We start from the raw sequence: 287,125 nt of genomic DNA, 5'->3' as shown, positions 1-287,125 counted from the left end.
TTTTTCACTTCTAGAAAAATGTTTTTAAATATTGCGTCAATTAATGGTTTATAGGTATCTTTCTACAAACTGTTTTGGGGTTTTTTGGGGGGGCATTGTTTTATTTTCTTCCCATGAGAGAAAAAAAGTAGATACATTCTCTTAAAGAAATGGAACAACCAAGTTTAGCTGTTCATTATCTACAGAAAGTTTCACATCTGGCACAAACAGTTAATAAAGCTCTGCAATAGTATCTCAGCTAATTATCTTACATGTGATGCTCATTACCCAGAAAACCCTTCAAGTTTGAGGGAGATTTTGGGTTAAATATAAAACATTTAGTTCTCTTTCTTTTAATACTGGAAAGAATGTTAGACCAGGAGTCAAAAGTCTCTTTTGTCCCCCGGGACTTTTGACAATGTCTGGCAACAATTTTGGTTGTCACACCTCAAAAAAGGAGAGGGACATGTGCTACTGATGGCATGTGGGTAGAGGGCAAGGATGCTGCGAAGTATCCTGCAACACGCAAGGCAGACCCCACCACAAAGACTCATCCAGCCCAAAATGTCCACAGTGACAAGTTTGAGAAACTCTGCCTTAGACTATTTCATATTATATTGGAGTTAGTATTACTTGGTTCTTCAAGTTTAAAAGTTTGAACACTGAGTATCTTTCTGAAAAATGTCACTTGTATTGTCAATCTGTACTCAGGTTTCCAGTGATGTTTATATGGAGCTGTTTTGATATTAATACAGATTGGTTCGGATCAGACCTCATGGTGGGCTGCAATGTCAGGAATTTGTTTTCAGGTTGAATGTCTCTAACTTCAGGATTCAGCTTTCTCACAGTGGGCCAGACCAAACGACTTACACCATACAAATCTATGCACTTTCAAAAGGCAGTTTTTATTTTCACAATGGGATCTATGCTGTTTTACCTACTGGAGTGCTTCTATTACCCTTGAATTCATAAATTTGAAGACAAAGTGAAAATCACTTAGTTAAAAAATGTAACTAGTTAACATTATACTAAAATAGTTTGGTTGCTGAAAAATTCATTCAGCCTATAAGAAAACCTTCAAATAAAAAACTATCTTTTTGATTTCCTAGGGGCCAGAATGTTCAATTTTACTCAAATACAGGTTTTTTTTGTTGTTGTTTTTTGTTTTTTGTTTTTTTTTTAGCATGGGCAGGCACTGGAATCTAACTCGGGTCTCCAGCATGGCAGGTGAGAACTCTGCTGCTGAGCCACCATTGCCCTCCCTCAAATACAGCATTTACCAGATTTGACAATGCTAGAGACATACTCTACAGCTTGATTTTTTCCCCCTAGATTTTAGAAAAACTTTCTATCTCTATGTATTTATGGCATTATTGTCTTTAATTCTATTTAAATTTTTAGTTTTCTCTGATTTGAATTCAGGTGAATTGTTTCCTTTTGATATGAAGGAAGGTGCTTTGAATTTATCATTAGTCTGTCTTCACATCACATTTTAGGATAAGTTGCTTTTGGGGAAAATTGTTTGGATTTAGCTAATCCCATCCATAGCATGTAGATTCTTATTAAACTGAAATATTTTCTGACCTATTATTTTCTTTTCCTTTTTTATTATTGTTCCTCTTAAGAGCCATCCTCTGTCAATTTTAGAAATATAATAATTATTATTACACTGGAAATAATAACCAGAAAGGGAAAATGATTAACAGGATAACTAGCAGGTTTATATATTAGCATAGATTATAATATATTGATATTAGCAGTAGCATCTGTATAGCCAAAGAAACTGAAGGAAAAGAAAATGCATGAGAGAGGCTAGAAAAGGTATCCTCCAAGTTAGATTGTACCTTTTGAACAGATCCATTCTTGTGAGTGTTACTTGCACACATATAGAGTCCAGAAGAATTGATGTGAAATTGTAATTTATGTCAGGTAGGAGGTGTACTATGTTGAACAATGGTCAACACTAACCCATCATGTCTTTGAAGACTATAAAATATATACGTGTCATTTTAATCCACTTTAGGCTAATTATGCTGTGCTAGTTTGAAAATGTTATGTACCCCAAGAAAAGCCATATTCTTTTAATCTTATTCACCTATTTGTTTCAGTGGGATCTCTTGATTAGGTTGTTTCCATAGAGATGTGACCCACTCAACTGGGAGATAGGTTTTGATTAGATTATTTCCATGGAGATGTGGTCCCACCCATTCAAAGTGATTCTTAATTAGCTTACTGGAGTCCTTAAAAGAGCCAACACAGAGAACTGAGAGATGACACAGACAGCAGAGAGATGAAACCAGACACAGATTTTGGAGATTCTAAGCTGAGAGATGAAATCCAGAGTTTGCTCTGGAGAAGCTAAGTGAGGACCCATGGACTCTTAGAGAGGAGGCCACTGGAACCAGGAGCTGAAAGTAAAGAAACCCAGGAGCAAAGGGCCAGCAGACATCACCATGTTCCTTCCCATGTGGCAGAGAAACCCCAGACATGATTAACCTTTCTTGAGTGAAGGTATACTCTTGTTGATGCTTTAATTTGGACATTTCATGGCCTTAGGACCATCAACTTGTAGCTTTTTTATAGTCCCTTTTTATAAAAGCCAATCCTTTTATGCTATATTACATTCTGGCAGCTTTAGCAAACCAAAACATATCCCAAGTAGATTAGAGAATATTATCTCTTCAAATAAACTCATTTTGTTTTCCTTCCTGAAGGAGGTCATAATTCATTATCAAGGCTTCTGTGTACTACCGAACAGATAAAGCAGTTCTAGCGCTTTTTAAAGACATAAACAGCACTCCCTGAAGCTTCAAATTCTAGTGCCTATCCAAACAAACAAACTCCAAACTCATATCTCATAGATCACCTCCACAGATTTTTGGTTTATAAAATCCTTGGCTTCATCTCTACATCCAATCCTACTTCCTTCCCTATTCTAACAAAGAAAGAATCCTCATCCTTTTAGCCCAGTTCTCAAGTTTCCTCCTTTGTTTCCCTAATTATTTCTTATTTCTGTTAATTTCAATCTCTTCTCACCCATAGAACCTGTCTCTTTGATCATGAAACATATTCAGGCCTCTCCCCTTGTAAAAACATTCAATGAAAACTTTACCCAACCAAAACCCATGTGTTATTATATCCGTATTTTACTGTTAAATTAATCTGCAGTGATTACCTCTGTTTTCTATCTACCCATAAACTTGGGAGGATAGAGATCTATTTGCCTTTATATTCTCTTCCTGGTGCAAAACACTGTGATAGAACTAAATCAAGGGAGCTAAAGTTTCTCACAGGAAGGGCAAAGCACCTCATCCTGAGGATGGAAGTGAAGAGGTGAGCTGTACAAGAGGGAACTACAAAGGATGACTAGGGGTTAGCCAGATGGTGAAAAGGACACAACTGTTCTAGATATAGAACAGTTCATACTGTGTACAAGCACTAGAAAGTGAGAGAACATGGTGAGTTCAGGGAATAGAATGTTCCATCTTAGCAGAGGTTCAGTAGAGAGAACCTGGAGAAATGAGCTCACTATGAGCCTTGTGAGCAGTTTAGACTTTATTCATGGAACTGGGCAGGAGACTGACAACAGATTTGCATTCTATAAATATTACAGTAAAAGAATGGAGGCAGGAAAACCAATAAAAAGTTTTTTCATTAATCTAGGCCAGAGATGGTGGTGGCCTGAAAGAGGGTGGTGGTAAAGGAGAAAGGTATTTAGAAGATAGAATAATAGAATCAATAAGCATTCATTTACTAAATATATATTGAGTACTTGTTATGTTTCTAGGCATTGGTGTACTGCAGTGAACAAAACAGATTTTTTTTAAAATCACACTTCCCTGAAACTTACATTCAAGGGGGAATGTAGACAATAAAGAAAATAAATAAGCAAAAGAGTTAGTATGATATATAATAATAAATGGTAAGGAGAAAAATAGAGAATGGAAGTAGAAATTGAATCTTGTATGGTTGTGTGGAGAGGATTGTGACACTTTTAGGTGTGGATTAAAAGAAGGCTTACCCTGAAAAGACCTATATAAAAAGACTCAAAAGAAAGAGGAAACTAGAGATGTGGATATCTGGAAGAGCATTTTAAGGAGAGGAAAAAGTAATGTTTAGGGGGTTAAAGAATATCAAGGAGAACAATGTTGCTGGAGTGAATTAGAAGAAGGTGAGGGTAGGTAAATAGTGGTAATGGTGGGTACAGAGGGCTACAATTTATATGGCCCTGTAGGTCATGGTAAGGACTTTAGCTTGAAGTTTTATATGGGAAACTAATGGAGGATTTTGAGCTGAATCATTACCTGATCTCAGATTTTGAAGAATTATTCTGGCTGCCATGTTGGAATAGCACAAAGATTAACAAAAGATGATGATGCTTGGATATAGCAAAGTGCAGGGTACAAGATCAACACCCCCAAATCAGTAGTGTTTCTATACACTAGAAATGAGCAATATGAGGAGGAAATCAAGGGAAAAATTCCATTTACAATAGCAACCAAAAAATAAAATCTTTAGGAATAAATTTAGCCAGTGATATGAAAGACCTATACACAGAAAATTAAAGTAAAATTCTGAGAGAAATCATGGAAGACCTAAATAAATGGAAAGCATACCATGTTCATGGGTTGAAAGACTATATATAGTTAAGATGTCAATTCTACCTGAATTGATTTATAGATTCAATGCAATACCAATTAAAATCTCAAAAACTTACTTTGCAGAACTAGAAAAACCAATAACCATATTTATTTAGAAAGGAAGGGTGCACTGAATAGCTAAAAATATCCTGAGAAAGAAAAATGAAAATGGACGTCTTTCACTATCTGACTTTAAAGTGTATTATGAAGCTACAGTAATCAAAACAACATGGTACTGGCAAAAAGATAGACATACTGACCAATGGAATCAAATGGAGTGTTCAAATGTAGACCCTCTCATCTATGGACAATTGATCCTTGATAAGGCTGTCAAGCCAACTCACCTGGGACAGAGAAGCTTCTTCAATAATAGGTGCTTGGAGAATGGACATCCATATGCAAATGAATGAAAGAGGATCCATATCCTATACCCTATACAAAAATTAACTCAAAATGGATCAAAGCCTAAACATTAGGGCTAAGGCCATAGAATTTTTAGAAGAAAATGTGAGGAAATATCTTATAAAACTTGTAATAGGAAGTGGTTTTCTAGGTCTTACACCCAAGGCATGAGCATTGAAGAAAGAAATAGATAAATGGGAATACCGCAAAATTAAATACTTTTGTGTATGAGAGAACTTTGTCAAGAAAGTAAAAAGGCAGCCTACGCAATGGGAGACAATATTTGCAAACCACATATCAGAAAAGGGTTTAGTATCCAGAATATATAAAGAGCTTCTTCAACTTAACAAGAAAAAGACAAGCAACCCAATTAATAACTGGACAAAAGATATGAACAGACAGTTCTCAGAAGCAGAAATACAAATGGCTAAGGCACATGAAAAGATGTTCAACTTCACTGGCTATTAGGGAAATACAAATCAAAACCACAATGAGATATCATATCACACACACTAGAATGGCCATCAACAACAACAACAAAAAACAAAACAGAAAATGACAAGTGCTGGAGAGGATATGGAGAAAGAGGAACACTTATCCACTGTTGTTGGGAATGTAAAATAGTACAACTGCTGTACAAAACAGTTTGGCGGTTCCTCAGGAAAGTAAGTATGTCTCAGAGGACATGAGAGAAACAAATGGACATTTGCACACCAAGGTTTATAATAGCATTATTTACAACTGCCAAGAGAAGGAAACAACCCAAATTTACATCAATGGATGAGTGGCTAAACAAGCTATGGTGTATACATACAATGTAATATTACACAGCTGTAAGGTAGAATAAAGTCATGATCCATGTAACAACATGGATGGACCTTGAATACATTATGCTGAATGAAATTAGCCAGAAACAAAAGGTCAAATACTGTATGGTCTCACTGATATGAACTAACATTAATGAGTGAGCTTGGAGAATTTAAGTTAAGAATACAGGTTATCAGGGGATAGAAATAGGGTATAGATTGGGCAATTAGTGCTGAAAGAGTACAGATTATGCACCAAGGCTGATTGTAAGAATTCAGATATGGATAGCACAATACTACCTGATTGTAGTACAATAATGTAAGTACACTGATTGAAACTAAATGTGAGTATGATTGAGAGAGAAGGGCTGGGGCATGTATGAAATCAGAAGGTTGGATAGAGGATAAAGACTGAGATGTATAATTTAAGGATGCCTAGAGTGTACAGTGATTGGTGATTAAATGTACAAATTTAAAAATGATTTTGCAAGAGGAAGAACAAAGGAATATCAATATGGCAGGTTGTTGAAAATAGTGATATATGGGAAAAGTACAATCAATGTAAGCTAGGGTCAACAGTCAATAGTAACATTGTAATATGCTTCCACTGAATATAACAAAGGCATTATGCCAAAACCAAATGTCGACAGGCAGGGGCATTGGGAAAGAGACATGGATCCTTTGTGGAAGAAAAGGAAATGTTTTCAGATTGAGTGTGGTGTTGAAGGCATGTCTATAAACTTAGGCTGGGTTGTATCTTGTGTGAATAAAACTATTTAAAAATGGTCAGATAGAAACAAGTGCAAGAAAAGGTGCAGAGAAAGAGATGTACTTTTTCATTGTTGGTAGGGAAATGACAGGTGCAGCCCCTTGGAGGGCACTGTGGTAGTTCCACAGGATGCTAAGGGTGGGGTTCCCGTATGATCCTGAAACCCCATTGCTCAGTATATACCTGGAGGAACTGAATGTGGGGACACCAATGGACATTTACACACAGGTGTTTCTGGCAGCAGTGATTGTGATCCACAATGAATGGAGGTGGCCTAAGGGTGCAATAACTGAGGAATGGAAGGGGGAACTGCGGTATATACATACAATGGACTACTGAGCAACTGCGAGAAAGAATGAAGTTGTGAGGCATGCAACTAGAGGAATGAAATTTAAGAGCTGTATGTTGAATGGAATGCCAGAAACAAAAAGACAAATATTATCATGCTTCAGTTATATGGACTAGTTATAATATAAAAATTTGGTGAACTAAAGTTGAGAGTATGGGTTATCAGGTTAGGCCTTGTTGTAAAGCATTCTAGATTGTAAACTCTTACAGCAGTCACATATATTCAGGAGGTGTAATTGTTAATTCTAAATTCTGAGATACTGAGTTGTTTGTATATAACCTGGCCTTTCCCAGAAACTTTGTGTATTTAGGTGACACCTGAGACTCATAGTCAGAGCTCTGAAGCTATGAAAGTCAGCAGTACCCCATACAGGAACTGTTTAAAAAAAGTGGAAAAAGTGATCAGACACTGAATAGAGATATTAAAGAAGCTGATTTGGATAAAACTAAGGTGTATCAGAGGACTGGGTAAGGATGAGAGCGTCCATGTCTTAAAACTTCAACTTCTGTGTGAGACTAAAAGGAGAAATATGTATTAGGTACAAAATTTATATTTTGGTTAGTGCATTTCGTAATTTAACTTGTATGGCCAGTTTAGTTAAACACCAAAAGTACATAGACTCTTGAATAGGGCATGAGATTTTGTTGGTTTGTCCAGGTTAGTGTCCAAATCCCAGAGTGATTTGGACAGTGAGTAAAGAATTATTTTCAGGGTCCCCTTAGGGGAATGGGGAGAAAGGGGGAAAGATTCAACTTCCCTATTTGGAGAATTTCTGATATCTTTGCAACCAGTGGGGATAATCAGATCAATAGGCTGAGCCCCAGATGTTGGGGTTCACCCCTATGAAACTTACTCCTGCAAAGGATAGGCTAAGCCTACTTAAAATTATGCCTAATGGTCACCCCCAGATAACCTCTTTGTTGCTCAGATGTGGCCTCTCTCTCTAAGTTGACATGGCAAGTGAACCCACTGCATGGGACATGACTCCCAGTGGTATAAATCTCCCTGGCAATGTGAGACAGAAATCTTGGGATGAGCTGGAACCCAGCATCAAAGGAATGAGAAAACCTTCTTGACCAAAAGGGGGAAGAGAGAAATGAGAAAAAATAAAGTGTCAGTAGCTGAGAGATTTCAAACAGATTTGAGAGCTTATCCTTGGAGGTTATTCTTATGCATTATATAGATATCCCTTTTCAATTTATGATGTGTTTGAGTGGCTAAATGTAAGTGCCTGAAACCATAGAACTATGTTCCAGTAGTCTTATTTTTTGAAGATGATTGTATTAAGATATAGCATTTACAGTCACTATGTGATTGTGAAAACTTTGTGTCTGATGTTCCCCTTATCTAGGGTATGGACAGATGAGTACAAAATATGGATAAAGAAATGAACAAATAATGGGGGAAGCAAAGGTTAGGATATATTGGGTAGATGTAAGCACTGGTGGTCAATGAGAGGGACGGGTAAGGGGTATGGTATGTATGAGTTTTTTCTTTTTTCTTTTTATTTCTTTTTCTGGAGTGATGCAAATGTTCTAAAAAATGATCATGGCAACTAATATCCAACTATGTGATGATATTGTGAGTCATTGATTGTACACCATGTGTGGAATGATTGTATGTTAAGAATGCTTGTGTTTATACATGTTTATCAATAAAAAATATTTTTTAAAGACTATGTGTGGATTTCTCAGCAGAAACCATGGAGGTGAGAAGGCAGTGGTATGATATATTTAAGATTCTGAAAGACAAAAACTGCTACCCAAGAATTCTACATCCAACAAAACTGTCCTTCAAAGTATGAGAGGAATACTAAAATAATTTCAGACAAATAGGCACTGAGAGAATTTGTGACTAAAAACCAGCTCTACAAGAAATACTAAAGGGAGCATCACAGGCAGATAAGAAAAGAGGAGAGAGAGGTCTGGAGAAGAGTATAGAAATGAAGACTCTCAGCAAAGGTAAAAGGAGGGAAAAAAAGGTATGACATATAAAATCCCAAAGAAAATATGGTAGAAAGTACTGTCTTTATGGTAATAACATTAAATGTTAATGGATTAAACTCCCCAATCAACAGATACAGACAGTGCTGAGAAAGAAAAAGATTGCTTTAAATGTATATTTAAAAAGAAGATGATCCTATACTTGGAAAATCCAGAGAAATCTTCAACAAAGTTACATGAGCTAATAAACAAATTCATCAAGTTAGTGGGATATGAAATTAATGTGCAAAAATCAATAATGTTTCCATACACAAACAATGACCTAATTGAGGAGTCAGTTAGGGAAAAAAATTCCATTTAAAGTAGCAACTAAAATAATCAAGTACCTAGGAATGAACTTAACTAAGGAAGTAAAGTACTTGTACACAGAAAAATACATAGCATTGCTAAAAGAAATCAAAGATCTAAATAAGTGGAAAGACATTCCTGCTCATGGATAGGATGGTTAAATATAGTTAAGATGTCATTTCTACCCAAATTGAGCTACAGATTTAACACAGTACCAATTAAAATTCCAACAACCTACTTTGAAGACTTGGAAAAAGTAGTTACCTAACTTGTCTGGAAGGGAAAGAGCCCCTGAATAGGTAAAAGTATCCTAAAAAAAGAATGAAGTGGGATAATTAACACTTCCTGTTTTTAAAACTTATAAAGCCACAGTGGTCAAAATAGCATGGTACTGGCACAAAGATAGAAGTGTTGACCAATGGAACCAAATCGGGAGTGTTGACCAATAGACCACCAAATCTATGGTCGACTGATTTTTGACAAGGTCCCCAAATTCACTGAACTGAGACAAAATAGTCTTTTCAATAAATGGCTTGGGAGAACTGGATAGCAATTCCCGAAAGAATGAAATAGGGCCCTTACCTTATACCCTACACAAAAATTAACTCAAATGGATCAAACACCTAAATATAAGAACTAGTACCACAAAGCTTCTAGAAGAAAATGTAGGGAAACATATTCAAGACCTACTAATAGGAGGTAGCTTCCTAAACTTTACACCCAAAGCACAAGCAACAAAAGAAAAAATAGATGAATGAGAACTCCTCAAAATCAAATGCTTCTGCACCTCAAAAGACTTTGTCAAAATGATGAAGAGACATCTAACTCAACGGGAGAAAATATTTGGAAATCACACGTCAGACAAAGGTTTGATATCCTGTATACATAAAGAAATCATTCAACTCAGCAATAAAAGAACAAACAACCCAATTATAAAATGGGCTTAAGAAGTGAATAAGCATTTTTCTGAAGAGCAAATGCAGATGGCTCAAAAACACATGAAGAGATGCTCATTTTCATTAGCTATAAGGGAAATGCAGATCAAGACTACAATGAGATACCACCTCACACTTATAAAAATGGCTGCTATTAAACAAACAGGAAACAAAATGTTGGAGAGGATGTGGAGAAATTGGGACACTTATGCACTGCTGGTGGCAATGTATAATGGTACAGCCACAATGGAAGACAATTTGATGGTGTATTAGTTAGGGTTCTCTAGAGAAACAGAATCAACAAGGAATATCTGTAAATATAAAATTTATAAAAGTGTCTCACATAACCATGGGAACATAGAGTTCAAAATCCCTAGGGCAAGCTGTGAAGCTGATTACTCTGATGGAGGGTCTGGATGAACTGCACAGGAAAGACTCACTGGCTGAAGCAGAAAGAGAGCCTGTCTCTTCTGAATCCTCCTTAAAAGGCTTCCAGTGATTAGATTAAGCATCACTCATTGCAGAAGACATTCCCCTTGTCTGATTACAAATGGAACCAGCTATGGATACAGCCAATGCAATCATGATTTAATTCTATGAAATGTCCTCATAGCAACAGACAGGCCAACACTTGCCCAACCAAACAGGTACCATCACCTGGCCAAGTTGACACCTGAAATTGACCATGACAGATGATTTCTTAGGAAACTAAATATCAAGTTGTCCTATGACCAGGCAATAACACTACTTGGTATACACCCAAAATAGCTGAAAGCAGTGACACAAACATTTGCACATGATGTTCATAGCAGCATTATTCACAATCACCAAAAGATGGAAACAATTCAAATGCCCATCAGCAGACGAGCGGATTAACAAAATGTGGCATATACGTATGATGGAATATTATACAGCAGTAAGACAAAATGACATCCTGAAGCACATGACGAAGTGGATGAGCCTTGAGGACATAATGCTGATTGAAATAAGCCAAACACAAAAGGATAGATACTGTATGACTCCACTTTTATGGCCATGGTAAAGGTAAAATTGGAGAATATAGAGGCCTTAGAAATATATAGTAGTTAGAGATGGGTGAATTGTTAGCGAATGAGGCTGAACTCAAAGGAAAGGAAAGAGAAGTGAAGGTGGTTCACTAGTGAATCTATAAGTAATATTACCATATTGAAGGTAAACATGATTAAAAGGGGCTGTATAGACCTATGTGTCCCACTGATTAATACTTCAAATACAAATAAGTTTCTGCATGAACTACTTCAAAGGTATGATTCTTGTACAAGGAATGTTTGAGTTCAGGGTATAGGGGGAAACTGTTATTGCATACTATGGGCTATGTTTAACAGGAAAATGTCAGCAGTACCACAGCAACAGCAGGGGTAAATAATGGGGGGAGGGACAAGAATTAAGGGAAGTTTAGATTTCTTATTTGGTGAAGGTGTGTTTATTGGTTATCTTTCTCTTGGGAACAATGAAATTATCTAGGTTGATAATTGATAGTGTCAGTGAATTGTGGACTTTGGGCATTATACATGGTGCCTAATGAATGCAGGTGGCTGAAGGATGCACTGAGGAGTATATTGGTGAATGATGGCGTATACATATGATCAAGTGTCGTGTAGCTACAAAAAGAACAAAGTTGTGAGGCATACAACATTGTGAATGAACCTGAGGGATGTTTTGTGAGGCAAAATAAACCAGAAATAATAGAGCAATTATTTTATGGTCTCTTTTAGAAAATGCTTAGAAGAAAACAAGGGCCTAGATTGTAAGCTCTTAAAGTAGTCACATTTAGTCCAGAGTGTTAATTATTATTTCTGAATTTTGAAAGACTGTTTTATATATGAATAGCCTGGTATTTAGGAATAAGAATCAAGCCAATCAGGTTGGGATTAAGGTAATTTAGAACACAGGGGCAAGGAAAACATTGTCTACATTTTAGAGCCTCATGTACTTTTTGAGACCAAAAGAAGAAAGGTATATTTTGCCCAGAACCTAAATTTTCTATGGCACATAATCTAACTCAACCTGTCTGGATAGCTCATTTGAACAATTGAAACACAGGGAGCCCAGAATAAGAAAGAGGGTCCTTAATCCTGTATAGTTTAATGTAATGCCTGGATCCATCCTAGAATATGTTAAGCAGATAATCAAAAAGTATTGGCAAAGTCCCTTGAGGGATGGGAGAAAAAATATGGAACTATTAAACTTTACCACTGGGGAAACCCCTGGGGACACCCTAATCAATAGACCAAGCCCTTGATCTTGAGACTCGCCCTTGTGAAGCTTATGTATATAGCAGAGAAGGCTAACCTACCTATAGGTATGCCTAAGAATCACTTCTGGAGGACCTCTTTTGTTGCTCAGATGAGGTCTCACTCTCTCTAAGCCCAACTTTGCAAGTGAAATCATGGCCCTCCTATGTGGAATATGACATCTAGGGGTGAAATTCTCCTGGTAGCCTGAAAGATGACTCCCAGGGATGAGTCTGCCTCTGGAACCATGAGATCAACATTCCATCCTGACCAAAAGGGGGAAAAGAAGTGTATTTAATGAAGTATAAGTGGCAGAGAGAGTTCAAATCCAGTTGAGAGGTTACTCTGGAGGTCACTCTTATGCAAACATCAGTTAGTCCTTGCTACCTACCATAACTTGCCAATCCCCAACCAAAACCACTCCAGCCAATACTAAAATATACCTAGGGCAATATATAATATTCTACAAAGGTTCCATGCACTAAGGTAACTTTACAGAAACTTACAACCTCCATTTAGGTCACTGGACTAGAAAAGTCTTGAAACTTAGAGGGAGCAGCCTCTCCATAACATCAACTGGCTCCATCCCCCATCCCATATCATCAACAGCTCCTTCCAACATGAAAAATTAGAATGGGTATAGCCCAAATTCCCCTAAAGAGTGAGAGAAAGACCAAAGGTGATGGTGGAGTTATACAGAGAAGGTACGGCTTAATAAATGAGTATGATTACTGAACCATTATAGGTCATGGTTAGGGACAGGTGTCAACTTGGCCAAGTTGTGGTACCTGTTCATCTGACTGGGCAAGCGCTGGCCTGTCTGTTGCAATGAGGACATTTCATAGGATTAAGTCATGATCACGTCAGCTACATCCACAGCTGATTCCATTTGTAATCAGCCAAAGGGGAGTGTCTTCTGCAATTAGTGATGCTAAATGCAATCATGGGAAGCCTTTTAAGGAGGACACAGAGGAGACAGGTTGCATTCCTGCTTTGGCTGGTGAGCCTCTCCTGTGAGTTCATCCAGGCCATCCATTGGAGTCATCGGCTTTGCAGCCTGCCCTGTGGATTTTGGACTCTGCGTTCCTACGGTCATGAGAGACACTTTCATAAATTTTATATTTGCAAGTGTTTCCTGTTGATTCTGTTTCTCTAGAGAACCCTAACTAATACATCTTGGTACCAGGAGTGGTTCTTAAGGAACAGAATCTTAAAAATGGGTTTTTATGAATGGTTTTCTACTCTGACTGGACTCAGAGACACTAAGGACTCTGATTCCCATAATCAGAATGACACCCCCAATCCATGGACTGAGTTGGCAAAGGAGATAGTCAAAATATCATCATTCCATTCTTCTAATGCTTCGCTTGTACGAAGCCAGACACTGGGGGATAATGTTTTTGACACCTTTACAGAGTTTTGTAGAAATAAGAGTTATACAGATGTTGGTTGGTTGTTGTTAGATACACTGTCTACATTAAAGGGTGAAAGGGATGGGCTTAAGGCTTCAAACAAGAAGCTTAAGCGCCGTCTGAAAGATGTAGACGTTTCTATGAGTATCCTGAAGGAAAATCTTATTTCCTGTAGCCATAGACTTGAGATCTCTGAAAATCAGACTCAGAATCTTATTGTTAGAGTAGCAACTTTACAATGTAAACTGAAATCTCAGTCTTGCATGGTGTCTGCTGTTAAAGTGAGGGCATTGATTGGAAAGGAGTGGGACCCTGAAAAATGGGATGGTGACATATGGATTGATAATGATGTTGGGGGTGAGGTTGAAACCCTAGACCATGCTGAGCCTTCTTTAGATAACCCTGTAATAGTCTGCCCTGAGGACATAGCTGCCCCACCTCCAGCCTGCCTTGAGGAATTGGCCACCCAACCTCCTCCTAAAGGGAATAGCCCTAGAGTTATTAATCCTGTTTCACCAGATGAAACTGCAAATGAAAGCCCTGAATCAAATGGCTTGGAAGATATTTCTAATTCTTTTCATGACCCACCCCCACCACCCCTCATTTCTTCTAGACCTATAACTGGACTAAAGTCCCAACAGGCCCCTAAAGGTGAGGTACAAAGTATCACACATGAGGAGGTACGTTATACTCCAAAAGAACTGTGTGAGTTTTCCAATTTATATAGACAGAAATCAGGGGAATATGTGTGGCAATGGATTTTAAGAGTGTGGGATAATGGTGGGAGGAATATAAGGCTGGTTCAGGCTGAATTTATTGATATGGGCCCACTAAGCAGAGATTCTGCATTCAATGTTGTAGCTCGAGCAGTTAGAAAAGGTGTTAACAGCTTGTTTGGGTGGTTGGTTGAAACATGGATCAAAAGGTGGCCAACATTACCTGAGGTTGAAATGCCAGAACTGCCCTGGTATAATGTAGATGAGGGGATCCAGAGGCGTAGAGAGATTGGGATGTTAGAGTGGATTTACCATGCAAAGCATGCTCTTACACCCCAGGAATGTCCAGAGGATGCACCTTTTACCAGAACAGTGAGAAATAAGTTTGTGAGACTAGCACCATCATCCCTCAAGAGCTCTGTGGTTGCACTTCTCTGTAGGTCAGATATTACTGTAGGAACTGCTGTCACTGAGCTGGAATCCTTAAACACAATGGGGATGACAGGATCCCGAGTTGGCAGAAGCCAGGTGGCAGCACTTAATCACCAAAGACAGGGTAGACGCGGCTATTATAATAGACAACAAACTCAAAGGAGGCATCAAAATTATATGACATGCAGAGATTGTGGCATTGGCTAGTAAATCATGGGGTGCCTAGAAATACAATAGAAGGGCAGTCTACTAAATTCTTGTTGGAGCTGTATAAACAAAAGAGTTCTAGGTCAAGGGAAGAGAAGTCTAACCTGAATTACAAAAACACAGAGTCACGGCCCCTTAATCAATTTCCAGACTTGAAACAGTTTACAGACCCTGAGCCCGTTGAATGAAGGGGAGGCCAGGTCCCTATGGGGGAAAAACCTGTTACACTGCCACAAATTTATACTGTTAACCTTCCTCTAAGTCTTCCCCAAGGAGACCGATGGCCTTTTACCAGGGTAACTGTGCATTGGGGAAAAGGAAATGATCAGATATTTCGGGGATTATTAGACACTGGTTCAGGAGTGACATTAATTCCAGGGGACCCAAAACGTCACTCTGGACCACCAGTCAGAGTGGGGGCTTATGGAGGCCAGGTGATCAATGGAGTTTTAGCTCAAGTCCGTCTCACAGTGGGTCCAGTGGGCCCCCGGACCCTAAAGTAGTTATTTCCCAAGTTCCAGAATGTATAATTGGCATAGACATACTGAGCAACTGGCAGAATTCCCATGTTGGTTCTCTAACTCGTGCAGTGAGGGCTATTATGGTGGGAAAGACCAAGTGGAAGCCACTAGAACTGCCGCTACCAAGCAAAATAGTAAATCAAAAGCAATACTGTATTCCTGGAGGGATTGCAGAGATTACTGCCACTCTTAAGGTCTTGAAAGATGCAGGGGTGGTAATTCCCACCACACCCCAATTCAACTCTCCTATTTGGCCTATGCAGAAAACAGATGGGTCTTGGAGAATGACAGTGGATTATCATAAAACTCAACCAGGTGGTAACTCCAATTGCAGCTGCTGTTCCAGATGTAGTATCATTGCTTGAGCAAATCAATACATCCCCTGGTACCTGGTATGCAGCTATTGATCTGGCAAATGCTTTTTTCTCAATAGTTATTAGTAAGGACCACCAGAAAGTTTTCTTTCAGCTGGCAAGGTCAGCAATATACTTTCACTGTCCTACCTCAGGGATATATCAACTCTCCAGCCCTATGTCATAATCTTGTGTGCAGAGAACTTGATCGTTTCTCCCTCCCATAAGACATCACACTGGTCCATTATATTGATGATATCATGTTGATTGGACCTAGTGAGCAAGAAGTAGCAACTACTCTAGATTTACTGGTAAGGCATTTGTGTGTCAGAGGATGGGAGATAAATCCAACAAAAATACAGGGGCCTTCCACCTCAGTAAAATTTCTAGGTGCCCAGTGGTGTGGGGCATGTCGAGATATCCCTTCTAAGGTGAAGGATAAATTGCTGCATCTGGCCCCTCCCACAACCAAAAAAGAGGCACAACGCCTAGTTGGTCTTTTTGGATTTTGGCGACAACATATTCTTCATTTGGGTGTGCTACTCCGGCCCATTTATCGAGTGGTCAGAAAAGCTGCTAATTTTGAGTGGGGACCTGAACAAGAGGAGGCTCTGTGACAGGTCCAGGCTGCTGTGCAAGCTGCTCTGCCACTTGGGCCATATGATCCAGCAGATCCAATGGTGCTGGAAGTGTCAGTGGCAAATAGAGATGCTGTCTCGAGCCTTTGGTAGGCCCCTATAGGAGAATCACAGCGCAGACCCTTAGGATTTTGGAGCAAAGCCTTACCATCTGCTGCAGATAACTACTCTCCTTTTGAGAAACAGCTTTTGGCCTACTACTGGGCCTTAGTAGAGACTGAGCGCTTAACCATGGGCCACCAAGTTACCTTGAGACCTGAGTTGCCTATCATGAGTTGGGTGTTGTCTGACTCACCAAGCCATAAAGTTGGGCGTGCACAGCAGCACTCTATTGTAAAGTGGAAATGGTATATACGAGATAGAGCCAGAGCAGGTCCTGAAGGCACAAGTAAGTTACTTGAAGAAGTGGCACAAATGCCCATCGTTTCCACTTCTGCTGCCACATTACCTTCTCTTTCCCAGACCAGAGCTATGGCCTCTTGGGGAGTTCCTTACAGTGAATTCACTGAGGAAAAGAAAACTCGGGCCTGGTTTACAGATGGTTCAGCACGATATGCAGGTACCACCCGAAAGTGGACAGCTGCAGCATTACAACCCCTTTCTGGGGTGTCCTTGAAGGACAGTGGTGAGGGGAAATCCTCCCAGTGGGCAGAACTTTGAGCAGTGCACCTGGTGGTTCATTTTGCTTGGAAGGAAAACTGGCCAGAGGTGCATTTGTTTACTGACTCATGGGCTGTTGCTAATGGTTTGGCTGGATGGTCAGGGACTTGGAAAGACCATAATTGGAAAATTGGTGACAAAGAGGTCTGGGGAAGAAGTATGTGGATAGACCTTTCTGAGTGGGCTAAAAACATGAAGATATTTGTGTCCCATGTGAATGCACACCAGAGGGTGACTTCAGCAGAGGAAGATTTTAATAATCAAGTGGATAAGATGACCCGTTCTGTGGATACCAGTCAGCCTCTTTCCCCAGCAACTCCTGTCATTGCCCAATGGGCTCATGAACAAAGTGGTCATGGTGGTAGGGATGGAGGTTATGCATGGGCTCAGCAACATGGACTTCCACACACCAAGGCTGACCTGGCTACAGCCACTGCTGAGTGCCCAATCTGCCAGCAGCAGAGACCCACACTCAGCCCCCGATATGGCACCATTCCCCAAGGTGACCAGTCAGCTACATGGTGGCAGGTTGATTACATTGGACCACTCCCTTCATGGAAGGGGCAGCGATTTGTTCTAACTGGAATAGACACATACTCTGGATATGGGTTTGCTTTCCCTGCATGCAATGCTTCTGCCAAAACTAGTATCCGTGGGCTTGCAGAATGCCTTATCCATCGTCATGGTATTCCACATAGCATTGCTTCGAATCAAGGAACACACTTAACAGCAAATGAAGTGCGGGAATGGGCACATGCTCATGGAATTCTCTGGTCTTACCATGTTCCCCATCATCCAGAAGCAGCTGGATTGTTAGAACGGTGGAACGGCCTTTTGAAAACTCAATTACGGTTCCAACTAGGTGGCAAAAACTTGAAAGGCTAGGGTAATGTTCTCCAGGAAGCTGTGTATGCTCTGAATCAGCATCCGCTATATGGTACTGTTTCTCCCATAGCCAGGATCCATGGGTCCAGGAACCAAGGGGTGGAAATGGGTGTGGTGCCACTCACTATAACTCCTAGTGATCCACTAGGAAAATTTTTGCTTCCTGTCTCTACTACCCTGAGTTCTGCTGGTCTACAGATTTTAGTTCCAAAACGGGGTGTGCTTTCTCCAGGAGAAACAACAGTGATACCACTGAACTGGAAGTTAAGATTGCCACCTGGCCACTTTGGGCTGCTTATGCCTCTGGATCAACACACCAAGAAGGGAATTACATTATTGTCTGGGGTAATTGACCCTGACTATCAGAAGGAAGTAGGACTGCAACTACATAATGGAGGTAAAGAAGAGTTTTCTTGGAATATAGGAGATCCCCTGGGATCTATTAGTACTCTATTAGTACTACCATGCCCTGTGATTAAAATCAATGGAAAACTGCAACTACACAATCCAGGCAGGACCACTAATGGCTCTGAGACTTCAGGAATGAAGGTTTTGTCACCCCACCAGGCAAAGAACCACGGCCAGCTGAAGTGCTTGCTGAGGGGAAAGGGAACATGGAATGGGTAGTGGAAGAAGGTAGTGATAAATATGAACTTTGACCACATGATCAGTTACAGAAACGAAGACTGTAATTCTGTTTTGTTTGTGTTATACTATTTAAGTTGTAAGATATCAAGTTTAAGAATGAATGTTGCCCAAGGATTTGCACCCTATTCTGGAGAGATTTATTGTGTTTCCAGTTATATGCAGGACAGTTGAGTATTGTCAGGTAAAAGAAAAAATGTGTGCTTATTTGTTTTCATTTGGAAATTAAATATGGTCTAAGGTGATATATATATATATATAGGTGCCAAGTTGACAAGGGGTGGACTGTCATGGTTAGGGACAGGTGTCAACTTGGCCAAGTTGTGGTACCTGTTCATCTGATTGGGAAAGCGCTGGCCTGTCTGTTGCAATGAGGACATTTCATAGGATTAGGTCATGATCACGTCAGCTACATCCACAGCTGATTCCATTTGTAATCAGCCAAAGGGGAGTGTCTTCTGCAATTAGTGATGCTAAATGCAATCATGGGAAGCCTTTTAAGGAGGACTCAGAGGAGACAGGTTGCATTCCTGCTTTGGCTGGTGAGCCTCTCCTGTGGAGTTCATCCAGGCCATCCATTGGAGTCATCGGCTTCACAGCCTGCCCTGTGGATTTTGGACTCTGCGTTCCTACAGTCACATGAGACACTTTCATAAATTTTATATTTGCAAGTGTTCCCTGTTGATTCTGTTTCTCTAGAGAACCCTAACTAATACATTATATTAGTATTTCTGTTAGTCTCTAGTATCTTAGAGGAGCTACAAGTAAAAACATAAAATTATGGAATTGTAACCCATACAAAACTCTGAAATCTGTTCTGCCACTAATTGCACTGTGATTTCAAATTTATTGCTTTTTTTATATGTGCTATTTTTCACAAAATAGAAAAAAAGTAGACTATGATATAAAGTATTTATTCCTTCTGACCTCCTATGTTCTGGAGCAGCTAGAAGGGAAAATCTGAGATGATGGTATGGTAGCATATGACAAACTCAAAGATCTGTCCTGTAACTACTTGTTGAAGAGTGTTTGAAAATGTTTGCTTTTTTCTTTCTTTGCTTTCTATATACGTTCTTTATATTTTAAAAAAGTTAAAAAGAAGAAGAATAAAGAGCAAGTATTGGGGAATTAATTGTTTATCTGGAAGAACTAGAGACACAATAGCAAATTAAACCCAAAACAAACAAAAGGAAAGAAATAATGAAGATCAGAGCAGGATAAATGAAATTGAGAATATGAAAACAATAGAGAAAATCAACAAAACCAGAAGTTGGTTCTTTGAGAATGTCAATAAAAGCAATGTACCCTTAGCTAGGCTGACACCACCCCCTCCCCCCAAAAGAGAGAGAGAAAGAGATAGGATGCAAATAAATAAAATCAGAAATGAGAGAGGAGACATAATCTCTGTCCCCACAGAAAAATGGAGGCAATGAGGAGATACTATGAGCAAATATATGCTAATGAACTAGACAATGTAGGCAAAATGGACAACTTCCTAGAAAAGCATGAACAACCACTACTGACTTGAGAAGAATTAGATGACATCAACAAATCAATCACAAGCAAAGAGATTGAATGAGACATAAAAATCTCCCCAAAAGAAATATCGAGGACCAGATGGCTTCACATGTTAATTCTACCAAGTATTCAAGATTAGTACCAACCTTGCTCAAATTCTTCAAAAAAATTGAAGAGAAGAGAAAGGTACCTAACTCATTCTATGGAGCCAACATCACCCTAATACTAAAGACAGACAAAGATACTACAAGAAAAGAAAATCACAGAACAATCTCTTTAAAGAATATAGACGTGAAAATCCTCAACAAAGTACTTGCAAATTGAATCCAGCAGCACATTAAAAGAATAAAACACCATGAGCAAGTAAGATTTATTACAAATATGCAAGGCTGGTTTAAAACAAGAAAGTCAATTACTGTAATACACCATATCAATAAGTCAAAGCAGAAAAATCACATGATCATCTCAGTTGATGCAGAAAAGGCATTTGACAAAATTTGGCATTCTTTCTTGATGAAAACACTTCAAAGGATAGAAATAGAAGGGAAATTCCTCAACATGATCAAGGGAATATGTGAAAAGCCCACAACTAACACCAACCTCAATGGGGAAAGACTTAAAGCTTTCCCCCTAAGATCAGGAACAAGACAAGGAAGTCCACTGTCACCATTGTTATTCAACATTGTTCTGGAAGTTCTAACCAGAGCAATTAGACAAGAAAAAGAGATAAAAGGTATACAAACTGGAAATGAAGAAGTAAAACTCTCACTGCTTGCAGATGATTTGATATTATAGGTGAAAAATCCTGAAAAATCTATAGCAAAATGATGATGAAATATGCAACTATGTGATGATATTGTGAATTACTGATTATATATGTAGAGAGGAATGATCAAAATAGGAATGTTTGCATTTATTTGGTGTTTTTTTGTATTAAAAAAAATAAATTAAAAAAGATAAGAAAAAAAAATTCTATAGCAAAGCTACCAGAGTTAATAAAAGAATTCAGCAAACTGGCAGAGTACAAGATCAATACCCCCAAATCAGTAGTGTTTCTATACACTAGAACAATTTGAGGAGGAGGAAATCAAGAAAAAATTCCATTTACAATCACAACCAAAGGAATGAAATATTTATGAATAAATATAACTAAGGATACAAAAGATTTGTATACAGAAAATTATAAGAAATTGCTAAAAGAAATAATGCAAGACCTAGATAAATGGAACAGCATGTGATGTTCATGGATTGGAAGACTATATATAGTAAGATGTCAGTTCTACCCAAATTGGTTTATAGATTCAATACAATACCAATTAAAATTCCAATAACTGGGTGGGCCATGGTGGCTCAGCAGGCAGAGTTCTCGCCTGCCATAACAGAGACCCTAGCTCAATTCCCGGTGCCTGCCCATGGGGGAAAAAAAAAGAACATGGCTAAAAACAATCTCAATAACTTACTTCACAGAAATAGAAAAACCAATAAGCAAATTTATTTGGAAGGGAAGGGTGCCCCATTTAGCTAAAAATATCTTGAGAATGAAAAATGAAGTGGGAAGTCTCCCACTACCTGACCTTAAAGCATATTACAGATTGGGAAAACCTTGTGCTGATGCTCCTTTTATCCAGGGTATGGACAGAAGAATAAAGAAAAAACAGATAAAAATAAATCATATGGGGGACAAGGGATAAAATAAGTTAGGTAGATGGAAATACTTGTGTGCAATGAAAGGGAGATGTATGGGGTATTGTATGTATGAGTTTTTCTTTTTTCTTTTTATTTCTTTTTCTGGAATGATGCAAATGTTCTAAAAAATGATCATGGTGATGAATAAACAACCATGTGATGATATTGTGAGCTATTGAATGTATACCATGTATGGAACGCATGTGTGTGAAGATTTGTCAATAAAAATATTTTTAAAAGCATATTACAAAACGACAATGGTCAAAACAGCATGGTACTGGCATAAAGACAGATATACTGACCAATGGAATCAAACTGAATCTTCAGAAATAAACCCTTTCATTTATGGACAATTGATCTTTGCAAGGTGGTCAAGCTAACCTGGGTGGGACAGAGCAGCCTCTTCAATAAATGGTGTTTGGATAACTGGACATCTATATGCAAAAGAATGAAAGAGTATCCATATCTCACATCTTATACAAAAATTAACACAAAATGGGTCAAAGACCTAAACATTAGTGTTAAGACCACAAAATTTTTAGGAGAAAATATAGGGAAACAATCTTATAAATCTTGTGATAGGAGGTGGTTTCCTTAAACCCAAAGCATGAGCAATGAAAAAGAAATAGATAAGTGTAATCTCCTCAAAATTAAACATTTTTGTGCATTAAAAACCTTTGTCAGGAAAGTAAAAATGCAGCCTATGAAATGGTTGGAAGCCAGATAAGAGTTTTATATCCAGAATATATATAAACAGATTCTACAATTCAATAGCAACAACAAAAAAGACTAAGAACCCAATTGAAAAATGAGTAAAAGACATGAACAGACACTTTTCAGAAGAAATACAGTTGGCTCAAAGGCACATGAAAAGATGCTCAACTTCTCTGGCTATTAGGAAAATGCAAATAAAAACCACAGTGAAATATAACCTCACATCCACTAGAATGGCCATTATTAAAAAAAAAAAACAAAACAGAAAATGACAAGTGCAGGAGAGGAAATGGAGAAAGAGGCACACTTATCCACTGTTGGTGGGAATGTAGAATGGTGCAACCACTCCGAAAGGCAGTTTGGTGGTTCCTCAGGAAGCTAAGTATAGAATTACCATTTGACCCAGCAACCCCACTACTAAGTATACATTCAGAGGAACTGAAGGCAAGAACACAAATGGACATTTGTACACTGATGTTTATTGTAGCAATATTTATGATTGCCAAGAGATGGAAACAACTCAAATGTCCATCAATGGACAAGTGGCTAAACAAGCTGTGGTATATACATAGAAGGGAATATTATGCAGCTGTAAGACAGAGCAAAGTCATGAAGCATGTAACAATGTGAATGGACCTTGAGGACCTTATGCTGAGTGAAATTAACCAGAAACGAAAGAGCAAATACTATATGGTATCACTAATATGAACTAACCTTAATGAGCAAACTTTGAGAATTAAAGTTGAGAACATAGGAAATAGAAAAAGGGTAGAAATGAAGCATTTGATGCTAAAGGAGTACAGAATGTTCAATAGGATTGATTGTATAGCTCCAGCACAATACTAGCTCATGGCAGCACATATTGTAAGTACACTGAACAAAGATGAGTGTAAGTATGGTTGAAAGAGGAGGGGGCATGTTTGACACCAAAAGAAAAGATGTAAGATAAAGACTTCACTGTATAAATTTGCAAATTCTAGAGTGGTCAATGATGGTGATTAAATGACAAATAGAAAAATATTTTTATAAAAAAAAATTTTGTATGAGGGAGAGCAAATGAATGTGAACAGTGCAAGGTGTTGAAAATGGATTGTATTCAGGGAAAAAATACAATCAGTGCAAGCTAGGGTCTATAGTAAACAGTAATATTGCTATATGCTTCCACTGAATGTAACAAAGGCATTATGCTAAAACTAACTGTCAACATGCAGGGAAATGGGAGAGGGATATGGGATTCTTTGTGGAAGAAAAGGAAATGTCTTCACATAGATTGTGGTGGCAAAGGGATGGCTATGTGATTATATCACGAACCACTGATTTTTTTATTTAGGTTGGATTGTATGATGTGTGAATAAAGCTATTTAAAAATGAACAGAGAGATGAGGCAAAATAAGCCAGAAACCAAAGAGCAAATATTGTATGGTCTCATTTAGAAAATACTTATAAGAAAACAGGGACCTAGATTGTAAGATCTTATAGCAGTCACATTTAGTTTGGAGGGGTACTTGTTATTTCTTGATTTTGAGGCTGTTTTACATATGCATAACCTGGTATTTAGAGAATAGAACAAAGCTGATCAAGTCAGGATTAAGGTAATTCAGGACACAGGGGTAAGGAAGACATTGTGTTTTAGAACCTCATCCATACTTTGAGATCAAAGGAAGAAATGTATATTTGTCCAGGACCTAAGTTTTCTATAGCATATAATCTAACTCAGTTTGTCTGGACATATCATCTAAACAATCCAAACACAGGGAGCCCAGAATAAGAATGAGGGACTTTAATCCTGTATAGCTTAATATAATGCCTGGATAAATCCCAAAGTGCATTAAGCAGATAATAAAAAAAATATATTGGTAAATAAAGTAAGCAAACAAAAGTTTTGGCAAGGTCCCATGAGGGATGGGAGAAAAAAATATGGAACTATTAAACTTTACCACTGGGGAAATCTCTGATACTGTGTCAAACATTAGGGACACCCAAATCAACAGGCCAAGCCCTTGATCTTGAGGCTTGCTGTCATGAAGCTTATGTATGTAGTGGAGAAGCTTAGCCTACCTACAGGTATGCCTAAGAGTTACTTCCCAGGACTTCTTTTGTTGCTCTGATGTGACCTCTCTCTCTCTCTCTCTCTCTCTCTCTCTCTCTCTAAGCCTAACTCTGAAAGTGAAATCATTGCCCTCCCCACTTTACACAATAGTGGCCAGATTCCAATTAGCCTGCATAACTGGGCCCAGGTGGGCCTCTGGGAACTGGCTATACACTGAGAGGAGCTTCCTGGGACCTAGATAATTTTATCAAAGTACTTCTCCTTCTGGGAGGACAGCCAGTCCTCCCAGCTGGAGTGCACATTTCAACAGTTTATTACCAGGCTCACACAATGGCAACATCAGTTGAGCAGAACAGACTCTACAAATTTAGTTTTCCCTTTCATTCTGCCCTTAGAGTCTGATCTTTTCACAATGTAGGTCATGGTCATTTTGGGGGTAAATTTTGTCTTTTTAAATTTAAATACAGGATAAAGCGTTAAAATATTTTTATACAGGTATAAAGGAATTCAGGTAGTCACATGATTTGGACATCATTTAGCTGGTGCAACAGGAGTAAATAGTAAGAACAGATCTACCTACAGCAATAGTATATATTAGCAACAGGTTCACATGTGGTGAACATCACCCAGCCAGTACAGCACAGTCTTCTTAGATTAATAGATTAAGCTACCTGGTCTGGGGCAAGAAAAGAAATATCACCCAGCCAGTACAGTATTTCACTATTACCCTAGGCTGAGGCACAAAAACAGAAAAGAAAAAGCATTATTCAACTAGTATAGTGTTAGACTGATATATTAAGCAAAGTATATGGAACTCCAAGTTGTGGCACACGCTTCGTAGAGCTTCCCATTAAATGTTTGCCAAAAAGTACAACAGCAGGAGAACAAACAACAGAATAGAATTAAAGATGCTATTACACTGGCCAATGTTATTAATATTAAATGCCAGGTACCAGTAAGAGAGGTCTACCATGACTGCAAAGGGTCTTGGTAAAGGGTGTGTATGACTTTTACTTCCTCATCTATTTCTTGTAAAGCATTTGTAATAGAATTTTGATTCTCAGGGCTATATATACACAACATTTTACATGTGTAACAGCACAAGCTCCTTTTTGAGCAGGTGTTAGATTTAGCCAAGTTCAGTTTTGTTTAGTGGTTGGTGTTATTTGCCATGGAAATCCTTCAGCTGCATCAGTTGGGAGTTCAGGGCAGATCCAGCAGTGAGAGATGTTATGCATGAGGGAACAGGTATGAGCCCACGATACCAGACTATTAGTCATTCCTCTGACAATCTTTCAGTTGAAGATGATGAATACTGTAACATACTTATTCACAAAGAAAAAATTGATTAGTGGGCAATATTTTTAATTCATCTTTTCCAGCACAGGTTGTAGCCACTATATTATTATTTTTCTCTGCTATTATTTTAGCAGCTGTCGGCTTGTCTTGACTGTCAAACTTTAGAGCTAATTTCATGATCAGTGGAGTCATCATCCATGCCAATGGAGTGAAATTCTTTAAAAGCTGGTTATTTAATTGCTGTAATGCAGTAAATAAATTATTTTTTCAATTTTTATATGAATTTTGTTCCAATTTATGTAATTTTTCAAATAGGCCATTCACTCATTCAATCAATTCAGCAGCCTGTGGATAATAAGGGACCTGACATAGCCATTGTAAATGATGTTGATTGCAATAATTATCTATTTATTTTCTTTAAAATATGACCCATTAGCACTTTGGATTTATAAAGGGGGTCTATAACCCAATGTAAAAATATCTAAGCTTTTATATTTCTTTGTGTGGAGCACTGGTATTCACAGGCAACAAGCTCTCCTAAGCAGGTGTCTACAAAGATGCATATGTATTTATACCCTCTATTATGAGGCAATGGTTCAATATAATTAATTTGCCATATTTGAGCATGGAATTTTCCTCTTGCCAATTCCCCTGTTATTATTTTTGGTATTGTTTGTAAAGTATTTCTTTTTATAAACTTCATGTTGATTTTTAATCTGATTTAAAATAGAAAAAGATAAATCAGTCCCTCTGGCTTGTGCCCACCTGTGCACAGCTTGTGTGCTTAAATGTCCAGATTGCCAGTGCATCCACTGTGAGAGAGCAGAGTCTTCTTCAGTAATGGTATTCACAGCAATTTTTGCTAAGACATCTGCAGTAGCATTATACTCACAGTCAGATGAATTTAGGGTTAAGTGGGCATCTACATGAAAAACAGATACATTAGTACATTGAACAATTTCCCATATTTCTTCCCATGTAATTCCCAATTACTCTATTTCCAGATAGGCATTCAAGTAGTAATCCATTGACCACTGCCCGTGAATCAGTAAATAAACTGAGAAGTTCTGTTTAAACAAATCATTATACTGTTTTCTAATATTATGCAGATCAGCTACTAACAGGAAGGCTAGAAAATGTCTTAATTTCTATAACATTTTAAAAATAGTTTTATGTAACCTAAAACATATTAAATGAAATTTATTTTTAGCATTTAATTTTTACAAAGTTAGAGAATAAGTCTTGTGCAACTGTTTGGAATAAAAAGATATTTTTTCAGGGTTTGACTTTGAGAGAGCAAAATGTTGAAAGTTGTCAGGTTTGAAACAATATTTGGTTTCTTACTTAACTAAAGCTGAGGGAAAAAACTTAGCCTTTTCAGTGAGATGGTTCATTTTTCTTACACAGCCAAGGACATGATAAAGTTAATATAAAGTACAAGAAGTTATTTTGATAAAACACAGACTCTGCTTTTTACAGCGGTTATTTAAAAAAGACTTTTATAACTTTTCATTAAAGCAAGCAGTCTAAGAAAACTTTGTCACTTTTATAGACATAAAACTAAATTTTAATTTGTATTAATATATTATTTGATACTAAAGCTTTAAAAAATTTTATAGATAGACCCATCAAATTTTTTCCCAACTTTGACATAATTTCCTTTTATGTGAACCTTCAGAAACTTATCATATTTATTCAGGCTTTGTCCTACCTTTTCCTCACTCTGTAAAAAAACATTTATTTTATTTCAGGACAAAAATCAGGGGTGCTGTCTTAACAATGGTATTTCTCTGCGAAGCATTGACAGGAAGGAGATGGTATGTGTTGGCTTCACCTAACATAATTGCTGACTTCTTAACTTCCCCTTTTAATCTCTGCAAAGCATCTCTCAAAGTGTACCAGGGTTGATCACTTTGCGACCACATGGCATCAGTAAGGTATTGTTTATTACACCCTTGTGCAGCCAATGCCAGCAAGTTAGAACTTTCTCCTGTCTGCTAACTAAACTCCCAAAAAGCAGTCTGTATGAAGAAATTAGTGCTAATTCCTACAAATTTCATGCAATTGGCATAGTCTAGCATCACTCCTTCAGCTCCTGCATCAGCAATTCTGACCATCCAGGCAATTAATGGCTCCCTAATTTTCTGAATAAAATGGCTAAAAAAGAATGTCAGTTATTTCTTGTTGAGTAAAGTCTTTGGTAGTGTTTTTGAAAGTAACATGATTGACCTGTTTCTCATCTTTTTGCCTTGTATTGGGCAAGCTTGTATTTCTGGGGGGATATTTACCCTATTCTCCTGATAAGACTGCTCATCTGAAATATCCCAATCTTTTTCATCATCATCCATCTCCTCCCACACAGGGAGATGGAGCAGTAAGGTAAATCATCCCATCCCAGGATTTCTTGGTTCTTTGCCTTGGGTTTAGAGGACTTTTTCAAAAATGACATCATTTTTTAGTCGATGTCCAAAGCTTATGGCCTTAATCTCTTCATGCTGTTTGGCTAGAGGCCATGCACCCTTGTGTCAGATATTGCTAAATGCCTCCCCCAACTCCTGAATAGGTTTTTCACTAACATCTGTAACACTGAATGAACAGCTAAAAAAATGATAAAGGAGATGGCACCTTTACAGAGTTTTTGACCCTTACTGATCTCAAGTAAATCTTGAAAAGGGGTTACTGAATTAAAAACTCCCAAATGTCTTATAGTTGTAGAAAGTACAAACCAGGGAGATAAAATGTTCAAATCCAAAACAACATTCTGCGTACAAAAAGGACAAGAAACCAGCAACTTTAAATCTGTCAAGAATGGTCCTAACAAAGCATTATAATGTTCAGAAGAGCACAGTCCATATTTTCTGCACAGATTTTCTAAAGCTTGTCTTATTGACCTCCATCGCTATGAAGCCATGCTGAAATGCGAATCCTGCTGACTATTGTCAATCTTGTTGCATGAAAGGCAACATGATATTTATGGCCACTTATTTTTTAGGTCCAGATTTGCAGACAACACAGACTTCAGTGATATAAAAAAAGAATTTATTAGAAAAGTAATTAAAAGATTATTCAAAATAAGACATAGTTACATCACCAGATAAGACAGCAGCACCTAAAGAGAAGCGCTGGAGAATCAGACAGCCTTCAGGGTCTGATTGGTAAAATTCCAGAGCAGTGCATCTTCTTCCTGGATAAGATTTTCTCTTTCTTTCTGATGAGGGTCTCTCTCTCTCTCTCATCTAACTGCTTACATGCAGTTTATATGGTCCAATTAGCCTACATGACTGGGCCCAGGTGGGTCTTGGGGAACTGGTTAGGGACTGAGAGGAGCTTCCTGGGACCTAGATAACTTTATCAAAGTACATCTCCTTCTGGGAGGACAGCCAGTCCTCCCAGCTGGAGTGCACATTTCAACAATTTATTACCAAGGTCATGCAATGGCAACTTCAATTGAGCAGAACAGACTCTACAAATTTAGTTTTCCCTTTTATATGTAGAGGGACCAGCTTCTCCAGAACATTAATGAGTTCCATCCCTCTACCCATACTATCAACAGCCTCTTCCAACATGAAAAAGTTAGAATGAACATAGCCCAAATACCCCTAAAGAATGGAAGAAAGATCAAAGGTGATGGTGGAGTTATACAGAGAAGGTAAAGTTAACAAATGAATGCGATTGCCAAATCATTATATTGATATTTCTTCCAGTATTTTAGCACAGCTAGAAGTAAAAACTTAAAATTGTGAAACACAATCCAAACCAAACTCTGAAATCTGTTCTACCACTAATTAATGCAATGTGCTTTGAAGTTTATTACTTTTTTGTATATATGTTATTTTTCACAAAAGAGAAAAAAAGTCAATTGTGATGACAAATGCACAGCTATATGGTGATATTGGTGATATTGTGAGTCACTGATTGTACTCTTTAGATGACTACATAGTATGTGAATATATAATATATATCAATAAAAGAGTAAAAATAGCTAAACATTAGAATTAATTTAAGAGTTGATATCCTGGTATCAGGAAAAAAAAAACATTAATGAAACAGGTGCATTTTTGCCCTTTAGAAATCTGAATGTAAGTTGTTGACAAAACCATTCGTGGCTCCAAAGCTATTTTCAGAAGGAGCCCAACACCTTTCTAAAATACAAAGGAATGTATAGAGGCAGATCCAAACTTACGTCACCATAATGAGACTGATGGACTGGATGCAGTGCCAGGAAGTTGGTCAGCCATTCTCCTGACCTCTAAGGTAGTAGAGCAGGTGGGCTATTTCCCTGTCATTGCTCATTCCCATGCTTTCCCAACACCTTTCTCCAACTAACTGAAGACTGAAAATCACAGAACCAGGTGAGATATTATGTTCACAGACACACCTCAAGGATATGCTGAAAATGCTGAGAAAAGACCTCCATAATATATCTGTAGAAGAGTCTAGAAGAACATTTCAGGACACTGTTGTGCAGTCTACATGGAATTCAGGAGGGTATGATTTCTATGAATCAGGAGCTAAATGAAAATGCAATAGAATGAGAGATAATAGGACCACAATGAGATGAAAGGGGGAAAATAATGAGATATGGAAGACATTCAAAGATTTTTTTTAAATGTAGTGGTGAACTCAAAAGCCACATCAGAAGCAATTAACAGATTTGGTGCAGTGGAAAATTTAATCAGGGACATGAAAACAAACTCAAATTTTAGAAAAGGACAAACAGTAGGTACATGGGGGTGGGGATGGGGAAATCTACCCATGACCTGGTGAGGCTGAGTTTGCCCTGGAAGGAAGTAACTGGAGTTTGCCAGGAGCCCTCCCTGTAGAACTTTCATCTGTCCAGGGCCTGGTCCAAGATTGTATATGCCACCAGAAAGGGGATACTGTTGACTGACATTCCCAGTGGGGATTGAGGGGGACCAGTAGCCCTCACCAGGCAAGGCCAAGAAAGCTATGAATGTGGGGTCACTCCTAGAACCCAAGCTGTTGGTCACACTGGGCCCATGATTGGGATCTAGTCAGTCCTCTATCTCCTGCCATTAAGACAAGTGCCACCTCCAGACAGGTGACATCACACCTGTTGGTGCCTTACACCTGCTTCCAGGCCACATCCCTGCCAGCACAGCTTAACTCCAAGCATCCAACCAATCAAGGCCCGCTTGCACCAAGATTGTGTTTGTGTCCAGCTGGCTGGCATCTGGTTGGGTTCAGCCAACTGGAAGCCCCAGCAGGAGACCAAAGGTGACAGAAAGGAGAAGTTGGGGCTCCCTTTCTTCCCAGGCACTGCTTTGGTGACACAGGTCCACAATAGCTCCTGCATTAAAGCAGTTCCAACTCAGGGGATGCTTTCCTGTTTTCAGTCCTGGGGGATAAACTGGGTTCCCTGGGGAGTTCACATTCCATGCCTCTGTCAACAGGCTCTTCATTAAAGCCTCTTCACATAAAAAAAAAATTAACAGAGAGAAACAAGTGCTGGAGAAAGTGTGGAGAAGAATAGGTACCTATTCACTGTTGGTAGGGATGCTGAGAGGCACAGCACCTCCAGAGGAGGTGGTTCTAGGAGGCTAGGAGGGGGTTACCATAGGATCTTGCTACCCCATTGCTGGGTATATACCTCGAGGAACTGAGTATGGGGATACAAATGGATATTTGCACACTGGTGTTTATGGTGGCAGTGTTCATGAGGGAAGGAATGGAGAACTATGGTGTATACAAACAACAAACTACTGAGTAGTTGCAAGAAGGAATGAAGTTGTGAGACATGCAACTAGGTGAATGAACATTAAAGACAGTATGTTGAGTGAAATTTCAGACACAAAAAATAAATATTATCATGCCTCACTCATATGGACTAGCTATAATATACAAACTCAGAGAATTGAAGTTGAGAGCATGGGTTATCAGGTTGGGGCCTATTATAAAGAGTCCCAGATCGTAAGCTCTTACAACAGTCACATATATTTTGCAGGTGTAACTGTTAATTCTGAATTCTGAGATCTGAGTTATTTGCATATAACATGGTCATTCCCTGAAACTTCGGATATTTATGTGACACCTGAGACTCACAGTCAGAGCTTTGAAGCTATGAACGTCAGCAGTGCCCCATACAGCAACTGCTAAAAAAAAAACTGAAAGATATCATACTTCAACTAGAGATATGAAGGAAGTTGATATGGATAGTACTAAGGTAAATCAGAATACTGCATAATATGGCCCATATTTACAAACTTTAACTTCTGTGTGAGACCAAAGGCAGAGATGTTTATTTGATGCAAAATTTATATAATGGATAGCACATTATCTAATTTAACTGGTATGGTCAGCTTACTTGGACATCATAATTACATGGAATCTTGAATAAAGTGTGAGATCTTGTTGGTTATACAGGTAGGTGTGATGCCTCAAAGTTTCCCAGATTAATTTGGGTGGAGAATTAAAGGAGTGTCTGAAAGTCCCCTTGGGGGACTGGTGAGAAAAGAGGAAATATTAAACTTTCCTATCTAGGAAATTCTGGATATTCTCACAAGCAGTGAGGACAACCAGTTCAACAGACTGAGCCTCAAGTTTGGGGCTCACCCCTATGAGGCTTATTGCTGCAAAGGAGAGGCTGAGTTTACTTAAAATTTGGCCTAAGAGTCATCCCAAGAGAAACTCTTTTGTTGCTCAGATGTGGCCTCTCTCTCTCTAACCCTATTTGGCAGGTGAACTCACTGCCTTACCCCACTATGTGGGACATGATTCCAGGGGTGTTAATCTCCTTGGCAACATGGAACCTGACTTCTGGGATGAGCTGGGACTTGGCATCATGAGATTGAGAGTGTTCTTAACCAAAAGGGGGAAGAGAAAAATGAGACAAGGTAAAGTTTCAGTGCAGAGAGATTTCAAACAGAGTTGAGAGGTTATTTTTATGCATTATGTAGATATCCATTTTTAATTTATGGTGTATGTTTAGTGGTTGGAGGGGAGTACCTGAAACTGCTGAACTGTGTTCTAATAACCCCGATTTGTGAATAGGACTGTATAACTATATAGCTTTTACAGTGTGACTATGTGATTGTGAAAACCTTATGTCTGATGCTCCTTTTATATATGGACAGATGAGTGAAAAAATATAGATAAAATAAATAAATAATACGGGGATAAGGGACAGAATAAATTTTGTAGATGGTAATACTAGTGGTCAATGAGAGGAATGGGTAAGGGGTATAGGATATATGGGGTTTTGTTTTTTTGTTTTTATTTCTTTTTTCTGGAGTCATGCAAATGTTCTAAAAATTATCGTGGTGATGAATTCACAACTTTGTGAAGACATTGTGAGTCATTGACTGTATAATATGGTTGGACAGTAAGAGAACCTGAGTAGGCAAAACCGTCTTGAAAAAGAAGAATGAAGTTGGAGGATTCACAATTCCCAATACTAAAACTTATTACAAAGTCACAGTAATCAAAATTGCGTAGGGTGGTGTGATGGTGGCTCAATGGCAGAATTCTCACCTGCCATGCCAGAAACCTGGGTTCGATTCCCGGTGCCTGTTAATGCCAAAAAAAAAAGAAAAGAAAGCAGCATGGTACTCTGGCTATGGTGGTGGGGACAGCCATATCGAGCCCAGGTGCTGGGTCCTCCAAAGTGCTGCTTCTGTCCAGCAAACCTGCTGCCACTGCAGCCCCAGCTGGCTGAGCTATGCCACTCATGGTGCCAGACCAACAAGGGGCCAGCCTGCAGGTGGTGGACAAGAGTATGCCCTATGTGTGCAAGCAGGAGTGCCTCACGAACTTGAGCCTGGAGTATAAGGTGCTGTTGAGTAAACTGAAAAACAGTAGTGCCGGATGTAATATCGGCCTCATCTCTCAGGCCCTCCACCTAGCAACTTCTGACCTCACATCCACCACTGTCTTCTCACTCTCCGATTGGCCCAACCTTCGTCCTCTCGCTCTCTGCCTAGCAACATCTTCAAGCTATTCCATTGGACCTTTCTGCTCTCACCTCACCCAATCCCTCGCTGCCACCCTTAGCCTCCTCACCAATCACGCAGCGTGCCTCCCCTGGCCCCCCCCATTTCCGCCTCGCCACTATATAAAGCTCTGTACTTCCTCTAATAAACGTTCTGGTGTGGGAAGCCTTGCCAGCCCCATCAGTTCCCGCGACTCATTCTTCGTCTCGCGCGCCCTCCAGACCTTCAAGCCCCCGGGACCGGTTGGCTACCGAGTTCCCCCGTCTCGCTGCGAGGAAGACCCCAGGTGGGAGCTAGGGAAAGCTCCTGCACAGTAGCAGCTCAGACAGCCAGAGACTGAAAGGAAGTTTGAATGAGTGAGCTGGAATGACAAATTATAGATTTGGAAGAAAAGAATCAAAGACTATTGCTAGAAAATCAGCTTTTATGAGAGAAAACTCATGGTCTTGTAGTTGAGAACCAGGAGTTAAGACAGTGCTTGGGGATGGATGCTTTGGTTACTGAAGAAGAGGCAGAGACCAAGGGGAATGGAGTGAGGCCAGTGGCCAGGTCTGCTGAATCTGCAGCAGGTGCAGGCCCAGTAGTCATTCCTCCAGACCATCTCCCCATGAATTCTGACTGCATTGATTCTTCAGATTCTGAGTCTGATATCCTATGGGGCATTCTGGACAACCTGGACCCAGTCATGTACTTTAGATGTCCTTCCCCAGAGTATACCAGCCTGGAGGAGCTCCCAGAGGTTTACCCAGAAGGACCCAAGTTCTTTACCAGCCTCCCCTTCTCCATCACTGGGGCTATCATCAGCCAAGCTAGAAGCTGTTAATGAACTAATTCATTTTGACCATGCATATACCAAGCCCCTGTCTAAGAGATACCCTCTGAGACAGAGGGCCAAGCTACTGTGGTAGCGAAAATCTAGGAAGCACCTTTCAGCTCCTCAGAGAATGACCATTATGAATTCACCATTTCAGTGAAGAAAGAAGTTGCAGAAGATGACTTCATTCCAGAGCTGGGTATCTCAAATCTACTTTCATCCAGCCACTGCCTAAAGCCACCCTCCTTCCTGCTGGATATTTACTATGACCGTGGATATGAAGGTTCCCCTTTCCGCTTGAGTGACATGTTCTTGCCACTTGATATAGACAATTCTTGGGAGCACACTTTTGCCAATGAACTCTTTCTTCAGCTCATTAGTATCTAAGGAGTAATCCAATACTGTTGTCCTTTTAATGTCTACTATTAACATCACTTCCTGGAGGACAGCAGAGAAGACTTCTATGCTTCATTTGAAAAGCTAAAGTAGAAGGGGTAAAGTCCTAGAGAATTCCTCTAAAGTATTTGTTCAAACTTCAGTATTGTCGTTTGACATCCAGTAGCCTGAGATACTGAGACACACTACTGTCATTCAGAACTAGTGCTTTTGAGGTTGAATCTGTATCTTAAGCGCAGTAATTTGCCCTAAACTAAGTAAGAGTCATTGGTAAAGTGTTTTGAAATAGACATGGAATTTATGAATGGCCCTTCTCTTCCCCTTCTTGGCATCCAAGCTTGCCTCCAATTTTAGGTCCTTTAGTTTGCTTCTGCAAGCAGAGAGAACACCTACCTGAGGGGCCTTCTTTTCCTTCATGTACAGTTCAGGTAAAGATCAAGAATCTTTTGTAAAATTTATAGAAACTTACTACGTGAATGATTGATAGAATCTTTCCCTGCTAAAGAAGCTTTTGTAAGGTGCTTTCTCCATTTATTTAAAACTACTCATGCAATTAAAAAAAAAAGCAAAGCACAATAGTATGGTACTGACTTAAGAACAGACCTATAGACTAAAGGAATAGAATTGAGAGCTCAGAAATCAACCCTTGCATTTATGATCAATTGATTTTAACAAAGGGGCAAAGGCTACTTAATTGGGAAAGAAGAGTCTCTTCAACAAATATTGCTATGAAAACTAGGTCTCCATTTGCAAAAGAATGAAAGCAGACCCCGATCTCACACCATATGCAAAAATAAACTCAAAATGGATCCAAGATCTGGATATAAGAGCCAGAACTATCAAACTCGTAGAAGACAAATAGGGAAGCGTCTTCAGGACATTGTGTTAGGCAATGGCTCCCCCCAATTATTCATCTTTATTCCATATGTTTTACTCATCTGTTGATAAGGTAGATAAAAGGAGCATCAGACACAAGGTTTTCACAATCACACAGTCACATTGTGAAAGCCATATCATTATACAATCATCTTCATGAAACACGGCTACTGGAAAACAGCTTTACATTTTCAGGCAGTTCCCTCCAGCCTCTCTACTACATCTTGACTAACAAGGTGGTGTCTATTTAATGTGTAAGAATAACCTCCAGGATAACCTCTCAACTCTATTTGGAATCTCTTAGCCATTGACACTTTATTTTGTCTCATTTCACTCTTTCCCCTTTTGGTTGAGAAGGTTTTCTCAATCCTCTGATGCTGAGTCTCAGCTCATTCTAGGGGTTTTCTCAATACCTTGATGCTGAGTCTCAGCTCATTCTAGGATTTCTGTACCACATTGCCAGGAAGGTCCTCACCCCTGGGAGTCATGTCCCATGTAGACAGGGGAAGGGTGGTGAGTTTGCTTGTTGTGTTGGCTTGAGAGAGAGGCCACATCTGAGCAACAAAAGAGGTTCTCTTGGGGTGACTCTTAGGCCTAACTTTAAGTAGATTTGACCTATTCTTTGTGGGGTTAAGTTTCATACGAACAAACCCCAAGATTGGGGGCTCAGCCTATAGCTTTGATTGTCCACACTGCTTGTGAAAATATCAAGAATTCAACTTGGGGAAGTTGAATTTTCCCCCTTTCTCACCATTCCCTGAAGGGGACTTTGCAAATACTTTTTTATTCACTGTTCAAATCACTCTCTGGGATTTATTGGGGCATCACTCTGCACAAACCCACAAAACCTCATGCTCTACTCAAGGTTCTGTGTGCTTATGGTGTTCAATTAAGCTGTCTACATAAGTTATATTAGGAAATGCACTAGTCAAAATATAAATTTTGTACCAAATAAACAGTTTTTGCTTTAGTCTCACACATAAGGTAAAATTTTAAAATATTAATTACCATCTATTTTCAGCACCCTTCAGTAATGACATTCCTTTGTTCTTCCTCATGCAGAAATATTTTTTAACTTTGTACGTTTAGTCACTATCATTATACCCTCTAGGCATTCCTAGATTATATCATCTCAGTCTTTATCATCTATCTTGTTTTCTGATTTCATTTGTGCCCCCTGCCCTCCTCCCTCTATCATTCTCACATTCAGCTTCATTCAGTGTTGCAACATGATTGTATTACAGTTCGGTAGTATTGTGCTGTCCATTTTTGAGTTCTTACATTCAGTCCTGTTGCACAATCTGTATCCCTTCAGCTCCAATTACCCAATATCTTACTTTATTTCTACCTCCTGATGGTCTCTGTTACCAATGACCAGAGTCAGTTCATATCAGTGAGACCATACAGTATTTGTCCTTTTGTTTCTGGCTAATCTCACTCAGCATAATGTCCTTAAGGTCCACCCATGTTGTTACATACTTCATAAATTTATTCTTACGGCTGCATAATATTCTATTGTATATATATATACCACAGTTTAGCCACTCGTCTGTTGATGGACATTTTGGCTGTTTTCATCTCTTCGCAATTGTAAATAATGCTGCTCTAAACATTGGTGTGCAAATGCCCATTAGTGTCCTTGCCCTCATGTCCTGTGAGTAGATACCTAGCAGTGGTATTACCGGGTCATACGGCAGCTCTATATTTAGCTCTTTGAGGAACTGCCAAACTGCCTTCCACAGCGGTTGTACCATTTGACATTCCCACCAACAGTGGGAAGTGTGCCTCCTTCTCCACATCCTCTCCAGCATTTGTCATTTTCTGTTTTATTGATAATGTAGGCAATGGCTTCTTAGACTTTATACTAAAATAACAAGCAATAAAAGAAAAAATAGATAAATGGGACCTTATCAAAATTAAAACTTTTGTGCCTCAAAGGACTTCATCCTTAAAATAAAATGACAACCTACACAATGGGGGGAAATATTTGGAAATCACATGGCTGATAAGGGTTTAATATTCAGAATATATAAGTAACTCCTACAAGTTAACAACAAAAAGATAATAAACTTATTCTTGAAATGGGCAAAAAACTTGAACAGACATCCCTCCAAAGAAGATCTACAAATGGGCAAAAAGCATATGAAAAGATGCTCAACATCACTAGCCATCAGGGAAATGCAAATAAAAATTATGAGATATCATTTCATGCATATCAGAATGGCTACTATCAAAAAAAAGAAAAGAACTAGACAATTACAAGTAATGGAGAGGATGTACATAAGTAGCACTCATTCATCGCAGGTAAGAATGTAAAATGGTGTAGCCATTGTGGAAGACAGTTCAGAGGTTCCTTGAAAAGTTAAATATCATATGACCCAGTGGTCCCTCTTCTAGATATATTCCCAAAAGAACTGAAATCAGAGACTCAGATATTTGCACACCAATGTTCATAGTGGCATTATTCACAATTGTCAAAGATGAAAACAACCCAAGGGTCCATCAACTGATGAGTGGATATTTAAAATAAAATGTAGTATATACACAAATAGATTATTCAAAGATAAAAAGAAATGAAGTCCCAATACATGTGACAACACAGAAGAACCTTGAAGACATCATGCTGGTGAAATAAGGCAGACCAAACAGGACAAATATTGAATGATCTCATTGATATGAAATAATTAGAATAAGCAAACTCAAAGAGTCAGAATCTAAAATATAGGTGATGAGGGGAAGGGGTACTGATACGGAATAGGGAGTTAAGGCTTAAAATGTGTATAGTTCCTATTTGGAGTGACAGATATGTGTTTGGTAATGGTTGATGGTGATGGTAGCACAACATTATGAATGGAATTAACAGTCTGAAATAAATATTTGAATGTGGTTAAAGGGATAATTTTAGGTATATGATACTAGAGTAAAATTTAGGAAAAAAATCCACGGAACTACACAATGCAGTGTATTTTTAGTTAAACCAGAGACTATAGTCAATAATACAATTATAAAAACATGCTTTCATCAATTGTAACAAATGTGACACAGCAATGCAAGGTGTTAGTAATAGGGTGGTATAGGGGAACCCTGCATTTTATGCATGATTGTTTTGTAAATCTACAACTCCTTTTATTTAAAAAAAATGCAGAGAATAAATTCAGAGCCTACAGTATCCATTACCTATTCAGCATAGTTCTTCTGGCCTCCTGCTACTACTGCCGTGTTCACTGTTATTTAAAGTCCTAACAATTCCTACCACAGTTTTTCTGGCAATCCCCTGAATGTTAACGAGGTTAACATTCAATAAATGGGACTGATTTATTATTCTATAAGCATAGTGACCAAAGGGGTAATGCTTATTTATCATGATTAATGATATGGGAAAAGTGAAATGGGAAAAGTTACCAGTGCACTTTGAACCTGAGTGATCTTCTTTAAAAAATATTTCTATTGATAAATCTTCACATACATACATTCCATACATGGTATACAATCAGTAGCTCACAATATCATCACATAGATGTGTATTCATCACTATGATCATTTACATCACTCAAGGAGAAGAAATAAAAAGGAAAAAAAAAAAACCTTATACATACCATACCTTCACTCCTCCCTTTCATTGACCATTAGTACCTCTGTCTACCCAATTTATTTTACCCTTTGCCCTCCCTAATCTTAATTTATTTTTTATCCATATTTTTTGACTTATCTGTCCATATCCTAGATAAAAGGAGCAACAGACATAAGGTTTTCATAATCACACAGTCACATTGTAAAAGGTATTTTTACACAATTATCTCCAAGAATCAAGGTTCCTGAAACATGGCTCAACATTTCAGGAACGTCCCTCCAGCTATTCCAACACACCATAAACTAAAAAGGAACATCTATATAATGCATAAGAATAATCTCCAGGATAACCTCTCAACTCTGTTTTAAATCTCTCAGACACTGAAATGTTATCTTGTCTCATTTCTCTCTTTCCTTTTTTGGTCAAGAAATCTTCCTCAATTCCTTGATGCTGGGACCTAGTTCATCCTGGGAGTTCCATCCCACGTTGTCAAGGAGATTTACACTCCTGAGAGTCATGTACAGCATAGGGGAGAGGGCAGTAAATTCACCTGCTGGTTAGCTTAGAAAGAGAGGCCACATCTGAGCAACAAAAGAGGTTCTCTGGGGGTGACACTTAGGCCTAATTTTAAGTAGGCATAGCCTATCCTTTGCAGGAATAAGTTTCATAAGGGTGAACCCCAAGATTGAGGGCTTGGCCTACTGATTTGGTTGTCTCCACTGCTTGTGAGAATGTCAGAAATTCTAAACCTGAGTGATTTTTTTCAACTTTTTTTATTGTATAGTATAACATATATACAAAGCAAAGAAATAAAAAAAAAAAGCAATAGTTTTCAAAGCACTCTTCAACAAGTGGTTACAGGACAGATCCCAGAGTTGATCATGGTCTACCATACAATCCTCTCAGATTCATCCTTCTAGCTGTCCAGAATGTAGGAGGCTAGAATGCATAAATATTTTTTTATCATCACAATTAACATTTTTTATTTCCTTTTTTGTGAAAAGTAACATATATACAAAAAAGCTATAAGAACAGCACTACAATTAGTTGTAGAACATATTTCAGAGTTTAACATGGGTTACAATTCCACAATTTAAATTTTTACTTTTAAAATACTGGAGACTAAAAGATATCAATTTAATGATTCAGCATTCATATTCATTTGCTAAATCCTATCTTTTCTGTATAACTCCACCATCACCTTTCCATCTTTCGATCCCTCTCTTTAGGGGTGTTTGGGCTATGGCAACTCAAAATTTTTCATATTGGAAGGGTCTGTCACTAATATGGGGTAGGGAGATGGAACTATCTGATGTTCTGGAGAGGCTGGGCTAGGTTCAGGACTTATTTGGATCAGGGACATATCTGAAGGCCATAGGTTTCTGGAAAGTCACTTTAGTGCATGGAACCCTTGTGGAATCTTATATATTTCCCTAGGTATTCTTTAGGATTGGCTTGCTGGATTGGTCCTGGTTGGGGGTCGGGAGGTTATGATAGGTAGTAAGGTCTAATTGAAGCTTGCATAAGAGCAACCTCCAGAGTAGCGTTTCAGCTCTATTTGACCTCTCTCTGCCACTGATACTTTATTAATTACACTTCTTTTTCTCCTTTTGGTCAGGATGACATTGTTGATCCCATGGTGCCAGGTCTGGATTCATTCTTGGGAGTCATCTCCCACGTTGCAAGGGAGACTTTCACCCCTGTCTGCCATGTCCCACATAGTTGGGAGAGCAATGATTTCACTTGCAGATTTGGGCTTAGAGAGAGTGAGGCCATATCTGAATAACAAAAGAGGTCCTCCAGAAGTAACTCTTAGACATGCCTTTAGGTTATCTAAGCTTCTGAGCTGCCTACTTAAGCTTCACAAGAGTAAGCCTCATGATCAAGGGCTTGGCCTATTGATTTGGGCATCCCTAAATTTTGACACAGTATCAGGGGATTCCATGATGGTAAGGTTTAATAGTTTCTCCCACCCCTCAGGGGACTTTGCCAATACTTTTTGATTATCTGCTTAATATACTCTAGGATGTATCCAGGCATTACAATAATCTATATAGGATTAAAGGACTTTCTTATTCTGTGCTCCATGTTTCAACTGTTCAAATGAGCTGTACAGTTAGATTGAATTAGATTATACCCTACAGAAAATTTCAGTTCCAGGCCAAAAAATCCTTTCTTCCTTTGGTCTCAACGAGTACGTGACACTGTCTTCCTTACCCCTATGTTGTGAATTACTTTAACCCCAACCTGTTTGGCTTCGTTCTTATCTATAAATCTCACTTTATATATATAAAACAGCCTCTCAAAATCCAAAAATAATAATCACCACTCTGGACATAATGTGTCTGCTCTAAAAGCTTGCACTCCAGGCCCCTGTTTTCCTATAAGCATTTTCTAAGAGTGACCATACAATTGTTGTTTTTTTATTTCTGGCTTATTTCATCTCACTAAATGTCCTACATGTTCATTCACATTGTTCCATGCCTCATGTAGTAGCACAACCTTCGTTCATAAGTATATACCGTCATTTTCCAATCTACTTCTCCATCAGTGCATTCTTCAGCCACTTGCATTCATTGGGCATCATGTAGAGGGCCAAAAGTCCACAGTCCATCAACATTCTAATTTCATTGCTCCCAAGAGAAAGAAAACCAATAAACACACCCTCACCAAATAGGAAATCCAAACCTCCTCTTGACTCTTGTCCCTCCCCCCACTATTCAGCTCTGTTGTTACTGTGGTAGCGCTGACGGTTTCCTTTTGAACATAGCTCATAGCATGCAATAGCAGTTTTTCCCCTGTATCCTGGACTTAAACTGTCTCTGTACAAGAATCATATCTTTGAAGTAATTCCTGCAAGAACTAATTCATATTTCTAGCATTAATCAGTGAGACATGTAGGTGCATACAACCCCTTTCAATCTTGCTTATTTTTAATATGGTAATATTACTTATAGACCCACTAGAGAACCACCTTCACTCCTATCTATTGCCTTACATTGGAGCTCAACCTCGTTAGCTAATGGTTCACCCGTCTCTAGCACCCTGCAACATTGACATTCTTTTGTTCTTCCTCATGCAAAAACATTTTTTAATCTGTATATTTAGTCACTATCATTGTATACTCTAAGCATTCCTAGATTATACCATCTCAGTCTTTGTCATCTATCTTTCCTTCTGATTTCATTTGTGCTCCCCTCCCTTTTCCCTCTATTATTCTCACATTCGCTTCATTCAGTGTACTAACATTATTGTACTACAGTTAGGTAGTATTATGCTATCCATTTCTGAACTTTTACAACCAGTCCTGTTGCACAATCTGTATCCTTTCAGCTCCAATTACCCAATATCTACCCTATTTCTATCTCCTGATGACCTCTGTTCTTAATTGAAATTCTCCAAGTTCATTCATTAATGTTAGTTCATATCAGTGAGACCATATAGTATTTGTCCTTTTGTTTCTGGCTAATCTCACGCAGCATAATGTCCTCAAGGTCCATCCATGTTCTTACATACTTCATAACTTTATTCAGTCTTACAGCTGCATAATATTCCATTGCATTTATATACCACAGCTGGTTTGATGGACAGTGGGCTGTTTCCATCCTTTGCAACTGTAAACAATGCTGCTTAAACATTGGTGTGCAACTGTCCATTTGTGTCCTTGCCCTCATGTCCTCTGAGTAGATACAATTCTATACATAGCTTCCTGAGGAACCTCCAAATTTCATTCCACAGCTGTTGTACCATTTTATATTCCCACTAACAGTGGATAAGTGTGTCTCTTTCAGCACATCCTCTCCAGCACTTCTCATTTTCTGTTTTATTGATAAAGGCCATTCTGACGGTGTGAGATGATATCTCGTGGTTTTGATTTGCATTTCCCTAATAGCAAGAAAAGTTGAGCATCTTTTCATGTGCCTTTTGGCCATTTGTATTTCCTCTTCTGTTCATGTCTTTTGTCCATTTTGTATGGATTGTTTGGCTTTTTGTTGTTGAGTTGAACAATCTCTTTATATATTCTGGATACTAGACCCTTATCTGATATATCATTTCCAAATGTTGTCTCCCATTGTGTAGGCTGTCTTTTTACTTTCTTGACAGAGTTCTTTGATGCACAAAAGTGTTTAATTTTGAGGAGTTCCCATTTCTTTCTTCAATGCTTGTGCTTTGGGTGTAAGTTCTAGGAAATCACCTCCTAATATAAGATTTATAAGATATTTCCCTACATTTTCTTCTAAAAGTTTTATGGCCTTAGATCTTGTATTAGTTAGGGTTCTCTAGAGAAACAGAATCAAGAGGGAACACTTGCAAATATAAAATTTATAAAGGTGTCTCACGTGACCGCAGGAATGCAGAGTCCAAAATCCACAGGGCAGGCTGCGAAGCCGACGACTCTAAAGGATAGCCTGGATGAACGCCACAGGAGAGGCTCACCAGCCAAAGCAGGAATGCAACCTGTCTCCTCTGAGTCCTCCTTAAAAGACTTCCCATGATTAGATTTAGCATCAATAATTGCAGAAGACACTCCCCTTTGGCTGATTACAAATGGACTCAGCTGTGGATGCAGCTGAGGTGATCATGACCTAATCCTATGAAATGTCCTCATTGCAACAGACAGGCCAGCGCTTGCCCAATCAGATAAACAGGTACCACAACTTGGCCAAGTTGACACCTGTCCCTAACCATGACAGTCCACCCCTTGTCAACTTGGCACCTATATATATATCACCTTAAACCATATTTAATTTCAAAATGAAAACAAATAAGCACACATTTTTTTTCTTTTACCTGACAATACTCAACTGTCCTGAATATAACTGGAAACACATTAAATCTCTCCAGAATAGGGTGCAAATCCTTGGGCAACATTCATTCTTAAACTTGATATCTTACAACTTCAATAGTATAACATGAACAAAATAGCATTACAGTCCTCGTTTCTGTGACTGATCATGTGGTCGAAGTTCATATTTATCACTACCTTCTTCCACTGCCCATTCCATGTTCCCTTTACCCTCAGCAAGCACTTCAGCTGGCTGTGGTTCTTTGCCTGGCAGGATGACCCAAACCTTCATTCCTGAAGATTCAGAGCCATTAGTAGTCCTGGTTGGATTGTGTTGTTGCAGTTTTCCATTGATTTTAATCACAGCATGGTAGTACTAATAGACGCCCTAGGGGATCTCCTATATTCCAAGAAAACTCTTCTTTACCTCCATTATGTAGTTGTAGTCCTACTTCCTTCTGACAGTCAGGGTCAATTACTCCAGACAATAATGTAATCCCCTTCTTGGCTTGTTGATCCAGGGGCATAAGTAGCCCAAAGTGGCCAGGTGGCAATCTTAATTTCCAGTTCAGTGGTATCACTGTTGTTTCTCCTGGAGGAAGCACACCCCGTTTTGGAACTAAAACCTGTAGACCAGCAGAACTCAGGGTAGCAGGGACAGGAAGCAAAAATTTTCCTAGTGGATCACTAGGAGTAATAGTGAGTGGGACCACACCCATTTCCACCCCTTGGTTCCTGGACCCATGGATCCTGGCTATGGGAGAAACAGCACCACACAGCGGACACTGATTCAGAGCATACACAGCTTCCTGGAGAACATTACCCCAGCCTTTCAAGGTATTGCCACCTAGTTGGCACCGTAATTGAGTTTTCAAAAGGCCATTCCACCATTCTAACAATCCAGCTGCTTCTGGATGATGGGGAACATGGTAAGACCAGAGAATTCCATGAGCATGTGCCCATTCCTGCGCTTCATTTGCTGTGAAGTGTGTTCCTTGATTCAAAGCAATGCTATGTGGAATACCATGACGATGGATAAGGCATTCTGTAAGCCCACGGATGGTAGTTTTGGCAGAAGCATTGCGTGCAGGGAAAGCAAACCCATATCCAGAGTATGTGTTTATTCCAGTTAGAACAAATCGCTGCCCCTTCCATGAAGGGAGTGGTCCAATGTAATCAACCTGCCACCATGTAGCTGGCTGGTCACCTCGGGGAATGGTACCATATCAGGGGCTGAGTGTGGGTCTCTGCTGTTGGCAGACTGGGCACTCAGTGGTGGCTGTAGCCAGGTCAGCCTTGGTGAGTGGAAGTCCATGTTGCTGAGCCCATGCATAACCTCCATCCCTACCACCATGACCACTTTGTTCATGAGCCCATTGGGCAATGACAGGAGTTGCTGGGGAAAGAGGCTGACTGGTATCCACAGAACGGGTCATCTTATCCACTTGATTATTAAAATCTTCCTCTGCTGAAGTCACCCTCTGGTGTGCATTCACATGGGACACAAATATCTTCATGTTTTTAGCCCACTCAGAAAGGTCTATCCACATACTTCTTCCCCAGACCTCTTTGTCACCAATTTTCCAATTATGGTCTTTCCAAGTCCCTGACCATCCAGCCAAACCATTAGCAACAGCCCATGAGTCAATATACAAATGCACCTCTGGCCAGTTTTCCTTCCAAGCAAAATGAACCACCAGGTGCACTGCTTGAAGTTCTGCCCACTGGGAGGATTTCCCCTCACCACTGTCCTTCAAGGACACCCCAGAAAGGGGTTGTAATGCTGCAGCTGTCCACTTTTGGGTGGTACCTGCATATCGTGCTGAACCATCTGTAAACCAGGCCCGAGTTTTCTTTTCCTCAGTCAATTCACTGTAAGGAACTCCCCAAAAGGCCATAGCTCTGGTCTGGGAAAGAGAAGGTAATGTGGCAGCAGAAGTGGAAACCATGGGCATTTGTGCCACTTCTTCAAGTAACTTACTTGTGCCTTCAGGACCTGCTCTGGCTCTATCTTGTATATACCATTTCCACTTTACAATAGAGTACTGCTGTGCACACCCAACTTTATGGCTTGGTGGGTCAGACAACGCCCAACTCATGATAGGCAACTCAGGTCTCATGGTAACTTGGTGGCCCATGGTTAAGCGTTCAGTCTCTACTAAGGCCCAGTAGCAGGCCAAAAGCTGTTTCTCAAAAGGAGAGTAGTTATCTGCAGCAGATGGTAAGGCTTTGCTCCAAAATCCTAAGGGTCTGCATTGTGATTCTCCTATAGGGGCCTGCCAAAGGCTCCAGACAGCATCTCTATTTGCCACTGACACTTCCAGCACCATTGGATCTGCTGGATCATACGGCCCAAGTGGCAGAGCAGCTTGCACAGCAGACTGCACCTGTCGCAGAGCCTCCTCTTGTTCAGGTCCCCACTCAAAATTAGCAGCTTTTCTGGTCACTCGATAAATGGGCCAGAGTAGCACACCCAAATGAAGAATATGTTGTCGCCAATCCAAAAAGACCAACTAGGCGTTGTGCCTCTTTTTTGGTTGTGGGAGGGGCCAGATGCAACAACTTATCCTTCACCTTAGAAGGAATATCTCAACATGCCCCACACCACTGGACACCTAGAAATTTTACTGAAGTGGAAGGCCCCTGTATTTTTGTTGGATTTATCTCCCATCCTCTGACACGCAAATGCCTTACCAGTAAATCTAGAGTAGTTGCTACTTCTTGCTCACTAGGTCCAATCAACATGATATCATCAATATAATGGACCAGTGTGATATCTTGTGGGAGGCAGTAACGATCAAGGTCTCAGCAAACAAGATTATGACATAGGGCTGGAGAGTTGATATACCCCTGAGGTAGGACAGTGAAAGTATATTGCTGACCTTGCCAGCTGAAAGCAAACTGTTTCTGGTGGTCCTTACTAATAGCTATTGAGAAAAAAGCATTTGCCAGATCAATAGCTGCATACCAGGTACCAGGGGATGTATTGATTTGCTCAAGCAATGATACTACATCTGGAACAGCAGCTGCAATTGGAGTTACCACCTGGTTGAGTTTTACGATAATCCACTGTCATTCTCCAAGACCCATCTGTTTTCTGCACAGGCCAAATAGGAGAGTTGAATTGGGGTGTGGTGGGAATTACCACCCCTGCATCTTTCAAATCCTTAAGAGTGGCAGTAATCTCTGCAAACCCTCCAGGAATACGGTATTGCTTCTGATTTACTATTTTGCTTGGTAGGGGCAGTTCTAGTGGCTTCCACTTGGCCTTTCCCACCATAATAGCCCTCACTGCATGAGTTAGAGAACCAACATGGGAATTCTTCCAGTTGCTCAGTATGTCTATGCCAATTATACATTCTGGAACTGGGGAAATAACTACAGGTAGGGTCCGGGGGCCCACTGGACCCACTGTGAGATGGACCTGAGCTAAAACTCCATTGATCACCTAGCCTCCATAAGCCCGTACTCTGACTGGTGGTCCAGAGTGACGTTTTGGGTCCCCTGGAATTAATGTCACTTCTGAACCAGTGTCTAATAATCCCCGAAATATCTGATCATTTCCTTTTCCCCAATGCACAGTTACCCTGGTAAAAGGCCATCGGTCTCCTTGGGGAAGACTTAGAGGAAGGTTAACAGTATAAATTTGTGGCAGTGTAACAGGTTTCTCTCCCATAGGGACCTGGCCTCCCCTTCATTCAAAGGGCTCAGGGTCTGTAAACTGTTTCAAGATGGAAATTGGTTAAGGGGCCGTGACTCTGTGTTTTTGTAATTCAGGTTAGACTTCTGTTCCCTTGACCTAGAACTCTTTTGTTTATACAGCTCCAACAAGAATTCAGTAGACTGCCCTTCTATTGTATTTCTAGGCACCCCATGATTTACTAGCCAATGCCACAAATTTCTGCATGTCATATAATTTTGATGCCTCCTTTGAGTTTGCTGTCTATTATAATAGCCACGTCTACCCTGTCTTTGGTGATTAAGTGCTGCCACCTGGCTTCTGTCAACTCAGAATCCTGTCATCCCCATTGTGTTTAAGGATTCCAGCTCAGTGACAGCAGTTCCTACAGTAATATCTGACCTACAGAGAAGTGCAACCACAGAGCTCTTGAGGGATGATGGTGCTAGTCTCACAAACTTATTTCTCACTGTTCTGGTAAAAGGTGTATCCTCTGGACATTCCTGGGGTGTAAGAGCAGGCTTTGCATGATAAATCCACTCTAACATTCCAATCTCTCAAAGCCTCTGGATCCCCTCATCTACATTATACCAGGGCAGTTCTGGCATTTCAACCTCAGGTAATGTTGGCCACCTTTTGATCCATGTTTCAACCAACCACCCAAACAAGCTGTTAACACCTTTTGTAACTGCTCTACCTGTAACATTGAATGCAGAATCTCTGCTTAGTGGGCCCATATCAATAAATTCAGCCTGAACCAGCCTTATATTCCTCCCACCATTATCCCACACTCTTAAAATCCATTGCCACACATATTCTCCTGATTTCTGTCTATATAAATTGGAAAACTCACACAGTTCTTTTGCAGTATAACGTACCTCCTCATGTGTGATACTTTGTACCTCACCTTAAGGGGCCTGTTGGGAGTTTAGTCTAGTTATAGGTCTAGAATAAATGAGGGATGGTGGGGGTGGGTCATGAAAAGAATTAGAAATATCTTCCAAGCCATTTGCTTCAGGGCCTTCATTTGCAGTTTCATCTGGTGAAACAGGATTAATCACTCTAGGGCTAATCCCTTCAGGAGGAGGTTGGGTGGCCAATTCCTCAAGGCAGGCTGGAGGTGGGGCGGCTATGTCCTCAGGGCAGACTATTACAGGGTTATCTAGAGAAGACTCAGCATGGCCTAGGGTTTCAACCTCGCTCGCAACATCATTATCAATCCATATGTCACCATCCCATTTTTCAGGGTCCCACTCCTTTCCAATCAATGCCCTTATTTTAATGGCAGACACCATGCAAGACTGAGATTTCAGTTTACGTTGTAAAGTTGCTACTCTAACAATAAGATTCTGAGTCTGATTTTCAGAGATCTCAAGTCTACGGCTACAGGAAATAAGATTTTCCTTCAGGATACTCATAGAAACCTCTACATCTTTCAGACGGCACTTAAGCTTCTTGTTTGAAGCCTTAAGCCCATCCCTTTCACTCCTTAATGTAGACAGTGTATCTAACAACAACCAACCAACATCTCTGTAACTCTTATTTCTACAAAACTCTGTAAAGGCGTCAAAAACATTATCCCCCAGTGTCTGTCTTCACACAAGCGAAGCATTAGGAGAATCGAATGATGATATTTTGACTATCTCCTTTGCCAACTCACTCCATGGATTGGGAGTGTCATTCTGATTATGAGAATCAGAGTCCTTAGTGTCTCTGAGTCCAGTCAGAGTAGAAAACCATTCATAAAAACCCATTTTTAAGATTTTGTTTCTTAAGAACCACTCCTGGTACCAAGTGTATTAGTTAGGGTTCTCCAGAGAAACAGAATCAACAGGGAACACTTGCAAATATAAAATTTATAAAAGTGTCTCACGTGTAGACTCCAAAATCCACAGGGCAGGCTGCGAAGCCGACGACTCTGATGGATGGCCTGGATGAACGCCACAGGAGAGGCTCACCAACCAAAGCAGGAATGCAACCTGTCTCCTCTGAGTCCTCCTTAAAAGGCTTCCCATGATTAGATTTAGCATCACTAATTGCAGAAGACACTCCCCTTTGGCTGATTACGAATGGACTCAGCTGTGGATGTAGCTGAGGTGATCATGACCTAATCCTATGAAATGTCCTCATTGCAACAGACAGGCCAGCGCTTGCCCAATCAGATAAACAGGTACCACAACTTGGCCAAGTTGACACCTGTCCCTAACCATGACAGATCTAATGTTTATGTCTTTGATCCATTTTGAGTTAATTTTTCTATAGGGTGTGAGATATGGATCCTCTTTCATTCTTTTGCATGCAGATACCCAGTTCTCTATGCACGATTTATGGAAGAGACTGTTCTGTCCCAGGTGAGTTTGTGTGGCTGCTTTATCAAAGATCAATTGTCCATACATGAGAGGGTCTATATCTGAACACTCTATTCAATTCCATTGGTCAGTATGTCTATCTTTATACCAATACCATGCTGTTTTGGCCACTGTAACTTTGTAATATGCCTTAAAGTCAGGTAGCGTGAGACCTCCGACTTCATTTTCCTTCCTCAGAATATTTTTAGCTATTCAGGGTACCCTGCCCTTCCAGATAAATTTGGTTATTGGTTTTTCTATTTCTGAAAAGTAACTTTTTGTAAACTTGCTTTGTGACTCAGCATATGGCCTATCCTTGAGAATGATCCATGAGCATTTGAGAAAAAGGTGTATCCTGTTATTGTGGGGTGTAGTGTTCTATAAATGTCTGTTAAGCCTACTTCATTTATTGTATTATTCAAATTCACTGTTTCTTTATTGATTCTCTGTCTAGATGTTGTGTCCATTGATGACAGTGGGGAATTGAAGTCTCCAACTATTATGGTAGATGTGTCTATTTCTCTTTTCAGTGCTTGCCTCATGTTTTTTGGCACACTCTGGCTCAGAGCATAAATATTTATGATTGTTATGTCTTCTTGTTGAATTGTTCCTTTTATTAATGCACAGTGTCCTTCTTTGTCTCTTTTAATTGTTTCACATTTGAAGTCTAATTTGTTGGATATTAGTATAGCTACTCCTGCTCTTTTCTGATTGTTGTATCTCTGTTCTGACTGTTCTATATCTTTCCTGATTGATGTATCTTTAACTCCCCTATATTCTGTATTATAAGCCTCTGATTATACATTTATGCTGGTCATAAAAGTGGAATCATAAGTATCTATCCTTTTGTGTCTGGGTAATTTCACACAGCATTATGTCCTCAACACAATCCATCTTGTCATGTGCTTCAGAATGTCATTTTGTCTTACTGTAGCATAATGTTTCATCATATGTATATACCATATTTTGTTGATCCACTTGTCTGTTGATGGGCATTTTGTTTGTTTCCATCTTTTGGTGATTGATTGTGTATAATGCTGCTATGAACATCAGTGTGAAAATGTCTGTTTGTGTCATTGCTTTCAGCTCTTCTGGGTATACACCTAGGAGTACTATTGCTGGGTCGTAGGGCAACTTGATATTTCATTTCCTAAGGAATCGCCAAACAGTCTTCCATAGTGGTTGCACCATTATACACTCCCACCAGCAGTGCATAGTGTCCCAGTTTCTCCACACCCTCTCCAACATTTACAGTTTCCTATTTGTTTAATAGCAACCATTTTTATAGGTGGTATCTCATTGTAGTCTTGATCTGCATTTCCCTTGTAGCCAATCAAATGAGCATCTCTTCACGTGCTTTTAAGCCATCTGTATCTGTTCTTCAGAAGAATGCCTATTCATATTTTTAGGCCATTTTATAATTGAGTTGTTTGCTCTTTTGTTATTGAGTTATATGATTTACTTGTATATACAGCAAATCAAACCTTTATCCAATATGGGATTTCCAAATATTTTTTCCCATTGAGTTGGCTGCCTCTTCACATTTTTGACAAAGTCTTTTGATGTGCAGAAGCATTCGGCTTTGAAGAGTTCCTATTTATCTATTTTTTCTTTTGTTGTCTGTGCTTTGGGTTTAAAGTTTAGGAAGCTACCTCCTATTACTAGGTCTTGAAGATGTTTCCCTACATCTTCTTCTAGAAGCTTTCTGGTGCTAGTTCTTATGTTTAGGTGTTTGATCCACTTTGAGTTAATTTTTGTGTAGGATGTAAGATAGGGGTCCTTTTGGCTATTGATAGCCAGTTCTTCCAGGCTCAATTATTGAAGACTATTTTGTCACAGTTGAGAGAATTTGGGGGTCTTGTCAAAAATCAGTTGACAATAGATTTGGTGGTCCTTTGCTGCACTCTAGATTAGATTCCATTGGTTGATAATTTATGTTTGTGCCAGTACCATGCTGTTTTGACCACTGTGGCTTTATAATAGGTTTTAAAGATAGGGTGTGTTAATCCTCCCTCTTTGTCCTTCTTTTTTAGGATGCTTTTAGCTATTTGGGGTCTCTCCCTTCCAAATGAATTTGGTAGTTAGCTTTTCCAAATCCTCAAAGTAGGTTTGGAATTTTGATTGGTACTGTGTTGAATCTCTAGATAATTTGGGGAGAAGTGACATCTTAATTACATTTAGCCTTTCTATCCATGAGCAGGGAATGTCTTTCCACCTATTTAGATCCCCTTTGATTTCTTTTAACAATGTTATATAGTTTTCTGTGTAAAAATCCTTTACATCCCTAGTTAAGTTTGTTCCTAAGTACTTGATTCTTTTAGTTGCTATTTTTAATGGAATTTATCCCTTAATTGACTCCTCAGCTAGGTCATTGTTGTGTATAGATATGTTACCAATTTTTGCACCTTAATTTTATATCCCACCACCTTGCAGAATTTGTTTATTAGCTCAAGTAACCTTGCTGTAGATTTCTCAGGATCCTCCAAGTATAATATATTTTCTGCAAATAATGAGAGTTTTACTTCTTTTCCAATTTGATGTCTTTTATTTCTTTGTTCTGCCTGATTGCTCTAGCAAGAAATTTTAGCACAATGTTGAATAATAGTGGTAACAGTGGGCATCCTTGTCATGTTCCTGATCTTAGGGGGAAAGCTTTCAGTCTCGCTCCATTGAGCACCATGCTGGCTATCAGTTTTTCATATATCCCCTTTATCATACTGAAGTAGTTACCTTTGATTTCTTATCTTTTGGAGTGTTTTTATCAGAAAAGAATGCTGATATTGTTGAATGCTTTTTCAGCATCAGTCGAGATGATCATGTGATTTTTCCCTTTTGATTTGTTAATGTACTGTATTATATTAGTTGATTTTCTTGTGTTGAACCATTCTTGCATTCCTGATATAAACCCCACTTGGTCATGGTGTATAATTCTTTTAATGTGTTGTTGTATTCGATTTGCTAGTATTTTATTAAGAATTTTTGCATCTATGTTCATTAGAAAGATTGGTCTGTAGTTTCCCTTTCTTATAGCATTTTAACCCACTTTGGTATTAAAATATTAGCTTCATAAAATGAGTTTGTTAGAGTGCCTTTTTCCTCAATTTTTGGAAAAGTTTGAGCAGGATTGGTATTAGTTCTTTTGGAATGTTTGATAAAATTTCCCTGTAAAAGCCATCAGACCCTGGGCTTTTCTTTGTAGGAGGATTTTTGATGACTGACTGGATGTCTTTGCTTGTGATTAGTTTGTTGAGATCTTCTATTTCTTCCTGAGTCAATGTAGTGTGTTTGTGTGTCTCCAGGAATTTGTCCATTTCATCTAAGTTGCATAGTTTGGTGGCATACAGTTGGTCATGGTATCCTTTTATTATTTCTTTTATTTCTCCAAGGTCTGTGATAATGCATCCCTTCTCATTTCTGATTTTGTTTATTTGCATCCTCTCTCTTTTCTTTTTCGGTCTCGTTAGCAGCCCATCAATTTTATTGATTTTCTCAAAGAATCAACTTTTGGTTTTATTGATTCTTTCTATTGTTCTTTTGTTCTCCCATTCATTTATCTCTTTAATCTTTGTTATTTCTCTTCTTCTATTTGCTTTGGTGTTACTTTGCTGTTCTTTCTCAAGTTCCTCCAGGTGTGCCATTAAGTCCTCCATTTTTGCCCTTTCTTGTTTTTTAATATAGGCATTTAGGGCAATAAATTCCCTTCTGAACACAGCCTTTGCCATATTCCATAAATTCTGATAAGTTGCATTCTCATTTTCATTCATCTCCAGATAGCTACTGATTTCTCTAGCAACTTCTTCTTTGACCCACTGGTTGTTTAATAGTGTGTTATTTAATCTCCATATTTGGGAATGTTCTCATTCTTTGGTGGTTATTGAGATCCAGCTTCATCCCATTGTGATCAGAGAAAGTGCTTTGAATAATTTCAATGTTTGTAAATTTATAAAGACCTGTTTTGTGGTCCAGCATATGATCTACCCTGGAGAATGTTTATGAACCCTAGAGAAGAATGTATATCCTTGTGTTTTGGGTTGCAATGACTTAAATATGTCTGTTTATCAAGTTATTTACTTCTCTATTTCCTTGTTGATCTGCTGTCTGGTTGTTCTATCTTTAGAGGAGTGCGGTGTATTGAAGTCTCCTACTATTATTGTTGAAACATCTATTACTCCCTTCAGTTTTGCCAATGTGTATCTCATGTACTTTCATGCTCTTTGATTGGGTGCATAAACATTTATATTTGTTATATTTTCCTGGTGAACTGACCCTTTAATTAGTATATAGTATCCTTCCTTGTCTCTTATGATGTCTTTACATTTAAAGTCTATTTTGTCTGATCTTAGTATAGTTACTCCTGCTTTCTTTTGTTACAATTTGTGTGGAAAATCTTTTTCCATCTTTTCACTTTCAATCTATTTGCATCCTTGTGTCTAAAATGAATCTCTTGTAAGGAGCATATAGCTGGATTATGTTTCTTAATTCATTCTGCCAATTGTGTCTTTTAATTGGTAAGTTTTAGTCCATTAACTTTCAAAGTTATTACTAAAAAGGCGTTTCTTGATTCTACCATCTTATCTTTTTTATTTTATTTGTCAGATCTATATATTCTTTTCCCTCTTTCTCTTTGTATTATTTAAATTACCCTTAGTGGTAATCTTCAATTCTGTGTCCTCCTCCAGACCTCCCTCTCCTGTCTTTTTTTTTCAGCCAACAGAACATCTTTTAGGACTTCTTGTAGGGCTGGTCTCTTTTTGACAAATCCTTTCCGGACTTCTTTGTGAAAACTTTAATCTCCCCCTCAGTTCTGAAGGACAAATTTGGCTGGGTACAGAATTCTTAACTGGAAGTTTTTCTTTTCAGAATCTTCAATATATCATATCACTGCCTTCTCACCTCCATGGTGCTAGTTGAGTAGTCTGAACTCAGTCTTATTTGGTTTCCCTTGTATGTAGTAGATTGTTTTCTCTTGCTGCTTTCAGGATTTTCTGCTTCTCTTCAACATTTGACAGACTGATTAGTATGTGTCTTGGGGAAGGCCGATTTGGATTTATTCTGTTTGGACTTCATTGGGCTTTTACTTTTATATTTATGTCCTTTATAAGTGTTAGGAAGTTTTCCCCCACTATATCCTAAACTACTCTTCCTAGCCCTTTACTCCTCTCTTCTCCTTCTGGGACACCAATGATTCTTATATTTATGCATTTTGTTCTGTCTATCATTTTCCTGAGATCCAATTGAAATCTTTCCATCTTTTTTTGCCATTTGCTGCTTTGAGTCTTCGAAGTCAGTTATCTTGTCCTCTGTGTCACTTATTCTTTCTTCTGTCTCTTCAAATCTGGTGTGGTGTGCCTCTAGTATGTTTTTATTTGGTCAACAGAGTCTTTAATCTCTGTGATATCCATTATTTTTCTATTTATTCTTTCAAATTCCTCTTTATGCTCTTCTACTGTCTTCTTGATCTCCTTTATGTCATTTGCCGTCTTGCTTATTTTGTTAGAGTTGTATGAACATCTTTGATTAATTGTTCCTATGTCTGCGTCTCCTCTGGTGTTTTAATTTGGTCATTAGGCAAGGCTATATGTCTGCATTGTGATAAGCTTAGAGATCTTCTGCTGTCTTTGTGGCATGTAAATATCTTGATTGATTTACTTTGGGAGTTGATTTCTTTCAGTAGTCTAAGGTCTTGTGTTTGTGGGATGGTTGTACAGCAGGGAGCTGGGTATGGGGTGGGGTACACAGTGCAGTGATTTGTTTCGGGGCAGGTATAAGCACAGTTGGGGATATTAAGCTGATGTTGTGAATGAGGGTTCCCAGTGGCTACAGATGATGTAGCTGTGCAGGTGCACCAGTCTGGGGGTCATAACCCTGGTGTGCACTGATCTAAGGCATCTGCCCCTTTGTGAGCTTGTGGAGAGTTGTGGCAGCAGGTCGGTGTTATGCCTTCATGGATTGGGGGCAGATGTGACCCAGCTGCACAGGTTAGCACTTTCTCAGAGCTGGGAACTTTGGCTGAGAGCCCTATGCATGCGTGGTCCTAGAAGTGCAGTAAAATGAGCTTCCTAGAGCTGAATAACCCGGTTGGGGGCCCACGCACATGCGTGATTCTAGGAGTGTTTAAGATGAGCATGAACATAATTCACGATAAATTAAATATAAGATTTTAAAAGAAGACACTTTCCAAATGCACTTAATTTCCTAATTGTTTTCATATTTTTTTTTCAGGATACTTCCTGAGCGTTTCCTGGCAATTTTAAAACAAAAAATCAATATTAAGTTTGATGCAGTCATTGGATATAAAGCTAAAGAAAAATAAGTACCTGATGTGCTGAGCTCAGGGGTGGGGGTGGGGGTTGAAGGTGTGCAACACAATGGGCAGGGGGTTAGGAGTAGCCTAGGTATTGAACTTAATGCCCACAGCCTTTATGTGCTGGCAACAGCCTGCAGGGAGCAGGGAGCAGGGTCACGGAGGGGGAGGTAACACTTGGGAGGGGTGCAGGAGAGGTGGGTTGGGATGTACTTGGGGTGGGGGTATGGAGCAGGGACGTGCACTGTGGGCTGGTGGTGTAGGGGCACCTGGAGCGCGGGGAATGGGAGTGGGTGGTGGGGTTTGGGTGCATGGGGTGTGGCTGAGCAATCTTAAAGGCTTAATTACTTTTAAGATTACTCACTAAAGGCTTTCTTCTAGCTTTTTAACTGTCAGGTGGTTGGGAAGCTGGGACAGGCACAACGAAATCAAAAGAATTAACAGTTTAGTCTGTTTCAAAATGTGTTCAAAATTGATTGTAACAGACTTTCCACCTTTCTGTGTCATTCTTTGGTAAGATGAGAGATGTTTAGGGAAATCTATGAACTCTGTGGGGATTTGAATGGGATACATTCCCAAACAACCCTAGAGTGCTACTTATGTGTGGCTGATTTATGGAAAGGAATCCAAGTTATATTATTCAAATAAAATGACATTTCGAAAAATTTTAAAATTCAGATATGTATTTATATCAACTAACTGCAGAATGTAGTCAAACAGCCAGTGTATTCAGATTATCTGTGTTAGAAGAATGCAGTTGATGGGAAACAAAAAAATTTATTGCAGGAATGATGCCCTCTGGGAAATTTTCTTATATTGTACAGAATCTTTGGTATAACCCTCCTTAATCAGATCCTCATACTATCCTTATTAAGTGGAACCGATGAGTATTTAATTCACTGAATGGGCCTATATAAGCCAACTATTTGGGGTAGTGCATGACATATCAAATAAATATTAGTTTCTACTTAGAATCTAGATCAGAATCTTTTACCCTGAACTTTCCTAACCTAGACATAGCTCATTCACAGGGGTTGGTGATTCTGCCTTATATTTTTAGTGAGTATAAACTTTTTAATATAAAGATCAAAGTTCTTTACTTTGTGTGTATGCATCTGGCATACTCTTGAAAATATTTTTATTTAATAGAAACCAAACAAGTCTGCTTATTTTCAATTTGTAGGTCTAATCTTTTGGTCCTAATTCACTGTAGCATAGCATTCAAGAAACATCCAGGCATGTAAAAAAAAAAGTCCACTAGTTAGACTAGATTAGATTGATTTAATTTGAAGATTAAAACATGCTCTGTTCAAAATAAAAAGATGGAAACAAAAGGTTTGACTTTGATCCATTTATTAGTGTTGCCATTTAAGGGTACATTCTTTGACTCAAATCTCAGTGATGCTTTTATACTTGTAAATCAGGTTCATTTCTAGTTTCCTTGTATTGAAATTATTGGCACTGGAATATGAGTATCTCTCAGGAAACAGAATGGCAATACATAGGATGAAATGATCAAGAGCTATTACATCACATGGAATTTATTGTGAAATGCCTCTAGATACAATCCTTTATTTTAATCAGAGAGTCTGAAATTTCTGATTATATAAAATAGAAAAGAAGTGAATTATACAAAATATAAGTGTAATTAAAAATTAAGAAAAGCTCAACAAATGAACAGTTATTGAACAAATTTTGCAGCGTTCAGATAATCTACAAATCTTTAGAATGACTATAAAATTATTCTTGTTATTTTCACTTCTCACAAGATCCACTCCCAAGGTACTTCTCTCTTTATATAACATAAAATCAGCTTTTAGCTAATGGATTGATAAATGAAGACTATTAGAGCCTTGAAAGATGTTATTGAAGAATAAAATGGATAACTAAGAAAAGAAAAGCAAAAGTCCAAATGGATTAAAATTCTGATTAATATTAGATGAAATCAACTCAAACCTGGTGCCAATTAGTTCTCAAGAAAATCAGGTACTTATTTTTCTTTAGCTTTATATCCAATGACTGCATCAAACTTAATATTGATTTTTTGTTTTAAAATTGCCAGGAAACGCTCAGGAAGTATCCTGAAAAAAAAATATGAAAACAATTAGGAAATTAAGTGCATTTGGAAAGTGTCTTCTTTTAAAATCTTATATTTAATTTATCGTGAATTATGTTCATGCTCATCTTAAACAAGATCAAGAACTTTAAGAGTTGCTACTATATTCTTTCCACTGCTTTAAATTCACTTCTGTTTTCAAAGGAAGTTTAGCCTTTTTTAGGACAGGAGTGACCAGAAGTATTCAGTTTTGAAATACATATATTCCTATATTTTCCAAAAGATCTAAGAAAAGAGGTATACAGAACTGCATTGCTGAGATACTAAAGGCTATAAAAAAGAACTCTGATACTGACAAGGAAGGGAGAACAGGAGCTGACTTTATAATCAGAATATTATTAAAACATTCTAATAAAAGATTAGGGACTTAGAATTGCTATAAGAAAATGGAGACATGCACTTGGTCTTAAGTATAAAGCAGAACAAGTTTTCAGTCTTTTGAGTTAAAATTCCTCACATATAAATGGGAAAATTAATATCCATCCCACAGTGTTCTTGGAAGGAATCAATGTGTTAATAGAAAATGCACTGAACAGTGAAGGACATGTAGTGTGTCTAATCTTTTTTCCAAACTTATACTTAAGAATATTTAAGAATTTGTCACATTCCAATGGGTCTGAAAGAAACTAAACAGAATACATAAGTCAGTTTAACTACACAGAGGTATGCCTAGATAACATTAAATAGAGTTTGTATACTGAGCACTGAAATTCATAGTCAAAGGAAAATCAGGGCAACGATGACAGTAGTAATTATAATGATCATAGTGGTAATTAATAGTAATATATAACATGCATTGAGCACTCAGAGTGTACTCAGAACTTTAAATGCATCATTTTATTTATTCCTCACAGCCCTATAAAGTCCTATCATTGTCTCCACATTACAGAGGGAGAAACTGAGCTATAAAGAGGCTAAATAACTTATCCTTGCTTGTTTTGTTAGCAAATCACACATAGCTTCATCTGGTTCCACAGCATAAACTTCGAATCTCTCTGTTGAAGGGCTATAAAATCATTAATTTATTCAATCAACAAGCATTTTGATGCATCTTATATGTTATTTTTCAAAGTACAGAGGATACAGTCATGAGAAACAGGCAAAATTCCTTTCCTCATAGGGTTATATTCTAGTGGACTGTTATTACTGTGTGCTTACTATATTGTGGGCTAAATACAAGACAAACACTTCACAGATTTTAACTATTTATTCACCAAGGAGATCTTTGAGTTTTAGGAGACTCTAATCTTTCAAGGTATGTTCAACCTTAGTTTCTAGCAGAAGGGATTATAAACCTTACACATGTCACTTATGCTTTTGGTTACCCGAATTTTGTTCAGTCTCTAGCATAGGAATTCTCAAAGTATGATCTTTGGACCAACTGCTGATATAAGTAGTGTGGTAAAACACAGATCTCTGAGTTCCAACTCAAATATCTTACGTTAAAATATCTACAGGTGACAGACCAATGGAATAGAATTGAGAGCTCAGAAATAAACCCATGCATCTATATGGCCAACTGATTTTCAACAAGGGCACTAAGTCCATTCAGTGAGGAAATAACAGTCTCTTCAATAAATGATTCCAGGACAACAGGGTTTCCACATGCAAAAAAAAAAAAAGTAGTTGGATCCCTATCTCACACCACACAGAAAAATCAACTTAAAATGGATGAACCATCTGAATATAAGAGCAAAACTATAAAACTCAGAACAAAACAGGAGTAAGTCTTCACCTTGGATTTAGCAATGGATTCTTACAAATGACACAAAAAGCACCAGCAACGAAAGAAAAAATAGATAAACTGGACTTCATCAAATAAAGACTTTTGTGCATGAAACACAATGCACAGATATATGCACATTATATATCTGGCAAGAGTTTGAAATCCAATATATAAAGAACTCCTATAAGTCAACACCAAAAAGACAACTCAATTAAAAAAAATGGGCAAAAGACCTGAATAGACATTTCTCTGAAGAAGATATACAAATGTCCAATAAGCATATGAAAAGATGCTCAACATTATTAGCTATTAGAGAAATATAAGTCAAGACCACAGTGAGATGACACTTCATACCCACTAGAATGACCATTATAAGAAAAAACAAACAAATATGTGAAAATGTTGGGGAGATTGTGAAGAAATTGGAATCTTTGTGCATTGCGATTAAGAGTGTAACATGGAATAGCTGCAGTGAAAAACAGTTTGGCAGTTCCTCAAAAAAGTTAAACATAGAATTATCCTAAGACTTAGCATTTTCACTCCTAGGTGTATACTCCAAAGAACCTAACACAGGGACTCAAACAGCATTTGTAAACCAATGATCATAGCAGCATTATTCACAAGAGCCAAAGCTGTAAACAATCCAAGTGTCCACCAACAGCTAAATGAATAAACAAAATGTGTTATATCTATACAATGGAAATATTATTCAGCAATTAAAAGGAATACAGTTCTGATACATGCAACAACATGGATAAACCTTGAAAATATTATGCTAAGTGAAATAAGCCAGGAAAAAAAAAGACAACTCTTGTATGATTCCACTTACAGGAAATATCTAGAATAGGGAAATTCATAGAGACGAAAAGTAAATGAGAGGTTACTAGGGATTAGGGGAAAGGTGAATAGGCAGTTATTGCTTAATAGGTACAGAGTTTCTGTTATTACAATAGTGATGATTGTACATAATTGTAGATGTAATCAATGCTGCTGAATTGTACACTTAAAAATGGTTAAAATGATTTAAAAAAAACCTATACATTTCCAAACATTTAAACTCAACCTAGTTAACAACTCTGCACACATTAACCATCTGCTCCCTATTTTCTACCTTCATTCTAAGACCTGGTAACTATATTATAGATTTTAACTCTATGAGTATACTTATTATAATTAGTTCATATTAATAAGATCATACACTATTTGTCTTTTTGTGTCTGATTTATTTCACTCAACATAATGCCCTCAAAGTTTATCCATGTTGTCACACGCTTGAGGACTTCGTTCCTTCCTACTGCCAAATAGTGTGTGTGTTGGCAGCACATTATGGTGAGTGCAATTAACACCGGTGAATTATGTGTGTGGTTGTGGCTGAAAGGGAAGTTTGGAGCATGTATGTCACTAGAAGGAAAGCTAGAGGATGAAACATTGGATTGCATAACACAGCAAACCCTGTAGCAGACTGTGATTAATAATATACATATAAAAATGTTCTTTCATGAACTAGAACAAATGTATGCCACTATTACAAGGAATTAATAACAGAGTGGAATATGGGGAAAATTCACCTATTGCAAACTATGGACTATAATTAACAGCAGTATTTTAATATTCATTCATCGAAGTAGCAAATGTACCACACCATAACAGGGAGGGTTAGGAGGTATCAGATATTTTGTTTCTTTGTTTGTTTGAGTAATGAAAATTTTCTAAAATAGATTGTGGTGATGAATGCACAATTATGTGGTGGTGATACTGTGAGCCATTGGTTGTATACTTTGTTTAGATTGTGTGGTATGTGAGTATATCTCAATAAAATTGCTTTTAAAAATAACTATAGGTGAAATCCAGGAATCTACTTTTTAAATAGACATCCCAAGTAATCCTGAGACCCCTGACAGTTGGAAAGGCCTGATTATGGGGACAGGCAGCAAGAAAGTTTTTCTCCCAGTTGACCTAAGTTTTCCCTTTCCATTCCCCTCATTACATGAGCAGCCTCACAGCCATACAGCTTTCCCAGGTGAGTAATAAGAAGTATATTATGATACAGTATTCTTTAAACTTTTGGTTTTCCATCTTGGCTGTACTTGAGAATCACCTGGAGAGTTGTTAAATCTTGCAAAGTCCAGGCTACACTTTAGACCAATTAAATCAGAATCCTGGAGTACAGGTCTCAGGCATTAGTATTTTTAAACCTCAAGCATAAATTCCAACATAAATCAAAACTGAGAGCTACTGCTTTAAGGAAATGCTTCTCAAAATTGTAATGTGCAGGCCTGGGGGCACAAATGAAATCAGAAGGAAAGATATACGATAAAGACTGAGATGGTATAATCTAGGAATGCCTAGCGTGTATAATGATAGTGATTAAATGTACAAATTTAAAAATGTTTTTGCATGAGGAAGAACAAAGGAATGTTAATCCTGCAGGGTGTTGAAAATAGATGGTAATTAATATTTTAAAACTTTAGCTTATGTGTGACACTAAAGCAAAAAAACATTTATTTGGTGCAAAATTTATATATTTTTTTGACTAGTGCATTTCCGAATATAACTTATGTGGACAGCTTAATTGAACACCATAAGTATGTGGAATCTTGAGTAGGGCATGAGATTTTGTAGGTGTGTCCAGAGTGATGCCCTGATAAATCCCAGAGTGATTTGAACAGTGAGTAAAAAAGTATTTGCAAAGTCCCCTTTGGGGAATGGTGAGAACAGGGGAAAATTCAACTTCCCCAGGTGGAGAATTCTTGATATTCTCACAAGCAGTGGGGACAACCAAAGCAATAGGCTGAGCCCCCAATCTTGGGGTTTGTTCACATGAAACTTAACCCCACAAAGGACAGACTAAACCACCTTAAAATAATGCCTAAGAGTCACCCCCAGAGGACCTCTTTTGTGGCTCAGATGTGGCCTCTCTCTCTCAGCCAACATGACAAGCAAACTCACCACCCTTCCCCTGTCTATATGGGACATGACTCCCAGGGGTATGGACCTTCCTGGCAACGTGGGACAGAAATCCTAGAATGAGCTGGGACTCAGCACCAAGGGATTGAGAAAACCTTCTCAACCAAAAGGGGGAAGAGTGAAATGAGACAAAATAAATTGTCAATGGCTGAGAGATTCCAGAATCGAGAGGTTATCTGGAGGTTATTCTTATGCATTAAATAGACATCACCTTTTTTAGTTAAGGTGTGATGGAGAGGCTGGAGGGAACTGCCTGAAAATGTAGAGCTGTGTTCCAGTAGCCATGTTTCTTGAAGATGATTGTATAATGATATAGCTTTCACAATGTGACTGTGTGATTGTGAAAACTTTGTGTCTGTTGTTCCTTTTATCTACCTTTTTGACAGACGAGTAAAACATACGGATTAAAAATAAATAATGGGGGGACAAAATGTTAAAATAAATTTAGATTGAAATGCTAGTGATCAATGAAAGGGAGGGGTAAGGGGTATGGTATGAATGAATTTTTTTGTTTTCTTTTTATTGCTTATTCTTAATTGAAACAAATGCTCTAAGAAATGATCATGATGATGAATATACAACTATGTGATGATATTGTGAATTATTGATTAGATATGTAGAATGGAGTGATCATATGGTAAGAATGTGTTTGTATGGTGGCATGTTTAATAAGTAAAATAAATTTTTAAAAATTGTGTGTGCATACAAGTCATCTAGTGATCTTATTAAGATTCAGGAGATCCAGTGTGGAACCCAAGAGTCTTGTATTTTTAACAGCTCCCAGGTGAGCTGTTACAGCATTAATGCTGGTCCATAACCCATATCTGAAGTAGCAAGACTAAAGGATCACTAAAATGATAAAGATAATTGAGCAATTCCTAAGCTTCAGTATGACTTTGCACAAAATAAAATGTTAATTATCTGATATATATTTAAATTAAAACCTAATTGTGGTCCCCTCTAAGGTTGCTGCCCTATGATTCCATTATATAAAAATGCTTAAAAACACATTTCTCCATATTCATTAATTTATAAAACAAGACCTCCAGATATAAATAAATATCTTCCTTAAAAAAAACAACAACACTTAAATACGTGTGAAAATGATCCAGTTCATCTACGCCAAAGCTATATCAATCTTGCTTCAATGATTAACACGTGGTTTTAAAAATGTCTCAGTTCTAAAAGCCTATTATTAACTTAGTTCCATTTAAACAGTTGTACTTTATCAACTATCTGATTTAAATCTGACTAAAAATATATCCTAAAAAACAAAACAAATCAAACATGTCCTAAACAAATCTTAATTGCTAATGCTGAAAAACATGACTGTCACTTACCTTTCCATTAATATGAGAAAACGTAAAGAAGATGGAACAAAAATCAGTTTTTGCTCAGTCAAGATCCCAGCCATGAGTTTGTTTACCACTTCCTCAGGTTCCAAGTTCTGTCCCAAACTGAAATCAGAGGCAAGCTTCAAAAACAAAACATTTCACAGAGGCTTCAGCCTTAGTTTAGGGCTGAATGTTTAAGCTAAATTACCATAAAGATCATAACATAACTGACTTCGGTGTCTAGCTCATTGCAGGGGTTCAATAAATGATAATTGCTTTACCATTATTATTATTACCATTAATTAACAAATAATTATGGATTGTTTATTATGTATTATACTATACTAGGCATTGTACACATTCTATGCGTTCTTCAACATTCTGTTGAAATTAGACAGCAACCCCATCGAGGAGATAACTGTATTCTCTACATTAAAAATGAGAATTATAGACGCAAAAATAAGTTAGCTGGATTGGTATTGAAACATTCACTTTCACACCTTCAGAAGTCTTGGGAAAAAAGTCAGATACCATTGCACCTGTTTTATTCTATACCAAGACTTTCTAATGGACAATTTCTAATGTGCCAAAAGAATTAAAATATCATAGATATGCGCAGCTCTAGGTCCTTCATCTCCATACGGAACCCTTATATTAGGTCACGATTTAATTTTCAGCTTTGTTATCTGGTTCCATGTTACATCTTCACTCTGCAATCACTCAGAAACATGCACTGCTGTATAGCAAGTGTTCCCTAAAATGTGGCCTTTGTTACCTGGGTGTTAGAAGAAGTAAAATTAGAAAGAAGTTTTACAAAAATTGGTTTGATTTATTTTTTTAACATTTTTTTTTGTGGTAACATATATAATAAATAATTTGCCATTTTAACTATTTTTAGTGTAGAATTCAGTGACATTAATTACATTCACAATGTTGGGCCACCATCACCACCATCCATTACCAAAACCTTTTCACCACCCCAAACATGGTTCTGACTTTTTAGCATTTTATTAGTGCCCGGGGAAAAAAAAGATATGAAATTTGTAATTAAAAATGTTCATTATGTTTTCTAATGTCACAGAATTGTTTTGGGTGGTTAATGTTTTGGAGAGGCAGATTTAAATGTGTAGGACTGGATTTAAATGTGTAGGACTGGATTTAAATGTGTAGGAAAAAAACTGGATGAGGTTCCTTGGAAATAAAATGTAGTATGTGTTTAAAAGTGAGCATGATCATTGGATATTTGAAGGAGCACACAGCTTAAAAATATACAATAGGGACTTCCGGAGAAGATGGCGGCTTAGTAAGACGCGCGGGTCTTAGTTCCTCCTCCAGAAAAGCAACTAAGGAAACAGAAACAATACGAAACAGCTCAGGGAGCCACGACAGAGACCAAAAAGACAGCATACCCCATTCTGGAATGGCTGAACGGGCAGGGAGAATCCGCTGCGGTGAGATACCCGAGGGGTGCGCGTTTTCCCGGCCGGGGCGGCTGGCGACTGGGGTCCCCTCCACGCACGTGGCTCCCTGGTCTGACTGGGAATGTTGGATAGCGGGGCCCTCCCGCCATGCTTGGCATCTCGGGCCAGCTGGGCAATTTGGACCGGCACTCCCCCAAGCCGCGGCGGCCGGCGACCCCCCTCTCCACGCGCGGTTTCCCGGGCCGACTGCGAGATTCAGATTGGCAAGTTAAAGGAGCCACAGCATCTTTTAGTGGTGGGCCCTGCAGACAGACAAGCGCCACGAGCGCCACCTACTGGGCAGGAAAAGAAAAACAGAGCCCAGAGACTTCACAGGAAAACATTTCAACCAGCTGGGTCCCACACCCAGGGAAATCTGATCAAATGCCCAGACACCAGCAGAAAATAATGGATGAAGCTCGGAAAATTGAAGATATGGCCCAGTCAAAGGAACAAACCAATAGTTCAAATGAGATACAGGAGCTGAGACAACTAATGCTGAATATACGAACAGAAATGGAAAAACTCTTCAAAAAACAAATCAATAAATTGAGGGAGGACATGAAGAAGACATGGGCTGAACAAAAAGAAGAAATAGAAAATCTGAAAAAACAAATCACAGAACTTATGGGAGTGAAGGACAAAGAAGAAAAAATGGAAAAAACAATGGATACCTACAATGGTAGATCTAAAGAGACAGAAGCTACAATTAGTGAACTGGAGGATGGAACATCTGAATTCCAAAAAGAAACAGAAACTATCGGGAAAAGAATGGAAAAACTTGAGCAGGGGATCAGGGAACTGAATGACAATATGAAGTGCACAAATATACGTGTTGTGGGTGTCCCAGAAGGAGAAGAGAAGGGAAAAGGAGGACAAAAACTAATGGAAGAAATTATCACTGAAAATTTCCCAACTTTTATGAAAGACCTAAATTTACAGATCCAAGAAGTGCAGCGCACCCCAAAGAGAATAGACCCAAATAGGCGCTCTCCAAGACACTTACTAGTTAGAATGTCAGAGGTCAAAGAAAAAGAGAGGATCTTGAAAGCAGCAAGAGAAAAACAATCTGTCACATACAAGGGAAACCCAATAAGACTATATGTAGATTTCTCAGCAGAAACCATGGAAGCTAGAAGACAGTGGGATGATATATTTAAATTACTAAAAGAGAAAAACTGCCAACCAAGACTCCTATATCCAGCAAAATTGTCCTTCAAAAATGAAGGAGAAATTAAAACATTTATAGACAAAAAGTCACTGAGAGAATTTGTGACCAAGAGACCAGCTCTGCAAGAAATACTAAAGGAAGCACTAGAGTCAGATACAAAAAGACAGAAGAGAGAGGTATGGAGTAAAGTGTAGAAAGAAGGAAAATCAGATATGATATATATAATACAAAAGCCAAAATGGTAGAGGAAAATATTATCCAGACAGTAATAACACTAAAAGTTAATGGACTGAATTTCCCAATCAAAAGACATAGAATGGCAGAATGGATTACGACCCAGCAATACCACTGCTAGGAATCTACTCAAAGGACTTAAGGGCAAAGACACAGACGGACATTTGCACACCAGTGTTTATAGCAGCATTATCTACAATTGCAAAGAGATGGAAACAGCCAAAATGTCCATCAACAGACAAGTGGCTAAACAAACTGTGGCGTATACCTACGATGGAATATTATGCAGCTTTAAGACAGACTAAACTTATGAAGCATGTAATAACATGGATGGACCTAGAGAACATTATGCTGAGTGAGTCTAGCCAAAAACTAAAGGACAAATACTGTATGGTCCCACTGATGTGAACCGACATTCGAGAATCAGCTTGGAATATATCATTGGTAACAGAGACTGGCAGGAGTTAGAAACAGGGTAAGATAATAGGTAATTGGAGCTGAAGAGATACAGACTGTGCAACAGGACTAGATACAAAAACTCAAAAATGGACAGCACAATAATACCTAAGTGTAATATAACTATGTTGGAACACTGAATGAAGCTGCACCTGAAATATGGTTTTTTGTTTGTTTGTTTGTATCTTTTGTTTTTGTTTTTTCCTTTTTCCTTTTTATATATATATATATATTTTTTATTAGTATTATTATTTTAATTCTCTTCTCTATATTAACATTCTATATCTTTTTCTGCTGTTTTGCTAGTTCTTTTCCTAAATCGATGCAAATGTACTAAGAAAGGATGATCATACATCTATGTGATGATACTAAGAATTACTGAGTGCATGTGTAGAAAGGAATGATTTCTAAATGTTGTGTTAATTTCTTTTCTTTTTTTTGATTAATAAATAAATATATATATATATATACAATACAATCTTTCATTCTCAGAATACATTAGTATTTATTAGAAAGCTATATTCACCCTGAAGCAAGAGTATTACATATGAAAAGCTCAGGCATGGGACAAGAGAGGAATTATAATAATGAAAGTGATGGCTTTGGCCCGATGGAGGCAAAACTCAAAAGCAATGGAAGTGTGTGGATATATCTCAATAAAACTGCATTAAAAAGAAAATAATAAAAAGCAGTGGAAGCCTGAAGAAGATCAGGTGGTCCCTTAGTCTGTGGATTAAGCAGTTAGTTATGGATGTTGAAGAGGATACAGAAACTGAAGGGTGCTTGTACCTATGAAAAGTATTCAGAGAGAAATTCATTTTGCAGTACATTGTTGGCAGATTCAAATATTCCCATGCTCCATGAAAGCTCATAAACACCTGTGTAGATAGTATAGCATACTCCCTCGCTCACACTGTGGCCCAACTCATGCTAACTCACTGGTGCTGTATCTACTGAACTTTTCTTAGTTCTCTTGATCTTTTTAACACACTGGATGAGCACAAGCCAGCTTCAGCACTCCACTAGCGATGTGATGGTTAAGTGGGAAAATGGACAGATAAACATTTCATAAGGTTATACCACACACGGTGCTAATGTAACCTTCTTACATGATTCATCTTCTTTTTATGATACCATGCATGATGAAAAAGTTTTGGTAATGGATGGAGGTAATGGCAAAACAAGGTGAGTGTAATTAATGCCACTGAAATATACTCCTAAAAAATGGTTACAATGGGAAATTTTGTGATGCATGTTACCACAATAAAAATTACAACAAACAAGCAAAAATAATGAGAATGTACAGATACTTACGATTAAAGAAACAAAAAGAAAAATTTGGTCTTAAGCAATAAACTAATATTGGTTTTTCTAAGACACTATGTACATGATTCTCATCATATTAGAAAGAGCTGGGGAGTAAATACCACTTTAAAAAAAATTGACCCTTTGGTAGTGAGTGTGAAATATATTAACAAAAGTATATATGTGAAAGGATGAATAAGCTTGGAAACAGGAAAATGTTAACCTCAAAATACAAATAGAAACATTCTGCAATTTACTGTAGAAATTCAAAGCAGTCTGATTTCTGTAAGCAGACTGGAGTAGTGAAGAGTAGGACTTATTAAATATGAAAATATTGTTTTCAGCATTTTTTTTTGTATGCCATATAGTGGGGGTCACATTTCACTCCTTTTCCATGTGAGTATTCTGATATTGCAGCACCATCTGTTGAATTTTTGTTCGTTTGTTTCTTTCTTTCTTTGCTTGCTTGTTTGCTTTTTCGGGGAAGTGCATGGGCTGGCTATCAAAGCCAGGTCTCCCACATGGCAGGTGAGAATTCTACCACTGAACTACCCTTGCACCCTCCTATCTCAGTATTTTAATAACAAAAAACTCATTAAAATAACACAGAAGTACTATTTATTTCCTATCATATTGGAAAAGATTAAAAATATGCTAATATTTAAAACCAGCAAAGGTGAGGAGAATGGACCCTTTATACACTGTTGTTGGGAGAATAAATTGGGACAATCCTTCCTTCAGGAGGGCAATCTGATATTCCTACCCTTTGATCTAGCAATTGCTTTCCAAAGAAACTAGGCTTCCATGGTTGGAAAACTGTGCAATGATTATATATATACATATAAACATACCCACATACATGTATACATGCACACACACACACAGAGGATATGCAATGATTAAAAACGGAAGGCTAGGGATCTAAACATCCATCAACAGAGAAGATGCACACCCAAAGACTGTTAGGCCGACAATAAAGAGAAGAGGGTAGACAGGGAAAACTTATAAAAGCATATTATTATGTTAAAAAGAGAGTTGACAAAGTAGTTTAATATGCTTCCATGTATGGGAAAAAGAAATGCATTAATTTATAGAAGTCTAGCATGCTAAACTGGAAAGCTATAAGTGGAAATCTATAATTTTTTTTAAAAAGTGGTTATCTCCAGAAGAATAACATTTATGATGGGCCTTTTCTCTATATTATTCCTAATTTGCTTACAGTTATACATAGGAGGGTGCAAGGGTAGCATGAAATATTTGATGTACATGTTAAGAATGATCATTCTCAGGAAAAAAAACTGATTAAAAGTTTATGTGCTGACTTCCAGGCCAAGATGGCGGCTTAACAATGTGTGAATTTTAGTTCATCGTCCAGAAAAACTACTAAATAACCAGAAACAGTACAGAACAGCTCATGGGCCACATCAGTGACCAGACACACAGTGTACCCCAGTCTGGACCAGCTAGACTGACTGCGAGACCCCCAAGAACTGTGAGTTTCCCAAGCCGCGGTGGCAGGTGTCCCTCCCCCATGGGCTGCTTCCCCGAGGGGACAGGAAAAGGAATTTACCAGCAGCAGGGGCTGAGCCCAACTAAATGCCAATTGTGGAATTAATTAACAAGTTCTGACTACTAAAAATAGGCACCCAGCTCAGGTGAACCTGGTCAAAGCGGATGTCGCTGATTTTTGCCCTGGAGCCGAGGGGGCAGGGCTGACAGAAAAAGAAAAAAAAAAAAGGAAACATATGTTTTTGTGGCTGTGTTTCTACAAAGGCTGGACTGCCTCTGGATTCAGCTGCAGGTCTTCTCAGGCTGCAACTGCCTCAGACATAGGCAGAAACAAGGTTGTTTGAGAGCTTATCTGGAGCCTGTGCCTTCCCCAGGGGAGGGGTGAAGCCCAACTCAGGTGGAATCCTCCCTTCAAGGAATTCAGACCCCAGGGCTTGGTAATTTGAAACCATTAAAACCAGCCTACAACCTCTCCTCCATCTCCACCACATTCCCAGCAGAGAGAGTCTGCCAAAGTTAAAGGTACCACATCATCTTATGTTGGTGGGACCTGCAGCAGACAAGTGCCACATACTGGGCAGGATACAAAAAACAGAGTCCAGAGATTTCACAGGAAAGTCTTTTAACCTGCTGGGTCTCACTCTCAGGGAAAACCGATGCAGGTGACTCTTTCCTCCTGATAGGAGGCCACTTTGGTCTGGGAAAATCTGGCTGGGGTCTATAATACCTAAGTAGACCCTCCTAAGTGTGGGGGGAGAAAAGGCACCATACAAGCAGGGCAAGAAACAAGAAAACAAGAACTAAAAATTCTCCTCTGTTAAACAAAACCTAAGCTAGAGGTCCGGAAAAAGCTGAACTGAATGTCAAAGACAGATAGACAACAAATTCATCCAGCAAGAAAACCCTAGGTAAAAGAAGTGAAAGCAATCTCCAAAATAAACTAATTAAGGTAATTAAATGCCTAGACACCAGCAAAAATAACAAATCACACTAGGAAAATTGAAGATATGGCCCAGTCAAAGGAACAAACCAACAATTCAAATGAGCTACAGGAGCTGAAACAATTAATTCAGAATATACGAACAGACATGGAAAACCTCATCAAAAACCAAATCAATGAATTGAGGGAGGATATAAAGAAGGCAAGGAATGAACAAAAAGAAGAAATCGAAAGTCTGAAAAAACAAATCACAGAACTTATGAGAATGAAAGGCACAGTAGAAGAGATGAAAAAAACAATGGAAACCTACAGTGGTAGATTTCAAGAAGCAGAAGATAAGATTAGTGAACTGGAGGACAGAACATATGAAATCTGACAAGAAATAGAAACTATAGGGAAAAAATGGAAAAATATGAGCAGGGACTCAGGGAATTGAAGGACAATATGAAGTGCACAAATAAATGTGTTGCGGGTGTCCCAGAAAGAGAAAAGAAGGGAAAAGGAGGAGAAAAACTAATGGAGGAAACTATCACGAAAATTTCCCAACTCTTATGAAAGACTTAAAATTACAGATCCAAAAGTACAGCGTACCCCAAAGAGAACAGATCCAAATAGAAGTACTCCAAGACATTTACTAATCAATATGTCAGAGGTCAAAGGGAAAGAGAGAATCTTGAAAGCAGCAAGAGAAAAGCAATCCATCACATACAAGAGAAGCCCAATAAGACTATGCGTAATTTCTCAGCAGAAACCATGGAGGCGAGAACAGTGGGATGATATATTTAAATTATTAAAAGAGAAAAACTGCCAACCAAGAATTCTATATCCAACAAAATTGTCCTTCAAAAAATGAGGGAGAAATTAAAACATTTTCAGACAAAAAAATCACTGAGAGAATTTGTGACCAAGAGAACAGCTCTGAAAAAAATACTAAAGGGAGTACTAGAGACAGATATGAAAAGACAGAAGAGAGAGGTGTGGAGAAGAGTGTAGAAAGGAAGACTATGAGTAAAGGTAAAAAGAAGGAAAATTAGATACGACATATAAAATCCAGAAGGTAAAATAGTAGAAGAAAGTACTACCCGTGCAGTAATAACACTAAATGTTAATGGATTAAACTCCCCAATCAAAAGACATGGACAGGCAGAATGATTTAAAACACAGGACCCATCTATATGCTGTCTCTACTCAAAGGACATGAGGGCAAGGACACAAATGGACATTTGCACACCAATGCGTATAGCAGCATTATTTACAATTACCAAGAGATGGAAACAGGCAAAATGTCCATCAGCAGACAGTTGGCTAAACAAACTGTGGCATATACATACAATGGAATATTATGCAGCTTTAAGACAGAATAAAGTTATGAAGTATGTAACAACATGGATGGACCTTAAGGACATTATGCTGAGTGAGATCTGCCAAAAACAAAAGGGCAAATACTGTATGGTCTCACTGATATGAACTGACATTAGTGAACAAACTTGGAATATTTCGTTGGTGACAGAGACCATCAGGAGATAGAAACAGGGGAAGACATTGGGTAATTGGAGCTGAAGGGATACAGATTGTACAACAGGACTGAATATAAAAACTCAGAAATGGATAGCACAATACTACCTAACTGTAATACAATTATGTTAAAACACCGAATGAAGCTGAATGTGAGAATGATAGAGGCAGGAGGGCCAGAGGCACAAATGAAATCACAAAGAAAAATAGACAATAAAGATTGAGATGGTATATAATCTAGGAATGCCTAGAGTATATAATGATAGTGACTAAATGTACAAATTTAAAAAATTTTTGCATGAGGAAGAACAAAGGAATATCATTACTGCAGGATACTGAAAATAGATGGTAATTAATATTTTAAAATTTCAACTTATGTGTAAGACTAAAGCAAAAAATGTTTATTTGGTACAAAATTTATATTTTGACTAGTGCATGTCTTAATATAACTTATGTAGATAGTTGGTTGAACAACATAAGTACATGGAACCTTGAGTAGGACATGAGATTTTGTTGGTTTGTCCAGAGTGATGCCCGATGAATCCCAAAGTGATTTGATCAGTGAGTGGAAAAGTATTTGCACAGTCCTCTTTGGGGAATGGTGAGAACAGGGGAAAATTCAACCCCCCTAGTTGAGTTCTTGGTATTTTCACAAGCAGTGTGGATAACCAAAGCTATAGGTTGAGCCCCCAGTCTTGGGGTTTGTTCATATGAAACTCAACCCCACAAAGGATAGGTCAAGGCTTCTTAAAATGAGGCCTATGGGTCACCCCCAAGAGAGTCTCTTTTGTTGCTCAGGTGTGGCCTCTCTCTCTCCAGCCAACACAACAAGCAAACTCACCACCCTCCGCCTGTCTAAGCCTGTGGGACATGACTCCCAGGATTGTGGACCTTCCTAGCAACGTGGGACAGAAATCCTAGAATGAGCTGAGACTCAGCATCAAGGGATTGAGAAAACCTTCTTGAACAAAAGGGGGAAGAGTGAAAGGAGGCAAAGTATCAGTGGCTGAGAGATTCCAAACAGAGTCGAGAGGCTATCCTGGAGGTTATTCTTATGCATTAAGTAGATATCACCTTGTTATTCAAGATGTAATGGAGCAGCCACCTTGTTATTCAAGATGTAATGGAGCGGCTGGAAGGAACTGCCTGAAAATGTAGAGCTGTGTTCGAGTAGCCATGTTTCTTGATGATGATTGTATAATGATATAGCTTTCACAATGTGACTGTGTGACTGTGAAAACCTTGTGTCTGATCCTCCTTTTATCTACCTTGTCAACAGATGAGTAGAACATATGGAATAAAATTAAATAATAAGGGGAACAAATGTTAAAATAAATTTAGTTTGAAATGCTAGTGATCAATGAAAGGGAGGGTAAGGGGTATGGTATGTATAATTTTTTTTCTGTTTTCATTTTATTTCTTTTTATGTTATCTTTTATTTCTTTTTCTGAATTGATGCAAATGTTCTAAGAAATTATCATGATGATGAATATGCAACTATGTGATGATATTGTGAATTACTGATTATATTGTAGAATGGAATGATTATATATTAAGAATGTTAAAAAAAAAAAAAGTTTATGTGCAACAGTGGCTCAGCAGGCAGAGTTCTCGCCTGCCATGCCAGAGATCCGGGTTCAATTCCTGGTGCCTGACCATGCGAAAAAAAAAAAGAAAAAAAGTTTATGTTGAAGAAGACGGACCATAAGCCCAAATTCCCTTACAATTAGGGGAGTTAGAAGTCTGATGGAGAAATGAGGTAGTGAGGCAAGATTAGAATTAGGGTGGTGGCTGAATGAAGGAAGGGCAAACTCCCAGAAGCAGTCGGGCCTCCATGAGAAACAGCTCTCTGATAAATCAGCAATAAACAGCATCTGGAGGCCAAAGGACCCACGGCTGTGGGAGTTATCTACAGAGAAGGGCGGAACCAACCCACCCACCCGAATGCACTATCTATCACTGGACACCACTCTGGGGAGAAGGGAAGGTAGGGGAAAAGCCTAGATCAAGGAAGTGGGGCGGGGGGGGGGGGGGTGGTGGGGTGGGAGGAGAAGTAAGCAAAACTAATCTATAAAAATGAATTGCCTCACATTGCCTTGTACTAAATAAATTTTCTGCCTACTTGCTCTTGAAAAAAAAAATTATGTTAAAAAATAAGCCTAAGAATTTCAGTCCTGCCACTTTGTGGCTTTTTGACCTTAACTTCTCCATGATTCAGTTTCTCTGTTTATAAAAAGGCATCTTACAGAGTCGTTATAAGGATTAGAGCCGAAGTAGGCAAACTATGGCTACTGGATGAGAGATTAGAGGTAATTTATGTAAAGTACGTAGTGAGGTACCTGGTATTTAATAGGCCTTCAATAAATCCTTTTAACAAAAACTATTTCTGATGTTCACATTTATTTAGCAAAACTAACTCTTAGCTGTCAAAAAGGGAAGACTCCTGATAATATTTCATTCTAATGCATTCAGTTTATGGCTGCATTTTAATCTTTACAGCACGTCAGTTTGCTTGCAGTGTGTTAGCTGTGTAAATATATGAACCAATAAACTATTTCTTAGATGTGCTTTAACAGAGAATTTCAGTTCCAACATTAACCTGAGACAAACTATTTTTTAATTCAACCGCTGGGAGGTTGGTTCAGGTTCTTCTTTTAGAAACCCTGTCCTACATACAAAGAGAAAAAACTTAGTCTGAATCCCAATTCTGCGTCTTACAGGTAAGTTACTTGATCTCGTTAAGCCTCTCACCTGCTAAAGACGATTAATATCTCCCTCACACGATTGTTGTAAGATTTAAGAAAACAACAGATTTTACTTCGTGTCCAATACAAATCATAGGATAATGAGAAGAAGCATTCTTCTTCTTCTAATTAGAACTACTACATTAAACTTCTTCTAATTAGAACTTCACCTTTGGGGTCCACTCTAGTGCCAGCTGAGCCTCAAAGGGGTTCAGGCAAGGGCCAAGTTCCATTGCCAGGTTCATATTTCTGTACCTGGGCTGGAATGACGTCAGCCTCTACTCATGCTTTTCCTACCAATATACTTTGCAATTATTTTTAAATTGTACTAGGCAAGTTTTGCCATGAGAGGGCACCTCTGCCCTTTAGTTTATGTTGACTTCATAAAAATCAGAAAATACACTAAAAATGATGTCAAGGGGGGAGACGAGCGCTGTCCCCAAAGGTAAAATTTGCCAGTTTTCCTCCAATATACATTTTCAAGATTTGGATACTAAAATCACATATGAGCTAAATTTTTCATTCAAACTGCCTTTCAGTAATTAAAAACAGACTTTTTTTTTTAATTATTACAACTGAATTTTTAACTTCACCTCCAGGACACAGCTTTGTCAGAAATAGGTGTTAATCCCATTACTGAAGGTCTTATGGAGAAGAGAGAGAGCAGCCAGGAGCTGAATGTCTACAGAGCCCAAAAGACACGGGAGAAGCGAGAGAGAACACCGTGTGCTTTGTCATGTGACAGAAAAGCCAAGGGCCAAGGATCCTCAGGGCCAGCCACGGAATGCCACAGTCTTCTGGGAGAAAGCATTGCCCTTGCTGATGCCTTGAATCTGATCTTCTAGAAGGAGCCAATAAATCCCCACTACTTAAGCTCACCCACGGCATGGTATTTGCTTTGGCAATGAGGAAATTAAAACATTAAGTAGTCAATGCAATTTATGATAAAACTCTACATTTATTGACATGAAAAGACAGCTGTGACATGATACTGGGGGAAGTAAGCAGTTAACAGAACCACATGGATACTATTTACCAATAATGTAAAACTTAAAACATTTATGCCTAGAGATGTCTAGAACATTCCTCAAAACGTTAAGGGTGGTTTCCACTGGATTGAGGATTTTAAGGAAATTAAAAAAAAAAAAAACTTTCCTACTTGTATTTTTCTGTAATGTTAGAATTTTTAGAAGTAAGTATGCATCATGTTTACAAAGACATTAAAGCTATTCCTGAAGACAGGAAACATTAAAAATCAATCTCAGACCTGAACATTTTAAATTTTATTTTTTAACTGAGGAAAGGATATAGCGTGGTACTTGTTTGGGGGTTTAATTTCTAGATTATTAAGTGAAAGTGTTTCTTAAGTAACGGTTCTGGGCTACCTGTATTGGAATCACCTATTATGCTTGTTAAACATAGGGTTCCAGGCCCTCTTCCCCACCACAATGCTGCCACAGCTAAAATCTACCAAATCAGAATCCTGAGGGTGGTGGCAGTCAGGCTGGGCATCTATATGGTTTGCAAACACTCCTGGAAAAATGTATGTATCCTTAAGTTTGACAACCACTACGCTTAGAGAAAGGAAAAAGTGTTAGTATGTTCACCTGTGTTGTTCATATTTATATTCATTTTCTCTCCCTCCCTCCTTTTCTCTCTGTCTTAATCTCTTTCTACCTGTTTTCCCATAATCTACAGAGCATGACATTGAGCTAAGGGCAATGAATACCAAAGATTTTATGGATTAAAGTATTTAGAAAAATGATAGAATGGCTGATATTCGTAATAACCACCAATTCTTTAGTTTCAAATTCTCTCTCAACTTACCTGGTACTTGGATTTTTGATAAAACCAGTGTTTATGAAATTAGGACAGAGGCAGGTTGTTTTAACTCCAGTAATTCCTAAGGCAGCCAGTTCTTCAGTCAAAGAGCAATGAAATCCAACAGCAGCAAACTTGCTTGAACTGAAAATAAACAAAGAGAGACCACAAAATAATTCAAGAGCGCCAATGTAGCTATTTAATTTAGATGCCTATTTTCCTTGGTTAAGTTGAGGTCTTCTGATCAGCACCTTGAGCATCACATGAATCTCAAGCCCCAGTCCCAATTTAATGAATCAGAATCTGCATTTTACAAGAGCCTCAGGTCTTAAGGAAATGCATGCAAGCATATTAAGTCTAAGAAGCACTGACACAGAATATCTAATTCATCACGGCAGCATAATTCACCAGAAAGAGAGCTTAGTATATAAACGTCTCATTAGGAAAACTGGTGGAGTGTTTGCTTTTGTTGTCATTTCCATAAAATTTAATGTCAATATAAGCTGTTCATGATTTATTATAAAATGTTGATGGAATTCACTGGAAAATTCTCCTGGATACATCATATTCTTCCTTTAAATTGCAGCTTGATTTCCTCAAAGAGGTCCTCCCTGAGCCCTAGACTAAATTATTTCCCTATTATATAGAAATCTTGATTTTTACATTATAGTATGTCTGGAATTTATAACTAAATATTGACTTGCATGAATTTTTATTTAATATATGTTCCTCACACCTTCACTATAAGCTGCATAATTGTCTTGGTCACTGATGAATCTTTCAGTTCTACATCAGTGCTTGGCTCTTAGCAGGTGCTCAATAAATATTTTCTAAATGAATGACTCACAATGTAAAACAATTTTTATAGTCATAGTTCCTTCATTTGGAAAAAGTAGAGAAATTAATCATATTCTAAAGAGACATTCCTTTTCCAGTTAGGTTGTTTTGTATACTTTCTTAAAGTTGGTATGAATCAGCAATATATAGAGTAACCACTAATTCTTGTCAATTAACCTATAATTTGGAAAGTTCTCGCTAACTTTTTTTTTAAAGGTTTATAAAGAGCTTAAAAGAAAAGATTGGTAGATTCAATTGTTTAAATTTTAATTTTAAACAATTGAATCTATGTTTATATACACTGAGAACACAAAACAATCATATCTAAAATTGAGTGCTTGCTATCTGCCAGACATTGTCCTCAGTTATTCAGAAACGTTATTTCATTTAATACTCACAAAAACCTATGATAAGGATATTATGATCCCCATTTTACCAGTGAGGAAATTGAATTTGAAAAGGATTATATAATTTTCCTGAAGATGTAAAACAAGTATAGAATCAGACTTAAAACTTAAGCAATAAGCAAGGCCTCTATATGATATACTGTAAATGTTATTATCTCCCAACTATATTAAGTGGCAAGTGAAAAACTAGTAAAAGACTTGAAACATATGAGACAAGTCTGAGGATTAGTATATGGTAACTTTTAAAAATGTATAAGGCAAACCTACAACAAATAAGTTACTAAATTATTTTTAGAAAATTTACAAAATAAAAATACCAATGGATATAGGCATTATGTTTTATTTCAGGAATAATTCATATAAATACAACATTTAAAAAGATAGCATTTGCGCCTAGCTGTAACAGTAAGGATCTGAGAAAAACTGATGCCATCTTTTCAGAAGTCAATTTGGCAAAAGGTATCAAATTCTTTTGAAATGTGCCAAGCACAGACCCTGTAATTTAAGCATTTCTCCTAAGGAAATAATCAATCATGTTCCCAGAGATTTATGTTTAAGTGCTCCCATCAGCTGCACCCCAGGGTGCAGCTGATGGGAGCACACAGCTGGAAACAGATGCTAATTTTCTATGTCTGTAGTGGACAGCTATTATTTTTGCCTTCCAGCATTCATATCCCCTTCTTCTGATAGCATCACTCTGATTTTGCTTGCTAGCACTTACCCCTCCCACCAAATCCCCATGCAGGGATTGGATCTAACTGGTACTAGAATACTTGAAGGCATTCCTAGGAGGTAACTGTTTTTTCCCTCCAGCTGCACTTGGAGTTGAAAGGATCTAACTCTGTAGCTGCTGCCATCTAGCTTCCCACTGAAGGAAGAGAGCCTGCTTGAGATTTTAATTACTGTTATGGGATGAACTGTAACTCCTGAAAAGATATGTTGAAATCTCAATCCCCAGTCCCTATGAATGTGGCCTTATTTGGAAAAAGGGTCTTTGCAAATGGAGTTACTTAAATGAAAATAAGGTGATAGTGAAATAGGGTAGGCCCCTAATCCAATACAGAGGAGGGGAGACACCGACAGACACAGGGAAGATGGTCACTTGACGATGGAGACACAGATGGAGTTATGTCACACGCCATGGAATGCCAAGGATTGCCAAGGATTGCCGGCCATCACCACAGGCCAAGAGAAAGGCATGGAGCAGATTCTCTCCTGCAGACTTTAGGTGGAGCATGGACCTTCCAACTCCTTGATTTCAGACTTCCAGCCTCCAAAACTGTGAGACAATAAATTTCTGTCGTCTATGTGAAAGGTCATAAATCAGGCCTGAGCAAGGTAAAGGTACCTGGAATCATAAGATCTAGGGCAGAAAGTCCCCAAAGATCCAGGGTGGAAAGTCCCCAAAAGATAAAAATGGAACAATAGCACTGTAAGGAAACTGAGAGAACAGGATGTATTTTGGCAAGAGCTAACGGCATTTTTCTGCTTCTGTGGATAAACTTCCTTGCTCACAGCTGCAAACCAGGATGTGGTTCTGTGAAGCTAATGCCCCTTTTCTGCTTCTGTGGATAAGCTTGCGGTTTTGGCCTTTATCAGCCCACCTGGAGAACCCCTCGGGGCTGCTCTGTGACTCTTCCTTCTTGGGGGTTTCTGAGGCAGTCACCGGCCGGCTAATAAAGATTCCAAATTGGCTTGCAGTTTTGAATTGTGTCGTCTCTCTTTCTGTGCACAACAGTCTTAAACCATCCAGTCTGTGACACTTTGTTATGGTAATCATAGGAAACTAAGACCATTATACAGCCAAAAAATTCCATTTTGGGTCTGGAGAAGTTTAGGTTTTATATTCTTTGCAACAGAAGGAGTCCTTAAAAATAGCCTGCCCAACAGTAAAGAATAAATGCAAAAAGAAAAAAGAATAATCTGGAATAAATAGGACACATATGTAGAGTTACATACCATGCAAGAATTGAAAAGGATGTTGTACATATTTAATACGAAATGGATGACTACATATTTGCATTTAAAATGTCCCAAAAATTATAATAAAATTTTACAGTGGTTATTTCTACATGGATTACCAGTAAATTTTCTTTCTTTTACTAAACTGCATTTCTGATTTTTATTAAGTGAACATAAACTACAGAAATATATTAAGACTTAGAGTTAATGATCTCAACTTTGTTAAAGGAAATTCATATTTTTGAACTTTAGGGTGAATTTCTATTTATCTACACACACATATATATGTACATGAAAGCTAAAACTGAGGGGATGTTTTTTCCCGTGCTTTGCAACATGACATCAAATTTATTTTTCTTATTAATTGTCCAAATTAGTACTTATTCCAAATTATTTTTAAGTAAGATTTCATTGGAGGCTAATCATTAGAACTCAATTATTCCAAGCCTTCCCATATTGATAACTTTCATGCAAACATATTGGCTGTTTGGGTTAGCAAGATCTATTAGCCAGATTTTCATGGCTCTAATTTTTTTTTCTCTCTAATTCAAAATAATTTTGAATAACAAAGTGCCTAGCAAACAGAAGAAAACATTTAAGACACAATTAAAAGACCCAACCTCCCCCACCATGAATCCAGTTCTTTCATCTCCCACTTTCCACATTAATCTTTAAGCATGTTGAAGTAAACAAACAAACAAAAAAGAAAATATATAATTTTCTCTAAGATAGAACTCTAAGATAGAAGTTCAGAGTTGTAATCAGAATCTTTTGCTATGGCTGCAGCAGCTTAAGGCAGGGATAGCTGAAGGGCGGATTACAGGTAAAAGAAACAAGTAATTCTAGGTTCCCTCTCATTTATTTCTAACAATGAGGAAGCAGGGCATATATGACTTGTTCCATTGGAGCAAAGCATTCTAGAAACTACAATGAGAGGTGGCCCCTAAGATCAGAAATAAGAAAAGGATGTCCACTTTCAACACTACTACTATTCAGCATTTTACTGGAAGTTCTAGCCAGAGGAAAAAAATAAAAATAAAAAGCATCCAAATTAAAAAGGAAGAAGTAAAACTTTCAGTATTTGCAGATGACATGTTCCTATACAGAAAATCCTGAAAAACCCACAAGAAAACTACTAGAACTAATAAACAAATTCAGCAAAATGACAGGGTACACGATCAACGTGCAAAAATTTGTAGTGTTTCAGTACACTGGTAATTAATACTGAAGAGGAAATCATGAAAAAATTCCATTAACTATAGCAACTAAAAGAATCAATATCTAGGAATAAATTTAACCAAGATTCTGAAGGATTTGCATATGGAAAACTATAAAACATTGCTAAAAGAAATCAAAGAAGACCTAAATAAATGGAAAGACATTCTGTGATCATGGATTGGAAGACTAAATATTGTTAAAATGTCAATACTACCCAAAGGCATACAATACAATCCCAATCAAAATTCCAACATCCTTCTTCACAGAAACTGAAGACTCAATCATCAATTCATATGGGAGAGTATGGGTCCTTGAATAGCCAAAATCAGCTTGAAAAAGAACAAAGTTGGAGAACACATACTTCCCAATTTCAAAACTTATTACATAGGGCGGGCAACAGTGGCTCAGTGGCAGAGTTCTCGCCTGCCCATGCAAAAAACAAACAAACAAATGAAAGACTTATTACAAAGCTACAGAAATCAAAACAGGATGATGCTGGCACAAGGGCAGACATACCTAGATTGAATTAGGTACCTCCTCAAAAGACAAGTTCTTAAGCTTAATCCAGCTTCCTGGGGGTATGAATTTATTTGTAAACAGAAACTTTTGAAGATGTTATTTTTTGGTTCTGGTGTGCTTCAGCTGAATCTGGGAGAGTCTTAATCCATATTACAGAGATCTTACAAAGAGAAGATACTGGAAACCAGAAGTCAGAGAAGGCCACAGGGAAGAGCCCAAGTCCGGAGTCAGCAGAAACCAAAAGAGCAGAAATGAGGAGAGACATATGGCTATGTGACCGGAGGCAGAGTTGTAAGTAGAGGAATCCCCAATTATGGCAAGCCAGCACCAGAATACCAACGGACTCCCGGTAGACAGTACAATCTTTTTAAATGTTTGATGTTGAAGCCAATCCATTGTGTGGTATATTATCAAGAAAGAGAGAGGACAACTGACAGAATAGGAGAAAATATCTGGAAACCAAGATAAGGTTTTAATGTGGAGAATATATAAAGAACTTTTATAACACAACAACAAAAAGACAAATGACCCAATTTAAAAATGGGCAAAGGACTTTAATAGACATTTCTTCAAAGAGGACATACAAATGACCTCTTTTCATATGAAAAGATGCTCAATTAAAATCACAATGTGATACCACTCACACTAATGGGAATGGCTATTAAAACAACCATCACGCCTTAATTGGGACACTTCCCAATAAAGCTAAATTTGTCAGGTAATAAATGCTTTTTGTTAAAAACAAAACAAAACAACCATCACTACCACCACCACCACAACAAATGGAAAATAACAAGTGTTGACAAGGACACAGAGAGATAAGCACCTGCAACTATCTTTCATCAAAGAAGTGAAAGAAAGGCCAAAATAATATTGGCCCTTAATGGCTGGGGGCCAATTTCCTTATTTAAACTAGCTCCTAAAGAGGCGCACTTATCCACTGTTGGTGGGAATGCCAAATGGTACAACCACTGTGGAAGGCAGTTTGGCGGTTCCTCAGGAAGCTAAATATAGAATTGCCATATAACCCGGCAATACCATTGTTAAGTATCTACTCAGAGGATATGAGGGCAAGGACACAACGGATATTTGCACGCCAATGTTTATAGCAGCATTATTTATAATTGTGAAGAGATGGAAACAGCCAAAATGTCCATCAACAGACGAGTGGCTAAACAAACTGTGGTATAAACATACGATGGAATATCATGCAGCTGTAAGACAGAATAAATTTATGAAGCATGTAACAACATGGGTGGACCTTAAGGACATTATGCTGAGTGAGATTAGCCATAAACAAAAGGACAAATACTGTATGGTCTCACTGATATGAACTGACATTAGTAAATAAACTTGGAGAACTTCATTGGTAACAGAGACCATCAGGAGATAGAAATAGGGTAAGATATTGGGTAATTGGAGTTGAAGGGATACAGATTGTGCAACAGGATTGAATGTAAAAACTCAGAAATGGACAGCACAATACTACCTATCTGTAATACAATTATGTTGAAACACTGAATGAAGCTGAATGTGAGAATGATAGAGGCAGGAGGGCTGGGGGCACAAATGAAATCAGAAAGATAGACGATAAAGGTTGAGATGGTATAATCTAGGAATGCCTAGAGTGTATAATGATAGTGACTCAATGTACAAATTTTAAAAACGTTTTTGCATGAGGAAGAACAAAGGAATGTCATTACTGAAGGGTGCTGAAAATAGATGGTAATCAATATTTCAAAATTTCAACTAATGTGTGAGACTAAAGCAAAAAATGTTTATTTGGTACAAAATTTATATTTTGACTAGTGGATTTCCTAATATAACTTATGTAGACAGCTTAATTGAACACCATAAGTACATGGAACCTCAAGGAGGACATGAGATTTTGTTGGTTTGCCCAGAGAGATGCCCAATAAATCCCAGAATGATTTGAACAGTGATTTAAAAAAGTATTTGCAAAGTCCCCTTTGGGGAATGGTGAGAACGGGGGAAAATTCAACTTCCGCAAGTTGAATTCTTGATGTTCTCACAAGCAGTGTGGACAACAAAAGCTATAGGCTGAGCCCCCAGTCTTGGGGTTTGTTCATATGAAACTTAACCCCACAAAGGATAGGCCAAGCATACTTAAAATTAGGCCTAAGAGTCACCCCCAAGAGAACCCCTTTTGTTGCTCAGATGTGGCCTCTTTCTCCAGCCAACACAACAAGCAAACTCACCACCCTACCCCTCTCTACGTGAGACATGACTCCCAAGGGTGTGGACCTTCCTGGCAACGTGGGACAGAGATCTTGGAATGAACGGAAACTCAGCATCAAGGGATTGAGAAAAACCCTAGAATGAGCTGAGACTTAGCATCAAGGGATTGAGAAAACCTTCTCGACCAAAAGGGGGAAGAGGGAAATGAGACAAAGTGTCAATGGCTGAGAGATTCCAAACAGACTGGAGAGGTTATCCTGGAGGTTATTCTTACGCATTAAGTAGATATCACCTTGTTCGTTATTCTAGATGTAATGGAGAGGCTGGAGCGAACTGCCTGAAAACGTAGAGCTGTTTTGCAGTAGCCATGTTTCTTGAAGATGATTATATGATATATAGCTTTCACTATGTGACTGTGTGATTGTGAAAACCTTGTGTCTGATGCTCCTTGTCAACAGATGAGTAGAACATATGGAATAAAAATAAATAATAGGGGGAACAAATGTTAAAATAAATTTAGTTTGAAATGTTAGTAATCAATGAAAGGGAGGGGTAAGGGCTATGATATATATGAATTTTTTTCTGTTTTCTTTTTATTTCTTATTCTGACTAGATGTGAATGTTTCAAGAAATGATCATGATGATGAATATGCAACTATGTGATGATATTGTGAATTACTGATTATATACATAGAATGGAATGATCAAAAGTTAAGAAATGTTTGCATTTGGTAGTTTTTGGTATTTAAGAAAAAAAAAACATCATTCATTGCAGTATGCACACCTCCTAGCCGACTGCAGATGTAATCAGCAACAGAAGATGTTCACGTACCATTGGCTCATATCCACAGCAACAGAACAAGGTGCCCTCACCTGGCCAAGTTGACAACTAAATCTATCACATGTCCACCCCTTGACAACTTGGCAACTACATGCATCACCTTAAACAATATTAAGGTGCAAAAAATTCTCTTCTGTCTGTGGACCTGTGAATCTCAAAACAAGTTGTCTGGTGCCAATATGCAAAGGAGGGACAGTCACAAGATCCATAGGGAGAAATTGGGAGGAAAACCTGCAGGGCAAACACCATTGGATTTCAAAGTCTGAAAGTCATGTATCCTTCAGCTTTAGAAACTGGCAGTCCCATCCTTTCCTAGGGCCTATGCAATGGCCTGCCTTTTTTCCAAATCAACCTCGGGGGACGTCAAGGAGACCACCTCCTTCTCGGCTCCACCCCTTCCAAGCATCAGGGCCACACCTGGGCTCTCTGCCATTTCCAGGGGACACACTCAACCCCTCCATGTGGTGGCAGCCAGGCTCTCCTCAGTCCCCAAGGAGCGTGCTGTAGCTTCTCAAAGGTCTGAGGTGGCACAACTCTTCCACTGCAACGAAGTGGGAGATTCATCCTTGCCTTCAGGGTAAACTCACCCTCTCCATGTCTATGGGTGGGTCCACTTTCCTGGCTGAGGTTTCTTGGCTTCAGACCCAAGCTTCCATGGTTCTCACTCTGCAAACTCCATTTTTTCCCTTTTGTGTCCCCCTTTGTCCAGATTGACAGTGGTTCCGTTTACACCGACAGTCTCTTCAAGCACTCCAGGACTTCTCCATCATTCTCGTCACAGTTCCTCCAAAATCTTCCCCTTATCCATTTAAAAAGCTGTTTTAACATGCATAGTATTTGTAAACAGCAGCAGAACTCCACTCTCCAGTACCAAATCTGTTCTCCTTTGCTAGCTGCTGGAATGCAACACACCAGAGATGGATTGGCTTTTAATAAAAGGGTATTTATTTCATTAGTTCTTCAGAGGAAAGGCAGCTAACTTTCAACTGAGGTTCTTTCTTATGTGGGAGGGCACAGGGCGATCTCTGCTGGCCTTCTCTCCAGGCCTCTGGGTTCCAACAACTTTCTCTGGGGTGATTTCTTTCTGCATCTCCAAAGGCCTGGGCTGAGCTGTGAGTGCTGAGATGAGGTATGCTAAGCTGCCTGGGCTGTGCTACATTGCGTTCTCTCATTTAAGCACCAGCCAATTAAATCAAATATCATTCATTGCCACAGGCATGCCTCCTAGCTGACTGTAGATGAAATGAGCAACAGATGACATTCATGTACCATTGGATCATGTCCACAGCAACAGAATAAGGTGCCTTCACCTGGCCAAGTTGACAACTGAATCTAACTACCACAGATGGTAATTAATACTTTAAAATTTTAACTTATGTGTGAGACTAAAGCAAAAAATGTTTATTTTGTACAAAATTTATGTTTTGACTAGTGCATGTCCTAATATAACTTATGTGGACAGCTTAACTAAACACCATAAGCACATGGAACCTTGAGTAGGGCATGAGATTTTGTTGGTTTCTCCAGAGTGATGCCCTGATAAATCCCAGAGTGATTTGAACAGTGAATAAAAGTATTTGCAAAGTCCCCTTTGGGGAATGGTGAGAAAGGGGGAAAATTCAACTTCCCCAAGTAGAATTCTTGATATTCTCACAAGCAGTGAAGACAACCAAAGCAATAGGCTGAGCCATCAATTGTTCCTATGAAACTTAACCCCACAAAGGATTAGTCACACCTACTTAAAATTAGGCCTAAGAGTCATCCCCAAAGAGAAGCTCTTTTGTTGCTCAGATGTGGCCTCTCTCTCTGGGCAACACAACAAGCAAACTCACTGCCCTCCCCCTGTCTACATGGGACATGACTCCCAGGGGTGTGGACTTTCCTGGCAACGTGGAATAGAAATTCTAGAATGAGCTGAGACTCAGCACCAAGGGATTGAGAAAACCTTCTTGACCAAAAGGAGGAAGAGGGAAAAGAGACAAAAGAAAGTGTCAATGATTGAGAGATTCCAAACAGAATCTAGAGGTCATCCTGGAGGTTATTCTTACGCACTAAATAGATATTACCTTGTTAGTCAAGATGTAATAGAGAGGCTGAAGGGAACTGCCTGAAAATGCAGAGCAGTTTGCCAGTAGCCATGTTTCTTGAAGATGATTGTATAATGATATAGCTTTCACAATGTGATGTGTGATTGTGAAAACCTTGTGTCTGATGCTCCTTTTATCTACTTTATCAACAAAGGAGTAAAACATATGGAGTAAAAATAAATAATGGGGGAACAAATGTTAAAATAAATTTAGATTGAAATGCTAGTGATCAATGAAAGGGAGGGGTAGGGGGTATGGTATGTATGAATTTTTTTCTGTTATCTTTTTATTTCTTTTTCTGAATTGATGCAAATGTTCCAAGAAATGACCATGATGATGAATACGCAACTATGTGAAGATATTGTGAATTACTGATTATATATGTAGAACAGAATGATCATAAGTTAATATGTTTGTGTTTGTTGCTATATTTAAAAAAAATTAAAAATAAATAAATAAAATAGCTCCAAAGAAGACAAATAGAATCTGGAATCTACATTACTCTTCTGTGACCGCTTTACTAGTTTTTTTTTTTTTTAATTCAATCCAAGTCTTTATTTTTAAATCTTTTAATTAGAAATCAAATATATGTTCAAGTAAAATAAATAAATAAATATAATGTAGATGAACAACAAAAACAAAAAAACAAAATAAAAATCATTTGACTTTCTATTGCCTAAGAATAACCACTTTCTAAGTGTGGTCAGGGTAAAAAGTTTGGTATATAAACTCACCAGCTTTTAAAATCTCAGTTATATGTATACACCTTATATAACAACAAATTATCCATCCACACCTACGTCTATATTTTTATACACATATCTGCTGGTACATTTACAGTTATGTCTATGTTGTTTCTAGAATTTAGGTACTTATTTCTAAAACAGCACAATAATAGGAAAAAAACAGCATTATATAGGTGTGAACTTATATTTGCATAATCATAATTCAAGTTAAAAGTTATTACTTGCTAAAACATAAGAAACAGCCAAGAATTGTTAGAGTGTGTGTAATGAGCAGGATGTCCTGGTTATGACGTTAGCTATGATAGCCTCACTGACCAACCCATTAAAGTCCAGTGGAGGCACAGAGTATGCCTGCTTGCCACAGTAAGCTTTCAGTGGTGTGGTTTTTTACAACAATTCCATTGTTTTTTACAACAATTCCACTGTTTGGATGCTTTAAGTGTTTAGAATACCAGATTATGCTAATTGTGTCTCTTTTTCTCTTTCAATACTCTGTCTTTTGTATCCATAAAATTTCAACCATTGCTTATGCTGTCTTTTGTATCCATAAAATTTCAACCATTGTTTATTCTGTCTTTTGTAACCATAAAATTTCAACCATTGCTTAATTTAAAATTATTAATATTAATTTTTATTCATGGTAAAAAAATACTTTTGTTTTATAATTCCTTGCTGCTAAAAAAGCATGAGAAATGCTTTAAGTGTTTGACTTGTAATTGGATAATTTCCCTGCAGCTACTTCTAGAAAGGTCTGCTAGTTGAAACCTAGAAGTCGATGATGCGTTGTACAGGAGACTTCGTGTAACTCTTTGTACCTATTTCAGCAATTTCAAATCTATTTTCTTTAAAGGTAGTCCTCATTAGACAGAATAAAAAAAACTGCACAAAAATTAAGCATCGGACCCTATTAGGGAAACATGTGTTCACATACCAATAAGCCATCAAGAAGGGCACCCCACTATGTCCAGCGGCTGAAGCCACGGTGACAATATGGCCATGATTATTCTTCGTCATTGCTGGAAGAAATACCTTTGTAGTCTACAAATAGTTTTTATTAAAAGAGAAAAAAATACTGTTAATTTTGATTGGCAGATCCATTGGGAATATTTTGAAACAAAAATTTGATAACATTACTCCTGGTATAAATGAAAAAAAAGAACTAGGTTAATAGACAAATATGGCAACATAAAGCAATTAGATAAGGATGCTCAGATTAGAAAAACTAGCAAAGGAGTGAAAACGGAAAGCTCTGAGAACCCATCTCATTTCAACTGCTAACTTCTCATGTCTCCTGTTTTCCGTGCCAGTGATGTCTTCTATATCGACAATCTCATGTATTGAATTGGGATAATAATCCAGAGTTATCAAAAGAATTTACACTTAATATGAAATTGTTAGACAATTGTTTATGTCGTCAAAATACTGAAGGGACTAAATCTCTCAGTGGTCACTGAGTGATTCATGCAATAAATACTTATTGAGCACTTATTATGTGCTGGGGGTGCAAAAACAGTTCAGGCAAATACCCACAGTTTTACAGAAGCAGAGAGATAAGCAAACACCTAAGTCATAGAGGTATGAAGAAAGATGCCAATAACTTGAGAATATTAAAATTTTTAAAAATACTGAATTTTCACCAACCTCAATATTCCTTTGAGATTAGTCATCCCAAATACAAATCCAAGAAAAATTTGAGAGATGCTTTTAGGAACTGGCCATTTGGGCGATATTCAGACTCTTCAAACACACACACACACACACACACACACACACACACACACACACACTATTTAATGTGATGTTCATGACAAAGTTTGCAATTTTAGGATCAAAAAAATAATATGAGCCCTGAGTCTCATAAGAATCTGAAAGCAAAATGGGTTCACCTTTTAGGCAGAGATGAGATCCCATTTAGAAATAAATAAAATCCCAGAGCTTATTTCAGAACTAAAGCATACACTATAGCTGAAGCTTAGCATTTTTTTGAAAGAGGAGGAAGAATAAATGATATAAACAAAAGATATTATAAAATATTTTAATTTTATCCTTATAATTTTAAATTTATCTTTATAAATGATAGATGAAAAAATATAAATATAAGAATAAATTGATGGGATTTGGTTATAGCTTGAAAAATGATCTCTGCATAAAATATTATTAACAGGCACCTGGAGAAAACTTTAATATTGATTTGGTATTTCTTTAAGTCTGCTGAGAAAGCCACTTTAAACTTAATCCTCAGGTTATTCAAGAATGCTTTAGTAAAAGCAGTCATACTTACCCAGAAATGAGCAAGTACATTTACTTCAAAAGTCTTTTCAATCTGAGGGTCTTGTGTAGCAAACAGATCCGATGTGTAAACTACGCCAGCATTATTAACTAAAATACTAACATCTCCAATTTCTGCCTTCACCTTTAAAAATAAAGTGAGAAAAATAAACGCATCATTAAGAGGTATGAGTTTTGTACGCACTTTTCTACATGTGGGAAAAAAGTAATTTTGTAATACATGTGCTTATATAAAAAAAGTTCAACATTTTTTTTAGGTAGAAATTTTCTCTTGAGAGTTAGTCTCTTGACTTTACTGGTAATAGTCCAAGAGGCATCTGGCTAATGGAAACATAACCAGTGACAAATAACAGCATTTATTTTAAAAATATTACTCCAAAACGTAAGCCAAAAAAAAGTTCAAAAATTAATAGGCAAATTCAGGTACTATTATGGGGAATTGTGTAAATTTGATTACATAATTAAATTGGCTACATCTTTTATTTGTTTATTTCTATTTATTTTCATCGTCACTCCATTCTCTTGTTCACCAACCTTTCTCCACCAGGTGGCAGCAGGCTCCTAAGTTGAGTCCTGGCTCTGTCACTCACTATTTGTTGGACCCTGAACAATTTACTTGACCTTTGAAATTTTCAGTTCCTCTTCTGTAAAACAGAAATAATAACGCAGCTTCCCCATGAGTGGTGGGAAGAAATGAAGTAATGGGTGTAAAAGGCCTAGTATCTGTCATGCATAGCCAACTGCTATTATTAGCATTATCGCTCATTATTACATTTATACACATCTGTTAATATCATGTTTAAAGGCTCATTTCTTAATCTTCTGAGGTGTCTATGTGGAACTAAAAATATAAGGTATTAATATTAAAAAATACAGATGTATGTTTTTCTAATGTATGTGTGTGGTATGTGGCTTTTTGCCATGATAATTAAAGCTATTTTGGCATTACTTCAGAAGGAAGAACATTTCGGAAATTACAATGCTAAAGTGGAAGAGCTTATATAAGCTTTTAAGGGCAGATTTTAGAGGTCATTGCAGTTATCGTAGGTAAAATTATTTCAGTTGAGAAAGAAAACAAAAGAACAAGGCTAGCTGCTAACAGCAATAGAAGGCATCCATCGAATTATAAAGACTATTTGTACTCAATAGGGAAGTATTGTTTATTTTCAATAAAAACAAGGGGGTGGAGGGCACCGTGGCTCAGCAGGGAGAGTACTCGCCTGCCATGCCGGAGACCTGGGTTCAATTCCTGGTGCCTGTCCATGCAAAACAAAACAAAACAAAACAAAAACCAATAGGGAAGAATTGGAGTTAATATAATTTATTTTCAAAATAATTTTTATATATTTTTTGACTCTTACATAATTAGTAGCAGTATCTTCAAATAAGAAAGCTCAAAGGATCTTGATGCTTATGCCTTACTTTTTTTTTTTTTCTTTTTTTCTTTTTTGTCATGGGCAGTCTCCGGGAACCAAACCTGGGTCTCCAGCGCAGAAGGCGAGGATTTTTGCCACTGAGACACCGTTGCACCTCCCTATGCTTTACTTTTGATAAGACTGGAGGACCAGTGGAAGACCACAATATCAGGGCTAAGTAACTGGTTCTTTGAGTAACTAAGTAATTTGGGTGGGTAGACCCTAAAATCTTAATGCATTTCGCTATACCTTGTGTCCCGAATAAAAGCTAACTGCTATTAATAGAGCTATTTAGACGGAGTGCTACGCTGTTTTGGGGGTTGAGGGAAAAGGGATGTCGTAATAGCCTGTTAAAGGCTTTCACCATGCTAGACATTTTATATGATTTATCTCATTTAATTCTCATTACAATTCTGTGAGGCAGCAACTCTTAGTATGCACCTTGCAGGTGAGAAATTTGAAACTTAGAACATTTAAGATTCTTGTCCAGGGTCATGCAGCTAGTAAATAAGGGAGTTGGGACTCTTCCAGATCTGTCTTATCTCACCACCTCAAGCAGAAAGGAAGCCAGGGGACAAAGGTCTGTCAACACCCCACCAGGATACCAATGCGCCCTTCAGAGGGCTCAGCAGCCAGAACTGAATTTTATCAGGTTACATTTAAATTTGTAAGAGTGAGACAAGCTAAGTTAGTTAGCCCTTGATCAACACAATTTGCATCTATGGCCACATGTCTACATAATATGAAAATTGTTGTTCAGAATAATGACCCTAAGTTGTCAAGAAAAGCAGGACATTTTTACTCAGTTGAATAGATGCAGTTAGTGTAACACCTCTAAATTAATGACTCTAAACTATAAACTTCTGTTTTATATTATCAAAGAATTCGCCCAGACATTTTGAACCTTCATTCTCAAGCAATCCATCATTACCTAGTGTCTTCCCAGGATGTGAGTTCCTGGTCTACACTTTTCTTAATAATGCGAAAAAACTGAATGTTTAATTGTTTAAGTGGCATAAAAATGTCTTGAAACCAAAAGAGCCACATCAAAATAACTACTTCCAAAATGTCTGAGAATTACAGTCCTTGTATATACTCTACTTAAGGAGACCAGAAAGGATATAGTCTGTTTTAGAATAATTTCCATAAAAACACTGTAGTTAAAATATATGTAGTAGGTTAAAAGATAGTAAAATTATCCTGTCCAGAACAGCCTATTTCCAGATGAGTCTATAAACAAATGTTTTTCCTTTAGGTAAGAAATTCTCTTAACAATGACTATTAACAAAGTTATACATATATATTACTGTGTGCCAAGTACTATTCTAAGTATTATACATCCTTAACTTATTTAATCCCCATAATAACCCTATGGGGTAAGTACTACTGGGATTCCTGTTTTACAGTTGAGGAAACCAGGCACTGAAAGGTTAAGTAAATTGCCCAAGGTCATACAGCTAGCATACAAATAAGAGCAGCATTTGGACTCTGGGCAGACCAGTTCCAGAACCCAGGTTCTTAAACACCATGCAATATACACATTTCTATGAAAGATTATCCTTGCTAATTTAAGCACAGCAGTTACTGTTTAATGGAGACATTTCTTGCCTGTAGGTCTTGCTCTTACAGTATCCCTGTCTGGAAAGGCATTTTGTACCCTTGGCCTGGGTAATGCCTACCTATTATTTTAATTTAGCTCAGGCTTCACGAATAGTAGAGGCGTCAGTTTGAAATTAAAGATTACAATCTAAAAACAAAAACTAAAAATGACCCCAGATCTAAAATTCTCTAAACAAAGAGGCTCTCAAGTCTGTTTGAATCTGAATCTTTAAACCATAACTGAATCAGAATATCTAGAGGTGAGGATCCAGGAATGTGGATTTTAAGGAATCCGTCCAGGAAATTCTGATGAACTACCAACTAACATTGGTAGTTTCCTTCCAATGTTAAGATATCTAGTTAACTGATCCATGTAAGTATGCATTCAGGGTGAAACTACATTTTATATACAGCATGTCTGCATATAAAAGAAAAAGCAAACAATGCTTTAAAGAAACAGATCTATCTACTATAAAAGTTCAGTAAAGAATGGGTTTATCCTAACTTTCTAATTTAATTCTTATAAATAGCCTCCTTTCCACTATCCATTGGGCTTATATGAAAGAGCATCTGCCTGGGCTTCAGAAGACCCTACCAGTGATTCTGAAAATAGTCATCCAAGGATTACCTGCGTCAGAATCAGCTGGGGTTAAGGGGCTGGGGATGGGTAGTAGTGATGCAAAACATGTAGATTCCTCAGCTTCACCAATGACCTACTGAGAGATAACCTCTAGGGGTGGGGCCCAAGAATGTATAATTTTAACAAACTTCCTGGAAGATTCCAGAACACACTAAAGTCTGAGAATCACAGCCCTAGGTTCTAGTTCTGGGCCTACCACTAACTAGTGGCATGACCTTGCGGAAATCGCAGAACTTCTCTGCTACTTTATCTGCAACACGAATGTAATGGGTCATCTCCCAAATCCCTCCCAGCTCTAACATGATATAATTCTTTCCAAATATACATTTTCACCTTTTTTGCAGAGCTGTAAATATCTTCTCGGTTACTACAGTCCACCACAAAATGATGAACCCTTGCACCCAGTCTCTTGCATTCTGTTGCTGTCTCCTCAAGTCCATGCTAGCAAAAGCAGAAAAGAGGGCAATAAAATATAATAAATGACTTTATCATATTATTATCACGCAGCTGAAAATAATTAAGAATATGATTATTCCTTGAACTTGAATTTGGATTTAACATTCACATGCTTTTGAAAGGGGTTTAGGCACACTTTAGTCTCAGTACTGTGACTAACTTACTTTATTTGGTACTGAATTTAAAGCAAGCATTTTTTTTTAGAAGACAAAAATCTTAAAATGCTAGTTTTATATTGATCAATTTCAACTACTTTGTGATCATTATATGGATTCCTTATCAGGCTTTTAAAAATAATATTAAGCTTTTTTTTCCGTATCAGTAAAAACTACTGACCATAAATTTACTGGATGCAAAATAAATACATAATGAGTTAATTATAGCTCATTTGACCATTCAGTACTACAACCTTTTAAAGTACAGATTATAATGACCATGTTTAGAAGAACCCTGTGCACACAAATATGACTATGACAGAATCCTGACCTCAAGGAACTCACAATGTAGGGGAAACATAAAATGTAGTATTTAGGTTGGACCATATGAAATTGTTAGTCATAGGTAATAAGTGACTGAATATAGTTCAATCTAACATATTGTGGTAAGTATACTGATAGAGCTACATACAGGGAGAAATGGAAATACAGGGGAAAGGGAAGCAATACAACTCTAGAAGAAGAGATACCTGAGTTAAGAGTGAGTAGAACAGCCAGATAAAGAAGTGGTAAAATGTATATGAAATACCTAAAAGCAAATATACAGAAACAGAAAGTAGATTAGAGATTACCAGAAGCTAGGGGGTGGTGTTCGTGTGTGTGTGTGTGTGTGTGTGTAATGGGGAGTTAATGCTTAACTGGTATAGAATTTTTGTTTGGGATAATGGAAAAGTTTTGGTAATGGAAGGTGATGATGGTGGCACAATATTGTGAATATAATTAGTTACACTGAAATTGCACACATGAAAGTAGTCAAAATGGGATATTCTGTATATTACCACCATAAAAAAAAGAGAGAGGGGGTAAAAGAGCATGCCAGGATAGAAGATTGGTCCTTTGGAAAGTACTAGTAGATCTTTGTTGCTGGATCATAAGGTTCAAGGCCAGCAAGAGTCCACATAAAAGGCAATATATGTCATATTAAGAGATTTTATCAAAAAGTTACTTGGTGGCGGGCACTCATTCAGTTAAACAGTCAGATTTGTGTACTATCTAAATTATTCTGACTAACACCTGCAGGGCAGATTTTAGGGATGTCACTGAAGGAATAAAGAGAAATTAGAAGACAATTATAGTGAGCCAGACATGAGATGAGAAAAACTTGAATTATGGCACTAATAAAAAGAATGCAGGGGAGAGAATAATGTTTTAAAATAATACTTGGGTGGTAAAATCAGCAGGACTTGGTGACTGGTCAGGAGGGGGAGGGGCTGACACCGATCTTATTTTTAGCTTGGATAGCTGGCAAGATAGTGGTACAACAACTGAAACAGAGATTATAGGAAAAAAGCAGATCTGGGGAAAGGGGTGATGAGTACAATTGGGGGCTTTGGTTTTGAATCACCTTAAATTAATAATCATACAACAGTGTGGTGGTTTTTGTTGTTTTTTATCTTTCTTGTTTGCTTTTGAACAATTCTACAGTTTTTTTATTTTATGGGAATATCTCAAAAAGTATCTTGGATTGTCTAATCTGTGAGCTCTGTAGGTCCAGAAATTATCATCAGCTCATGCACAAGTAGACAGGCCCTGGGAGAATTTAATACATTTACCTCCTAGATAACATGGAGAATCAGAGCACCAGAGTGCAAATTCGCTAGTGAAACAGAAATCAATGTGCAAAAACCAAATTTGTACCCATATGGAAAGAACGAGCGCTTCGTGTATTGAACTTTGTTATGGAAATAAAAGGAAATGGGGTGCTTTTCGTTTACTGAAATCTCCCTCACAGGCTGCAGCAAATCAAGCGAGGATTCCCAAAGGTATACAAAACATCTCAGAAAAACTGTATGCAGGCCTTAATAGGCTGCTGTTAACACGCCCCTTTAAAAGCATATCATGTGGATTCTTTGAGTCTTCTCTTTATAAAATTTAGTCCTCATATGGAATGAATTTTACAATATAAGTCCATTTTTCGTTTATTCTTTTTCCAGAAACTTATTACTCGCTGGCGTTCTGTAGCTACTAATGGGCCAAGTGGGTGGATGCAAAGAGCCTTACTTCGTATTTGTTCTGCTTCGCTGGTCTAGTTCACAAGGCGAAGGTCTGCTTTCCGCACTCTTTGAACTGTGCAATAAATTTCAGTTCTCGTTTTCTCAACTAACAGTTTCAGACAGCTCCCATGGTCATTTGGTAAGAAATAAAAAATAAGCAGACCTCCAGGGGAGAATGGATTCCTCCTTTGAAATTTTTCTTAGCACAGTGAAACCTCTTTAGGATTTCCCTTGGTATCCTTTTCCCTAATGTGTTAGATTCAGCTCTCAAATTTTAATCCTGGGCTCTCCTTTTGTCTTCATTCTCTGCCCTCTAACAGCACAACTAAAATCTTTGCACAATGATCTAGATTAAATGTTTTTCTGATTCCTCCCATTAATTTTCTTATCATTCATTAATTCATGCTTTCACTCACTAAACATATAATGAACACACACTATATGCTTAGCATGTACTGTCATTTATCTTTCACAACTAATCTAAAGAATTAGCACAAGGGTGGGAGTTGGGGGTGGGTGGAGAAAAGTCAGTGCTGGGTTGATGGTCTGGCTATTCAAGAAATAGGAAGTGACAGATTATCTATATATTATTATAGCATTCTACAAATCTATAATAATATATAGCATTCTCTAATTATCTATAAAATGCTATAGAAAGCATTGCAATTCATGGAATGCCTTCAATATTAGTAGAATAAAGCAGAAGCCACCAGTAGCCCATTAAATTCATGTTCCTTTTTTTTGAAGATTTAAAGATGGATATGAAGATGCCAGTTCCAGAGATCTTAAAATTGATACATTTGGACATTGTTATCTCGCTGGTTTGGCTAATCTGAGAAACTGTCTCTGGGGACAATCTGTCTTTGTGCCCTTGGAGAAAACAAGGTGATCTGGCGCCTACCTACCACTCCAGCTGCATTGCATGACAATCAAACTTTCTCACTCATTCTCCACATATCCACCACTCCAAGAGGGCAGATTGTATGATATGATTGGACTGTACAGTGGATGTTTCTCAGTATAAAAAAAAGTGCTCTGCAGTTACTGGAGAATTAAAGTTTATAGCAGGTGATTAAACAATTTCCTGACTAAAGAAAAAGAAAAAAAAAAACAACATAGGAAGGACATAATCTCAAAAGAAAAAAATGGATTATTTCACTTAAACTAATTTAACAATAAAAATTCACTACATCGTCTTTAATTCTCTGACCACTTCACCACCCTGGTCAGACAAGCCACTGTAATCTCTTCCCTGTATTACCACAGTGGTCTCCTAGCTGATCTCCCTGCTTCTGCCCTGGCCTCTCCTTCAGTGTTCTCTACAAAGCAGCCAGAGAATCCTCTTCAAAAGAAATGTGCTTGATTGCCCCTCTCCCCCAGTAACAGCCAAAGTACTTACAATAGTCCACAGTAACCACTAAGATACGGAGCTCTTTGCTAGAGATAGAATGTGAGCCATGTATATAATTTTTTCTAGTAGCCACATTTAAAAATTAAAATTTAGTAGTATATTTTATGTAAGCTAGTATATCCAAAATATCATTTCAACATGTGATCAATATAAACAGTATTAATAAGATATTTTACATTCTTTTTTTTTTTCGTCTTTCAAATCTGGCAGATATTTTACACATTTAGCACCTGTCAATTCAGAATAGCCACATTTCAAACGCTCAATAGCCACATGTGGCTGGTGACTCCTACCTACTATTGTACTGGATGGTACATATTTAGACCTTTTCTTTCACTTTTCTCTCTTTTCTCACTCTTTGCCAGGACCTTTTCCAACTCGGAGCTTTGCATTTGCTGACCCCCCTCCACAGAGATATCTGCAGGGCTTACTGTACCCTCAGCATCTTCTGATCTTGACTTACCTATCTCCATCTTAGAGAGGGCTTTCCTGGCCACCTGTATAAGATCAACACCCTCTTCCCACCTCCTTGCATTCCTACACAGCCTCCATCTTCTTTCATGTTTTATTTTTTCCCTTATACTTACTACCGTCCAGCAATTACACTTTGTACATATACGGTGAATCTGTATCTTGTTTATCCTCACCAACTTATGAGGCTCTTGTCTTCCATCGCTGTATCCTTAGTTTTGTATCATAACAGTGCCTGGCTAGAATATGTACTCAATAAATAGTTGTTGGATAAAGGTATTTCACTCCAGATCAGAGAAAACTTTGTATAAACTAGCATTGGGCATTGACAGCTATTAACCTAGCTAACTTATACTCATCTCTGAATTTTAGCTTAAATGTCACTCAGTCATGGAATAATAACTAACACTCTTGTTTGTGTTTACCACACTTTGCATGTGTCATCTTATATAATTCTCTTGGCCCTCTGAGGTAGGCACTATTATTTTATTCAATTATTTCATGAAACCTGAAGCTCTGGGAAGTTGAGTAAGTTGCCTGATAAGGCCGTGGAGAGCCCAGATGTGTCTGACTCCACCACCACGCCAGACACCCAACATCTTACCTACATCACACTAGTTGAATCCTCTTAGCATGTTCCCATAGCCCCCGTATCTTTCATTGCACGTGTGATTATTTAATATTTATTTTCTCGACTAAACTGAATGCAAGGATCCTGTCTATTCTATTTGCCACCGTGCCCCTAACATCTACACAATGGATACTCAGTAAGTATTTGCTGATTGCTCTCTCAATCATCCACTCACTGGGTTAATGCTCATTTAACTTCACTCTGAATTCTTGTTTACAGTATTAGATCATTGTTTGATTAGTGTGTAATGGACCGTGTTTCAGGCTGTCAGGTTCTTTCCAGAAATCCTTTGTGCATCTCCAAAATAAAAGTATCTGGGTGCCCCTCTTTTCGCTACGTCTACATCTGTCCTGGGTAAAAAAATTACATTTATGGCCTTTCTTAGTTTTAATTTTTTTGTTTTATCACAAAATGATTTTTAAAAATTACTCTTGGCAATTGATATGGTAAAGGAATATTGCTTTCTGTTAGACATAACCTTTTAAACCCACTTATATCAATTACTGCATTTAGGATTTTTTTCTTATTAGGTACAAGCCTCTTATTCTTTTAATATATTAGCTAAAAAGATGACTTTTTCCATATGAGTAAGACAGATGGATCGTGAAATCAGGTTCAGGAGCCGATTACAAACGGTTTTCGGTGCAAAAGTGTGGGTAAATTTCCAATGTTAAATTACGGATGGGAAATTACTGGGAATCTTACATCCTCTAGGTCCGTTCATCATGTGATCAGACACATTAATTAATCCATGTCCTTCCTCCCCCAATCTGTAAAATGCAGTAGTAATTTTTTTCTACCTACTTTACGAGATGCTGTAAGAGTTCGTTGCCTAAAGGTACCAGAAAGTAAAACATAGTAATCGCTATTACCTTATTTATATCCCAAAGAACCAGTTTGCTTTTAAGTTTGGCAAATTCAAAGGCAGTCAGTCTTCCAATTCCATGTCCAGCTCCAGTAATCAGCACGACTTCTCCGGTGACCGATTTTCTCCTCTTAGGAATAAAAAGCCTCACGAAAGACTCTAATATAAAAAGGATGAGAAGGGGCAGAAAAAGTAGGATGTCTAGAAAGAATTTCATCCTTTTTCTTGCTGCGAGCTCTTGGTGTTTTCTTTTAACAATCAATCTGGAATGCTCTCGGAGGAGTTGTTAGGTTGCAAAAAGCAGAGGGAATAAGGCGAGAGTAAGGAAGGGCTCCTCTAGCAAAAGAAATAAACAACTCCGAGACCATTCCTTCCGCGGGGCTGGGCTGGCCTTCGCTAGGTCTTTTGTAATTGGCTCGGGGCTAAGTGCGGCGCGACCGTCGCTAGCTCAGAAATCTGGGAGGGTCAAAGTCCCAATGAGCAAAGCTTCTTACTTTTGTTTTCGCTGCGCTCCAACGTTGCGGCCGAGAGAGTCATTTACCCATTTTCCCTCTGTCTGGTGAGCCGACTTTGGAATGTGAGTTGCCTCTCTTCCTTCCTAAATTTGATAAATTCCTTTCTCTTACAAGGATAAGAGACAAGTTTCCCGAAAAGTCCAGAGGCGTTTTTTTGAAAGTCATGGTTGCTTGTCGCTAGATGAGTGATGCAGATGTTTTCTGTCTTAAAGGATCCTGAAGAGCAAACCACTTTTTCTGCCCCCTGTTGGGAATGACGCTACGTGATTTCAGTTTGAATTAAGGTGTCCGCTAGAAGACAGAGGAAATGTTGTCCTTTCAAGGACGGCTAGAATCAAAGCCACAGGAAAAGTCTGTTCATATTAAAGAGGATTGGTTCCAAAAGAAAGAGCGGTATAGTAGGAATGCTACTTTGTCCTCAAGTAAAGAAACCTATTAGATCTGGGGGGAGTCTTACACTTTTAGTAATTTGCGAACTCTTAACCATCATAATCACCCTGCCTCTAGGGTGAATAATAAAAAAGAAAGAAAATCACTCTGCCTAAAGATTACCTCTGTAATTTTTGGCTTAGTGTCCTATTTATGTGGATTTATTTGATATATATTAACTGGTAATAATAAACAAAAAACCCTAGAGATTGGTTCTTGAAAGAAAAGACCTAACTCAGGGCTTGAATGGTTTAAGAACTTAATAATTGTCTGTTACATGAATTATTTCAATTCGATTCTTAACAGTAATTGGGTTTGGGCTTTCTGCAAGACACAACAGTGCTTGGAAAGCAAAGTTTGTCATGTGAATCACTAATGGTCAACTTTTATAATTAAGAGCCTAAAAGATCACAAAAAAATTGAAGTTCACAAATAATTCATATTCTTTCCTCTTTCTTAAGTAACCCGACATTATGATAGGGGACAAAAAGGCGGTGAAGTAGAACTCGACCGTGGAGTTTTATTTTTTTTTTAAACCTGAAAACTTTCTGCAGCTTTTCCTTATAATCCCCAAATCCAAATATACAAAGTACAAACACTTGTATAGTTTCCCAATGTGTATTATCTAATTTAATTTTCAAAAACCTCCTAGGAAGTAGAGAAGAAAAATATTTATATCCTTATTTTATAAATGAATACATCAGATTTACTTCTTAAAATTTCCACTGCAAATGAAAGCATAATCGAGGCTAGACACACAGTCAGGGCTTGTAAAACTTTTTGCCCAGCACCTACAGGAAAAAATTACATTTTACATGGCAATCTAGTAGTACATGAGTTTGTGTTTATTCTTGTATATATTAACTTTCATATATATTGAGGCTCTAGCTTTGCTATTACTAGTCCATTCTATTAAAAAAAAAATGTAAGGAAAATTTTGACCACTAAGTTGACCAAGGTTCTGTTGATCTAAGTAAAAAGCTCAGAGTTTGGAAGCAGTCATATCTGAATCACATATGTGTTTGTGATTTAACTTCCTTAAACATCTATAAATAGGTGAAAGGTTTAGGAGGCGAAAGGGTGAGAAAGAAGAAAGATACACCAGGAAATTTAAAGTGGGGGTGTGGGGTGTATTTCTGCGCTCCTGGGCAGAACTCACTGAACCCAAGATGGTGGGAGGTGAGTGCACGCGTGGGCTTTGGCACAGGCAGCTTTCAAGGATGGAGGTCAGGGGACGTCAGGAAGGGGCGGTTCATTAGTTCCTGAAGTCAGGTTGGGAGGGGCGACACGGCCTCCACAGCTCCAGTTGCAGTGCCCTTCCCGGTTCCCCCCACCTAACAATAGGGAATAGTTATGAATTTCAAATGAGTTAATATAAAGCCCACTGCTTTATCAACTGCTCAACTCTAAATTATAATCAACATTAATATAATTATAATGCAAATGATATTGTGAAAGATGTTTAAAACAGTGGTAAAGTTTGTGATTTTATATGGTTGAGGTTTTAAAAATACTTTTCATTTAGAGAATTTACAGTGTTTTATAGGGGGATTCATAATTTTATGCAGTCTTTCCATGTTGAAGTGACTTAAAAAAATAGTTAAGGATAAGGGGTCCTTCCATGATAACAACAAAAATGTCTTGAGCACTTCCTGTGGCCAAGCATTATGCTAAATGCTTCACCTACGTTTTATTTTGTCCCCGCAATAATCTTAAACTATAGATTCAATGGGATCTCTGTCATGTGAATGAAGAAACTAAGGTTTAAGAATAAATTAACCAAATCGCAGAGAGTCATAGTGAATTTAAACCTAGGCACACCATCATTATACTAGATTGTCCTTTTTTAAGGGGCGAAATAGACAAGCTTAACCAGTTCTAAATCATTGCAAAATTCAAAAGAAACAAAACTCCTAATATTGAATCACAGCATTCATTCATAACACCTTTCTCTCTCTCTCTCTCATACCATTTAGTAATAGAAAGCTAATTAACAGGTAATAGAACTGTCTCTCATATCATTTAGTAATAGAAAGCTAATTAACAGGTAATAGAATGTAGCTAATGAGAAGGTAGTAGAATTTAGCCATTATAACAATAAGTTTGAATTCTGGTCGAACCTTTTACTAGCTGTGTGATATCTGGTTATTGACTTAACCTCCCTCGAGGTCTCAGTTACCTGTTGTGTAAAATGGGTATAATAGTAGTTCGGTTGCTGTTAAGAGTGAATGAGATGTTTAAAAAGCGTAAAGCATGGCATCTTGCACACAAATGTGCTTAATGAAGGATAGCTATATTATATTTTAACCAGTAACAGGTTCATGTTTGTAAGGCTGGCTCTGTGGTATCTTAGCAGGTTCAGAATGAAAAGAAATCACACTTAGCAGTTACTCAAGCCAGTTTTCTTGTCGTCGTGGGATAGAAACCTTCACAAACAGCTCTAAAGTCTGCATTTTGAACTGGAGGTAGTTAGAGATTAATTTATCTAACTCTACCTTTTTATTTTTTAAATAATGCATATTAAAAGCATATTATTCAGGGTTGTCTAGGGAAACAGAACTGACATATATAATATATATGTAATATATAAAATATAAATATTGTGAGATTTATTATAGAAATTGGCTTCTGTGAGATTGGTAAATCTGAATTCCATAAGGCAAGTTGCAGGCTGGGAACTCTGATGAAGGTTTCGATGAATTCCCTAGGAGAACCTAGCTGGCTGAAGTAGAGCTAGAAATTCTTTCTGACTGCTGAAATCATCAGTTCCCCTTTTAAGGCCTTCAGCAGATTGGGGGAGACTTCTCTCATTGCTGAAGGCAATCTCCTCTGTTGATTGTAGATATAATCTGCCTAATGATTTAAATTCATAAAATATCGTCACAGTGACGATCAGGCCAGTACTTGCTTAACCAGAGAACTGGTCACCATAACCTAGAGAAATTGGCATGTGAACTTAACATCACATAAATCTATCATTTTATCTGGTTTAAATATGGCTCAGGAAGGCTGATAATAAAAAGGCACCATGTTCAGCCATCTCCTTCTATCTGAGTCCAATTCTTCAGATCAACCAATTCCAACCCTTTTAACTGTTTCTTGCAGACTTGACTTCCATGCTTATAATAAAGCTTACAGTGCTATTTCTTGATTTGTCAAGTATAGATATTATTAATTGGAGAAACTAAAACAGTTGAGAAGTAGTTTACCATTCCATCCCTGATTCCCTTCTCTCCAACCTCCCAATATAATTATGTCACTACTTTAACTACTTCTGTTTTGGTTATGTTTGAAACTTCAGGGGACGTACTTAGACTTTTTATGTCTTTCTTTAGCAATTATTGGCCTTATCTTTTGGCTTCCCATTTTGTAAAAGGAGGGAAGGAGTGTCTTTTTTTTTCAGCTTTCCACCTTTATCTCCCAACTTCTATTGTCTGTACATTTACTTTACCATCATCAGCTCTGATACTATTTATATATTGGTCTATTGGCTGATTCTAAAAGCTGAAAGTCAACAAATCATATTTGCATTCATGTTACAATGGCAGCCTTCTTCAGCATGATATTGCCTAACTGGAGTGCCTGGGACAGACTCCATCACTAGAAATTGGTGTCATGTCTAAACTATTTAATCACAGACCTTTATGAAGTCTAAGGCAGTGCAGTGTTACAAGAAACTCAGAAGTTAGATTCAAATTCTAGCTCTGTCACTTTCTAGTTATGTGAATTTCGACAAGTCATTTAAACTTTTTCGGATTCAGTTTCATTTTATATAAAATAAAGACAAAATATCTCCCATTTAGAGTCGTCAAGGGGAATAAAAAAGTTACCATTTATAAAGTACTTAGAACAAAGCCTTTTACATAGTAAGTATGAACATTTTGAAGAACTAATCTTAGGAAAAATGAAGAAACACTGAATATATGTATTTTTTTTTAAAGCACTACCGTGGACTTGTGTCTGCTATCATTCACTGCAGGTTCATAAAGTTATTCAACATTGTTGTCTTAATTGGATATGATTGATTACTCAAAGACAGTAATGCTTTGGTTTCTGTCTGTGTAATATAAAAACTCAACTGTACCATTATGGCTTTCACCTGAATAATCCCAAACTTGAAGAGTTGTATACATTCTATAGAATATTAGGACACTATCTTCTCTGTCTATCCCTGCCTCTCCATCAGCAACTGTCAAGGACATTTCTGTAGACATTGCAACTATGGTGATATACAGGTTTGACAAAGTAGGTATAAAGAACTCATAACTTGTGGTGAATGAAATGGGCACCAGCCCCCTTTCCAGTTGCAGAATGTGCTGTTAGTAGCCTGCGGATACCAGTCCATTCAGGGATTGCTTCAGCTGTAGAGAGAGGCCGCACTTAAGATAATCGTAAAAGCAATCCCATGCTTACAGAGTTAAGGCATGCGGAGGGAGGAGATAATACTTTAAAGGTAAAGAAAACATGAAACTCTAAAATGTACTAAAGCAGTGTTCATCTAAGGAGCTCATCTAACAGGAAAATCTGGAGATTAGCAATGGTGTGTAACGTTATTTTGATAAGGATACTCTGTACCATGGCGCTTTTTCCCCCTTGAAACATTTTTCAGGTGCTGAAAGATTCTTATTTAAGGGACTGCACTCTCATGTTTCCAGGTTCTCTATTTCGAATTGAACAGAAGACCGAATTAAGCTCTCAATAGGGTATTCTATTTTTTTTTTTTTTTTTTGCATGGGCAGGCACCGGGAATTGAACCCGGGCCTCTGGCATGGCAGGTGAGAACTCTGCCTGCTGAGACACCATGGCCTGCCCAGGGTATTCTATTTTACACTACATTTTTCTCATTTTTCAGGCTGTGGTATAAAGCAAAGGACCTTATTATAAACTGCACTGCAATATAAAAAATGCACAAACCGTTCCACTTGAAAGTAAGTGAAGATCTATGTGGAAATAATCTTCGGTTATTAAATTCATTAATTTAATTCATTAATTGAAAAACAAAGAATTTTGTATAATTTCTTAGTTTAATTTTTAATTACTTTGTGATTTAAGCATAAAAATTAAAACTTTATCTATAAAAAATGTAAACGGCCCCTCTCTCCAGCCAACACGACGAGCCGTCTCACCACCCTCCCCCTCTCTGTGTGGGACATGACTCCCAGGGATGTGGACCTTCCTGGCAACGTGGGACAGAGATCCTGGAATGAGCTGAGACTCAGCATCAAGGGACTGAGAAAAACCCTAGAATGAGCTGAGAATTAACATCAAGGGATTGAGAGAAACTTCTCGACCAAAAAGGGGAAGAGTAAAATGAGACAAAGTGTCAATGGCTGAGAGATTCCAAACAGAGTTGAGAGGTTATCCTGGAGGTTATTCTTACGCATTAAGTAGATATCACCTTGTTGTTCAAGATGTAGTGGAGAGGCTGGAGGGAGTTGCCTGAAAATGTAGTGCTGTGTTCCAGTAGCCATGTTTCTTGATGATGATTGAACAATGATATAGCTTTCACAATGAGACTCTGTGAATGTGAAAACCTTATGCCTGATGCTCCTTTTAGCTACTATATCAACAGAAGAGTAGAACATATGAAATAAAATTAAATAATAGGGGGAACAAATGTTAAAATAAATTCAGTTTGAAATAGTGGTAAATGAAAGCGAGGGGTAAGGGGTATGGTATGTATAGTCTTTTTTTTCTCTATTATCATTTTATTTCTTTTTCTGTTGTCTTTTTATTTCTTTTTCTAAATCGATGCAAATGTACTAAGAAATGATGAATATACAACTATGTGATGATATTAAGAATTACTGATTGTATATATAGAATGGGATGATATCTAAATGTTTTGTTTGTTAATTTTTTAATTAATAAAAAAAGTTTATAAATAAATAAATAAATAATGTAAACGATCCTCTTCAAAGTAAAAGAGTGAAAGAAAATACCATCTTTTACTGTGGCAAGACTGAAAAGAATGCTTCCTCTTCTTTATTTCTCCAAGAAACTCTTTTAGTGCTTTTATTTCTCCTACTAAAATACTTTTAAGGTATTATTATCAATTTCATTTATCCAATTTAACAAATGCTATTAAACATTCTATGTGCAAGGCACAGTGAGGGAGATAAAGTAGAACAAGAGCTCTTCAGGAGCTTATATGTAAGAGAAAGGATAGACCAATAAATTATGTTGGGTAAGAAAGAGAAGTATTTGAATAAAAACTAAAACAAAAAAAATTGTTATGGGCCTATTAAGGAGAGAGATTAATGCCAATGGTTAGTGTAGAAATGGCTTTTTTTGAAGACTGGATTTGAGTTGTGTCCAAGGATAAGTAGGACTTTAAAAGGCAAATAGATATAGGAAAAGGACATTTCAATCCTTCCCCTAAGTCCAATTAGGAGAAAAAATAGTAATTTTTATGTTGACCCATGTAAGGAGAGTGTTCGTTTTCAAATAGTGCATTCTCTTCCATTTAAAATCATTAAAGTCTTTAAAATCCTTGCAATATTATTGAAATTATTTGCTTAATCTACACTAAGCAGACTAAAGAAAACTCCTACCCAATTGGAAAATAAAATGTCTTGATACTCCAATCTGGTGTTTTTTGTATTGTAGGTCATGATCCATTGGTGAGTCAAGAAATCAGTTTTGTTGCGAAATCAATTTAGAAGATCACAGAGAACATTTAAAACAATTTATTTATGGAATGGTTATAGAAAACAGTGATAGGTTATTGCTTTGTGTAAGTATTTTGGTGAAATTTATTTCAGATGTACCTAGGTGGATGGGGTGGGAAAGTGTGTGTGAAGGTGTGTGCATATACTATTACTGGGTACTTCAGAGGCAACAAAACAAAGTATTAATCTGAAGTCAGATTGCCTGGGGTTGATTCCTGGCTCAACTAATTACAAGTTATATAACTATTTGGTTTTAGTTTCCTCACCTGTAACAGGAGGACAATTATAGTATCTAATTTATTAGGGTTATTAGGAAGAGTAAATAAGGTAATATTTATAAAAAGCTCAGTATAGTGCTTGGTACATTGTAAGCTATGCATGTATGGCCAAAAGTCTCAAGCAGAAAATTTTGAAATCCACTGTTCTAATCAACTCTAAATTAACTCAAATACTTTAGAAATTGAGAGGGACACGGTCACTTGTCAATAATAATTTTAGATTGTAAGCAGTAATGTGTGATGTATCATTGATGGCTCTCTTTGAGGGAGGTAATATCTATATTAAATAAATGAGAAAAGAAAGACACTCCTGAGAGAAGGAAATCAACTAACATCTTATGAGCCCCCATTATGAGCCAGGTCCTTTCAAAAATGTAACTCATTTACTCTTCCAAACAATCCTATAGGCACAAATTATAATCCCCAGTTTATAAAGTTTCAGGGAGTGTAGGTAACCTGCTGAAATTGATGCTGATAGCTAGTCGGGGGGGGGTGATGGCTTAAGTTCAGAGCCATGACTTTTTGTAAATAACATCTTTATTGAGATATAATTTACATATCATAAAACTCACCCATGTAAAGCATACAGTCCAGTGGCTTTTAGTATAGTCACAAAGTTCTCTAACCAGAACCACTATCTAATTTCAGAATTTTATCACCCCAAAAAGAAACCTCATGTCCATTAGCAGTGACCCTGTCCCCAGACCCCGGCAACCACAAATTTACTTTCTGTCTCTATGGATTTGTCTTTTCTGGATATTTCAGGTAAATTGAATCATGAAATATATGATCACTTGCAAGTGGCTTCTTTTTCTTAGCATAAAGTTTCCAAGGCTTACCCATGCTGCAGCATGTATCAGTACTTCACTTCTTTTTATTGCTGAATAATAATCCATTGTATGGATATACTACATTTTATTTATTTATTAATCAATTGATGCATTATTTGGGCTGTTTCCAGTTTTTGGCTATTATGAGTGATGCTGCTGTGGATTTTCACGAACAGATTTCTGTGTGGACATGTATTTTCAATTCTTTTGAGTATAACCTAGGAGTAGAAATTCCAGGTTATATAGTAACGCTGTTTGAATTCATTGAAGAACTGCCAAACTGTTTTTTAAAGCAACTGCACCATTTTACATCCCCCACCCCCAGCAGTGTATCATCCAATTTCTTCACAATCTCACCAATACCTGCTATTATCTTTATTTTTTATTATAGTCATCCTAATGAGTGTGAAGTGGTAACTTGTGGTTTTGATTTGCATTTCCCTGGTGGCTGATGATGTTTAGCAACTTTTTATATGCTTCTTGGCCATTTGTATATCTTCTTTGGAGAAATTCTATTCAGATCCTCTGCCCATTTTTTAAAAAATGTAGTTTTATTTAGATATATTTACATACCATATACTCTACCCAAAATATACCATCAATGGTTCACAGTATTATCACATAGTTGTGCATTTATCACCAGGATCATTTTTAGAACATTTGCGTTACTTCAGTAAAAGGAATTAAAAAAAAAATCCCATATCCCTTACCACCCCACCCCTTATTGAAAACTAGTATTGCACTCTACCCAATTTTAAGACTTACAGTGGAGGTAGGTTAACTAAGACAGTGTAGTATGATATAGATATATGAATCAGTGGGACAGAACAAACCTTCCAGAGGGTAAACCCATAAAACATGGGCAATGGACTTTTCTTTTTCCTGTATAGATATATAGTCATTATCAAAGATCAGGGCTACAGGATTACAGTTCAGAACTTCAGGTATTTCCTTGGCTTTTCTAAAACACCAGACACTAAAAGAAAGTATCTATATAGTGAATCAGCAGACACAGTCATTTGTTAAATCTCAGTTTCTCAGTTACACCTCCTCCCTCTCACTTGATCATTCTCTCAATCTCCAGGGACATCTGGGCAAATGACCATTTTAACTTCTTCATGGTGGAAAGGGCTGTTGACCTTATGGAGTAGGGAAATGAAACTGGTTGATATTCTTAGAGAGACTGGTATCTCTGGGTTTCAGGAATTATTTCGTATAGGATCAATTTGGAGGCCTTAAGTTTCTGAAAACATAAACTTACTAAGAAAAGCTTTTATAGAGACATAGATAGAGCTCTGGGCACTCCCTACGTTTTCAGGAATACTGTTGGTTGGAGCTTGGCATACTGTGGTAGTGTGCAATATCTGGCTAAAGCTTGCATAAAAGTAACCTCCAGAATGACTTCTTGACTCCCTTTGAAATCTCTTAGCCATTGAAACCTTATTTTGTTCCATTTCTTTTCCCCCTTTTGGTCAAGAAAGCATTCTCAATCCCATGATGCCAGGGCCAGATTCATTCCTGGGAATCATGTCCCAAATTGTAAGGAATACTTATACCTCTGGGAGTCATGTCTCAGGTAGGCGGGATGGTAGTGAGTTTACTTACAGAGTTGGCTTTAAGAGAGGATTGCCCACTTTTTAATTATGTTATTTATCTTTTTATTATTTGGTTATAAGAGGTCTTTATATATTCTAATTCAAGTCCCTTATCAGATGTTTGATTTGAATTTTTTTTTCTCCCATTCTGTGGATTGCTTTTCATTTTCTTAACGGTATCTTTTAGAGTACATACCTAAGGAATTATTGCCTGATCCAAAGTCATGAAGATTTATGTCTATGTTTTCTTCTGAGCTTTACAGTGTTAGCTCTTAACTTTTGGTTGTACAGCAACTGTTAAAAAAAATTGCAAAAGTGATCAGATTTCAATTACAGATATGAATGAAGTTGATTTGGATAGGAGTAAGGTAAATCAGAATGCAGGGTAAAGGATGATAATGGTTCATATTTTAAAACTTCAACTTATGTGTGAAACCAAAGGAAGGGATGTTTATTTTGTGCAAACTTTATATTTTGGGTAGCACATTATCTGATTTAACTTGTACGATCAGTTTATTTGAATGCCATTGCTGAAATGCAATATACGAGAAATGGAATGGCTTTTAAAAGGTGGAATTTATTAAGTTGTGAGTTTACAGTTCTAATTGGGACATGAAAATGTCCCAATTAAAGCAAGTCTATAAAAATATCTAAATTAAAGTCCCAGCAAGAGGTTACCTTCTGTTCTAGTTTGCTAGCTGCCGGAATGCAACACACCAGAGAAGGATTGGCTTTTAATAAAAGAGGATTTATTTTGTTAGTTCTTAAGAGGAAAGGCAGCTAACTTTCATCTGAAGTTCTTTCTTACATAAGAAGGCTCAGGGTAATCTCTGCTGACCTTCTCTCCAGGCCTCTTTCCAACAACTTTCCTTGGGATGGTTCCTTTCTGCATCTCAAAAGGCCTGGGCTGAGCTGCTTGGGCTGTGCTGTGTGGTGCTCTCTCATTTAAGCCCCAGCCAATTAAGTCAAACATCATTCATTGCAGCAGGCACACCTCCTAGCAGACTGCAGATGTAATGAACAACAGATGAGGTTCACATACCATTGGCTTATGTCTGCAGCAACAAAACTAGGTGCCTTCACCTGGCCAAGTTGACAATTGAATCTAACTACCACACCTTCACTCAAGAAAGGCCGATGAAGTTCAGGATTTCTCTCTCAACTGGAAAGGCACGTGGTAAACATGGCGATGTCTGCTGGCTTTCTTCCCAGGCTTCTTGTTTCATGAAGCTCCCCTGGGTGTGTTTTCCTTCTTCACCTCAAAAAGTCTCTGGCTGCCTGGGCTCTGCCTTCATGGCTCTGTCGTGGCGCTCTCATCATTCTCAAGCTTTCTCCAAAATGCTTCCTCTTTAAAGCATTCCAGTAAGCTAATCAAGACCCACCTGGATGGAATGGCTGGAGTCACAGCTCCCTATAATACCCACAACTGGATGAGCCACATCTCCATGGAGATAATCTAATCAAGTTTCCAACCTAAAGTTTAGCTTAAGTGATGAGCAAACTTCTTGTCTAGAGAATTAATGTGCATATTGAACATATTAAGCACTCTAAGAGCCAAGATGACTTCTTAAAGCACATAAATGATCGGTAAAAAAAGGAAGTCAAAAAGAAAGTACTTGGGTTCAACTGAAGCACCAGCCTGCTCCACCTAGAGAAGCACACTTTGTGAGAACCAATGGAAAGGATCCTGAGCTACTGGAGCCTACTCCCTATTAATTCATGACATTAAAAATCTCCCAAAAAGAAAAGCCTAGAACCAGATGGTTGCACAACTGGAACACAACTGTACAGTTTCAGGTACTTCCCTCTAACCACTCAAATACATCATAAACTAAAAAGGGAATATCTATATAATGTGTAAGAATAACCTCCAGGATAACCTCTCAACTCTGTTTGAAATCTCTTAGCCACTGACATTTTCTTTTTCTCTTTCCCCTTTTGGTCGAAAAGGTTTTCTCAACCCCTTGATGCCATAACAACTTTTTGAGGTAGGAAGATATTACTATCCTCACTTTGCCGATAATAATATTTAGGTACAGAGAGATAAACTAAGTTGTCCAGTGTCCTACAGGTTATAATGTAGGAATCCAGGCTGTCTGGCTCCAAGATCAGTGAATAGTATGCTCTTGAATAGTATGCTCTAACTTTTTTTGGCCACTAAGATAGCCTTAGATTTGGACAAATTAAAGACAAGACCCAATTCATGTAGAAGTCAGTTGGTTCTCATAAGCCAAGAGCTTCTTATCAGTAGATCTTAGAATCTGAGAAAAACAGCAAAATTAGAGGTGATCAGTAGACAACTAATCCAGCAGATGTTTAGGGTAAAGGTGATACCCCAACCTTAGCCTTTTTGCACAATCAGTTATATCTATCCAAAGAGGTAAAATGACTCAGCTTTTGCCCACTTTTAGCTTAAGTGTCCATAGCTGTAAATATTGCCCAAGAAATTAGGGAGGTTCACAGAGGGTAGAGATCTTTTTATTGAACCTTTATCTTGCATCTAAGAAATTATGAGAGAATGTTTTTTGAAATATGGGTTTGGATATCACTTTTACAAATTACATGGTATATGTTTAAATGATAACTCAGCAGAAAAATTTATAACTTAGGACATAATTTCAATAAAAAACTTAAATCTGTGATTAAGAATAATTTTATTTTATTTACTAGAAGCAGCACTGTTATCAGAGCTGTAATGATGAAGAAATTATCAAATAAATAATAGTACGTGTCCTCAAACATCATTCTAATAGCATCTACAATTCAGTATGATGCACATCTCAAAGGGTTAAAAATGTATTACAGCCAGGGGGAGAGGGGAGTGGGAAGTTATTGGTTAATGGGTGTAGAAGTTTTGTTTGAGACGATGAAAAAGTTTTGGTAATAGGTGTTGGTGATGGCAGTATAACATTGTAAATGCAACTCATACCACTGAACTGTGCACTTGAAAGTGGTTAATATGGGAAATTTTGAGTTGTATATATGTTATTACAATAAACAGGTTCTTTAAAAATGCATTACACACAAAATTTCAGTTATGTTGATGAAACATTTTGGCAATGGATGGAGTGATGGTAGCACAACATTGCGATCAATGTAATTAATGCCCCTGAATTGTACACATCATTGGTTAAAGTGGCGAATTTCATGTTTTATGTATGTTATGGTAATACAATTTTTAAAAGTGTATTAGTGCCTTAGTTTGAATATTGTGATTAATAATACTAAATTAGTTTTATTAAAATTAGCTTAATAATAAGATTTAGAATACATTAGAAAATTATGTTTATTAATACAAGCCATTTGGGAAAAATGGTTTTTTTTTAATGAGGTAGGTTAAGAATGGCCACTTAATAGATTTAAATGAGTCATTCTGAAAGGCAGAAAGCCAAATATCAAACAATGGCATTCTGAATTCAAAAGATCAATCCTGACAGGTGGAAAGTAAATAGATCTAGGTAGAAATAAACATATTCAAGTTCATGGTCCTGGATTTACTATGGTCTGAAAAAAACGCCTTGCTAGTTGACCTGTTATTTTTTTCCCAACCAGAGACAAAAATAGTGTTACTTATGCATTGAGATCAAGTGACTTATAAATGTTAACCACTCAAATTAAAGACTGAAAAAAATACTGCTACAACTTATTTTTCTTTTATATTTTTGCATAAACTCTAAAATGTATAATATACCAAATAAGACCACAACTCCAACAACAGCAACAGCATACAATCTATAAATGAGAATGAAAAGATAAACAAGGTCATTTAGTTTAACAAATTGCTACTTTAACAAAGGTTAATTCCATCATATACACATATAATAAACTTATTTTTGTTCCATGGTATAGGAGACCTCAAGTAAGAGCAGGTAGAGAAGCAGCGGCAGCTTGATACAGTGCAGTAGCTTTCAAATATTTTATGCTAGGATCCACTGGAAGAAACATTTTACACTTTGAGGCTGTGCATACATATCTGCAAGTGGAAAGGCCCTGAGGCAGTGAAGCAAATGCAGCCTTCAGAGTCAAACTGACCTTGTTTCCTGACCCTGAACTTAAAAACTATTAGGCATAGGACAACAAACTAAATGTATGCATTTAGGCTATTCTTAAAACTCATGTCCATTTTGATTAAATTTTTTTTTTTTTAAAACCTCAGGCTTTCCTTTGATGTTATTGCTGAACAAAAACTAATTACAGATCCCTTGCGCAGGTGCAGGCAAAATGGAGGAGTACACATGGGAGCCTTGTCCGTGGTGATTTGTGGGTGATTGTGGTGGGAACTTTATGAGGGGTACCATAGGCAGTGCTATCTTTCAAGCTATAAAAGGTTTTCACAATTCTCCTGTAGGAGTAAGCCACAGACTACGAGGGAGTTTGATATCAATTAAAACCAGGGCTCCACATTTGGGAGGTAGCTTTGCAGTTTGGGGAGGTCTGTTTTCCATGGTTGACTGCATTATGGTTCAAGTCAGAGGAAAAGAAGATTTCTGGAACCCTATTACAAGTGGTGCTTTAACAGGAGCCATACTGCTAGCAAGAAAAGGACAAGTGAACTTTGCCAGGAAAGTAAAAAGGCAGCCTACACAACAGGGGACAGCATTTGGAAACCACATATCAGATAACCATATATCCAGAACATATAAAGTGATTTTACAACTCAACAACAAAAAGACAACCCAATTAAAAAATGGGCAAAAGACATGGACAGACATTTTTCAGAAGAAGAAATACAAAAAGGCATATGAAAAGATGCTCAATTACACTGGCTATTAGGGAAATGCAAATCAAAACCACATTGAAATATCATTCACACCCATTAGAATGGTCATTATCAAAAAAAACAAAAAACGAAAACAGAAATGACAAATGACAAGTGCTGGAGAGGATGTGGAAAATGAGGCACACATATCCACTGTTGGTGGGAATGTAGAATGGTGCAAACACTCTGGAAGAGGTTTGGTGGTTCCTCAGGAAGCTAGACCTAGAATTGCCATATAATCCAGCAATCCTATTACTAATTATAGATTAGAGGAACTAAAGGCAAGGACACAAACGGACATTTGCATACCAATGTTTACAGTGACATTATTCATGATTGCCAAGAGATGGAAACAGACAAAATGTCCATCAATGGATGCATGGCTAAACAAGCTGTGGTATGTAATACAATGGAATAATATGCAGCTGTAAGACAGAATAAAGTCATGAAGTATGTAACAAGGTGGATGAAACTTGAGGACATTATGCTGAGTGAAATTAGCCAGAAACAAAAGGAAGAATAATGTATGGTCTCACTAATATGAGCTAACATTAATGGGTGAACTTTGAGAGTTTAAGTTAACATAGGGTATTAGGAGATAGAAAGAGGGTAGGGATTGGGCATTTGGTGCTGAAGGAGTACAGAATGTTAAAAGAACTGATTATAAAGATCCAGAAATGGATAGAACAATACTATGTGATGGTAGCACAAAAATATAAGTACACTGAATAAAGCTGAGTGTGATTATGGTTGAGGAAGAAGGGCTGGGGGCATGCATCATACAAGAAGGAAAGATAGAGGATAAAGACTGAGACTGTATAACTTAGAAATGCCTAGAGTAGACAGTGATGGTGATTAAATGTACAAATATAGGACTCTTTTTGCACAAGTGAGAACAAATGGATGTTAACATTGCAAGGTGTTGAAAATGGGATATATACAGGAAAAAAAATACAGTCAATGCAAACTAGGGTCTATAGTCAACAGTAACATTGCAATATGCTTCCACAGATTGTAACAAAGGCATTGTGCCAAAATGTCAACAGGCAGGGTGTTTGGGGGAGGGGTATGGGAGTCTTTGCAGAAGAAAAGGAAATGTCCTGATATAGATTGTGGCGGTGAAGGCATGGCTATGTGATTTTACTAGAAACCATTGATTTTTTATTTAGATTGGATAGTATGATGTGTGAATAAAGCTGTTTAAAAATTAATGGAGAGAAACAAGTACTGGAGAAGATGTGGAGAAAGAGATATACCTATTCACTGTTAGTAGGGAAGCTGAGAGGTGTAACCCCTCTGAAGTATAGTGTGGCAGTCCACAGGAGGCTAAGGGTGGGGTTGCGATATGATCCTGCAACCCCGTTACTAGGTATCTACCTAGAGGCACTAAGAGTGGGGACACAAATGGACATTTGCACACCAGTGTTTGTGGCAGCAGTGTTTGTGATTTGCAATGGATGGAGGCCTAAGGGTACATCAATGGAGGAATAGAAGGAGGATACAACAGGCTACTGAGTGGCTGCAAGAAGGAATGCAGTTGTGAGGCATGCAACTAGGTGAATGAAACTAGAGGACAGTATGTTGATGAAGTGTCAGAAACAAAAAAGGCAAACTTTTAGCACACGTCACTCATATGGACTAACTATAATATACGAACTCAAAGAACTGAAGTCAAGAGCATGGGCTATCAGGTTGGGACCTATTGTAAAGGGTCTTAGATTGTAAGCTTTTACAGCAGTCACATCTCTTCCGGAATTATAACTGTTATTTCTAAATTCTGAGATACTGAGCTCTTTGTGTATAACCTGGTCATTCCCTGGAACTTCAGATATTTGTGTGACGCCAGAGACTCTGAGTTAGAGCTCTGGAGCTGTGAAAATAGCATTATCCCATACAGGGCAATTGCTAAAAAAAGTTGTAAAAGTGATCAGACTTCAACTAGAGAAGCTGGAAGTTCGGAAGACCATGAAGCTGATCTGGATAGGACTAAGGTAAATCAGAATACAGGGTAAAGGATGATATGATCCATATTTTATAACTTCAACTTTTGTGAGAGATGCTTATTTGGTGCAAAGTTTATATTTTTTGAAAGTATATTTCCTAATTTAACTTGTTGGTCAATTTATTCAAACACCATAATTATAGGGAATCTTGAATAGGGAGTGAGATCTTTTTGGTTTGTGCAGATTAGTGTGATGCCCCAGTACATCCCAGAGTAATTTGGGCAGAGAATAAAAAAGTATTTGCATTGGAGACTTCTGGGAAGATGGCTGAATAAAACAACTCAAGATTAGCCCTACTCCATGGAAAAGTTAGAGAAATGATGGGAGGGTGACTGAGGTGGTGATTCGAGAGTACTGCTGACCTCAGAGAGCCTTCTGCCCCACATGGGGCAGCCCAGGTTGCAGAGACCGAGGAACTGAGAGGCAAAAAAGCTGGAGTCTGGCGCAGAGGCATTGCTCCATGGAGCCTGTGGGTGTGCACAGATGGGATCCTGTGACTAAGAAATAAGCCAGGCCGCATTCCTTCAGCACACTACCCTCAACAGTGCATCCCTGTGACCGGTGACTCACCCCACACCCTACATACCCGAACCCTGTCACCTGCTCCCACTCCCCATACTCCAGGTACCCCACCAGCCCCCAGTGCATGCACCCCAAGTGCAGGCCAACCCACCTTATCTGCACTTTCCCGAGCACTACCTCCCCCTTCCTGTTCCCTGCAGGCTGGCCAGTGCATAAAGGCTGTGGGCACTGACCTTCATACATAGGCTACTCCTGTCCCCCCACCTGTAGTGTCACACAGTCTCACTATGCCTCCCCTGAGCTCTGCACATCTGTTTATGGCAGTTCCAGGCCCACGCATGCGCACAAGGTCCCCAATCATGTTATTCAGCTCTGGGAACCACACTTTACAGCAGTCATAGAATCGCGCATGTGCACAGCCCTCAGCCTCCGTTCCCAGCTCTGAGAAAGTGCTGACCTGAGCAGCCGGGTCACATCTGCCCCCAAATCCATAAAGGCATAATGCTGACCTGCTGCCACAGCTCTACACATGAGCACAAAGTGCTCTGTGCCTTAGACCAGCGCACACCAGGGTTATGTCCCCCAGACCGGTGAACCCACACAGCTACCTCCTCCCTGGCCACTGGGCACCCATGTTCACAACCATTAGCATAACATCTCCAACCTGCGCCTATACCTGCCCTGAAACAAATCACTGCACTGAGTGCCCCACCCCATATACCATGCTCTCTGCCGCACAACCATCCTGCAAACACAAGGCTGAAAGAAATCAATTCCAAAAGTAAATTAGTCAAGATATTTACATGTGACAGACAACAGATCACTAAGCATATCACAATGCAGTCAGATATAGCCCTACCTAATGACCAACTTAAAACACCAGAGGAGGCATAGACATTGAAACAACTAATACAAGATAGTCATACAACTCTACTTAATAAAATAAGTGGAATAGCAAATGACATAAAGGAGATCAAGAGGACATTAGAACAACATAAAAAGGAATTTGAAAGGATAAATAGAAAACTAGTGGATATCATGAAGATTAAAGACTCTGTTCACCAAACAAAAACCATACTAGAGGCACACAACACTAGATTTGAAGAGACAGAAGAAAGAATAAGTAATATAGAGGGCAGGATAATTGACTTCAAAGACTCAAAACAGCAAATGGCAAAAAAGATGGAAAAAATTGAATGGGAACTCAGGGAAATGATATACAAAACAAAGTGCACAAATACAAGAATCACTGGTGTCCCAGAAGGAGAATAGAGGGGTAAAGGGCTAGGAAGAGTAGTTGAGGATATAATGGGATAAAGCTTCCCAACCCTTATAAAGGACATAAATATACAAGTCAAAGAAGCCCAACAAATTCCGAACAGAATAAATCCAAATAGGTCTTCCCCAAGGCACATATTAATCAGTTTGTCAAATGTCAAAGAGAAGCAGAAAATCCTGAAAGTGGCAAGAAAAACAATCTACTACATACAAGGGAAACCAAATAAAACTGAGTTCAGTCTACTCAATTAGAACCCTGGAGGCAAGAAGGCAGTGATATGATATATTTAAGATCCTTAAAGAGAAAGACTTCCAGCCAAGAATTCTGTACCCAGCCAAATTGCCTTTCAAAAATTAGGGAGAGATTAAAGTTTTCATAGACAAAGAAGTCCTGAAGGAATTTGTCAACAAGAGACTGGCCTTACAAGAAAAACTAAAAGGAGTTCTGCTGGCTGAAAAAAAAAAAAAAGACAGGAGAGGGAGGTCTGGAGGAGGGCACAGAATTGAAGATTACCACTAAGAGTAATTTAAATAATACAAGGAGAAAGAGGGGAAAAGAATATATAGATCTGACAAATAAAATAAAAAAGATAAGATGGTAGAATCAAGAAATGCCTTTTCAGTAATAATTTTGAATTTTAATGGACTAAATTTACCAATTGAAAGATACAGATTGACAGAATGGATTAAGAAACATAGTCCAGCTATATGCTGCTTACCAGAGACTCATCTTAGACACAAGGATACATAAATAGATTGAAAGCGAAAAGATGGAAAATGATTTTCCAGGCAATTTGTAACCAAAAGAAAGCAGGAGTAGCTATATTAATATCGGACAAAATAGACTTTAAATGTAAAGACATTATAAGAGTCAAAGAAGGACACTATATACTAATTAAAGGGGCAATTCACCAAGAAGATATAACAATCATGAATGTTTATGCTCCTGTGCAGTTTTGAAAGGATGTTATGTACCCTAGAAAAGCCATGTTTTAATACTAATACCATTTTGTAAAGGCAGCCATTTCTTCTAATCCCTTTTCAGTACTGTATGTTTGAAACTTTAATTAGATCATCTCCCTGGAAATGTGACTCAGTCAAGAGTGGTTGTTAAACTGGGTTAGGTAGAGAGTGTCTCCACCTATTCCAGGTGGGTCTTGATTAGTTTACAGGAATCCTATAAAAGAGGAAACATTTTGAAGAAAGGAAGAGAGTCTGAGAAAGCAAAGAGTGTCATAGCTACTAGAAGCAGAGAGTCCACCAGTCAGCGACCTTTGGAGATGAAGGAAATGCTTCCTGGGGAGCTTCATGAAATAGGAAGCCAGGAGAGAAAGCTAGCAGATGACACCTTGTTCACCATGTACCTTTCCAGATGAGAGATAAACCCTGACTGTGTTTGCCATGTGCTTTCTCACTTGAGAGAGAAACCCTGGATTTCATCAGCCTTCTTGAACTGAGGTATCTTTCCCTGGATGCCTTAGATTGAACATTTCTATAGACTTGTTTTAATTGGGACATTTTCTCAGCCTTAGAATTGTAAACTAGCAACTTATTAAATTCCCCCTTTAAAAAGTCATTCCATCTCTGGTATATTACATTCCAGCAGCTAGCACACTAGAACAAATCCCAATCAAGAAGCTCCAGAGTACATGAGACAGGCTGGCAAAACTGAAGGGAATGATAGATGTTTCAACAATAATAGTAGGAGACTTCAATACATTACTCTCCTCTATAAATAGAACAACCAGACAGAAGATCAACAAGTAAAAAAAGAAGTAAATAACTTGATAAATGAATTTGACCTAACAGACATATATAAATCATTGCACCCTAAAATACGAGAATATGCATTCTTCTCTAGTGCTCATGGAACATTCTCCAGGATAGATCATATGCTGGGGCACAAAAAATAGATCTTTATAAATTTAAAAACACTGAAATTATTCAAAGCACTTTCTTTGATCACAATGGTATGAAGCTGGATCTCAATAACCACCAAAGAATGAGAACATTCGTAAATATATGGAGATTAAATAACACACTCTCAAACAACCAGTGGGTCAAAGAAGAAGTTGCTAGAGAAATCAGTAGCTATTTGGAGATGAATGAAAATGAGAATGCAACTTATCAGAACTTATGGGACATGGCAAAGACTGTGCTGAGAGGGAAATTTATTGCCCTAAATGCCTATATTAAAAAAAAACAAGAAAGAGCAAAAATGGAGAACTTAACAGCACACCTGGAGGAACTTGAGAAAGAACAGAGACCAACCCCAAAGCAAATAGAAGAGAAATAACAAAGATTAAAGCAGAGATAAATGAATGGGAGTGCAAAGGAAAAATAGAAAGAATCAATAAAACCAAAAGTTGGTTCTTTGAGAAAATCAATAAAATGGATGGGCCACTAGCAAGATTGTCAAAGAAAAAATGAGAGAGGATGCAAATAAACAACATCAGAAATTAGAAGGGGTGTGTTATCACAGGTCCTGAAGAAATAAATCATAAGAGGATACTATGCCACCTAACTAGACAACTTAGATGAAATGGACAAATTCCCAGGCACACACAAACAAGTTACACTGACTCAGGAAGAAATAGAAGATCTCAACAAACTAATCACAACCAAAGAGATTCAACCAGTCATCAAAAATCTTCCTACAAAGAAAACTCAGGGCCAGATGGCTTCACAGGAGAATTTCATCAAACATTACAAAAAGAACTAACACCAATCCTGCTCAAACTTTTCCAAAAAATTGAGGGAAAAGGAACTGTACCTAACTCATTTTATGAAGCTAGTATCATTCTAATACCAAAATTGTGTAAAGATGCTATAAGAAAGGAAAACTACAGGCCAATCTCCATAAGGAACATAGATGCAAAAATTCTTAATAAAATATTAGCAAATCGACTCCAAGAACACATTAAAAGAATTATATACCATGACAAAGTGGGGTTTATACTAGGAATGCAAAGATGGTTCAACACAAGAAAATCAATTAATGTAATACAGCACATTCACAAATCATTTGATTAGATCATTTCCATGGAGGTGTGTCTCCACCCACTGAAGGTGGAGTCACTTACTGGAATCCTTTAAAAGAGGAAACATTTTGGAGAGAGTCCCCTTTTGGTAGAGCCATGTGAAAGCCAGCAGACGATGCCATGTTCACCATGTGCCCTTCCAGCTGAGAGAGAAATGTTGACCATCATCGGCCTTCTTGAACCAAGGTATCTTTCTCTGGATGCCTTAAATTGGACATTTCTATAGACTTGTTTTAATTGGGACATTTTCTTGGCCTTAGAACTGTAAACTAGCAACTTATTAAAGTCCCCTTTTGAAAAGCGATTCCATTTCTGGTATATTGCATTCCAGCAGCTTGCAAACAAAAACAATAGGAAACTAAATATCGAGTTGCCCTATGACCCTAGCAGTAGTACTACTTGGTATATACCCAGAAGGGCTGAAAGCAACGACACAAACAGACATTTGCACACTGATGTTCCTAGCAGCATTATTCACAATTGCCAGAAGATGGAAGCAAACCAAATGCCCAGCAACAGATGAGTGGATCAACAAAATTTGCTATATATATACACAACGGAATATCATGCAGCAGTAAGACAAAATGACATCTTGAAGCACATGGTAAGATGAATGAGCCTTGAGAACATAATGCTGAGTGAAATTAGCTAAGCACAAAAGGATAGATACTGTATGATTCCACTTTTATGACCAGCATAAAGGTATAATCAGAAGCTTATAACACAGAAGATAGGGGACTTAGAGATACATAGAAGTTAGAGATGGGTAAACTGTTAGCTAATGAGGTTGAACCACAATGTAATAGATAGGAGTGAAGGTGGTTCTCTAGTGGGTCTGTAAGTCATATTACCGTATGGAAGATGAACAAGATTGAAAGGAGTTGTATACACCTACGTGTCCCACTGATTAACGCTAGAAATATGAATTATTTCTTGCAAGAATTACTTCAAAGATACGATTCTTGTATAAAGAGTGTTTAAGTCCAGGGTACAGGGGAAAAACTGCTGTGACATGCTATGAGCTATGTTCAAAAGGAAACCATCAGTACTACCACAGCAAGAGCAGATGTAAATAATGGGGGAGAGACAAGAGCTAAGAGGAGGTTTAGATTTCCTATTTGGTGAGGGTGTGTTTATTGGCTTTCTGTCTCTTGGGAACAATGAAATTATCTAAAATGAAAAATGTTGATGGACTGTGGACTTTGGGCCCCTACATGATGCCCGATGAATTTAGGTGGCTGAAGGATGCACTGTCAGAGAAGTAGATAGGCGAATGATGGTGTATACTTAAAATGAAGGTTGTGCTGGTACAAAAGGGAACAAAGTCGTGAGGCATGCAACAATGTGAATGAACATGTGGGACACTTGATGAGGCAAAATAAGCCAGAAACCCAAAAACAAGAATTGTATGGTCATCTTTAGAAAATGCTTATAAGAAAACAGGGGCCTAGATTGTAAGCTTTTAGAGCAGACACATTAAGTCTGGAGTAGTGCTTATGATTTCTGGACTTTGAGAGGCTGTTATATATATATATATCCTGATATTTAAAGATAAGAATGAAGCCAAACAGATTGGATTTAAATTCATAACATAGGTGCAAGGAAGACAGTGTCTATATTTTAGAACCACACATACTCTTTATGACCAAAGAAGAAAGGTTTATTTGGTTTGGAACTGAAATTTTCTGTAGTGCATAATTTAATTCAACCTATCTGTACAGCTCATTTGAACAATTGAAACACAGGGAGCACAGAATAAGAAAGAGGTCCTTTAATCCTGCATAGATTATTGTAATGCCTGGATACATCCCAGAGTATATTAAGCAGATAATCAAAAAGTATTGGCAAAGTCCCCCGAGGGATTGGAGAAAAATATGGAACTGTTAAACCTTACCATCAGGGAATCCTCTGATACTGTGTCAGACTTTGGGGACACTCAGATCAATAGGCCATACTCTTGATCAGGACGCTTACTCTTGTGAATCTTACATAGGTAGTGGGGAGGCTTAGACTACCTATAAGCATGTCCAAGAGTTACTTCCGGAGGACCTATGTTGTTGCTTGGATGTGGCCTCACTCTTTCTAAGCCCAACTCTGCAAGTGAAATCATTGTCCTCCCCCCTACATGGGATATGACATCCAGAGGTTAAAGTCTCCCTGGTGATGTGGGAGATGACTCCCAGGGATGAATCCAGCCCTGGCACCATAAGGTCAACAATTCCATCCTGACCAAAAGGGGGGAAAGAAATGTAATTAATGAAGTATTGGTGGCAGAGAGAGTTCAAATAAAGTTGAGGCTACTCTGGAGGTTGCTCTTATGCAAGCTTCAGTTAGATCTTGCTACCTATCATAACCAACTAACCCCCCAACCAAGACCATGCCAGCCAATCTTAAAGAACATCTAGGGCAATATATAAGATTCCACAAGGGTTCCAGGCACTAGAGTAACTTTCCAGAAACCTATAACCTCCAGAATGGTCCCTGGTCCAGATAAGTCCTGAAATCTAGCCCAGCCTCTCCAGAACATCAGATAGTTCCATTTTCCTACTTCACATTCATGACATACCCTTCCAATATGAAAAATTTAGAATTGTCATAGCTCAAACACCCCTAAAGAGTGGGACGGAAAGATCAAAAGTGATGGTGGAGTTATGCATAGGAAATAGGCTATAACAAAAGAATACGAATGCTGAATCATTAAATTGATATCTGTTTCAGTCTCCGGTATTTTAGAGGAGCTAGAAGTAAAAACCTAAAATTGTGAAATTGTAACCCATGTCAAACTCTGAAATATGTTCTACAACTAATTGTGGTGCTCTGCTTTGGAATTTATAGCTTTTTTGTATATATGTTATTTTTCACATAAAAGGAAGAAAAAAAGTCAATTGTGATGATAAAAAAAATATTTAATCCCTCTAGCCTCCTATATTCTGGAGCACCAAGAAGGAAAAATATAAGAGGATCATATGGTAGCCCATGACAAACTCTGGGATCTGTCCAGTAACTACCTGTTGAAGCGTACCTTGAAAGGTGTTGTCTTTTAATTTCTTTGCTTTGTATATATGCTTAAAATGTAAAAAAAAAAAAAGAAAGAAAAAGAAAAAAAAAGTATTTGCAAAGTCCTCTTGGGGGACTAGGGAGAAAGGAGGAAATATTAAACTATCTCACCTGGGGAATTCTTGATACTCTCTCAAGCATTGGGGACAACAAATTTAATAGGCTGAGCCCTCAATCTTGTGGTTCTGAAACTTGTTCCTTCAAAGGAGAAGCTAGGCCTTCTTATAATCATGCCTAAAAGTCACCCCCAGACAACCTCTTTTGTTGCTTAGATGTGGCCACTCTCTCTAAGCCAACTTGACAGGTGAACTCACTGTCCTTCCCACTATGTGGGACGTGACTCCCAGGGGAACAAATCTCCCTGGCAACTTGGGACATGACTCCCAGGAAAGAGCTGGGACCTGGCATCATGGGCTTGAGAAAGCCTTCTTGACTGAAAGGGGGAAGAGAGAAATAAGACGAAATAAATTTTCAGTGATTGAGAGATTTCAAACAGAGTCGAAAGGTTATCCTGGCGGTTATTCTTATTTAGTATATAGATATCCCTTTTAAGTTTATGGTATATTGGTGTAGGTAGAGGGAAGTATGTGAAGCTGTTGAACTGTATTCCATTGCCTTGATACTTTTTTCTTCTTTGTGTGTGTGTGTGTGTGTGTGTGTGTGAGTGTGTATGCTTATGGTGGGGGTCATACTTCATTCTTTATTCATGTGAGTATCCCCTTATTGCAGCACCATTTGTTGAATTTTTTTGTTTGTTTGTTTGCTTGTTTGTGCATTTGGGAAGTGCCCAGGCTGAGGCCTTGATTCTTGAGATGATTGTATAAGTATATAGCATTTACAATGTGGCCATGTGATTTTGAAAGCCTTGTGTCTAACATTGCTTTTATCCAGGGTATGGACAGATGAGTAAAAAATAAGGACAAAAATTAAGTAAATAATAGGAGAGCAGATAAAGTGTAAAAAAAGAAATTAAGTAGACTGCAATGCCAGTGGTCAGTGAGAGGGAGGGGTAAGGGATATGTGATGTATAGTTTTTTTTCTTTTTTTCCATTTCTTCTTCTGGAAGGATACACATATTCTAAAAATGATCATGGTGATGAATATACAACTATGTGATGATATTGTGAGCCACTGATCATATACTTTGGACTATATGTGTGTGAAGATTTCTCAATGAAAATGTTAAAAAACAAATAAACAAAACCTGAAACAACAAAAAATAATCTACCAAGGTCCACGGTTGGGTCAGCTGCAATGGGTTGCATTATTCTAGGTATAATTGAAGGAGCTCATATCTTGTTGATGAGATTTGCCTCTATGCAGTTTCCCAATGGTTTTTAGTTTACTGAAGACCCCTCCCAGTTGCCTTCAACTCAGTTACCATGCTCACCTTTTGTTGACTACGGACAATATCAATAAGACTGGTGCGCCAGAGTTTCTTTAACAGAATGAACTGCATATCAAGAAGGATTTCAGAAGACCAAGTTATAGTCTGTTTTTAAAACCATAGATGGGACAACTATGGCTGCATAGGCTATGAAGAGACATACAACACTTTTTTCCTATTTAAAGGATTATGGTAGGGGAGAGCAGTTTACAAGATAATAGTTTACTTATTTACACTTGGATTGCATTTGTGATCAAAGAAAATGTCTGATACCATAAAAAGGAAATCTAATAAGTGCTTAGAAGATGAAGGACCAAAGAGTCAATAACAGTGAAACATTTCATTGGGGACTTCTCTGCCTAGTTTTGTGTGTTCTGTTATTCAAACAATAAAAGACTTCTGGAACTTGCTCTTTCTTTCAGGATAAATTGTAGAGTTGTACTCTTTCATCCTTGAATATTACCAGTAATGCAAAGTGTTGCAGTTGTTTACTGCAGCAAGGCTCAAAGTACCAAGAAATGAAATGAAAGACTGGGATCAGGGGTCCTGCGGACATCCATCAACAGGCAAGTTTATTCTCAGATAGCAACAGGTTACATAGGGCTACAGATATGTGAAGTATACAATGTAGAAAGCAGGCTTCCTGGTGGCATAGTTAGTTTGCTACTTTGAAATAGATAGAAAGAACATCCAGCTATGTTCTGGGACATTTCTCTTCCTCTCAAGCTACCAAAGCAAGCAGTCCTAATCTAGGGCTACAACCACAGCACTTTCTCCTCCTAGGAGCCGCCACAGCATTTCTAGGTCATGGTTAACATTAACTCCTGCATTTCCCCCTTTTTGTTTTGAGTCACGGTGACTTTGTCTGTCTCAGGTTGCTCTCTTGCTCCGTTGAGAGAGTCTTACCTGTCCTTGAGTATCAGCCAAGCTCACTGATTCATTTTTGAGGGGTGTTGAGGGTTTTCATAAGAATCATGCTATTAGCTTGTCGTGGTGTGCATTGTGGTTAATGGCTGATGTTAACTGTTGCTTTATGCAACCTAGAAGGAAGAAAATTATTAGGAACAATAGCACTCCCATCCCCAAGCTGGCAAGAAAATGATGGGAGTTCCACCAATAAACAGGATTTATGGATTTAAGTGCATCAGCAAAGGTTTGAATTAAATCGTCTCCTTCAGCTACTAGTATTTGATTCTGGGACATCTCCAAGATCTGCTTCTGCAAAGAAATAATATCTAAAGGTAAATTATCAGTGTGACCAAGAAATGTCTACGAATTTTATTCCAGTCCATGGTGAAATTATATTTTCATGGAGTTATACAGAAATTATTTTCATTCCAATCACATTTTAGTCCTCATAAAAAATTTAAATTGTACAATTGATCTCCAATGTGAATCAAAGCTGTTTCAATATCATTTACTCAGTTATTCAATTGTTAATCTATGTGAGCTTGGCTATGCCACAACTCACTAGCATTTTTATGCCCTTTCTTCACACATTGCTGAGTTTGGATAGTTTGATGTAAGGCCGTTCCAGCTACAGCTGTGGCAGTAATAATGCCTATTATCCCAATTATGGCTGCTATAATTAATCTTTCTTGTTCTTTTTAAATAATGTTCTGCTAAATGTAGTAGCAACTGATTTTCGGGGGAAGATTGCAAAGACTGAGTCATATTTACTGGTATCCGGATCCCTCCTCTTCTTCTGTCAGGTATAATGGTTTGATTTTCCTGTAATTTAATAACTTGAAGACACGTAAATAAAGAACAATTTTCACACTGTATAGCTTTCGCCATGGTATTAATCATTATTTCCCCTACAATAAACACATATGGATCCCAAGTACATACTGTTAAAAAATACTTATGGGATGCATTCAAAATAAAACTGAAATTTGAAGAGTTAGCTATAAATATGGGTCCAAGACCTAAGAAGATTTTTCATAGATTTTTTGAGTGACATTATGTTTCTCATCCCATGGGTTAGGTATAAACTTCCCTGATGTATAAGAGTTTGATTTATTTTTCCTTTCCATATTATTTTCGTTATGCCTGAGTTAGAGATAGGCGGCCCCACAGGGGTCACATCTCATAGTATTCCATAGGAATCATTAAAGATGATAACGGCACTTTCCTTATGGCATAATTGCCATCCTTCCCAGTTTTTTCCATTTTCCTTTAAACAGGTTTTATTTGACTCAGTAGAATCAAATGAAGGGTATACATATAGCATATTACGGGACCCATTATTCAGGCATTACCGGGTTGTACCATTAGTAATAACCATACAGGGAAGCTGATTTCCTATACACGATGGTCTAAAAATCATAAGGTAATGTTAAATTTAATATCACCTTCCCTTCTTCTTGAGGCATTTTTGGAAGTTGTGTGTCAACCAGTCCTGGGAATCCTAAATTATAAGTATACTGGCATAGAAATATCGGCCCAGTCAAAACACGAAGAAGAGGAGGATTAGGTACATATGCCCAATAAGTGTGATTTTCTCCTGTTACTGTGCACTTACTTGTTATTAAGATCCAGACAAAAAGCAGACGTCTTTTCCAAACATGGTTTGAGTCATTTAGCTGGGATCCAGATTGACTCGCCGTCATCTGAAATGATAAGAGCAAATTCTCGACCCCATATTTTTACAACCCCTTGTTTCCATTTATTATCTTTAATGTCTTTCCAATATATTGGAAAGATATTGGCTGATATTGTGTTTCTGTATTATGTTTACCCATATATTCATTGGATGTTTCCTTGAACAAATTATTAAAATGAGGTTCTGCGGGGGTTTCCTTAAAAGGCTCATAAATGTTTAAAAAATTTAAAGTAAATAATGTTCTCATTATTTTATCTCTTGGTTGAGGTGTTATCATCCCTTCTACATCTCCCCCCTTTTTGTTTTTCTAACATTTCTTTTAGGGTTCTGTTAGCTCATTCAACAATGGCTTGACAATCACATATAAAACAATGGATTATATGGGATTCCCGTGATGTGAGAGATATTATATGTCCAAGAAAATTTTTGAAAAGCCTGACTTGTATTTGCTGGACCATTATCAGTTTTTATTGTTGTTGGGTGACCCATTACTGAAAATGTGGATAGTAGGTGAGCTCGTACATGACAAAAAACGCTTTCTAGTTTGGATTGTGGCCCATATGAAATGAGAGTAAGTGTCAATTATTATATGAACCCATTGTAATTTTCCGAATGAAGAAATGTGGGTAACATTCATCTGCCATAGAGAATTAGCATGTGTACCTCGTGGATTTGTTCCTGCCAGTAAGGAGGGGGTTAACTATAGAACTGCAAGTAGGACATTGTCGGATAATGTCTTGGGCTTGATCTTTAGTAAGTTGTGGGAATTGTTTTCTTAAGCCTTTTGCATTGATGTAAGTTGATGTAGAGTGTGAGGAGTATGTACAATGGTGACTAATTGATCTACATTAGAATTTTGTTGTGCAAGTGGACCAGGCAAACCAGAATGTGAAAGAATATGAATGATATATATGGAGTTAGTTCTTCTTTGTATTAGATTTTGTAAATGTATAAACAAAATAGATAAATCGTTTGTAGGAAACAGTGTTGCCGTTTTGAAATTATTTACAATCTGACATAATATTCAGAGTCTGAAATGAATAAAGCCTGAGGAAAATGCTCAAGAACATGTATTACTGCATCTAGTTCAGTGCATTGAGCAGAGGTCTGTTTAGTTTGCCAAACTTCTTGTTCGTAATCAGTAACATATGTTGCTTTTCCATTACTACTACCATCGGTAAATACAGCTAAATGAGGTTGCAATGGGGTGTTGTTTTATTTTTTTAGGTAAAATCCATATGATGCATTTTAAAAAGTGCAGTAATTTAGATGTAGGGAAATGATTATCTCTCTGTCCTGTAAAATTATTGGGCTATTATCTGTATTGAGTGTTGCTAGTTTATTCATAATGGGAAATATAGTGAGGCAATACAAAATAACATGTTTTGAGTTTTCCCCAGAGTGACAGGTAGCAAAAATGAAAGCAGAGTAAGTGTTAATAGTGATAGGTACCCATAGTAAATGACTAGATTTTGTAAAATGAATTATATTTATCGGATTGATTGAAAAGGAATACAGGAATGAGGATTCTTTATAATTGGCTGTGCGTTTTTGGTAATTTTCAATTTATTGCATGCAGTTTTTATTATATTTTCCACAATAGTGGCCAAATTCCAATTTGCTTACATGACTGGCCCAGCTGGGTCCTCTGGGAATTGGCTAGGGACCAAGAGGAACTTCCTGGGGCCTAGATATCTTTATTAAAGTACACCTCCTTCCGGGAGGATAGCCAGTCCTCCTAGCTAGAGTGCACATTTTAATTGTTCCTTACCAAGGTCACCCATTAGCAACATCAGTGAACAGAACAGACTTCACAAATGTATTTTTTCCCTTGCATTCAGCCCTCAGAATCTGATTTGCTCCCAACACAAGCCATAGTTATTTTGGGATAAATTTAGTTTATACATATGTATTTTGTATAAACACTGGACAAAGCATTGAAATATTTTGGCTTAAAGGAATTTAGGTATTTACATGATTTGAATATTATTTAGCCAGTAATAGATTTATTTACACCAATATTATTTAGATTAATAGATGAAGCCACCTGGTTTGAGACAAGAAAAGAAACAGTTTTTAGCCAGTATAATGATACCCAAAGAAAGGTTTTAAGATTTGAGGTATTTGAGAGAAAGGAAAGTAGATGAAATGATTTTAAGTGAGTGTGCTTTATTGGCTGTGCTCCCGGGCAGAGCTCACAAAACCCAACATGGGGTGAGGTGAATCTGCACACGGGCTTTGGCGAGTGCAGTTTTTAATGGCAGGGATTAGGTGATCGCATGAAAGGGGTGGCACATTAAACAAAGGATTATTATGTTAGTGGGTTGAGCAGCGGGTGGTCAGATGTCCATTGAGCAATGAGTGAATAGATGTTTGCTGCGCAAAGACCTTGATTGTAACGGTTCACCTCCCGTTCAGGAGTGACTTCATGATTCCAGCCATAAAGCCCTCCCTTATTTCCCCGACCTAACATTTTTTTTGTGATAGTAGGGGCATTGAGATCTTTCTAGTTACTTCCTGTTGTAGTGGGACGGCGTGGGGCTATGGGCTGAACTTGTTAGGGTCAGGAGAGAGGAGAGGCTGGCTGCAGGAGTTTGGTGAGGTTGGCAGGTGGTGATGTTGATGCAGAAGCATTTGGTCGACCGCTACTCGGGATAGTTCTTTTATACGACCCTGGAGGAAGTTAAGGAGGTAAGGAGCTAGGAGAAAAAAGAGATAAATTAAGATAACCGGACCTAGCAGTGGGAGAAGCCATGCTGCTAGTGGGGAGGAGAACCAGTTTAGGGCAGAGGAGGTTTCCTGCTTCCTGCTGTAGAAATTTTCCTTTATTTTGTTTAGGGCTTGAATGTTTTGCTTTATCAGACCTGATTTATTGATGTAATAGTAATATTTTTCTTGGAGGAATATACACGTCCGTCCTTTATTGGCTGTCAGCAGTTTTAAGGCCCGTTGATTTTGAAGAGTTACCTGAGTTAGTGAAGTGAGTTGGCATTGTAGAGAGCAGAGAGATTCGGCTGTTGATTCTAGAGCTACCTGTAGTCGAGTTTCAAAGTTTTGAGAGGTTAGAATATTGTGTCCTAGTGCCCCTCCCGTTGTGGCTGAGGCTGCAACCGAGGCAGTTAGGTGATGCCTACTAGGATAGGAAGAAAGGCAGCCCTTTTTGAGTGCAAGGGGGGTAATAACCAAGCTAGCTCAGACTCCCCGTAGAGGGTTAGTTGAGGAACAATAGTTACCAGGAAGCATGGTCCTGGGGCAGTGGGGTTAAGGCACTTGATAAGAGTTTTATTACACCGGAAATATTGCCCTTTGGGAGTATGGGTGGTGTTGTGGATAGTGACATTGGTTTGGCATTGGTTTTGAAGTTTGGCTTGTTTTATGATTATGTGTGTGAGGTAGCAGGTTTTTAGGAGATAAGGAAGGTTTTTAGATCCAGGTTCCCACAGGGGGACATTTTTCAGGGTGATGTGGCAGGAATTAGGGCTGTGTTGGTGTATTTGGGTGAGGTTTGTAGGGATGGTTGCTAAGAGTGGCCTTAAGTATTTTAGAGGGAGTGATTGTAGTTTATGAAGCTCTGTGCCTCCCCTGCTTGTCTATAACTGAACTGCCATCTATAAAAAGGGTAAGATCCGCCTCTGGCAGTGGTGTGTCTGAAAGACCCTGGAGTGGGGAGGCAAGCTCCTCCATGATTTTGGTGCAAAGGTGTGTGGGTTGTGGGAAGGGGTTTGACAAGGGCTCTCTAGGTGAGGTAGAGAGAGCAATGTCCAGGATTTCCAGGAATAGTAAATTAAATTTTTGGATATGAGAAGGAGTGAGCAGAGACAGAGACTTATGGGATAAGAGGTTTTGCAGACAGTGGGGGGACAGAACTTGGAGAGGTTTACCCAGGCTGAGTTTCAGAGCTTCGTGGATTAGGATGGCCACTGCAGCTAATGCCCAGAGACAGGGAAGCTAGCCGTGGGCAGTAGGGTCCATCTGTTTGGAGAGGTAAGCTATTGGAGTATAGGTTGGTCCCAGAGGTTGGGTTAGAACCCCCACCGCCATTCCCCGCTTTTCATCAGTAAGTAGAATAACTGGTTTGTCAGGATTTGGGAGGGCAAGAGGAGATAACTGAAGTAAGGCATTGGAGAGGACCGAGAAGGCTTTGGATATGGTGAATGGGTTGTCCAGCGGACCTGCAGGTGTTGCTTTGGCTGCATCGTAGAGGGCTTTGCTAGAACGGAAAAATTAGGGACCCAGTGCCAGAAAAATCCTATGAAACCTAGAAAGGATAAAATTTGTTTAACACTTTCCGGAGGCTGGAGTTCACGGAGTGCTTGCTGCCTGTCAAGTGTAAGGTGTCAAGGGAGTAAGGAGGAGGCCCAGATAAGTAACGGTGGAACAGGAAAGTTGGGCCTTGGTTGGTGAAACCCGGTATCTTTTCTCCACCAAGAAATTTAATAGGGTGGCCATGGCTTCTGTGGAGGCATCTTCAGACGGGCTGCAAATTAATAAGCCATCTACATATTGGAGAACAACACTGGGAGTTAGACTGCATTGTGTTAGGTCTTTGGCTAAGGCTTGGCCAAAGATGTGGGGACTATCGCAAAACCCCTGAGGTAATACTGTCCATGTAAGTTGCTGGGCAGCTAAAGAGTCCGGGTCTTCCCAGGTAAAAGCGAATAGATTGTAACAGGCAGGGTCCAGAGGTATAGTAAAAAAGGCATCTTTGAGGTCCAGGACCGTGTAGTGAGTAGTGTGAGGAGGTATGTGTGAGAGAAGAGTATATGGGTTGGGGACCACCAGGTGGATAGGAACAATAGCTTCATAAATCAGTCTGTCCTGGACTAAACGGTAAGAACCATCAGGTTTTTAAACAGGTAAAATAGGAGTATTATATGGTGAATTAGTAGGTATAAGGAGTTCCTTCCCTCTGAGCTGGTTGATGATGGGTTGCAGTCCCCTTCAATGGGTTACAGAAATGGGAAATTGTGGCCAGGGGGGGAATGAGGATGGATTTTTTAGTCAGATGAAAACAGGTTTATGATGGGAAGCTATTATAGGGGTGGAGGTATCCACACTTTTGGGTTGACTAGGTAGGGTGGTAAGGGGTGAGTGGGAAGGATAGGGACCTGGGCGGAGGCAGAGGCTACACATAGAGGCAGTAGTAGATTTTTTATTTTTTATTAATTAAAAAAAATTAACTAACACAACATTTAGAAATCATTCCATTCTACATATACAATCAGTAATTCTTTTTTTTTTATTAATTAACGGAAAAAAAGAAATTAATCCAACATTTAGAAATCATACCATTCTATATATGCAATCAGTAATTCTTAACATCATCACATAGATGCATGATCATCATTTCTTAGTACATTTGCATCGGTTTAGAAGAACTAGCAACACAACCGAAAAAGATATAGAATGTTAATATAGAGAAAAAAATTAAAGTAATAATAGTAAAAACAAAACAAAACAAAACAAAACAAAAACCTATAGCTCGGATGCAGCTTCATTCAGTGTTTTAACATGATTACTTTACAATTAGGTATTATTGTGCTGTCCATTTTTGAGTTTTTGTATCTAGTCAATCAGTAATTTTTAATATCATCAAATAGATGCATATTCACCATTTCTTAGTATATTTGCATTGATTTAGAAAAAGAAATAGAAAGACAACAGAAAAAGAAAACGATAATAGAGAGAAAAAATTTTTTAAAAAATTAAAAAAAAATAATAAAAAAAACTATACCTCAGGTGCAGCTTCATTCAGTGTTTTAACATAATTACATTACAATTAGGTAGTATTGTGCTGTCCATTTCTGCGTTTTTGTATCCAATCTTGCTGCACAGTCTGTATCCCTTCAGCTCCAATTACCCATTATCTTACCCTATTTCTATCTCCTGATGGTCTTTGTTACCAATGACATATTCCAAGTTTATTCTCTAATGTCGGTTCACATCAGTGGGACCATACAGTATTTGTCCTTTAGTTTTTGGCTAGTCTCACTCAGCATAATGTTCTCTAGATCCATCCATGTTATTACATGCTTCAAAAGTTTATTCTGTCTTAAAGTTGCATAATATTCCATCGTATGCATATACCACAGTTTGTTTAGCCACTCGTCTGTTGATGGACATTTTGGCTGTTTCCATCTCTTTGCAATTGTAAATAATGCTGTTATAAACATTGGTGTGCAAATGTCCGTTTGTGTCTTTGCCCTTAAGTCCTCTGAGTAGATACCTAGCAATGGTATTGCTGGGTAGTATGGCAATTCTATATTCAGCTTTTTGAGGAACCGCCAAACTGCCTTCCACAGTGGTTGCACCATTTGACATTCCCACCAACAGTGGATAAGTGTGCCTCTTTCTCCACATCCTCTCCAGCACTTGTCATTTTCTGTTTTGTTGATAATGGCCATTCTGGTGGGTGTGAGATGATATCTCATTGTGGTTTTGATTTGCATTTCTCTAATGGCCAGGGACATTGAGCATCTCTTCATGTGCCTTTTTGCCATTTGTATTTCCTCTTCTGATAGGTGTCTGTTCAAGTCTTTTTCCCATTTTGTAATTGGATTGGCTGTCTTTTTGTTGTTGAGTTGAACAATCTCTTTATAAATTCTGGATACTAGATCTTTATCTGATGTGTCATTTCCAAATATTGTCTCCCATTGTGTAGGCTGTCTTTCTACTTTCTTGATGAAGTTCTTTGATGCACAAAAGTGTTTAATTTTGAGGAGCTCCCATTTATTTCTTTCTTTCTTCAGTGCTCTTGCTTTAGGTTTAAGGTCCATAAAACCGCCTCCAATTGTGAGTTTCGTAAGATATCTCCCTACATTTTCCTCTAACTGTTTTACGGTCTTAGACCTAATGTTTAGATCTTTGATCCATTTTGAGTTAACTTTTGTATAGGGTGTGAGATACAGGTCCTCTTTCATTCTTTTGCATATGGATATCCAGTTCTCTAGGCACCATTTATTGAAGGGACTGTCCTGTCCCAGGTGAGTTGGCTTGACTGCCTTATCAAAGATGAAATGTCCATAGATGAGAGGGTCTATATCTGAGCACTCTATTCGATTCCATTGGTTGATATATCTATCTTTATGCCAGTACCATGCTGTTTTGACCACTGTGGCTTCATAATATGCCTTAAAGTCAGACAGCATGAGACCTCCAGCTTCGTTTTTTTTCCTCAAGATACTTTTAGCAATTCGGGGCACCCTGTCCTTCCAGATAAATTTGCTTATTGGTTTTTCTATTTCTGAAAAATAAGTTGTTGGGATTTTTATTGGTATTGCATTGAATCTGTAAATCAATTTAGGTAGGATTGACATCTTAACTATATTTAGTCTTCCAATCCATGAACACGGTATGCCCTTCCATCTATTTAGGTCTTCTGTGATTTCTTTTAACAGTTTTTTGTAGTTTTCTTTGTATAGGTCTTTTGTCTCTTTAGTTAAATTTCTTCCTAAGTATTTTATTCTTTTAGTTGCAATTGTAAATGGAATTTGTTTCTTGATTCCCCCCACAGCTTGTTCATTGTTAGTGTATAGAAACACTACAGATTTTTGAATGTTGATCTTGTAACCTGCTACTTTGCTGTACTCATTTATTAGCTCTAGTAGTTTTGTTGTGGATTTTTCAGGGTTTTCTACGTATAGTTTCATATCATCTGCAAACAGTGATAGTTTTACTTTTTCCTTTCCAATTTTGATGCCTTGTATTTCTTTTTCTTGTCTAATTGCTCTGGCTAGAACCTCCAACACGATGTTGAATAATAGTGGTGATAATGGACATCCTTGTCTTTTTCCTGATCTTAGGGGGAAAGTTTTCAATTTTTCCCCATTGCGGATGATATTAGCTGTAGGTTTTTCATATATTCCCTCTATCATTTTAAGGAAGTTCCCTTGTATTCTTATCCTTTGAAGTGTTTTCAACAGGAAAGGATGTTGAATCTTGTCAAATGCCTTCTCTGCATCAATTGAGATGATCATGTGATTTTTCTGCTTTGATTTGTTGATATGGTGTATTACATTAATTGATTTTCTTATGTTGAACCATCCTTGCATACCTGGGATGAATCCTACTTGGTCATGATGTATAATTCTTTTAATGTGTTGCTGGATTCGATTTGCTAGAATTTTGTTGAGGATTTTTGCATCTACATTTATTAGAGAGATTGGTCTGTAGTTTTCTTTTTTTTTTGTAATATCTTTGCCTGGTTTTGGTATGAGGGTGATGTTGGCTTCATAGAATGAATTAGGTAACTTTCCCTCCACTTTGATTTTTTGAAGAGTTTGAGTAGGGTTGGTACTAATTCTTTCTGAATGTTCTAGAATTCACATGTGAAGTCGTCTGGTCCTGGACTTTTCTGTTTGGGAAGCTTTTGAATGACTGATTCAATTTCTTTACTTGTTATTGGTTTGTTGAGGTCGTCTATTTCTTCTTGAGTCAAAGTTGGTTGTTCATACCTTTCTAGGAACTTGTCCATTTAATCTACATTGTTGTATTCATTAGCATAAAGTTGTTCATAGTATCCTGTTATTACCTCCTTTATTTCTGTGAGGCCAGTGGTTATGTCTCTTCCATTTCTGATCTTGTTTATTTGTGTCCTCTCTCTTCTTCTTTTTGTCAATCTTGCTAAGGGCCTATCAATATTGTTGATTTTCTCATAGAACCAACTTCTGGTCTTATTGAATTCTCTATTGTTTTCATGTTCTCAATTTCATTTATTTCTGCTCTAATCTTTGTTATTTCTTTCCTTCTGCTTGCTTTGGGATTAGTTTGCTGTTCTTTCTCCAGTTCTTCCAAGTGGACCATTAGTTCCCGAATTTTTGCCCTTTCTTCTTTTTTGATATAGGCATTTAGGGCAAGAAATTTCCCTCTTAGCACTGCCTTTGCTGCGTCCCATAGGTTTTGATATGTTGTGTTTTCATTTTCATTCACCTCGAGATATTTACTAATTTTTCTTGTAATTTCTTCCTTGACCCACTGGTTGTTTAAGGGTATGTTGTTGAGCGTCCACATATTTGTGAATTTTCTGGCACTTTGCCTATTATTGATTTCCAACTTCATTCCTTTATGATCTGAGAAAGTGTTGTGTATGATTTCAATCTTTTTAAATTTGTTGAGACTTGCTTTGTGACCCAGCATATGGTCTATCTTTGAGAATGATCCATGAGCACTTGAGAAAAAGGTGTATCCTGCTTTTGTGGGGTGTAATGTCCTATAAATGTCTGTTAAGTCTAGCTCATTTATTGTAATATTCAAATTCTCTGTTTCTTTATTCATCTTCTGTCTAGCTTTTCTGTCCATTGATGAGAGTGGGGAATTGAAGTCTCCAACTATTATGGCAGTTGTGTCTATTTCCCTTTTCAGTATTTGCAGTGTATTCGTCACGTATTTTGGGGCATTCTGGTTTGGTGCGTAAATATTTATGATTGTTATGTCTTCTTGTTTAATTGTTCCTTTTATTAGTAGATAGTATCCTTCTTTGTCTCTTTTAACTGTTTTACATTTGAAGTCTAATTTGTTGGATATTAGTATAGCTACTCCTGCTCTTTTCTGGTTGTTATTTGCATGAAATATCTTTTCCCACCCTTTCACTTTCAACCTATGTTTATCTTTGGGTCCAAGATGTGTTTCCTATAGACCGCATACACATTTAAAGCATTAAATGTTTTTTAATCCATTCTGCCAGTCTATGTCTTTTGATTGGGGAATTCAGTCCATTAACATTTCATGTTATTACTGTTTTGGTAATACTTTCCTCTACCATTTTGTCTTTTGTATTATATATATCATATCTAATTTTCCTTCTTCCTACACTCTTCTCCACACCTCTCTCTTCTGTCTTTTCATGTCTGACTCTAGTGCTCCCTTTAGTATTTCTTGCAGAGCTGGTCTCTTGGTCACAAATTCTTTCAGTGACTTTTTGTCTGAAAATGTTTTAATTTCTCCCTCATTTTTGAAAGACAATTTTGCTGGATATAGAAGTCCTGGTTGGCAGTTTTTCTGTTTTAGTAATTTAAATATATCATCCCATTGTCTTCTTGCTTCCATGGTTTCTGCTGAGAAATCTACACTTAGTCTTATTGGGTTTCCCTTGTATGTGATGGATTGCTTTTCTCTTGCTGCTTTCAAGATCCTCTGTTTCTCTTTGACCTCTGACATTCTAACTAGTAAGTGTCTTGGAGAATGCCTATTTGGATCTATTCTCTTTGGGGTGGGCTGCACTTCTTGGATCTGTAATTTTAGGTCTTTCATAAGAGTTGGGAAATTTTCAGTGATAATTTCTTACATTAGTTTTTCTCCTCCTTTCCCCTTCTCTTCTCCTTCTGGGACGCCCACAACACGTATATTTGTGCGCTTCATATTATCATTCAATTCCCTGAGCCCCTGCTCAAATTTTTCCATTCTTTTCCCTATAGTTTCTGTTTCTTTTTGGATTTCAGATGTTCCACCCTCCAGTTCACTAATTCTAACCTCTGTCTCTTGAAATCTACCATTGTAGGTTTCCATTGTTTTTTTCATCTTTTCTACTGTATCTTTCATTCCCATAAGTTCTGTGATTTGTTTTTTAAGACTTTCCATTTCTTCTTTTTGTTCATCCCATGCCTTCTTCATGTCCTCCCTCAATTTATTGATTTGTTTTTGAAGAGGTTTTCCATTTCTTTTTGCATATTCAGAATTAGTTGTCTCAGCTCCTGTATCTCATTTGAACAATGGTTTGTTCCTTTGACTGGGCCATATCTTCAATTTTCCTGGTGTGATTAGTTATTTTTTGCTGGCGTCTGGACATTTAATCAGATTTCCCTGAGTGTGAGACCCAGTAGGTTGAAAGACTTTCCTGTGAAGTCTCTGGGCTCTGTTTTTCTTATCCTGCCCAGTATGTGGCACTTGTCTCTCTGTGGGTCCCACCAGCAAAAGATTTTGTGGCTCCTTTAATTTTGAAAGGCTCTCCCTGCTGTGGTGGAGACAGAGTAAATGTTGTAGGCTGGTTTTAATGGGTTCAAATTGCGAAGTCCTGGGATCTGAATTCCCTGAGAGAGGGACTCCACCTGAGTTGCATTTCACCCCTCCTGTGGGGAAGGTTCATGTGTTAGAGAGCCCTGAAAGCAGCCTGTTTCTGTGTTTGGGGCAGTTGCACCTTGTGTAATCCTGGCGCTGAGCCCAGAGGCAACCAAGCCTCCGTAGAAACAGCCACAAAAGGCTCTGTTTTGCCCCCTTTCCTCTTTTTCAGTTAGCCCAATAGGCGACTTCCGCCTTAATCAGTTTTGCCTGAGCTGGGGGCCTACTTCTAGTAGTCAGAATTTGTCCATTAACGCCACTATTGGTGTTTGGTTGGGCTCAGTCCCCGCTACTGTTTGGAGACTCTTTCCTTTCCCTCTGGGTAGCCACCTGTGGGGGAAGGGCACCGGTCGCTGGCCGCTGCAGCCTGGGAAACTCACTGATCCGAGACTTGTAGCCGGTCAGGGAAGCTGCCCGCAAGGGAGGGGTGTCGGCCACCGGCCACCGCGGCTTGGGAAACTTGCCTCTCCGAGACTCCCAGCCCATCCGGGAATGAGGGAAGGAGGGGCGCTGGCCACCAGCCACTGTGGCCCGGGGAAGCGCGCGCTGCTCAGGGAGCTCACCGCAGCGGATTCTCGCAGCCAGACCAGCCAATCCAGACTGGGGTACACTGTGTGTCCGATCCCTGCCGTGGCCCCGGGAGCTGTTCTGCACTGTTTCTGGTTATTTAGTAGTTGTTCTGGAGGAGGAACTAAGACGCGCACACCTTACTAAGCCGCCATCTTGGCCCCCCTGGCAGTAGTAGATTTGTAGGAGGAATTTTTGTCCAGTGTAGTGATACCCTAACTGGGCGAGAATATCCTGCCCCAGTAGCAGATTAGGGCAAGAAGGCATTACTAAGAAGGAATGTGTGATAGGATGTCCCTCTATTAAACACGTGAGTGGCTTAGTGGTTAAGGGGCATGAAGGACGACTGTCTATGCCTGTAACCGTGACCCAGGAAGGACAGAGCTGACCTGAATAGGAGGGGAGGATGGAAAAGGTAGCCCCTGTGTTCACTAAAAATGATGTGAACTTACCTGCTACCTTGATGGTTACCCTGGGCTCTGTGAGGGTGATCGGGGTCACTGAGGCCGGGTGTCGTCAGTCGTCAGTGGCCAGGCCCAGGACTGCCAGCAGTGGGTCAGGGGTTGGAATGACAGCCCCTCCATGGCCGGGCGCCAAGGGGCAGTCACTTTTCCAGTGTCCCTTTTTACCACAGAGAGGGCATGGTCCCTTGGGCGGTCGAGGATTGGGGCACTGGTGGGACCAGTGTCTGTCAAGGCCACATTTGAAGCACTTTCCTGGCGGTGGATTAGTTGTAGCCAGCTTCTTCTCCATTGTGGTAGGCCGCAGGCCACAATCAGGGATTGGGTTTGTAAGTTTGCCTTTCGACAGTCTTGGGACTCCCTTTCCGCCCTTTCCAAATCATCACATGTATTGAAAACTTTAAAGGCCAGGTTTACCAGGTCGCGAATAGGGGCCTGAGGACCGTTCTTAATTTTTCTAAGTTTGCGCCTTATGTCTGGGGCTGACTGGGATATAAAATGTGTGGCTAATACGGTTTTACTAGCCTCCGAGTCAGGGTCTAAGCAGGTGCATTGAGAGAGGGCTTCCGTGATCAGTGTAGAAATGTTGCCGGGTTTTTCTTCAGGACCTTGGGTGATTTCCCTTAGTTTATGGAAGTTTATTATTTTATGTGAAGTTTTCTGCATACCCACTATAAGACATGTAAGCATTTTATCCCATCTAGTTCACCCATTTCTCCCTGCTGGAGTGTCAACCTGATATTCCCACCCTGGCTCTTGGTCTGGCAATGCCTCGGCTCCTAATGGCATGGTGTGGTCAGTTACATGGACCTGGTCGGCATGGGCCCTGGCTGCACTGAAAATACGGTCTCTTTCATCTGGGGTTAGGAAAGAAGTACAGATTATATGAATATCATGCCAGGTTAGATCATAGGCATGATTTTTTAGTATAGGCGGTCAGGTTGCTGGAGAATGAACCTAGCCATTTCTCAGTATTAAAGAGGTCAGCTAGGGAGAAAGGGGTGTGTACTCGAATTAACCCCTCAGGTCCCGCAACTTCCCATAGTGGACAGAGTAAAGAGTCCTTTGAGTGGGTATGAGAACTTCTAGGTGAGGAGGGCAAAGCTGTTGAGGACAGTGGGGGACTGGATGGAGATGGAAGGGGAGGATAGGGTGGCAGTGGGAGTGCTTTTGGGGTGGTGGGAAGTGAGGATGGGAACAGATAAGATGGCTGCGAGGGTGCAGGCAGAAAAGGAGATGAATAAGATGGCGGCTGGAGTGCTGTTGAGATAGGCGGGGAAAGTGAAGGATAAGATGGTGGCTGAGGCATTATCGGAGCAGAGAGAAGGGTAAGGGACAAGATGGCAGCTGAGGTTCCACCGGACTAGAAGGGGAAGGCTAGGGGCAAGATGGCGCCTGAGGTGCCACTGGAGGAGAAGAAGAGGGTAAGGGGGCAAGATGGCATCTGAGGCACCGCCGGAGAGAGGGAGGGATAGAGTGAGGGAGGAGAGGATTGTGTGCAAGGATTTTGCGGAGACAATGGTTGCTTGAAAAAAGATGAGTTGGGGGTTCAGAAAAGGAGACAGTCTCATTAGAGGAGAGGGAGGGTTTGGGAATTTCCTTGGCTAGCAGAACCTGAGCCGTGGAGCAAGGAGTACAAAGAGAGGGACAGGAGTGCAGGAGAAGAAAAGCCTGGACACAAGGAATTTTGGCCCACTTGTCATTCATCTGGCAAAAGTTGCGGAGGTTTGTAAAGATATTAAAATCGAAAGTCCCAACCTCAGGCCAATGAGAATCATTATCCAATTGATATTGGGGCCAAGCCTTTTTATGAAAGTAAGTGAGGCATTTTGGCTAGATGTCTGGAAGTAAATCCAGTGTGGATAGGTTCATCAGAAGACAACCCAGAGGAGTATAAGGTTTGGTCTTTGAGGACTTATTGCCCATACTGACAGGTCTCAAAGGACAAAGGACCAGCCCAGGGGATGTTGGTGTCCCAATGCCCTGAGATTCCTCGGAGCTCTTAAGAGTGGAGGGCTCATCTCCCTAGGGGATGTCTCACCCTGGTTTGAGGCCCTTTCAGGTCCTGGGCCTGAATTTGGGAGGGAAATGAGAAGTGGGGTGTCCCCACAACTTTTCGAGTCCCAGGAAAGGGAGGGAGGCTTGCAGGCATCCCCGTTCACCTCAGCCCTCGGGAGAGAACCTGACGTGAATTCATGATTTTGGAGAGTAATTTATGGACAGGCTTTCTAGGAATGGTGAGACCCGGCAGCAGGGCTAGTAGGGAAGGGACTTACCCAATTCATGGTGGATACAGCGGTGGGCCGAAGGGTCCCTGGTCTCTGCCTATGTGGAGGAAGAGTGAGAGGAAGCCAGGGTGCCCCTGGCCAGGCAGGCAGCACCTGTGCTCCTCTCCTGGGTTTTGGCACCAAGATGAAAGGTTTTAAGATATGAGGTATTTGAGAGAAAGGAAAGTAGATGAAATGATTTTAAGTGAGTGTGGGTTATTGGCTGCACTCCTGGGCAAAGCTCATCAAACCCAAGATGGAGTGAGGTGAGTCTGTGCATGGGCTTTGGCGAGTGCAGTTTTTAAGGGGCAGGGGTTAGGTGATCACATGAAAGGGGTGGCACATTAAACAAAGGATTATTATGTTAATGGGTTGAGCAGCGGGTGGTCAGATGTCTGTTGAACAATGAGTGAATAGATGTTTGCTGCAAAAGACCTTGATTGTAACAGTTCACCTCCCATTCTGAGTGACTTCATAATTCCAGCCATAGAGCCCTCCCTTATTCCCCTGACCTAACACCCAGGAGAAAATCAGTACTTTTTTATACAGATAAGGACATGATAAAAGTTAGCATAAGTTATTTTGATAAAACACAGACTCTCTGCTTTTTACATTGATTATTTAGAAAAAAAATTATTTATTTTTTCATTAGAACAGGCTAAGGGTCCAAGAAAACATTATTATTTTGGACTCATTAAATTTTCCTTGATTTTGACCATAATTTCCATTTTTACAAACCCTCAGCAATTATTATATTAGTTCAGGCTTTGCCTTACATTTTTCTATTTTGTAACAGTTATTCATTTCATCTTAGGATAAAATTATTCTTTTTCCTATTAATAAAAATACACCTTTTATATTTTTTATACTTAAGTCATTATTTTATACAAATATTTTACCACATACAACTACCACCAAAATTAAATTTGTTAGAATAATGTTAAATACTTAAAATACTTTAATCAATGCATATTTGAAACATCAATATATAGTTTTTAACAAGAATTTTCATTTTTAAAGTTCTTAAAATATACTTCCTTTTCAAATATGAATAGGAGCTAAACTCATGGCCAGTTTCCAAATTGCTGTTTGTTGAGGACCTGAGTTAACAAAAGGAGATGGGGCTGCCATTCCCATTCCTTGTCACAAGATTTTATTTGTAGCATTGGTATAAATTTCAGTAGAATAATTATTTAGATTAAACCAAGGTAACTTAACAGAACACTTTGAGTCAGAACTATAATTCTGAATTGCGTACCCCTTAGGGGATCAATCCATTACAATTCTATAGGAATCATTAATGAGTACTGACTTTTGTTCAGCGTGGTGTTGTTTTTATTGAATATTTTCTGAGTTAGGTGTATATGAATTTCTTATATAAAGGCAGATTATTAAGAACAAGCTCATAAATTAATTTTTCTTTATCTTACTCTGCTAAAGATATGATAAGGAAGCAATCTTTTAAATTTATTATAATAATAAAGCAGTTTTTAGGAATTATAACTGGTGTGGGCAAGCCAGGTTGTAATGACTCCATAGGTTGAATTATAGCATTAACTTTTATCAAATCAGTTAACATTCTCCATTTTCTTGATTTCTTTTTTATAATAAATACTGGAGGATTCCAAGGACTATGAGCTTTTTCTGTATGTCCTGCTTTAAACTGTTCTTGAACTAATTGAATTAGAGTCTCCAACTTTTCTTTAGATAAGGGTCACTGCTCAACCCACATAGGCTCATTTGTTTTCCAAGTTAAAGGTATGGGTTGGGGTGTTAGGTCAGCCGTAGGCCCAATTATATATTTGGATAGCTGAGAAAAAGCAAAAGTACATTGCCGAGTCTAGCTCAAGCAACTGTTTAAGTCTGCACAACTAGTACCCATACATTTGCTTAAAAAAAAGGATTCATTTCCTCTTTTTCCTGCGTGATATTGCCCCATTCTGAATTATTGCCTTCATAACCAGTATCCATTGTTTAAGATTTAAAACTTTACAGTCTTGAGGCTGAAATCAATAGCAATGCTTCTTTACCAATGAAAAGAGCTCTAGTGACTCTGAAGTCTTCATTGAGACCCCTGTAATTTTGAGAAGAGTTTTTAGAATTTGTACATATTCTTCCAGCTGCCCATGATGATTACCCATTACCCTGATGCTACAAGGAAAACATATTACTTACTATGGAAATATTATTTACTGTGACTCGAGTCTGTTTGGCAGTTCACCTGATCTCTCAAGTGGAGATCTTTTCCTTTGTTTCTTGGTATGACATACAAATTAATCTTCGAGCCCCACATTGGGCACCAGATGTTGCAGTTTTTTACTGCAGCAAGGCTCAAAGTACCAAGAAATGAAAGAAAGACTGGGATCAGAGGTCCTGCAGATATCCATCAACAGGCAAGTTTATTCTCAGATAGCAACAGGTTATATAGGGCTATAGATATGTGACCAGGAACAAGTATACAATGTAGAAAGCAGGCTTCCTGATGGCACAGTTTGCTACTTTGAAATAGATAGAAATAACACCCAGCTATTTTCCAGGGACATTCTCTTCCTCTCAAGCTATCAAAGGAAGCAGTCTTAATCTAGGGCTGCAACCACAGCACTTTCTTCTCTCTAGAAGCTGCCACAGAATTTCTAGGTCATGGTTAACATTAACTCCTGCAGCAAAGTCCATTCAAAACTGTATGTTTTAGGTGGGTCCAAGATGGTGGCTTAGTGAGGTGTGGAATTTAGTTCATCCTCCAGAGCAGCTAGTAAATGGCCAGGAACAGTACAGAACAACTGCTAGGGCCACATCAGTGACCAGGCACACATCGTACACCAGTCTGGACAAGCTGGACCAGCTGCAATCCCACCCAGAATCACGAGTCCCCTAAGCCGTGGGGGCTGGCATCCTTCCCTGCAGACTGCTTCCCAGAGGGGAAAGGAAAGAGATCTTATTAACAAGAGGCTGAGCTCAACCAAGCTCCAGTTGTGGAATTAATTAACAAATTCTGGCTACTAAATATAGACTCCCAACTCAACAGAGCCTCGAGTAAAAGCTGAGGTTCCTGGTTTTTGCCCTGGCATAGAGAGGGCAGGGCTGATAGAAAAAGAAAAAGTTTTTTTTTTGATTGGACAGCACAAAATATTTGAAAAGGTCTGGGTCCTGAAGTTAAGGAGGGGGCACACAGGACCTGTAGATACACAGAGCAATGTACCAACTTAAGCTCTTGATGGGCAAACCCGAGGAACAAGGGTCCTGCTCTGAAAATGATTTTTAAATTTTATTTTTTGTGGCTTTTTTTGTTGCTTGACTGCTCTTTACATATAACTGCAAGTCTTCTCAGGCCCCAACTGCATCAGGCAAGGGCAGAATTAAGCTTGTCTGAGAGACAAAGAGGCAGGTCAAGGGAAAGGAAGAATTCATGAGAGGCTGTGCCTTCCCCTGGGGAAAGGTGGGGCCAGTTCAGGTGGAATCCTTCCTTCAGGGAATTCAGACCCCAGGGTCTGGAAAACTGAAGCAATTAAAGCTAGCATACAACCTCTCCTCTGTCTCAACCATGCCCCAGCAGGGAGAGTCTGCCAAAGTTAATGGTACTGCATAATTTTATACTAGTGGAACCTGCAGACAGACAAGTGCCACATACTGGGCAGGACAGGAAAAACACAAAGTCTTGAGGCTTCATAGGGAAGTCTTTCAAACACTGGGTCTCATCCTCAGGGAAAACTGATGCAGGTGACTCTTCCCTCCTGAGAGGAGGCAAGTATGGTCTGGGAAAATCAGACTGGGGTCTATAATACCTAAGTAGACCCTCCTAAGGGGTAAAAAAAAAAAAAAAAAGGCACTATACAGACAGGGCAAGAAACAAGAAAGCAAGAACTGGAAAATTCTGATTTGTTAAACAAAACCTAATTCTAAGCTAGAGGTCTAGAATAAGCTGAATCGAATGTCAAAGAACAGAGAGACAACAAAGTCATCCAGCAAGAAAATCCTAGGTAAAAAAGTGAAAACAATCTCCAGAATAAACTAATTAAGGAAATTAAATGTCTAGACACCAGCAAAAAATAACCAATCATACTATGAAAATTGAAGATATGGCCCAGTCAAAGGGACAAACCAACAATTCAAATGAGATACAGAAGTAGAAACAACTCAGGATGTTCTGACAGACATGGAAAATCCCATCAAAAACCAAATCAATGAATTGAGGGAGGATATAAAGAAGCAAGGGATGAACAAAAAGAAGAAACTGAAAATCCGAAAAAACAAATCACAGAACTTACGGGACTGAAAGGAACAGTAGAAGAGATAAAAAAAAAAAAATGGAAATCTACAATGTTAGATTTCAAGAGGCAAAAGATAAGATTAGTGAACTTGAGGACTTCACAGCTGAAATCTGACAAGCCAAAGAAAATATAGAAAAAGAATGGAAAAGTATAAGCAGGGACTCGGGAATTGAATGACAACATGAAGCATACAAATATACATGTTATGGGTGTCCCAGCAGGAGAAGAGAAGGGAAAAGGAGGAGAAAAATTAATGGAGAAAATGATCATTGAAAATTTCCCAACTCTTATGGAAGACTTAAAATTACAGATCCAAGAAGTGCAGCATACCCCAAACAGAACAGATCCAAATAGCCATACTCCAAGATACTTACTAATCAGAATGTCAGATGTCAAAGAGAAAGAGAGACTCTTGAAAGCAGCAAGAGGAAAGCAATCCATCACATACAAGGGAAGCCCAATGAAACTATGCATAGATTTCACAGCACAAACCATGGAAGCGAGAAGACAGTGGTATGATATATTTAAGATACTAAAAGAGAAAAACTACCAGCCAAGAATTCTATATCCAGCAAACTTGTCCTTCAAAAATAAGGGGGAAATTAAAACACTTTCAGACAAAAAATCATGGAAAATTTGTGAACAAGAGACTGACTCTGAAAGAAATATTAAAAGGAGGACTAGAGACAGATAGAAAAAGACAGCCGAGAAAGATGTGGAAAAGAGTGTAGAAATGAAGAATATCAGTAAAGGTAAAAAGAAGAAAAATTGGATATGACATATAAAATACAAAAGGAAAATGTAGAAGAAAGTACTGCCCTTATAGTAATAACACTAAGTGTTGATGGATTAAACTCCCCAGTCAAAAGACATAGACTGGTAAATGGATTAAAAAATAGGACCCATCTAAATTCTGTCTACAGGAGACACATTTTAGGCCAAAGGATAAACATAGATTGAAAGTGAAAAGTTGGGAAAAGATATTTCATGCAAACAATAACCTAAAAAGAGCAAGAGTAGCTATACTAATATCCAACAAATTAGACTTCAAGTGTAAAACAATTAAAAGAGACAAAGAAGGACACTATGTGTTCTAGTTTGCTAGCTGCCAGAATGCAACACACCAGAGATGGATTGGCTTTTAATAAAAGGGGATTTATTTTGTTGGTTCTTCAGAGGAAAGTAGCTAACTTTCCACTGAGGTTCTTTCTTACGTGGAAGGCACAGGATGGTCTCTGCTGGTCTTCTCTCCAGGCCCCTGGGTTCCAACAACTTTCCCCGGGGTAACTTCTTTCTGCATCTCCAAAGGCCTGGGCTGAGCTGCAAGTGCTGAGATGAGGAATGCTGAGCTGCTTAGGCTGTGCTACATTGCATTCTCTCATTTAAGCACCAGCCAATTAAGTCAAACGTCACTCATTGCAGCAGACATGCCTCCTAGCCGACTGCAGATGTAATTAGCAACAGATGAAGCTCACATACCATTGGCTTATGTCCGCAGCAACAAGACTATGTATGCTCACTTGGCCAAGTTGACAACTGAATCTAACTAACACATGTCCACCCCTTGTCAACTTGGCAACTTCAAGCATCACCTTACACAGATGTAAAAAATTCTCTTGCTGTGGACCTGTAAATCTCAAAACAAGTCCGGTGCCAATAAGCAAAGGAGGATAGTCACAGGATACAGATTTTCATTTCCATAGGGAGAAACTGGAAGAAATACAGATGTAAAACCTGCAGGGCAAGCGCCATGGGATTTCAAAGTCTGAAAGTCATTCATCCTTCGGCTATAGAAAGTGGCAGTCTCACCCCTTCAAAGGACCTATGCAGTGGCCGGCCTCTTTCCAAATCAACCTCGGGGAACATCGAGGAGACCACCTTTGGGCTCCACTCTCTCCAGGCATCAGGGCCACCCCTGGGCTCTCTGCCATTTCTGGGGCACACGCTCAACCCCTCCACATGGTGGCAGCCAGGCTCTCCCAGTCCCCCAAGGAGCGTGCTACACCTTTTCCAAGGTCCGAGGCTGCACAACTCTTCCACTGCAATGAGAGGGGAGACTCATACTCGCCCTTCAGGGTAAACTCACCCTCTCCATGTATATGGGTGGGTCCACTCTCCTGGCCGAGGTTTCTTGGCTTCAGACCCGAGTTTCCATGGTTCTTACTATGCAAACTCCAATTTTTCCCTTTTGTGTCCTCCTTTGCCAAGATTGGCAGTGGTTCCATTTACACCAACAGTCTCTTCAAGTCCTCCAGGACTTCTCCATCATTCTCTTCACGGTTCCTCCAAAATCTTCCCTTTAGCCATCCAAAAACTGTTCCAACATATCTGGTATTTGCAAACCGCAGCAGCACCCCACTCTCCGGTACCAAATCTGTTCTAGTTTGCTAGCTGCCAGAATGCAACACACCAGAGATGGATTGGCTTTTAATAAAAGGGGATTTATTTTGTTGGTTCTTCAGAGGAAGGGCAGCTAACTTTCCACTGAGGTTCTTTCTTACGTGGAAGGCACAGGATGGTCTCTGCTGGTCTTCTCTTCAGGCCTCTGGGTTCCAACAACTTTCCCTGGGGTGACTTTCTGCATCTCCAAAGGCCTGGGCTGTGCTGCAAGTGCTGAGATGAGGAATGCCGAGCTGCTTAGGCTGTGCTACATTGCGTTCTCTCATTTAAGCACCAGCCAATTAAGTCAAATGTCACTCATTGCAGCAGACACGCCTCCTAACCGACTGCAGATGTAATTAGCAACAGATGAGGTTCACGTACCATTGGCTTATGTCCGCAGCAACAAGACTATGTATGCTCACTTGGCCAAGTTGACAACTGAATCTAACACACTATGTATTAATAAAAGGAACAATTCAACATGAAGACATTATGATAACAATCATAAATATTCATACACCAAGCCATAGTACTCCAAAATACATGCAGCAAACACTGAAAAGAGAAATAGACACATCTATTATAGTAGTTGGAGACTTCAATTCCCCACTCTTATTAATGGACATCTAGACAGATATCAATAAAGAAACAGAGAATTTGAATAACACAGTAAATGAACTAGACTTAACAGACATTTATAGAACATTACACCCCACAACAGCAGGATACACCTTTTTCTCAAGTGCTTATGGATCATTCTCAAGGACAGACCATACGCTGAGTCACAAGGCAAGTCTCAATAAATTTAAAATGATTGAAATCATACAAAACAGTTTCTCAGATCATAAAGGGATGAAGTGGGAAATCAATAATAGGCAGAGTACCAGAAAATTCACAAATATGTGGAGGCTCAACAACACACTCTTAAACAACCAGTGGGTCAAGGAAGAAATTATAAGAGAAATCAGTAAATATCTCAAGGCAAGTAAAAATGAAACACAACATATCCAAATTTATGGAATGCAGTAAAGGCAGTGTTAAGAGGGAAATTTACTGCCCTAAATGCCTATATCAAAAAAGAAGGAAGAACAAAAATCAAGGAATTAACTGTTCACTTGGAAGAACTAGAGAAAGAACAGCAAACTAACACCAGCAAGCAAAAGGAAGAAATAACAAAATTAGAGCAGAAATAAATGAAATTGAGAACATGAAAACAACTAAGAAAATCAGCAAAACCAGAAACTGATTCTATGAGAAAATCAATAAGATTGATGGACCCTTAGCAAAGTTGACAAAAAGAAGAGAGAGGCTGTAAATAAGTAAAATAAAAAATGGAAGAAGAGACATAACCACTGATCCTGCAGAAATAAAGGAGGTAATGAGAGGATACTATGAACAACTTTATGTTAATAAACTAGACAATGTAGATGAAATGGACAACTTTCTAGAAAGGCATGAACAACCAACAGTAACTCCAGAAGAAATAGACAATCCCAAAAAACCAATCACAAGTAAAGAAATTGAATTAGTCATTATGAAGCTCCCAAAGAAAAGTCCAGGACCAGATGGCTTCACATGTGAATTCTACAAAACATTCAAGAAAGAATTAGTACCAGTTGTGCTTAAACCCCTCAAAAACTATTGAAAAGGAGAGAAGGCTACCTAAATCATTCTATGAAGCCAACATCACCCTCATACCAAAGCCAAACAAAGATATTAGAAGAAAAGAATATTACAGCCCAATCTCTCTAATGCATATAGATGCAAAAATACTCAACAAAATTCCTGAAAATAAAATCCAGCGCACATTAAAAGAACTATACATCATGAACAAGTAGGATTCATCCCAGGTATACAAGGATAGTTAAACATAAGAAAATCAATTAATATAATACACCATATCAACAAATCAAAGCAGAAAAACCATATGATCATCTCCATTGATGCAGGAAAGGCATTTGACAAAATTCAACACTTTTTCTTGCTAAAAACACTTCAAAGGATGGGAATAGAAGGGAACTTCCTCAACATGACAAAGGGAATATATGAAAACTCCACAACTAACATCATCCTCAATAGGGAAAAACTGAAAACTTTCCCCCTAAGATCAGGAAAAAGACAAGGATGTTCTCTGTCACCATTGTTATTCAACATTGTGTTGGAAGTTCTAGTCAGAGCAATTAGACAAGAACAAGAAATACAAGGCATCAAAATTGGAAAGGAAGAAGTAAAACTCTCACTGTTTGCAAATGATATGAGATAGTGTATGTTGAAAACCCCGAAAAATCCACAGCAAAACTACTAGAGCTAATAAATGAGTATAGCGAAGTGGCAGGTTGCAAGATCAACACTCAAAAATCTGTAGTGTCTCTATACACTAGCAATGAGCAATCTGAGGAGGAAATGTGTTCATGGATTGGAAGACTAAATATGGTTAAGATGTCAATTCTACATTAATTGATTTATAGATTCAATGTAATACCAACTAAAATCCCCAAAACTTACTTTTCAGAAATAGGAAAAACAATAACCAAATTTATCTGGGAGGGCAGGATGCCCCGAATAGCTAAAAATACCTTGAGAAAGAAAAATAAAGTCAGAAAAATAAACTCACACTACCTGACTTTAAGGTGTATTATGAAGCTACAGTGATCATAAAGATAGATATACTGACCAATGGAATTGAACAGAGTGTTCAGATATAGGCCCTCTCATATATGGACAGTTGATCTTTGACAAGGCAGTCAAGTCAACTCACCTGGGACAGAACAGTCTCTTCAATAAATGGTACCTAGAGAACAGGATATCCAAATGTAAAAGAATGAAAGAGGATCCATATCTCACACCCTTTATAAAAATTAACTCAAAATGGATCAAAGACATAAACATTAGATCTAAAACCATAAAACCTTTATAAGAAAATGTAGGGAAGTATCTTATAAATCTTATAACAGGAGGCTATTTCCTAGATCTTACACCCAAAGCATGAGTATTGAAGAAAGAATGGGATAAATGGGAACTCCTTAGAATTAAACACTTTTGTTCATCAAAGAACTTTGTCAGGAAAGTAAAAAGACAGCCTACACAATGGGAGTCAATATTTGGAAATAATATATCAGATAAGGGTCTAGTATCCAGAATATATAAAGAGATTGTTCAACTCAACAACCAAAAGACAAACAACCCAATTACAAAATGGGGAAAAGACAGGGACAGACACTTCTCAGAAGAGGAAATATAAATGGCTAAAAGTCAAATGAAAAGATGCTCAACTTCCCTGGCTATTAGGGAAATGCAAATCAAACCACAATAAGATATCATCTCACACCCACCAGAATAGCCATTATCAGTAAAACAGAAAAAGATGCTGGAGAGGACGTGGAGAAAGAAGCACACTTATCCACTGTTGGTGGGAATGTAAAATGGTACCACTGCTGTGGAAGGCAGTTTGGTGGTTCCTCAGGACATGAGGGTAAGGACCCAGTGGTATTGCTAGGTATCTACTCAGAGGACATGAGTGGTTAAACAAGCTGTGGTATATACATACAATGGAATATTATGCAGCTGTAAGACAGAATAAAGTATGAAGCATGTAACAACATGGATGGGCCTTGAAGACATTAGGCTGAGTGAGTTGAGCCAGAAACAAAAGGACAAATACTGTATGGTCTCACTGATATGAACTAACATTAATGAATGAGCTTGGAGAATTTCAACTAAGAACAGAGGTCATCAAGAGATAGAAATAGGGCGGGCCACGGTGGCTCACCAGGCAGAATTCTCACCTGTCATCCCATAGACCTGGGTTCGATTCCCAGTGCCTGCCCATGCAAAAAAAATTAATAAGTAAAAAATAAAAAGAGATAGAAATAGGGAAGATTTGGGGTAATTGGAGCTGAAGGGATACAGATTGTGCAACAGGACTAATTGTAAAGATTCAGAAATGGATAGCACGATACTACCTAATCGTAGCACAAAAATGTTAGTACACTGAATGAAGCTGAATGTGAGAATGACAGAGGGAGGAGGGCTGGGGCACAAATGAAGCCAGAAGGATAGACAGATGATAAAGACTGTGGTAGTATAATCTAGGAATGCCTAGAGTGTACGATAGTGACTAAATGTACAAATTAAAAAATGTTTTTAGATAAGGAAGAACAAAGCTATGTCAGCGTTGCAGGGTATTGAAAACAGGTGGTAATTCATATTTTAAAACTTTAACTTATGTGTGAGACTAAAGCAAAAAATGCTTATTTGGTACAAAATTATATTTTGACTAGTGCATTTCCTAATATAACTTATATGAACAGTTTAATTGAACACCATAAGTATATAGAACCTTGACTAGGGTATGAAATTTTGTAGGTTTGTCCAAAGTGATGCCCCGATAAATACTAGAGTGATTAGAATTGTGAGTTAAAAAGTATTTGCAAATTCCTGTTGGGGGAATGGTGAGAAAGAGGGAAAATTCAACTTCCCTATTTGGAGAATTCCTGATATTCTTGCAAGCAGTGGGGACAGCCAAATCAATAGGCTGAGCCCTCAATTTTGGATTTATCCATATGAAACTTATCCTTGCAAAGGACAGACTAAGCCTACTTAAAATTAGGCCTAAGAGTCACCCCCAGGAAACCTCTTTTGATGCTCAAATAGGCCTATCTCTCTCAGCCGACACAGCAAGCAAACTCACTACCCTCCCCCTCTCTACATGTGACATGACTCCCAGGGGTATAAACCTTCCTGGAAATGTGGGACATGTTGTCCTAGAATGAGCTGGGACTCAGCATCAAGGGATTGAGAAAATCTTCTGAACCAAAAGGGGGAAGAGAGAAATGAAACAAAATAAAATGGCAGTGGCTGAGAGATTTCAAAGAATTAAGAAGTTATCCTGGAGACTATTTTTATGCATTTTATAGATATCTCCTTTTTAGTTTAGAGTATATTAGAGAGGCTAGAGGGAAGGCTGGAAAACGTAGACGTGTTCCAGTAGCCATGTTTCTTGAAGATGAATGTATAATGATATAGCTTTTGCAATGTGACTATGTGATTCTGAAAACCTTGTATCTGATGCTCCTTTTATCTATGATATGGACAGATGACTAAAAAATATGGATTAGAAATAAATAAATAATAAGGGGAACAAATGTTAAAATAAACTGAGTAGATTGACATACTAGTGAACAATGAAAGGGAGTGATAAAAGGTATAGAATAAAATAGGGAACAAAGGTTAAAATCTATTGAATAGATGGAAATACTAGTGGTTAATGAGCAGGAGGGGTAAGGGGTATGGCATGTGTGAGTTTTTTCTTTTTATATCTTTTTGTGGAGTGATGCAAATGTTCTAAAAAATGATCATGGTGATGAATACACTACTGTGTAATGATACTGTGAGCCGTTGATTGTATACCACACACGGAATGTTTGTATGGTAAGAATGTTCATGTTTGTATGTTGGTTTGGTTTGATAATACAAAACAAATTAAACAAACAAACAACAACCAAAAAAACCTGCATGCTTTAAGGTCCCTTGAAGGATGGGATTAAAACTATGGACGTATGAAAGTTTACCACTGGGAAAACCCCTGATACTGTCTTAAACATTAGGGACTCCCAATTAGGTCAAGCCCCTTATCTTGAAGCTTGCTTTTGTGCAGTTTATTTCTGTAGAGGAGAAGCTAAGCCTGTTTATACTTATGCCTAATAGTTACGCGAAGAAAACCTCTTTTGTGGCTCAGAAGTGGTCTCTCTCTCTCTAAGCCCAGTTCTGCAAGTAAAATTTTACATGACATCCAAGGGTGAAAGTCTCCCTGACAATGTGGGACATGACTCCTAGGGATGAGCCTGGCACTGGTACTATGGAATTTACAATGCCTTCCTGACCAAAAGGGGGAGAAGAATTATAACAAAATAAGGTTATCAGTGGCTAAGAGAGTTCAACTAGATTTGAGAGGCAACTTGGAGACTACTCTTATGCAAGCTTCAGCTAAGTATTGCTAATTATCATGGTTTGCCAGGCCACAACTAAACCATTCCTGCTAACCCTAAAGAATACCTACAGCTCTCTCAGAGTCTACAAAAGTTTCATGCACTAAGATTACTTTCCAGAAACCTACAACCTTCAGATGGGTTCCTAGGCCAGATGCATCCTGAAACACAGAGGGGTTAGCCTCTCCAAGAACATTGTTTTCCATTCCCCTCTCCCATGTTATTGATACCCCTTTCTGACATGAAGAAGTTAGAATGGGCATAGCCCAAATTGCCCTAAAGAGTAGGAGAAGCTTCAAAGGAGAAAGAGGAATTGTAACAGAGAAGATAGGATTTAACAAATGAGTATGGCTGCTCAGTCATTATATTGATATGTATTTTAGTCTTCAGTGTCTTGGAACAGCTAGAAATAAAAACCTAAATTTGTGGAACTGTAACCCATACCCAACTCTGAAATCTTTTTTATTATGTGTTATAATGCATTTTAAAATTTATTGCCTTTTTTTGTATATATTTCCCCAAAAAAATGTTTTAAAAAATCAACCCAAAAAATTAGCAAATAAAAAAACTGCATGTTTTATAGTTAGTACCTCATTTCACTTGAAGTGAATTATGTGTGAAAAGCAGTCAACATGGATCATTTGATTAAAGGATATGATAAAATATTTATCCTTTATTTTGAAAGTAAAATATGTTATGTCTTAATTCTGAGTATGTTGCCTACAAAGCTGTTACCTTTAGGTCTACTGTGCCTTGATTCCTGATCATCAGAAGCCTCACCAGAAACAACTTGCTTCCAACATACTCAATTCTATATGAGAAGAATCCAAAGAGGATTCAGTTGTCATTGGAAAAGTTTGGTATTTATTGTGTGCTTGAAAATAAAATGTATGCTGTTTATAATATATTCAAACACATACACACACAAACCAGATTATAATCAAATAGTTGAAATACAAGTTGCATATAAATATTAATAAAAATTACACATTCATGTTTAACATACTTTTGTTCAAATTACACATTTTCCTGGAGATCCTGATGATCCCTCCTAAGGTCCGCCTCTGTTTCACCTTCTGGTCCATTTTAACTCCCAATGGAGAATCATTTATCTAAGCCTCACTGGGTCTTCTAAGTTTGCTCATTTGAACCATGAGCAACATAACTTTAATATATACAATACATTCTCTGTCTGGGAGACTGCTTTGAAAGAAGTATGTACTTTCTGTCAAGTTTGTTTAAAACAAGACTCTATCTTATAATCACACCTAATGCTGAAGGTACTACATGATCATACTCCTACTCTTCAACCCTTTCATTAAAACTTTCTGGGTAGCATGGATGATTAAGAAATGACATTTAAATGTATTTCTGAATAATGGGCCCACATGTAACATTTGAGTAATATTTTGGTAGATAACCAAAATTTTATTCCCTACATTCTATATGAAATTTCAGTTAATGTGGAATATTCAACCTAATTCAGGGCCCTGCATTTTAAAGGTGATGAGACTTTATTTTTGAATCAAAGAAAAGAGGATCAGATAGGCACAAAAATTAATTCTGAAAAATAATTTAGCCTCAGAGGTTGGAAGGCTTACAAATTTGATGAACACTAAGAAAACACTCAATTCTAAATTAGTGCTCTGAGAAAAGTGTAACAGTAAATTCATGAAAGGGATTATAAAAGTGTTAAATTAAAAAAGGGATTATAAAGTTGAACTAGGTATCTAGAGGAAAGTCTCTTTCCACCTCATAAGTAAGAGTAGAATTTGAACATGGATATTTTATTGAAGAACTTCTTTATCTAGAATGCTCAAACTATACAATTTCTAATCCAGAATTCAAAAGAGATTATATTCTGGTGTACAAGTTAATACTTCACCTATTTTTTTTTTAAACCGTTTTCTGTTATTCATTAATTGAGACTAGACCTGGTACTGGGAGAAAGAAGTTCAGAACCTTTCTTATAATCTCCACCTTTGTTTTTTTTTGGTAATTTCTTTTTCTTCTTAAAGATCACTGTGGATATTCATTGTAATTTGATTTTTTCATATGCAAATATTCCTTAGTGGGGAAATTTGGGAGGAAATAAAATGGCATGTGGAGCTATTTATAGTGCCCTGTTTGTAACCCTAGGGATTAGATAGACTGAATTTGCTTAATCCAATTCCTCTTTCCTACCATTGAGTAGTTTACCTCATCTAAGCCAAACCATTCAAAACTTTCAGTTTTTGCCACCTATATTGTCTGCAGCCTTCTAAGCCCAAAGGGGTATATTATCTTGGTTTTCCCTGGAGCTTTGTTAAGCTCACAGAACCTCTTGTCTCATGATCAGTCCCCTGTTAATTAACAGTCTATTTTATTGTGCCTTAACTATCTACCTGCCTGTGACAACCTCTGACAAAGTTCATTGCTCTTTCATAAACATTGCAACCAGAAGCTAAGTCCTCTGAGAACTGCCAAGTCTATGGCTATTGTGCAATGGTGAAGAGTTATATGTACAGAGAAGAGATTAGAACAAGGCCAAGCCATGAAAGATTGATCTACTTAATTCTCTTTACCACCTACTCCCACAGGTGTATTCATGACCTCAGTATCTGCAGTTAAGGCATTACATCCAAATTGCAGCATGAACCTCGGAGTATCTCACCACCACAACTCCAGCTCACCCACTGGAGTGCTTCTACTACAACAGCTGTTTGGTGTCCTGCAATCCACTGACACTCCCACTTCCAGTTTTACTGGACAAAGATGGTGGATTCTTTTGCCCCATGTGCTGAAATAACCAATTCCTGTGACATGGGGTTTCAAAGAGAGAAAAAGTTTAAGTACTAGGTGCATAGCAGGAGGGCAGATGACCTATTGGCCCCAAATCTGTCTCCCCAAACTGCAATAAGTCTGATTGTTTTATTAGAGAAAAAGATGGGCAGGGCTTAGGATAATGAGCATAGTGGCCCCAGATGATGTAATTAGAGGTGATCTAATTTATTGAGCATGTGCAGATTGATTACATGTGTAGTCACAGAACTTATGTAAGAAAATGGCAGACTTAATATGATAATAGGTGTGATTTTTAGCGTTATAAAGAGGTATAGGTGACTTGTAGGTTAAAGTCTAAGCTACTGCACATGTCAGGCTGGCTCAGTTTAGTTAGATCAGTCTTGGTTATCAAGATAACTTTGAACTTGGTATGGGTTAGTTATGGGCTGACCCAAGACCTTTTATTAGTAATCAGTAGGGGCTATTTTTAGTGATTACAAGACTCTGAAGTTGAAAAACTGGATAAATGGGTACAAATGAAGGTTAGTCACAAGGTTTTTACAATCACAGGGACACAAGATAAAGGCTATGCAATCATTATCAGAGATCAAGGCAGCTGAATTACAATTTACTGATTTCAGGGATTTCCCTTTATCTACTCCAATAAACCCGAAAGCAAAAAGGAATATCTATATAACGATTCAGTAATCAAAGCCATCCCTTAAATCCTAATTTCCTGGTTACATAATTACCAATTACCTTACTCATTTCTTCAGTCCTCTCCTTACTCAGTTTAGATCCATGGCCCTTCTTCATAATCACTCCCTGGCTGCTTATGCTCTCCATTAAACTCATATAGCAAAATTCCAGCTCTAGTTAAACCCCACTACTTCTACTCTGTGCCTGCACTAAGCAAGCTGAGCATTCCTAAAGAAAAACACTCAGTGTTAACTAATTTCCCATATGCAAATCTCAAAAGGGTGTTAAATAGCTCCTGGGAAGAGATTTCCTATTAAAATTTGCTTTCCCACTCTCCAATATGGCCAGATCACACAGTGTCTCTTTTTCTCAAACTGCTGTATTCCTTTTCCCACCATCATTCTCAGATGACAGCTTGTCTCCATTGACAAAAATAGAAGCAATCAAAAAGATCATTTTCATTTTTCAGCCACCAAATGGATCAAAGTCACCTGACCCCAGGCTCCCTGCCTCCTTTTCTGCTTCTATGGATGAAATGTTCCTCCTCTCTCAAGGCAATTCCTACACTTGGGCATAGGACCCATCCCCTCCTGCCCCTCCTGCTCTCTGAAGAGTTTCACTTTTGCAGTTACTTTCTCTTTCTCCTGTTAGAGCTGATTTTTAAACAAGTAGTTTCCTGCCCTAGACAGAAAGTCTTGCTTCAGAGTCCTAGGAGTTTACTCTGAGACACTCTTACTGAATCACTTTCTAGCACTGTGTTGAATCATTTTTATCAACATACAAGCCCACTCATCTCCTATCTGAAACAACAAACCTTGCCTTAACCACAGGTCCCTCCACCTATGACTATTTCTCAGCTCCCCTTCACAGTAGTCAGAGAGATATTTTTAAAATGAAAATCAAATAATTTCAGCCTTCTACTTAAATCATTCCAGGCTTCTTGTTGCATTTGGAATAAAATCAAAACCCCTCTATTACAAATTTCAACATGATGTGGTCTCAGCTATAATTTAATCCGTTTCTTATCAGCACAACAATGTCTTTCGCAGAAACTGAATACAGAACCCAATTTCTTTGAGATTTAAAGCAAAGGGTAAAAATGATGTCTTTGGGAGAAATATATAAGAAGAGACAGGAACAAAGGAGGATTTCCTAATGCTATAGAATTTGGAAGAACATTTGAAAGTTTCTTCTTGAATGTATTAAATGCTATTTTAGTAAATGATACTGTGAGTGCAGCTTCCAGCGGCATAATCTCTTGATTTTCCACAGTCAGGCACTTGGTATTTACTAGAGTTGAGTTACATACCACAAGCTGATTTTCCAACAGCAAGTAGTTCTCTGCCACAGAAGGCACAGTTCTGCTGTACAGCCCTAGGAGTATCCTGTGTGACTTTCCCGCCAGGCCTACCAGAGTCTCCACTCAGCCTGTTCATCCACTGTGGGGAACTGTAGCACCAACTGATCTGTGGTGTTATACAAATCAAGAAGCTACACTGCAGCAAAGTCTGGACTTCATGTACATGTCTATTTTGTGGTTGCAGGGAATCACTCAAAATTGGAATCAACCATTTGGGTGGATGTCATTTGCTGCTCTGCCTGTCCCTTCCCTGTCAGAGCCCGGTGTGGACTACATGGACTGGTGGGGCCTGGGCACATCCAGCCAGTGTTAACAGAGGTTATTTGGACTGTTTAACCCAAAACATGGGTATTAGACCAAGTCATACAATTTATATCAACAATATGAATGACAAAATTAAAAAGGAGGAATTGAAGAGATCCTTCAGTTTTCTGAGTTTGGCCGTATGGTAGCTATTGCAGCTTTCAAAACTATGAAGATAAGAGGGCAGTCCTTTGTTATATTTAAGGAACTGGGCTCATGCACAAATGTCTTGAGAGAGTTACAAGGATTTCCATTTTAGGTAAGGCACTGTGAATCTAAGATGCAAAAACAGATTCTGATATAGTATCTAAAATGTGTGGCACATTTTCTGACAAAGAAAAGAGAAAAGGAAAAAGCCAAAACAGTGGACAGACTGCAAAAACTGCAAAATAAAAAGCCTGGTCAGGGAACATCAAGTTCAACTAATACCCAAGGAAATACAACACCCAATCCTCAAGTTCCTGATTACTGTCCAAGTTTACATTTTATTCATTAAAACTTATCAGAAGAGAATAATGAGATGATATTATCTATGTTGTTTAATGAGTTCCCTGGTTTCAAGGAAGTCTGTTTGATACCTGGAAGACATGACATTGCTTATGTTGAATTTGAAAATGATGGGCAGGTTGGAGTTGCCAGGGATGCTTTATAAGGATTTAAGATCATACCATAGCATACCATGAAGATTGCCTACACCAAGAAATAATATTTGGTATAGTTTTCTTTAAAGGACTTGGTGTATTCATAATGTTTGTTTTGACAAGATTTGGTTAGGCAATTTTTTTTTGTATTTTTACTGACAAATCTTCACATACATAGTCCATTTATAGTGTACAGTCAATGGCTCATGACATTATGACATAGTTGTGTATTCATCACTATGATCATTTTTAGAACATTTGAATCACTCCACAAAAAGAAATAAAAAGAAAAAACCCTCATTAATCCCATACCCTTTACCTCTCCCTTTCATCAACCCACAGTATTTCAATCTACCCAATTTATTTTACTGTTTATCCCCCATCACGTATTTATTTTTTGTCCTTATTTTTTACTCATCTGTCCATACCCTGGATAAAAGGAGCATCAGACACAGGTTTTCACAATCACTCAGTCACACTGTAAAAGCTAAAAGCTATGTTGTTAGACAATCATCTTCAATAATCAAGGCTACTGGAACATGACTCAACAGTTTCATGTATTTCCCTTCAGCTACTTCAATACACCATAAACTAAAAAGGGATATCTATATAATGCATGAGAATAATCTCCAGGATAACCTCTAGACTCTATTTGAAATCTCTCCATCACTGAAGCTTTATTTTGTCTTATTTCTCTCTTCCCCCTTTTGGTCAAGAAGGCTTTCTCAATCTCATGATGCCAGGTCCTGGCTCATCCCAGGAGTTCTGTTCCATGTTGTCAGGGAAATTTACACCTCTAGGAGTCATGTCCCATGTAATGTGGGAGGGCAGTGAGTTCACATACTGAGCTGCCTTAGAAAAAGCGGCCACATCTGAACAATAAGAGAGGTTCTCTGGTGGTGACTCAGGCATAATTTTAAGTAGGCTTAGCCTATCCTTTGGGCAAACACCAAGATCGAGGGCACAGCCTATTGTTTTGGTTGTCCCAAATCAAGATCAAGAATTCTCCAAATGGGGAAGCTGAATATTTCCTCCTCTTTCTCAAGTCTCCCAAGGGGATGTTGCAAATACTTATTTATTCACTGCCTAAATTACTCTGGGATAGATCAGGGCATCATACGAACCTGGACAAACCATAAGATCTTAACACCCTATTCAAGATTCCATGTACTTATGGTGTTTAATTAAACTAACCATATAAGTTAAATTAGGAGATGCACTACCAAAATATAAATTTTGCACCAAATAAACATCTCTCTTTCGTCTCACACAGAAGTTGAAGTTTTAAAATATGGATCATATCATCCTTTACTATACTAATCTACCTTAGTCCTATCCAGATCAGCATAATTTATTTCTCTTGTTGAAGTTTGAACTCTTTTTCAATTTTTTAAATAGCTGTTCAGGCCATTTTTAATAGGTGGGGACAGGGGCATAGTGAAAGCAAAATTTTTGTGAAAGACTTAAGAAATTATTTGGTCTTTCTTTAGCTTTAGTGAGCTGCCAAAATAAAGGCCTTAATTTTGTATAATGAACTTTTATTTGTATTTAAAAATTGGCATCATTCTGAGTTACTCAAAAATGAACTGAAGGGCATTCTCCCCAATCAAGATAGTGGAATGAGAAGATTCAGGGCTCTGTCCCACAACAGAAGCTTTGAACAGCTAGCCCAAACTGGCAGTAACATCTTTCTCAAAGCTCCAGAAAACAGAGTCTTGCAGAAACAGGATGAGTATTGAATTAAGAAAAAGACTTCTTAAAAGCAGTAGGATCTCATGGTACCCTGGGTGACCCCTCCTCTCCTCCCCTTAGCAGCTCAGTACAGAGTCACTGGTCCTGGTTCAGGAGGGAGCAGAGGAACCCTCATGCACAGACTGAGAGCATGTGTACCTGGCACAATATTATTGGTGGCAGATTGAGGGACTCAACCAGGATACCAATCATAAGTATGCCTTCCCAGAACTTGCCCTGTGTAGAAGGTAGCTAACAGAATTCTTCTATAGAACACTGTGGGAGAACCTTCAAATCAAGGAATTGCTGGCTGTAAGACATACAGTGCATGCCATGAAGAAATTGTTTTCTAGGGAAGAGGGGACATTGTATCTGTGTAAATGGGGGAATTTCTAGGGCCACACATGCATGCCCAATATAAGTCATATGTGCAGAAAGGATCTGGGAGGCCCTTATGCTTTGGTCTCTAACTACCTCTAAAGTAATTTTATTGATAAACCCTGATGGAGAGCAATTGCATAGGTCAATCTGCAAAGACTGGGAAAATTATTTATTTGTTTATTTTTACCTTCTGGCATTCAAGGAAAACTGTGCCATAACACTACCTGGATACAAGCGTAAGGAATAGACCATGCAGAATCTAAATTCCAGCAATAACACATTAAAATACCAAAATGTCTAGGTTTAACAAAAGATTAAAAAACATGCAAGAAACAGGAAGCAAATGCCCAGGCAAAGGAGAATATTAAAGCATTAAAAACTATCAATGATGAAGAGCAAACGAGACATAGCAGGCAAATCTTTGAAAAACTGTCCTAAATATATTCAAAGAGCTAAAGGAAATATGACAAAGAACTAAAGAAAATCAGGAAAACAATAGTTGAATACAATGAGAATAACAACAGAGAGACAGATATCATGAAAAGGAACCAAACAAAGCTGAAGATCAGAGTCAAGAAATTAAAAATTCCCTAGGTAGATTAAACAGCAGATTGAGGCTGGCAAAAGAATTAGTGAACTTGACGGTAAGACAACTGAAATCATCCAATCTAAGTAAATAAAAAGGAAAAAAATGAAGAAAAGTGAACAAAGCCTGAAACACCTGTGAGACAACAAATGTGCCAATACACCCATTATGGGAGTTCCAGAAGGAGAAGAAAGACAGAAAGGGGCAGAAAGACTATTCAAAGAAATAATGGCTGAAAACTCCCAAATTCAATGAAGGACATGAATATACACACCCAATATTCTCAATGAACTCCAAAGAGGATATACCCAATGTGCTGGTTTGAATCTATTATGTACCCCAGAAAAGCCATGTTTTAATCCTGACCCAATCTTATGGGGGCAGATGTTTCTTTTAATCCTGATTCAATATTGTAGGTGGAAATTTTTTATTAGATTATCTTCACAGATACATAGCATACCCAATGTGGGTGTGATCTTTTGATTAGATGGAAATGTGAATCCACCCAATTTCGGGTGGGTCTTCATTACTTTACTGAAATCCTTTAAAAGAGGAAACGTTTTGAAGAGTGACTTCAGAGCAGAGATGCAGAAACTTCAGAGCCCAGAGCTGACACAGATGCTGACACTTGAATAACAGAGACACAGATGTTTGGAGATGCTTGTAGCTCAGCAGACATTGCCATGAGATGTTAAGCAAGCCAGAACCTGGAGAGAGCCAAGGGAAGCCAAGAGATGAAAGCCAGCTCCAGAGAAGCAAAGTGAGGAACCTCCACAGAAACAGAGACTGAAAGAAATGGAGCCCAGGAGCAAGGGACCAGCAGATGTGATTATACAGCTGACAGAGGTGTTCCTGACCTATCAGCTTTCCTTGAATTAAGGTATCTTTCTTTGGATGCCTTAGTTTGGAAAATTTTATAGGTTTAGAACTATAAACTTGTAATTTATTGAACTCCCTTTATAAAATCCATTCCAATTCTTTTATGTTGCATTCCAGCAGCTTATAAACTAAAACACCCAAACAGATACACACTGTGGCAAATTATAATCAAAATGTCAAATGCCAAAGATGGAAATTTTGAAAGCTCCACGTCTGAAAGCTCCAAGAAGGAAGCAAGAGTCACATACAAAAGAGTCTCAAGAAGATTAAATGTGAATTTCTCAGCAGAAACAGTGGAGGCAAGAAAGCAGTGGGTGGACATATTTAAAGTGCTGAAAGCAAAAATTGCAAACCAAGAATCTATATCTGGTAAAACTATCTTTCCAAAATGAGGGAGATATTAAGACATTCTCAGATAAACAAAAGCTGAAGGAGTACATCACCACTAGATTGGACCTACAAGAGTTGCTAAAGACAGTTCAGCAGTTTGAAAGGAAAGGATAATAGACAATAGATTGAAGCTGCATGAAGAAATAAAGACCACCAGTAAGGGTAACTCCATGGGTGAATATAAATGCAGTAATGTATTTTGGGTTGTAACTCCATTCACTTTTTACTTCTTACAGGGTCTAAAAAGTAAATGCATAAAATGTAGTAATAAATCAGTGGCTTTGGACTCATAATGTATAAACATGTAACTTGTGACTACATAAAAGTGACGGGATGGGAGGGTACAGGAGCATAATGTGCATACTATTGAAGTTAGGTTGGTATGAAAACAAATGAGGTTGTTAAAGATTTAGGATGCTAAATTTAAGCCCTATGGTAACTACAAAGAAAATATTGGAAAATATGCCTTTTAGCTCCAAATTCAACCTCTGTTACCCACTCTGCAAAACCAGATCTGGTTCCTTTAAATATTTTTCCTTTGCCAGTTGGTACAATGCTAAGCTTTATCAGTAGAAAATGCTAGAGAGAAATTGCAGAAAAGGATTTTGATTCCTTGTTCCAATCTCACAAATTCCAGAGGGTAAATCTCCATCAGGTGCTGTGAGTGGGCACCACAGTGAACAATTTGCTATGCAGTGAGCCATGGTTGTGTCCTCTCCAACAAGGTTTGGATCTCAGATGGAAACGGGAAATCTCTCCTTTGGGCAATCTTTCTGAACCCTCAGCTGACAGAGGTGTTCCTGACCTACAGCCTTCCTTGAATTAAGGCATCTTTCTTTGGATACCTTCTCAGCTTCTCAATAGATTTGCTACTCTTATATTCTTTAAAGTTCTTTTTACTAGTCATTACTTTACTACTACAATTCCCTGCTATAACTAATCATTCTTTATATTAAACTTTCCTGGTTCAAATTCTGTGCGGTAAATGGACATTTACACACCAATGTTTATAGCAGCATTATTTACAATTTTGAAGAGATGGAAACAGCCAAAATGTCCATCAACAGATGAATGGCTAAACAAACTGTGGTATATACATATGATGGAATATTATGCAGTTGTAAGACAGAATAAAGTTATGAAGCATGTAACAACATGGATAGACCTTAAGGACATTATGCTGAATGAGATTAGCCAGAAACAAAAGGACAAATACTGCATGGTCTCACTGATATGAACTGACATTAGTGAATAAACCTGGAGAATTTCAGTTAAGAACAGAGACCATCAGGAGATAGAAATAGGGTAAGATATTGGGTAATTGGAGCTGAAGGGATACAGATTGTGCAACAGGACTGATTGTCAAAACTCAGAAATGGATAGTACAATACTACCTAACTGTACTACAATTATGTTAGAACACTGAATGAAGCTGAATGTAAGAATGATAGAGGGAGGAGGGCTGGGGGCACAAATGAAATCAGAAAAAGAGATATACAATAAAGACTGAGATGGTATAATCTAGGACTGCCTAGAGTGTATAATGTTAGTGACTAAATGTACAAATTTAAAAATGTCTTTACATGAGGAAGAACAAAGGAATGTCATTACTGCAGGGTGCTGAAAATAGATAGTACTTAATATTTTAAAATTTTACCTTATGTGTGAGACTAAAGCAAAAAATGTTTATTTGGTACAAAATTTATATTTTGAATAGTGCAGTTCCTAATGTAGCTTATGTGGACAGCTTAATTGAACACCATAAGTACATGGAACCTTGAATAGTGCATAAGATTTTGTGGGTTTGTCCAGAGTGATGCCCCAGTAAATCCCAGAGTGATTTGAACAGTAAGTAAAAAAGTATTTGCAAAGTCCCCTTCAGGAAATGGTGAGAAAGGGGGAAAATTCAACTTCCCTGAGTTGAATTCTTGATATTCTCACAAGCAGTGTGGACAACCAAAGCTATAGGCTGAACCTCCAATCTTGGGGTTTGCTCATATGAAACTTAACCCCACAAAGGATAGGTCAAGCCTACTTAAAATTAGGCCTAAGAGTCACCCACAAGAGAACCTCTTTTGTTGCTCAAATGTGGCCTCTCTCTCCAGTCAACAGAACAAGCACACTCACCACCCTCCCCCTGTCTACATGGGACATGACTCCCAGGCGTGTGGCCCTTCCTGGCAATGTGGGACAGAAATCCTAGAATGAGCTGAGACTCAGCATCAAGGGATTTAGAAAACCTTCTCAACCAGAAGATGGAATAGTGAAATGAGACAAAATAAAGTGTCAATGGCTGAGATTCCAAACAGAGTTGAGAGGTTATCCTGGAGGTTATTCTTATGACTTAGGAGATCTGTTGAGGCTGTGCAATCAATCTGCTTTGAAGCTCATCTACCCTTATAATTAAATACTGGGACTAACATTAAAAAATTTTTTTTCTTGAGAAATAGTCACACACATACAGTCCAACCATACTATATAATAAACAGCTCACAATATTATCACTAGTTGTATGTTCTTCACCATGATCATTTTTAGAACATTTGCATCACTTCAGAAAAAGAAATAAAAAGAAAAAAGAAGAAACTCATACATCCCTCACCCCTTACCCTTCCCTCTCATTAAGCCACAGTATTTCAATCTAACCAATTTCTACCCCTTACGTCCCCCATTATTTATTTATTTTTAGTTCTTATTTTAAACTCATCTGTCCATACCCTGGATAAAAGAAGCATCAGACACAAGGTTTTCACAGTTAGTCACACTATAAAAACTATATAGTTATACAATCTTCTTCAAGAATCAAGGCTGCTAGAACACAACAGTTTCTGGTATTTCCCTCCAGCCGCTCTGCTCTAGTTTGCTAGCTGCCGGGATGCAATATACCAGAAACGCATGGCTTTTAAAAAGGGGAACTTAATAAGTTGCTAGTGTACAGTTCTAAGGCTGAGAAAATGTCCCAATTAAAACAAGTCTATAGAAATGTCCAATCACAGGCATCCAGGGAAAGATACCTTGATTCAAGAAGGCCAATGAAATTCAGGGTTTCTCTCTCAAGTGGAAGGGTACATGACGAACATAGTCAGAGTTTCTCTTTCATGTGGAAAGGCACATGGTGAATACATTCAGGGTTTCTCTCTCATCTGGAAGGGCATATGGTGAACATGGCATCATCTGCTAGCTTCTCCTGGCTTCCTATTTCATGACGCTCCCTGGGAGGGATTTTCCTTCTTCATCTCTAAAGGTGGCTGGCTGGTGGACTCTGCTTCTCGTGGCTATGTCATTCTCTGCTCTCTCAGAAATCTCTTGCATTCTCCAAAATGTTTCTTCTTTTATAGGGTTCCAGTAACTAATCAAGACCAACCCAAATGGGTGGAGACATGTTGTCACCTAATCCAGTTTAACAACCACACTTGATTAAATCACATCTCCAGTGTGATGAACTAATTACAGTTTCAAACATACAGTATTGAATAGGGATAAGAAGAAACAGCTGCCTTTACAAAATGGGATTAGGATTAAAACATGGCTTTTCTAGGGTACATACATCATTTCAAAGCAGCACATAATCCAATACACTATAAATTAAAAGGAATATCTATATAATGCATAAGAATAACCTCCAGGATAACCTCTCAACTCTGAAATCTCTCAGCCACTGAGACTTTATTTTGTCTTATTTCTCTCCTCCCCTTTTTGGTCAAGAAGGCTTTCTCATTCCCATGATGCTGGATCCTGCTCATCCCCAGGAGTCCTGTCCCAAGTTGCCGGGGAGATTTACACCTCTGGGACTCATATTCCACGGAGGGGTAAGGACAGTGAGTTCATCTGCTAAGTTGGTTTAGAGAGAGAGGCCACATCTGAACAACAAAAGAGAGTCTCTGAGGGTGACTCTCAGGATGATTATGAGTAGGTTTAGCTTCTCCTTTACAGGAATAAGCTTTATAGAGTCAAGTCCCAAGATTGAGGGCTCAGCCTATTGAATTGGTTATCCCCACTGCTTGCAAAAATAGCACGAATACCCCAGATGGGGAAGTTGAATATTTCCTCCTTTCTCCCCAGTCCCTCAAGGGGATTTTGCAAATATCATGCCTAACTTTTAGTACAATCTGCCCTTTGGATGTAGAATGTAAGTCAATCTTTAAACACTGTCATGGATAACTTCTGAATTTTGGATCATGTCTTGAGTAAATAACTGATTCATGTACTCTGTAATTTTCTTTTCAAAGCATCGAAAAGCTGACTAACTCTACCCCTTATAATTACCATTATCCCCATACTATTCAACAGCCACTGCTACCTGCATGAGTCAATGTTTTATCTTATACCTGCACCTCATTCATGACCAGTGAAGTCTTAGTAATTCTATTGCTCTGCATTCCAGGAATTATCATCACTCACTTAATCACTAATGACGAGGTCTTTATCATTAACTGATTGGTGCATGATCTAGTCCAGAATCCCATCCTGAATGTCTCATTTTAAGGCTACTCCTCATACCATCTGTCTTAGCCTGGGTTCTCTTAGGAAAGTAGAGCCTGAGAGAAGGGCCTGCATGTGGGAAGTTTGTGAATTGATCCCAGGGAAAAGAGTGAAGACTATGAAGTGAGAAACAAGGAGAGAATAAAAGCCAATGTAATGGTGCATTATTGAACTGGTCACTGTTGTGGGCAACTGAGATTCATAGGTTCTGATGAATCAGGCAGAATTAATAATTTTCCACCTGGAAGATGGACATAGAAAGCATGTATTTATATAGGTACTAATTCTCTATTGGTCAACTGTTTTCCCTATGGAATGTTAACTCATTTGTACTTCCAAGTAGTGCAGGCAAGAAAGCCAGAGTGGGTTTTTGCAGTTTGTTGCACGCCTGGCATCAGAGAAGCCTCAGGGCACATAGCAAGGTGCATTGTGCTAATGAGATGAGGGGCTGAAAATTTACACTTGGGTGAAGCTGACTGTGGCAGCAGCTGGCTGGAGTAAAAGATGGGCTGTGAGAATGTGAGGTGAGGCACAACAGATATCTGGTACAGTGAATAAAGAAGAAAGTGCTAGAAAATGAAGTTCTGGAAGTAGGCAGGAACCAGAGTATGCAAAGCCTTATAAGCTATGGTAAAACATTCCAGTTTTACTCTAAGTGCAGTAGGAAACCATTGTAAAGGTTTTAAACAATGGAATAATGTAGTCTGAATTAGGTTTCTGAAAGATCACTCTATCAGCATATTGGAAATGGATTGCTTGGGGGCAGAAGAGAAATTATAGAGAAAATTAGAAAGCTATTACAGTAGTTCAGACAAAAGATGACTTGGATTGACATGAGATGATTGTAGTGGATGGAGGAAAAGTGTTTGGGTGGAAGATATTTTGGATTTAATCTTTTTAGGAATCACTGGTTGCTCAAAAGTTAAGATTACAGAAAGGGAGGATGCAAGTATAGGTTTTTGGCTTAAGAAATATGGTACTGCATTCAATATATGTGGCTGTACTCAAACTGTTAAAAAATGAAAAATGTGTGTGTGTGTGTGTGTGTGTGTGTGTGTGTGTGTATGCTGTATCTACTCTGATTGGATAAATGGAAGGTGGAAAGGTAAGATTAGGGACTCATACTTATAAGGGTATCTCCAGATAGCTATTGCTTTTATAAACACTAAACCCATGTTTCTCAGTTCTTTATTTTTTTGTGAAAAATAGCATGTATATAAAAAAGCAATAAATTTCAAAGCACGTCGCAACAATTTGTTGGAGAACAGATTCCAGAGTTTGGTATGGGTTACAATTCCACAATTTTAGGTTATTACTTCTAGCTGCTCTAAGACACTGGAGACTAAAAGAAATCTCAATTTAATGATTCACAATCATATTCGTTTGTTAAACCCTACCTTCTCTGTATAATTCCACCATCACCTTAGATCTTTCTATTCCATTCTTTAGGAGTATTTGGGCTATGCCCATTCTAACTTTTACATATTGGAAGGGTTTGTCAATAATATGGGGTAGGGAGATAGAACCAGCTGATGTTCTGGAGAGGCTGAAACTCTAGGTTTCAGGACTTATCTGGTCCAGGGACCCATCTGGAAGTTGTAGGTTTCTGAAAAGCTACCCTAGTGCATGGAACCTTTGTAGAATCTTATATATTGCCCTAGATTGTTCCTAGGATTGGCTGAAATGATTTTTCTCGGGGTTTGGCAAGTTATGATGGTTAGCAATGTCTAACTAAAGCTTGCATAGGCGTGACCTCCAGAGTAGCCTCTCGACTCTGTTTGAACTCTCTGTGTTCAATACTTTATTAGCTACACTTCTTTCCCCCCTTTTGGCCAGGATGGAATTGTTGATCCCATGGTGCCAGGGGTGGACTCATCCCCGGGAGTTGTCTCCCATGCAGCCAGGGAGACATTCACCCCTGAAGTCATGCCCCACATAGGAGGGAGGGCAATGATTTCACTTGCAGAGTTGGGCTTAGAAAGAGGCCACATCTGAGCAACAACAGAGGTCCTCCAGAAGTAACTCTTAGGCATACCTATAGGTAGGCTAAGCTTCTCTGCTACCCACATAAGCTTCACAAGAGTAAGCCTCAAGAACAAAGGGCTGGCCTACTGATGTGGGTGTTCCTAATGTTTGGCACAGTATCGGGGGATTCACTTATGGTAAAGTTTAATAGTTTCATATTTTTTCTCCCTTCCCTCAAAGGACTATGCCAATACTTTTTGATTATCTGCTTAATATACTCTAGGATATATCCAGGCATTACAATAATCTATACAGGATCAAAGGACCTCTTTCTTATTCTGTGCTCCCTGTGTTTCAGTTGTTCAAATGAGCTATACAGATAGGTTGAATTAGATTATGCACTACAGAAAATTTCAGTTCCAGACCAAATAAACCTTTCTTCCATTGGTCTCAAAGAGTAGGTGTAGTTCTAAAATACAGACACTGTCCTCCTTACTTCTGTGCTCTGAATTACTTTAACCCCTACCTGTTCAGCTTTGTTCTTATCTCTAAATATCAGGTTATATATATATATATATATATGTATATATAAAACTGCCTCTCAAAATCCAGAAATATTCACCACTCCAGACTTAATGTGTCTGCTCTAAAAGCTTATAATCTAGGCCCGTTTTCTTATAAGCATTTTCTAAAGGTGACCATGCTGTTCTTGTTCTTTTGTTTCTGGCTTATTTTGTCTCACCAAATGTTCCACATGTTCATTCACATCATTGCATGCCTCACAACTTTGTTCCTTTTTGTAGCAGCACAACCTTCATTCATCAGTATGCACCTTCATTTGCCAATCTACTTCTCCATCAGTGCATCCTTCAGCCACCCGCATTCAGCAGGCATCATGTAGAGGGCCCAAAGTTCACAGTCCATCAACATTCTCAATTTTAGATAATTTCATTGTTCCCAAGAGAAAGAAAACAAATAAACACACCCTCTAGGTCACTGTTTTCTTATAAGCATTTTCTAAAGGAGACCACACAATAATTGTTCTTTCATTTCTGGCTTATTTTATCTCACCAAATGTCCCACAGATTCATTCACAAAGTTACATGCCTCAGAATTTCATTCCTTTTGGTAGCAACACAATATCTGATCATATGTATACACCATCGTTTGTCAATCTACTTCTCAGTCAGTGCATCCTTCAGCCATCTGCATTCATTAGGCATCATACATAATGCCCAAAATCCACAGTTCAACCCTCTCAATTTTTTGATAATTTCATTGTTCTAAAGAGACAGATAACCAGTAAATACACCCTCACCAAGCAGGAACTCTAAACCTCCCCTTAACTCTTGTCCCTCCTCCCATTATCTACCCCTGCTGTTGCTATGGCACTGCTGATGTTTTCCTGTTAAACACAGCCCATACATAGCATGAAATGGCAGTTTTCCCCCATACCCACTTAACTTAAACAGTCTTTGTACACAAATCATACCTTTGACATAGTTCTTGCAGTAACATATTTATAATTCTAGTATTAATCAGTGAGACACATAGGTCTCTACAATCCTTTTCAATCTTGTTCATCTTCACTATGGTAATATTACCTATAGAATCACTAGAGAACCACCTTCACTTCTATCTATTCCCTTATATTTGAGTTCAACCTCATTAGCTAACCGTTCACCCATCTCTAGTTTCTATGTATCTCTAAGTCCTCTATATTATGTATTATAAGCCTCTGAATTCATTTTGAGCAGGGTCATAAAAGTGGAGACATACAGTATCTATCCTTTTGTGTCTGGCTTATTTCACTCAGCATTATGTCTTCAAGGCTCATCCATCTTGTCATGTGCTTCAGGATGTCATTTTGTCTTACTGCTGCATAATATTCCATCATATGTATATACCACAACAGATGAATTTGTTGATACACCCATCTGTTGATGGGTATTTGGATTGTTTCCATCTTTTGGCAATTGTGAATAATGCTGCTATGAACATCAGTGTGCAGATGTCTGTTTGTGTCACTACTTTCAGGTCTTCTGAGTATATATCAAGTAGTGTATTGCTGGGTAATAAGGCATCATGATATTTAGTTTCCTAAGGAACAGCCAAACTGTATTCTGTAGTGGCTGTACCATTATACATTCCCAACAGCAGTGCATAAATGTCCCAATTTCTCCACATCCTCACCAACATTTATAGTTTCCCATTTAATAGCAGCCATTCTTATAGGTGTGAGGTGGCATCTCATTGTTGCCTTGATATGTGTTTCCCTTATAGCTAATGAAAATGAGCATTGCTTCATGTGCTTTTGAGCCATCTGTATTTGCTCTTCAGAAAAATGCATATTTATCTTTTTTCCACTTTTTATTAATTTCATTATTATTTTTAAACATAACATACAAACAAGAAAAATTTTACCATATGATCATTCCATTCTTGGTATATAATCAATAACTCACAATATTATCACATAGTTATATATTCATCACCATGATCATTTCTTAGAACATTTCCATCAGTTCAGAAAAAGAAATAAAAAGAAAAAAGAAAAAACCTCATACATACCATATCCCTTACCCCTCCCTCTCAATGACTGCTAGTATTTCCATCTACCCAATATATTTTAGCCTTTGTTTCCCTTATTTTTTTCTATGCCCCTTACCCCTCCCTTTCATTGATCACTAGCATTTCAATCTACTAAATTTATTTTAACATTTGTTCTCTCTATTATTTATTTATTTTTAATCCATACGTTTTACTTATCTGTCCATAAGGTAGATAAAAGAAGCATCAGACACAAGGCTTTCACAATATCACAGTCACATTGCAAAAGCTATATCATTATACAATCATCTTCAAGAAACATGACTACTGGAACACAACTCTACATTTTCAGGCAGTTTCCTCCAGCCTCTCCATTACACCTTAACTAAAACTGTGATATCTATTTAATGCATAAGAATAACCTCCAGGATAACCTCTTGACTCTGTTTGGAATCTCTCAGCCATTGACACTGTATTTTGTCTCATTTCGCTCTTCCCCCTTTTGGTCAAGAAGGTTTTCTCAATCCCTTGATGCTGAGTCTCAGCTCATTCTAGGATTTCTGGCTCATGTTGCCAGGAAGGTTTACACCCCTGGAAGTCATGTCCCACATAGAGAAGGGGAGGGTAGTGAGTTTGCTTGTCATATTGGCTGAGAGAGAGAGGCCACATCTGAGCAATGAAAATCTCTGGGGGTGACTCTTAAGCCTAATTCTAAGTAGGCTTAGCCTATCCTTTGCGGGGATAAGGTTCATATGAACAACTCCCAAGATTGAGGGCTTGGCCTATTGCTTTGGTTGTCAACTGCTTGTGAGAATATCAGGAATTCTCCACAAGGGAAAATTGAATTTTCCCCCTTTCTTGCCATTCCCCGAAGGGGACTTTGCTAATACATTTTTATTGACTGTTCAAATCACTCTGGTATTTATTGGGGCATCACTCTGGAGAAACCTACAAAATCTCATGCCCTACTCAAGGTTCCATGTACTTATGGTGTTCAATTAAACTGTCCACATAAGTTATATTAGGAAATACACTAGTCAAATTATAAATTTTCTGCCAAATAAACATTTTTTCTTTAGTCTTATACATAAGTTAATGTTTTAAAATATGAATTACCATCTATTTTCAACACCCTGCAAAACTGCCATTCCTTTCTTCTTCCTCATGCAAAAACATTTTTTAATTTGTACATTTAGTAACTGTTATTGTACACTCTAAGCACTCCTAGATTATGCCATCTCAGTCTTTATCATCTATCTTTCCTTCTGATTTCACTTGTGCCCCCAGCCCTCCTCCCTTTATCATTCTCACATTCAGCTTCATTCAGCATAGTCACATTATTGTATTACAGTCATGTAGTATTGTGCCATCCATTTCTGAATTTTTACAATCAGTCCTGTTGCAACATCTGTATTCCTTTAGTTCCAACTACCCAATATGTACCCGGTTTCTATCTCCCGATGGTCTCGGTTCTTGGCTGAAATTCTCCAAGTTCATCACTAATATTAGTTCATATCAGTGAGACCACAGAATATTTGTCCTTTTACTTCTGGCTAATCTCACTCAGCCTAATGTCCCCAGGCACCATCCATCCTACATATTTCATAACTTCATTCTGTCTTACAGCTGCATAATATTCCATCATATGTATATACCACAGCTTGGTTAGCCACTTGTCTGCTGATGGACATTTGGGCCGTTTCCATCTCTTGGCAATTGTAAATAATGCTGCTATAAATATTGGTGTGCAAATGTCCGTTTGTGTCCTTGCCCTCATGTCTTCTGAGTAGATACCTAGTAATGGTATTGCTGGATCATATGGCAATTCTATACTTACCACCAAACTGCCTTCCACAGTGGTTGTACCATTTTACATTCCCACCAACAGTGGGTAAATGTACCTCTTCCTCCACATCCTGTCCAGCACTTGCATTTTCTTTTGTATTGATAATGGCCATTCTGGTGGGCGTGAGATGATATCTCATTGTGGGTTTGATTTCAATTTTGCTAATAGCCAGGGAAGTTGAGCATCTTCTCATGTGCCTTTTGGCCATTTGTATTTCCTCTTCTGAGAAGTGTCTGTTCATGTCTTTTGCCTATTTTGTAATTGGGTTGTTTGCCATTTTGTTTTTAAGTTGAACAATCTCTTTATATATTCTGGATACTAGACCCTTATCTGATATATCATTTCCAAATATTGTCTCCCATTGTATAGACTGTCTTTTTACTTTCTTGACAAAGTCCTTGACAAACAAAAGTATTTAATCGGAGGAGTTCCCATTTATCTATTTCTTTCTTCAATGCTTGTGATTTGGGTGTAAGATCTAGAAAATCATCTTCTATTATAAGATTTATATTTCCTTACATTTTCTCCTAAAAGTTTTATGGTCTTAGATCTAATGTTTAGGCCTTTGATCCATTTTGAGTTAACTTTTGTATAGGGTGTGAGATATGGGTCCTTGTGTTAGTTAGATTCAGTTGTCAACTTGGCCAGGTGAGCATACCTAGTCTTGTTGCTGCAGACATAAGCCAATGGTACATGAACCTCATCTGCTGCCAATTACATCTGCAGTTGGCTAGGAGGCGTGTCTGGTGCAATGAGTGATGTTTGACTTAATTGGCTGGTGCTTAAATGAGAGAACACAACGTAGCACAGCTAAGCAGCTCAGCATTTCTCATCTCAGCACTTGCAGCTCAGCCCAGGCCTTTGGAGATGCAGAAAGAAGTCACCCTGGGGAAAGTTGTTGGAACCCAGGGGCCTGGAGAGAAGGCCAGCAGAGACCATCCTGTGCCTTCCACGTAAGAAAGAACCTCAGTGGAAAGTTAGCTGCCTTTCCTCTGAAGAATTAACAAAATAAATCCCCTTTTATTAAAAGCCAATCTGTCTCTGGTGTGTTGCATTCCAGCAGCTAGCAAACTAGAATAGTCCTCTTTCATTCTTTTGCACATGGATATCCAGTTCTCTAGGCACCATTTATTGAAGAGACTGTTCTGTCCCGGGTGAGTTGGCTTGACTGCCTTATCAAAGATTAACTGTCCATAGATGACAGGGTCTACATCTGAACAATATAATTGATTCCTTTGGTCAGAATATCTATCTCTATGCCAGTACTATGCTGTTTTGACCACTGTAGCATTGTAAAACACCTTAAAGTCAGATAGTGTGAGACCTCCGACTTCATTTTTCTTTCTTGGATATTTTTAGTTATTCAGGGCATCCTGCCCTTCCAGATAAATTTGGTTATTGGTTTTTCTATTTCTGAAAAGTAAGTTTTTGGGATTTTAATTGGTATTGCATTGAATCTATAAATTAATTTAGGTAGAATTGACATCTTAACTGTATTTAGTCTTTCAAACCATGAACACAGTATGCCCTTCCATCTATTTAGGTCTTCTGTGATTTCTTTTAACAGTATCTTGTAGTTTTCTTTGTATAGGTCTTTTGTATCCTTAGTTACATTTACTCCTCCATATTCTAATCTTTTGGTTGCAATTGTAAATGGAATTTTTTCTATATTTCACATCACATTGTTCATTACCAGTGTATAGAAACACTGCAGATTTTTGAGTGTTGATCTTGCAACCTGCCACTCTGCTGTTCTCATTTATTAGCTCTAGTAATTTTGCTGTGGATTTTTCAGGGTTTTTGACATATAGTATCATAACATCTGCAAACAGTGATAGTTTTACTTCTTCCTTTCCAATTTTGATGCCTTGTATTTATTTTTCTTGTCTAATTGCTCTGCTAGAACTTCAAATGCATGTTGAATAGCAATGGTGATAGTAGACATCCTTGTCTTGTTCCTGATTTAGGGGGAAAGTTTTCAGTTTTTCCCCATTGAAGATGATGTTAGGTGTGGGCTTTTCATATAATCTTTATCATGTTGAGGAAGTTCCCTTCTATTCCTATCCTTTGAAATGTTGTCAACAAGAAAGGATGTTGAATATTGTCAAATGTATCAACTGAGATGATCATGTGGTTTTTCTGCTTTGATTTGTTGATATGGTTGGTGTATTACATCAATTGATTTTCTTATGTTGAACCATCCTTCCATACCTGGGATGAATCCTACTTGGTCATGGTGTATACTTCTTTAAATGTGTTGCTGGATTCGATTAACAAGAATTTTGTTGAGGATTTTTCCATCTATATTTATTAGAGAGATTGGTCTGTCATTTTCTTTTTTTGTAATATCTTTGTCTGGCTTTGGTAGGACGGTGATGTTGACTTCATAGAATGAGTTAGATAACCTTCCCTCCTCTTCAATGTTTTTGAAGAGTTTGAGCAGAATTGGCACTAATTCTTTCCGAATGTTTGGTAGAATTCACATATGAAGCCATCTGGTCCTGGTCTTTTCTTTTTTGGGAGCTTCTTAGTGACTAATTCAATTTCTTTAATTGTGATTGGTTTGTTGAGGTCATCCATTTCTTCTTGAGTAAAAGTTGGTTGTTCATGCCTTTCTAGGAAGTTGCCCATTTCATCTACATTGTCTAGTTTATTAACATAAAGTTGTTCATAGTATCCTCTCATTACCTCCTTCGTTTTTGCAGGGTCAGTGGTTATGTCTCTTCTTCCATTTCTGATTTTATTTATTTGCATCCTCTCTCTTCTTTTTGTCAACCTCACTAAGGGTCCATCAATCTTGATTTTCTCATAGAATCAGCTTCTGGTTTTGCTGATTTTCTAGATTGTTTTCATTTTCTCAATTTCATTTGTTTATGCTCTAATCTTTGTTATTTCTTTCCTGTGGCTTGCTTTGGGGTTAGTTTGCTGTTCTTTCTCTAGTTATTCCAAGTGGACATTTAATACTTCGATTTTTGCTCTTTCTACTTTTTTGATATAGGCATTTAGGGCAATAAATTTCGCTCTTAACACTGCCTTTACTGCATCTCATAAATTTTGATATGTTGCGTCTTCATTTTCATTTGCCTTCAGATATTTACTGATTTCTCTCATAATTTCTTCCTTGACCCTGGGATGATTAAGAGTGTGTTGTTGAGTCTCCACATATTTGCAAATTTTCTGGCACTCTGCCTATTATTTATTTCCAACTTCATTCCTTTATGATCTGAGAAAGTGTTTTGTATGATTTCAATCTTTTTAAATTTATTATACCTGCTTTGTGACCCAGGATATGGGGTCTATCCTTGAGAATGATCCATGAGCACTTGAGAAAAAGGTGTATCCTGCTGTTGTGGGGGTGTAATGTTCTATATGTGTTAAGTCTAGCTCATTTATTGTATTATTCAAATTCTCTGTTTCTTTACTGATCCTCTTCTAGATGTTCTGTCCATGATGAGAGTGTGGAATTGAAGTCTCCAATTATTATGGTAGATGTGTCTATTTCTCTTTTTTAGTGTTTTCAGTGTTTGCCTCATGTATTTTGGAGCATTCTGGCTTGATGCATAAATATTTATGATTGTTATGACTTCTAGTTGAATTGTTCCTTTTATTAATACATAGTGTCCTTCTTTGTCTCTTTTAACTGTTTTACAGTTGAAGTCTAATTTGTTGGATATTAGTATAGCTACTCCTGCTCTTTTCTGATTGTTATTTGCATGAAATATCTTTTCCCAACCTTTCACTTTCAACCTATGTTTATCCTTAGATCTAAGATGTGTTTCCTGTAGACAGCATATAGATGGGTCCTGTTTTTTAATCCATTCTGCCAGTCTATGTCTCTTGATTGGGGAAATTAATCCATTAACATTTAGTGTTATTACTGTGCGGGTAGTATTTTCTTCTATCATTTTGCTGTTTGTATTTTATATGTCATATCTAATTTTTCTTCTTTTTACCTTTACTGATAGTCTTCCTTTCTACACTCTTCTCCACACCTCTCTCTCCCTTCTTTTTGTATCTGTCTCTAGTGCTCCCTTTAGTATTTCTTGCAGAACTGGTCTCTTAGTCACAAATTCTCTCAGTGATTTTTTGTCTGAAAATGTTTTAATTTTCCCCTCATTTTTGAAGGACAATTCTTGGCTGGCAGTTTTTCTCTTTTAGTAATTTAAATATATTATCCCAGTGTCTTCTCACTTTCATGGTTTCTGCTGAGAAGTCTACACATAGTCTTATTGGGTTTCCCTTGTATATGATGGATTGCTTTTCTCTTGCTGCTTTCATGATTCTCTCTTTCTCTTTGACCTCTGACATTCTGATTAGTAAGTGTCTTGGAGTATATCTATTTAGATCTATTCTCTTTGGGGTATGCTGAAATTTTAAGTCATTCATAAGAGTTGGGAAATTTTCCATGATAATTTCCTCCATTAGTTTTTCTCCTCCTTTTCCCTTCTCTTCTCCTTCTGGGACACCCACAACACATATATTCATGTGCTTCATACTGTCATTCAATTCCTTGAATCCCTGCTCATATTTTCCCATTTTTCCCTATATTTTCTTTTGCTTGTCAGATTTCCAATGTTCCATCCTCCAGTTCACTAATTTTGTCTTCTGCCTCTCAAAATCTACCACTGTAGGTTTCCAATGTTTTTTTTCATCTCTTCTTCTATGGCTTTCATTCCCATAAGTTCTGTGATTTGTTTTTTCAGACTTTTGATTTTTTCTTTTTTGTTCATTCCTTGCCTTCTTTATATCCTCCCTCAATTCTTTGATTTGAGTTTTGATGAGGTTTTCCATGTCTGTTCATATATTCTGAATTAATTGTTTCAACTCCTGTATCATTTGAATTGTTGGTTTGTTCCTTTGACTGGGCCATATCTTCAATTTTCTTAGTGTGATTTGTCATTTTTTACTGGCGTCTAGGCATTTAATAACATTAACTAGTTTATTCTGAAGATTATTTTCACTTCTTTTACCTAGGGTTTTCTTGCTGGATGACTTTGTTGTCTGTCTGTTCTTTGACATTCAGTTCAGCTTTTTCTGGACCACTAGCTTAGGTTTTGTTTAACAGAAGAGAATTTTTCAGTTGTTTTCTTGTTTCTTGCCCTAACTGTATGGTGCCTTTTTCCCCCACCCTTGGGAGGGTCTAATAGGTATTATTGACCCAGCCAGATTTTCCCAGACCAAACTGGCCACTTGTCAGGAGGAAAGAGTCATCTGTGCCAGTTTTCCCTGAGGATGAGACCCAGCAGGTTGAAAGATTTTCATGTGAAGTCTCTCGGCTCTGTTTTTCTTATCCTGCCCAGTATGTGGTGCTTGTCTGCCTGCAGGTCCCACCAGCATAAGATGATGTGGTACCTTTAACTTTGGCAGACTCTCCCTGCTGGGGGCATGGTGAAGACAGAGGAGAGGTTGTAGGCTGGTTTTTTTTTTTTTTTTTTTTTTTTTTACAAATTTTATTTTATTTTCTTTACATGGGCAGGCACTAGGAATCGAACCCGGGTCCTCGGGCATGGCAGGCAAGCACTCTTACCTGCTGAGCCACCATGGCCTGCCCTGTAGGCTGTTTTTAATGCCTTCAAATTACCAAGTCCTGTGGTCTGACTCCCCTGAGGGAGGAATTCCACCTGAATTAGGCCTCACCCTTCCCCTGGGGAAGGTCGCAAACAAGTTTGTTTCTGCCTATGCCTGGGGCACTTGCAGCCTGAGAAGTCCTGCCGCTATATCCAAAGGCAGTCAAAACTTTGTAGAAACACAGCCACAAAAACTTCTGTTTCTTTTTTTTTTTTCTTTTTCCATCAGCCCTCTCCCCTTGGCATGGGGGCGAAAATGAGCAACCTCTCTTTTGGCCAGGTTCACCTGAGCTGGGAGCCTATTTTTAGTAGTCAGAATTTGTGAATTAATTCCACACTTGAAGCTTAGTTGCACTCAGCCCCTGCTCTTGGTAAAGTCCCTTTCCTTTCCCCTCTGGGAAGCAGCCTGTGGGGGAGGGGCGCTGGCCACTGTGGCTTGGGGAACTCATGGTTCTGGGGGTCTCACAGCCAGTCCAGCTGGTCCAGACTGTGGTACGCGTCTGGTCACTGACATGGCCCCAGGAGTTGTTCTGTACTATTTCTGGTTATTTAGTAGCTGTTCTGGAGGATGAACCAAATCCCACACCTTGCTAAGCCGCCATCTTGGCTGTCTCTCCCTGCTTTAATCTTTGTAACTTCTTTTCTTTTATTCATTTTTGGGTTAATTTGCTGTTCTGTCTCAAGTTCCTCCAGGTGAGTGGTTAAATCCTTGATTTTTGTCCTTCCCCCTTTTTAATATAGGCATTTAGGGCAATAAATTTCCTGCTCAGCAGGGCCTTTGCTGCATCCCATAAGTTTTGTTAAGGTGTATTCTCATTTTTATTTGTCTCCAGAGAGGTAATGATTTCTCTAGCAAATTCTTCTTTGACCCACTGGTTGTTTAAAAGTGTGTTATTTAATCTCTGTGTATTTGTGAAAGTTCTTGTTCTTTGATGGCTATGGAGATCCAGCTTCATTCCATTGTGAGTAGAAAAAATGCTTTGAATAATTTCAATGTTTTTAAATTTATAAAGAACTGTTTTGTGCCCCAGCCTATGATCTATCCTGAAGAATGTTCCATGAGCACTAGAGAAGAACATATATCCTGATATTTTGGGGTGTAATGACCTATATATATGTTAGATCTAATTCAATTACGAAGTTGTTTAACTTCTTTATTTCCTTGTTGATCCTTTGTCTTGTTCTATCTACAGAGGAGAGTGGTGTGAAGTCTCTTAGTATTATTGTTGAAACATTTATCACTCCCTTCAATTTTGCCAATGTCTGTCTCATATACTTCGGAGTTCCTTGATTGGGAGTATATACATTTATGATTGTTATATCTTCTTGGTGAATTGTCCCTTTAATTAATATGTGATGTCTTCTTTGTCTCTTATGTCTTTACATTTAAAGTCTATTTTGTCTGATATTAGCATAGCTACTCCTGCTTTCGTTTACAACTTCAGTGGAACATCTTTTTCCATCCTTTCAATCTATTTGTATCCTTATGTCTAATAATGAGTCTCTTGTAAAAAGCATATACCTGGATTATGTTTTTAAATCCATTCTCCCAATCTGTATCTTTTAATTGGTAAGTTTAGTCCATTAACATTCAAAGTTATTACTGAAAAGGCATTTCTTGAATCCACATCTTATCTTTTCACTTGTCAGATCTATATATTCTTTTCCCTCTTTCTCTTTTTTTTCCTTTAAATTACTCTTACTGGGACTCTTCAATTCTGTGTGCTCCTCCAGACCTTCCTCTCTGGTCTATTTATTTATTTATTTATTTTCCCCTCAACTGGCAGAATTCCCTTCGATATTTCTTTTAGGGCTGGTCTCTTGTTGACAGATTCTTTCAGGACTTGTCTCTGAAAATTTTAATTTCTTCCTCAGTTTTGAAGGGCAATTTGGCTAGGTACATAATTCTTGGCTGGACGTCTTTCTCTTTTAGGACCTTAAATAAACATACCACTGCCTCCTCACCTCTATAGTGCTAATTGAGTAGTCTGAACTCAGTCTTATGTGGTTTCCTTTGTATGTAGTAGATTGTTTTTCTCTTGCCACTTTCAGGATTTTCTTCTCTTCAACATTTGACATACTGATTAGTATGTGTTTTGGGGAGGGCCTATTTCAATTTATTCTATTTGGAGTTTGCTGAGCTTCTTTGACTTGTATATTTATGTCCTTTCTAAGTGTTGGGAAGTTTTCCCCCATTATATCCTCAACGAATCTTTTTAGCCCATTGTTCTTCTCTTCTCCCTCTTGGACACCAATGATTCTTATATTTGTGCACTTTGTTTTGGCCATCATTTCCCTGAGATCCAATTCAAAAATTTCCATCTTTTTTGACATTTGCTATTTTGTGTGTTCAAAATCAGTTGTATTGTCCTTGAATTCACTTATTTTTTCTTCTGTCTCTTCAAATCTTCTGTTGTGCATCTGTAGCATGCTTTTTATTTGGTCTACAACATCTTTAATCTCTCTGACAACTGCTATTTTTCTATTTATTCTTCCAAATTCCTCTTTATGTTCTTCTAGTGCCTTTTTGATCTCCTACATGTCATTAGCCATCCTATTTATTTTATTTAGTACAGTTATATGAACATCTTTGATTAGTTGTTCTAACATTTGTGTCCCTCTGGTGTTTTAATTTGGTTGTTAGGCTGGGCTATATCTGTCTACCTCTTAATATGTTTAGTGATCTTTTGTCTTTGTGGCATGTAAATATCTTGACTGGTTTACTTTGAAAGTTGATTTCCTTTAGTAGTCTAAATCCTTGTATTTGTGGGATGGATTGTAGGGCTGTATGCAGGGCTCGGGGTGGGGCAGAAAAGTGCAGTGATGCATTGCGGCTCAGGTATATGCATTTGTTGGGGATGCTATGCTGGTGCCTGTGAGCATGGGCACCTAGCATGGCAGGGCAAGTTGTAGCTGTGTGGATGCACAGGCCTGGGGGATGGGGTCCTAGTGTGCACTGGTCTAGGGCATGGCACCTTTTGTACTCATGCATAGAGCAGCTGGTTGGTTTTGTGCCTGGGTGAGGTGGGGGTGGATGTGACCTAGCTGCGCAGGTCATCACTTTCCCAGAGCTTGGGGGCATCACATGCATGGATTTGGGGGTACTGTAAAGTGATGTACATGTGCAGAGACCTCAGAGGGGGTGGGGCAGGTCTGCACAAGTGTATGGGCTGGGGGCAGCTGTGGCCTGGGTATGGAGGTAAGCACCTGCAGCTTTTATGTGCTGGCGACCATGTGCTGGGAGCTGGGACTGGGAGGTAGGGCTCAGGAGGGGCAGGGTGAGACTGTGCATGTGCAGGAGAGGTGGGTTGGACTGGAGCTGGCGTGCACATGCTTGGGGTGAGGTTGCGTGGTTTGTTCACACACAAATGGTTGGCAGGGTGGGGGTGGGTGACGGGGTTCAGATCTCTGGTGAGCATAGTGTGTTCAAGGAACATTCCTTCAGTTACTTGCTGGTCCCTATCTCCCTTCTGTGCACTCCTGAGGGCGCCGGGCTTTCACGTTAGGCTGTTTGTACCATGTGGATGGTCTCTGATTCTCTGCCTCTCAGTTCCTCAGCTTTTGCAACTAGGACCACCCTATGTGGTACAGAAACCTCTCCCAGGTCACTTATACCCTGGGATGATCCTCTTGATTACCCTCCTGTACCTTCTTTAGCTGTTCCTTGGAGTATGGTTGAACTTGATCTGTCCTATTCTGCCACGTTCCCAGAACCTCTTTTAGCTGTAAATATTGATGGGAGGTTACTTTTGGAACCTTAAGGAACACATCAAATGAAAAAATTTACTGACTTAAAATGTGGAAACTATTGCATTATTTTGCTTTTTAGCTAGCTGTTAAAATAAGGTAATATTTTTTCTTTCACATAAGAGAATATCAATGAAAATTTTGAAGAATACTTAATTTCAACTGCGAAAGCACATTCTCTGAAATCTCTTTGTAACACAAAGATTGCCCTTGAATTGTGAATGCTGAACCAGAGAAATAAGCGAAGGTGAAGATACCTGTAGAGAACCAACATCTTGAGGCTCTCTAGCCCTCACCTAGTGATAAATCCTTGTGGACAAACACCTACCCTAAGGCAGTTGCTACCTTGCAGCATTCTTTTGATACAACTACTTCGGCCAAACGTTCCCCCTCTTGTAGTTACAACCTTGCAGAACTGAAGCAGTGTTTTCACCAATGGAAAGCCTCCAAACTCCCAAGGACCCATATGTGAGAAATCCGCCTAACTCTACCCCTCTCTTTAAAACTCCTACTCAAATCCAGGCAGGTGGGAATTGAGTTCTTGCATCAATGCTGATGATTACTAGCAGACATCCATGCTGTCCCTCTGCTAATAAATCTTTCTTCTTCCACTGCCAGTGTCATGTCTCTGTCTCTGCTTCATGTCTCTGACCTCTACCCAACCCGGGACTTTCAGAATAATTTTCTCTTGCTGTGTTGAAAATCTGAGATAGAGTCAAGAAGATCTTCTATTTGTAAATACTTCGTTAGAGGATCAATTGTTTAGGCTTTTTGAATGCCCTTGATATGTCCCAGTCCCATTCTAAACACTGATTACACTGAACAAAATGTTTACATCTTCGCACGGAAGAATAAAAGTTTAATTTTTGGTTCCTGCCTTGTTAGTACAAGCTTTATTACAAATTGATTAAAATTTACATCAGTGACCTCTGAAGACGAATCTATCGCATAGGGTGTCAGTTTGGAAGACTCTGGAGGAAATCTCTGCATGGGACCCACTAAAGTAGTTCTGCATCTTAGAAAAGCACTATAGCTGTGTGGGTAGATTCTCTAAGGAAGGGAGATGAGTAGGAAGAGCGAATCTGGCTTATTGAGAATTTATATGTGCGGGCATCCTGCTATCAGGACTGCATAAGGGATTTTGCTCTTTCTCCCTTTTATGCCAAGTTGACTATTATTCTTGCAACATATCTTAAGTGGTACTTACTAGTGGAGTCTCCCTGAGTTGGCAAAATCTTCCTACTATAAACTCCCCAAGCATCATGAACCTCACTTGATGGCATGTACCACGGTTTCAATCACACTTATTTGTGTGATTTTACCTGTGTCTTAAACTAATCTTTAAGTTCATGAGGGCAGTGCCCCTGCCTGGTTTTAAACCTACTGTTTCAACAATATCTGGCAAAGTATGTGTCCACTGTAGTTGTTTAACAAATTTATTTCACAAATGCATGATTATCAATTTGAGCTTATGGTCATACAGACCTAAATTTGAATGCTGGTATAGTAGCCAGAATAATAGCTTCAAAGTTAGGAAGCCTTAATAGCTTGAATCCGTAAATGTTACTTAATATGGAAAAAGTGTCTATGCAGATGTGATTATGTTAGGGTCCTTGAGATGGTGAGATTAGCCTGCATTATCCAGGAGGGCGGTAAGTGAAATCGCAAGTACCTTAGAAGAGAGAGGCAGAGGATTTGATACAAACAAGAAGGAAAAGCAATCTACCCACAGAGGCAGAGACTGGAGCAATGTGGTCACAAGACTTAGAATGCTGGCCACTATCAGAAGCTGGAAAGTCAAGGAATAAATTTTCCCCTAACATCTCTGGAGGGAATATGGTCCTGCTGTCACCTTGATTTTGGCATGGGTGAAACTGATTTCAGACTTCAGGCCTCCAGAACTGTGAGAGAATAAACATCTGTTGTTTTAAGCCACTAAATTTGTGGCTATTTGTTACAAAAGCCATAGGAAGAGACTACACATGATGTGTGTCCTTGGGCAAGTCATTTAGCTTTTCTGAGCTGTTTTAGCTGGCTGCTGCTGCTGTAAAAAAGTATCACGAGCTGCATATTACTGTCCTACTGGGTTACTTTCAGGGTAAATGCGGTAAATATGCATAAGGTGTATAGCAAATAGTAGGTATCATATTGTAAATACTTGAAAAGAATAATTATTATGTTTTATAAGACACTTAAGATAAATTATCTTCTTTAATCTTTAGATATATCATTTATACACTGTGATACATATCCTTTGAATGATATATCTAAGGATATAAACGATATATCCTCATTTTATCGGTGAGGAAACAATTATAGGGAAATTAAATAATTTGCCCACATTATAGGGTCAACATAAAAAAAATCATGAGGATAATACTTATAGATATGTTTTTATGTTCTGTATGTCTTATTTCTTTGGGGCATCTCAGCCATGGAAATAATGGCCTACATGTTTCAGGAGGAAAGAAAAATGAAAATTAGAATAAAGAAGCACATGTCAAAGTGTATTTTTGCATTCCCAGCACAGGATTAATCTTGAAAACAAGGCTTTGTCCCATGAGATTGTGTTTAAAAAAATTCCTTCAACATATATTAACTTATGAAGAAGCAGGTCAGGTAGAAATTAATGTTTCTCTAATTGAAAGAAAACCTAAGATATGAAGAAAATCTCTGCAACAGGGAAAAGAGTAGAGGAAGCAGACTCCTTCTAGGTTAGTGGATTATGGAAAAGATGAGGATGAGGTAACAGTAGAGGAAGAAATTACTAAGAATTCAGTAACCTGACTTCCTACTCCAACTTCTACCCCATTGCTACTGTTAATGTAATTTTTACAATATCTACTTCTGTATGTTGTGAGGAATAAACTTTGATGGAGTTCCAATGGCTTCCCATTACACTTGGATAAAATCTTACCTGTTTACCATAGCCTATAGGGCATTATATGATTTGGCTCCCAATCTGGATTTTTACAGAAAATTAACCTGACCATGGTGGCTTAGCCAAATATGAGTTTATTTTTCTCATTAGTTTAGAAGCAGGCTGTTCAGATCTGTTGTAACTACTTAAGCAAGTCATGAAAGACCCAGGGTCCTTATGCACTGTACTCTGCCATATATGGTGTGTGGCTTTTACCATTATATCTCGAGATGGCTCCTTCTTCTCTGGAATTGTGTCCTCCTTTATTCAAGCGGGAATAAAGGTGGGAGGGACAACAACCAAGGGTAAATGGTGTCTGCCAAACAAACTAGTCCTCTTCAAACTAGTCCTCTTTCACCAGAAAACAGTGGTCTTCCCAGAAGACCCCTAGAGTAGACTTTCACTCACATCTCATTGGCTAGGAAGGATCACACGGCTCCTTCAGCTTCAGAGAGCCCAGGAGGTAAATTTTTTAAAAAATATTTTTATTGAGAAATATCCACACACGATGTCCAACAATATTATATATTCAATGGCTCATGATATCATCATGGTTGTATTATTCACCATGATCATTTTTAGAACATTTGCATCACTCCAGAAAAAGATATAGAAAGAAAAAAAAGAAAACAAAACTCATACATCCTATACTCCTTACCCCTCCCTTACATCAACCTCTGGTTTACTATGCATTAATCAGCACATTGGAATTTCTGTTCCTTGATTATGGCCAACCTCTTTCCTACCCAAGAGGTTTTGTATTTATAGTGCTCTCTGCCATGAACGCTCCTACCCCAGCTTTTCCTGTAGCTGGAAGCTTTATGTCCATAGGTTTCTGTTCAAATGTGACTTCCTTAGAAAGATCCTCTCTGATCCTCCCTCCTCCATTGAAAGTAGTCACTCCTGTCTAAATTATTCTCTTCCACAGCAAGTTGTGTATTTCTTTCAAGGTACTTTTCATAATCTGGAATTTTGTTTATAGTTGGTTTCTTTCATATAGAAAGCAAGCTTCATTAGAGCAGGATCTTGCCCATCTTGTTGACAACTGTATCCTGGGCACCAAGTACAGTGCCTGGTAAATAGTAAGATCCTGCCAACTATTGTAAAACGCCCTTAAAATCAGTATGTGCTTTCTAAACAAAAAAATAATAAAGAAATGTCCTCATTTTACTTATGTTCTGATGATACATGTTTAATTAATTTGGGATGTAACCTGGCTGGTCAGGTAAATGTCTTGCTGCCCAAGAGCTAAGTGCAGCACCACACACATTTACTACACTCTGAGCCATGACTGCATGAAGGAAGGAAGCCAGGATGCTAGGCCGCCTATGCCAACTGCTATTCAGTGCCATGCCACAGGAACTCCCAGTTTTGTTTGTATAGTCATGTGATATTTAAAACTAAGTCAAATCGAACCTCCCCCTAAGGGATGTGGAGTTGGAAGACCAGGCCCTGAGGAACTTCCTGTGAGAACTTTCTGCTGTTCCCTTTCTTTGATAGACACTTTGTGACTCACTGCCTTATGCCATTTCTCATGACCAATTTGTCTGCTGCCCCGAGAGTTTCGATGAGCTGAATTCAGTCTTGCAAACGGTGCCCACCTAAATATATTTCTTGTTTAAGCTGAAATTAATGGCTATGAACAGCACTGAGGGCAAAGTTTATCTGACTAGAGGAAGCCAAGTCCATTGACAGACACTTTGTGACTCACTGCCTTATGTCTTTTCTCAGGATCAATTTGTCTGCTTCCCTGAGAGTTTGAATGAGCTGAACTCAATCTTGCAAACTGTGCCCGCCTAAATATATTTCTTGTTTAAGCTGAAATTAATGGCTATGAACAACACTGAGGGCAACGTTTATCTGACCACAGGGAGCTGAGTCCAGATACTTATTTTTAAAAAGCAAGCAGCTTTACTACAATAATAATCAAGTTCTCACATGAACTATTTCAAAGGTTTGATATTGGACAAAGAATCAATAGTAGAGGGCTTTAGAGGGAAGACTAAAATTGCATGCTATGGCCAATAATTAACAGGAAGACATCAATAGTACCATAGCACCACCCGGGGCAACTAATAGGAGGGCAGGGACAAGTGATAAAGGGGAGTATTGATTTGATATTTGGAGAGGATATGTTTGTCGGTTCTTTGTCTCTATGGACCAGTGAAAACTGTCTAAAATCTACAGTGCTGTTGATTGTACAACTAAGCAAGAATACTGTAAGGCATGGTTTATTTTGAACATTATCCATCCCACCCGATAGATGGAGGGAGTCAAAGCATACAATGACCAAGAAGCAGAATGGTGAATTGTGAAACATTTATATGATGGAATATGGTGCAGCTTCAAAAGGAAGGACGCTGAGAGGCATGCGATGATGAACTGAATAAACTTTGGGGAAATGTGTTGTGCAAAATAAGTCAGAAATAAAAAAAAAAAATATGCTAAAGTCTCTCTCAGAAAATACTTAAAAGAAAACTGGAGCCTAGATTGTAAACTCTTATAGCAGCCACAGTCTGAAATTGTTATTTTTAGATTCTGAGACACTGAGCTATATGTGTATCAGTTGGTACTTTCCTGGAATATTGAGTAACTCTGTGACACCTAAGACCAAGAAATGGAGTGCCGAAGCCCTGAAAATTTGTATAGCTACATACAATAACAGTTAAAGTAATCAAAAAAGGAGATCAGGCCCTAATTAGAGATAAAAATGAAGCCAATCTGGCCGGGATGAAGGTAAATCAGAATACAGGGTAAACGATGATAGTTGTACTCTAGACCTTCATCTACTGATGAGAGTGAAGAGAGGATAATTACGTCTAAACCTAAATTTCCTATAACACACAATCTAAATCAACCTGTCTGGATAACTCATTTAAACAACACAAACTCTTGGAGTTCAGAGTAGGAACGAGGCCTTGTAATTCTGTGCAGCTTAATGTAAAACCTGGATACCTCTCAGACTATGATGGGCTAATACTTAAAAAGAATTGTTCTGGAGCAGCTAGAAGGAAAAATCTGAGATGATGGTATGGTAGCCCAAGACAAACACTGGGATCTGTCCTGTAACTACCTGTTGAAGAGTGTTTTGAAAACTATTGCTTTTTTCTTTCTTTGCTTTGTAGATATATTATACAAAAAAAAAAAAAAAAAAAAAAAAGTATTGGTAGAGTTTCTTGAGGGTCAGGAAAAAAACAAAACAAAACTATTAAACTTTCCCATCTGGGAAACCCCAGGTACCCTTTCAACCACTCGGGACTCTCAAGAAAATATGCCAAGCCCTTGATTTTGAAGCTTGCTGTTTTGAAACTTATTTCTGTAGTGGAGATGCTAAGACTACCTATAACGAGGTGTTCTAGTTTGTTAGCTGCCGGAATGCAATATATCCGAAATGGAATGTCTTTTCAAAGTGGGAATTTATTAAGTTGCAAGTATACAATTACAAGACTGTGAAAATGTCCACATTAAAGCAAGGCTATAGAAATATCTAACTAAAGGCACCAACAAGAAGTTACCTTCAGTTAAGAAAGGCCGATGAACTTCAGGGTTCTCTCTCAACTGGAAAGGCACATGACGAACATGGCAATGTCTACTAGCTTTCTCTCCAGGCTTCTTGTTTCATGAACCTCCCCCAGGAGCTTATTCCTTCTTCATTCTCCAAAGGTCTCTGGCTTCATGGGCTCTCATGGTTCTCCTGACTCTCCGGTGGCTCTGAAAGGGAGTCTTTCCAAAATGCTTCCTCTTTTAAAGGATTCCAGTAAAGTAATCAAGAACCACCTGGAATGGGTGGAGTCACAGCTCCATCTAATCAAAAATTAATACCCACAATTGTGTGAGTCACATCTCTGTGGAAATAACTGAATCAAGTTTCAACCTATAGTGCTGAATAGGGATTAAAAGAAATGTTACTAATTGCCCTGGTTTCCTAAACCCCAACCTACATCACTCCTCTTAACTTTTAAGAACATTTAGGGCTTGAACTGAGACTCTAGAAAAGTTTTATGTGCTCAACTTGCTGTTTTAGAACCTATAATTTCCAGGGGGTTCCTAGGCCAGATAAATTCTGAAAACCAGAGGGACCAGACTCTCCAAGATTATCAACTGATTACATACCCCCCTCCTTTACTGTCAACACCCTTTCTCAATATGAAAATGTCAGGATGGTCATTACCTAAAGATCCCTATAGATTGGGAAAAGTATCAAAAGAGGAGGAGTTATATCAGAGAAAATACGATTTAACAAATGAGTATGATTGCTAATTCACTATTTCTTCTAGCCTCCAGTGTTCTCAGGCAGCTAGAAGGAAAAAATCTTAAACAGTGGAATGGTGACCCATAACAAACTTTGAAAACTGTTCTGTAACTACTTGTTGAAATGTATTTTAAAATTATTGCTTTTTCTCTCTTTTCTTTGTATACGCTATATTTCACACAAAAAAATGTTTTTGAAAAAAGCAAGCAGATTTGAATAACAAGACTTCACTACTCTAAAGAATAATAATTGTTAACGTTTGATTATTTGGGCTTTTAAGATAGTCAAGGTTCTATATACTTAAACAACCCTACTGAATCACTGGATTATGTATTTTAAAGGTGAATTATTTGCCACGTTAATATCATAGTGAATATAAAAGATGAAAGTCAGATTATAAAGGGCTGTGGACAATCTGGTTTTCTAACTTGCAGTCGGGCAGTGTATTGATTTTTACCTTTTGAGTTTCTTATTCAAGGTGTTGCTCTCTGTTCTAGCTCCGGGCTTTGTGCCTATTCCACAGCCAGTTTACTCCGCAGATTTCCGAGGGCGACACCTGGCAAAGCCTCCTGCAGTTTAGGAAAAGCGGGAAACTAGGTAAGAAAGGAAGACAAAACGTGAACTGCAAATCTCCTATCTCCTAACCATGGATTATTCAGATAGGACTAGGAGGTGCGTGGTTGCACTACAGCAGTTGCCTGCATCTACTTCCTGCAGAAAAAAAAAAAAAAAAAAAAAAAAAAAACCCAAAAAACTGAGCAACAAACTTCTCTCAAATTCTTTCCCCCCTTTTTTCTCTTCCAGTTCGTCTACTCTCACTTCTTCCCTTTTCTCAAGCCTGCGTGGAATCATGCGCTTCCTCTTTCCAAGTACTCCTGCGCAACCTATAAAGTCGGAGAAGGAAGGCGCAACGGGTGGCACGCCCTTTGCTTTGCGACGCGGCCGTAGAGCGTCCTCACGCGTCTGAGGAGCCCGAGACCGGGTTGTTGCTCGTCGGCACCTGGCAGCGGGACCACCGGCGTTACCCACTGGTTTGATTTTCCTCATCGCACTGGGGCGAAGAGCCGGACTGTGATTTTGGGAGTGTTTCTGGTCTGCGTCAGTTTAAGAGATTAGATTTTGCCACTCCTTCGGGAACGCGAGGACCGTTAGGTCCTAGTGCCCGCTAGATGCCGGGACGGGGGCTGGACCGCGGACGGAAACTGCGGCCCTTGCTGAGAGCGGCGTAGCTACGGAAGCCGCCGGAGGCCTGTTGATGGCCGCGCGCGTCCTGGGAAAGGCTATAGCCGCGGTGTCTTTCTCCGTGGTCTTGGTCACTGTCACGGGCAGGTCCTCGGGTTGCCGCAGCATCCCGGCATACAGGTATGCCTAGTGCCAGCTTGCAGGTATTCCTAGTGCCAGCTTCTCCGGAGACCTTGGCTTTGGGACTGAGAATCGGCTTCCATTCTGGCGGGTTCGTGGGCTTTCTAGCGTCTGGGATTTTTATATCCATATATGCCTTTGTAAAAGACTTCAAAATGTTTTATCAACTTTTGAAAGAGAACTGGTGCAGGGACTTTTCTTGATTTGTGATACTGAAATTTGCCCTCCCTGGGTCACCAATATGAGTCTTCATAGAATGTATAAAATAGCACCTGTTTGGGTGTGATGCTGTCCGTAGGAGTTTCTTTACTGGTTAATAATTAAAGCATTTCTATTAAGATTTAAACATTCATAGAGTTAAAATGTTTGAACAGTACAAATGGTGTAAAATTAAAAGTAAAAGTCGCCATTCCTCTTTTCTACTTACACGTGCAAGGGTAGGTATAGCTTTTTTTCTTGATTTGCCACCTCTGGATAAATTTAGGGATTTATATTCTCTCACACTGCCTTCTACTTCAGTTTTCCATTTCTCTAATGTTCTTTGAGTCCATTGTTCAGGAAATACGATGAACTATCATCGTGCTAGATGCAAAATAGTAACATGTTTTATGAGGTTGTCTGAAAGTGTTTTTTTAAGGTTTTTTTTTTGGCCTGTCATGTTAACGTCTAGCACAAGACATTTTCCATTCCATTTTGCGCGTCCCTGTTTCCTATCTCTGACGCGCCTATTTTTTTTGAGGGGGGGTCGGGGAGAGGGGAGGGCAACTGTTGGTACTGGACCTTCTTGATAGAGATGTTTTTCTTTTTCCCTTTTTTTCCACTGATTTGTCTATTTGTACTATATTCTCAGAGATTTTTCTCAATTTTATTTTCAGGTAATTTCGAATTTCGGACTTGGTCTTATGCACCTCTTTTTTTTTTTTTTTTTAAAGAGAAGTCGTGGGTTTACAGAAAAGTCAGTAATAAAATATAAGTTCCCATGTACCACCCTGTTTTGAATACCTTACATTGGTATTTGTTACATTTTCAATCCCATGATGCGGGAGAAATCCTGTCCCATGTTGCCAGGAAGACTTAGACTCCTGGAGTCTTGACCACGTAGAGGGGAGGGTAGCGTAGCCTCATAACTGTTTTTTTCCCTCTTCACCACAAGGTGCATGAGCCAGGAATCAAACCTGGGTCTCTTGCATGGCAGGCAAGCATTCTACCACTGAGCCACCCATGTGTCCATTTGTAACTGTTTTTAACTTAACATCTGTTTTATCTGATATTAGCATAGCTATCCCAGGTCCCTTTTGGATACTACTTGCAGTGCATGATGTGTTTTTCCATTCTTTCACCTTGTCCTGCTTAAGTCTTTGGATTTGAGGTGAGTATCTTGCACCGTACATAGATGGGGAATGCTTTTTTATATATTCTGCCACTCTCTGCCCTCTTTTTCTGGGGAATTTAATCCATTTACATTTAAAGGCATTAGTAATAGTATGGGACTTTCATCTGCCATTTTGCAATTTGGTCTTTTAAAATTTTACACTGTTTATTAAACTTAATTTTTGGTTTTTGAGCAGTGTTATTGAGATATATACATATATACAGTTCATCCAAAGTGTATAATCAGTGGTTCACGGTAGAGTATCATCATAATCAATTTTAGAACACCTCATACGCACAAAAGCTACAACAAAAAAAACAAACTAAAAAAGCCCCCAGCATATCCTCATATCTTTTATTGAACCTTTGCATTGATGTGATACATTTGTTACTGTTCATGAATGAATATTAAAATACTGCTGTTAACCGTGGTCCATAGTTTGCAGTAGATGCGTTTTCCCCATATATCACTCTATACCTTCTTGTATTGTGACATACATATGTTCTAGTTCATGAAAGAATATTTTTGTATTTGTACTTTTAATCACAGTCATCGTCTACCACATGGTTCACTGTGTTACACAGTATCCTGTTTTATCTTCTAGCTTTACTTCTAGTGGCATACTCAACTCTACTTCCCCTTTCAACCACAGTTACACATATAATTAAGTGCTAGTAAATATACTGACTATATTGTGCTACCATCACCTCTATCCATTTCTAAACATCAGTAATTTAACCTGGATAAAAATTATGCACACATTAAGTATATGCTTCCTATTCTCTGCCCTTATTCTATTTCTTGGTAACCTATATTCTAGATTTTAACTCTATGAATTTGCTTATAATAATTAGCTCATATTAGTGAGTTCATACAGCTTTTGTCCTTTTGTGTATGGTTTATTTCACTTAACATAATGGCCCCAAGATTCATCCATGTCACATGTTCAGGACTTCATTCCCTTTTACTGCTGAATAATATTCCATCATATATATATTCCACAGTTTATTTATCCATTTATCAGACAATGGGATTGTTTCCATCTTTTGGCATTCGTAAGTAGTGCAAGAATGAACATTGGTGTCCAAATATCTGTTTGAGCCCGTATTTTAAGTTGTTCTGAGTATATACCTTGTAATGGAATTGCCAGATCATATGGCAGTTCTATACTTAGTTTCCTGAGAAATGGCCAAATTGTCTTCCAAACGGGCTGCAGTAGTCTATATTCCCACCAGCAGTGAATATGTTCCTGTTTCTCCACATCCTCTCCAATGCTTATAGTTTTCTGTTTTTTTTTTTTAAAAGTAATAGCCATTCTAGTAGGTGCGAAATGATAATCTCATTGTGGTTTTGATTTGCATTTGTTTCCCTTGTAGTATAGTGATGTTAAGCATCTTTCCATGTGCCTTTTTTGCCATTTATATTTTCTCTTTAGAAAAAATTGTCAAGTTTTTTGCCCATTTGTTAATTGGTTGTTTGACTTTTTATTGTTGAGTTGTAGGATTTCTTTATATATTCTGGATATTATACCCTTATTGGATAAGTCATGCCATTTTTGTTCCTCCATTCATTATGCTCACTTTCATATTTATTTGATTTTTTTTTTGTATTGCAAGATATTGATTTCCTTCCCATTTCTAACTGCATTTATTTTCATGTCTTTTCCTTGTGGTTACCATAACATCTTCAACATAAAAATCGTATTTGATTTGAAACCAGTTTGTCTTCTATAGCATGTACACGCACTGCTTTTATACTCCCATCCACAACCCATTTTTGTACTTGTAACAAGTGATAATTTTTGTATATGGAATCTCCAAACCTGTAGATTTATTGTACTTTTTATGCATTTGCATTTAGCACCTCAAAGGAGTAAGAAGTGGAGTTACTTACCAAAACAATACAATGTAATAGTACTGGCATTTATAATTACCCAAATGTCTACCTTTACCGAAAGGTCTTTATTTCTTTATGCTGCTTTGAACCACTGTCTATAGTCCTTTTCTTTTCATTTTGAAGAATTCCCATTAGCATTGCTTGTAAGGCTGGTTGTGGTGATGAACTCCCTTAGCTATTGTTTATTTGGAATGTCTTAATCTCTCTCGCATTTTTGAAGAAATCTGATTTGGATATAAAATTCTTGATTGGCAAGAATTTCAGCATTTAAATAGTTAAACCTCTGTGGCTCTCTAGCCTCCATGGTTTCTATGAGAAATTGAAACTTAATCTAATTGGGCCTCCCTCATCCATAACACATTGCTTTTCTCTTACAGCTTTCAGAATTCTCTCCTTGTCCTTTGCATTCAGCAGTTTGATCATTATGTGGCACATGTATTTTTCTTCACGTTTATTCTGTTTTGTGTTCTCTTTGCTTCTTGGATGTGCATATTTACTTCTTTTGCCAAGAGTTGAAAGTTTTATGTCATTATTATTTTTATTAAAGGAAGAGTTTTGTAATCTCAGTATTTGTAATTTACTTCAGATTGGTGACAAATTTTTAATGTGCCATTAATATTTTTCTTTCATCTTTATAGACTTATGTCTGGGTAATTAGAAATACTTTAAATTTAACTGGTTATCCTGTGTTTTTATTTGTTAAATATAGGAACTCGCTGTGTGTTCCCAGGCACGCTTACTTTTGCAGATCCTACCTCATATTATACCAGACATATAAAACACATCCCACATTAATGATAATTATGTGTTACAAAAATTATCTTTCATTTATGGTTACAGTTGATAGGAACATGTTGGATTTTCAGTATATTACTAAATGACTTAAAAATGGTAGAGATTGGACAATGGGGACACTCAAAGATCATCTGCTAAGTAATAAATAATGGGGAGGGAGGATTTTCTCAGGAAAACGGAAATTAAACTAAAAGTCAAAGGGAGCTCTCTCTAATCAGAAAAGGACACTAGTAATTCACATGGGAGAGAGCAGGGAGGGGAGTTCAAAGCTGCATGAAAGGTATGTTGGTAAATAAAACCCAGCCACCAAAGGAAGGAATGGGAAAGGAAGGGGATATGGAAACAGGACGTTAACTTCAGAGAACTGGGGCTAGTGGAGGAGGGGTGATCCTGATGCAAATAGTGTATCTTTACCTGAAAAAGGAAGGGGAGTATTTTAAAAACCAGGAAAAGGGAAAAAAGAAATTTGGAGATCAACTATTAGTACTAATGTTAGATTTTCCTTTTCTAGAAGCAACTCTGTGAGTTGTGGATTTTCCTAGGGAATTATTAGAGAAGGAATATCCGCTGTTATCTAGGCTCACGCTGTAAAATGCATGTGTTAATTACTAGATAAGCCTGTCTGAGAATCATCACCATTCAGATCTTCACTGAAAGCTGAGGCAAGTAGCTTAGGGAACCACAAGGGCTAGAACTATGGTGCCAAAAATCTCAGTACTTGAGATAAATAGTCTTTCAGTGCAATATTTTGAAAAGTCAAAGTGCCAAATAATCCAGGATGAACAAGATATCCAGATTTTAAACAAAGATAGGTGCTGATGCTGTACTTAACTTGACTCATCTTGCTTTCCTCTACCAAAACCTGGTCCTGGGTTATACTAGTTTTGTGGTGCCCTCTTAAATACACTTGAGACAAATGCCTCTCTTGCCTGAACTTAGTCTTGGCCCTGGAGGATCCTGTTCCAAAATCCTTCATCCTCCACAGAAGCACACTAAAAGCACACACACAGGTACACATATTCACACACAGGCACCCATGTTCACACATATCAAAATGCTCTTTGTTAAGAAACTGTTGTAAGCTATCTGCTCTGATCCCAGGAAGTAAATTTTTGCCTATGTTCAGCAACCTTGATCTTGACATTACAGGCAACTTAACACAGTTTAATGCCCAATTATATTATTTTCTGCATCTCTGTGTCAAATGATGATATCTTCTCTGGAACAGAACTGTTTTATGAGAATCTTTACCACAGGTCTTTATCTTTTATGCTGCTTTGTCCTTTCAGTCTGAAGAACTCCCTTTAATATTGTTTGTTAAGCAGGTTTTCCCAATCATTAGGAATTTGGGGTAAAGAGTCATGTAAGGTAGTGGAGACATAGGGCTTTCCCCAAGTAGAACATCTTTTCCAGTTATAGTGTAAATAGGGCCAACTATATTGCCCACAGGTCCATAGCCATCCCTTAGGGGAAGGATATACTTCCCCTAAGGATGTTGGTTGGAGGTATCTTGCCAGTGGAAAAGACTATTATTTTGTAGCTTAACAGTAAAATTACATAATTCTCAGAGGGTAGCCACCCCAAATCATGAATCCCATAGGTCATTCCATTCATATACAGTGTACTCTAATACAGGTCGGGGTTTGTTCACCTGTTTCCATCCAAAGAAGGAGATGTAAGCCCTGGTCTCATTATAGGATGCTAGTTGGATTTCAGTCTCAAGTGAGAAGATTCTTTTCCAGATTTTCTGATATACTGAATCCTGCCAGGCCAGCAGGTAATTCCACGCAATCCAATTCACAGTGGTCACAGTACAAGGAAGGCTGGTAGCACCTGAAGATGACAAGTTCAAGCAAACCCAACATTGGATTAGATTATGGGCAAGAGTTACTGCTGAAGTCCATTGTTGGAAGGTGTTTGCTAGGGCACCATGGCTGAGAAGAAAGATATTTATGAGGAAAAATATGGGGTAATTCCTATTGATCTAACAGTATACATACTAGAGTTCCTTTGGTTGACAGTAAGATACCAGGCAGAAAAACATTAGGGGCAGGTTTTAAATACCAGATATTTGTCCCTGCCCATCTTGAGAGTCTTCCACTGTTGCATCATTTTTTAACCTGGGCGTAAGGACGGTCCGCATAGTCATGCATATGGTTCCCTGAGAATAAGAGGCCCTGGATTGGTGATAACGATCTTGATAGGTGTTTTTTTTTTATAAAGTGAGGTCTTATTACAATATTTTGCGTGACTCCTACTCCCCAGGGACTTAGAATCCCTAACTAATGCAACTGCACAGGCCATTACCAAGGCCAATTGACCTCATTTTCCCCATTTTGTACAGTCTGAGGCTCAGGCAACAGCAAATTATTATCATTTCCCCTTTTTGGCTACAAAGTGGTGGTCCTTTAATTTGTATTTTCAGGACGTGCATGGGTCCTTCCATTAGCATTTCAACAGGAGCAGGTGCAGCAGCCTGCAACATTGCATTCAAGTGAGTTAAGGCTTGATGGAGACTTTTAGTCCACTGCTGCAAGAATATTATCTTTTAGCTATTGTTTTATCAAACCATTCTTTCAAAAAGGCCCTCTCCTGTGGGCTTGTCCACACGATGTCCTGATCCATGGCCCAGCATTGGGCTATTTGCCCAGTGAAAGCAATTCCCGATCACTGTCTATCACTGTCTGTGTGTGTAGGTACTCCATACAGAGCACTCCCTTTTTCGAAACATCTGGTGGCCCATTGGTTTGCCTTCCCCATCGAGAAAGTGAACAACAGTCCTGTAGCCATGTCCATGGTAGTGAAACATACGTCGCTCCCTCTGAGAATGGAAGGGGACTGATATAACCCACCTGCCACTGGGTCACTAGCATTTGTGACAGACTGATGTGCCCCATCTTCTGTGGTAACCTACATGGTCTGTGCAGGGAGCACAGAGGGTACTCTTTAATGTTCTTTAGCTGCTGGTGTGTGATTGGCAGCTGGAACTGCTGGGTCAGACGCCACAGGATTTGATACCCTCAGTATCAGCTTTTCCTATTAAGCTATTCCGCTGCTTCCCTGGTTTCAGCTGTGCTGCTTTTTACCTCTATGAGTGCATCTGCTTCCACATTCCTGGGTAACATGTTAAGAGTGTGGGTAGGGACATGATAGACAGTTACCTTTTGTCATTGGTAGGTGTCCCAGATGTCGTTCCATAATTTTAGTTCCTAGAGGGGGTGACCTGTAACTTTCCATCGTTCCTGCTTCCAGATTGCCATCCAGGTCGTAAAGCCTTTGTAAACAGCCCAGCTGTCAGTTCAGGTGGTTAGCATGTGTTCTAGTTTGCTAGCTGCTGAATGCAGTATACCAGAAATGGAATGAAAAGGGGATTTAATAAGTTGCAAGTTTATAGTTCTAAGTCTGCGAAAATGTCCCAATTAAAACTAGTCTGTAGAAATGTCCAATCTAAGGCATCCAGGGAAAGATACCTTGATTCAAGAAAGCCGTTGAAATTCAGGGTTTCTTTTTCAAGTGGGAAGGCGCATAGCGAACACGGTCAGGGTTTCTCTCTCAGCTGAAAGGGCACATGGTGAGCACGGCATCATCTGCTAGCTTCCTCTCCAGTTCCCTGGAGGTGTTTTCCTTCTGCATCTTCAAAAGTCACTGGCTGGTGGACTCTCTGCTTCATGGTTCTGTGGCATTCTTGTTGTGGCTTTTTTATGGCTCTGTCATTCTTCTCTGCTCTCACCAAATCTCCAGCTTTCTCCAAAATGTGTCCTCTTTTATAGGATTCCAGTAAAGTACTCAGGACCCCCCTGGACCCAATGCAGTTTAACACCCACTCTTGAGTGAGTTACACTCCATGGAGATAATCTAATCAAAGTTTCCAACATACAGTATTGACTAGAGATTGGAAGAACCGGCTGCCTTTATAAAATGGGATTAGGATTAAAACATGGCTTTTTTAGGGTACATATATCCTTTCAAACCAGCACAGCATGTCTCTTAGTTCATGTACTGTTACCATCCATACAGTTCTTAACTCAGCCCATTGATGCTTTGCATAGCCCCATAGTGTCAGTACTGCGTTGTACTGCCATAGCTGTCCATGTGGGAAGCTGCCTGCTAATGGATCCATCAGTGTACCAAGCAGTCTTTAGGATGGTACCCATGCCTTCTATGGTAGGCATTTCAACAGTTATTTCAGGTGCAGCAACTTGCTGAATCTTCTATGTAGGACACTGGTCTGAGAATGTCACTTTTTTTTTTTAATACATGGGCAGGCACCGGGAATCGAACCCTGGTCCTCTGGCACAACAGGCAAGTGTTCTTGCCTGCTGAGCCACCGTGGCCCGCCCAGAATGTCCTTCATTTTTGCACTCAGAGGGTTGGTATTCAAAGTGTTGTGCACTAGAAGGTAGGCTTTCCATTTGGTCAGTCTGCTCAGTTAGGCATTGCCAGAATGTGGCTTTTGAAGCTGTGTTGGTTATTCATCCCTGAATAGTGAGGACCATTTTCAAGGTGACTGGGCATATTTGCATGAGTTCCCCCACTTGCAATAAAGCATTATATGCAGCACACTTTGCTTTTCCAGGGGCCTGTATCTCAGTTCTGCCCCTTTCCGTAATTGTGACCAAAAGCCAAGGGCATTCATTTAGAATGTTGCCTCTGCCATAGACCTCACCCAAAACCAATATCAGTGCTTGCTACATCCAATTCACAGGGCAGGCCTGGATGTACGACCTCCAATAATTGTACCTGTGCTATTACCGTTTGTGCCTTTACAAAAGCATCCTGTTGGGAGGTATCCCATTCCCAGGGATGCCCTTTCCTAATCAAAATATACAAGGATTTTAACATTTGGGCTAAATGAGGGACAAAAGGTCTCCAATACCCCCAATAACCTCAAGTGTTTGTGGCATGGGGAAATATTACACCTTATCAGTTCCAGCAGAAGGTATAGTTTGTGTGTTACCTAACCATGCAACACCCAAGAATTTAACAAAGCAGTCAGGGCCTTGAAGTTGGTTGCAATTGACTGCCCATCCCCAATCTCAAGGTGAGGTAGCAATGAGGCTGAGGTTTCTTTTAATTCTGAAAGAGAGTTACTGCTTAAAAGGATGTTATCAAGATAGTGAAATAGAGTTACACTTGCAGGATTTTTGTACTCAGGCAAATCCTTTGTCATGAAACTGGCAGATGGCTGGGCCATATACATAGCCTTGGGGAGGTGCAGTAAAAGTCTATTGTTGGATGCCTCCCTGACCAAAAGGGGGAAAAGAAGTGTAACAAAATAACTCTCAGTGGCTGGGAGAGTTCAAATGGTTGAGAAGCTACTTTGGAGTCTACTCTTATGCATGATTTGCCAACCTCCAACCAAAACCATTCCTACCAACCCTAAAGAACACCTTGGGCTTTAACTGAGCTTCTACAAAGGCTCCATGCACCAGGATTACTTTCCAGAAAACAACAACCTCCAGATGGGTTCCTAGCAGATAAGTCCTGAAACCCAGAGGGGCCAACCTCTCCAGAACATCAGCTAGTTTCATTCCCCTTATCCCATGTTATCGACAGCTCCTTCCAACATGAAAAACTTAGAATGAGCATAGTCCAGATAACCCTTAAGATTGGAAGAAACATCAAAGGATAAGGTGGAGCTATACAGAGAAGATAGATTTTAACAAATGAGTATGACTGCTGAATCATTATATTGATATTTCTTTTAGTTTCTGGGTCTTGAAACAGCTAGAAGTAAAAACCTAAAATAGTGGAATGTAACCCATACCAAACTCTGGAATCTGTTCTGCAAGTAATTGTTGTGGTGTGCTTTGCAATTTATTGCTTTTTTTTTTTTAATATATGTTATTTTTCACACACACACACACAAATCCATTTTGGATTAAACCTTTGCAATTGAAGGCTGGCTTAATTTTTCTAGGGAGATACTAAAGAAAGCATTAGCAAAATCCAATACAAAATTATATTAACACAGTTGGATACTAATCTCTTATGATAAATCAGTGATGTTTGGGACCGTAGCACACAACAGTGGTGTTAGTTTGTTTAACTCCTAATAATTTACTGTCATATGCCATGGTCTATCAGGCTTTCATACTGGCCATACAGGACTATTGAAAGGGCTATATGTTTAGGTATTATTATTCCCACCCATTCCAACTCTTGATAGTGACTGAGAGTTCTTGGTGTCCTGCCAGAAGTTTAGATTGTTTTGTAGCCACAACTCTCCAATGTGAGGGTACTTTTATAGGGTACCATTTTGCTTGCCTCTTTGAGACCACTTTGATCACCTTATGCTGGAGGTGGAATTCCTTTCTAATGGTCTGCAATGTTGCTTTCTGTAGAAGATCAATTCCTAAAATATATTCCAGTGTAGGGGAAATACATACCATGCATACTGGGGTGGGTGGGAGGCAATCTACCACTTTATAAGTTAGACTGTACCACTTTGGATCGTTTTCCCCTCATAGCCTTCTATATAGCCAGTATTGGCATGTGGAATAGGGTTACCCATAAATTAAGGGGCATTCAGCGTGCTGTTGGTTAGTTCTACATGTGGCTTCCCATCCCGTGTACCTGGCTATTGTTCGCATCTGGTGATCTTGACCTCCTTCTTACAGAATTGGGAAAGGAGCTTGCTCCCTGGAAGGGAGCAGAGGGCTCCCGGGCTTCATCTCTGAATGGTAGTTTCTTTCCTGACTTCCTTTCTTTCTCAAATGTGTAGGACCTCACTTTAGTAAATCTTTAGTCCTAGGGGGATTTGTTCCATTATTTTATCAGCACTGCATTTAGTTGCTTATCTATAACCTCTGTCTCTGTGCCTGCAGGAATGAGATCCACCCACATCTGCTTGCAGGATACCAGATTAGGGCCATCATGGTTACAGGGAACTTTTCCCATTGCCCTTATTCTGCCCCCTTTTTCTGCAGCCTCTCCAAGGTCTGCTATAGCCTGAGCAGCAAGGGAAACAGGCTTTCCTATTAGCAGGTTTAGGATAGACACAAAAGGCACATAGTAATGATTGGAGGCAGTATGCAATACTATGTGTTTCATTCCTGCAGTAAAATCTTCCGTGTCAAGACCTATGAAAGCTACAGCATAAATAGCATGTTTCATTCCCAGCCCTCTTAAAGCATCTTGTAGCTCCTCCATATTTTGTCAGTGAGGGTATTGTGCAGTATATCCCCTTTATTAGACCATTCAGGCTTACATCCATTAATCAGCCTAATCAGTAAGGAGGTGGTTTTCACATCAGCTGAAGTAGCATACAAGCATTGTCAGAGTGAAGGATGGGTGGTGATAGACACCAATTTATTCATCTCCACTCCAGAAAGCACTACCCCCTCTGCTCCAGTGTCCCATAACTTCCATAGCCAGTTGGGTAAGGACTCCTTAGTTTGTTGTCTATACTGCTGTTTTAAATCACCCAGTTTGGCACTGTTATAATCTCCTTTAGTAATATGCAGTTTCTATTCAGGAGGTTGGAGTTGCTGAACCCCGGGGGATTGATTTTATGATGCCTCCCATTTCTTTTGTATTATGGGGCATACCTGTTGGTGCTCTTCATCCTCTACCTCCCATTCCCTTTCCTGTTCTCAGGATGAGTCTTTGGGGTTCCACACTTTTGGGTCTCATCCTGGAGTAACCTAAATCCTCTGGGCTGAAGCCCAAGTAAGCTTATGGCCTCTGACTTGGGCATAGCTGCGTGCCAAAATCTCTAGCTGACCGTCCACTCATCGCAGGCAGTCAGTGAGTTCTTCATTTCTGCTTCAGCAAGGTGTGTGTCTCTTTCTAGTTTTAATTCCTCTTCTAGATGGCAGGCTTTTGTTTTTGCTACCTGTTCTGCCTCTCTGGCCATATGTAAATCTCCTAAAAGGGGCCATCCTATGGCTACTGCTACTTTGTATATGTTGTTTTCTTTCTTTTTCTTTTTGCTAAAATTTAGTTGTCTTGCTATCTCTTATAAAACAGCAACCCTGCCAGTTTTCAGGCTGTTTCCATACTCTTGGGGCAATCCCCATTTGTCCAAGAAGGCAGCCACCTCTCCCCACATGAATAATATAGGTTAATTTGGGCTTTCCCCCATGGATTCTCTCTTCCCAGAATTCATGCCCATTACGGTCTGTGGCTCTTTGGTCTCATGGCTGACTCTCTAATATTTCCAACCCAGTGCAGTCCCAAGACCAAAGAACACGCTGAACAGAGAGTTAGGAATGGTTTATTGGAACTTATGAACAGAAGAAGATTTTTCCAGTGGGGGTCATCCGGAAAATGAAGGTTGTGCTGGTTTGAAAAGATTTACGTACCCTAGAAAATCCATGTTTTAATCCTAATAAATCTTGTGGGAGCAACAGTTTCTTCTAAGCCCTATTCAGTACTATAGTTTGGAAACTTATTAGGTTATCTCCATGGATATGTGACTCAATCAATTGTGGGTATTAAACTTGATTAGATGGAGACGTGTCTCTACCCATTCTACATGGGTCTTGATTAGTTTACTCAAATCCTTTAAAAGAAGAAGCATTTTGGAGAAAGGAGAAAGCTTCAAAACGCCACTTAACCATGAAGCAGAGAGTCCACCAGCCAATGACCTTTGGAGATGAAGAAGGAAAACACCTCCTAGGGAGCTTCATGAAATAAGAGGCCTGGAGAGAAAGCCAGCATATGCAGCTATGTTCACTATGTGCCCTTCCAGCTAAGAGAGAAACGCTGAATGTCATTGGCTGTCTTGAACCAAGGTATCTTTTCCTGGATGCCTTAGATTGGACATTTCTATAGACTTGTTTTAATTGGGACATTTTCTCAGCCTTAGAACTGTAAACTAACAACTTATTAAATTCACCTTTTTAAAAGCCATTCAGTTTCTGGTAAATTGCATTCCAGCAGCTAGCAAACTAGAACAGATTTTGGTACCAGAGGAGTGGGGTGCTGCTACAGTTTACAAGTACTAAACATGTTGGAATGGCTTTTTTTAATTTTTAATCATTTTTGTATTGTGAAATATGACTTATATAGAACAAAGCAGTAAAATTTTAAATATATTTTAACAGGTTGTTATAAAACAGATTTCAAAGTGGTAAGCTCTTCTTTAGCCAAGATTAAAGCTGCATCTTCCTTCCCTTGGTTCTTGCTTATGCCTTATATTTGTTACCTATTGCTGAATAGCAAACTACCCCCAAATTTAGTGACTTCAAAAGCACATGTCTGTTATCCCACTGTTTCTGTGGGGCAGGAATCCAGGTACAGCTTAGCTGGGTCCTCTGCTGCAGGGATGGCTCATGAGACTGCCATCAGGTTATTGACCAGGACTGGGGGCTTATCTGAATGCTTGCCTGGGAAAGGATCCACTTGTAAGCTCACTTCGTGGTGTTGGCAGGATTCAGTTTCCTGAGGGTTGTTAACTGAAGGCTTCAGTTGCTGGAGGCTGTTTGTTGGAGGCCCCCCTCTGTTCTTTGCCACATGGGCCTCCCCATCATAGCAGCTTGCTTCATCAAAGCCAGCCTGCAGGAGGGTCTGCTAACAGGGTAGAAGTCACAATCTTGAAACTTAATCATGGAAGTGACAGGGAAGGGCATTTTTTAAATGACTGATGTTTGAGCCCCACCCTAGACAAATCAGAATCTTTGGGAGTGGGCCCATGGCCATCAGTATTTTTTAAAGTTCCCCAAGTGAGTTTAAGGTACAGCCAAGGTTGAAAGTGGCTGCTTTAACAACCACTTAGAGAACTAATTACATTGAAGGACATAAATCTCAGATTGCAAAAGCAAGGACCCCATAGAATTTAAAATTAGAAAGCCTGTTAATCATGATGAAATCAATTAACTAATTACCCTTCAACAAAAAGACTTAAAGCCATCTTAAACAGATACAGATAAAGAAATTGGTAACAAACATTTACATGAAGATTTTTTTTTAACTTTTGATCATTCCATTCTACATATATAATCAGTAATTCACAATGTCATCACATAGTTGCATATTCATCATCATGATCATTTCTTGGAACATTTGCGTCTATTCAGAAAAAGAAATAAAAAGAAAACAGAAAAAAATTCATACATACCATACCCCCACCCCTTCCCCTCACCGATCACCAGCATTTCAATCTAAATTTATTTTAACATTTGTTCCCCCTATTATTCATCTTTATTCCATATGTTTTGCTTGTCTGTTGATAAGGTAGATAAAAAGAGCATCAGACACAAAGTTTTCACAATCACACAGTCACATTGTGAAAGCTATATCATTATACAATCATCTTCAAGAAACATGACTACTGGAACACAGCTCTACATTTTTAGGCAAGTCCCTCCAGCCTCTCCACTACATCTTGACTAACAAGGTGGTATCTATTAAATGCGTAAGAATAACCTCCAGGACAACCTCTTGACTCTGTTTGGAATAACCATTGACACTTTATTTTGTCTCATTTCATTCTTCCCCTTTTGGTCAAGAAGGTTTTCTCAATCCTCTAATGCTGAGTCTCAGTTCATTCTAGGGGTTTTCTCAATCCCTTGATGCTGAGTCTCAGCTCATTCTAGGATTTCTGTCCCACATTGCCAGGAAGATCCACACCCCTGGGATTCATGTCTCACGTAGACAGGGGGAGGGTGGTGAGTTTGCTTGTGTTGACTGGAGAGAGAGGCTACATCTGAGTAACAAAAGAGGTTCTCTTGGGGGTGACTCTTAGGCCTAATTTTAAGTAGCCTTGACCTATCCTTTGTGGGATTAAGTTTCATATGAACAAAGCTCAAGATTGGGGGCTCAGCCTATTGCTTTGGTTATCCACATTGCTAGTGAGAATATCAAGGATTCTCCACTGGGGAAGCTGAATTTTCCCGTTCTCACCATTCCCCAAAGGGGGCTTTGCAAATACTTTTTTTTTTTTTATTAACGGAAAGAAAAAAAAAAAGAAATTAACACAACATTTAGAAATCATACCATTCTACATATGCACTCAGTAATTCTTAACATCATCACATAGATGCATGATCATTGTTTCTTAGTACATTTGCATCGGTTTAGAGGAACTAGCAACACAACAGAAAAAGATATAAAATGTTAATATAGAGAAAAGAAATAAAAGTAGTAATAATAGTAAAAAAAAAAACAAAACCCTATAGCTCAGATGCAGCTTCATTTAGTGTTTTAACATGATTACTTTACAATTAGGTATTATTGTGCTGTCCATTTTTGAGTTTTTGTATCTAGTCCTGTTGCACAGTCTGTATCCCTTCAGCTTCAATTACCCATTATCTTACCCTGTTTCTAACTCCTGCTGGACTCTGTTACCAATGACATATTTCAAGTTTATTCTCGAATGTCCGTTCACATCAGTGGGACCATACAGTATTTGTCCTTTAGTTTTCGGCTGGACTCACTCAGCATAATATTCTCTAGGCCCATCCATGTTATTACATGGTTCATAAGTTTATCTTGTCTTAAAGCTGCATAATATTCCATCGTATGTATATACCACAGTTTGTTTAGCCATTCTTCTGTTGATGGACATTTTGGCTGTTTCCATCTCTTTGCAATTGTAAATAACGCTGCTATAAACATTGGTGTGCAAATGTCCGTTTGTGTCTTTGCCCTTAAGTCCTTTGAGTAGATACCTAGCAATGGTATTGCTGGGTCGTATGGCAATTCTATATTCAGTTTTTTGAGGAACTGCCAAACTGCCTTCCACAGTGGTTGCACCATTTGACATTCCCACCAGCAGTGGATAAGTGTGCCTCTTTCTCCGCATCCTCTCCAGCACTTGTCATTTTCTGTTTTGTTGATAATGGCCATTCTGGTGGGTGTGAGATGATATCTCATTGTGGTTTTGATTTGCATTTCTCTAATGGCCAGGGACATTGAGCATCTCTTCATGTGCCTCTTGGCCATCCGTATTTCCTCTTCTGGTAGGTGTCTGTTCAAGTCTTTTTCCCATTTTGTAATTGGGTTGGCTGTCTTTTTGTTGTTGAGTTGAACAATCTCTTTATAAATTCTGGATACTAGACCTTTATCTGATATGTCGTTTCCAAATATTGTCTCCCATTGTGTAGGCTGTCTTTCTACTTTCTTGATGAAGTTCTTTGATGCCCAAAAGTGTTTAATTTTGAGGAGCTCCCATTTATTTATTTCTGTCTTCAGTGCTCTTGCTTTAGGTTTAAGGTCCATAAAACCGCCTCCAGTTGTAAGATTCGTAAGATATCTCCCTACATTTTCCTCTAACTGTTTTATGGTCTTAGACCTAATGTTTAGATCTTTGATCCATTTTGAGTTAATTTTTGTATAAGGTGTGAGATACGGGTCTTCTTTCATTCTTTTACTTATGGATATCCAGTTCTCTAGGCACCATTTATTGAAGAGACTGTTCTGTCCCAGGTGAGTTGGCTTGACTGCCTTATCAAAGATCAAATGTCCATAGATGAGAGGGTCTATATCTGAGCACTCTATTTGATTCCATTGGTCGATATATCTATCTTTATGCCAATACCATGCTGTTTTGACCACTGTGGCTTCATAATATGCCTTAAAGTCCGGCATCGCGAGACCTCCAGCTTCGTTTTTTTTCCTCAGGATGTTTTTAGCAACTCGGGGCAACCTGCCCTTCCAGATAAATTTGCTTATTGGTTTTTCTAATTCTGAAAAATAAGTTGTTGGGATTTTGATTGGTATTGCATTGAATCTGTAGATGAGTTTAGGTAGGATTGACATCTTAATTATATTTAGTCTTCCAATCCATGAACATGGTATGCCCTTCCATCTATTTAGGTCTTCTGTGATTTCTTTTAGCAGTTTTTTTGTAGTTTTCTTTATATAGGTTTTTTGTCTCTTTGGTTAAATTTATTCCTAGGTATTTTATTCTTTTAGTTGCGATTGTAAATGGGATTCATTTCTTGATTTCTGCCTCAGCTTGTTCATTACTAGTTGATAGAAAAGCTACAGATTTTTGAATGTTGATCTTGTAGCCTGCTACTTTGCTGTACTCATTTATTAGCTCTAGTAATTTTGTTGTGGATTTTTCTGGGTTTTCTACGTATAGTATCATATCATCTGCAAACAGTGATAGTTTTACTTCTTCCTTTCCAATTTTGATGCCTTGTATTTCTTTTTCTTGCCTAATTGCTCTGGCTAGAACTTCCAACACAATGTTGAATAATAGTGGTGATAGTGGACATCCTTGTCTTGTTCCTGATCTTAGGGGGAAAGTTTTCAATTTTTCCCCATTGAGGATGATATTAGCTGTGGGTTTTTCATATATTCCCTCTATCATTTTAAGGAAGTTCCCTTGTATTCCTATCTTTTGAAGTGTTTTCAGCAGGAAAGGATGTTGAATCTTGCCAAATGCCTTCTCTGCATCAATTGAGATGATCATGTGATTTTTCTGCTTTGATTTGTTGATGTGGTGTATTACATTAATTGATTTTCTTATGTTGAACCATCCTTGCATACCTGGGATGAATCCTACTTGGTCATGATGTATAATTCTTTTAATGTGTTGTTGGATACGATTTGCTAGAATTTTATTGAGGATTTTTGCATCTATATTCATTAGAGAGATTGGTCTGTAGTTTTCTTTTTTTGTAATATCTTTGCCTGGTTTTGCTATGAGGATGATGTTGGCTTCATAGAATGAATTAGGTAGTTTTCCCTCCACTTCGATTATTTTGAAGAGTTTGAGGAGAGTTGGTACTAATTCTTTCTGGAATGTTTGATAGAATTCACATGTGAAGCCGTCTGGTCCTGGACTTTTCTTTTTAGGGAGCTTTTGAATAACTAATTCAATCTCTTTACTTGTGATTGGTTTGTTGAGGTCATCTATTTTTTCTTGAGTCAAAGTTGGTTGTTCATGTCTTTCCAGGAACCCGCCCATTTCATCTAAATTGTTGTATTTATTAGCGTAAAGTTGTTCATAGTATCCTGTTATTACCTCCTTTATTTCTGTGAGGTCAGTAGTTATGTCTCCTCTTCCATTTCTGATCTTATTTATTTGCATCCTCTCTCTTCTTCTTTTTGTCAGTCTTGCTAAGGGCCCATCAATCTTATTGATTTTCTCATAGAACCAACTTCTGGTCTTACTGATTTTCTCTATTGTTTTCATGTTTTCAATTTCATTTATTTCTGCTCTGATCTTTGTTATTTCTTTCCTTTTGCTTGCTTTGGGATTAGTTTGCTGTTCTTTCTCCAGTTCTTCCAAGTGGACAGTTAATTCCTGCATTTTTGCCTTTTCTTCTTTTCTCATATAGGCGTTTAGGGCAATAAATTTCCCTCTTAGCACTGCCTTTGCTGCGTCCCATAAGTTTTGATATGTTGTGTTTTCATTTTCATTCGCCTCTAGGTATTTACTAATTTCTCTTGCAATTTCTTCTTTGACCCACTGGTTGTTTAAGAGTGTGTTGTTGAGCCTCCATGTATTTGTGAATTTTCTGGCACTCCGCCTATTATTGATTTCCAACCTCATTCCTTTATGATCCGAGAAAGTGTTGTGTATGATTTCAATCTTTTTAAATTTGTTAAGACTTGCTTTGTGACCCAGCATATGGTCTATCTTTGGGAATGATCCATGAGCACTTGAAAAAAGGTGTATCCTGCTGTTGTGGGATGTAATGTCCTATAAATATGTTAAGTCTAGCTCATTTATAGTAATATTCAGATTCTCTATTTCTTTATTGATCCTCTGTCTAGATGTTCTGTCCATTGATGAGAGTGGTGAATTGAAGTCTCCAACTATTATGGTATATGTGTCTATTTCCCTTTTCAGTGTTTGCAATGTATTCCTCACATATTTTGGGGCATTCTGGTTCGGTGCGTAAATATTTATGATTGTTATGTCTTCTTGTTTAATTGTTCCTTTTATTAGTATATAGTGTCCTTCTTTGTCTCTTTTAACTGTTTTACATTTGAAGTCTAATTTGTTGGATATTAGTATAGCCACTCCTGCTCTTTTCTGGTTGTTATTTGCATGAAATATCTTTTCCCAACCTTTCACTTCCAACCTATATTTATCTTTGGGTCTAAAATGTGTTTCCTGTAGACAGCATATAGAAGGATCCTGTTTTTTAATCCATTCTGCCAGTCTATATCTTTTGATTGGGGAATTCAGTCCATTAACATTTAGAGTTATTACTGTTTGGATAATATTTTCCTCTACCATTTTGCCTTTTGTATTATATATATCATATCTGACTTTCCTTCTTTCTACACTCTTCTCCATGTCTCTCTCTTCTGTCTTTTTGTATCTGACTCTAGTGCTCCCTTTAGTATTTCTTGCAGAGCTGGTCTCTTGGTCACAAATTCTGTCAGTGACTTTTTGTCTGAGAATGTTTTAATTTCTCCCTCATTTTTGAAGGACAATTTTGCTGGATATAGGAGTCTTGGTTGGCAGTTTTTCTCTTTTAATAACTTAAATATATCATCCCACTGTCTTCTAGCTTCCATGGTTTCTGCTGAGAAATCTACACATAGTCTTATTGGGTTTCCCTTGTATGTGATGGATTGCTTCTCTCTCGCTGCTTTCAAGATCCTCTCTTTCTCTTTGACCTCTGACATTCCAACTAGTAAGTGTCTTGGGGAACGCCTATTTGGGTCTGATCTCTTTGGGGTGCGCTGCACTTCTTGGATCTGTAGCAAATACTTTTTAATTCACTGTTGAAATCCCTCTGGGATTTATTAGGGCATCACTCTGGACAAACCTACAAAATCTCATGCCTTACTCAAGATTCCATGTACTTATGGTGTTCAATTAAACTGTCTGCATAAGTTACATTAGGAAATGCACTAGTTAAAATATAAATTTTGTACCAAATAAACATTTTTTGCTTTAGTCTCACACATAAGTTAGTTATAAAATATTAATTACCATCTATTTTCAACACCCTGCAGTATTGACATTCCTTTGTTCTTCCTCATGCAAAAACATTTTTAAAATTTGTACATTTAGTCACTATCATTCTATACTCTCGGCATTCCTAGATTATATCATCTCAGTCTTTATCGACTATCTTTCCTTCTGGTTTCATTTGTGCCCCCAGGCCTCCTCCCTCTATCATTCTCACATGCAGCTTCATTCAGTGTTCTAACATTTTGTATTACAGTTATGTAGTACTGTGCTATCCATTTCTGAATTTTTGAAATCAGTCCTGTTGCACAATCTATATCCCTTCAGTTCCAGTTACACAATATCTACCCTATTTCTATCTCCTGAAGACCTCTGTTTTTAACTGAAATTCTCCAAGTTCATTCATTAATGTTAGTTCATATCAGTGAGACCATACAGTAGTTGTCCTTTTGTTTTTGGCTAATCTCACTCAGCATAATGTCTTTGATGTCCATCCATGTTGTTACATATTTCATAAATTTGTTCTGTCTTACAGCTGCATAATATTCCATCGTGTGTATAAACTACAGCTTGTTTAGCCACTCATCTGTTGATGGACATTTGGGCTGTTTCCATGTCTTGACAGTTGTAAATAATGCTGCTATAAATTTGGGTGTGCAAATGTCTGTTTGTATCCTTGCCCTCATGTCCTCTGTGTAGATACTTAGCAATGGTATTGCCAGGTCATATGGCAATTCTATACTTAGTTTCCTGAGGAACCACCAAAGTGCCTTCCACAGTGGTTGTGCCATTTGACATTCCCACCAACAGTGGATAAGTGTGCTTCTTTCTCCACATCCTCTCCAGCACTTGTTATTTTCTGTTCTATTCATAATGGTCATTCTAGTGGGTGTGTGTGTGGAGCATTCTGGCTCGGTACATAAATATTTATGATTGCTATGTCTTCTTGTTGGGTTGTTCCTTTTATTAATGCATGGTGTTCTTCTTTGTTTCTTTTAACTGTTTTACATTTGAAGTCTAATTTGTTGGATATTAGTATAGCTATTCCAGCTCTTTTCTGATTGCTATTTGCATGGAATATCTTTCCCCAACCTTTAACTTTCAACCTATATTTGTCCTTGGTTCTAAGATGTGTTTCCCGTAGACAGCATATAGATGAGTCCTGTCTTTTGATTGGGGAGTTTAATCCATTAACATTTAGTGTTATTACTGTATAGGCAGTAGTTTCTTCTACCATTTTGCCTTTTGTATTTTATATGTCATATGTAATTTTTCTTCTTTTTACCTTTACTGATAGTCTTCCTTTCTACACTCTTCTCCACACCTCTCTCTCCTGTCTTTTTATATCTGTCTCTAGTGCTCCCTTTAGTATTTCTTGCAGAGCCAGTCTCTCGGTGATTTTTTTGTCTGAAAATGTTTTAATTTCTCCCTCATTTTTGAAGGACAATTTTGCTGGATATAGAATTCTTGATTGGAAGATCTTCTCTTTTCGTAATTTAAATATCCCACTGACTTCTCGCCTCCATGGTTTCTTCTGAGAAATCTACACATAGTTTTATTGGGCTTCCCTTGTATGTGAAGGATTGCTTTTCTCTTGCTGCTTTCAAGATTCTCTCTTTCTCTTTGACCTCTGACATTTTGATTAATAAGTGTCTTGGAGTAGTTCTGTTTGGATGTGTTCTATTTGAGGTACTCTACACTTTTTGGATCTGTAATTTTAAGTCTTTCTTAAGAGTTGGGAAATTTTCCCTGATAATTTCCTCCATTAGTTTTTCTCCTCCTTTTCCCTTCTCTTCTCCTTCTGGGACACCCACAACACGTATATCCGTGCACTTCATGTTGTCATTCAATTCTCTGAGTCCCTGCTCATATTTTCCATTCTTTCCCTAATATTTTCTTTTGCTTGTCAGATTTCAGCTGTCAGGTCCACCAGTTCACAGATCCTATCTTCTGCCTCTTGAAATCTGACATTCTAGGTTTCCATTGTTTTTTTCCATCTCTTCTGATGTGCCTTTCATTCCCCTAAGTTCTGTGATTTGTTTTTTCAGACTTTTGATTTCTTCTTTTTACTTGTTCTTTGCCTTCTTAATATCCTCCCTCAGTTCACTTGATTTGATTTTTGATGAGGTTTTCCATGTGTGTTTGAACATTCGGAATTAATTGTTTGAACTCCTATATCTCATTTGAATTATTGGTTTGTTCCTTTGACTGGGGCATATCTTCAATTTTCCTAGTATGATTCGTTACTTTTTGCTGGCATCTAGGCATTTAATTACCTTAATTAGTTTATTCTGGAGATTGTTTTCACTTCTTATACTTAGGATTTTCTTGCTGGATGACTTTGTTGTCTATCTGTTTTTTGACATTCAGTTCAGCTTATTGTGGACCTCTAGCTTAGATTTTGTTTAACAGATTAGAAATTTTCAGTTCTTATTTTCTTGTTTCTTGCCCTGCCTGTATGGTGCCTATTTTTCCCCCCTTAGGGGGGTCTACTTAGTTATTATAGACCCCAGCCAGATTTTCCCAGACCAAACTGGCCTCCTCTCAGGAGGGAAGAGTCACCTGCATCAGTTTTCCCTGAGGATGAGGCCCAGCAGATTGAAAGGCTCTCCTATGAAGCCTCTGGGCTCTCTGTTTTTCCTATCCTGCCCGGTATGTGGCACTTGTCTGCCTGCAAGTCCCACCAGCATAAGTTGATGCAGTACCTTTAACTTTAGCGGACTCTCTGTGCTGGGGACATGGTTGAGACAAAGGAGAGGTTGTAGGCTGGTTTTAATTGCTTTACTTTTCCAGACCCTGGGGTCTGAACTCCTTGAGGGTGGGGTTCCACCTGAGCTTGGCCCCACCACTCTCCTGGGGAAGGCTCAGGCTCCAGACAAACACTCAAAAAGGTTAATTCTGCCTGTGCCTAGGGCAGTGGAGCCAGAGAAGCCTTGCAGATGTATCCAAAAAGCAGTCAAGCTGTGGAAACACAACCAGCAAAACAAAAGATAAAATCCTTTTTAGAGCAAAATCCCCATTCCTTGGGTTTACCAATCAAGAGCTTAAGTTGATATGTTGCTCTGTGTATCTCCAGGTCCTATGTGCCTTGGACCTTCAGGGGCCAGACTTTTTCAAATCCAAAAAAACGCTCTTTTTTTTTTTTTCCCGTCAGCCCTCCCCCCTCTTTGCCAGGGCAAAACCAGTGACCTTTGCTTTTACTCAAGGTTCAGCTGAGCTGGGGGCCTATATTTAGTAATCGGAATTTGTTAGTTAATTCTACAATTGGAGTTGGATTGAGCTCAGCCCCTGCTACTGGTAAACTCTCTTTCCTTTCCCCTCTGGGAAGCTGCCTGTGAGGGAGGGGCACCGGCCACCCCGGCTTGGGGAACTCACAGTTCTGGGTGGGCTCGCAGCTGGCCCATCTGGTCCAGAATGGTGTACGCTGTGTGTTCAGTTACTGACGTGGCCCCGGGTGTTGTTTTGTACTGTTCCTGGCTATTTACTAGCTGTTCTCGAGGACGAACTAAATCCCACTCCTCACTAAGCTGCAATCTTAGCCACTGCAGAAGGCTCGATTACTGTGTTTTCCTATCCCACTGGGGCTCCAGAGCTTCAGGTACTTGGATTCCTTGCTTCTTTAGGAACCTTTGACCCTTTGGAGGTCACCAAAATGATCCTGAAAAAAAGCAGTAGGTTTTCTGCCCAATGTGCATGACAACTGATCTGTGACACTGGGGTTTCAAAGAAGTTACTGTACTTGAAATAGTAGATCAGATGGCCTCTTGGCCCCCAAATCTTTCTCTCTTTGGTTCCTTTTAAAAATTTATATCTTTATACTTAGCCTCTCATATTGTCCATTCATTTGGATAATTGTTTTCCTGATATCCGTTAATTCTTTCTCTATACTCAGCTTCATCTCCTTGAGTATTTTTACGATCATTTTTTTAAAACCTTTGTTTGGCATGTCCATATTCTTGTCTTCGTTAGTGTTTTCTGTATTTTTATCCTCTTCCTTTTGCTGGGCCAGCATTTCTTGTTTCTTTGTCTTGTACTGTTTTTGTGCACATTGTACAACATTTAATATTTAAAATATTAAAACATTAACTCTCAGATTTACTCCTTGGGATGTCTGTTACTTGATTTGCAGCCAGCTAGATGAGACATTTTCCTTGAGCCTCAGCTCTCCTATTAGGAAGGTCTGCCCAAGGTGAATGCAGTGTGCAGGATTTTCCTTGTCTTTAGGGGCATCTTTCTTCTCCTGGGATTTTGTTAATTGTTTTGGAGTTCCCCTCTTATGGGAGTTTGGTTGTCCCCTCTGTTTCCCTGGAGACAGATGTCGCTTTCCCAGGTATTTGAAACTGGCAGACCTTTGTCCCAGACTGACTGCCTCCATACTGATTTACACTCCTTTCATTGTTTCATCCTGCTCTTGCCTGGAGGGAAAATTCTAGGAGGAGGGTCACACTGGAGAGAACTTTGCAAAACAGGGTCAAGGACCCAGGAATGGGGTGCAGATTGGTTCAAAGTGCCTGGAGAAGGGATCAGTACGGGTGCCAAAAGCTTCTTGATGAATTCCCAAAGGTGAGTTTTCCTGGTCTGGTCTGCCTAGCAAAAACCTGTGATAGGAATTTGCTAATCAAAAGCCATGATCAGTGATCAGCCATGCCACCCCAATTCTTGAGGAAGAAGTTTTATTTTCCTTTCTTTCACCAACAGCTGGCAAGGAACTGGACCTCGCAGTGACTTGCTATGAGAGAGGGGTGGGCACAGGTCGCCTTGTTGCTGCTGCACAGAAAGAGCGATTTGCAGTCTTTTGCAGTAATTTATTGGCTTCTTCCATCTCTTTCCTGGATGCTGTGTTCTTCTGTGGCCTTTGGAGGTTTCCAAATAGTTGTTTCAGACAGTTCTGTCTATTTAATAGTTGTTTTGTTGGAAAGACTGAGTCCTGGAGCTCCCTATTTTGCCATCTTCCTTGAAGTTCCTGTCATTATTTCCTTGACTATTTCTTCTGTCCTTTCTTCTTCCTTCACCTAATGGTACTCCCATAAGCATGTATTAGTATGCTTGATTGTGACCCAGAGATATCTTAGGCTATATTTGCTTTTTATAATTTTCTCCATTTTGTTCCTCATGTGACTCATTTCAATTGTCTTGTCTTTGCATTCACTTATTCTTTTTCCTGGCAGCTCCAATCTGCTATTGAAACCCTCTTGGGAATTTTTCATTTCATTTATTGTGTTCTTCAGTTGTAGCAGTTCTGTTTGGTTCCTTTTTGAATTTCATTCTCTTTATTGAAGTGGTTCTGCCAGTTCTCATTTGTTGCTTAGAGCTTTTGTGGGGGATGGAGCCCTAGCCCATTAGACGCTGCCATTTTCATGGCACTTCTCCAGGTTTGTTTTATTTTTGTGGGAAAGATTACTAGGAATGAAAGTACTGCTTTAAAAAATGTAAATATATTATTCATTATTGTGAAGTTGCTTTTCAGAAAGTCTGTTAACAATTTAAATTTCCACCAGGACATATGTGAGGTGATGCTAACTATTTTTTTTCTTTCTTTTTATTATTTATTTATTTATTTTCTATTTTTGTATTTAGATGCCAACTTTTAAAATGTTTGATAGTCTATTGGGTAAAATAAAATTTTATGTGGCTTTAATTTTCATTTCTTTAATTTCTAGTGATTGTAACCATCTTTTAATGTTTTGTGCCCCTTGGCTCTGCTTTTCGTTGTTTATTCTTACCATTTGCCCATTTTTAAAATTCCAGCTTAATTATTTATCAGTTTATAAGTACTGTTTATTATAGATATGAATCCTTTGGATCATCTGGCCCCCTCATGCCCACCCCCCCATCTTGTTTTTGTCTTTTGAATTTGCTTATGGTAACTTCTGCCCAAATATAGTTTATAAATTTTATAAAGTTAAATGTGTCTGTCTTCTATTTTGTAACTTTTTGGTTTCTAGTTTTGGTTAAAGTTCCCCTCATCACTTATATATTATGGTTTTTAAAAGATTTACTTGTCAGGTTGCTATTGTACTATTATTTTTATTTTAAGTTTTGATCCATCTGGAATTTATAAATGTATGTGGTGTATGTATGTGATGCATGTGTAGGGGTCCAGTACCTTTTTTATTCCAAATGGATTAACAATTTTCCCAAATCTTTTCTTAAAAATGAAATGGAACAAACAATCTTATTCCCACTGGTTAAACTATTGTATGTGTTATATTTAAATTAATGTAATTTGTGCTCTAATTTTTTTTTTCTTATCTCTTCTAGCTGATTATATATTTATAGGCTAATACCATTTTGATTTTATGGTAATGACTTACTTGCATTTTCTAATATCTAGTAAGACAAACTTATTAATTTTTTTCTTTTTAATGCTTTTCTTGGCTATTCTTAGACATTTTTTCTCATGAATAAATTTTAACATCATTTTATCTGATTTCAAAATTAAGCTTAAAGGTTTGCTTGGATTTTAATTGATGGTTCAATAAATTCTTATATTTTGGGCTACTTGACATTTTTATAATATTAAGAATTTCTTTGCAAAATTTGGTATTTATTCTGTGTTCTTCAGGAAGTTTTTCTAAATTAGTTGTAGAGGTCTTATGCCTTTCTTGTTAAATTTATCCTAAATATTTTAGTGGTTGCCGTTATTATTGCAAATGAAATATTTTCTTCAGTCTTAGTTTTAGATACCATTGCTAGGATAGGAAGAAGCTGTTGATTTTTATATACATCTTTTATACAGTTTTGCTAAATTTTCCAAAATATGTTTTATAGGACATAGTGCTAATTACAAATTCTCCCAGTTTAGTTTGTCTGAAGATATTTTATTTTGCTTTCATATATTTGCCTTTATACATACCTACATATTTATTTTTCTGGATATAGATTCCAGGTTGACAGTTTTTTCTTTAGTATTTTTTTTTCTATTAGCATTTAAAGATGTCATTCTATTATCTTGTTTAGATTTTTTCTGATGAGTCTTTCTCATTATTGTTGTCCCCCACTGTATGATTTGTCTTTCCCACCGTGCCCCCCACTGCCTACGTTGATGATTTCCTCTTTATCATTAGTTTTCAGCAGTTTTATTTTGGTATGCTTTGGTTTGGTGTTTTCTTTGGATTTATATTGCTTTGTTCTTTGAGCTTTTTCAATTTTAGGTTTTTATTTACATCAAATAATTGTGTTTACAGATTTATTTTCTGTCCTCATATTTCTCTCCACTCTTTCAGGTATTCCAATTACAAATACCTATTATTTGACAAGTCACTGAGATCTATTTAATCTTTTCAGCCTTTTTCTTTCTGTGCTTCTGTTTGGATAGTTACTGTGTTCCTTTTGTCAGGTTTACCTCTCTTTTTATTTGCAGTCTTTAATCATCTATGAAACCCACTCACTGAATTTTTTTGTGTGTGCTGTATGGCCGGGTCACATTTCATTCTTTTCCCTTGTGAATATCCCGTTATTGCAGCACCATTTGTTGAATTTTTGTTCGATTGTTTGTTTTGGGGGGAAGTGTATGGGCCAGGAATCAACTCAGTTTCCTGCATGGCAGGTGAGAATTCTACCACTAAACTACCCTTGTACCCCCCCAGTGAATTTTTCATTTTAGATACTTTGTTTTTCAATTTTAGAAGTCCTATTTTGTTCTTTTTATAGTCCTATTTGTTCTTTTTGTTCTTTTTCATTTCTCTTATTTATGTTTTTCTCCAAATCTGGACATCTTTATAATATCTATTTTAAAAATCCTTCTTTGCTAATTCCATTGTCTCTGTCATTTCTGGCTCTGTTTTAATCTGTTTTTCCTCTTGGTTATGGTTCACATTTCCTTACTTCTTTGCATGTCCATTATTTTATTACTGTATGCTCGATATTGTGATTGCTACATTGCTGAGTGTCTGGTTTTTGTTACTTTCCTTAATAGTGTTGAACTTTATTCTTAATAGGCTTCTAATTTAGTTGTCAATTATCTTGGCTCTTTTAAGGCTAGTTTTTCCTAGCTTTGATAGGTCTAGAGTAGCCTTTGTGGATCTATAGTACCCTTTACTTTAGTGCTAGATTAGCCCTGCTCCTAAGATGTACTTCTCAGCCTTTCTGAGGTCTCTGCTGAATGCTTGGACTTTTTAATGAAGTTTCTCCAGTTTGGCTGGAGACTTGAAAGTCTCAGCTCTACAGAGCTCTAATAATTGTTCAGCTTTATAGCTTCCCAGTAGTTCTTTCCCAAGTAGTTGTTTTTTTTCTGTCATGGCTATTCTTTGCTTAACTTTGCAGAATCCGGTTTTGTGCATGTACAGCTTAGTATTTGGCAAAAAACTCAAGGGGACTTCTCTGCAGATTTATGGAGTTCCTTCTCCACACAGTTTCCTTCTCTTATGTACTCAGAAATTGCACTCATTTCATTAGTTCTGAACTCTGATTTTTAACTCCTCAACTTTGCAAGATCTGTTTGTGTTCTTTCCTGTGCCAAGTTTCAGGCGGTGCCTCTAGGCAGAAAGTCAGATAATCATGGACCCATTTCATTTGTTTCTATTCTTTGAGAGAGCACAGTCCAGTGCTGCCTTCTGTCCAGTATCTGAAAACGGTTACTTTCTATGTTCTGTTCAGATTTATGGTTGTTTATAATGGAGGGCTAGTCTGATTCAAGTTAAGAAGTGAAAGTCAGTGAGCGTTTTAAAAAATGTATTCCTTTATGTAGACTTAAACAATCTTCTTTTACAGTGTTTGTGGTTAAATTTTCATTGTAGACTTCCCCTCACCAGCAGATAATATAAAAGTAAACTTCTGTCCTTTATTCTCAACTAAAATAATTTCATTGAGTATATTCCAATTAACAAGTTATTTATATTTAAGAATTTTTAAAAATAATTTCTTGTAGATGCTGGAGTTTTATATTAATATGTATCAAATTTGAATTTTCTGATATTTAAAAAGTATGGTTTTGGATCCTTGAAATAGGTTCTTAAATTTAGGGTTTTTTGTTGTTATTTTGTAGTACATTTTTCCTTTTTTTTTCTCCCAGAAACTCATTTTCATCCTGTTGGTTTCATCGTGACTCCATCATTATGTCATATTCTAATGGTGGCAAAGAGAATACACACCACAAGGCTCGTACTTCTCCTTACCCAGGTTCACAAGTTGAACGAAGCCAAGTGCCTGATGAGAAAGTGGACTGGCTGGTTGAGTGGCAAGACTATAACCCTGTGGAATACACTGCCCACTCTGTCTTGGCTGGACCTAGGTGGGCAGATCCTCAGATTAGGTGAGTCAATTGGCTGTCATTAGCTGGGTATAAGACTTTTAGAGAAGATAGTGATTGTATCTTGTAAATTATCATTTTGACAACTGAAAAATAATTTTTATTTAGTGCTTGACCTTGTTAATATTCAGTTTCTACATTTGCTTGAATTCTTGCCAAAGCTAGACATTCCATGTTTGCTTATTCTTTCTGGAGTTTTATGATGATCCTTCCAAATAGGTAAGTCTGTTTTGTTATGTAGTTTTTTGCTTTATGAAATAGCAGCTGGCAGTATTGATAACAAATGCATTATCAATAGAACATCTTTTGCCATTATTACCCAGCATAGTTAGACTTGTATTTGAAACAGTACAAATAGTTTTCATAATTTTTTTCTGAATTACCAAGAGCAGAATGATGAGAAAATTAGAGCAGTGGGGAAAAAAAATAGAAAAGAGATGAATAAAGGAGAGAAAGAGAGAAAAAAAAAATACAAACTCAGGCGAAAAGTCTCTGTCTAAATTATAGACATGCTGCATTGATTCATGCTTCATGCTTATATTTTTAGCAATAATATAATGATTGAATTTTTGTATACTAACTATGAGCTAGGCACTATACTAAATGTTATATAAGCATTATTTTATAACCATTCTGGAAGGTAGAGATTGTTATATGTAGTTTACAGGAACAATAAAACAACATCAAAAAATGAAACACAGAAAGGTTATCTTTGGCTGTGTCCACAGAGCTGGTAGATGGTATGACTTAGACTTGAACTCATTCTGACTACAAAATTCATGCTCATTTCATCACTCTGCTTAATTGTCATTCTAGTTTTAGGACAGTTTTATAATTTGATTTAATGAACCTATTTATTGTAAATAATAATCTTCCCAAGGCATTATTTAGTCAGTGAAATAAAAAGTTTTGCTAGTTGAATAGACTCACTGTTAGTTCATGGTGATCTTTACCATGGACTTATTGGTGTGCTTTGATTTTGACTTCCCTTGTTGTATCCAAAAGATGTTAGTAACTTTTTTGATAGTATTTGAGTTATTAATTCATCATGAAAATCACCTGTGGAGGAATTATTGCTTCCTTTAATTGGAGTAGTGGAACTCTTTAATTGAGCTCCATTTTCTCCTGATTTAGAGGATGTATATGTGTCAGCATACATTATACATATACATATTTATATTTACATTTTGCACAATTAAAATTTATGATATTTGCAGGGACACTGGATCATGTAAGTAACTTAAGGAAGATTAAATACATTTTGTTTATTTTCATTCAGTTTATTTTTCAAGAGTTGAACTTTTATCATCCATCTAAATCAAGCCTTGTTACTACACCAGCTTCAATTACAGCTAGGGTTCATTTTTTTTTTTTTGGTTAAAAAAAGTTTTATTGTGGAAACAATACATCCATTGATAACTTTCCATGTATTCTCTGTCACGTCTACCCCAAACTGGATAATGTCACTGGAAAGAATTTCACATGGTAGACTTTCATCAGCACCTCAGCTCGTTCTCTGGCTATTTATAAAGGTAGCATTTTTACTTTTTCTTTTTTAATTTTTTAATTTTATTTTTTTAAATACCAAAAAACACCAAGCAAACACAAACATTCCTATTTTGATCATTCTGTTCTACATATATAATCGGTAATTCACAATATCATCACATAGTTGCATATTCATTATCATGATCATTTCTTGGAACATTTGCATCTATTCAAAGAAAGAAATAAAATTAAAACCGAAAATATTTACACATACCATACCCCTTACCCCTCACTTTCATTGATCACTAGATTTCAAACTAAATTTATTATAACATTTGTTCCCATTATTTATTTATTTATTTAAAAAAATTTATTTATTAATTAAAAAAATTAACAAATGAAATAAAACACTAACGTAGATAATCAGTAATTCACAATATCATCACTTAGTTGCATATTCATCATTTCTTGAACATTTGCATCCATTCAGAAAAAGAAAACGACAATAGAAAAAGAAATAAAATGAAAACAGAAAAAAAAAATTATACCTACCATACCACTTACCCCTCGCTTTCACTGATCACTAGCATTTCAAACTAAATTTATTTTAACATTTGTTCCCCCTATTATTTATTTTTATTCCATATGTTCTACTCGTTTGTTGACAAGGTAGATAAAAGGAGCATCAGACACAAGGTTTTCACAATCGCGCAGTCACATTGTGAAAGCTATATCATTATTCAATCATCCTCAAGAAACATGGCTACTGGAACACAGCTGTACATTTTCAGGCAGTTCCCTCCAGCATCTCCATTACATCTTGACTAACAAGGTGATATTTACTTAATGCGTAAGAATAACCTCCAGGAAACCTCTCCACTCTGTTTGGAATCTCTCAGATGTTGACACTTTGTCTCATTTCACTCTTCCCCCTTTTGGTCGAGAAGATTTTCTCAATCCCTTGATGCTGAGTCTCAGCTCATTCTAGGGTTTTTCTCAATCCCTTGATGCTAAGTCTCAGCTCATTCTAAGATTTCTGTCCCATGTTGCCAGGAAGGTCCACACCCTTGGGAGTCATGTCCCAAGTAGAAGGGGGAGGGTGGTGAGTTTGCTTGTTGTGTTGGCTGGAGAGAGGCCACATCTGAGCAACAAAGAAATTCTCTTGGGGGTGACTCTTAAGCCTAATTTTAAGTAGGCTTGACCTATCCTTTGTGAGGTTAAGTTTCATATGAACAAACCCCAAGATTGGGGGCTCAACCTATAGCTTTGGTTGTCTACACTACTTCTGGAAATATCAAGAATTCGACTTGGTGAAGTTGAATTTTCCCCCGTTCTCACCATTCCCCAAAGGGGACTTTGCAAATACTTTTTTATTCACTGTTCAAATCAGTCTGGGATTTATCGGGGCATCACTCTGGACAAACCAACAAAATCTCATGCCCTACTCAAGGTTCCATGTTCTTATGGTGTTCAATTAAGCTGTCTACATAAGTTATGTTAGGAAATGCCTAGTCAAAATATAAATTTTGTACCAAATAAACATTTTTTGCTTTGGTCTCACACATTAGTTGAAATTTTAGAATATTAATTACCATCTATTTTCAGCACTCTGCAGTAATTAGTTCTTTCTTATGCAAAAACAGTTTTTAAAATTTGTACGTTTTGTCACTATCATTATACATTCTAGGCATTCCTAGATCATACCATCTCAGTCTTTATCGTCTATCTTTCTTTCTGATTTCATTTGTGCCCCCAGCCCTCTTCCCTCTATCATTCTCACATTCAGCTTTGTTCAGTGTTTTAACATAACTGTATTACAGTTAGGTAGTATTGTGCTGTCCATTTCTGAGTTTTTACATTTAGTCCTGTTGCACAATCTCTATCCCTTCAGCTCCAATTACCCAATATCTTACCCTATTTCTGTCTCCTGATGGTCTCTGTTACCAAAGAAATTCTCCAACTTTATTCACTAATGTCAGTTCATATCAGTGAGACCATACAGTATATGTCCTTTTGTTTCTGGCTAATCTCACTCAGCGTAATGTCCTTAAGGTCCATCCATGTTGTTACATACTTCATAAGTTTATTCTGTCTTACAGCTGCATAACATTCCATCATATATATATATACCACAGTTTGTTTAGCCATTTGTCTGTTAATGGACATTTTGGCTGTTTCCATCTCTTCACAATTGTAAATAATGCTGCTATAAATATTGGTGTGCAAATGTCCGTTTGTGTCCTTGCCATCATGTCCTCTGAGTAGATACCTAACAATGGAATTGCCGGGTCATATGGCAATTCTATATTTAGCTTTCTGAGGAACCGCCAAATTGCCTTCCACAGTGGTTGTACCATTTGACATTCCCACCAACAGTGGATAAGTGTGCCTCTTTCTCCACATCCTCTCCAGCACTTGTCATTTTCTGTTTTATTGATAATGGCCATTCTGATGGGTGAGAGATATCTCATTGTGATTTTGATTTGCATTCCCTTATAGCCAGGGATGTTGAGCATCTCTTCATGTGCCTTTTGGCCATTTGTATTTCCTCTTCTGAGAAGTGTCTGTTCAAGTCTTTTTCCCATTTTGTAATTGGGTTGGCTGTCTTTTTGTTGTTGAGTTGAACAATCTATTTATAAATTCTGGGTACTAGACCTTTATCTGATGATAGGTCATTTCCAAATATTGTCTCCCATTGTATAGGCTGTCTTTTACTTTCTTGATGAAGTTCTTTGATGCACAGAAGTGTTTAATTGGAAGGAGTTTCCATTTCTTTCTTTCTTTCTTCAGTGCTCCTGCTTTGGGTGTAAGATCTATAAAACCACCTCCAAGTATAAAATTTATAAGGTATTTCCCTATATATTCTTCTAACAGTTTTATGGTCTTAGATCTAATGTTTAGGTCTTTGAACCATTTTGGGTTAACTTTTGTATAGAGTATGAGATGTGGGTCCTCTTTCATTCTTTTGCATACGAATATCCAGTTCTCTAGGCACCATTTATTGAAGAGACTTTTCTGTCCCAGGTGAGTTGGCTTGACTACTTTATCAAAGATCAACTGTCCATAGGTGAGCGGGTCTATATCTGAGCACTCTGTTCAATTCCATTGGTCAATATATCTGTCTTAATGCCAGTACCATGCTGTTTTGATCACTGTAGCTTCATAATACGCCTTAAAGTCGGGTAGCGTGAGACCTCCGACTTCATTTTTTTTTCTCAGGATACTTTTAGCTATTTGGGACACCCTGCCCTTTCAGATAAATTTGGTTATTGGTTTTACTGTTTCTGAAATGTAAGTTTTTAGGATTTTAATTGGTATTGCATTGAATCTGTAAATCAATTTAGGTAGAATCAACATCTTAACTATAGTCTTCCAGTCCATGAACATGGTATGCCCTTCCACCTATTTAGATTTTCTGTGATTTCTTTTGACAATTTCTTGTAGTTTTCTTTGTGCAGGTCTTTTGTCTCTTTAGTTAAATTTATTCTTAAATACTCTATTCTTTTGGTTACAATTGTAAGTGGAATTCATTTCTTGATTTCCCCCTCAGATTGTTCATTACTAGCGTATAGAAACACTATAGATGTTTGAGTGTTGATCTTGCAGCCTGCCACTTTGCTGTACTCATTTATTAGCTCTAGTTCTGCTGTGGATTTTTCGGGTTTTTTGACATATAGTATTGTGTCATCTGCAATCTACTTCTTCCTTTCCAATTTTGATGCCTTGTATTTCTTTTCCTTGTCTAATTGCTCTGGCTAGAACTTCCAGCACAGTGTTGAATAGCTGTGGTGATAGTGGACATCCTTGTCTTGCTCTTGATCTTAGGGGGAAAGTTTTCAGTTTTTCCCCATTGATGATGATGTTAACTGTGGGTTTTTCATATCATTTTGAGGAAGTTCCCTTCTATTCCTATCCTGTGAAGTGTTTTCAACAGGAAAGGATGTTGAATTTTGTCAGATGCTTTTCTGCATCAATTGAGATCGTCATTTGGTTTTTCTGCTTTGATTTGTTGATATGGTGTATTATGTTAATTGATTTTCTTATGTTGAACTATCCTTGCATACCTGCGATGAATCCTACTTGTTCATGATGTATAATTCTTTTAATGTGTTGTTGAATTCGATTTGCTAGAATTTTGTTGAGGATTTTTGCATCTATATTCATTAGAGAGATTGGTCTTTAGTTTTCTTTTTTTGTAATGTCTTTGTCTGGCTTTGGTATGCGGGTGATGCTGGCTTCATAGAATGAATTAGGTAGCTTTGCCTCTTCAATTTTTTTGAGGAGTTTGAGTAGGCTTGGTACTAATTCTATCTGGAATGTTTGGTAGAATTCTCATGTGAAGCCATCTGGTCCTGGACTTTTCTTTTTGGGGAGCTTCTTAATGACTGATTCAATTTCTTTACTTGTGATTGGTTTGTGGAGGGTGTCTATTTCTTCTGGAGTGAAAGTTGGTTGTTCATGCCTTTCTAGAAAGTTGTTCATTTCATCTACATTGTTATATTTATTAGCAAAATTGTTATATTTATTAGCATAAAGTTGTTTATAGTATCCTGTCATTACTTCCTATCTTTCTGTGGATCAGCGGTTATGTCTCCTCTTCTATTCTGATTCCATTCCAATCTTCTGATTTTATTTATTTGCATCCTCTGTCTTCTTCTTTTTGTCAGTCTTGCTAAGGGTCCATCAAGCTTACTGATTTTCTCATAAAACCAGCTTCTGGTTTTGTTGATTTTCTTAGTTGTTTTCATGTTCTCAATTTCATTTATTTCTGCTCTAATCTTCATTATTTATTTCCTTTTGCTTGCTTTGGGGTTAGCTGTTCTTTCTCTACTTCTTCCAAGTGGACAGTTTATTCCTTGATTTTTGCCCTGTCTTCTTTTTTGATATAGGCATTTAGGGCAATAAATTTCCCTTGTAGTGCTGCCTTTGCTGCATCCCATAAGTTTTGATATGTTGTGTTTTCATTTTTATTTGCCTCGAGATATTTACTGATTTCTGTTGTAATATCTTCCTTGACCCACTGGTTGCTTCAGAGTATGTTGTTGAGCCTCCACATATTTGTGAATTTCCTGGCACTCTGCCTATTGATTTCCAACCTCATTCGTTTATGATCTGAGAAAATGTTTTGTATGATTTCAGTCTTTTTAAATTCATTGAGACTTGCTTTGTGACCCAGCGTATGGTCTATCCTTGAGAATGGTCCATGAGCACTTGAGAAAAAGATGTATCCTGCTATTGTGGGGTGTAATGTTCTGTAAATGTCTGTTAAGTCTAGCTCATTTATTGTATTATTCAAATTCTCTGTTTCTTTATTGATCCTCTGTCTAGATGTTCTGTCCATTGATAAGAGTGGAGAATTGAAGTCTCCAACTATTATGGTAGATATGTCTATTTCTCTTTTCAGTGTTTGCCTCATGTATTTTGGAACATCTGGCTCGGTGCATAAATATTTATGATTGTTATGTCTTCTTGCTGAATAGTTCCTTTTATTAACACATAGCCCTTCTTTGTCTCTTTTAACTGTTTTACATTTGAAGTCTAATTTTTTGGATATTGGTATAGCTATTCCTGCTCTTTTCTGATTGTTATTTGCATGAAATATCTTTTCCCAACCTTTCACTTTGAACCTATGGTTATCCTTGGGTCTAAGATGTGTTTCCTGTAGACAGCATATAGATGGGTCCTGTTTTTTTAACCCATTCTGCCAGTCTGTGTCTTTTGATTGGGGAGTTTAATCCATTAATTATTTATTGTTACTACTTTCTTCTTTGCCATTTGGATTTTATATGTCATATTTAATTTCCCTTATTTTTACCTTTACTCATGGTCTTAATTTCTACACACTTCTCCACACCTCTCTCTTCTGTCTTTTTGTATCTGTCTCTAGTGCTCCCTTTAGTATTTCTTACAGAGTTGGTCTCTTGGTCACACATTTTCTCTTTGATTTTTTGTTTGAAAATGTTTTAATTTCTCCCTCATTTTTGAAGGACAATTTTGCTGGATATAGAATTCTTGATTAGCAGTTTTTCTCTTTCAGTAATTTAAATTTATCATCCCACTGTTTTCTCGCCTCCATGGTTTCTGCTCAGAAATCTATGCATAGTCTTATTGGGCTTTCCTTGCATGTGATGGGTTACTTTTTTCTTGCTGCTTTCAAGATTCTCTCTCTTTGACCTCTGACATTTCGATTAATAAGTGTCTTGGAGTACATCTGTGTTAGTTAGATTCAGTTGTCAACTTGGCCAGGTGAGCATACCTAGTTTTGTTGCTACAGACATAAGTCAATGGTACGTGAACCTCATCTGTTGCTAATTACATCTGCAGTCGGCTAGGAGGCGTGTCTGCTGCAATGAGTGATGTTTGACTTAATTGGCTGGTGCTTAAATGAGAGAGCGCAACGCATCACAGCCTAAGCAGTTTGGCATTCCTCATCTCAGCACTCCCAGCTCAGCCCAGGTCTTTGGAGATGCAGAAAGAAGTCACCCCGGGGAAAGTTGTTGGAACCCAGGGGCCTGGAGAGAAGACCAGCAGAGACCATCCTGTGCCTTCCACATAAGAAAGAATCTCAGTGGAAAGTTCGCTGCCTTTTCCTCTGAAGAGGAAACAAAATAACAAATAACAAAATTAACATATTATTAATGAAATAAATCCTCTTTTATTAAAAGCCAATCCGTCACTGTTGTGTTGCATTCTGGCAGCTGGCAAACAAGAACAACATCTATTTGGATCTGTTCTCTTTGGGTTACTCTGCACTTCTTGGATCTGTAATTTTAAGTCTCATAAGAGTTGGGAAATTTTCCATGATAATTTCCTCCATTAATTTTTCTCCTCCTTTTCCCTTCTCTTTTCCTTCTGGGACACCCACAACACGTATATTCGTGTGTTTCATATTGTCATTCAATTCCCTGAATCCCTGTTCATATTTTCCCCTATATTTTCTTTTGCTTGTCAGATTTCAGATGTTCTGTCCTCCAGTGCACTAATCCTATCTTCTGCCTCTCGAAATCTACCATAGTAGGGTTCCATTGTTTTTTCCATCTCTTCTGCTGTGCCTTTCATTCCCCTAAGTTCTGTGATTTTTTTCAGACTTTCCATTTCTTCTTTTTGTTTATTCCTTTCCTTCTTTATATCCTCCCTCAATTCATTGATTTGTTTTTTGATGAGATTTTCCATGCCTGTTCGTACATTCTGAGTTAATTGTTTCAACTCCTGTATCTCTTTTGAATTGTTGGTTTGTTCCTTTGACTGGGCCATATCTTCAATTTTCCTAGTGATTTGTTATTTTTTGCTGGCACCTAGGCATTTAATTACCTTAATTAGTTTATTATGGAGATTGTTTTCATTTCTTTTACCTAGGGTTTTCTTGCTGAATGAATTTATTGTCTGTCTGTTCTTTGACATTCAGTTCAGTTTTTTCTGGAGCACTAGCTTGGGTTTTGTTTAATAGGGGAGAATTTTTCAGTTCTTGTGTTCTTCTTCCTCCCCCACCCCTTGGGAGGGTCTACTTAGATATTATAGACCCCAGCCAGATTTTCCCAGACCAAACTGGACTCCTGTCAGGAGGAAAGAGTCACCTGCATCAGTTTTCCCTGAGTGTGAGATGCAGCAGGTTGAAAGATTTTCCTTTGAAGTCTCTGGAGTCTGTTTTTCTTATTCTGCCCAGTATGTGGTGCTTGTCTGCCTCCAGGTTCCACCAGCATAAGATGATGCAGTACCTTTAACTTTGGCATACTCTCCCTGCTGGGGGCATGGTGGGGACAGAGGAGAGATTGTAGGCTGGTTTTAATGGCTTCAAATTACCAAGCCCTGGGGTTTGAATTCCTTAAGGGAGGGATTCCACCTGAGTTGGTCTTCACCCCTCCCCTGGGGAAGGCACAAGCTCCATACAAGCCCTGAAACGAGCTTGTTTCTGCCCATGCCTGGGGCAATTGCAGCCTGAGAAGCCCAGCGGCTGTATCTAAAGGCAATCAAGCCTTTGTAGAAACACAGCCTCAAAAACCTCTGTTTCTTTTTCTTTTTCCATCAGCCCTGCCCCCTTGGTGCTGCGGCAAAAATGAACGACCTCCGTTTTGACCAAGTTCACCTGAGCTGGGTACCTATTTTTAGTTGTCAGAATTTGTTAATTAATTCCACAATTGGCGTTTGGTTGTGCTCAGCCCCTGCTGCTTGTTTGTCTCTTTCCTTTCCCCTCTGGGACGCAGCCTGTGGGGGTGGGGTACCTGCTACTGTGGCTTGGAGAACTCATGTTTCTGCAGGGGCTCACAGTCGATCCAGCTGGTCCAGGCTGGGTATGCTGTGTGTCCAGTCACTGATGTGGTCCCAGGAGCTGTTCTGTACTGTTCTTGGTTATTTAGTAGGTGTTCTGGAGGATGAACTAAATTGTGCACCTTCCTAAGCTGCCATCTTGGCACCTCCTCCCGGGTTCATGCTTTTTTAAGAAATGGTTAATTCCTAGAGTTCTGAAAGCATCCTAACTCTGGGTTTATAATTTCATGTGTTTTACCATTTGTTCTAGTTTGCTAGCTGCCGGAATGCAATATACCAGAAACGGAATGGCTTTTTAAAAGGGCAATTTAATAAGTTGCTAGTTTATAGTTCTAAGGCCGAGAAAATACCCAATTAAAAGAAGTCTATAGAAATGTCCAATCAGAGGCATCCAGGGAAAGATACCTTGGTTCAAGAAGGCCAATGAAGTTCAGGGTTTCTCTCTCAAGTGAGAAGGCACATGGCGAATACAGTCAGGGCTTCTCTCTTGGCTGAAAGGGCACGTGATGAATATGGCGTCATCTGCTAACTTTCTCTCCTGGCTTCCAGTTTCATGAAGCTCCTCGGGAGGCGTTTTCCTTCTTCATCTCCAAAGGTCACTGGCCTGGTCACTGGACTCTCTGCTTCGTGGTGCTGCAGCATTCTCTGCTCTCTCTGAATCTCTTATCTCCAAAACATTTCCTCTTTTATAGGACTCCAATAAACCAATCAAGACCTACCCAAATGGGTGGAGACATGTCGTCCCCTAATCCAGTTTAACAACCATTTTTGACTAAATCACATCATCCAGGGAGATGATCTGATTACAGTTTCAAACATACGGTATCAAATAGAGATTATTCTACCTTTATGAAATGATATTTTGATTAAAACATGGCTTTTCTAGGGGGCATATTTCCTTTCAAGCCAGCACACCAGTTAATTATTTTTATTTGGTGTGTTAGATGGCAGATTGGCTAGAAGTCTTGAGAGAATGTCTCGATCATCCAAATTGGAAATTATCCCCCAAAGCGACCACGAATGTTTGTATGTTCACTTACTACAATTAGAGTAAGAAAAAAATCCAAACCTGTGGTAGAGACTTTCTTGCCTGTTCTACACAGTTATCTGGTGCTACACAACTCTTTATTTATGTCAGTGCAATATGTCAGTGATTTCATAGTGGTGAGGAATGTATTGTATGATATACAGTTTTAATGAATTTTTGAGTCAGGTTATAAATGTAGTAAAGTATGCATTTAAGTGTGCAGGAACAGCTCAGTAAATTTTTTCATTTGTATAACTACCATCCAGATCAAAATATCTATTTTTAATCCATACCATATATATTATGCCGTTTCCAGGGAATTCACAGTTTGTTGGGTTGACCGATAGAAATGTTAATCAGTGTACACTTGAAGAAATTATAATGGTTTGAATCAGTAGAAATATGTGTGTATCAGAAGGAATCTCATTTTTGATACTACACAGGAACACATAATAACCATGTTGTACCCACAGCCAATTCCTTCTTGCTAAGAGTAATGTAAATTTTTAAAAAATAGTGTGTATGTGGAGTACCACATCTTCTGCCAATAATCCTTCCTGGAGAAATTATTAAGTCTATAATAATATACGTCCTTGGAAAGTATAAAATGTTTTGGTTAAAAGTTTTTCTTTTTCCTTAGAAATTGTTTTAAAGGAGTAAGTGGATTTGTAAATGACAGCTAACTCTTACAAAAAATTGCTGATTCAGGGATACTGCTTATTATAAATAAAAGATTGACTAGCACTAAGCTATTGCTAGTATTGATTCATTATTTGTTGTTTTGCCTTGGTATTCTCATTACAGTGAAAGTAACTTTTCCCCAAAGTTTAATGAAAAGGATGGATATGTTCAGAGAAAAAGCCAGAATGGCCTATATGAAATTGAAAATGGAAGACCTAGGTAGGTACTGTGAATGGAACATCTTACAGTAATGAGTCTTGAAAAGGTAGAAAAGATAATTAGCATTTATTGAGGGTTTATATGTGCCAGACATCATAGAAAAGAATTTATCTTCATAATAACATGGGTGGATGTTTTACATATGTTAGATAAAATTTAATGTGAACATGAGAAAAACTTAGATCACTTTTGACTAAAGAGAGGGTTTGGTTTGTCTGTTGTTTTTTTTTTTTACATAATAAGTAATGTTTATTGAGTGTAAAGTGATGTTTTATATGGATTTATGTAGTACTCAGAGAAAAGCTATAAGTGGTATTGTAATCCCAAGTTACACATAAGGAAAATGAAAAACAGTGTGGTTAGGTTCTTGTTCGGTGTTACATAGCTTGTAATTAGAATTAGTAGTTGATTTGAATCCAACAGATCTGATTCGGGAAACCATATTTCTGATTTTTATATACTCATTTCAGTAATTGTGTTATTATATTTTTAAGCAGTTTCATTCACACACCAGTCTATCCAGAGTGTACAATTAGTGTTATCAGTAGAATCACAGAGTTGTACATTCATCACCGAAGTCAATTTGAGAACATTTGCATTGCTCCAAAAAGGAAAACCCCATACCCTTATACCCAGCTGTTATGGGCACTTAGCATCAATGTGATACCTTCGCTATGACTGATGAAAGAATATTACAATATTACTGTTAACTATAGTTCATAGTTTACATTAGTGCTATTTTTTTTCTCATGAACCGCCCTATTATTAATTCCTTGTGATAGTGACATACATTTATTCTGGTTCATGGAATGACATTCTTATACTTGTACTATTAACCACAGTCATCATCCACACTGCTTATTTATTTTTTTATTGATATATATTCACATACCATGTAACATCCAAACTGTACAATCAGTGGCTCATAATATCATCATATAGCTCTGCATTTATCATCACGATTGACTTTTTTGTGAAAAATAGCATATATACAAAAAAGCAATAAATTTCGAAGCACAGCACAATTAGTTATAGAACAGATTTCAGAGTTTGGTATGGGTTACAATTCCACTATTTTAACTTTTTACTTCTAGCTACTCTAAGATACTGAGACTAAAAGAAATATCAGTATAATGATTCAGCAGTCATACTCGTTTGTTAAACCCTACCCTCTTGGTATAACTCCACTATTACCTCTGATCTTTTTCCTACTTTAGGACTATTTGGGCTATTCCCATTCTAACTTTTCATGTTGAAAGGGCTGTCAATAATATGGGATGGGGGATGGAACTAGTTGATGTTATGAAATGGCTGGCTCCTCTGTATTTCGCTACTTATCTGGTCCTGGAACCCATCTAGAGGTTGCAGGTTTCTGGGAAGTTGTCCTAGTGCATAGAACCTTTGTAAAATCTTATATAATGCCCTAGGTGTTTAGGATTGGCAGGAATGATTTTGCTTGCGATTTGTCAAGCTATGATAGGTAGCAATGTCTGACTGAAGTTTGTGAAATAGTGACCTTCAGAGTAGCCTCTTAACTCTATTTGAACTCTCTCAGCCACTTACACCTTATTTGTTATATTTCTTTCCCCCGTTGTGGTCAGAATCACATTGTTGATCGCACAATACCAGGGCCAGACTCATCCCAGAGAGTGATCTCCCACACCACTAGGGAGTCTTTGACCCCTGGATGTCATGTCCCATGTAGCAGGGAGGGCAATGGTTTCACTTGCAGAGTTGGACTTAGAGGGAGCAAGGCCACAGCAGAGTAACAAAAAGGGTCCTGGGAAGTAACTCTTAGGCATGCCTATAGGTAGGGTAAGCTGCTATATACGCTATATGCATAAGCTTATCTCTAAATCAAGGGCTTGGCCTGTTGATTTGGGTGTCCCTAGTGTTTGAGACAGTATCAGGGGTTTCCCCAGTGGTAAAGTTTAATAGTTCCATATTTTTTCCCCCATCCCTCAAGGGATTTTGCGAATACTTTTTGATTATCTGGTGAACACATTCTGAGATTTATCCAGGCGTTACATTAAGTTATATAGGATTAAAGACCCTCATTCTTATTCTGGGCTCCTGTGGGTGGATGTTTTTAGTTCCATTTTACAGATAAGGAGAGAGTGTGTAGTCAATTTACATACAGTTTGTAATTGACAGAAGCAAGAATTGAATGAATCTTTCTGTAACTCCACCTTGAAGGTACATATAATTAATTCAGTAATTTAACAGAGAAAGAACTAAAGTTTATGTTCAGTAGTTCATTTATTAAATCAGATAATATTTTAAATAATTTATCTCAACATGTAAGAATAAAAATTTTAAAAACTATAATTTATCTTCAAGATTCTTGTACTTTCAGAAATGATTTTTTATAAAGTTTCAAAATTTTCCATTTTCCTTAAGGAGATATTGTAAAAGTTAGGAAGAAGCGTAAAAATTAGCATGCTCCAAATAAAAGAAGGATCATAGATTTGCAATCATGATAATCACCTTATAAAAATGTTACAAGTTGTATTCTTGTAGGTCAAGAAAATGATAGTGGTCCCCCACCCCAACCACATCCTTTAGTTTTGCTGCATTCTTTCTTTGGTCATAATAAATTTGTCCTCTATATCCTCTGTTATTGAGTAGTTTCAAGTCAAATTCTCTTTGCAGTTGACTTAGTCCCTACTTTCTTTCCTGGGTAAGAGATCTTAAAAGGTATACATGCATTATATGTGCATCATATAAAAATACACACAGTAAAGCTGAGGTATTTAAAATGTTAATCAAGACTCTGACTAACAAAAACCAACTTTCACTTGACTGAGTAAAAAAAGTGAAACTTAATTTTGGGGCTATAGGGCTGTGTCAAATTGCCGAAAGTAGAAATGCAGCTGAGATTAGGAAAGGATGGAACTGTAAATCCAGCAGGACTATTGTTTTAGTTTGCTAGCTGCCAGAATGCAATATACCAGAGATGGAATGGCTTTTAACAAGAGGTAATTTAATGAGTTGCTAGTTTACAGTTCTAAGGCCGAGAAAATGTCCCAATTAAAACAAGTCTATAGAAATGTCCAATCAGAGGCATCCAGGGAAAGATACCTTGGTTCAAGATGGCCGATGAAGTTCAGGGTTTCTCTCTCAAGTGAGAAGGCACATGGCGAACACAGTCAGGGCTTCTCTCTCAGCTGGAAGGGCAAATGGCGACCACGGCGTCATCTGCTAGCTTTCTCTCCTGGCTTCCTGTTTCATGAAGCTCCCCGGGAGGCAGCTTCCTTCTTCATCTCCGAAGGTTGCTGGCTGGTGGACTCTCTGCTTGTAGTGTTGCTCTCTCTGAATCTCTCTGAATCCCTCATTCTCCAAAATGTTTCCTCTTTTGTAGGACTTCAGAAACTAATCAAAACCCACTCAAATGAGTGGAGACATGTCATCCCGTAATCCAGTTTAACAACTATTCTTAACTAAATCACATCAACCAGGGAGATGATCTCATTACAGTTTCAAATATACAGTATTGAATAGGGATTATTCTACCATTATGAAATGGGATTTATATTAAAACATGACTTTTCTTAGGGAGCATACTTCCTTTCAAACCAGCACAACTAATCTCTCTGCCTCATCTCTGTTTTTCTCTATAAGTCAGCTTTGTTTTTCTCACCCTGTAAGCAACTTTCTTGGTTCTCAGGTTATAGGATAGTCTCTATGTCTGTTCCACAGCTCCTAGTTTACAAGTTACAGGTTTGGTCATCTGTAAAACTAACATCGGCTTTGATCATGCAGGTTTAGGGATATGGAATTATATGGAATGAAGCATAGTTGCTGGCTACCCTGCCCCTCCTCGTGTGGATTTGAAAAGTAGAATTATTGTTTGTTGGCTGGGCAGTTGATTTATTTTCAAGTCTTGCTGAAAAATTCCTGAATCTGGTACCAAGCCATATGAAAATTCATATCTTAAATTTTAATAATAGTCCCAGGGAAGAACAGAATAAAAAAGATGGCTGAAATGGACATTTTGACAAGTTTTTATTTCACAAAAGTAAGAAGGAGCCCTTTATTAGGTAAATGTATTTAGGATTGTTATGTTCTCTTGGTGAATTGAAGCCTTTATCATTATGAAAAAATCTTTTTATCCCTGGCAATATTCTTTCCTCTAAAAGAATAGACTTTCTGTGATATTAATACAGGCAGTCTGGCTTTCTTATAAAGTTTTTTGTTGTTGTTGAAGAGGTTGCATGAAATATAGAGTTTCTGTATACCACCTGTTAACATCTTGTGTTAGTGTGGTGCTGTGGTAGTTAGATTCGTTTGTCAACTTGGCCAGGTGAAATACCTAGTTCTGATGGTGTGGACATGAGCCAATGGTACGTGAACCTCATCTGTTGCTGATTACATCTGCAGTCGGCTAGGAGGCGTGCCTGCTGTAATGAATGATGTTTGATTTAATTGGCTGGTGCTTAAATGAGAGAGTTCAACATAGCACAGCCTAAGCAGCTCAGCATATCTCATCTCAGCACTCGCAGCTCAGTCTAAGCCTTTGGAGATGCAGAAAGAAATCACCCCAGAGAAAGTTGTTGGAACCCAGAGGCCTGGAGAGAAGGCCAGCAGAGATCACCCTGTGCCTTCCCACATAAGAAAGAACCTCAGATGAAAGTTAGCTGCCTTTCCTCTGAAGAACTAATGAAATAAATCCCCTTTTATTAAAAGCCAGTCTGTCTCTGGTGTGTTGCATTCCAGCAAACTAGAACAGGTACATTTGTTGCGGTGGATGAAAGAACATCTCTGCTCCATTTTCCCAGTTGAGGAAATCCACCAGAAGCTGTTTGGGTTCCACTTCCGTGACCCACAGCTGGGAAATTCTCTCAAGACAGTGTAGGTACGGCTCACATGATTTGTTTCCCATCTCCCAGGCATACTGCCCTTTGTTACCTGATGACCATAATCTTGAAAACCATTGCTTCATATGTTTAGTCCTTTTTTTTTTAAGGGCAAATCTGGTCTCTGTCACTTGATCTTGGCAAGAAACAGATATGTCTCTGACTTTTTTAACTTCATTTTATAGGTGAGAATTCTGTGACCTAAAGAGGCAATTTAGCTTGTACATAGGAAACTTGTGTTCACATCTGGGCTGACTGACATCAGACACCAGAGCCTCTTTTAATAATCACTATACCCTACTCCTAAGCTCCACATACTCTCTCTATATGAGCTTATTCCAGCCCTTAAAATAGGCATTGTTATTCCTTTGTTCATTTATTAAATATTTATTGAAGGCCTGTTATGTACCAAGTCTATTCTAGGTGCTAGGGTGAGAAAAATTGACAAAAATTCCCTGCCCTCTTAGAGTTCACATTCCAGTGTGAGGAAAGAGAAGATTCATTAGATAATGAGTAAATAATATAACATGTTAAACAGAAATATTATAAGGACAGAAATCAACTAGGAAAGTGGGAGGGGGGAAGTGAGTGTGTGCATGTGTGTGTATGTTTAGTGAAAGGGGGTGCCAATTCAGATAGAGAGCTCATGAAAAGTTTCACTGGAAAAGGTGAAAATTTCATGAAAACATGAAGAAGTGAAACCGAAAGAGAGGAGGCATCCAATGTTTTATAGTAGAAATAGTAACCATTGCCATAGAGAAACATTTTCCATGATCTAGGCCCTATGGGTGGTGTTTTACTTGTATTATCTTCACTAAAAACCAATTGAGGATATTGCTTTTTCTAAAATGGAAATATACTCGTTGAGTTTTTTAAATTATAAAAATAACACATGCTGGCTATAAAATAAAAATGAAGCAGTGCAGAAATATATGTAACACAAAGTAAAGATTTCCTTCTAATTATCCTCTTCTATTTCCTCTGCTAGGGATAACCTTCATTAACAGTTGGTGCAGTTTTTTTGTTTTTTTTTATTGCGTGGGCAGGCACTGGGAATTGAAACCGGGTCACCGGCATGGCAGGTGAAAACTCTGCCTGCTGAGCCACCGTGGCCTGCCCTTGGTGCATCTTTTTATGCATTTATAAACATATATTATATCTATAAATATAAAATGGAAAAAGTAAGTGGGAGGACAAATGATATAGTATTAAATAGGTAAGAATACACCCTAGGGCATTTTACTGGTACATAATGCAAGATGAACACTTGAGGAATTTTGACTGGAATAATATTGCTCAGACACATGTGCTGATATGTTTATCTGGCAGACTTTTTAGCGCTGGATTAATGTATTAGGTTAACTATTAAGTTGGCATTTTTATAAATTTGCTTTCTTTCAAAAACTATTTCAGTAGGGAGGATTCTAGTAGAGTAGGAGAAGAGGATGATGAAAAGTCAAAAGAAGTATGGTTATCCTGAAAGATAAGTTGTTAGAGTGTGGAGATAGATGATTAGTTGCAAAGCTTTTCCTCCTTCCAGGTTTGTGAGCCACTGGTGTTGAATTTAGAAGTATAGGTGAAAACTGCTAAAGATTTTTGTATTGTAGAACAGCTTTGAAATTGAGATCCTTCTTGTAGATCAAGCCCAAAGAATAAGATAGGCAGAAAAGAAAATAACAGAAGGAAGTATATTATTTCAGTGTCAGGTGTGTGATTGTGCCACTGGATTTGTGAGATATTATTTCCCCTGACTGCTTTTACTGCCTTCTTTTGGGCATTATCAATTTGGGTTAAAAAAAAATGTGCACCTTCAATTAATTTTATGTTTCTCATCCCCTACCACCACCCCAGAAATCCTGCAGGACGGACAGGATTGATTGGCCGGGGGCTTTTGGGGCGATGGGGCCCAAATCATGCTGCAGATCCCATCATAACCAGGTAAGAATCAAATAAAATATTTTGGTAGCAAAGAAAAATACAGATTTTAGCCATATGTATGGCTGTAGCTATACACATACTCATGTACACATCCATGTCCTCATATATTTATTTTGAAGGGCATTTATGTAAAATTATAGTGATGTAAGTGTAAAGCTGTAGTTTTATTTTGTATATGTAGATTAAGCATGAACTAGATGAAATTTACTAGATATTTATTAAGCATCTATTTGCTCTCAGCATTGAATAAGAACTTTTCAGGATATTAAGAAAGTATAAGGCTTTTCCGCCCGCTTTTCCCCCACCTGTAGTGCCTCTCTGGCTGCTCGGAGCTCTCTCCGACTTCTGAGCTCCTGCAAGGCCAGGGCTGCCGCTGCTGTCTCCCTCCATCTACTATCATGATCATCTACCAGGACCTCATCAGTCATGATGAGATATTCTTCAACATTTACAAGATCTGAAAGATCACCTATGGGCTGTGCCTGGAGACGGAGGGAAAAATCGTCAGTAGGACACAGGGTGGCATTGATGATGCACTCATTGGTGAAAATGCCTTTGCTGAAGGCCCAGAGGGTAAAGGTATGGAAAGCACAGTCATCAATGGTGTTGATATTGTCATGAGCCATCACTTGCAGGAAACCAGCTTCACAGAAGAAGCTTACAAGAAGTACATAAAAAATTACATGAAATCAATCAAAGGCAAACTTAAGAGCAGAGACCAGGAAGAGTAAAATCTTTTATGACAGGGGGTCCAAAACAAATCAAGCACATCCTTGCTAATTTCAGAAACCACCAGTTTCTATATTGGTGAAAACATGAATCCAGATAGTATAGTTGCTCTCCTGAACTACCGTGAGGATGGTGTGACCCTATATATGATTTTCTTTTAAGGGTGGTTTAGAAATGGAGAAATGTTAATAAACTTGGCAGTTCCTTGGATCTATCACCTGTCATCATAATTGACTGCTGCTTTTCATCCACACAATACCAGGACTTAGGCAGATGGACTGATGTCATCTTGAACTCATTTATTTTGACCTTGATTTATTTAGAGCTGAGGCATTGTTTTTAAGAAAAACATGCCATGTAGGTTGTCTAAAAATAAAAATGCATTTAAACTCATTTGAGAGAATGCCTCTTAGTTTAATATATTTCAGCTAAATTCATCCTGCAGTGTTCTTGGAGAAGCTAGGACCTGCTTGTAGATAACTACTATGCAGCATAAGACTGTCTTCAGATAATGTCTATAGTTAACCTGCTTCTGGGACTGGAATATAAAAACAAGAACCAAAAGTCTTAATTCTGAGTTGAAGGAAGAAGACTGTTCATGGCAGTGCCAGCATTTGAAGTGGATCTTTCTACATTTCATCATCTATGAACAGAATTAGTTCACTCTGGAAGAGTTTTACTGAAAGAATAAAGAGAATGTAATACAGAAAAAAAAAATGAAAGTATAGGAATCCTAAGTTTTGACTTCCTGTCATTGAAAATCTGACTTCATTTGTAATATAGAAAATATGAAATAAGAAAATATCTCAAACATGATCAAGTAACTAGGGTGACACAGGATGCCTTAGAATTTGGTCATGGGTCATGATGATGGTAAACAGGAGCACCCAAGTAAGATATTATAAAGGAAACAGACTTTCAGCAGAATGTGAATCTTATGATTTCTTTTATTTCTTCAGGGTCTGTTGGTAACGACCCTCCTCTCATTTCTGATTTTGCTTATTTGCATCCTCTGTCTTTTTTTCTTTGTCCACCTTGCTAGTGTTCTATTGATTTTATTGATTTTCTTAAAGAACAACTTTTTGGTTTTATTGTTCTTTTGTTCTCCCATTCATTTAACTCTGCTTTATTCTTTCTTATTTCTCTTCTATTTGCTCTGGGATTAGTTTTCTGTGCTTTCTCAAGTTCCTCCAGGTGAGCAGTTAAGTCCTTGATTTTTGCTCTTTCTTCTTTTTTAATATAGGCATTTAGGGCAATAAATTTCCTCTCAACACAGCCTTTGCTGCATCTTATAAGTACTGATATGTTGTATTCTCATTTTTATTTGTCTCCGGAGAGCTACTGATTTGTCTCGCAATTTCTTCTTTGACCCACTGGTTGTTTAAGAGCATGTTATTTAATCTCCATGTATTTGTGAATGTTTTCATTCTTTGGTGGTTACTGATTTCCAGCTTGATTCCATTGTGATCAAAAAAAATGCTTTGAATAATTCCAGTGTTTTTAACTTTATAAAGACATGTTTTGTGGCCCAACATGTGATCTATTCTGGAAAATGATCCATAAGCACTAGAAAAAAATGTATATCGTGGTGTTTTGGGGTGTAATGACCTATAAATATCTGTTAGGTCTAATTCGTTTATTAAATAGTTTAAGTTCTCTAGTTCCTTGATCCTCTGTCTAGTTGTTTTATCTATAGAGGAGAGTGGTGTATTGGAGTCTCCTACTATTATTGTTAAACATCTATCACTCCCTTCAGTTTTGCCAATGTCTGTCTCATGTACTTTGGAGCTCCTTGGTTGGGAGCATAACCATTTATGATTCTTATGTCTTCTTGGTGAATTGTCCCTATAATTAATATATAGTGTCCTTCTTTGTCTCTTATGATGTCTTTACATTTAAAGTATTTTGTCTGTATTAGTATAGCTACTGCTTTCTTTTGGTTACAGCTTACTTGGAACATCTTTTTGCATTCTTTCATTTTCTATCTATTTGTATCCCTGTGTCTGAGTTGAGTCTCTTGTAAGCAGCATATAGCTAGATTGTATTTCTTAATCCATTCTGCCAATCTGTATCTTTTAATTGGTAAGTTTAGTCCATTACTTCAAAGTAAAGGCATTTCTTGAATCCACCATCTTATCCTTTGGATTTTATTTGTCAGATCTGTATATTCTTTTCCCTCTTTCTCCTTTTATCCTTTAAGTTACTCTTCCTGGTACTCTTCAATTCTGTGCCATCCTCCAGGTCTCAGTCTCCTGTGTTTTTTTTTTCAGCTGGCAGAACTCCCTTTAATATTTCTTATAGGGCTGGTCTCTTATTAAATTCTTTCAGCATTTCTTTGTGTGTGAAAATTTTAATCTTACATTTGGTTTTTTAAAATAATTTTTATTGTATAATATAGCTTATATACAAAGCAAAGAAAAAAAAAAGCAGTAGTTTTCAAAGCACTCTTCAACAAGTAGTTACAGGACAGATCCCAGAGTTATCATGGGCTACCATACCATCATCTCAGATTTTTCCTTGTAGCTGCTCCAGAACATTGGATGCTAGAAGGAATAAATATTTTTTATCATCACAATTGACTTAAAAAAATTTTTTGTGTGTGTGAAAAATAACATATATACAAAAAAGATATAAATTTCAAAGCACAACAATTAGTTGTAGTTGTGCTTTGACACAGTTTTCAGAGTTTGGTATTGGTTATAATGCCACTTTTTAGATTTTTATCTCTAACTGCTCTAAGATATTGAAGACTTTTCTAGTTTGCTAGCTGCCGAAATGCTAGAAACAGAATGACTTTTAAAGCTGGGAACTAATTAAATAGCAAGTCCACAGTTCTAAGGTCATGAAAATGTCCCAACTAAAGCAGGATTATAGAAATGTCCAATCTAAGGCAGACAGGGAAAGATACTTTGGTTTAAGAAGGCTGATGATACTCAGAGTTTCTGTTTCAGCTGGAAAGGCACATGGCAAAAGTGGCAGTGTCTGCTAGCTTTCTCTCCAGGATTCTTGTTTTATGAAGCTCCCCTGGGAGTGTTTTCCTTCTTCATCTCCAAAGGTCTCTAGCTGCAAGGGCTATGCTGCTTCTTGTTCTTATGGCTCTTTCTCTCTCTCTTCAAAATGCTTTTTCTTTTAAAGGATTCTAGTCAAGACCCACCTGAATGGGTGGAGTCACTTCTCCCTCTAAACAAAAGTTAATACCCACAATCAGGTGAGTCACATCTCCATGGGAACAATCAAAAAGCTCCCAGCCAGCAGTATTGAATGAGGATTAAAGAACATGGCTTTTCTGGGGTGCACCACCAATTCAAACTGGCACAGAGAATAAAAGAAATATCAATATAATGATTCAGTAATCACACTCATTTGTTATTACCTTCAGGTTTGAAGGACAATTTCACTGGGTACAGAATTCTTTGCTGGAAGTCTTTCTTTTAGAATGTTAAATATATCATACCACTGCCTTATAGCCTCCATTGTGCCAGTTGAGTAGTCCAAACTCAGTTTTAAGTGAGTTCCATTGTATGTAGTAGATTATTTTTCTCTTGCCGCTTTCAAGATTTTCTGCTTCTCTGCAACATTGACAGACTGATTAGTGTGTGTTTTGGGGAAGACCTATTTGAATTTACTCTATTTGAAGTTTGTTGAGCTTCTTTGCTTTGCATATTTATATCCTTTATAAGGGTTGGGAATTCCCCCTATTATATTCTCCACTAAACTTCGTAGCCCTTTACTCTTCTTCTCTCCTTCTGGAACACCGATGATTTTTATATTTGTGAGCTTCGTTTTGCTCATCATTTCCCTGGGATCCAATTAAAATTTTTCCATCTTTTTTTTTTTTTTTTGCCATTTGCTCTTTTGTGTGTTTGAAATCAGTTGCCCTGTCCTCTAGCTCACTTCTTCTTTCTTCTGCCTCTTCAAATCTGCTGTTGTGTGTCTCTAGTATATTTTTTATTTGGTTTGCAGATATCTCTGTGAATCTGGTATTTTTCTATGTATTCTTCTTTATGCTCTTCTAGTGTCTTTTCTGGGGGGGAATAGAAAGGACATTATTTTAATTTATATCAAGGTAATCAAGCTAAAACCTAAAATTCCACTCATATTCAATCCTTTTAATATACCTTATACAATAATTAAAAAAATTTTTATAGTAATAGTGGGCAAGTCACTTGAATGTGGGAAAAATGTATACTTTGTCTTTATGTGTTTATTTTTCTCATGTCTGCTTTTGTTTTCTGATATACACATTAGCACAGGATTACATATGTATGATTGATACATCTCCATATTGGGGCTGTATACATTTTTTTTGTCAGTTAGAATGCAAAATCAAATACTTTGTGGTTGAAGAGGGCTGAACTGGGGTTGGTACCCAATCTTGGCAAACTGGGGAGCGAATCCTTTCTCTTTCTTTTCATTCTATTGAAGACTTATGAAGCTTGAAATCCAGTCTGTTGGACTGCTGTTTACTTCAGATGGAATCAGATAGTGGCTCTAGTTTATTGCTCCATTTCATACCTGCAACTTAGGCCCTTATGGGTCTGACTTCCAAGCATCTTGCTAACATACCAAGGCAATGTAAAGGTGACTACTTGGTATAACGTTATGTTCTTATACTCTTTAGTAAATTGAGGTTATCCAGCAGTGAGAACTGATCTAAGTGTTCTTTCTGAGCCTCCAGGAAGCAATTAAATACTAGCTAAATATAGCTTAGAAGTCTGCAAAGACTTATGACAGATAAGTGAAATCAGTAGTTAAGATTTTTGTAAGGTTTAGAATTAAAAAACTCCCAACAGTTATTATAAATTATATTTGTTTAAATTAATACATTTTAGCCTAAATAGTCTTAAATTGTACATTTTAGGTTTTACCACCTTTATAAAAGTACTTTGGGGACAGCTGCATCATTTCAATTACATTATTATTTCTTTGCCCATTCTTCTCTCTTTTCTTTCCCAAATAACTTCTTTCAGATATGGTTCAAGATAGAATTTATCCTCCTCATATTTTGTCCACTGCTCTTTCGGCAAGATTTGCTGTCTCTTGCTCAGGTCCAGTGCTCTCTTAATGCAAAACACCCTGTCATTATAAAGGTTCTCAGGAAGCCTTCTTATGGCTTCTTTCACATCTTCAGTCTCAGCTATTGTATCATCTTGCATTAACCCCAGTTTATTGAACCCTGCAGCATTGTAATACCATTTTCAAATATCATACAGCCATCCAGCTGGATGCTGCAACAGCAGGCTGCTTGCCAGTTTGACCCCCTTTTCTAATGTCTTCTTGCTTTCCTTTATGTCATTAGCCATCCCATTAATTTTATTTAGTAGAGGTATATGAACATTTTTGATTAGTTGTTCCAAAATCTGTGTCTCCTCCAATGTTTTAATATGATCTTTAGGCTGGCCTATGTCTGTTTTCATCTTGTTATACTTAGTGATCTGCTGCTGCCTACAAGGCATGTAAATGTCTTGATAGAGTTCCTTTGGAAATTGATTTCCTTCAGTAGTCTAAAGTTTTGTATTTGCAGGACGAATGTGGAGCAGGATGTGGAGCCTGGCCAGGGCACAATAGTTTGGTGATGGGTTGCAGCGCAGGTATAGGTTGGGGACTTATGCTGTTTCCTATTGGTGTGGGGTGCGGTACACAGTGTTGTGGAGGTGTGGTGCAGGGTCCATGGGGGTGCGGTGCAGCTCAGGTAGGCCTTGGAGTACAGGAGCAGGTTGTAGCATGGGGTACACAGAGGTAGGGTGTGGCAGGATGTGAACTTGGGGGTGGGGGGCGCTGTGTGGATGCACTGGGGCTGGTGCTCAAGCTGGATGTGGGTGGGCACATGAAACATGGGGGTTGTGGGTATCAGAGTGTGTGGTAGTTGACATAGAAGTCAGGGTACAGGGATGGCAGGGTGTGGGAGTATCCTTGTACAGGAGGAGGTGTCCAGGGTACCTAGGATGTAGATTTGTGAGTGTGGAGGATATGACTGTGCACGTACAGGAGGGTGAGGCCCTGGTGTGCATAGGTCTAGGGGGTGGGATCCCGGTGTGTGCATGTGCAGAGCTCAGGGGCAGCAGGCCAGAGTTGTGCCTGTGTGGACTGGGGGCAGGTTTGCCTGGATGCATAGGTCATTGCTTATCCAGAGCTGCGGGCGTGGTGGAGGTGGGCAAGTGCTTGTACACGGATCTGGGAGTACCATATACTGATGTTCACGTGACTGAGCTCAGGATGGGCGGGTTTGGGGTTGCATGACTATATGGGCTGGGGGCACATGTAGCTAGGGTATGAAAGTGAGACCTGGCAGCCTGGGTGTACAGGTGACCATTTGCAGGGGGCAGTGAAGGAGAGGTGGGGGTTGAGTGGCTGGGCGTGGATGCATGGGTCTCTGGAGGAGTGGGGCAAGACTCTGCACTTGCGGGGGAGAGGTGGGGCAGGCTGGGGCAGACTTACGCATGTGTGGGGCTGGGACATGGGGTGGGGATACATGAGGGTGGAGTGGGGTAGTAGATCAGGATGAGGGTTCTTGGAGCACGGGTGGGGGGGCGGGTGATGGGATTCAGGTGCATGCGGTTGGGGGTGATTTATGTGTTGCTGGGTTGGAGTGTCATGTGAGGGTAGCATTTCAACTATTATGGTAGATGTGTCTATTTCTCTTTTCAGTGTTTTCAGTGTTTGCCACATGTATTTTGGAGCATTCTGGTTCGGTGCATAAATATTTATGATTGTTATGTCTTCGTGCTGAATTGTTCCTTTTATTAGTACATAGTATCCTTCTTTGTCTCTTTTAACTGTTTTACATTTGAAGTCTAATTTGTTGGATATTAGTATAGCTATTCCTGCTCTTTTCTGATTGTTATTTGCATGAAATATCTTTTCCCAACCTTTCACTTTGAACCTATGTTTATCCTTGGGTCTAAGATGTGTTTCCTGTAGACAGCATATAGATGGGTCCTGTTTTTTAACCCGTTCTGCCAGTCTGTGTCTTTTGATTGGGGAGTTTAATCCATTAACATTTAGTGTTCTTACTGTACGGGTAGTACTTTCTTCTACCATTTTGCCTTTTGGATTTTATATGTCATATCTAATTTTTCTTCTTTTTACCTTTACTCATAGTCTTCCTTTCTACACTCTTCTCTATACCTCTCACTTCTGTCTCTTCTTATCCGTCTCTAGTGCTCCCTTTAGTATTTCTTGCAGAGCTGGTCTCTTGGTCACAAATTCTCTCAGTGATTTTTTTGTCTGAAAATGTTTTAATTTCTCCCTCATTTTTGAAGGACAATTTTGCTGGATATAGAATTCTTGGTTGGCAGTTTTACTCTTTTAGTAATTTAAATATATCATCCCACTGCTTTCTTGCCTCCATGGTTTCTGCTGAGAAATCTATGCATAGTCTTACTGGGTTTCCCTAGTATATGATGGGTTGCTTTTCTCTTGTTGCTTTCAAGATTCTCTCTTTCTCTTTGACCTCTGACATTCTGATTAGTAAGTGTCTTGGAGTACGTCTATTTGGATCTATTCTCTTTGGGGTACACTGCACTTCTTGGATCTGTAATTTTAAGTCTTTCATAAGAGTTGGGAAATTTTCAGTGATAATTTCCTCCATTAGTTTTTCTCCTCCTTTTCCCTTCTCTTCTCTTTCTGGGACACCCACAACATGTGTATTCATGTGCTTCATATTGTCATTCAATTTCCTGAGGCCCTGCTCATATTTTTCCATTTTTTCCCCTATAGTTTCTGTTTCTTGTCAGATTTCAGATGTTCCATCCTCCAGTTCACTAATCCTATCTTCTGCCTCTTGAAATCTTCCATTATAGGTTTCCATTGTTTTTTTCATCTCTTCTACTGTGCCTTTCATTCCCATAAGTTCTGTGATTTGTTTTTTCAGACTTTCTATTTCTTCTTTTTGTTCACTCCTTGCCTTCTTTATATCCTCCCTCAATTCATTGATTTGGTTTTTGATGAGGTTTTCCATGTCTGTTCGTATATTCTGAATTAATTGTTTCAGCTCCTGTATGTCATTTGAATTGTTGGTTTGTTCCTCTGACTGGGCCATATCTTCAGTTTTCCTAGTGTGATTTGTTATTTTTTGCTGGCTTGGTTCTGGGGAGTCTAACAGCTGGTCCAGCTGGTCCAGACTGGGGTACACTGTGTGTCCGGTCACTGATGTGGTCCCAGGAGCTGTTCTGTACTGTTTCTGGTTATTTAGTAGTTGTTCTGAAGGACAAACTAAAATGCGCACATTGCTGAGCTGCCATCTTGGCTGCATTCAGCTGTGAGGGTAGGATTTCAAGGAATGTGGGTTGGCTTCTTTCCTTGTCCCTGTCTCCCTGTCCATGCACTCCTGAGGGCTCCAGGCTTCTGTTTCGAAATGGGCAAGGGTCATGTTAGGCTGTTTGCACTAGCTGGGTGGTCTCTGGTTCTCTGCATCTCAGTTCTTCAGCTTTTGCAACCAGGGCCTCCCTATCTGGTGTAGGAGGCCCTCCCAGGTCACTTATACCCTGAAATTGCCATCCCAGTTGCCTTGCTATTGCTTTTCTAGCTGTTCCTTGGAGCAGGGGTGAACTCTACCTATTCTTCCTAGAACCTGGAGAGCTCCCACAGTGTTCTGTAGGAGAGCTATGTAGGCTGTCTTCTATACTGAGGGCAAATTCTGTGTTGGTGAGTTCCTCTTGCCACCACCAGACAGATTGGACCAGATATACATACTCCTGGTATGTGCACACTGTTCCTGGGTCAGGGGTGTTGGGAGCTCAGGCTGGCTTTGTACTGAAGGTTATATGAAGGGACCAGCCAAGGTGGCATGAAATTCTACCACTTTTAAGTAGCCATTTTCCTGATTTGGTGCTTATTCCTATTACTCTAGTACTTTAACTGTTTTATGGAGCATTGGAAAAGTTTTTTCTGCTGGTTCTTACTGATTGTTCAAAGTCCTGAAGCATCACACTCCATCATCTTGATCAGTGTGGGGACAAACTTTTAAAATTTTGATGAAGTCTAATTCATCTATTTTTTTTTGTTTGTTTTTTCTCATGCTTTTGGGGTTATATCTAAGCATCCTTTCTTGCCTGTTCTTTGGGATTATCTATATATACAGTCATGTTGTGTGCAAATAGAGTTGATTTTACTTCTTTCCAATTTGAACGTCTTTTTTTTCCCCCCTCTTTTTCTTGCCTAATTGCTATGGCTAGACCTTCCAGTATAATGCTACATAGCAGTGGTGAAAGCAGGCATCTTTTTCTTCTTTTTGGTCTTGGGGGAAAGCTTTCAGTCTTTCAGCATTAAATATGATATTAGCTGTGAGTTTTTCAGACATGTCTTTTATTGATAAGGAAGTTCTATTTCCTGAAGTTTTTAAGAAAGGGTGTTAGATTTTGTCAGGTGTCTTTTCTACATCCATTGAGATGATCATGTGTGGTTTTTTTCCTTGCAGTCTCTGAATTTGGTGGTTTATATTGACTGATTTTCTTGCACTCTGGGATAAATCTAACTTGATTATGAGATATGAAGTGTTTCAGTTAATAAGCTGCCGGAATGCAATATACCAGAAATGGAATGGTTTTTTAAAAAGGAGAATTTATTAAGTTGCAAGTTTACAATTCTAAGGCCATGAAAATATCCAAATTAAAGGAAGTCAATAAAAATGTCCAATCTAAGGCATCCTGGAAAAGATACCTTGGTTCAAGTAGGTTAATGAATTTTCCGGGTTTCTCTCTCAACTGGAAAGGCACATAGCAGTGTTTGCTAGCTTTCTCTCTAAGCTTCTTCAGTGGCTTCCCCAGGGCTCTGTGTGTTCTGTTGGCTCTCGTATTAGCTAGAGTTCTCTAGAGAAACAAAATCAGCAGGAGATATCTGTAAATATGAAATTTATAAAAGTATCTCATGTAACCGTGGGGATATAGAGTCCAAGGTTTGTTGGGCAGGCTGCAAGCTGGCTGCTCCAATGAAGGTCCTCAACGAATTCTCAGGAAAGGCTGACTGAAGCAGAAAGAGTGACTGTCTCTTCTGAATCTTCCTTAAAAGCCTTCTGGTGATTAGATTAAGCATCACTCATTGCAGAAGACACCCCTTAGCTGATTACAAATGCATTCAGCTGTGGATGCAGCCAACGTGCTCACAATTTAAGTCCATGAAATGTCCTCATAGCAACAGACAGGCCAGAATTTCCCTGCCCAGACAACCAGCCACCACCACCTGGCTAAGTTGACGTGTGAACCTGCCTATGACAACTTGGTTCTGGTGGCTCTAAAGGTTTTACCAAAAATGGTTTCCTCTTAAAGGGCTCTAGTAAGCAACCCTACCTTGAATGGGTGATGAGACATCTCCATGGAAACCATGTAATCAAAAATCACCACCCACACACAGTTGAACAGGTCACATCTCCATGGAAACAATCTGAAAGAGACCACCCAGTAATACTGAATAAGAATTAAAGGCTTTTCTGGGGTACACAATAGATTCAAACCGGCATATGAAATATAATCCTTCTAACATGCTGTTGGATTCAGTTTGCTAGTATTTTGTTGAGAATTTTTACACCTGTATTCGTTGCTCTGTTATTTTCTTTTGTTGTGATGTGTTTATCTGGCTTTGGTATCAGAATATTGCTGGCCTTGTTGAATGTTGAAGTGTTTCCTCTTCAATTTTTAGAAGAGTTTGAGATGGATTGGTGTTAATTCTTCTTTGATTGTTTGGTAGAATTTATACCTCTGTTGAGATTTTCTGTTTATTCTTGAATCAGTTTAGGAAATTTGTATGTTTCTTGGAAATTGTCCATTTAGGTGTTAAATCTATTCTATATGCTTGTTCACTGTAATCTCTATTAAATCTTTTTATCTTTTATGGTTGGTAATAATTTCCCCACTTTCATTTCTGGTTTTACACCTAAGTACCTTTAAAGCTAAGATTCCCCTCCTGTTTCTTTCAAGTACCTTTAGATTCAAAGCAACATTGTATATTACAGAATTTCATAGACTTTCTTATTTAGAATCTTTTGGACAAATGTTAAATTTTTAGGTTCCCAGGCACCTCTGTTAGAGATTTTCCATGTGCAATGAATTATATGAACCTTTAAAGTCTGAATAAGATGAGAAGTTTGGGTATATTATTGTTTTGAGGCTTTATGAGTAATGTGCTGGTTTTAAAGGATGTATGTACCCTGGAAAAGCCATGTTTTAATCCTAATCCCATTTTGTAAAAGTAGCCATTTCTTTTAATCCCTATTCATTACTGTATGTTTGAATCTGTAATTAGATCATCTCCCTGGAGATGTGACTCAATCAAAAGTGGTTGTTAAACTGGACTAGGTGGAGATGTGTTTCCACCCATTTGGGTGGATCTTGATTAGTTTACTGGAATCCTATATAAGAGGAAATGTTTTGGAGAATGACAGTGATTCAGAAAGAGCAGAGAAGAATGACATAGCCATGAGAAGCAGAGTCCTTCAGCCAGTGACCTTCGGAGATGAAGAAGAAAAACACCTCCCAGGGAGCTGCATGAAACAGTAAGCCAGGAGAGAAAGCTAGCAGATGACACCATGTTTGCCATGTACCTTTCCAAAAGAGAGAGAAACCCTGACTGTGTTCGCCATGTGCCTTCTCACTTGAGAGAGAAACCCTGAACTTCAATGGCCTTCTTGAACCAAGGTTCCTTTCCCTGGATGCCTTAGATTGGACATTTCTATAGACTTGTTATAATTGCAACATCTTCTCAGCCTTAGAACTGTAAACTAGCAACTTACTAAATTCCCCTTTTAAAAGCCATTCTGTTTCTGGTTTATTGCATTCTGGCAGCTAGCAAACTAGAACAAGTAAATATATTAAAATACTTAGAACAGTATCAGATAAATAATAAGTCCTGTTTAAAGACTTAAAAATTAAAGTCTGTCCTCCCTCCATCATCATGTCTCTGTCTTCAGTCTTGCCTCATCATTTTCTATCTGGATCATATTAACAACCTTCTAGCTGGTCTACTTGCCCCTGGTCTTGCTTCCTTCCAGACCAACCCTCCCTATTTTTGTCAAAGTGAGTGAGCCTTCTAAAATACAAATTGATGATGGCTTTAACCTGCTTAACAATATTCTCGGTTCTTAAATGATGGTTGAATGAATTCTGTCATATAAACCCTTTGTCTACTGCTCCAGTCTCATTCCTGTCTTTTTCACTGATGCCCATGGTACTTGATCCCACATGTACTTTCAGTTTCTTGAATACACTGTGCCGGTTTAAATCTGTTGTATACTCCAGAAAAGCAATATTCTTAAATCTTCATTCAGTATTGCTGGGTGGGGTCTTTCTGATTGTTTCCATGGAGATGTGTCTCTACCCGTTCAAGGTAGAGTTGCTTACTGGAACCCTTTAAGAGGAAACCATTTTGGAAAAAGTTTTAGAGCCCACACAGCCAGACACCTTTGGAGATGAAGAAGCAATATGTCTCTGGGGGAGCTTCATGCAACAAGAAGCTGGGAGAGAAAGCTAGGAGACTTCACCACGTACCCTTCCAGCTGAGAGAGAAACCCCAAACTTCATTGGCCTTTCTTGAGTGAAGGTAACCTCTTGTTGGTCCCTTTATTTGGACATTTTCATAGCTTTGCCTTAATCTGGACGTTTTCACAGTCTTAGAACTGTAAACTCACAATTTAATAAGTTCCCCTTTTTAAAAGCCTTTCTGTTTCTGGTATATTGCATTTCGGTGGCAGCTTGCAAAGTAGAACAACATTATCTTATTTTATAACTTTCTGTATGTTATTCTACTGTTTGGTATTCTTAAAAACAGATGTTCTGTTCTTGCACTGATTATTTCATTTCTCTTTACTATACTCATCAAACTGTTACACAGTCTTTTAATTTGTCCACTTATATGTAGAGCTCCTTTGTTAGACTATGAGTTCTTTCAAAGGAGAAGTATGTATTAGATATGGTTGTTAGCTACTGCGCTGGTTTGAATCTGTTGTGTACCCCAGAAAATCATGCCCTTTAATCCTCATTCAATATTGCTGGGTGAGAGCTTTTTGATTATCCATGGAGATGTGACCCACCCAATTGTGGGTGGTAACTTTTGATTAGATGGTTTCCATGGAGATGCATCTCCACCCATTCAAGGTGGGGTTTGCTGACTGGAGCCCTGTAAGAGGGAACCCTTTTGGAAAAAGCTATAGAGTCCATGCAGCCAGAGACCTTTGGAGATGAAAAAGGGAAATACCCCTGTGGGAGCTTCATGAAACAAAAAGCTGGGAGAGAAAGCTAGCAGAGGTCACCATGTTCACCATGTGCCTTTCCAGTTCAGAGAAAGACCCTGAATGTCATTGGCCTTCTTGAACCAAGATATCTTCCCTTGGATGCCTTAGATTGGATATTTCTATAGCCTTGCTTTAATTTGGACATTTTCATGGCCTTAGAACATGTAAACTTGCAACTTAATAAGCTTCCCTTTTTAAAAGCCATTTCATTTCAGGTATATCGCATTCTGGCAGCATTCAAACTAGAACAACTACTATATAAAGAAATTTGTAAACTCATATCCAAATGAATGTGTTTCATGGAGTCTCATGCAGAGTGTTGATAAGATCATAGACTTTCTTTTTTGATTAATATTGGAAGTTCAAAATCTGTGTCTTTGGCTTAGAGACCATTAGAATAAATCTTAAAATTGGAGGAGGGAGTAGGAGTGATGGAGGTGAGGGAAGGGAAAGGGAGATTTGTCAACCTCTCTGTCAAAGAGGCTGTAGTTAGTAAAAGTGTGTTCTAATACTATTGTCACATTAATAATTTTTTAAAGATCATATGCAATTTAATTCAAAATATAGAATTGTTTTTTGCATGTGTTTGTTTTTCAAAAGAGAGCATAAAGATTTAGAACTGCTGCTTTTGAGATCTGTGAACCTGTATTGCATAATCTGCTTTATTGATGATAAAACTAGTTGAATGAGCTATTAAAAGCACATATTACTGTTCTTTTTTGTCATCTGCAATTAAGTATCCTTTGTTTTTTTTTTTCTTTAGCTTTTATAATGCTTCATTTGAATTCTAATATGCTTTTAAACCTCTTTTTTTGACAATAATTTGACTAGGAAAACTATTTATATCTTGAGTTTTCATTATGGAGGATACAGTATCCTTTATGTAAAGTAAACATTTGTCCTACTTTCTAACAACTCTAAATATGAAATATTTCAGCAAAAAACTTTTTATAAAACTAGCTGACTTGAGGTAAATTTGTATATATTTTGTTTTAACGAAAAATAGATCAACTTTGTCTCAAGCTTGAGATAGAACTTTGGTATTTGCTCTAAATTGGTTATGATCTTAGATTTCTATTTACAGGTGGAAAAGGGATGGCAGTGGAAATAAAAGCACCCACCCTGTGTCTGGGAAAAACATCTTACAGTTTGTTGCAATAAAAAGGAAAGACTGTGGAGAATGGGCAATCCCAGGGGTAAGCAGTAAAATGAAGTCAAATCAATGTTTTAAGTGCTTTTTAGTTGCTTTATTTACTGAAAGTTTACTGCATCCTGCTCCATTTATATCCCAATCTTCCCCACTTAAGTTTAGTAATTCTTTTACCTTTCATCACTCCAATCAAGTGTCATTGTTAATAGCAAGTTTACGATATTCAAGGCTGTTTAGAATCTGAATCTAAGTCTAAAACTCTTAGGAGAGAACTTTGGAACCTAGAAATGGACTTTGGAGTTAGAGCTAGCCTATGCGCTGGCTCTCCTACTTTCAACTGGGTAATACTGATTGTAGACCCTCATTTCTAAAATAAAGACAATCATGTCTACCTCATAGGATTACTAGAGATAACATGTAAAGCTATGGGTACATAGCTCATTACTGTTGGATCCCTTCTCACATCTCACCCACCACTCCAAGCCCACGACATTTTTTAAAGCCTATTTTGAAATCGTTTCAAACATGCAGGACAGTTGCAGAAATAATATGAACCCCATACAGAGAACTCTGACATCTCCCTCCTGCCCACCAATACCCAGCTCTACCAGTTTTATAGTTTGCCACCTTTTGCCACCTTTGCTGTTTTTCTTTCTCTGTCCTCCCTCCCCTCTCCGCTGGTGTATTATCTCCTGAACAGTTGAGAGTAGGTTCCTTACGTCATACTTGAACTCAAAATGCTTCTGCACATTTGTTATAAACAAGGTATTTACTTATGACATTAAGTACAGTTATCAAGTTCAAGTAATTTAATATTAATCTAAAGCTTACATTCTATATCCAATAATGTTTGATGGAATAATCATATTCACAATATTGCCATATCCTTACCACCATCCATTGCTGTAACTTTCCCTTCACCCCAAACAGAAACCCTCCACTAATTTTGCATTGCATCCCCATTTCCCCTGCCCCCCACCCCTGGTAACATGTACTATATGTTTTTTATATGTGAGTTTGCATTTTATCTGACATTTTTTGTGTGGTTTCTGTGGGACTTAAATTTAGCATCCTAAATCTATCAGCAATTTCGTTTGCTTTGATAACAACTTCATTTCAATAATATAAACAGACTTTATTTTTATAACCCTGTATCCCCCCACCTTTATCTAAATGCTGTCACAAATTACATTAATACATCATGAGTCCAAAACCACTGATTTTTCACTACAGTTTTTGCTATTGCATTTTAGATCCTGTAAGAAGTAAAAAGTCGAGTTAACCAAAAATACAGTAGTACCTGGTATTTCTGTTTGCCCATGTCATTATTTTTACTAGAGATCTTTATTTCTCTTGTAGTTTTATGCAATTGTCTATTGTCCTTTCCTTTCAACCTGCAGAACTTGTTTTAATATCTGTTATAGGACCGGTGCAGTGGTGATGAAGACCCTCAGTATTTGTTTATCTGGGCATGTCTTAATCCTGCTCTTATTTTTTTTTTTATTAAGTAAAAAAAAAATAGTAAAAGCAGTTTTATTAAGATATGTTCTTACCATATACTCATCCAAAGTATACAGTAGCTTACAGTATCATCATATAGTTGTGTATTCAGTAACATCCATTTTACAATGTTTTCATTATTCAAAAAAATAAAAAAACATCCAAAATGTCCCATACCCCTTATTCCCCACTATTATATATTTATTTTTTTGTCTTTATTTTCTTACTCATCTACCCATACACTGGATAAAGGAAGTGTCAGACACAAAGTTTTCACAGCCACATGATCCCAGTGTAAAAGCTATATAGTTATACAATCATTCAGGTATTTCCTTCTAGCTATTCTAATACATTAGAAACTAACAAGGAATATCTATATAATGCATAAGAATAACCTCCAGAATGACCTCTTGACCTTTTTGAAATCTCTCAGCCACTGCAACTTTATTTTATTTAATTTCTTTTCCCCTGTTTGATCAAAAAGGCTTTCTCAATCCCATGATTCCAGGGCCAGGCTCATCCCTGGGAGTCATGTCCCTCGTTGCCAGAGAGATTTACACTCCTTGGAGTCATGTCCCGTGTAGCTGGAAGGTTAGTTTATTTGCAGAGTTGACAGAAAGAAAGGCCACATCTGAGCAACAAAAGAGGTTCTGCTCTCATTTTTAAAAACAATATGAAATTCTTCACAAATTTGTGTCTCATCTTGTACAGAGGCCATGCTAATCTCTGTGTCTTTCCAATTTTAGTATATATGCTGCTGGCCCTCATTTTTAAAAGACAGTTTTGCTGATGTGTTAGGGTTCTCTAGGGAAGTAAAACTGCCTGCCTGTGTGTGTGTGCATGCGCGCACGTGCGTACATGTAGTAGTCTTGCTTGGATTGGGTTGTTGCAGTTTCTTGTTAACTTTACTTATGGAGCATGATAGTACAAAGAGATGCTCCTGTATTTAGGCAAACTCTTCTTTACCTCCATTGTGTAGTAGCAGTCCTTATTCCCCTTGATAATTTGGGTTAGTCACCACAATCAATGCAGTCATTCCCTTCTTTGCTTGTTGATTCAGAGGCATGAGGAGCCCAGAGTGGCTGGTGGCATCCTTAAATTCCACTTCAATGGATTCATTGTTGTGTCTCTTGGTGGAGGTACTCCTCCTTTTGGAACTCAGATCTGTAGCCCAGCATAGATTAAGGCTGTAGGTTCAAGAAGGAAAATTTTTTCTACCATATCACTAAAGGTAATAATAATTACTATTCCCATCCCTTGATTCCTGGACTTCTGAATTCTGGCAGAAGTAGCACCACACAATGGATGCTGATTCAGAGCACATACAGCCTCCTTGAGACTATTGCCCCAGCCCTGCAAGGTATTGCCACCCAGTCGTCATCATAATTGAGTCATCAAAAGGCCATTCCACCATTCTATCAGTTTCACTGCTTCAGGATGATTGGGAACATGGTAAGACCAATGTATTTCATTAACATATACCCATTCCTGTAGTTTATTTGCCATGAAATGGGTCCCTTGATTAGAAGCAATGCTGTGTGGAATACCATGATGGTTGATAGGGCATTCTTTAAGTCCGTGGATGGTAGTTTTGGCAGAAGCATTGCATGCAAGGAAGGCAGGCCCATATCCTGAATATGTGTCTGTTCCAACTAGAATAAAGCACTGCCTCTTCCATGATGGAAGTGGTCCAAAGTAATCAGTGCTAGCTGGTAGAAGGCTGATCACCTCAGGGAATGGTGCCACATTAGGAACTGAGTGTTGGTCTCTGGTACTAACAGCCTGTACACTCAGCAGTGGCTGTTGCCAGGTTGGCCTTGATGAGTGGATGTCCATATTGCTGAGCCTATGCATAGCCTCCATCCCTACCACCGTGGCCACTTTGTTCATGTGCCCATTGGGCAATGAATGGCTGATAAAGAGGCTAACTGGTATCAGTAGAATGAGTCATCTTACCCACTTGATTATTAAAATCCTCCCCTATTGAAGTCACCCTCTGGTGAACATTCACATGGGACTCAAATGTCTTAATGTTTTTTACCCACCAGAAAGGTCTGTCCACAAACCTCTGCCCCAGACCTCTTTGTAACCAATTTTCCTATCATGTTCCTTCCAAGTCCCCTCACCATCTAGGTGAATCACTGATGACAGCCCATGAATCAGTATATAAATTCACGTCTGGCAATTTCTCCTTCCAATCAAAATGAACAACTGGATGTACTGCTCATAGTTCTGCATACTGGGAGAATTTCTAGTCACCACCATCTTTTAGGGATGTTCCAGAGAGGAGTTATAGTGCTGCAGATATCCACTTTTGGGTGATACCTGTATATCCTGCAGAAATTTCTAAACCAGGCCCAAATTTTCTTTTCCTCAGTAAACTGATAGTAAGGAGCTCCCCAGAGACATAGCTGTGGGTTGGGAAAGAAAAGGCAGTATGACAGGAGTTGGGGCCATGGGCATTTGGACCACTTCCTCTTGTAACTTACTTGTGCTTTCAGGGCCTGTCCAAACCTTATCTTATATATACCATTTCCATTTTATGATGGAGTACTGCTGTGCCTGCCCTACTATTTATGGCTTGGTGGGCCAGACGACACCTAGTTCGTGATGGGTAACTCAGGTGTCATAGTAAATTTGTGGCCCATGGTATTTAAGGCTCAGTAGTGGGCCAAAAGCTGTTTCTCAAAAGGAGAGTAGTTATTTGCACTAGATGGCAGGACTTTGCTCCAAAATTCAAATGGTCTATGCTGTGGCTCTCCTATAGGAGCCTGTCAGAGGCTCCAGATAGCATCTCTATTTGCCACAGATATTTCCAGCACCATTGGATCTGATGGATCATAAGGTCGAAGGGGCAATTACTTACACAGTAGCCTAGACCTGTTATAGAGCCTTCTTTTCCTCCACTTAGCATTCAAAACTAGCAGCTTTTCAAGGTAGTTGGTAGATGGGACTGAATAGCATGACCAAATGAGGAATTTGTTGTCTCTAGAAATCCAAAAAGACTAACTAGATTTTGTTCTCCTTTTCCGGGGCCAAATGCAGTAGCTTATCCTTTACCTTAGAAGGTATATCTTGACATTACTCACACCACTGGACACCTAGAAATTTCACTGAGGTAGAAGGACCCTGGATTTTTGTTGGATTTGTCTCCCACCCTCCCACATACAAATGCTTTACCAATAAGTCTAGAGTAGTTGTTAGTTTTTGCACACTAGGCCCAATCAACATGTCATCAATATAATGACCATTGTGACGTCTTGTGGGAAGGAGGAATGATCAAGGTCCATGGAGACTAGATTTTGACATAGAGCTGGAGAGTTGATACACTTCAGAGGTAGGACAGTGAAGGTGCATTGCAAACTATTTCTAGTGGTCTTGACTAACAGGAATTGAGAAAAAAGTGTTTGTCAGATCAGTAGCTGCATACCAGGTACTAGAGGATATGTTGATTTGCTCAAGTAATGATCCTACATCTGAAAGAGTAGCTGCAATTGGAGTCATCACCTGATTAAGTTTACAGTAATCCATTGTCATCCTCCTAGATCCATCTGTTTTTTGCACGGGCCAAATAAGTGATGTAGTGAGAATCACTACCCCTGCATACTGATACTAATCTTGACGGTAACGCTTATCTTGGCAATCCCTCCAGGGATGGAAGGTTGCTTTTGATTTACTATTTTACTAGGTAGAGGTAGTTCTAGTGGCTGTCATTTGGGCTTTCCTACTATTCTAAACTTCATTCTATAAACCAGGGAATCGATATGGGAATTCTTTCAGTTGTTGAATATGTCTTCCAATTATGCATTCTGGAACTGAGAAAATAACCACAGAATGGTTCCAGGGACCCATTGGATTCACTGTTGAGATGAACTTGAGCTAAAACTCCATTGATCACATGACCTCCATAAGCCCCTGGCCTGACTAGTGGACTGCTGTGACACTTTGGGTCTCCTGATATTAATGTCATTTCTGAGCTAGTATGTAATAATCCCTGAAAATGTCTGATCATTTCCTTTTCCTCACTGCACAGTTACGTTGGTAAAAGGCCATAGGTCTCTTTGGGAAAAGTTGGTAGAAAGATTAATGCTGTACATTTTTGGTTGTGTAGCAGGGTCCTTCTCCAAGGGACCCGGCTTTCCCTTTATTCAAGGGGCTCTGGGTCTATAAACTATCTCAAGCCTCTGTTATTGTAATTCAAGTTAAACTCTTGTTCATCAGATCTAGAATTCTTCTGCTTGTACAGACCAGAATTTAGTATATACCTATCTATTTTACTTTTAGGTAACCTATGATCTACTAGCTAACACCATATGGCTCTGCAAGTCAGACTATTTTGATTACTGCTTTGGGTTTGTTGCCCATTATGGTAGCCATGCTGCCACAGACATCTGTCTGTCATTTTAGTGCTGTCACTTGGCTTCTGCTGACCCCATAGTAAGCCCCATTGTGTTTAAAGATCCAAGTTCAGTGACTACAGTTCCCACATAATATGTGACCAAATATGTAATCAGAGAAGAACAACCACAGAGCTCTTCAGGGATGATGAAGTTAGTCTACAAACTTATTCCCCCAATCTTGATGAAAGGTATGTCCTTTGGACATTCCTGGGAATGGATGAGCAGGATTTATATGATAAATCCACTCTTAATAAAAGTTTGAATCAACTCATCTATATCATTCCTGGATAGTTCTGGCATATAGACTTCAGGCAGTGTAGGCCATTTTTTGGTCCATGCTTCGGCCAGCCACCCAAACAAACTGTTGAGTCCTTTCTAACCCCTCGAGCTACAGCATTGAATTGAGAATCTCTGCCTAGTGGCCCCATGCCAATAAATTCAGCCTGATCCAACTGTATTTCCTTCCACCCTTATCCCACACTCTTAATATCCTAAATTGTGAAAGTCATGCAGTTCTTTTGGAGTGTAGTGCATGCACCTCTTCATGAGTCACATCTTGTACCTCACCTTTTCCAGTCTGTTGGTTCTTCAGTCTAATAGGTCTGGAAGGAAAGATGGATGGTGGGGGTGGGTCATGAGAAGAATTAGAAGAATCTTGCAAGCCAAATACCTTAGTACATTTCATTGCAATTTCATCTGGTGAAATAGTGTTAATCTCTTGCAGCTGACCTCAGGGAAGGTGATTACAGGTCTGATAAACTGCCTGATAACACAGTAGTTAATCTCTGCAAGTAGAAGTTGGATGGCTAATTCCCCACAAATATTGGGAATTGGGTGGCTGATTCCTGAGGGCATACTATTATAAGGTTATTTGGCAAGGACTCAGGAGAATCTAGAGTTGTTAATATCCCCACCTCCACCATTATCAACCCATATGCCCACCATTCTAATTTTCAGAATACCGTTCCTTTCCAATCAGTGCCCTCACTTTTAACACCAGACACACTCATGGTTGGGAATTTATGTTGTAGTTGAACCACTTGTACAACAAGACTCTGGGTTTGGTTTTCAGAAATCTCGACTCTGTACCTACACAAAATAAGATTTTCTTTTAGGGCACATATGAAAACTTTCATTTCCTTCATGTGACACTTAATTGGAAATTTGAAGCCTTGAGCTCATCCCTTTCTTTTATAACTGTATCTAGTGTATTTAGAAACAACTAGTCAACATCTTTATAGTTTTTAAATAAAAATTCTCTTAAGGTATTAAAAACACTCTCCCCCAAGGCCTTGTCTTTTATAGCAATTTGAGTAACTGTATCCAGGGGTGATATTTTGCATATCTTTGTTGCCAGCTCTCTCCATGTTCTGTCAGTACTGTCATGATTGCTGGAAATAGGCTATTAGTTTCTGATCAGCTTAGAGAACCAATTCCCAAATCCCCAGTACCAACTCAGATATTTCATCATTAAGAGTCTGTTTTTCAAAGACCACTGCCAGTATCCAATTTGTATTAATCAGGGTTTTCTAGGAAAACAGAACTGACAGTATATATATACATGCACACATGCTTTTTTTAATCATAATTGGCTATTGCTACTCTGAGATGGGCAAGTCAAGATTCTATAAGGCAGCCCACAAGCTGGAAACTCTTGTGATCGTTTTTAATGAATTGTCAGAAGTTGGCTGGCTAAAGTAGAGATCGAAATTCTTCTTTCTGTCTGCTGAAGTTATCACTTCTTGTTTTAAGACCTTCAGCTGACTGGATGAGACTTCTTTCACTGTTAAAGGGAGACTTCTCAGTTGATTGTAGCTGTAATCAGCCCATAGAGGCCAGTTGGGCAAGAACTGGACTGACCAGAAGCTGCTGCCTTGAGGGTGGTCGATGGGCGCTGGGAGCTGCGGCTGAGTGACTTACTGCAGTTTCTCCTTCTGGTTCTCAGTCCAGCTCTGCCTTGTATGTTGCAGTCGTCCCTCCCGAACTTCTCAAGCCCCAGAATAGCTCCTTTGGACAGTTTCTGCCTGTTCTCTAGGTGTGTTTGGTGGAGGAGTGAGTTCTGTCTCTCCTTATTCCACCATCTTCCTGAAAAGTTCTGCTGGTTTATAATTCTTCTGATGTGCTGTTGGATTCTGTTTGCTACCATTTCATTGAGGATTTTTGCATCTATGTTCTTTCAAGAAATTTTTCTGTAATTTTAATTTCTTGTGATGTCTTTTTCTGTCTTTAAATATGAGGGTAATGTTGGCCTCGTAACTCTTCTTTAATCTTTATTTCTCTTCTATTTGCTTTGGGATTAGTTTATTGTTCTTTCTCAAGTTCCTCCAGGTGAGCAGTTAAGTCCTTGATTTTTGCTCTTCTTTTTTTCTTCTTTTTTAATATAGGAATTTAGGGCAATAAATTTCCCACTCAGCACAGCCTTTGCTGCATCCCCTAAGTTCTGCTAAGTTGTATTCTCATTTTCATTTGTCTCCAGATACTGCTGATTTCTCTATCAATTTCTTCTTTGACCCACTGGTTGTTTAAGATTGTGTTTTTTAATCTTCACATATTTGTGAGTGGTTATTGAGATCCACCTTCATCCCATTGTGATCAGAGAAAGTGCTTTGAATAATTCCAGTATTTTTAACTTTAGAAAGACTTGTTTTGTGCCCCAGCTTATGATCCATGAGCACTAGAGAAGAATGTATATCCTGGTGTTTTGGGGTGTAACAACCTATAAATATCTGTTAGGACTGATTCATATATTAATAGTTTTAAGTTCTCTATTTCCTTGATCCTCTGTCTGGTTGTTTTATCTGTAGAGGAGAGTGGTGTATGGGAGTCTCCTACTACTATTGTTGAAACATCTATCGCTCCCTTTAGTTTTGCCAGTGTCTGTCTCATGTACTATGGAGCTCCTTGATTGGGAGCATGTGTATTTATGATTGTTTTATCTTTCTTGGTGAAATGTGCCTTTAATTAATATATAGTGTCCTTCTTTGTCTGTTATGATGTCTTTACATTTAAAGTCTATTTTGTCCAATATTATTAGTATAGTTACTCCTGCCTTCTTTTGGTTAAAAATTTGCCTAGAAAATCTTTTTCCCATCCTTTCACTTTCAGTCTATTTGTATTATTGTGTCTAAGATGAGTCTCTCGTAAGGAGCATATAACTGGATTGCATTTCTTAATCCATTCTGCCAGTCTGTATCTTTTAATTGGTAAATTTAGTCTGTTAACATTCAAAGTTATTACTGAAAAGGTGTTTCTTGACTCTACCATCGTATCTTTTTTATTTTTATTTGTCAAAAATGTGTATTCTTTTCCCTCTTTGTCTTTTTATCCTTTAAGTTACCCTTACTTGTACACTTCAGTTCTGTGCCCTCCTCCAGACCTCCCTCTCCTGTCTTTTTTTTTCAACTGTCAGAGCTCCTTTAGTATTTCTTATAGGGCCGGTTTCTTGTTTGACAAATTCTTTCAAAGTTTGTTTGTCTGTTGAAAATTTTAATCTCTCCCTCAGTTTTGAAGGATGATTTGGCTGGATACAGAATTCTTGGCTGGAAGTCTTTCTCTTTCAGGATCTTAAATATATCATACCATTGCTTTCTCACCTCCATGGTGCTAGTTGAGTAGACTGAACTCAGTTTTATATGGGTTCCCTTGTGTGTAGTAGATTGTTTTTCTTTTGCTGCTTTCAGAATTTTCTGCTTCTCTTCAGCATTTGATAGACTGATTAGTATGTGCCTTGGGGAAGGCCTATTTGGATTTATTCTGCTGGAGTTCTTTGGGCTTCTTTGACTTATATATTTATGTCCTTTATAAGGATTGGGAAGTTTTCCCCCATTATATCCTCAACTACTCTTCCTAGCTCTTTACTCCTCTCTTCTCCTTCTGGGACACCAATGTTTCTTATATTTGTGTGCTTTGTATTGTCTATCATTTCCCTGAGATCCAATTCAAATTTTACCATCTTTTCAGCCATTTGCTGTTTTAAGTGTTTGAAATCAGTTATCTGGCCCTTTGAATCACTTATTCTTTCTTCTCTCTCTTCAGATCTGCTGTTGTGTGCCTCTAGTATGTTTTTTATTTGGTCCACAGAGTCTTTAAGCTCTGTGATATCTGCTATTTTTGTATTTATTCTTTCAAATTCCTCTTTATGCTCTTCTACTGTCTTCTTGATCTCCTTCATGTCATTAGCCATCCCACTTATTTTATTAAGTAGAGTTATATGAACATCTTTGATTAGTTGTTCCAACGTCTGTGTCTCCTCTGATGCTTTAATTTGGTCATTAGGCTGGGCTGCATCTGTCTGCATTGTGATATGCTTAGTGATCTTCTGTTGTTTTCATTGCATGTAAATATCTTGATTGATTTACTTCGGGTGTTGGTTTCCTTCAGTAGTCTAAAGCCTTACGTTTGTGGGGTGGATGTGTAGCAGGATGCAGGATATGGGGTGGGTCACAACAATGCAGTGATGCGTTGTAGCACAGGTATAGGTGCAGGTTGGGGATGTTAACGCTGGTGCTTGTGAACATGGGTGCCCTGCAGCCAGGGAGGATGTAGCCCTCCCAGCACTTCTCTCACTTATCCTTGGAGCAGGGCTGAACTCGATCTATCCTATTTGGCCATCTTCCTGGAACTCCCTCTTTGAGCATATTTAAGGTCATTTTCTTAATGTTGTTGTGTAGTATGTCCACAGTCTGCTTTTTTCTGTTGTTGATGTTTTCTGGATTTTTATCCTGGGTTTTTTTTTTTTTTAGATGGGCCATCATTCCTTGTTTCTTTGGTTGTCTTATAATTTTTTTTGCACACTGAACATTGTAATATTTTAACATGTTAACTCTAGAATTCATTCCCTCATTATGTAATGAACAATGGGGAGTGTGTGAACTTGGTGTATTCTTTCTTGCCTCCGGGCCATTCCTTAGCTTGATTCTGAAAAATACCAGGAAAGGAGCCTGATCTCTGCTTGCCATAGGCTCATCCTAGACCAATAACTGTGGCAGGTGATTGGCTGCTTCTTGTAGAAACAAATGGTTTAGACAAGAGAATGTCCCAGAAGTATGGGATCACTATTGTGTGCAGATAGAATAGTAAGTGTCCACTGCATCACTTGATAAATATTTTCTGAATTAATCAATGATGATTACTTTTTAAAAATGTGACTGTTAGGGGATGGTGGATCCAGGAGAGAAGATTAGTGCCACACTGAAAAGAGAATTTGGTGAGGAAGCTCTCAACTCCTTACAGAAACCCAGTGCTGAAAAGAGAGAAATGGAAGAACAGTTGCACAAACTCTTCAGCCAGGAACATCTAGTGGTAAGAACTGGTGTTTCCTAGGAGGGATTTAGTCCTGAAGATGAATGGAAATGTCTTGAACTTTGCTTGGAAATCTGGTAGATCCCTTCTTAAAATAAAGTGGAATACTTGGATATTTGAAATATTTATTTATAGAAACAACTTAAATCATAGTAGAGCTGCACTATAAATAGATTTCTGTTTAAAGTTTTATAGTTCCCTAAATTTTGGGTTAGTTACATAATTCATTATAGTAATACTTTTTACCCCTTAGTTTTTCTTTAGTAGTAGGTAATGTGACAAATGAGAAGTATATTCACAGGCTGAGTATATATCCAATAGAAAAAAAAAATTTTTTTTTTTAATTTACATGATTTCAGTTTTCTCTGAAAGAATCATTACCTTTAATATTGCACAAAGTTTTTCTGGTTGATATCCATTTAAGTCTCATAAACCTACTGCAATTTTTAAATTAACCTTATAAGGTATAGTACACTAGCAGTAAGGAAAAGGACAGGATTTCCTTCTCTCCCCTCTCTTTTTTACCTTGTTCTTTTTTTCTGTTTTCTCTGTTGGCTTTTGATTGGATTTCTTTGTCTTCTTTTCTGAATTGGAATTTCTTATTTATTTATCTACATTGTCCAGTTTGGGGGGTCACATTTGTGTCAAATGGGTAGGTTAAATCTTTTCACATATCAATTGCTTAAATATTAGTCTTTATTAAACTTTTAATTATATATCTTGTTTAACTAAAAGAATCTCCCTTTGTATTTCTGAAGCTGTAATCACAGACTCTGTTAATACAGAAAAGTACTTAAATTATGGGCCTTAAAAAAAATCATGTAGTCTTACCTATCTCAGAGTTTGAAATTAGAGTCTGAGATGTTGAAGCTTTGTGAGTTTAAAAGCTACCTCAAAAGGTTCCTGAAAATTATTGTTCCTTAGGAAATTTAAGGCAATCATATATGGAATTAAAGGTTCTATGATATTTACATTTCTAATTCTAGCGAGGATAACATGCTTCCACTCTACCCATTCCTCTTTCACTCTAGACTCTTTATAACTGAGTTCTTTTGAAAATAGATATACCAGGGATATGTTGATGATCCTCGAAACACTGATAATGCATGGATGGAGACAGAAGCTGTGAACTATCATGATGAAACAGGTAATTTTACTTATTTATTAAACTGACTGGGATTAGAGGATCTGTTTAAGTCAAACAGCCTACTGGAACATGATTAAATCTGGCTATTTAACCTCAGAAGCCGATTAACAATAGATTATAAGAATATGTATGTATTAATCAGGGTACTCTAGTGAAATAGAACTGACAAGAGATACATAATGTAAATATTATGAGATTTTTTTTTTTTTTAGGAACTGGCTCACACTATTGTGGAGATGATAAATCACAATTCCATAGGGCAGGCCACAATCAGGGAAGTCTGGTGAAGGTTTTCAATGAATTCCCCAGGAGAAGCTGGCTGGCTGAAGTAGAGATAGAAATTCTCCCTTCTGACTGTTGAAATCATCACTTCTCCTTTTAGTGCCTTCAACTTATTGTATGAGACTTCTGTCATTGCTAAAGGCAGTTTCCTCAGTTGATGGAGATGTCAATCAACCATAGATATAATCAATTTACTGATGATTTAAATCCATAATAGTAATCGGGTCAGTGCTTGATTGACCAAACAACTGGACACCATAACCCAGTGTAGTTGCCACATGAATTTAGCCATCACAGTTCACCCCTTGTCAACTTGGCACCCAGGTGTATCTCCTTAAGCTATATTTAATCTCTAAATAAGAACAGTACAGTCATCGTTTCACCCAGTAATACTCAGCTGTCATGCAGATAACTGGAAATGTACTTTCCCCTTGGGTAATATTTGCTTAAACTTGATATCCAGTAACTTGAATACTGTGACATAAACTTAATACAACTTATGTCATATGATAAGGGGGAAAGATAGGGAAGAAAACAAAGATATTTCCTTTATGTATATATACAAATATAACAAAACAAGGAAGAAATATTCGTAACCATCATAGTCTTCATTCTGTAACTGGTCACATGATCGTAGCTCATGTTTATAACTACCTTCTCCTCATTCCATATTCCCTTTACCCATGGCATGCACCTCAGCTGGCCATGGTTCTTTGCCTGGTGGGGTGACCCAATCTTCATTTCTGAAGTTTTTGGGCCACTAGTAGTCTTGTCTGGATTGGGTTGTTGAAGTTTTCTTTAATTTTAAGTTGACTTTAATCACTGGACATAGTAGTACTAAAAGATACCTAGGGGATTTTCTGTATTCCAGACAAACTCTTCTTTACCTCCATTGTCTAGTAGTAATCCTACCCTCCTTAATAATCATATCAGTCACCCCAGCCAGTACAGTAATTTCTTTCTTCAGAGACATGAGAAGCCCAGAGTGGCCAGGTAATGTCTTAACTTCCAGTTCAGTGGAATCACTGTTGTGTCTCCTGGTGGAGATCTCTTCCTTTTTGGAATAATAACCTGTAGACCAGTAGACTTTAGGTTTGTAGGGACAAGAAGGAAAAACTTTTCTAGTGGATCACAGGGAATAATAGTATAAATTTCAATCTGTGTTAGTTGTCTAGGCTACTCAAGCAATGAAATAGGTTGTGTTAACCAATGAGAGTTTATTAACTCGCAGTTTTGATGCTAAGAGAAAGGGCCAAATCAAGGTGTTTCAAGGTGATACTCTCTTCCCAAATACTAGGAGGACTAATAATTTGAGGGCTGCTTCTGGTGGTCTTTGGCCCTTGGCTTCTCTATCACATCTCAGTGCACATGGAGGCCCCTCCTGGCCTCTCTTTTGGGATTCTGTTTATTTTGGCTTCTCGCTGTTCTCTCTGTGGCTTTCTCTGTCTGTCGGAATTTCATTCTGCTTATAAAAGACTCCAGTAATAATAATACTAAAACCCAACTTGATTGAGGTGGGCTACAACTTAACTGAAGTCACCTCATCAAAAAGTCCTACTTAAAATGACTGCACACCCATAGGAATGGATTAAGTTTAAGGACATGTTTTTCTATACATACAGCTTCAATACTCTGCATGACAGCTGAGTATTATTAGGTGAAACTATGACTTTATTGTTCTTATATAGAGATTAAATATAGTTTAAGGAGATACGCCTGGGTGCCAGGTTGACAAGGGGTGAACTGTGATGGCTAAGTTCATGTGGCAACTACACTGGGTTATGGTGTCCAGTTGTTCGGTCAAATACCACGACATACCAGTATTAAATTATCAAAATGTATACACGATCCCTGCCCTACTCTTAGTGAACTGAATTTTGTATTTATATGAAACAGAAAATGTGGTATTAAAAGAGTACATAGAAGTCTCAGTTAGTGACTGAATTTCTCTAATCTGTTGGTAGGATTTGAAATTAAGGTTGCGTTTATGTGCTTTGGATAATGAATCATGCACTAAAATTATATACCTTAAAGTTATCAAATTCTTTGTACAGTATGATTCCATTTGTACAAAATTAGAGCAAAAGTCACATCAACTAGGGATTTGGGTAGAAAGTATGGAAGCGATAAGGGAAATGATTTACATCAGTCTTAACTATTTTATATTATATCAGATTTATATTAGTCTTAACTATTTTAAATAATTTTTTTTTGCATTATTAAAGAACAGAGCTATACCCATACATACCCAGATACTAAAAAAAAAAATAAGTATTTGCTTTCTCTGGTCCATGGTTTTAAAAATTGGGGAGGGGGGTCAGATTTGTTATAAAAAGAGAGGGGGAAATCTGCTATCTTAAACATTAATCATGGTCTTTAACACATTCAGTAGTTACCCTTGAAATAGATATTTTACTGCTAAATCGGGATAATGTTTTATGGATTTTATTTTGATCTGTAGCGAAATGAAGTGGGCAGCATATCAGATGGATTGAATGTTGTACTTATGACTCTTTTCTGAACTGTGTAACCGTGTGTAACTCATTTTTCCTTTTGGACTCAGTTTTTTCACTCATAAAATGAAGGGCTGAAAGTAGATAATCTATCATGTTTACATTCTCTGCTTTTGATTGTTGAACTTGGGAGGCACTCCCAGCACTCTATACTACGATACTACTATTCTAATGAAGGTACTAGAAGAGTTGATCCTTCTGATATTGAGAACTAAGAAGAAATATTTTAGAGGGAGAAATATGTAGATGATGTATAACTTAAATGCAGGTCTCTTAAGACAAGTACAATACTGATAAATTTGTTAACTATTTATTTTTGGAGTTAAAACAATGTCTCATCCTCCAGATGTTGACTGGATGGTTTATGGGTTCTTCAAATCACTGTCTTTACCCTCCCTTTCTCTCTTCAAACTTTTACAAATTTTGTTTTTTTTTTTTTTTGAATAATTTATTAGTTAACTAGAAGGAAGAAGTACAAGAACTTTCAGACATTATTAATTTTGATAAAGAACATGCTGATAGAGGAAGTTGTTATTTAGAAAATAAGATACTTCAATTTAACTTTTGGATTCAGGTTTACTTTTTAATTCTAGTTCTCCAGTGATTGTTGAATGTTGTAGTTACAGTGAGCATACACAGAAAACTGTCATTTATCATTGTAATTTAGAAATCTCCTATGTGCTGAGATGTTAGAATGGTTCTTAATAATAAAGAATAGCTTTATTATTTTATTATAGAGATCATAATTATGAATGTAATATACTATTACAAAGATAATACATGTTTATTGCAAATTATTTAGAAAATAGATGATGTAAGCAGGGAATTTTTAAAAAGCACCAGTTATTTCTATTTCCCAAATATAGCTGTGGTTAACATTTTGGCTTATTTTTTCCAGACTTCATATTAGTGATTTAAAAAAGAAAAAAAAGGACTCATAATGTACATTCTAATTTTGTTGCTTGGCATTTCACTTAAAAATTACATGAACATATTTCCATGTCAATTTCTAATGCTTATATGGGAGTCCATTGTATAGTTGTAACATCATTTATTTAATCAGTGCCCTATCGATGGAAAGTTTGGTTATGTCCATTCTGCATGGTATAAATAGTGCTGCCTTGAGTATCTAGGCTTGTATCTTTATTTCCTTGGGATAAATTCTTCGAAGTGGGATTGCTAGATTTTTTTATTGTATACTCAGTACATAGGACAGAGTCTGTTGCATAAGAGACACCTCAGTATTTGTTAAATGAATGCTAATCAGAGAGTATTTATATTTTAAAAGCTCTTACTAAGCATTGCCAAATTATTCTTCAGGGATATGCCAGTTACATTCCAGCAGTTATTGAGAGTGACTTATTTTACATTTTTGATAATTAAATGAATAAATATTTTCTGTTATGATCTTTGGTTTGGTGTCAGGCTTGGAAAAGTCTGTTTACCTTAGGACTATAAAACTAATCATCAATAGTTTTTTCTTTTTTTATATTTATATTTCTAATCCCTCTGGAATTTATTATTTTATTTTTATGTGCAATTTTCTTTCTTTCTTTTTTTTTTTTTGTATGCTGTATGGTGGGGGTCACATTTCATTCTTTTTCCATGTGAATATTCCCATATTGCAGCACCATTTGTTGAATTTTTGTTTGTTTGGTTTTTTGTTTGTTTGTTTGGTTGTTTTTTTGTTTGGGAAGTGCATGGTCCAGGAATTGAACCCAGGTCTCCCATATGGCAGGCGAGAGTTCTACCACTGAACTACCCTTGTACCCCCTATATGCAATTTTATTAAAATATATTCACACACCATGGAATTTATTTTGATATAAGGTTTAATGCTCCTTTTATAAGAACACTTTCTTTTTTAAAAAAATAATAAACGTTATTTTTAGAGCAGTTTTAGGTTTGCAGAAAAATTGAATAGAAAGTACAGAGTTTTCATGTACCCACTCACATACATGTTTTTTTCTATTATATTAACATCTTGCTTTAATGCGGTACATTTGTTACAGTTGATGAGCCAGTAATGCTACATTATTAATAATTGAAGTACATAGTTTGCATTAGGGTCTACTCTTTGTGTTGTGTAGTTCTCTGTGTTTTGACAAATGTGTGATGTCATACATCTGCCACTGTAGTCTATACGGCCCTAAAAATGCCTTGTGCTACACTTGTTGTAACTCACCTCTCTAACCCCCTCAGAACCTGCCACAAGCACTGATCTTTTTATTGTCTTATAGCTTTACCTTTTTGTTGTTGTTGTTAAAATATGGAGTGCTTCACGAATTTGCGTGTCATCCTTGTGCAGGGGCCGTGCTAATCTTCTCTGTATCGTTCCAATTTTAGTGTATGTGCTGCTGAAGCAAGCACTAGTTTTACCTTTTCCAGAATGTCTTACAGTTGGAATCTTACATTATGTAGCCTTTTCAGACTGGCTTCTTTCACTTAGCAATATACATTTAAGGTTCCTTCATATCTTTTTTTTTTTAAACTGTTATAAACTTGTTTAAATGTATCAAATAATACAGGAGCAAGCTACATAGGCAAAACTTTTTAAAATTACAAGGAGATATTCATAAAATTACAATTTTTTTTAGAGACAGTATGATATGTTTCTTAGAATATAATACACCAAGTAGACAAATGCTAATAATGATAAGGCTGTGAAGATTTTAACTAAACTGGCAGTGCGCTTGAGCTAATAGTTTTAAATAGAATCCTTCATGTCTTTTTTGTGGCTTAATGGCTCATTTCTTTTTATTGCTGAATCATTATACATTGTGGTACTTTGTATGAATGTAACACAGTTTGTTTATCCTTTCACCTATCAAAGGGCAGCTTGTTTGCTTCCGTCTTTTGGCCATTATGAATAAAAGTGCTATAACCATTCAGGTGCAGATTTTTGTGTGGACATAACTTTCCAGTTCTTTTGGGTCAATACCTAGGAGCACCATTGCTGGATCATATGATAAGCTTGTGTTTGGCTCTGTAAGAAGCTGCCAAAAGGTCATCCAAAGTGGCTGTCACAGTTTGCATTCCACCAACAATGACTGAGAATTCCTGTTGCTTGGCATCCTCACCAGGTTTCGATATTGTTGGTGTTTTGAATTTTAGCCATTAAACTCTCTTTTAAAAAGATACTATTCCTACTTACTAATGAAAAAGCTTTTCTATTGTTGCCCTTTTCCTAAAATTTAAGAACTTGGTTAAAATTGGTCATTTGAAAAAATTCTAGTTTTTAATTCACTTGGCCACCTAATACAATAATGATTTCATGTTGTTTTTATTAAGAAAAGGATACAGAATTATGCTGACCAAAATGAATAATTGAATTACTTTTTCTTGTGATGTTTTCTCTTTGGTAACAAGGTGAGATAATGGATAATCTTATCTTAGAAGCTGGAGATGATGCTGGAAAAGTGAAATGGGTGGACATCAGTGATAAACTTAAGCTTTATGCCAGTCACTCTCAGTTCATCAAACTTGTGGCAGAGAAACGAGATGCACACTGGAGTGAGGCCTCTGACCCTAGCTGCCGTGGATTATAGCTTGAAGTCTCCATGTAAGCTAAAGGCCAGCGAAGGACCGTGCACTGAAAAGGAGGAACTGATACAGGACTCATGTGATAAAAAAAGTTCACTTAAAGATTGTTTTATTCACTTTAAAAAATATTTGCATCTGGAAGTTTTGCATCAGGATGAAATTGATAAATATGATAAAATGGAACACAGACTTTTCAACTTTCTAATCAAAAGAAGAGGAGTATGAGTAGTCATGTTTTGTGCATATTATCTTTAAGCATGACAAATCAAATTTAAACATCTGATGCTCTTTGAAGAATTATAATTGGTGTAAAGTAAATTTCTGGTCTGCCATAACTCCTGCTTTCCATGTAGTTTTGTTTGTAGTTCTTTTTTTCTCCACTGATCTTTGGAAGTCCAAAGGATGAATCTGTCACAGCAAGTACTTTAGGAAAAGCAATACTACTGGTTATATAGTTAAATATATAATGTCATTTATCTTTAAATTATTTGCTTCACAGTTTGCTTATATGATCTTGTTGAAACTACTTTCAAAAACTGGAAACTTTCTGTGTATTATTGACTTTAGAGGCATGAGTTTTATGAGGAAATTTCAGTTACTGTTTTATTCAATAAAGATCAAGACTAGTAAATTAAAAAGCATGTCCAGGATATTACTAATTTAACTTGATGTGTTTATTTCATTCTGCTATAATTAAGTATGTCATTAAAAGTAGGTCAGAAAGAGATCAGAGTCAGAGGGAGGTATTGTTGGGAGAATGAAATGTTAAAATTGAAATGGATTTTTTTTTATACAACTGAAATAAAATACACAATGCTCATTATTATGAATTCCATACATTTGGAATTTGCTAGTTCTTGTAAAATCCACTATCAGGTTTTATAATTCTGTTGCCAACAAAATCAGTCTATAAATAAAAGTTTATGAACATTTGTTTGTTTACATGATTGATAAGCAGACATAGATTTAACATAAATGTTGGTTGATATTTTCATTTACATTAATGTAAATGTAATGATATTTTCATTACATTAATGGATAAGATGAAATTGAAACAACAAAGAACTATGTAGGAACTTCACACATTCGTCAAAGACATGAATGACTTTTTGCTGAATTAGGCAATAGCTTTTAAATACTGGAAAAATATGTCTTCTGTTTTTAATGTTTTTCACTATGTAATGTAATGTAGCACACTTTTAAGTTTAGTCTGCCTTCTTAAGGCTATATAATCATATTCTAAGCCTAGATAGTAAATAAAACAATAAAGCAAGTATTGATCTATAACATTTAATAATTTCTGTAGTGTAAATATTCCCATCATGCCCAAAATCAAGCTACCAATGTGATGTCACTGAGCATAGAGTTAGGAAGATTTTAAATATTATAGCTCACCACCATACAGCATTTCTACCCCACTGGTACAATAGAGATAATTAACTTCAAGGACATAGGTAATTGTAAAGTGTGCTAAATAGTAAAGTGTACTGATTATTTCTAAATAATTAGAAAGTGATGAGTTTTGGGTATTATTTTGTTTTTAATGCAACTTATTTATTTAGTAACATTAATGTAACTTATTTTGTTACAACTTAGTTGTAAGTTGTTGTATTTGATTTAAAAATTTTTATTGACAAATCTTCACACATATACAGTCCATACATGGTGTACAATCAGTGACTCACAATATTATCGCATAGTTGTATATTCATCACCATGATACTTTTTTGGAACATTTGGATCATTCCAGAAAAAGAAATGAAAAAAAAATGTCTCCCATGTGTAGGCTGCCTTTTAACATTCCTAACAAAGTTCTTTGATGCCCAAAAGTGTTTAATTTTGAGAAGATCTCATTTGTTGATTTATTTGTTCATTGCTTTCACTTTGGATGTAAAGTCTAGGAAACTGCTTCCTATTACAAGATTTATTTATTTCCCACCATTTTCTTCTAAAAGTTTTACAGTCTTAGTTCTCATGTCTAGGTCTTTGATCCACTTTGAGTTGATTTTTGTATAGACTGTGAGATATGAATCCTCTTTCATTCTTTTATGTTTGAATATCCAGCTTTCCCAAACACCATTTATTGAAGAGGCTACTCTGTCCCCAGTTGGTTGGCTGGCTTGACTGCCTTATCAAAGACCAATTATCCATATATGAGAAGGCCTATTTCTGAACACCCAATTCTATTCCATTTTTTAGTATATCTGTCTTTATGATAGTGCCATGCTGTTTTGACTGGTGTAGCTTTGTAGTATGCTATAAAGTCAAGTAGTATGAGATCTCTTTCTTTCTCTAGAAATTTTTAGTTATTCTGGGCACCTTGCCCTTCCAAATAAATGTGGTTATTGCTTTTTCTATTTCTGTAAAGTAAGTTCTTTTGGATTTTAATTGGTGTTGCATTGAATCTATAAATCTATTTGGGTAGAATTGACAACTATATTTTGCCTTCCAATCCATGAACACAATATACCCTTCCATTTATTTACATCTTCCATGATTTTTTTTTAGCAATTTCTTGTAGTTGTATGTGTATAGGGTTTTTGTATCCTTAGCTAAATTTATTCCTAAATATTTTCATTGCTATTTACATGGAATTTGTTTCTTGATTTCCTCCTCAGATTGTGCATCACTAGTGTATAGAAACAGTACTGATTTTGGGGTGTTGATCTTATACCCTGCCACTTTGCTGTACTCATTAATTAGCTCTAGTAGCTTTGCTTGAAATAGATTTTTGAGAGATGCTTTACTATCATTGTAAATCCCAGAGAAAGGAAAGGGTTAGTGTTCTAAGGAATCTTGGAAGCTGGGAAGTAAAAAGAAAACTTACAGTACCATTTATAACATTGTCTTAGTGGACATGTGTTACCACGTTCTGGCTAAGGTTGTTAGTCGATAACACCCAATGGGGAAGTCCCATGGTAATAATTCTTGTCGACCTGACATACAGGAACTGTCATAATTCCATCTTCATTTCTGTTGGACTACAGATGGGACATCTGGAAAAGAAGAGTTTTAGGGAATTGAGACTTGGTTGTTTTCTTTACTTCAGATATTTGAAAGAGGTATCCGGCTTATTCTGTGTAGCTAGAGGGCAGAACTAGGGCTAACATAAATCAAAAGTTTTATTTTTTTCCTTTTTTTTTTGTCACTTTGGTGTCAAAACTCCTTTGCTGGTAAAACCTGGGAAGAAATAGACAGGAGCTTTATTCCTCTTAGTGTAACTATAAATTTTGCTGCAGAAACATTAGGTTGTTTAATTTCGTGATGCTACCTCAATCCTCTCTGGAAGAGTTACACCGTAAGGTGTATGTACTGTGTTAATTTTCTAAAAATCCATAAATACCTGGTCCGAAGAGTATGCAATCAGGGATTTCAGACTTCTACTTGACAAGGATGACCAGTTCCCTGGTGAGAAGTTGGAAGACCTTCTCTCAGAATGAAAGAACCTGATTCTGCCTTTACTGTTTGGTAAGAAGAAGTTGCTTCTTCCTGGCACTGAATGGAATTCTCTAAAATTGAAATTACTTACAAAAGCTCTTAAGAAAATTTGAACAATGCTCTGAAGAATGACATTTGCTTATGTTAAATAATTTTAACACATTTCAATTGAAAACATGTTAACATTTAAAGTCTGACTAAAGCACATAATCTATGGATAATAAATTTTTTATGGTATTTGGGAGTTTGTGCTGCAACATTTATGAAGTGAAAAATGGTGAAACTATAAATTCTAGAGTGAATAGGTGATCTTCTGATAACTATAAGTAGCCAATATCATGTATAATAGAGAAAAAAAACAGGTTAAAATGTTATCTTAAGACATTTCTGGAGGAACATTTGCTCCTATATCATTAAGTGATATTTCCTACTATTTGCTTTTTAAAAAAGTCTTTAAAGAGAAGGGCCGCTCCCTTCTCTTCTAGGTTCATTGATTTCAGCTTCTTGCTTCTGTAGCTTTCTCTCTGAATTTCATTCTGCTTATAAAGGATTCCAGTAATAGGAGTAAGACCCATCCTGAACAGGCTGGGCTACACCTTAACTGAAGTAACCTCATCAAAAGGACCTGCTTACAATGGGTTCACACCCACAGGAACGGATTAAATTTAAGAACATGTTTTTCTGGGTACATATAGCTTCAAACCACCACAGATACGAAATATATATATGCACAAATATCTATTCTAGGAATTGGTTCTTATGACTAGGGATTGGCAAGTCTGTGGATCACAAGCCGGAAACTCCAGTGAAGGTGACATTATATTCCCCAGCAGAAGCTGGTTTAAGAAATAGCAGAAATTCTTTCTGACTTCTGAAATCCTCAGTCATTGCTTTAAGACTGATTGGATGAGAAGGCTTCTCTCATTACTGAGGGCAGTTTCCTTTGTCAATGGCAGTAGATGCAATCAACTAACTAATGATAGAAATCCATCTACCAAACACCCTCACAGTAACAATTAGGCCAGTGCTCGTTTGACCAAACAAATGGACATCATAACCTGACCAGTTTGACTCATGAAATTAACTATCACAGCTATTATTATCCCTAAGGTACCTTTTCTGACCTGACACCTTGTTCTAGTTTGCTAGCTGCCAGAATGCAATATTCCAGAAATAGAACGGCTTTTAAAAAGGGGAATTTGATAAGTTGCTAGTTTACAGTTCTAAGGCCGAGAAAATGTCCCAATTAAAACAAGTCTGTAGAAATGTCCAATCAAAGGCATCCATCCAAGGAAAGATACCGTGGCTCAAGAAGGCCGATGATGTTCAATGTTTCTCTCTCAGCTGGAAGGGCACATGGCGAACATGGCGGCATCTGCTGGCTTTCTCGTGGCTCTGCCAAAAAGGGACTCTCTCCAAAAGGTTTTCCTCTTTGGAAATCATCTAATCAAAAGTTAGATCCCACCCAGCGATATTGAATGAGAATTAAAGGGCATGGCTTTTCTGGGGCCCACCACAGATTCAAACCGGCACACACCTTACCTGTCCCTATCTTTATGCCTGCTTCCCCAAGTATTCCCAAAACATCCCTTTCTCCCCACCAACATGTTACTTACCATCCTTTGCCCTGGTTATCAATTGCTTTACAATAAACACTCCAAGACTAGTGGATTTAAACACTGAGAACATTTACTATGCTCACGAAGCTGCAGTATGGGCCTACTCACTGAAGACAGCTTTTCTTCATTTGCCTTGGCATCAGCTGGGATGGCTCAAACACTGGGAGCTAGAATCTAAAGCCATGCATGTGCCTGGGTTTATTGCTGGCTATCAGTGGGACCTTAGTTGGGGGCTTCTGGAAACCCTGAAATAAGGCCTTTGCATGTGATGAGGCTTTCTTCACATATGGTGGCTGGGTCTCAAGAGTGAGTGTCCCCAGAGAAAGCCAAGCTATATGGATTTTATGACCTCACCTTGGGATGTATCACAGTATCACTCCCTTCATGGTTGACCTATTGAGGTGATCATAAAGGCTCATTTGAGTCCAGGGGAAGGGAAAATAGGTTCTACTTCTTGATAGTGGGTGCCAAGGTTCTGGAAAAGCATATGGGACCAGCAATATTACTGTAGCCATTTTGGGGAATTATAATCTTCCACACTCTAACTAATCATGCCTTACCGTTTTCCTCAACTTGACTGTGAGCACAGAGAAAACATAGACATTTTATCTCTTTATCTTCTATGTCCAGTACATAGGAAGTGCTCAATAAAAAAAAAATGTGAAAAATAACACATATGAAAAAGCAATAAGTTTCAAAGCATACTCCAGTAATTAGTTATACAACAGATTTCAGAGTTTGGTATGGGTCACAGTTGCACAATTTTAGTTTTTTAGCTGGTCCAAGCCACCAGAGACTGAAAGAAATATCAAGATGATGATTCAGCAGTCATACTCATTTGTTAAATCCTATCTTCTCTGTTATAACTCTACCCTCTCCTCTGATTTTTCTCCCAATCTTATGGGTATGTGGCCTATGCCATGTCTAATCTTTTCATGTTGTAAAGGTGCTGTCAATAAAATGGGATAGGGCGATGGAACTAGTTGATGTTCTGGTGAGACTGGGCCCCTCTGGGTTTCAGGATTTATCTGACTGAAGAACCTATTTGGAGTTTATAGGTTTTTGGAAGGTAATCATAGGGCATGAAACCTTTGTATAAACTCAGATAAAACCCTAGCTATTCTTTAGGGTTGGCAGGAATGGTTTTGTTTGGGAGTTGGCAAACCGTGATAAATAGCAATATCTAGCTGAAGCTTGCATATGAGTAGCCTCCAAGTAGCCTCTTGACTCTATTTGAACCCTCTCAGCCACTGATACCTTATTTGTTTTGATTCTTTTCCCTCTTTTGGTCTGGAAGGTGATCCTACAGTGCCAGGGCCAGGCTCAGGCTCATCCCTGGGAATCATATCCCACTTTGTCATGGAGACTTTCACCCCTGGATGTCATGTCCCATGTAGGGGGAAGGGTAATGATTTTACTTGCAGAGTTGGGCTTAGAAAGAGAGAGACCACATCTGAGCAACAAAAGAGTACTCTGAAAGTAACTCTGAGGCAAAACTGTAGGTATACTTAGCTTTTCTGCCACATAAATAAGCTTCATAAGAGTGTGCCTCAAGATCAAGGGCTTGGCCTATTTGAAACAGTATCAGGGGCTTCCTTGGAATATTTGCTTTTATGTTGTAGGTGTAAGTGATATATATTTTTTTGCTTTTAGAGACGTGTAGTAAAGTGAGTAATAACAAGAGATAACAAATACTGAATATTTCTATCACCTAGTCTTCACCACAGCCTTTGAATTTAGGTCATATTTGCATTTTACAGATGAAGAAAATGATATTTTTAAAGGTTGTTTATAGTTTAACCAGTGATGGACAGAGCTGAGATTTGTATAAAGTCTGCCTGATTTCAAATTCTATTTGCTGTCTCTTATTTTCCCTACTAAAGTCATGCGTATTTTTTGGTAACTCGTAAGCTTTTTCTTTGAATAAGCTTGTAAGGAATTGTCTGAGGATGTAAGGAGAAAGATTGTGACAAGTCAGGTGTTACAAAACACATAACCTTTTTTGGTTTATGACTTAAATATGCAGTTTGAAAGATTATATGTTGCATAAGCAGTACTCATGTTATCTGCAGTAATGTAGTTGTGGTTTATGATTTGAGAGGTAATGACCAAACCTGCTTTGGCTGGCATAGTTGAAGTTGTTTACATGATTTTGGCCCAAAGATGCTTTATTTAAAAGTATCTTAAGGATTAGTAGCTGCTATTGGTATTTTTCTTGCCAGCAGGTGTTTTCAAACATTTGAAAGTATTTCAAAGTCAAATAGAAAAACATATGCTAAACTTGTTACTTAAGACCATAACTACTTTAAGAGGAGATATTTGGTAGCTAAAGAGAACCTTAAAAATTCTAACCTTTTTTAGAGGCTAAGTGCTGCCCTTGTCTTACAATATAAACTTTCTTATGCTCATGACTATTTAGTGGTTAGTTATTTTGTAAATATATGTGGAGCTTTATTCAATGAAGTGATTTAAAAATATGTCCTTTGCAGAAAGCATTTATAATTAGTTTGGTCTTGTTTACATGGGCTTTCATTGTATTATTAATTTACCAAAGCAGACACAATCTGAGAGTATTGACTTCAAGATAAAGATATTTTAAAATGTATGATAGTACTTGAAAGATATTCAGAGATTTTACTAATCGTAATAAAGAATACTTCTGGGATAGTAATATGAAAATTATTTCTGTCAGAAATAGACAGTGTAGGTTATAGCTACTATATGAAGGTACTTTTTAAATTAATTTTTTTAAAAAATGTAACAACAAACAAACGCAAGCATCCTTAACTAATGATCATTCCGTTTTACATATATAATCAGTAATTCACAATATCATCACATAGTTGCATATTCATCATCATGATTATTTCTTAGAACATTTGCATCAATTCAGAAAAAGAAATAAAAAGACAACAGAAAAAAATTCATACATACCATACCCCTTACCCCTCCCTTTCATTGATCACTAGCATTTCAATCTAAATTTATTTTGACATTTGTTCTCCCTATTATTTATTTGTATTTGTATGTGTTACTTGTTTGTTGATAAGGTAAATAAAAGGAGCATCAGACACAAGGTTTTCACAATCACACAGTCACATTGTGAAAGCTATATCATTATACAGTCATCTTCAAGAAACATGGCTACTGGAACACAGCTCTACATTTTCAGGCAGTTCCCTCCAGCCTCTCCATTACATCTTGACTAACAAGGTGATATCTATTTAGTGCATAAGAATAACCTCCAGGATAACTTCTGGACTCTGGAATCTCTCAGCCATTGACACTTTATTTTGTCTCATTTCACTCTTCCCCTTTTTGGTTGAAAAGGTTTTCTCAGTCCCTTGATTCTGAGTCTCAGCTCATTCTGGGATTTCTGTCCCACATTGCCAGGAAGGTTCACACCCCTGGGAGTCATATATGAAGGTACTTTGACCATAACTTCTGTTTCTTTTGCACTTGTGTCTCTCACTTTATTTTATTATTTTATTTTATTGCTGATAGGTTAATATTGGCATAATTATGTGTGTTAGGAGGTGGAAAATAAGGTGATTCTATTATTCCAATAGTCTGATAAATTGAGCCTTTAGCTGTCTGTTCATCATAGAAAGTAATTTCCCTGACCTGGCCTCTGATGGCCTGATAAGAACATTCGAATTGGTGAGAAGAACTAAAACAAAAAAGTGCTTCAGAACAATGAAACTTGTCAAAGGGAAACTGATGGGTAAAAATCCCATTTCATTCTTAAAATCCGGATTGGGAATGTTTTGATTATCAGTTTCTCTTAATGTAGGCTAACATAAATACATACTGTATAATTTTGATGGATTTACTCAGATATTTAAAAAAAGAAATGTCTACCTTTTTGGTCTGTACAATTTTTTTTTGTATGCATTTTAATAAAAGCACACTTGGGTGAGATGCAAAATAGAGTCTCAAGGTTTATAGACTTTTCATCAAGCAAGCTGATGAAATCAGCCTTGAGATCAGGCCATTCTAGGTTTGGTAGTTTCACAGAAGGCTTCTCTCATTATTTACTATCAAATGTCCGTAAGACAAAATAAGCCTGAGGTAAAATTTAGTATTCGAATTACTGTAAGCTTAAATTTAATGAACTATCATAGGCATTATGAAAAACTACCCTTTCAGACCTGCAGAAATTCTAATGTAAAGATATTAGAGGTAATTCATTTGTTACTGATGAGATCTAATTTGGGCAGGTCAGTTGGGTTCGAGTCTCCCATGCATATATATATATATATATTTTTTTTTTTGCATGGGTAGGCACCAGGAGTTGAACCCGGGTCTCAGGCATGGCAGACGAAAACTCTACCCTGCTGAGCCACCGTTACCCACCCTGCAATGCATTTTTATATTTCAGGAGAGTTATTGTTTCCTTATCTGAAATTAAATGTCACTTGCGTCTGTCTGTTCGTTTGTCTTTTTTTTTTTTGTACTATTATTATTATTTTTATTTTTTTCTCTATATTAACATTCTATATCTTTTTCTGTTGTTTTGCTAGTTCTTCTAAATCAATGCAAATGTACTAAGAAATGATGATCATGCATCTATGTGATGATATTAAGAATTACTGATTGCATATGTAGAATGGAATGATTTCTAAATGCTGGGTTAATTTCTTTTTTTTTCTTTAATTAATAAAAAAATGTCACTTGCTTTTTATCAGTATAATTATAGAAATAAAATCTTACCTCAAAGAAGTCCTAAACATAAAAAAAGATATTATCCTTAATCCATTAGTTATACAAAGTTTTTATTGGCAGTATAAAAATAAATAAGAATTTACTTCCAGTTGGTTTGAAATAGAAGTGATTGTGAGAAAAGTCAAAGATAGGTGCTGTCAATGGGTTTATTTTTTAACTTATTTTTAATTTATGTGATATATTTATCAGTTGAAGTATTTTGTACATGAAATTTTTTTATTGAAAAATTAATTCCCTTTCATGGCTTAGTGCTTTGGTTATGTGTTATATACAGAACTTTTAAAAAACTGACACAATATCTAGATTTAAACTCTTTTAATTCATAGAAATGTTTTCTTATAGCTGCCTTGTAAGTATAGTCACTATATAACTAAGATAGAAAATGGTTAAGATCAGCATGGTTGGTAAATGAAACCCACTGTGTACACTTCACACAAGTGCTATCTTTCTTGAATGATACAAATTCCTTATGTGAATGATACTTCCGTGAACCTAATTTTTAAGACAACTATGGTCTTCTGTTTTAAGAGACTGGCAGCTTGCTCGAGGAATTAACAAC

The 287,125-nt window shown here is 38.0% G+C and overlaps 3 protein-coding genes, 2 non-coding genes and 4 pseudogenes across 9 annotated transcripts; 3 read left to right on the top strand and 6 right to left on the bottom strand.

The window, feature by feature from the left end:
• The first annotated feature begins 33,756 nt into the window (after positions 1-33,756).
• On the top strand, positions 33,757-35,330 carry LOC143667937 (uncharacterized; annotated as a pseudogene).
• A 22,909-nt stretch (positions 35,331-58,239) lies between these two features.
• Positions 58,240-101,411, bottom strand: HSD17B11 (hydroxysteroid 17-beta dehydrogenase 11). The gene is made up of 7 exons (XM_077142897.1): positions 101,011-101,411; positions 95,294-95,401; positions 91,299-91,430; positions 89,949-90,055; positions 78,208-78,345; positions 65,053-65,169; positions 58,240-58,984 (listed from the first exon to the last, which is right to left on the bottom strand). The coding sequence occupies exons 1-7, from the start codon at positions 101,218-101,220 to the stop codon at positions 58,894-58,896; spliced, it is 903 nt and encodes a 300-aa protein (XP_076999012.1). The 5' UTR covers positions 101,221-101,411; the 3' UTR covers positions 58,240-58,893.
• Positions 101,412-101,456: 45 nt separating this feature from the next.
• NUDT9 (nudix hydrolase 9) lies at positions 101,457-277,714 on the top strand. Of its 3 annotated transcripts, none has more exons than XM_077142895.1 (10): positions 101,457-101,580; positions 194,517-194,616; positions 194,824-195,381; positions 224,287-224,526; positions 236,108-236,203; positions 242,911-242,997; positions 258,033-258,144; positions 269,153-269,299; positions 270,362-270,446; positions 276,611-277,714. In XM_077142895.1, exons 3-10 carry the CDS (start codon positions 195,275-195,277, stop codon positions 276,787-276,789), a joined length of 1,053 nt encoding a protein of 350 aa, XP_076999010.1. In that variant the 5' UTR covers positions 101,457-101,580; positions 194,517-194,616; positions 194,824-195,274; the 3' UTR covers positions 276,790-277,714. The 3 variants fall into 3 exon arrangements, with proteins under 3 accessions (XP_076999010.1, XP_076999011.1, XP_076999009.1); XM_077142894.1 differs by lacking the exon at positions 101,457-101,580 and adding an exon at positions 132,552-132,664; XM_077142896.1 differs by lacking the exon at positions 194,517-194,616 and having other exon boundaries at positions 101,464-101,580.
• LOC143668271 (U2 small nuclear ribonucleoprotein B'' pseudogene) lies at positions 132,561-162,951 on the top strand (annotated as a pseudogene). Its single transcript, XR_013168366.1, has 2 exons — positions 132,561-132,664; positions 161,964-162,951. The product of XR_013168366.1 is annotated as a U2 small nuclear ribonucleoprotein B'' pseudogene (transcript).
• Positions 192,940-195,230, bottom strand: LOC143668272 (uncharacterized). Of its 2 annotated transcripts, XR_013168367.1 has the most exons (3): positions 194,787-195,230; positions 194,477-194,588; positions 192,940-193,571 (listed from the first exon to the last, which is right to left on the bottom strand). XR_013168367.1 is itself a non-coding variant. In XM_077142899.1 (2 exons), exons 1-2 carry the CDS (start codon positions 195,064-195,066, stop codon positions 194,548-194,550), a joined length of 321 nt encoding a protein of 106 aa, XP_076999014.1. In that variant the 5' UTR covers positions 195,067-195,230; the 3' UTR covers positions 193,608-194,547. The 2 variants fall into 2 exon arrangements, 1 of the variants encoding a protein (XP_076999014.1); XM_077142899.1 differs by lacking the exon at positions 192,940-193,571 and having other exon boundaries at positions 193,608-194,588.
• On the bottom strand, positions 196,536-196,606 carry TRNAG-GCC (transfer RNA glycine (anticodon GCC)). The gene has a single exon. It is a non-coding gene; the product is annotated as a tRNA-Gly (tRNA).
• On the bottom strand, positions 248,645-248,882 carry LOC143667936 (cytochrome b-c1 complex subunit 7 pseudogene; annotated as a pseudogene).
• LOC143668611 (U6 spliceosomal RNA) lies at positions 260,266-260,366 on the bottom strand (annotated as a pseudogene).
• On the bottom strand, positions 275,505-275,611 carry LOC143668642 (U6 spliceosomal RNA). Its single transcript, XR_013168507.1, has one exon. It is a non-coding gene; the product is annotated as a U6 spliceosomal RNA (small nuclear RNA).
• Positions 277,715-287,125: the final 9,411 nt, after the last annotated feature.

Source organism: Tamandua tetradactyla, chromosome 24 (genome assembly GCF_023851605.1).
Source record: "Tamandua tetradactyla isolate mTamTet1 chromosome 24, mTamTet1.pri, whole genome shotgun sequence".
In the NCBI taxonomy this organism is placed as follows: domain Eukaryota; kingdom Metazoa; phylum Chordata; class Mammalia; order Pilosa; family Myrmecophagidae; genus Tamandua; species Tamandua tetradactyla.
The sequence above is the reverse complement of the archived record's forward strand: the minus strand, read 5'-3'. Positions and strand labels throughout refer to the sequence as shown.

Coding starts and splice junctions, on each gene's coding strand:
- HSD17B11 (XM_077142897.1), bottom strand. CDS start 101,220: ATGAAATTCTTTCTAGACATCCTACTTTTTCTGCCCCTTCTCATCCTT. Junction 90,056..91,298: donor ATGTACTTGCTCATTTCTGG/GTAAGTATGACT, acceptor AACTATTTGTAG/ACTACAAAGGTATTTCTTCC. Junction 65,170..78,207: donor ATCAAAAATCCAAGTACCAG/GTAAGTTGAGAG, acceptor CTCTGATTTCAG/TTTGGGACAGAACTTGGAAC.
- LOC143668272 (XM_077142899.1), bottom strand. CDS start 195,066: ATGAGGAAAATCAAACCAGTGGGTAACGCCGGTGGTCCCGCTGCCAGG. Junction 194,589..194,786: donor GGGGAAAGAATTTGAGAGAA/GTTTGTTGCTCA, acceptor CCTAAACTGCAG/GAGGCTTTGCCAGGTGTCGC.
- NUDT9 (XM_077142895.1), top strand. CDS start 195,275: ATGGCCGCGCGCGTCCTGGGAAAGGCTATAGCCGCGGTGTCTTTCTCC. Junction 224,527..236,107: donor TGGGCAGATCCTCAGATTAG/GTGAGTCAATTG, acceptor TTCTCATTACAG/TGAAAGTAACTTTTCCCCAA. Junction 242,998..258,032: donor GCAGATCCCATCATAACCAG/GTAAGAATCAAA, acceptor TTCTATTTACAG/GTGGAAAAGGGATGGCAGTG.